Source organism: Pleuronectes platessa, chromosome 4 (genome assembly GCF_947347685.1).
Source record: "Pleuronectes platessa chromosome 4, fPlePla1.1, whole genome shotgun sequence".
NCBI classification, from domain to species: Eukaryota; Metazoa; Chordata; class Actinopteri; order Pleuronectiformes; family Pleuronectidae; genus Pleuronectes; species Pleuronectes platessa.
Window position 1 is genome coordinate 29,142,180 of NC_070629.1, and position 288,358 is coordinate 29,430,537.

At 44.1% G+C, this 288,358-nt stretch overlaps 10 protein-coding genes, 1 long non-coding RNA gene and 1 pseudogene across 12 annotated transcripts in view; 8 read left to right on the top strand and 4 right to left on the bottom strand.

The window, feature by feature from the left end:
• Positions 1-4,093: 4,093 nt before the first annotated feature.
• Positions 4,094-4,574, bottom strand: LOC128439040 (stathmin-like; annotated as a pseudogene).
• A 12,425-nt stretch (positions 4,575-16,999) lies between these two features.
• wdfy3 (WD repeat and FYVE domain containing 3) lies at positions 17,000-75,033 on the bottom strand. The gene is made up of 63 exons (XM_053420695.1): positions 74,829-75,033; positions 71,918-72,041; positions 71,068-71,177; positions 68,036-68,269; positions 67,406-67,598; positions 66,965-67,318; positions 65,001-65,480; positions 64,495-64,605; positions 61,890-62,083; positions 59,913-60,184; positions 59,463-59,660; positions 56,975-57,158; positions 56,342-56,556; positions 54,522-54,634; positions 52,353-52,590; positions 49,050-49,153; positions 46,269-46,487; positions 45,275-45,459; positions 43,373-43,604; positions 43,086-43,246; positions 41,182-41,293; positions 40,884-41,074; positions 40,640-40,792; positions 40,265-40,338; positions 40,012-40,173; positions 39,808-39,902; positions 39,548-39,668; positions 39,044-39,261; positions 37,417-37,613; positions 37,157-37,291; positions 36,470-36,649; positions 35,795-36,028; positions 35,532-35,631; positions 34,896-35,056; positions 33,343-33,572; positions 32,653-32,762; positions 31,934-32,116; positions 30,535-30,770; positions 30,036-30,266; positions 28,091-28,259; positions 27,722-27,885; positions 27,034-27,182; positions 26,423-26,543; positions 26,185-26,270; positions 25,839-25,919; positions 25,547-25,601; positions 25,330-25,449; positions 25,083-25,200; positions 24,856-24,962; positions 24,313-24,466; positions 24,126-24,217; positions 23,838-24,050; positions 23,601-23,742; positions 23,207-23,361; positions 22,645-22,803; positions 22,268-22,447; positions 22,000-22,182; positions 21,803-21,896; positions 21,563-21,718; positions 21,073-21,342; positions 20,812-20,923; positions 20,457-20,654; positions 17,000-20,247 (listed from the first exon to the last, which is right to left on the bottom strand). Exons 1-63 carry the CDS (start codon positions 75,006-75,008, stop codon positions 20,127-20,129), a joined length of 10,623 nt encoding a protein of 3,540 aa, XP_053276670.1. The 5' UTR covers positions 75,009-75,033; the 3' UTR covers positions 17,000-20,126.
• A 2,998-nt stretch (positions 75,034-78,031) lies between these two features.
• Positions 78,032-80,305, top strand: LOC128438217 (uncharacterized). The gene is made up of 4 exons (XR_008338307.1): positions 78,032-78,465; positions 79,227-79,411; positions 79,792-79,934; positions 80,102-80,305. It is a non-coding gene; the product is annotated as an uncharacterized LOC128438217 (long non-coding RNA).
• A 16,467-nt stretch (positions 80,306-96,772) lies between these two features.
• Positions 96,773-98,140, top strand: LOC128438429 (C-C motif chemokine 20). The gene is made up of 4 exons (XM_053421008.1): positions 96,773-96,932; positions 97,115-97,229; positions 97,338-97,462; positions 97,550-98,140. Exons 1-3 carry the CDS (start codon positions 96,869-96,871, stop codon positions 97,456-97,458), a joined length of 300 nt encoding a protein of 99 aa, XP_053276983.1. The 5' UTR covers positions 96,773-96,868; the 3' UTR covers positions 97,459-97,462; positions 97,550-98,140.
• Positions 98,141-100,882: 2,742 nt separating this feature from the next.
• On the top strand, positions 100,883-102,244 carry LOC128438372 (C-C motif chemokine 20). Its single transcript, XM_053420929.1, has 4 exons — positions 100,883-101,043; positions 101,225-101,339; positions 101,448-101,572; positions 101,666-102,244. Exons 1-3 carry the CDS (start codon positions 100,980-100,982, stop codon positions 101,566-101,568), a joined length of 300 nt encoding a protein of 99 aa, XP_053276904.1. The 5' UTR covers positions 100,883-100,979; the 3' UTR covers positions 101,569-101,572; positions 101,666-102,244.
• Positions 102,245-104,928: 2,684 nt separating this feature from the next.
• On the top strand, positions 104,929-106,967 carry LOC128437725 (C-C motif chemokine 19). Its single transcript, XM_053419936.1, has 4 exons — positions 104,929-105,089; positions 106,105-106,228; positions 106,309-106,420; positions 106,529-106,967. The coding sequence occupies exons 1-4, from the start codon at positions 105,026-105,028 to the stop codon at positions 106,559-106,561; spliced, it is 333 nt and encodes a 110-aa protein (XP_053275911.1). The 5' UTR covers positions 104,929-105,025; the 3' UTR covers positions 106,562-106,967.
• On the bottom strand, positions 106,578-137,207 carry rusc2 (RUN and SH3 domain containing 2). 2 transcript variants are annotated; one of them, XM_053419934.1, is made up of 12 exons: positions 137,079-137,207; positions 122,492-124,262; positions 120,867-121,443; positions 115,898-116,590; positions 114,297-114,467; positions 113,154-113,230; positions 112,409-112,583; positions 112,182-112,287; positions 111,718-111,764; positions 110,546-111,626; positions 110,180-110,344; positions 106,578-109,636 (listed from the first exon to the last, which is right to left on the bottom strand). In XM_053419934.1, the coding sequence occupies exons 2-12, from the start codon at positions 124,070-124,072 to the stop codon at positions 109,435-109,437; spliced, it is 4,875 nt and encodes a 1,624-aa protein (XP_053275909.1). In that variant the 5' UTR covers positions 124,073-124,262; positions 137,079-137,207; the 3' UTR covers positions 106,578-109,434. The 2 variants fall into 2 exon arrangements, with proteins under 2 accessions (XP_053275909.1, XP_053275910.1); XM_053419935.1 differs by lacking the exon at positions 137,079-137,207 and adding an exon at positions 136,225-136,324.
• Positions 137,208-139,473: 2,266 nt separating this feature from the next.
• On the bottom strand, positions 139,474-174,146 carry LOC128438536 (uncharacterized). The gene is made up of 19 exons (XM_053421118.1): positions 174,120-174,146; positions 173,273-173,479; positions 172,091-172,154; positions 167,710-167,855; positions 165,264-165,393; positions 159,127-159,230; positions 157,948-158,136; positions 157,499-157,503; positions 151,954-152,006; positions 151,769-151,872; positions 150,572-150,760; positions 149,714-149,720; positions 146,791-146,894; positions 145,636-145,824; positions 144,776-144,782; positions 141,843-141,946; positions 141,033-141,188; positions 140,301-140,558; positions 139,474-139,524 (listed from the first exon to the last, which is right to left on the bottom strand). Exons 1-19 carry the CDS (start codon positions 174,144-174,146, stop codon positions 139,474-139,476), a joined length of 2,094 nt encoding a protein of 697 aa, XP_053277093.1.
• Positions 174,147-230,006: 55,860 nt separating this feature from the next.
• LOC128438537 (uncharacterized) lies at positions 230,007-246,251 on the top strand. The gene is made up of 4 exons (XM_053421120.1): positions 230,007-230,361; positions 242,300-245,227; positions 245,988-246,010; positions 246,195-246,251. The coding sequence occupies exons 2-4, from the start codon at positions 242,449-242,451 to the stop codon at positions 246,249-246,251; spliced, it is 2,859 nt and encodes a 952-aa protein (XP_053277095.1). The 5' UTR covers positions 230,007-230,361; positions 242,300-242,448.
• Positions 246,252-247,087: 836 nt separating this feature from the next.
• On the top strand, positions 247,088-281,592 carry LOC128437729 (protein unc-13 homolog B). The gene is made up of 30 exons (XM_053419941.1): positions 247,088-247,135; positions 247,741-247,746; positions 249,328-249,402; positions 251,155-251,374; positions 251,944-252,171; positions 255,481-255,622; positions 255,841-256,010; positions 256,204-256,319; positions 256,614-256,777; positions 257,526-257,676; positions 261,596-261,664; positions 262,111-262,200; positions 262,348-262,476; positions 262,711-262,838; positions 263,296-263,381; positions 264,336-264,462; positions 265,014-265,110; positions 266,695-266,838; positions 268,330-268,407; positions 268,572-268,649; positions 278,563-278,651; positions 278,763-278,900; positions 279,100-279,223; positions 279,707-279,770; positions 280,016-280,083; positions 280,195-280,342; positions 280,424-280,480; positions 280,680-280,763; positions 280,863-281,022; positions 281,103-281,592. Exons 1-30 carry the CDS (start codon positions 247,088-247,090, stop codon positions 281,383-281,385), a joined length of 3,561 nt encoding a protein of 1,186 aa, XP_053275916.1. The 3' UTR covers positions 281,386-281,592.
• Positions 281,593-283,475: 1,883 nt separating this feature from the next.
• Positions 283,476-288,358, top strand: part of LOC128437733 (NACHT, LRR and PYD domains-containing protein 12-like) — a 16,974-nt gene continuing 12,091 nt past the window's right edge. Inside the window, exons 1-5 of the mRNA XM_053419971.1 lie at positions 283,476-283,584; positions 283,891-284,034; positions 284,490-284,704; positions 284,900-286,700; positions 287,055-287,228. Of these exons, the coding sequence (XP_053275946.1) occupies positions 283,898-284,034; positions 284,490-284,704; positions 284,900-286,700; positions 287,055-287,228 (2,327 nt within the window). The 5' untranslated portion in view covers positions 283,476-283,584; positions 283,891-283,897. The remainder of the gene's footprint in view (positions 283,585-283,890; positions 284,035-284,489; positions 284,705-284,899; positions 286,701-287,054; positions 287,229-288,358) is intronic.
• LOC128437773 (ribonuclease inhibitor-like) overlaps positions 287,247-288,358 on the top strand; it is a 3,845-nt gene continuing 2,733 nt past the window's right edge. Inside the window, exons 1-2 of the mRNA XM_053420028.1 lie at positions 287,247-287,939; positions 288,319-288,358. The exon at positions 288,319-288,358 is cut by the window's right edge and continues 134 nt beyond it. Of these exons, the coding sequence (XP_053276003.1) occupies positions 287,686-287,939; positions 288,319-288,358 (294 nt within the window). The 5' untranslated portion in view covers positions 287,247-287,685. The remainder of the gene's footprint in view (positions 287,940-288,318) is intronic.

Sequence of the window (288,358 nt, forward strand, 5' to 3'; positions counted from 1 at the left end):
TAGAAGCTGAGGTCAAATGTATGCTGGAGAATAACATTGCTGAGCCATGTGCATCTAGTTGGTCTTCCCATGCTTACTTGTAAAGCATGGAAGTCGTTAAAGACTCTACAGCTTGTCCAAAATGCCGCAGCACGTGTCCTGACGAGAACAAAGAGAAGAGAGCACATTTCTCCAATATTAGCATCACTACACTGGCTTCCAGTTAAATCTAGAATAGAATTTAAAATTCTCCTCCTCACCTTCAAGGCCCTTAATAATATAGCGCCTTTATACCTTAAAGAGCTGTTAATACCTTATAAACCCACTAGAGCACTCCGCTCCCAGAATTCAAGCCTACTTGTCGTCCCTAAATTCTCTAAAAGTAGAGTAGGAGCCAGAGCTTTTAGCCATCAAGCCCCTCGGCTGTGGAATAATCTACCACTTTCAATTCGGGAGGCAGTCACCATCTGTTCGTTTAAAAGTAGGCTCAAAACCTTCCTTTTTGATAAAGCTTATAGTTAGAGCTAATTAGTGCGCCAGAACGTTACTTGTTCTATTTTATGACACATGACACACGGAGCTTCTCTTTCCAGCTTCTCCTTCCTCTTCTCCATCCCTATCCCCCTTCCCCGGAATCCCTTTGCTTTATCACCCGCAGATCCAGGGCCTCTGTGGCCGCACCATGGATTGTGGTTTGTGGATCGTACACCGGGGGTCGCGGTGTTGGATCCAGTGTGGCGGATTCTGAGTCATGTGGGCTGATCGTGGTGCTGGTGGCGGACCCTGTGTCGCGTTGGCATTGGGCACGGGCAGTGGACCAGGACCGCGGTGGTGGCTTGTGATGGGTCCTCCTGGTGGGTGGCGGTGGACGGTGACTGAGGACTGGAGTGGCGTCTGGTCTGGATGGTGGATCGTGGTCTAGATGGTTGCTGAGCATGGACTGTGCTTGCAGCTGGACTGCTTGGCATGTCATGTTGGGGTTGTCCTTCGGGATGTCTACCCTCATCAATGCTGCTAGAGACTTTGATTATTGATGATGTTCTCCTGCACGTGGCATCTATTGCACTTCTGTCCGTCCTGGGAGAGGGATCCCTCACATGTGGCTCTCTCTGAGGTTTCTACATATTTTTACCCTGTTAAAAGGGTTTTTTGTAGTTTTTCCTTACTCTTGCTGAGGGTTAAGGACAGAGGATGTCACACCCTGTTAAAGCCCTATGAGATGAATTGTAATTTGTGAATATGGGCTATACAAATAAAATTTGATTGATTGATTGATAAAGAAGCCAGCTGGTACGTTTAGACCATGTACAGATCTCCGAAAGGTGAATCAGGTGACCAAGCCAGACTTTTTTCCACTCCCACGTATGGAGGACTGTGGACCAGGTTGGCTCTGCTAAGTTTTTCAGTAAGTTTCACCTACTTAAAGGCCACTGGCAGGTTCCTTTAACTTCCAGAGCTAAGGAGATTGCCTCCTTCATTACATCCAGTGGTTTGTATTCATATACCGTTATGCCATTTGGGTTACGAAATGCCCCAGCCATCTTTCAGCGCCTAATGAACAAGGTGGTGTCAGGATTGTTTGGCTGCGCTGTGTATTTGGATGACGTGGTGATTTACAGTGACACCTGGGAGAATCATCTTCAGCGCATTCAGGCCCTGTTTGACCGTCTGACCTGGGCTCGTCTGACCATTAATCTGGCCAAATGTGAGTTTGCTAAGGCAACAGTAACATACCTGGGAAAAGTAGTTGGCCAAGGGCAGGTGCGCCCAGTAAGACTCAAGTATTGGCAGTTGATCAGTTTCCGGTTCCGGCAACCAAGAAAGAGCTCTCTCGTTTCTTGGGTATGATGGGGTACTATCGTGGGTTTTGTAGAGACTTTTCCACAGTGGTTGCCCCTCTCACTTCTCTTCTTAGCCCAAAGGTTAAGTTTGAGTGGTCTCTCGCTTGTCAGGAAGCTTTTGAGTCTGCCAAGACGTTGTTGTGTTCTGCCACTGTCCTTGCAGCCCCACAGATGGACCAGCCATTCGTGCTGTATACTGATGCTGGTAAGGTGGGAGCTGGTGCTGTGCTGATGCAGACTAACAAAAGCGGTGTTGACTGCCCAGTGAGTTTCTTCTCTAAAAAGTTCAATTCACACCAGCTGAACTACTCTATTATGGAAAAAGAAGCACTGGCACTCATCTGGGCAATAAAACACTTTGAGGTTTATGTGGGGGGTGGAGTAAGACCTTTAGTGGTGTACACTGACCATAATCCCCTAACCTTTCTCCACTCACTCCAAAACCCAAATCAAAGACTTATAAGGTGTCTTTTCCTACAGCCGTATCATTTGAATATACGGCATGTAAAAGGGACTGAAAATGCGGTGGCCGATGCCATGTCCCGGGCTATGACTGCAAGTTAACATTAATAAAGCTATTTGTGTTCAATTAAAATCGGTATTATATTATATCAGTATTATATGTTGCTTTAGTTTTTCAACAGGTATTTGTCGTAACATTTTTGGGGATCAAAAGGAGGACCCCCATTTTAAGGGAGGGGGTGTGACGACCCTCATTCTACCTGTCTGTGTGCCTTGCTCAGAGCTGGTAGGTGGAGCTTCAGCCACTTACCTGCCCACCTGGGTGGGCCGTCCCAGAGAGTATAAAGGACTGCTCTTCTGGGAGTCTCTCTCTCTCTCAGCAGGGCCTGCTTCAACAGCCTGATCCTTTATCCTTTTGTCTCAGTAAAATAAATTCTATTTGATTTAAAGCTGTGTGGATCTCCCTTTTTGTTGCCAGCCTTGAACCAGGTGGTAAAAATCTCCAGTTCAGCTCTGGCTTCTCTTTCTCTCTGTGGGGCTTCTTGCAGACCACCTGCACTCGCCTGCTTTGATTTACTTTCCTGTGAAACAAAACAGTTATTACTCATGTGCTTTTGAAGCTGAACCAATTTAACTGTTGTTACCTTGTAGCGTCTTCTTCTCAGAAGCCAATCTGTAAATTGCCCGTTTCAGGCGGATCACTTCATCGGTTTCCTTATGCTGCTTGGAGATGACAGCCTGATGAGCAAGGTCTTTCTCACGTAGAGCATCCTGAAGCTCATATTGTAGCTGTCTTTTGCAGGTTGTGTAGACCGTTTGTTAACTCATGTGAAAGTATCCGCTCTTCCGGCTTAAATTCAATTTAGAGATTGTTGTGTGCACTGCTCATGTACCTGGTCTTGGACATTCAAGGCGGTTTGGAAGCCTACGCCCCCGCTTGTTCAATAATCTGCCTTCCTTGACCATATCTCCCTTAACCTGAAGACATGTACTTCTTGTGGTACTTTCTTTTTAAAGACCAGAACCAATTTGAGCAGCTCTCTTCGTTTCTTTTTCAAAAGCAGATGCAGTGTGTTTGCTTTGCTCTTCCAAGACAGCCCTTTGTACCTTTTCCTGTTTTAGGGCACCTTCAGGTTGGGCCTATCTTGTCTTGCTCTATGATGGCGCTTAGCAATCGTAGCTTGATTCATGGAGATGATATGATATCAAAGTCATAGGTTTACTTTTCTGGCAGACTATGTTTCCAACCAGCTGCATCCAGGGTCCAGCTGAGCTCGGCTCACCTCCTCTTGCTTTCAACTTCCTTTAAGTTCCCTGTTATAGGCTAACTTTTGCAAAAAAAAAATCAACATCCCATCTGTCCATCTGTCCGTCTGGACCTTTCTTTGCTCTTTCCCTCTTTACTTATCGTAGAGTTGTTTTTTTTTAGGGAACAATCTTTATTGCTAAAGTCATGGTAACATACAGTATATTCAAACCAAAAGACATTATCAACAGTTCAGAACAGTTGATATCGTGTTGCATTTTAACTGCATGAAGCATCAGGACCAATCAATGGTAATGAAAAGCCTGATGAAAAAACTAAGTTATTCTACAAGATAGTATGAAATCAGCTGCCAAAGAGAAGTCTACAGGTAAAGAAAAACCCAGCTATATCCACACAAAATCTAAACTATGACCAACTAACAGTGTAACAACATCAGTATCAACAGTGTATTCAAATCCAAGAAAGAATAGTTGTGAAAGTATCAGTTAAAAAAATATATCAAAATCTTTGGAGAAGTCAAAACGGTTTTCTTGGTTATATCAAACTAAATCTCAACTACTTTCTTCGCCTCTTTGTTCTTCCTCACTTCTTCAAGCTTCTTCTCCTTGAACTTCTCGTTGAGAGCTGCCATCCGGGCGCTGCGGTTCTCCTCATAAGTTTCCATCTGCTGATTTAGTTTCTCTTCCACCATCTTGCTAAAGTTGCCGGTTCCCTCGATGGCCTTCTGGACGACTTCCTTCCCGTGCTCTCGTTTCTCAGCCAAGTGTTTCAGCACATCAGCCTTGTAGCTGTTGCGTCACTCTTCAGCAGCCTCCAGCTTCTTCTTAATATCATCGATGGACATATCTTTCCTTTTAAGAGGGGACAGTGGACATTCCACCTTGGCGTCGGGAGTTGAAGGGCTCAGGATGACCTCAAACGCCTGAACTGAATTACGCTTGTTCAGCTGTTTCACTTGGATATCTCCACAGATTTCCATTTCAGCAGAAGGTGTTGTCTTTAATAACACGTCTAGTGCTTCAGCGTGTAGAATCCTCCTTCAGCTCAATTTCTGTTTCAGACCCACAGACCGCCAACATATGCACCTTCCAGTAGCAGCAGTTTAGTTGGTAGCTGCCGGTGTCTGTGTCCGGCTGTGGACTGCTCGGTGGAAGGGGTCAGTTTGGCTGTAGGTGAGGTTGTTGGGTATGACAGTGTGTTCATGATGCTAAAACAGAGTGAGGAAGAATTAAACTTAGTCTTTGATGAGCAAGGTCCTTCTCATGTAGAGCATCCTCAAGTTCATCTTGTAGCTTCTTGTTCTCAGAAGCCAGACGTTGGTTTTCCTGAGTTAGACGGATCAGTTCCTTCTCTGTCCATCTGCTGCTGGGAGCCTCCAGCCTCATCACCCCTCTGGAGTTTGCAGTTCTTTGCCTTCATGTGCTGAATCTCCTCTGGCAGACGGTCAGTTTGAGCTTGTTCTCGCTTCAAGTTCATCTCCAGTGCAGCTCTGGCTTCGCTTTCTCTCTGTGGGGCTTCTTGCAGACCACCTGCACTCACCTGCTTTGATTTACTTTACAGTTATTACTCATGTGCTTTTGAAGCTGAACCAATTTAACAAAATTGTAGGTGAATTATCTTATACATTTCACACAGAATTATTAAGATAGTCAATTATTGAAATGGAGTCAATAATACTTCAAGTACACAAACTGACATTAACACTGGAGTTTCTCTAGTCTGACACTGCAAGCAGTTTATCTGAATATCTGAATACTCTAAAAAAAGAGTAGGAGCCAGAGCTTTTAGCCATCAAGCCCCTCGGCTGTGGAATAATCTACCACTTTCAGTTCGGGAGGCAGTCACCATCTTTTCATTTAAGAGTAGACTCAAAACCTTCCTTTTTGATAAAGCTTATAGTTAGAGCTAATTAGTGCGCCAGAACGTTACTTGTTCTATTTTATGACACATGACACACGGAGCTTCTCTTTCCAGCTTCTCCTTCCTCTTCTCCATCCCTATCCCCCTTCCCCGGAATCCCTTTGCTTTATCACCCGCAGATCCAGGGCCTCTGTGGCCGCACCATGGATTTCGGTTTGTGGATCGTACACCGGGGGTCGCGGTGGTGGATCCATTGTGGCGGATTCTGGGCTGATCGTGGTGCTGGTGGCGGACCCTGTGTCGCGTTGGCATTGGGCACGGGCGGTGGACCAGGACCGCGGTGGTGGCTTGTGATGGGTCCTGGTGGGCGGCGGTGGACGGTGACTGAGGACTGGAGTGGCGTCTGGTCTGGATGGTGGATCGTGGTCTAGATGGTTGCTGAGCATGGACTGTGCTTGCAGCGGGACTGCTTGGCATGTCATGTTGGGGTTGTCCTTCGGGATGTCTACCCTCATCAAATGCTGCTAGAGACTTTGATTATTGATGATGTTTTCCTGCACGTGGCATCTATTGCACTTCTGTCCGTCCTGGGAGAGGGTTCCCTCACATGTGGCTCTCTCTGAGGTTTCTACATATTTTTACCCTGTTAAAAGGGTTTTTAGTAGTTTTTCCTTACTCTTGCTGAGGGTTAAGGACAGAGGATGTCACACCCTGTTAAAGCCCTATGAGATGAATTGTAATTTGTGAATATGGGCTATACAAATAAAATTTGATTGATTGATGGATTGATTGAATATACTTGATATTGAATCACACATTGCATAAAGTGACACCCGATGAGAGGGCTGATGTTACCGCGTCGCTGGCTCCGATGCTCTCAGCGTATTTTTAAAAGATGCTCGAGGGTTGGATAAATATTGTCCATGTTTAGTTTTTCTAAAGCGCCGGGCAGTGCTAATAATATCACCCGTTGATCCAGTTGTATTCAAGCATATACTTACTTTTTGCTCCAACATTAAGCAACAGCGTCCCAACATTAGTCTTTTTTAGTGTTGTCTTTATACACCATGTTCTGAGGATCATACAATTCACTGTACTTCTTCACTTCAATTATTAATTTAATGTCATCCATGTTGAAGAACTTCTCCGCTGTTTCCTCCATTAAATGTCGGGTGTCAAGGGTAAATTACGTATTCTCCACTCAAGCCTATGTGGCTCTCACTCTGCTGAATCACCGTGGTGCAGAGTTCATATGTATTTTTCAGATCAGGGTTAGGGTTAGAGCGATGACCGCCATGTTTTTTGTTTTCACGAAGAGATAGAAGCACATGTCACGTGTCCCCAGCCTCCTGACTCATTATTACGTGGAATTCATACGAATTCTAGTGCATTACTTTGAGTAAGAGTTTCTACGAAATTTTGATGAGACCAGCTCAAAAATTGGGGAATGCTCCATAAGGACAGACTGAAGAACTGTGACTCTCTGCTCTGGCTCCTCAAAGAGCCAGTGGTTCACGGGACTCGGCTCCGATATGATGTAGAACCAGGCCTACCTCAGAAACTGTGCCAGGCCAAAGTCCTCACACTTGGCCATGTGGTGGAGATGTATGGCCCTCGCCTAGCCTACCCTGCAGGAGTCACATTTAGAACCGTTGCGTACTTCTCACGCAAACGTTGGGATTTATAAAAACAGTCTTTTCCACACAAACTCTGACCCATGCGTACGAACGTTTTGGAGACGGGAAAGTGGCGATGCAGACGTGAGGTGGTGAACTGTTCCACACAAACCTTTTAATTTAAAAATATAAAAAAAGACTTAAAGCAAATTACGTTTAGAATCTATTAACAGCAAAGTTATGGAGCCAAGTCATTAATAGGTTTATAATATCCTCCAACTCTGTGTGTATCATCAAATCACTGCAGTGAACGTGACTGGGCTGGGAGCAAACGCTGCAGCCTCTTCAATGTTTTTCCTTCCTTGATTATAACTCCCTTGAGCTGAAGACATGTACTTATTGTGGCACTTGTTTATCTCCGCAGTCTCCGGTCCTCCCTCCACCGTCAGTTTCCGCCAACCGACACTAACGACTTCCGCTGGACTCTTTCACACTAAAAGGCTTCATACGCTTCATTCCCTTTCATCGTAAATTAAAAATGTTAATGATCAACACTATCAAAGTGTTTTATTATAAGTTCATCTGCTAATTATGTATCTTAGAAAGTAGTACGAGTCGCTGCCACAACCCAGCATTGTGGGAACAAATCTAAACTTATGATTTAATCTACATATTTGAAAAAGGAGTGAGAAGTACAAACTTTTGTCTTGTATTTTCATTCGATCTGTTAATACGAGATGAGGAGAGCTTTATTCTTAAGGGAAAGTCATTGACATATATCAGCCAAGAATTTCCATATCGGTGCACCTGAGTTAGACGGATCAGTTCTTCTCTGTCTCTCTGCTGCTGGGAGCCTCCAGTCTCATCACCCCTCTGGATGTATATATGTGTCTTTTGTCATGAATCTTTTTGTTCTCACAAAAATATACAGAGATAATTGGTAATATGTGATTAATCATGATTAATCCACAGACAACTGTTATTAATTTGATTCAAATTTTGTATTATTTCACAGCCCTAATAAAAACAAAAACAGAATAAACAAATATCGTTATCGGCTAGATTGTTGTTTTAAACATCGGTATCGGGCAACAATTTCCATATCGGTGCATCCCTAGCTGTTGCTTGAAAGTATCCGCTCTTCCGGCTTAAATTCAATTTAGAGATTGTTGTGTACACTACTCTTTCACCTGGTCTTGGACCTTCAAGGCGGTTTGGAAGCCTACGCTCCCGCTTGATCACAAATTTGCCTTCATTGACCATAGCACCCTTAACCTGAGGACATGTTCTTGTGGTACTTTCTTTTTCAAGAGCAGAACCAATTTGAGCAGCTCTCTTTGTTTCTTTTCCAAAATCAGATGCAGTGTGTTTGCTTTGCTCCTCCAAGACAACCCTTTGTATCTTTTCCTGTTTTAGGGCACCTTCAGGTTGGGCCTGTCTTGTCTTGTTCTCTGACTGTTCTACTTTGAACGTATCGACCGTATGTTGGCGCTTAGCAATCGTAGCTGGATTCTTGGATGTGATATCATCTTTCTGTTCCCTGATTTCTTCATGTCGTTGACAGGGAGCTCTGATGGGTTTGCTCTCCATACTTAGCATCATCTCCTCTGCATCTGATGAGGCGTCTTTTAGCCTCAAGTATTTTCGATATAGTCGAAAGTTCAGGTCTCTAGCGTTCTTCATGTCTTCATCGAGTCTGATGCGAGCTTCTCTTTCTTTCTGGCCGTAACTTCGAGCGAGCTGACTCTCACCTAGAGCATCCTGAAGCTCATATTGTAGCTTCTTGTTCTCAGAAGCCAGCTGGTGATTTTCCTGAGTAAGCTGGTCCAGTTTAGCTGTGTCCTCCTGGTGCTGGGAGATGAAAGCCTGATGAGCAAGGTCCTTCTCACGGAGCGCGTCATCAAGTTCACTCTGTAGACTCTTCCTCTCAGAAGCAATTTTGTTAACTTTCCGACACAGGCGCTTCGCTTTATCTGTGTCCTCCTGGTGCTGGGAGATGACAGCCTGATGAGCAAGGTCTTTCTCACATACAGCATTCTCAAGTTCACCTTGTAGCCTCTGGATCTCAGAAGCAAGTTGATGATTTTCTTTGGTCAGCAGGTCCAGTTTATCTGTGTCCTCCTGGTGCTGGGAGATGACCTCCTGATGAGCAAGGTCCTTCTCACGTAGAGCGCCATCAAGTTCACTTTGTAGACTCTTCCTCTCAGAAGCAATTTTGTTAACTTTCCGACACAGGCGGTTCACTTTATCTGTGTCCTCCTGCTGCTGGGAGATGACAGCCTGATGAGCAAGGTCCTTCTCACGTAGAGCGTCATCAAGTTCACCTTGTAGCCTCCTGATCTCAGAAGCAAGTTGATGATTTTCTTTGGTCAGCTGGTCCAGTTTAGCTGTGTCCTCCTGGTGCTGGGAGATGACAGCCTGATGAGCAATGTCTTTCTCACATACAGCACTCTCAAGTTCACCTTGTAGCCTCCGGATCTCAGAAGCAAGTTGATGATTTTCTTGGGTCAGCTGGTCCAGTTTAGCTGTGTCCTCCTGGTGCTGGGAGATGACCGCCTGATGAGCAAGGTCCTTCTCACGTAGAGCGCCATCAAGTTCACTTTGTAGACTCTTCCTCTCAGAAGCAATTTTGTTAACTTTCCGACACAGGCGGTTCACTTTATCTGTGTCCTCCTGCTGCTGGGAGATGACAGCCTGATGAGCAAGGTCCTTCTCACGTAGAGCGTCATCAAGTTCACCTTGTAGCCTCCGGATCTCAGAAGCAAGTTGATGATTTTCTTGGGTCAGCTGGTCCAGTTTAGCTCTGTCCTGCTGGTGCTGGGAGATGACCGCCTGATGAGCAAGGTCCTTCTCACGGAGCGCGTCATCAAGTTCACTCTGTAGACTCTTCCTCTCAGAAGCAATTTTGTTAACTTTCCGACACAGGCGGTTCGCTTTATCTGTGTCCTCCTGGTGCTGGGAGATGACAGCCTGATGAGCAAGGTCTTTCTCACATACAGCATTCTCAAGTTCACCTTGTAGCCTCCGGATCTCAGAAGCAAGTTGATGATTTTCTTTGGTCAGCTGGTCCAGTTTAGCTGTGTCCTCCTGGTGCTGGGAGATGACAGCCTGATGAGCAAGGTCCTTCTCACGGAGCGCGTCATCAAGTTCACTTTGTAGACTCTTCCTCTCAGAAGCAATTTTGTTAACTTTCCGACACAGGCGGTTCACTTTATCTGTGTCCTCCTGCTGCTGGGAGATGACAGCCTGATGAGCAAGGTCCTTCTCACGTAGAGCGTCATCAAGTTCACCTTGTAGCCTCCGGATCTCAGAAGCAAGTTGATGATTTTCTTTGGTCAGCTGGTCCAGTTTAGCTGTGTCCTCCTGGTAATGGGAGATGACAGCCTGATGAGCAATGTCTTTCTCACATACAGCACTCTCAAGTTCACCTTGTAGCCTCCGGATCTCAGAAGCAAGTTGATGATTTTCTTGGGTCAGCTGGTCCAGTTTAGCTCTGTCCTCCTGGTGCTGGGAGATGACCGCCTGATGAGCAAGGTCCTTCTCACGTAGAGCGTCATCAAGTTCACTCTGTAGGCTCTTCCTCTCAGAAGCAATTTTGTTAACTTTCCGACACAGGCGGTTCACTTTATCTGTGTCCTCCTGCTGCTGGGAGATGACAGCCTGATGAGCAATGTCTTTCTCACATACAGCACTCTCAAGTTCACCTTGTAGCCTCCGGATCTCAGAAGCAAGTTGATGATTTTCTTGGGTCAGCAGGTCCAGTTTATCTGTGTCCTCCTGGTGCTGGGAGAAGAAAGCCTGATGAGCAAGGTCTTTCTCACATACAGCACCCTCAAGTTCACCTTGTAGCGTCTTCTTCTCAGAAGCCAATCTGTAAATTGTCCGTCTCAGGCGGATCACTTCATCGGTTTCCTTATGCTGCTTGGAGATGACAGCCTGATGAGCAATCATTATCTCATGTAAAGCACCCTGAAGTTCGTCTTGTAGCTCCTTGTTCTCAGAAGCCAGTTGGTGTTCTTTCAGTTTCAGCTGGTCCAGTTTATCTGTGTCCTGCTCCTGGGAGATGATAGCCTCATGAACAAGGTGCAGAGCCTCCTCAAGGTCATCTTGTAGCCTCTTCTTCTCAGAAGCTAGTTTGTGATCTTGATCCTTTTTCTGATTCCGAAGGATGATAGTGTCTTTACCAAACTCTAGAGCCTCCTCAAGGTCATCCTGTAGCCTCTTCTTCTCAGAAGCTAGTTTGTGATTTTGATCATTTCTCTGATTCAGGTTGATGACAGTGTCCTCACTAAACTCCAGAGCACTCTGAACTTCATATTTTAGCTTCTTGTTCTCAAAAGCCAGACGTTGGTTTTCCTGAGTTAGACGGATCACTTCTTCTCTGTCTCTCTGCTGCTGGGAGCCTCCAGTCTCATCACCCCTCTGGACTTTGCAGTTCTCCCCTCGTGCCTTCATGTGCTGACTCTTCTCTCGCAGACGAGCTATTTCTGCTCGTGCTTGTTCTTGCATCCAGTCCATCTTCAGTGCAGCTCTGGCTTCGCTTTCTCTCCACGGGGCTTTTCGCAGATGAGCTATTTGAGCTTTTTCTTGCTTCAAGTTCATCTCCAGTGCAGCTCTGGCTTCTCTTTCTCTTTGTGGGGCTTCTTGCAGACCACCTGCAGTCGCCTGCTTTGATTTACTTTCCTGTGAAACAAAACAGTTATTACTCATGTGCTTTGAAGCTGAACCAATTTAACAAAATTGGGGGTGAATTATCTTATACATTTCGCACGGAATTATTAAAATAGAGTCAATAACTGAAATGGAATCAATAATACCTCAAGCTTTATAATCGTCTCCATTTTCTCCTCTTTGTCTTCGGTCTCCTCAAATTCCTCTTCACTCTCCTCTATAATAACTTCTAGTATATCGATATTCCAATGTTTGGTCATAGCGACATACAGCATTTATTGTCTACCTTACTGATACCTTACTTCATTTCTACGGTTTATTATTGACAAGTGGAAACCAACATCATAGGAGACCAACATCATCCTTTAAGATCTTTAGTTCTTAGATTCCTATTTCCTATGAAGTTGACCTCTTTATTAAGCATCACATCTGAGGCCAATGAAGGGTCATTATAGAGTTCCTAAAGGCTTAATTATGTTTCAGCTTTAAAAACAACAATATTATATCGGTGCTGAATAATTGCGTCATGGCCATCTTAACAAATTATACTGTTACACACAAATACTACATCATGCAATTACCGTGTTGATTTTCTCTTTCACTCAACTCATAAAGAAGTCAACCAAAGCAGAATCTTGCTCTTTGAAGTAACTATAAATGATAAATTCTTAAAATCTTTGGGGGGGGGGGGGGGGGGGGGTAATTCTGATTGCAACTGTACATACATCGTACTCTCACGGCTGTAAAAGGTTAGCCTACTGTATACAAATGAACTTGGTATTAAAATGAACATGGCTTCAGTGAAACAAGTAATCAACATGCTAGGTAATGACAAAGACGTTCAACAACACAAAGTCATAGGTTTACTTTTCTGGCAGACAATGTTCCCGACCAGCTGCATCCAGGGTCCAGCTGAGCTCGGCTCGCCTCCTCTTGTTTTCAACTTCCTTTAAGTTCCCTGTTATAGACTAACGTCTGCAAAAAAGAGTCAACATGCTGTCTGTCCGTCTGTCTGTCCGTCTTGACCTCTTATCTCTTTCATTCTTTACTTATATTAGAGGTGTTTTGTTCCTTTGTGAGTAATAGTGTCAGTAGCAGCAGGTAAGTCGGTAGCTGCCGGTGTATGTGTCCGGCAATGGACTGCTCGGTGGAAGAGGTCAGTCTGGCTATAGGTGAGGTTGTTGGGTATGACAGTGTGTTCATGATGCTAAAAAAGAGTGAGGAAGAATTAAACTTGGTCTTTAGATTAAAAATTGAGGAATTTTATTACACGGTGCATGTTACATCAGGTAAAATGATGTGTTTTGGCTATGGGAAAGAGGGACATCTGATCCGATGCAGCCACAGAGCGACACACAGTTCACAGGAGGAGAACAGTGTGGACAATTTTTTGATTGAAGAAGATTTTCTCAAATTGTCAACGAAAAGCAGAGATTTGCAGATATGCTGTAAGTTTCTATGAGGAACTCTTCAAGATGGAGTTCCAAGAGAGACCAGAGGTGGGACAGACATTCTTTGAGGGTCTACCCAAGGTTCCTGCAGAGGTCAGTGCAGAGCTCTACAAACAGCTCTCTGCTGAAGAACTACATGCTGCGCTGCAGAGGATAAAGAACGGCAATGCTCCGGGCATCGACAGACTTCCTGCAGATTTTTACAAGGTTTTCTGGCCTGTGATTGGAGGAGATCTGCTGTTGGTCCTCAGAGACAGCACAACAAAGGACAGCTTCCTTTGAGCTGCAGGATGGCGGTCCTCACCCTTCTCCCCAAAAAAGATCTTCAGGAGATAAAGAACTGGCGACCAGTAGCTCTGCTCTGCACTGATTATAAACTTTTGTCCAAAGTGTTGGCCACGAGGCTGAGAAACAGTGTTAATTTTGGCAGCAATTTTTGATTTTGTCTTAGTCTTTATATGAAAATGCATATAAGTTTTAATCACATTTAGTCATTTTGATCCTTTTTGGTTAACTCTAGTTTTCTTCGACAAAAACTCAGAACATTTGAGTCTAGTTTTAGTCACATTTAATAGCCACATTAAACTCATTTTCTTTCCTTCTCAGGCCCAGGGACCCCCTGTGTTGTGTCTACAGCTGCATAATAGTCTAGCTTGCAGTACTAAGGTCACTGTACTTCTTCACTTCAATTATTAATTTATTGTCATCCATGTTGAAGAACTTCTCCGCTGTTTCCTCCGTTAAATGTCGGGTGTCAAGGGTAAATTACGTATTCTCCACTCAAGCCTATGTGGCTCTCACTCTGCTGAATCACCGTGGTGCAGAGTTCATACGTATTTTTCAGATCAGGGTTACGGTTAGAGGGACGACCGCCATGTTTTTTGTTTTCACGAAGAGATAGAAGCACATGTCAGGTGTCCCCAGCCTCCTGACTCATTATTACGTGGAATTCATACGAATTCTAGTGCATTACTTTGAGTAAGACTTTCTACGAAATTTTGATGAGACCAGCTCAAAATGTGGGGAATGTTCCATAAGGACAGACTGAAGAACTGTGACTCTCTGCTCTGGCTCCTCAAAGAGCCAGTGGTTCACGGGACTCGGATCCGATATGATGTAGAACCAGGCCTACCTCAGAAACTGTGCCAGGCCAAAGTCCTCACACTGGGCCATGTGGTGGAGGTGTGTGGCCCTCGCCTAGCCTACCCTGCAGGAGTCACATTTAGAACCGTTACGTACGCACAGAACGGGGCCTGAAACGTGCGTACGCCACTTCTCACGCAAACGTTGGGATTTATAAAAACAGTCTTTTCCACACAAACTCTGACCCATGCGTACGAATGTTTTGGAGACGGGAAAGTTGCGATGCAGACGTGAGGTGGTGAACTGTTCCACACAAACCTTTTAATTTAAAAAATATAAAAAAAGACTTAAAGCAAATTACGTTTAGAATCTATTAACAGCAAAGTTACGGAGCCAAGTCATTAATAGGTTTATAATATCCTCCAACACTGTGTGTATCATCAAATCACTGCAGTGAACGTGACTGGGCTGGAAGCAAACGCTGCAGCCTCTTCAATGTGTTTCCTTCCTTGATTATAACTCCCTTGAGCTGAAGACATGTACTTCTTGTGGCACTTGTTTATCTCCGCAGTCTCCGGTCCTCCCTCCACCGTCAGCTTCCGCCAACCGACACTTATGACTTCCGCTGGACTCTTTCACACTAAAAGGCTTCATACGCTTCATTTCCTTTCATCGTAAATTAAAAATGTTAATGATCAACACTATCAAAGTGTTTTATTATAAGTTCATCTGCTAATTATGTATCTCAGGAAGTAGTACGAGTCGCTGCCACAACCCAGCATTGTGGGAAAAAATCTAAACTTAATGATTTAATCTACATATTTGAAAAAGGAGCGAGAAGTACAAACTTTTGTCTTGTATTTTCATTCGATCTGTTAATACGAGATGAGGAGAGCTTTATTCTTAAGGGAAAGTCATTGACATATATCGGCCAAGAATTTCCATATCGGTGCATCCCTAGCTGTGCTTGAAAATATCCGCTCTTCCAGCTTAAATTCCATTTAGTGATTGTTGTGTGCACTACTCTTGTACCTGGTCTTGGGCATTGAAGGAGTTTGGAAGCCTACGCTCCCGCTTGTTCAATAATTTGCCTTCCTTGACCATAGCACCCTTAACCTGAGGACATGTACTTCTTTTGGTACTTTCTTTTTCAAGAGCAGAACCAATTTGAGCAGCTCTCTTCGTTTCTTTTTCAAAAGCAGATGCAGTGTGTTTTTACTTTGCTCTTCCAAAACAGCCCTTTGTATATTTTCCTGTTTTAGGGCACCTTCTTCGATTTTAAGTCATGTTGCTTTGTATATGTCATCAGGTCACGACTCTTGTCTTACATATCTAGTTTGGACTCGATTGGACCGAATTTATCCAAGATACAGAAGCTCGTGTTTTGATGGCGTGTAATCAAACTTCGACACAACGCCATGGTCACACGGGGTGACGAAAAATAGATCTTTGAATAAGTTTAAATCTCCATCTTGTTCGGATGACACTCAAGTCAATTTAACGTTGATTCGATGAAAGCTCTACGACAAGTGTGTCAAAGTAAAAATGTGTAATATGACCAAAATGGCCACAAAATCCAAAATGGCGGGGTTCCTGTTTGTTTAAGCATATCTATCCAAGAGACTTATTTCTTTGTCATGAAAAGACGTTCCTATCAATTTTTTAGATGTAGACCAATCGTGGTGCCGGGGCTCCCCTTTAGGGGGCGCTAGTCAGTTATTTTGCCATGCCTATTCCTTAAAACCATCAGAATATCTTCAAGGGGGGGCTGTTGATACACGCATAGTTTGAGGGCGATGGACCCACGATCACGGAAGTTACAGCGATTTAGTTTGTCACGATGAGCTGATGAACTTTGAGCCACGGCATTAATAATGCGCAAGATTTACCAGCACAGATTAGGGGTATTGGTCTGATGGAGTGGGCATTTAATGGCTTATCTAACTTTATGGACCTGTTGGACTCCGACTCTGTTAAACCATTTGTGAAAATCAGGGCTGATTTTAATATTCCTCACAAAGACTTTTATTAGTATCTTCAAATTCGTCACTTTATAGGGTCCCTTCTGAGGACAGGCAAGATACGCATGGGACTGTCAGAGTTGGAAAAATCAATAATTTTGGCTAAGTCTCCCAAAAAACTGATATCAAAGATTTATGTTTCACCACTTTATTTTGAATCTTCAGGTTATGAATCTTTGAAGCCGTTATGGGAGTGCGACCTGGAGGTGACGTTTAATCCTATAGACTGGGACAAGATCTGAAGTGGGGTTTTCCCTAAATGTACCTCAATCTCCATACATGAACAGAACTTACATTTTTTTTTTAGAACCTATTACACACCTATTCGCCTCCAGAGAATGTTCCCTGACACCTCTAACCTTTGTTATAAATGTAAAATACATAAAGGTACATTTATTCACTTGTTTTGGTCATGCGACCGTATCCAGACTTTCTGGAAGGGGGTACACTCTGTAATTCAGGAGGTCACGGGTAAAATATTTTTGCTGACTTCTTCTTTCGCTCTCTGGGAAGCTTCCACACATTGTCCTGCTGCTTTCTCACATGGACTCACTCTGACATTTACAAGGGAGGTGCAGGAGACAATCCAGAAAACAACCAGATCAACCGAGTCAGACATTTGCGTTCTCACATACAGACTCTCCGAAAGATTTCTGGAAAAATGTCCAGACTTAAGTGCAGGTCTGAAATTTCCAACACGATTTATCAACTTTTGCCAAAATCAGAAATGAACCATGTGACTCTTGCCTTTGGTGGTAAACAGCAATTATTTATTGAAATTAAATTAAAAAGAATAAGTACCAGATCTATTGCATTATTGTAACATTTTGTTTCTGTAACGGGGAGCTGGGTCGTTACTCTACTAGTTTTTCTCTTGTGGGATGTAGTGAACACAAATATACAAGGAACACTCAGCTATCACAGATTGCACACCAGATACTGTAATATCGCAGTCTAATACAAGACCACCAAAATAATCCGAGATTTATTCCTCCTCCTCTTTCTTCTTCTCTCCACTTGTCATGAATTCTTTTCGGTTAAGAATACAAAAAGTCTGAGTCAGGAGACGTTCTGCAGCTCTGTACATAAACCTGATGCTCGGTCACTCGGGAGTAACTCATCAGACAGTGCCTCCAAAAAAATATACAAATTAAAAACCCGAAAAAGAACAAAACAAAACAATATAATGCCAAGAACATGTACAATGCACTGACACAGAAAGTCAGCTGTGTTAATAGACATGCAACAAGTAACAAAACTTGCTGAAATCGCAATAATCATAAAAAAAAAATCTAAATCCATTTATATTTGCATAAATACGTTGTTCAGTTCATTTATTCGCTTGTGAAACGCACTTCACTGTTAAAACCACAACGTAAAACTGTATTGAATAAAAACTCATGACTTTTCTTTTGTACACGTGAAGGTGCTAAGCAACTCTTGATTGACAGAAGCCGACTCGGCCGATTCAGCTAGGTGGCATGATTGCACGCTAAGTTACAGTACGTAAACGCAGTGGACGATAACAAGAGTGCGTATTATTAGTATAATGTCAGGGATCTGTGGGGGTGAATATTAAAGTGTGTTCTTTTTGCTTTTTTACATGTTGCAGACTGAAGACGAGTGTGGAAACAAAAAATAACGAAACGTTCTCTCAAAGAAATAGAAAGAAAACGAAAGCAGCACTTGAATGCTCCCGTGTTTCCCACAGAGCCACGAACAAAACAACATGAACACAAACGTATACGGAGCGAAAAAACTGAAAACAAACGCAGGTTCATTGTGTGTAACTGTCGAGGCAGCAGCCGCAACTAAAACTGTATCGTGTGGTGACAAATTCTAAACTCGTACGCAGACGACCGTCATGTTTACGTGATGCGTCTGTAAGTTACGTTTATCAACAGAAAAAATTTAAAACACCTCCGATATTAATATCTCAGTCTTGTACGAGTTTCAATTTGTGCCAAAAAGTGACATTTACTTCCCTGCTGGACTCTTTGTGTAGAGCGTGGCGCCCCCTTTTGGTAGCGTCACAAATTACACTAGATCTTTTGTTTTTCTAACTGAAACTTTTCCCATTAGGATAATTTCAAACTTTCCTCAAAAACTCATATTTACCTGTAACAGGAATATATGCAAATACAAAAAAACTTTTGGAGAAAGAACAATTTCTTTTTGTTCTTGTTTCATCAGGTTCGACTGTTAAAAATCTACATTTTTTTCATCCTTGTTTTGTTTTTGCACTTTCTTGGCGGAAGTTTGCGCTCTCCGAGGTTAACGGTTCCTGGTCATCGGAACCAAATGGTCTCGTCTGGTTTGTAAATTATGTCCATGAAGGAGCAGAAACAGAAATTAGAGTGAAATGAGTCACTGATTTCTCAATTTAAAACGGTCACCGCCAAATAAAAGTTTTTAACCTTCTCTAGAATAAATAGCCAAGATGTAAAAATCAATAATTTCTGCATTTGTATCAAAACAGCAACATAAAGCGTCAAACAGCAGCTCTGTCCCACTGTCTTTAAATTAATCTCATGAATGATTATTTAGGTTTTCATACTTTCTTCTCACACTGAAAGACGATTGGCTGCTGCTCCTCCAGTTTAACACGGACTGAGGATAAAGTGTACGGAGTGCCGCTGTAATAATGCCACAGGATCGGGGGGGAAGTCCAGCAAACGACGAGTCTGTGCAGAAAAATAAAAACTACGAGTCCCTTTTTCTGTGTGCGCATTCAAAACGCTGCTTCAACACTGTACAGTAACTAAACACGCAAAACAAATGTGCAGCAACATTAAAGGTCTATCTTCTATTTCCACCTAATTCATATTTCTTTCACAAATGAACTGATATGTTTTCTAAAATATATATATATATAAACAAAAACAAACGTGATTACGTGTCCAGTCTTTCAAAAGAAGCAGCAACAACAAATATTCTCCAAATGGGAACTCATGTAACGGACAGAATAGATGATTTGAGGATAAAAAAAAAAGTATCCTAATTTTATACTTTTAAACAATTTGGCAAAAGAAGGAAAAGACGTTCTGATAATAAATCTGTGTGATGGCGAGCGCTCGGCGCTGTGGGCAACGCACACGTACAAAATTAATCACATTTTTGTAAAAAACAACAAAAACAAACAGGAAATAAAAAAAAAAGAAAATAAGTGACGTTGCATAATAACTAGACGCACGAGTAAATTCAACCCACTGACATTAATTATTGACATTCATTTCCCTCCCGTGTGACGTCGCTGAACTCGCTGCGACGCAGACGACATACCATCGATTTTGTTCTTTTTCTTTTTTTGTATTTTTAAAGCCAGCAGTGGTTAGTCACAACGCTATGTTACAGGCAATTTCTTTTGTTTTTGCTCTTTTTTCATTGACCTTATTTTTTGTTCTGTTTGTTCCTCTTACAGTTAGAAAGGCCATGTTAAATATTTACAATATCAACAAGTGTCTTATGTCTTGCAGTGACAGAGGAAGGAGTTTTCCATGTTTCTTGATCTCAACACAAAGATGGCGGGTGATTGAATCAGGCGCCGCACTCGAGGGCGTTTGGAGAGCAGGTGGTAAAGTGGGGATTGAGTTTTCATTTCATTTCCATCACGTTCGACCTCCTTTTCCCTCCGTTCTCCTTCAATGAGTTTGACCGTCACAAAGATGAATTGACGGACGTTCCTTCCCGTTCTCGTCTGTCGGTGTGTTACAGTTCATGTGGTTGAACACACCAAAGGGTAGAGGGGGGGGCTTCAGAGGGAGGGAGGTGCAGGTTGTCTGAGGGCTGACGAGGGAACAACGAGGCAGATGAAGGATGGAAATCCTCCTCAGGTCCCCGAGAGGAGGATTTCTTTTGTCGGCGGCGGGTTGAGCTCAGTTTCTGCAGCCGTCCTCCACACTTCGCTCGTGCTGCAGGTTGTAATAACAGTTCTGACAAACTCGCACCGGGGACGAGATCTTCAGCCTTTTGATCTCTGACTGGAAGCGACTGCACCTGAGAAACAGAGAGAGACAAGGTGAGCATGTCGGTGGGTTAATTCGGGTTCTCCATCATGAAGCTGTTGCAAAAGAGTAGAGCTAAAACAACAGGGGACCCAGGACGGAGCCCTGGGAAACACCAAAGGTTCAAAGATGCAGAGGATCAGGTGAGTAGAAAGCGTTCATATTTTCATTTAATTAAACCATTCAAAAACAAAGCATTACTTCTGGCAGAAGAGCTGCCCGCAGTTCCTGCAGTGGTGGCGTCGCTCAGTGAGGGAGAAACGAACTGAGCAACCGGAGCAGCTGTCGACCACCTCGTCCTTCACCCAGTGATCAGCTGCCGAACGGCCCGGCTGGTCACTGACCGACCAGCTGAAGACCCGGCCGCGCCCATCGCCCACCAGGATCTTACTGTGGTCCCTGAGGAGAGGAAAGTGGGAGGTCAGTGGAATTGAGTGAGTTTCTAATCAACTGTCCACGGATCAGGAACCATATAAAAACCAGTTACATTACAATTCACAACAATTCAAAGTTTGTCAGTTTGGTGCAGGACTACACGCTCTTCCATCGTTCTTACTTGGAGATGGCGAGGGAGGAGATCTCTGCTGGGTGAGCGTTGTCCTTACGATCGAACGCTGTGTGCATGGTGAGTTTGCTCCTGAAGACCAGCTGGCGCTCCCATCTGTAGCCTGCGGACACGCACAAATAGAGCAGCAGCGTTTTAACAATACAACAAAGGCCTGGTCATCAGATCAGCGGAGCAAACTCTTTAGAAAATGTTGCTTTGCTTTAAAAAATTAAACCGTGACTTGTTAAAACCTGATTCTCGGACACACACCTGCCCTGAGCTGGTTGAACGTCCGTGCCTCCAAGACAGAGGCGTGGAGCGGCTGAGGCACCGAGCTGTGGCCTGGATGCGCTGGATGAGGATGAGGATGAGGATGAGGATGAGGGTGAGGGTGAGGGTGAGGGCCTCTGGTCTGACCCTCAGAATAGTTGACAAACACGAAGCCGTCCTTCTCGTCCACGCTGAGGGAGTCTGACCAGCGGTGGGAGTCGTCTGAGCCGCTGTCCATCGACCATGACGCTCCCGCTCGGGCTGAGGGACCTGCAAGGGGTTTTATTTATCAGGAGTGAGAACATCACTATGGTTTAACACTCAGGTCTCATGAAATACTGTCCTGAATCTCAGGGAAGGAAATACACGGGAAATGTGAAAAGCAGGACAAACCAACATCCTGACAAAGTGTATTAAACTAACGAAGAGGTCAAGACGGGCTGTAGCTGTAGAAACATGAGCAGCCTCTGGTGGTGGAGTCCGTGTTTACCTCTGGGTCTGTGGACGGCGCTGCCCGGCTGGCTGCCCGGCTGACTGCCCCCCCCTGTGGACGGGTTGCGTGGCGCTTTGGGCTCCTGGCTCAGACTCGGTTCGTCTCCGTCCGACTCGCTGCTGATGTCTTCCCCGTTGTGACTCACGCCGCCTTCTGCCACGGAGAGAGAACCTCGTCAGATTTGTGTTGTTACGTGTTGCTGATGTGAAAGTCAGAATCTGTTGGTGAAGGACTCACCGATCTTCTCCTCGCCGCAGCAGTCGGGCACATCGGGCTCAACCGGCACCGGAGCAGGCGTTTCTGGGACTTGGAGGAACTCCATTCTCCAAAACTATGACAAATAGAAGAGTAACAACAATGACTGAATATCTCTGTTTGCAGCATTTTAAATACTTAATGTATCACAGCAGCCTGAGAAGACATTGTGTAGTTACCCTCACGACGCCGTCCGAGTGTCCCGTGACGATGACGTTCTGTGTGTCCCACTCGTTCATCTCCGACACGCAGCAGCACAGGATCTGCTGGCTGCGTCCGGTGAAGGTGTTGGCGCTGGCGATGGGGCTGCCGTTGATGCTCCACACGTGGATGTAGGTTCCTGCACACGACACGATGTCGCCCTGAACAAACACAAACATCTTTAAATCACTCTGTCCCCATTTCACGGTGACGCCGATCACGAGTTGTGTTCTCTGCTTCACCCACCGTCAGTTCATTGATACACAGAGCTGAGACGGGCGCCCGGTGGCCCCTGAGCTGCGTGACGAAGGAGAGCTTGTTGAGGTCCCAGATGATGCAGGTTCGATCCCGCGAGCCGCTGACAACAATGTGGTACGCCGCCGACGCCGTGAGACACGTCACAGCGTCTGTGTGGCCCAGTAACGCCTGGTGGACGAGAGACACGAGATTAGAGCTACACAGTTCATCACCGCTGCCTCGTGTGTCCTGAACCGAGAGGGAAGCCATTTAGACAATTTCAGGTTTCTATCAGAGCTGACCTTGAGTAAGTGCCTCTCCAGCTTCTGAGGAACAGTGTGTGTGTCTGTGTGTGTGTCTGTGTGTTTGTGTGTGTGTGTGTGTACCTGTTTGAGCACAAGGGACTTGACCCTCTCCTTGGACGTTCCTGTCTCCCACACACAGATGGCCGTGCTGGTGCCTCCGGTGATGACCAGCTTTGGGTTGGGACATATCGCACAGAGGACCTGACCCCACTCTGACAGACACTCATACACAACCAGCGCCTGAAACCACAGCCGCAGATTTCTACCTGTTACTCATCTGTATCTCAACAAACATTTAAAGGATTATTTAAATTGTTCTACAGGAGGTTCTACTGAGGAAGTGCATGAGAGACATCTGTAATGGAGTCACTAAGAAATGTGTAGTGTCACTCAGGCGCCAGCAGGGGGGAACAAAGTCTTTAATAACGTTTCACTTTGTCCCGACAGATTCATAGTGACATACATGTGAACAGGAAAGTGTTTGAGAATCAACAGTGGATCAGAACGTCATTTAAACTACTTAAAAGAAATCAAATCATACAAATCAAATGATGACACATTGTGTTACATCTTCACACGCAGCATAATGACACGGGAGTAAAGATACCAGAGGAGTTTAAATGTTGGAGGAACGGCTCCAGACCTTGTCAGACTCGTAGTTGGCCAGACGGCAGCTGAGGTCGGCGTAGCCCCAGGCGAAGGTCTTGCTCCAGGTCGGTGGAACCAGGACTTTGTTTTGCTCCCCGGCAAGGATGCCTTTGTCAGTGCAGACGATCTGTCCCACGGGCTCCTTCAGCTCTGGATAAAGAGAAAAAAATGTGTCGTCAATATTCTTTAATAAAACAGGGTTTATACGAACACAGCTGAAAAATGCATTTACAGAAAATACTATGAGCGAGGAACAAAAATGGTGGAAAGTCAGAGCAGGGATTTCCCACTAAATCAGGGTCAGCTGCGTTTCTTCTGTTTAGATTCTCATTAACAGGTCACGTGAGTTGGCCTGTCTGTGGTTCTGTGTGTGTTGTACACAGACATACCTTTGACAGGCGCTAGAGAAGGTCTGAGGTTATCCAGATGGTGGAAGAAGATCTTGTCGCTGTTGGAGCTCGGAGGAACGCTTGCCACGTCGCCGTTAGCTTTACTGCGAACCCGTTTAGGAGGGTGGGGCTTCTTAAAGAGCTGAAACACAAAACACACCCATCAACACACGTGAGGGATTGAAGAGACGGGTTAAAAAACATCTACTGAAAGGGTCAGAAATGTGTCCATCCAACCTGTTTGGGGATCTGTCCAAAGTTGTTGATGAAGCCGATGGTGGCCGTCTCTTTGAGCGGGTCGTTGATGTTGTAGATGTCCACCTGACCCTCGTAGAACAGGTGGTGGAAGACGTTGACCGCCTCCACAGCCGGAGGACCCTGCTGCTTGTAGCCGAAGATCAGGTCGATCCATTCGTGGAGGTGGGCCGAAACGTAGTCGCACTCCAGCGCCTGAAGGAGCAGGAGATGGAGGTTAGCATGTGACTCACTGAAAGCCGAGACCTTCACTGTGGGCTCACGTCCTACCTCTCTGTGGACTCTGATGAACTCTCGGGGGTCGCCCTTCGCCCAAGGCGGCAGGATGACGTCTCCCAGTTTGATGCCGTTCTGTTTGGCGCCTGGCTCGTCAAACGACAGAGGGCAGAACATTAATATTCATGAGCTCCAGTATCTCAGTCAGCTGGACGTGTGCTGCAGTCGACCTCATACTGACCCAGGTCAAAGTTGTTGGCGTTGAGCATGAATTCTGGCAAATAGAAGAACTCGGGGATGAGCTCCTTGACGTCAGCCATGTTGTGTTTGGAGGCGGAGTTCCAGGCTTCACGCACGCTGTGGTACATCCTGTCAGCCAGATCAAAATGGCCTCCCTGGTACACAACACACAAACACACACACACGGTTTCACACTTGAAAGCATCTTGTTTTTAAGAGGCTGAGAGGACGATGATCTTTCTGTTAGACCTTGAGATCTGAAGAAACCGAGCAGCACTCAGTGCAGTGAAACCTTCTGATGTGAAGAGCAATAGAACTTTATATGACCTGTTCTGTTCTGTTCTGTGTGAATCTTTCAGGAAGAGGAGGCAAAGAAACCTTTTTAGTTCTATTTCCCGGAGAGGAAACCCATTTATTAAATTCTTTAACTGAGCTTACCGTGAGAGTAACTTCTAAATGTTTCGTCTGAGTCATTTCCCTTCACAGTGGGAGCATGTAGAAGATGAGCAGAACACTCAGTAGGTAACAGAAGCTCAGTTCAAACCTGAAGTCTGAGGAAAATCTGTGTGAAAGGCTCCATCCGGACCAGGTACGAGGCCACGATCATGGCTGAGGAGTAGTGCGTGCCGTAGTGGTAAGCCGGGGTTTCACCTGGAGCGACGGAAACAACACATGAAATTAATATCCCTCTAATGTCTTCATCTGACCTTTTGAATAAAAACAACAGACTTTAATTTTCTCCTGCTTGTGAACTCGTGTCTGGCCTCTTACCGGTGGGATCCTCCCAGTCCTTGTACCTCTTCTTGTACTGGGTCAGTCTGTCTTCCGTCTGGGCGCCCATCGGCTTGGCCAGGTTACGGAACGTCTTGGGGTTGCTCAGGTCCAGCTCCTGGTTAGCGTGACCAAAGTTATAAAATGAGACTTCATGCATACGTGGAAAATCCTGACATTTAGTCGTGCTGCCATCGTACCACCATTATAAACATGAGACCAGTAGAGAGAGGAGAGCTTCACTCACCTCGGAGTCGTAGTCGGCCAGGATCCAGGGGAAGACCGGATACTGCATCAGGTCGTTGTAGGAGCGTCCTGCCAGCGTGTTCAGGTGCATCAGGTACTGGAAGTTACTGATCTCTCCTCGCTGGAAAACAGACCACACACACAGACCAGTGAGGCTTGTGATTGGACGAGCTGATATGATGAATCATAACTTTAGACTGATGAGTTCAGGTTGTTACCTCCCATCTTTGAGTCACCGACTTCTCTCCGACCAGTGTGCTGAGCAGACCCGATCTGAAAACACCAGCACAGGGAGGTGGTTTAGTTCAAACTTCTTCTTCTTCGTGTTATTTGTGGGATTGAGTGTTTTTTCGTTTCATTTATTTTCTGTAAATAGCTCAAATCCTAATATCTGTAAAATATTTAGACTCTAATCAAAAATGCTACAAAGATTTTGAAAATAAATCATCTCACAACATTTGAAAAAGTCGGCAAACTGAAATGGTAATATGGATATTTTATTTATCTTACCCCTGTTCCACGCTGGTGTTCGGCCTCTGACCTGAAACCGACTCCGAGCTGTCGGCCAGTGAAGGCACCACAGCCAAGAACCTGCAGGAAATCAAACGCAAAACTTAACAAGAAAACACAAAACAGCTAAATCTGATAGAGGAGGCGCCGCATCAACGTGGCTCTCACATCACTTCCTTAAAGAGATCTCTCATGGTGAGTGACCACCGATCAAAAACAAAAAACTAATTTGTCGGTGAACGGATAATCAGGCTAAAATCAGGTAGTGGGATCTCGGCACAAAAGAGAGTAACAATTGTTTTTAACCACTGTGACTGACAGAGCAGCATCAGTTTGAATCCAGTACCTTTGGTAAACCTTGTTGCGGACTCCTTTCTGGAAGGCTAACAGGTAGTTCCTCCCGTCCGCTGAAAACACTTCCACGGCCATCGGCTGAAAGAGGAAGAGCACACACCAGTCACACATCAGCATTTCAAGAGCTGACCCCAAATACTTTACTGGTGCTTCCTGGGGTCCAGTATAAATCTCTTCAAAATGATCATATTTAAGTGTGTGTGTGCGTCAGTGTGTGTGTGTGTACTGACCTGCAGCAGGTAGCGCCTCTTGTGAACCTCCTTGATGTCCTCGTAGGCGAAGATGCTGCAGGTTCTCTTCAACAGGCTCTGGCCTTGTCGGGCTCCTCTGGGGATGATGGCCTCATGCAAACTGGAAACAAAGTTTTATTAATAATATTCATATTAAGGGAAAAAAGATCCTTTGCTGCCCCCCGTTTATTAAACATTAAAACAAATAACAATAGTCCATCTGCCATTTGAAGCTGATACTCTGCTTAATTCATCCAGCACCTGAGGGGAACCAGTTAAATCTAACAACCATCTGTTGGCGACAGGTTTTTTTGGCTGTTTTCCCAAATGATGCCTCAAAGAAAGAGACAAAGAAAAATCCTCTCTCTTAAAAAACAACTACTCAACAAGTCAAAGCTTTTCTGTTTGCATCACAACACTCGCTCCCTCAGCAGCATGACATCACCCTGGCAGCAGATCCCAGTGCAGCCTCCAGAGGAATGAAGTCACCGTTCAAAAGTACAGTGACTGTGTCATCTGTGAGCTGCAGCCTCAGGATTCATGACTCAGCTCTGGTGCTGAGTCTCAACGCTCCTCAGGACAGACACACAGCCTCAGAGGGGTGGACCTACTTCGGAGGCAGCGTGTCGATGTCCCGGATCTCCCTGGACACGGTCATGGTGTAGCCGTCGATGACGTAGAAGTGCTCCTTCCCGAACAGCAGCAGACCCTCGCTGGTGTCCAGACCCTGAACTCTGGCACAGCGGTACATGTGCTGAATCTGGAACCAGAGAAACAACCGAGGGTTCATTTGCTAATCAAAGATATGGATGCCTAACTCGTGACTTCAGTTGATCTGCTCAGTGTCCATCAGAGATTTTACAGCAGGACTTGACTGAAACTCATGTGACTACAGGGAGATTCTCGTTTACAGATTTAATTCAGGGGAATAAAACTTTACTTAGAAACTTAACGGAAACATATTCTGCTCATATTCAGGTTCAGAAAGTTTGTGTTATTACTTGAAACTGTAAATCTCAGTAAAATCCTATTCAACCTGTTTTGGAAGTGTTGTCAACTCTTCTGCCAAATTGAAACTACTGTTATTTAGATGACAACACTCCTGGACTTTCTACAACATAGATCAAATGCAATTCAAATCTTTAGGAGCCTCGTCCCACATGAGGAGTTAAACTTGTACACACGCCTGTCAGTGTTGTTGTGTCTTATCTCTTATTCTTTCTTCTGCAAAAAGAGGCTCTGAAACTATGATGCTGCAATAAATATCCTTTCTTTTAATTCATCTCTTGAATTCCTGACCTTCTCTCCTTCCTCCAGGAGGCGCAGCAGTGACGTGTTGTCGGTCTTCTGCTCCTCCTCTGGGCCTCCCGACTCTAACAGCTGCTCCTGAAGCTGCTCCTGACTTTCCTCGTCTGCTCCATCCGCCGTGGACCGGGACCTCTTCAGCGGCGCCTTCACCAGACCTGGAGAGCCGAGAGAGCAAAGACGGAGCTTTTACCTTGAGCTCAGACACGATCTGGGGAAAGTCATGGAGGCTCCCGACCAACACAAACAAGTATTCCTTCTTTCTATGTGATCCATTTCTAGAAAACATCAGCCAGTGATCCTGTAAAAAGCTTCCAGACGCTTCATGAAGCTCATCGGCCGTATCTGCTGCTGCCTCTGTACCTTTGACCCTGGCGATGGTGTCCTCTCCGTGCTCGGGCTCGTGCTGCGTGGTCTCCCCCTCGGTGCTGTGCTCCACCGAGTGCTGGTACATGCCGGGGTTTCCAGACAGCAGGCGCACGTAGTAATCTTTGCTGTCGTAGCTGATGGCTCGCCGGTAACGCTGAGGCTTCTGGAGGGGGGGGGGGAGGAGGAGGAGGATGAGGTGAGACCGACTCCAGGTTTGGTTAAGGATGATTAGCACAGATATTCATCTTCAAAGAATTCAAGTTTTATTATCGTTATCCCTTCTAGAATTTTAGTTTTATTATTCTAGTTTGTTTTTCTCCTCTGTTACCAAACACAGGCTACACAATAAACTCTATTTCCTCATCCTTCAGTTTTTCATCTTCATCTTTAACCTGTTGTGTAAATTATGACCTTAAATAAATAAAATTAAATATTGAGACGACTGCAGAGCGTCACTTGATGTCTTATTAATTTTGTTGTTTTGGTTAACACTTCATCCTCAAACAGGGATTTGCTGAATGTGCAAACACATGCAAAGTCAAAACCCAGGATCTGATTCTGGCATTAAAACAATTTCAAAGTCACAGCAAAATATATGCAAAGCATCAGAAGTGCAACTGTCCCCACGTGCAAAACACACACGTCATTGAACACGTTGAAAAACAACACAAACATTCTCCTCTCCTGGAAGTTTAAGTTCACATTTCCCAGCAGACACACGTTATGGTGGCAGATGATTAAAGATGAGACTTCCAGTTCACTAATCAGTGACGTGACGCTGGGAGATTTGATGTCTGTGTGAGTCTAATGTTGTTTTGTAAACACGGCGTCATGCAGTCACACCGGGCGTCACCGAGCGCTACGTCGCCTCGTGCACTTCAGAACGGTACCTGGCCTCGCTCAGGGCCCCCAGCCAGAGCTGAGGGTACAAGAGGAACCCGAGGGGGGGAGGAGGAGGAGGGCTGGAGGAGGTAAAGAGAGGGGGGAGGTTTGTGAAGCCATTAAGATGCTGTAATGATTCTGTTGGAACCTTCAGTCTGCAGAGTTAAAGCTACAACCCTGTGGTAAACGTCACACCAGTAAAGTTCAGAGGAGAATTATCACAAGTGTTTTCTCAAGTGTTTCATTTGGTTTGTAATGGAACTGGGACATTTTCTGCCCTGTGGCCTTGAGCAAGGCAGGGAAGCCAAAAGCTGTAGAGCTCAAGAGCTAATGTCTCCTAATGGTATTTTACTGGGAACAAAAATCCCTCAACATCCCCCTGAGCACGTTTGAATTATAAATCCTCATCAGGCCTGTGGGACTTCTTGGACCCGATCATCATGGTGGCACTAAAGACAGAAACGATGCCAATTCAACTTTCCTCTATTTACTCTTGACAACCAAGATTCTTTAAATAATCCTTCAAACGCCTTAAACGTAATAAATGTAAATGTGAGTATCTACATGTCTCTACACTGATATGTCCACAAATCACAGTGGGCCATCTCTCAGCGTCCTCCTCACCAAATAGATCCCTGTGCAGCGAGTGTGGGGACGCAGCCGCGGGCAAACAGAAGGGACGGATTGTCTGTCCAGCACACAAAGCTAAATGTGTCTCGGTGGTGCCAGGACAAAAAGCTGAGCTCCCGGCTGCTGGTGTGACTTCCTCACAGGACAGAGATCAGCTCTATTTCAGGAGAGCTGTTCTTACAAGTTCACAACACACATTTATCAACATGATCTATTTCAAATATTTCATTTGAAGGATGTATACATGTATGAATGTCTTTGGATCTGCATTTAAGTCTGGACGGGCAGAGACTTCCAAAGAAGAAATCCCTCCTCTGACTTTTCACCATTGTTTAGATATAACAGAGTGTTATTCTGATGATCTCACTGTTTTACTCTTAGACGTTAACTAGCTGTGCTCTGCTGGTTCACGTTTGAGGCCGAGTACCTGCGCTGAGTTGCTGTTGGGCTCCATCTCGGGGATGTACGGGTAGTGGATGTAGAACATGTCGTTGCGGACCATCTTCTTCCTCATCCTGCAGGGCCCCTCCGTCATCTCCAGCACAAACTTGTCCAGGTGGGAGCCGATGGGGGGGCCCCAGAGGCCGCGCTCACGCAGCAGCTCGTACTCGATGGACGCCCACTCCTCCGTCACGTACTTGAGGGTGTTCTGCTGCCGCTGGGGGGGGGGGGGGGGGGAATGAAGTGAGAGGAGTCAGTAACTGTTTTCATCTGGTTTCTCTCCTGACTGCAAACAGCAGCGTTCATTCAGAGAACGTGAACCCACTTAGACCTGAGGCGACACATCCACGTATCTGCCTTCAGGACGTTTGTGTGATTCTCCCTCTAGAGCCAGATGAGACATGTGGGTCGGATTCATCGCTTCAGGTCTTAAAGGGTTAAAGATTCTTGATTCTATGCACTGAGTCATGATGCACAGGCGTTACCTCTTGATATTCTTTGTACTGCATGGCCACCAGGTCTCGAACCACAGCGATGTGTGTGAACATCCACTGGAAGGTCTCCTGAGCCGAGAGGCTGTTCTTGTTCAGGCTGTTCTCCTTCTTGTGGCGGCGGACGCCCGTCAGCTTGGACAGGCCGAAGCCGCTGCTGACTCTGGACAGTTTGGATTGAGTCGCCGGCGCCACCGCTTCACCGCGGCTGATGCACTTCTTCTCATGGACTGCGACCGGGAGGGGAGCGAAAACAGATGAGTTAGTGATTTAACCAGCAAACCATTTTCACAACTGTCACCTCACAACCACAAGGTTCTGGGATGGAACTCTGAATTCACTCCACAGTCCGAAGACAGGCAGCTGAGAGGAATCAGAGACTCTGAAGGTGTAAATGTGAGCGATGGCTGTTTGTCTCGGAAACTTTTACTGCCAGCCACCGAGTAAAATGTTCACAGTGAGCGAGTGAGCACGTTAATTATGTTTTTAACACACAGCGGACGCAGAACTGGAACAATACAAGTATCTCAAAATGAGACGAGTCATGCTGGTGGAAGATCTACTTCTTCTCCTACCAGCTGACGCTCTTCCCCTCGCCTGAATGTTTTCCTGTCGCTGTGAACGAGTCTGACATTCTCCAGCTGCTTCCTCTCTGCATTCTGCTTGAAGGGCGAACTCCAGAGAATGTCTGAAAGCAGCTTGTGTCAGCTCTTTGATGGACTTTTAATCTGTACCACACCTTTCACCCAATGTCAGCTGGGACTGGCTCCAGCCTCCCATGCCCGTGGTGTATGTGTGGAAAAGGTGATGGATGGATGGACTGTGTATAACTGTGGTCAGTGCTTCAAAGTCCTTGAATCTTTAAGTTTTGTTAACATAGATACTTTTGGTTTTATTTGTTTTAAGGTTATTCAACCATCTCTTTCTGCCTCCACCTTTGTGCGATCAACCTGAAATCAATTTGGTTTTGTTGGTTTCTGGAAGTTTCACTCTGGTCAATCCACAGGGAACTCTTCTCGGAGGCTTTTGTGAAACTTTTAGTTCTGCTCGTCTGACAAAGTGAAGAGTCAGAACTTTAACAATTACCAGATTAAGCCGCCTGCTTATGCAAGCGAAAACACAACACTCTGATTAAGTGAGCAGCAGAAAGAAAGCAGGTCAGCAATAATCGGCCCCTGATGGCGGCGCTCCAAAGAGTTTGATAAATAACAAGAGGCATTTCTAAAAGTTTGATCTAGTTATAAAATGAGAAGCCGTTAAAACTCAGGCAAAGGGAATAAAGGGCAGCACAGATTCAAAAGGGACACGGCTGAGGAGACATTCAGCTACTTTACTGCAGGTCTACGTGGTTTCATCTGGTAAAGGTATTCTGGGTTTTCCCAGCATCCCTCACCCAGGTGGTTCTGCCAGCTCTTCAGGGCCGGCTCCTCCAGGGCGGGGCGGGCCGTGACGATGTCCACGTGTCCTCTGTCGTTACAGGGCAGAGACACTTTGAAGATGTCCTCCAGCATCTGACGCTTGCTGTGCATCAGCTCCGTCCACACGCGGTTCACAGCCTTCAGCAGCAGCTGGCGCCCTGCACAGACCAGACCACCATGTTCATAACACTATCACAACATCTGTGTGTTATCAGATTCAATCCGGCACATTGTCTTGTAAAACTCATCTTTAATGTCTGACATGATAATTATATTCTTTCCTCTTCGCTCTTTAAAATAACAAAGTCAGGTAAACACATTTATTCACTTTCAACTCAACACAAACATGTTGTTCTGAACCGATAACAGCTTAAATATTATCTTTACCAACTGTTAAAAAAACTAACTGTGAATTATATGGAGCTAGAGTTTGAATTATAAACCTACTGAATTATAAACTAATTTCCCCTCATGTTCAATTGTTTTTTTTCAAATATCCAAAATATGAAGATCATGAAATAAATTCACTCTCGGTTGTTTGAAATTTGGATTTAAGGTATTTCCAATTTTAACAAAAATGCTAATATGTTCACAGCAACCTGAGTTATTCTCCCACAAACAGGTCAAACAGGTCAAAGAGGTCAAAGGTCAAACAGGTCAAACAGGTCAAACAGGTCAAACAGCTCCTCCTCACCCTCGCTGACGTCCTGGCTGTGCGTGGCGTCAGCATCGTTCTCCGTGGGGATCATGACGTGCCAGGTCGTCATCCTGGCCTCGGCCTCCAGACCGAAGCCCTCCACGCTGCTGCAGAGAAACACACAGCGGCTCAGTGCCAGCCCTCAGACCAGGAGGGGGGGGGGGGTTGTTTTGCTTCTCCCCAGCAGAGAAGCTGCTGCTCTCTGAAGTCGTGTTGTGTTAAAGCATATTGTTTTCCCAGCATGGTCAGAACAGTCTCCCCCCCCCCCCCCCCCGCTGCAGCTCTGGAGGAACAATCAGTAAATTCTGGCAGGAAACACACGTCCCAGAAAAACACAGTGGACCCGACGCGGTGAAAAAGACTCTGAGTGCTGAGTGGATGTGTTTCAATAGAGCTGCTCAGAAATAATCTCAAACAAACCTCATGTCAGGGCAACAGATCCACAAATATGCACTTAAAACCCATTTCTTCATAATAAACACAGTAATTTGTGTTTGTACCACAGGTCTCTCTCTTCATCACACACTAAATGAATGTTATAATATATATATGATATATGTATTTTCTTGAAAGTCTTTTCAAGGTAACAGAACAGAAACGTCAGCAGTCTTTTCTTTTCTAAACAAGCGTCCCACACCGACTGGAACAGAAGGTTCCCCCCCGGCTGCAGGTGCCACGCCTCCTTACCTCCCGCTGTGCAGGCAGATGAAGCAGTGAGCCAGACACGCCACAAAGTCCTGGTCGTGGTTGCCCGGGCCGAGCACCAGGTTGCGGTTGACGGTCAGGACCCGCAGGGCGTCCAGCAGGGCCACCTGCTGAGCCACCGTCTTGTGGGGTCGACAGAGCTGGTAGAGCACCGTCCGGTTCAGGCAGTGGTAGATGGTGTCGAGGGACAGGCCCTGAGAGCGCCTCTTCGACTGCAGGAGTAAGAAACAGGTGGGTGGAGGTCAGAGGGAGAAACACAGCCCAGGAAGAGAGATCCTAGTTGTAGCTGTAGCTGTTGCACATGTGAACAAAGCCGCTGAGGAAATACTTGAGCAGAAAGAAGATTTATTTGAGCAGCCAGAGCTGAACTGGGTTAAGTGGTTTGTAGGTTTGTGAAAGTAGCTTTGTTGTTCTAGTGTTGTTGCTGTCGTCTGAACGTTGAAGTGCTCACAGACTTTGAGTGGAGAGACACTGCTATGAATGACTTATGTGAGTATAGAGCTAATACGCTTCATCTCCTATTTTCATTTGACATCGTACACATCTGCAGTGACAGTGTTTTACAGGCTCTGTGTACTGTGAGTCGATGGCCGTCTAAATCACTAAAATCTACTTCGAAGACACAAAGGCACTTTATGTTTTGAAAAACCTGTTTCAGAGCCTAATCCTCTAATCTTCTCACTGGTACAGCAGAGTGTGTCGAAGGCCTCGAGGAAAGAGGAGAAGGCAAAGTCCACCCGTGAACTTTACTCAGAAAGAAAAGTCTCTAAATCTCAGTCCCCAGAGGCTTAATATCAAACTTGCTGTTGATAAAGTCAAAACCTATTCATTTACAAGACTTGTGCATAAAATTTCCTGTCAGTCAGATCAATTTGATCTTTAATAACAGCGCCACCTTCTGGCCAATTGATTCCCCAAAAATATCAAAAGACACTGCTCCACTTCCTGAATCATACAAATGCGACGTTTCATGTTCATCTTCGGAAACTAAATCACTACAGACGTGTGAACGTAGATACTGATGACTGACCTCATGCTGCACTGAACACACACAACACATTACACAAACACAATACATTACACACACACAACACATTACACACACACAACAGATGGAAGTGGAAGAAAACAGCCGGATCTAATTCTTGTGCCTCACATGAGCAAACGAATGAGGCCTGATGGACGCTGCTGATCTAATTGAATCCTGAGTGGCTTCCTCAGTCGCAATAACTGGAAGAAGAATCACAGAAGGAGTGGTTTACATCACAGAGGCGTCTGTCTGCCTCAGGCCGACCAGTCCCACAACCTGAGCTGCTTCAAACAAGCACCCCCCCTGAATCCTGATGCATTTCACTGAGAGTCAACTGTAGTTTGACTGTGGCACAGAGCCAAAGATCATCTGAAAAGTCTGTTCTGTCGTCAGATCCACTGGAAATGAAGTCTGCTAAATGCTGGTGCCTTAGAGAAACTCAGGAAACTTTATTTTCATGAGAATCAACTAACTCTAGTTCACAGGACAACAGTTTGGTGTGTACCTGTCCGATGAGCTGCACGATGAAGTCCACCACCAGCTTGGAGTCCTTGTTGAACATGCCCTGCCACAGCTTGTCCACCACCCGCTGAGTGAAGTAGAAGACGTTGTTGACCAGGATCTGGTAACTTCCGCTGCTGCTGAGCGGCAGAGAGGCGTCTTCTCCTGGATGGAGACGGACGGCAAGAGACAAGGTCAAACACCTGATCGACACAGAGGCGACTGACAAAAGGACAAAAACACGTTAAATATCATTTCTTTGTCTAATGGTTCCTGTGTATTTCATTTGGAGGAATAAACCCCAGCATGTCTGAAGGAGCTCACAGTTCTATCTGCGTCACACTGTGTTCTGCTGAGTCATGATGCAGCCATTAGAGCCAAATGAGGAATCGGTACAAGCTGCTGTCCTGCAGCGAATTCATCCTCAGACACTTTCTGTCCAATCCTCAGATGAATGATAAGCAGCCAGAGGCCAAACCCAGGTCGATGTTATTCACTCTGAGATAATTTACCCGGTAAGAAGCCACTGAAAAGCTGTGATTAATGAAAAATGTAGGTTTATGTGAAATAATGTGAAATAATGTGTCTGGGAAGGAAAGTCCAGTTTGCCTGGTGGAGATGTTTGAGACTTTGTTCTGACCTAACAGGACGTCAGCGGCCAGCAGATGCTCCATGACACCGTCCAAGATGTTTGACTGGAACTCCTTCTGCTGAGTTCTGGTGGAGCGCTCCGGAGACGCCTGGTGAACGAAGAGAGAAAAAATCAAAACAGGATTATTATTATTATTTGGTCCATTTCGCTGCTGCATAGGATGATTGAGACAAATCTTAAATTCTGCGAACATGCCGACACATTTCTCTCCAGTTTTGGTCAGTTTGTGGTTTGGTGACTCCGCCCCTCACCTCCAGCAGAAGGTCGATGATGGGCGTCTGCTTGCTGGCCGGCGTCATGCACAGGTTGTCCATGATCAGGACCCTCATGAAGTCGAAGACGTACTTCTTGGCCGGGTGGTTGGTCAGGGACGTCTTGGAGCCCACGTTGCAGTATTCAGACTGGCTGCGGTTCATTCCAGAGTCGCCGGCGAACGCCTTGAACTCTTCGATGGGAGAACCGGCTTCATCGTCCAAATCAGTGACCTGGAGCGGATGGAGGGATGAAGAGAGAAATTGAAAAACATAAATCTAGTCTTTATTCTTCATCTATGAGGAGAAAACTGCTGCGTTTTTCAATTTGTTGTTGAAACTGAAGCAGTGGAGGTCGAACAGAAATTCCAGAGGAGAAATAACTTTAGCTTTTTAAAGCCCCTGAAGAGAGGGTCAATACGTCTGAAGCCAGTTGTTGGAGAAAGTCAATACGTGAGATTGCACTGGTGATGAGATTCCTTTCCCTTTAAACCCAAAGTTAGGCCCATTATCTCGGTCATGGTATAAAAACTTCTCAGGCTTTGTAAATAAAGGATTTGACAGCAGAGATTTGTGTAGGATGAAGTATTCCTTTGTGGTCACGAGGAGAAGTTGTGGATTTCTCTCTGACCTGAACCGACTGGGAGTCATGTAAGTGAAAACGTTCAGACTCACCATCTCAGAGTAAGGCCGGATGTTGAAGGGGAAGACGGAGGCTGCCAGGGCGCAGAGGAACTCGGCACTGTGCCACATCGGTGCCAGGTCGGGCACGTTGTGGTAAAGGTACCTGAAGAACTGCATGAGGGTGATGGGGTACTCCCTGAGCCAGGAGCCTTCCTCCTCCGACTGCCACGGCTGGAAAACAAATCAGGAGATGACTTCAAACAAAAGCCAAAGCAGCCGAAGCTTGAAGTTTAAATCTCAGGTCAAATACAGATGAGTGGAACTCCCTCAGCAGCAGCAGTCTCTGACACGGTCGAGCCACTGCAGGAGCTTTGCTCAGCAGCGAGTTCGGAGGATGCTCTGAGAAACTGAGTGTGTGTGTGTGTGGATGGAGACGACGTGTGTGCCAAATCATTTCTGTTGGATTATTGAAGCTTAGCAAGGCCCTTCAGAGAATCCAGGGATGATCCAGTAGTTGTTACCAGGCACATAAAGAGGATGAGCACGAGAAACCTCACACGTTGGGCTTTTCCAAGATATAACCCTCTTTGTAGAAAAGGTGTTGAATCTAATAATTAGCAAACGAAGCATTCAGAAGGTTTATGCTTAAAGAATTGTGACCTGAAGGAAGGAATGAGGGAATCCCTGCGTGTGTGACAGCGTGATACTGTGGGATCATACTGTGTCGTTGGTTCCTACCAGGTTGAGCATGCTGCGGAGCATGGCCAGCAGCAGGAAGGCAGCCTCGGTGCACACGCTGTGGATGGAGCCCACCACCGTCGCACTGGAGGCTGGGATGCCGAAGATGAACGTCCAGATGGAGTCCAGGTCGAACTGAGGAGACAAACACACAAACTGGGGTAATACACAGTCAGGATACTCCAATCTTATAAGTATATAAAGGCGAGAAATGTTAGTTACTAGGGTAAAAAAGAAGGAAGAAGGTTGGTTGTACTAACATGTACCTGCAGGCTGTCCGGCAGCTCGGTGATGGGCTGCTGGAGGAACAGAGCCATGAGCAGGAAGTAGAGCTCGGGCACGTTGGTGTGTTTGGGCAGCAGCGTCTGCATCACAGGGAATCCTGGGAAGTGGCAGGCGTCACGGTTGATCTCTCGCAAGGTGGAGCGTCCGCCGGCGCTGCGACCCACGTTGAAACCTGAAGGAGGCGGGGAGCAATGAGTGTTAGGAGAACAGCTACCGGGGTTTTACTGCTGACGCCTTCTGGCTAAAGCTCCTACGGGGGCAGCTCTGGATACAGCTGATGTCCCTGGTTTTTGGTTTAACCAGGCAGGACGTGGTTAAAGTAATAACCCAGGACTGTAATCTTCTACCTGAGCTAATCAGACGGGATGTGTGCTTGAAACTGAGCACTAACAAAACAACTCAAAAGCATAAAGATGAGGATTTGGTTGAGAAAGAAGAATAAAACCAGTGGCGGATAAAACAAAGTACATTTAATTACTGCACTTATGTACAATACATTATGTATCTTTGCTTTACTTAAGTGGATGTCTTTTAAAAGGTACTTTTACTCCGCGACGTATATCAGCAAATATCTATACGTACTACTCCTCTCCACTTGATTTGTATTTTATCATATTTATTATATTTAATATCAATACAGCCAGGTGATATTAAATCTTACCTCCCTCATTGAAAGAAAAGGGCCTTAGCACCAACAGAAACTTCAAGTACCTTTATTTTGAATACTTATCAAGTATATTTAGAAGTTAGTTTACTTCTAAATTTTACTCAAGTAGAAAAGTTTGTGATACTTTCACTTTTACTTGAGTCTATTTATTTATACTTTCATTGAAGTAACATGTCTGAGTACTACCTCCACCACTGAACGAGACGAAGGGTTTTAAACTTGTAGAATATTAGACAGAGCCATGACCGCTCTGTGAGGCCACGTCAGCACTAAGGGTTTCTCTGAGGTAAGGTCAATGGTTCTCTAAGTTAAGGTCAATGGTTCTCTAAGGTAAGGTCAATGGTTCTCTAAGTTAAGGTCAATGGTTCTCTAAGTTAAGGTCAATGGTTCTCAGCCTGGAGGTTGAACGGTTGAATTGTGTAGAATTAGACCATAGAAAGATCTGTTATACACAAAATAAAATCGTTATGAAGCAAATGTTCATAATCATGCATGTTTGCATTTGCTAGACTTGCATGATTTCTCTCTTTATATTAAATAAGAGTGAAAACCATTGAGCTCAGGAGGGACTATGACAGCAGCAGCAGCCGGAAGGTAAAAGAGAGAAACACAAACCCTTGGCCGTGCGACGCACAAACTGTGCAGCTTTCTGTTTACTGAACGACGGCCAACTCCGTGGGAAAGCGTTGGCAGCGTGAGGAGAGTGTGAGTCTGCTGAGCCACGTCACAACATAGAGGTTTTTACACTGGACATTTAACTGCATCCTCCTGACCTCCTCATTCACGGGGGAGGGGAAATCAATGGACACGTTTAACTGCTAACTATTTAAAATATTTAACAACACTTGTTAAATAATAACTTGAGCCCTGGTCCTCGTAAGACAAATGTGTAACCGTGAGGTTCAAGAAGACGCCGCGGGCTCCGTGTCACTCACCCATCACTGTGCCGATCTTATTGGTCAGGACGGAGTCGGTGTGGTCGAGCCAGCCGCCTCCACACAGGCCCTCCTTGAAGCGGTTGAGGGTGGACTGGTTGGAGAGCAGCACCACCAGGATCCACAGAGCTGCTGTCACCGTGCTGGAGTGGAGGTGTTCCTCCATGAACATCAGGAGCCAGTCGAAGCCCATCGTCCGCACCAGCTCGTCACACGCTCTGCAGGGGGCGACAGAGAGCAGGTAGGGGGTGAGCTGATGGGCAAACAGCCACTGACACCTTCAAATAGCTATTTTTGTTGACTATTCAAATACTTTCAAAACTTTTCTGCTAAAAGTTGCTTCAGAACGAAAAATGTTGACATGACAACTTTATTTGTATCCTCTACAGATCAGACTTTAATGACGAACATGTTTCAAAGATCCAGGAAACTCAGCTTTAGACTCTGACATGATTATTAATATTTTGTTCAGGTTAAACCAACGTGAGAGGAACACAGTCTTACTGGGCGTTGACGGTGCATTTCTCCTTGGTGGTGAAGAGCAGTCGGCGCAGATTGTCCAACAGGCGGTTTCTCAGCAGAATGAGGTTAGCTGACAGCAGGCCGCCGAAATCCTCATCGCTACCTGGAGACACGAGGAGAATCAGCCACAGAATATTAGTTCTACATTTCAAAAAGCAGATATCAGATTCCAGATTCCCCCTAGAAAATGTGATGAGACAAACACAAACAAAAAGGTGTCGTCACATCCGATTCATCGTTACCTCCGTCAATCTTCTCCTCGTTGTTGATTTCCATGATGACAAACTTCTCACACACTGCGAACGTGGGAAGAGTCGAGGAGATGAACTGGCCGAACCTGTGAGATGAAGACAACAAGCGTTTGTTTAATATTCGTGTTTATCAAGTGAATTAGTGGCTCCTACGTGTGTGTGTGTCTGTGTGTGTGTGTCTGTGTGTGTGCTCACCGCAGCAGGTCGTACGGGTTGGGGAAGCCCTGCAGCAGGAGACTGAGCACGTTGCTGATGGCAGCGACGGTGGGCTGAGACAGGGACGTGTCCCTCAGGGTCAACAGCAGCCTCGGGATCAGCTGGAACTCCCGCAGCAGTTTGGCGTTTTTCGCCGCCTCGCTGCTCGAACACACAGTTAGATCAGACACGAGTAAGAGTCATGTTGATTACTACACGGTAAGGACATATTAAAAACACGTGTGGCACTTGCCTGGATTCCGTCAGCAGTTCTATGAAATGCTCAAACAGAGACAGATGCAGCTCGTAGGGAGCGTGGAGCCAGACCTGTGGAGCAGAAGAATCAGACTCAGCCTACATCCACATGTCGTTGTGTTTATGTCAGGACTCCACACTACTCTGGACTTTAAGAACTCCAGTGCAGCGTTTTGGTCGAGATGAGCAGAATTAGACTTTTCTGAAAACACATTCGCTTCATGAAGGGCAAAAGGAAGGAGAGGTTTGAAGAATGCAACTACAGTTCTCTTTGGTGAAGGTTTTAGGAGGAACAAGATGCTTATGGCTATAGTCATAATGAAGGTATCAGAATTAGCTGGTAGAGTGACTCAATACGCCCAGAGTCCCTCACCTCGAAGTCACAGAGCAGGTCCTGGAAGGCCGTGGAGTTGGGAATGATGGAGGTTTCGTGGCCGCTGTCGACTGTTCCCACCAGGGAGAAGGTGAGGTGGAGGATGTGGCTGTTGAGTAGCGAGCGCTTCTTCTTCAGCAACATGGCGAGCAGCTGCAGAGGAAGGACACGTGTTTGTTTGTTTTCCACCACACTTATTTGTTGACAGTTTGAAAACCTCCCCATGTAGGAAGGTGTATCTGACCTGGTAGCCTTGGATGCGCTCCATCTCCTTACTGGCCAGCGGGTTGCTCTTCACCACACACACCAGAGCTTTGACCGCGGCGTACAGCCCCTCCACATCTGAGGCCATGGCCACCAGGCCCAAGATGGCTGCCGCCCCACCCACGTACTGTAGGTTGGTGGCCACGGGCTTGGGTACGAAGGCACGGACGCCTGGTGGGTAGTGACATGGAGGAGTGAGTTAACCATGAAGGACACACCTCATCAATTACAACACACAACACAGGATGTGAGGCTGGTGTCACCGAGGGGTCGTTTACCTAAATATCCAATGACAGCGGCTCCGATGGTCCGGGCCGGCCCGTTGAGGTGGCCGGCGGCGTTGTGTATCAGCTTGACCGGCGTGGCGTTTTCATGAGAGGACACGGTGAGCTGCAGACAGAGGGAGGAAGAGGAGAGAGAGACTTCAGAATAAAAGTCCAAACAGCATTCTCATTTGATTTAATAAGAATGTTTCACCTTTGATTCAAAGCGTTAACATTCATTATTGTCAAATTTATTCCATGTGGTTTATATTTATTATATTTCTTAAAGTTACATCGAAGTGACGTTCACAGTCACTGAACAATCAAACTATATTTAATGAAGCTGCTGGTTTAAGGTTAAAATGCCTCATGGTGCTTAAATATCATTTTTTGTTTTGGGTTTAACGACACAGCTGGTTGTGGATGTGTTTTTTCAGGGGATCAGAATTTATTGTTGAAAGCTGCAGTCTTGTAAAAGGCTTTTATTAAACTATAATGAAATATGAGACCAATTAGGAGCTTCATTGGTAAATTATAACATTTTTGCCAATTTTGCAAGTTGAACATGCTGCAATAACAACTCCCTAAGTGTGGCACATATTTTTATTTCTTAAATACCAGACTGCAGCTACACTAAACCTCTCCTCCTGCTCTGTGACGGCTCCCCGCTGGAGGAGAAACGCTGCCTCTGCACTTCTTTGCTGTTTGCTTCCTGTGAGGCGCCTGAGCAAGGCATGCTGGGAAATCACTTGACAGGTGGGGAGAGATAAGGATGGAGGAGGGAGCTCATTTGAAGACCGACCACACTTCTGGGGCGATAATAGGAGGGTGTGATATTTAATGGGAATGGTCAACCAGGCAAGTAGAGAGCAGATCTCATGTTGAAGAGAGAGTTTGACCTTAACACAGCATTGTGCATCTCCATATACTGTGTCTGTGTGTGTGTGTGTGTGTGTGTGTGTGTGTGTGTGTGTGTGTGCGCCTACATTTAAAAATAGAAAGGGAGCAATATAAAGTTCCACAGATTTTCTTTAACGTGTATTAATTATTTAAGATCTGAATCTTTCCGCTCTGAAAACTTTGCAGTTTCTGCCAAAGTTCTGCAGTGAGAACATCGTCGCTCTCTGAGTTGAGGCCGAGAGGAAGAGATGCTCGTCTTCCTCAGTTACATCAGACGGACATGATGAAGCCTGTGAGCTGAACACTCAGTCAGACTCCAGCCTTTACCCACAGGAAACTCACTCAGTCACCACAGCTCTAAACAAAGCAGGTGATCTCAGTGTGTGCTATTATTTTTGATAAACTGAACCAAAAAAACAACCCTACAAGATAGAAAGTGAGATTCAAACCCATTTTGGACTTGATTTCTGAGACGCACGACTAATTTCAGATTTGTCATCCCTCCTTTCTGTGTTCAGTGGACAGGGAGGAGCAATCGCATCACAGTCACAAACCAATTCCCTAAACTCAGCGTCTGGTTTCCTCAGTGTGTTTCCACGAAGCCTCGAAACGCAGTGAAAGTCAGAGAGAAAGAGGAAGAGAAGCAGGAATGCAGCTCCAGGTCCTTGTTCATCCTATTTGACTCAAACGCTGCTTGCTTCTTTCTTCCAAGCAGCTCAACCATTTGTTACCAACGAACTCTCACTTCCACTTTCTTCACAATAACCAGGCCACAGACTGTACGTGTCACTGAGCAGTGAGGTTGTGGCTCGACAATCACACCGAACAGTGTGAGCACAGAAATCCTGAGCTTCTCCTTTCCATCGAAGAAGAGTTTCTCGTACAGTGGGATTTGGTGGATGTGAACATTTTAAAGTCACCCAGTGCACGTCCAGGTTATTTCTTCACACAGACGCCTAAATAAAACACATGGTGCTCACGTGGTGACATTAACTCCAACGAGCAGTGGCATGTCTGACCTGTTTGGCGATGGCCTTGCTGTCCAGTTTGTTGTAGACCTTCCTGATCTTGGCCACAGTGAGCGTGGACACCGAGAGAGCGTAGAGACTGAAGGACACCTTCTCCTCCGGGACCAACGCCACCGGGGCGGCAGGCGCCACCTCTGTCTTCGAGTCTTTACCTGGATCGATGAAAAGAGAGATGGAAGGTGTAAAGACAGAAAGGGAGAAAACGGAGAAGGGAGTAGACTAAACGAAAGAAGGGTGACACATGATCTATATAAACACAATGAAGTCAGACCACTCACAGGGCAGGTAGACCGCCTGGAAGCTGCCCACGTAGTTGGGTCCCAGTTCGAAGACGGCAGCGACGCTGGCGGCCGGCAGGACCTCCTCCAGGAAGTGGCTGGGCCCCAGACGCCACACCAGGTTGGAGAGCTGGCGCTGGGCCGGCGGCGTCCCCACGTAGCCGTACACGGTGCTCAGCACGGGGGGGTTGGTGGAGCCGGAGCCGCCCGGTGCACTGTGGATGTAGTGAAGCTGGAGGAGAGGGGGAATCATCCCAGAGAGATTTATTACAAGAATAAGTAGAAATCAACATAAAACAAGTTAGATTAATCCAATGTTATTTGATTTTTTATACGTAAACATGTTTTTGTAATTACAGGGTTCATACACATTTTGACCAATGGATTTCCTTGACTTTTCAATAACTTTAAACCAAATTTCCATGACCAAACATTTTGTGAAATCTCTGTGTATACGCGAAAAAGTGACAAAATATAGTATTTAATCTAACAATGAGAATTCCAAGGCATACAGTATACCTTAAATGACACAAACCCAAGTATGCCTGCTTATATTTTGAGCACATTACTTTAAAAGCATATGAATTATTTAAAACTCAGCATAAATGAACGACTTGAATATGAATATAACAAATTTCCATGACTGTTCCAAAACTTTTGGGATTTTATTTTTTCCATGACTTTTCCAGGCCTGGAAAAACACATTTTAAAATTCCGTGACTTTTCCAGGTTTTTCATGACAGTAGGAAGCCTGTAACTAGTACTGAAACAACTACTCAATTCGTGAATAGACAATCTGTGCAAATCAAATATTGTTGTGCTGTAGGTTATTCAAAGACATTTGGAGACGTGTGAACTTTCTGATCGAATGTGGTCATAAATAAAAACCACATCACAGGGACACTGGTACAGACACACACGCCTGAGCTACATGAGCGCGGCTCGTCGCTTCCTGTCTGTCGACCTCGGCAGGAAATGAAGCTGTAGTTATCAGCGACACCGACAGGAAGCTGAGACTTGTGGTCTGTCGGGTTGTTTCCCTGCTCTGTGTAATCTCAGGGGAATCTGCAGTCACTCAGCCACAAGCCACACCAGTGCCGCGCTGCTCGGCTGCTGGTTGAAGTCGAGATAACAGACTGGTTTCCTGAGCCTTTGTCCAAATAGAGGTCAGTGCTTTCAACGGTCTGGGTTTTTTATGTGCTGGTCCATCAAGAGAAGACTGCACAGCTACTGCAAAAACAGTATCACCCCCAATCCACAGATTCGAAAAAACAAGCACAATCTGTTTTATAGATTTTAGTATATGTAGGACTGTCATGAAACAGCCACAGTGAGCCATCTCCTCTTGTTTATTTCAATCCATTTATCCATCTTTACTAATTGCAAATGCAAATGAGACTTGATGAACATCAGTGTTTCCTGCACCATCCTCCCACAGCTGTGTTAATGATCAATCAATAGTTTAAATCATTCATCAGAAAAAAAGAAAATCTCATTTCTCGTTTAGCTTCTGAAATTTGAGGACTCGTTTCTTTTCTGTTTTTAATAAAAGTAAACTAAAGATCTTTGGTCTCTAACCAGTAAAGCACATTTTATTTGTCCAAGATATTTTTGGACACTATGGCCTCAAATGATTGGACAGAATTTAGCTATGAAAGGAGGAGAGAGAGAGAGAGTGACGGAGAAATCACTAATAGATGAATTATAGCTGAAATCTTTAGTTGAGGCACTAATAAAGAAATATGTTAAGTGTAAACAACTATAAATTGATGACTATTACATCAAGAAGCTGTAACACACTATGTTCTGACATCTGGACCCTGGGAACAATCTGGACGACAGTATTTCCCCTGAATGACCTCAAAGACTCTTATAACAGGACGTATGGATCCGTCCCTTTACCTTGACAGTGTTGATGAGCTGTCCGTCCAGGTACAGCGTGGCCATGCTGTTCTTCAGCATGCCTTTGCTCATGACCAGCACCAGGTGGTGCCACTGGCCCTCAGCGATCAGCTCGCCGCAGCGGAAGCGAGCGCAGCAGGGCAGGATCTCATAGAAGGCGGCTTCCTCACTGGACTCATCCGCTGCTTGATGGAGGACAGAGACACAAGAGAGAATATTAATGTGAGGTGACAACAGTGCACGTGGTTCTACCAGGTTCCCTGTGTAATATTACAAAGGTGATACTCTTGATTTTCAAAATATATATCAATATTTCCATCATTATACTACTGGTTCCCTGCATGAGTCGACCTCAGTCTGCCCTCCCCTTCTCTACTCTTCTCAACTCATCATATACCAACCCACTGTTCAACCCTTTACTGGCTATAGTAGCCCCATGCACAGACTTTTACTTTTGCCTTTTACCACCTACATATTCTTATATATTTATATATATATATATATATATATATTTAGTTGTTTTTATATTTATATATATATATTTTTGTACTATACACTCCAGCAGCACAAGAACACTTTCATTCTAGACACTGACACAATCACATCATTGCATTCTGTACCATAGGGTCAGACCCATTCATGTACCTGTATCTGCAATGTTCTACCTATGTTTATGTGTTTTATGTTTGTATGTCGGTTAAGTGTATTAGTGTATAAGCTATTTGGTGACCTAAATTTCCCACAGGATTAATAAAGTATCCATCTATCTATCTATCTATCTAGTTATTACAGAAAGTATAATAATAAATCTTCGAAGAATAACCTTATGCCAACTGTGTATGTGAGATTTACAGAACTTCACTGGCTGCAGTTCGCTCTGTGGCCTGTTCTGTAACTAGATCCTTCATTTGTACTGTTGATCTGTTGTTATCACTCTGGTCTGAAAACCACACGAGGCAACAGACAAAGCAGGTGAAGGTTCACGGCTCCTTACAGTAGGTCTGCAGCAGCTCCTCCTTGGTGGAGACGGTGAGGGACCGGTCTTTGGCCGACAGCACCACGGCCAGACAGACGTAGTGCTGCTCCGAGGAGGTGGCCCGGCGCACCACGGTCAGCAGCCGCACCGGGTGGGCGTGAGGCGCCGCACTGAAGCGCTCCACGCAGAACCAGGTGGAGTAGCTCAGGCCCGACGGCGGAGGAAACAAGCGCTCCCCTGAAGGAAGAGGGAGAGAGAGAGAGGAGAGGAGATTTTACTTTTTGCTTTAAATCACCAGTTTCAAGATCTTTATCATTGCTGACTGAAAGTTCTCACTGCAACTTTCCAGAGTAGAAACTGATCAGAGGGGTAATAAATAATATGATATATAATAAATAACAAGGGTAACATCGCTCTGCTATCTGCTTTAAGACCACTGGTGCTTACTCTTAACTGCAGTTCCATCATTTGCAGAAGAGAAGTATTCATTCATGTATTTATTGAGTGCTGCAGATATTATTATTTATGGACACACTGAATGTTTACTCTTGTTTTGATGCCTGAACCCACTTGGTATTAAATTAATGTATTCATGCGTCACAGCTGCTTGACTGTATTTTGTGTAATATTGTCACTTTCATTTTGCCTGTTTGTTATTTATGATCTTGAAGATTATGTTTGCTTTTCCTCTGAACCCGTTGTGTCGTCTTATTTCAGCTCCCGTTTAATTTTGTAGTCATTCCTTATTCTTCTGGCTTGTTGCAGCAGGTGTAGAATGAAAAGATCTAAACTCATCCTTCAGGGCAGAATTAGGAAAACAGTGTTTCCTTTTATCCAAAAAGTGATAAAACTGTGGAGCCACATCAAAAGACGTGACAGTGCTTTGGACTGAGCTGCTGGAACATGACACCTTAGTTTGATAAATGAGCCTCAGACTCACCGCGCCTCAGGATACGACCGTCACTCAACAGCTGATGAGACTGGACCAACATTTAATTTGATCCTGAACAACCATGATGCAGTGAGAGCCGGCACTGCTCCACCTTCTCTGCCCCCCGGGGCCGTTTCATTACTTCTTGTGGGTGGGGCTGACCAACCCACCGTGATGTCACCCGTTGGTTTGTGACATAGGTCGTTAATAAGATGGACGACGTGTCACCGCTTCCTCCCACGATGCAGTAATGAAGTGAAAATAAGAATCCAAACGCTGCGATCGGACGACTCTGGAGCCAGAGTCTGAGCCGGAGCAATCAGGGGATGAGGCCACGGCAGCAAATTCAAGTAGTTTGGTCCATTTCCCATTCACTGACATGGAGGAGGCGGGGTTCAAAACTTATACTGCAGCCAGCCACCAGGTGGCAATCTAGACAATTTGGCTTCACTTTTGGGAGTTGTCATTTTTCCTTCTTTACATCGATGGCGTCTACGTGAACTGCTATTTTGAAGTCTCCTTGTTTTTGTCACGAACACAGACGTGTGGATATCAACCGGTTTGAGAGGAACCATCGATTTCTCCTCTGCATCGGTCCTCGGTGGACTGAAGAGATGTTGATGAATGAGTCTCTACATGATGCTTTCCATGTCCATTTATTCAAGTCCCGTGGATATGGGACAGATTTAAGTTAGAGGGAAGCAGGGATGGAAGGAGGACGGGGTGGAGATAAATGAGGCAGGGGGGGGAGGAGGGAAAAGTGACAAAGTGAATAGACAGATTCAGGGCAAGAAAAGGAAGAAGGCAAAAAGGAGCGAGGATCGGAGATTGAGATCAGCAAGGAAAAGGATTTAGAAAAAGGGAAAGCGTGAGTGACAGGGAGAAATGAGGGAGGCAAAAAGAGCGAGGTCTATAAATAGTGTCGGATGACTGGATGGAAAAGACAAGAGGAGGACAGCGTGGGGTGGATGAGAAGCAGGAGGTGCTGGGATGAATAGATAAACAGATGGAGGAGAGGAGAGGAGAGGAGAGGAGAGGAGAGGAGAGGAGAGGAGTCTTGCTGTGCTTTATAAATACTAAATGAGGATTCAGACTAGAAGATCAACCCTAACGTCATATATTCATTTTATCGCCGTCTTCAGGTCTAAAGATTCGAACTCTATGAATCTGTGTCTGTTTTAATGAATCTTCTAACAAACAGGATTGTTTATGACACACAGTTTCACCAGCTAATAATAAAGCGACATCAGAAAGACACTGTAGATATGAATCTGTGAAACACAAAGATCAGAGAAACTGCGTGGGGTGTAGGTGTCGTCACCCCCCCCCCCCCTTCATACACAAATGATGAACATCAGAAGATAGATCTGAAGATCTTTGTGGATGAGATGGAGAAATCCTGAGAGGTTGAGAAAAAAGGGCATAACCCAAAAATGAAATGAAAAGAAAGAGTGAGAGAGGAGCTAACGCACAGAGGAGCAGAGGAATGCTGCACAAACACAAACTCTGGAGATGTAACACACAAGCGAACATAATGATGTGCGGTGTGTGTGTGTGTGTGTGTGTGTTTGCGGTTACAAATATGTGAGTGATCAAAGCGGGAGGAAGTGTTTAATGTGTGTGTTTCACTGTGTTTAGAGGAACAGGTAGGAAGATCACACAGCTGCGGCAAAATTAAACAAGAATATGTTCTTATTATTTCACTGCTTAGTATTTAAATAATGTTTTTATATCTTGTAAATATTTCTGCTTCATTTCCAAAAGCAGGAAGTGAAACGCATCGTCCTCCTTTCATTAACAGTCTGTGATTCACCAGCTGCAGCAACACAACCTGCAACGATGACAAACACTCAGAGAGTTGTGTTTACCTGCGCCCATCCCGCTCAGCACCGCTCCATCGCTGACCCCGGAGGAGGCGTTGGTGTTGTTGGTGGGACCGTTGTGCGGCGCCAGACTGGGCAGAAACAGGCACCTGTGTGGGACCAGTACAGAGACACAGATTAACGACCGTTATCTGGAGGAAACAGTTGTAAACACGTCTTCAGAGCTTCACTGCAGGTCAGCTGACTCCCTGCTGCAGCAGCAGAGTCTCCCTCCCTGAGATAAACTATCTGATCTTACATTCAGACGTTTTGAGACACAGGAGCTTTGTATTATAATATATGGAAATTTCCAACTGCCAAATACTTGAGGATTAATTATGCATGAGAGGAGGAGGGAGGTGGGATGAAAACACACTTTCAGGCTGGTTTTTGTTCGAGGAGAGGAGTTCAAACCAACTCGGTCACGTACAACTTCTCGAACTTTAGCTTAACTTCCTGCCGGTGCATTTGACAATTAACTGCAAAAACGCAGGGTGGAGACATCGATGATGAAAACGTTTTAAATCACCCATGAGCCACGTGTTTCACATTTAAGAGTGACGTCCGTGTGCAGCGTCATCTTGTGTGTCCTCCACGACATCACAGAGAATTTGGCTTGTGCGTGGGCGTCGTGTTCTGCTGACTCACTGCCCCCCCCCCCCCCCCCCCCCCCCCTCCCCCGGTGAAGTTGCCACCTTTACTTCTCTAATCATCATGAACCAGAAGTGAAGGCGCTGGATTTCTCTCTCACTGTTGTGATCACAACCTGGAGCCTGGAGACCGAGCCGCACTAGAAGTCGGCCTTGATGACAACACAAAGCCTGGGTCACAGCTACAAGAATTATAAACTCATAAATTCAGCCCTGCAATATTAATACTGCAGTCAATAGGAACCATTAATGAAGTAATTGCTTGCTGCCTCCGTGCTTGTATTCCAGTCACTAAAAGATAATTTTATGAGCCCTCATGAATTATGCATTTAGAAGAAGACGCTGCTTCAACGAGCTCTTGATGACCAGATTCTGTTTTGCTTGAACGCAGCCTCCTCTTTTTGATTCTCCCCCCCCGACAGGAAGGTGAGGGGGGGTCAGGGTGAGCGACAGGACAGCGGCCCTGAAGCTGGCACGGATTCAATGACTTCCTCAAGGACACTTCTCAAGGGCAGACGTGCTGCTCCTCTGTTTAACAGTCAGCCCGTCTCCTTAATAAGGCCCCCCCCCCCCCCCCCCCCGCTGCTTCACAATAACTACATGTACACTGTCTATTTATTTTTTTACTCCTCATTAGTCACAACCATGAGGAGATAAAACAGGATTCACCAGCGTGCCATGCTAATTTTAATTTTTCAAGTCAGAGTGAGATTCTTCTTCTTCTTCCGAAAATAAAGGGTGGGATGGGGGGGGGTCTCTTCTCCTCCCCCCCCCTCCGCCCACACTATGTTCAGAGATCCTTGTGAAACGCTTGGCTGCGTGAGTGTGCATTTGTGTGTCTGCGTGTGTATAAGCGTGTTGTGCGTGATAGAAAGTGTGTGTGTGTGCGCATGTGTGTGTGATTCCTAACAGCAGCAGGGGCATCAATTTTTCATGCGGACAGATGGGAGGGGAAGGAGGGGTAGTTTCTGTGTGTGTGTGTGTGTGTGTGTGTGTGTGTGTGTGTGTGTGTCCTCCACTGTTTACGCTGAGCAGAAAGTGGGCCAGTGCCTCGTTGCCTGTGCGTCGCTTCCCTCTGTTTTTAGGAGAAACTCGATGTTCTATTCTGAAGCGGCGACAGCCATGTTTCAAATGGCTCCTTATTAGAACACCACTGATTTCAAAATAAGATACATTCACAAATATATTAGAATCAGCGTTAATGTCGTTAAATATGTATATTTATGATTATACTTTATGTACAATTAGTTCTGTAATGGTGTTAGATGCAGGATTTTACATAAAGACATAGTAAGATGTATGATTCATTCATCCAGCACCAGAAGAGCAGCATATTAATCAGTGTTGTTTGGAACCCTGACTTCTTCCTCTGTGTTGAAGGTCTGAGAGACTTAATACAAATTAATAATTCATCTCTTCATCGGCACAATACAAACAAACATATTACATATCAAACTGATATCTACTAATTCAATGCTGGTCAGGTAATCACAGGAAACAACCTTCACAGACTTTCTGCAGCTCAACCGACAGAAAACCTCTCCAATGACCTTTTTCCCTTATGAATATTAATGAAACATAAAACATGTCACAGCCTAAAGTCTCTTCCAACAGTTCTGTGTAAGCGTAACATGTGACACACGTGTGTTGCTAAAAGTGTGTGGGAGACTTGCCAGGGTCACATCACACACACACACACACACACACACCATAATAATTTCCTAAATAAAAATAAGCCTCTTAGTATGCGCAGCTCCCCGACTGGAGGTGAATCACGACCTCCTGCTGTGACAGTCGAAGGTGCTGCCACGTGGTTAAACCCCCCCCAGCTCAACCTGTTTCATTGCAGTGGAAAAAGATGTGAGTCACAAATGGAATGGATCATTTGTTGCTTCACTCTTTTCCAAGTAAACGACACACGATCAAGTCAACACGACTCATCTGACACCCGGCAGTGATCTGCATGAGTGAAGGTTCTCAGCTATTTGCGATGGTCTAGCTCTTCTATGGTAGTGTTTCACGTGGGCCGGCCTTCACACCTCAGGCTGTTCATTGGCTGTCTTTCCTTGCACCACATTTTGTAAGTTCTGACCACAGCTTACTGGGAACATCCCAATTTGAGCTGCTGTGTGGCTCTGACTCAAGTTGTCAGGACTGTGGGTCTTGATAAAACCACAGTAAATAATCTGCCCTACACCAAACAGCAAATAAAAAGAGAGATATATATCATCATGAACTGGTGGAGACCAAACCAGAGCTAAAAACACTGCATGTTGATCTGGGTGGACAGAGTTTGTTGGAGATATAAACAGAGCAGTGTCCGTTAGGGTCTCAGCCGACATGAAGCTACATGAAGAAGATGATATGTTTGGCTTCTTGTGACCCAAAGATTATAAACTAACCCTTAAAAAGTTATAAGAACATTACAAATCTGTATAGTGTGACATTTTTGTATATTAATGAATCTGGAGAGTTCCAGAAACAAACACAAAAAAGTCTAGAGTTCTAGTAGTTCTGTCTGAATGAAGGAATGATCATTTCATTTTGTAAACCATGTGTGACTTGCCCTCGTTTCCCCGTTTGTCAAAAACAACCACAGGCTATAAAATGTACAAACATCCACATGCTTCAGGTTTTGGTAATGTTCATGGCGACTGACCCAAAGCCCTCCAGCGAAGCATCGAACTCCACAAACGCCGGCGTGACGGCCGATCCGTGAAGCCGGATGTCATGGGGTGTGGTCATGGACACCAGGCACTTGACCCTGGTGAGCGGCACGGTGCTGCCCTCGGCCGAGCGCACCAGACTGCGGCTGATGCGGTACTGTCCGTTATCCTCTGCCAGGGTGGCGAAGACGCTGTCGGGGCCGAAGCCCTCCATGGACATGGTCATACTGTCTGTGGAGTCAGAGGAGGTCAGGTTAGGTTTCAGGAGAAGGTGACATGATGATTTTAACTTCATAACCTTCATGTTTATCTTCTCCTCGTCCTTCGCTGCTGTTTTCTTACGTTAGTATTTTGTTTTATTTTCCCAGCGAAAATTATGGCAAAAAGATAATTGGGAGATTTTTTAGACGTCTATTTATGTGGAAGATTCTCTATCATCATATGACTACACTGCTGATCCCTGATTTAATCTATCTGATGTTTTTTAACCTGTTTAGCATTTATAACCTTCGCCTATGAAGTTATGTTTCCACCCCCGTCCATTCGTTTGTTGTGTGGTTAGATGGGTTAAATAAAGTTGTTGTTTGTTGCCCCGGAAGCGTTAGAAGTTGGTTTAAGGTTCAATATTTCATCTTCCACTTAGATCATGGATTCCTTTAAATGTGCAGAGTCAGCACATGGAACCAGGTCTAATTAGGCCACAACAAGAACCACGGCCTCCATCAATGGCAGCTAATAAACCGCAGTAGATTACCTTCCCACAGACGCAGAGAGATAGCTCTGTGTGCTGTAACAGTGGCTGCTGGTGGGGAGCAGTAATTAGTGGGGACTTAATACCCGTTCTCAGCTGGGAGGAGACACAATAAACGATTAGGACACACCGAGGAGCCCGTAAAATTACAAACATGAGCAGCTGCTGATGGAAAACAAACCATTAGCGTGAGATTCCTCAGTCTGTATTTATACAGAGCATTTACACATCAACTGGATTTCAATCAGAGACCAAGGAGATTACTTTCCTACAAGCTGACACGTCTGCTGCTGTGACTGCAAATGAATGCGATTCTACTCTACCTGCAGATCGGCCTCTGAGATACACTTCCTCACAGTTGCTTTAAGGAGACATTTCATATCTATATTCAGGTTAATAAGTTTAATTGGTGTTATAAAAAATGTTTTAATGCTTTAATGTTCAGAAATCACATCACATTCCTCAGACTGTCCATTACTGCAGCTCCTCTATTCAGCCTCTGTCTCAAACACTCGGTTTAGCGGCTGTCTCTTTAAGAGCCTTCTTCTGATAAAGCCTGGTCTGCTCTGATTGGTTGGCTGGTTTATGTGCCAATCCGATAACATTTCTATTGATATAAATCTGCATTTTCTGTTGTCACAAATCACTTTAGTTTGCAAATATTTTGTAACTTTTTACTTTGCAGAACTTTTACACTCACACAAAACCTTTATAAACACATTGGAGGAAAGCAACACTGAAAAAACATCATGTTTCTCCGTTAAGCTCAGCTGCTCCACCGACTTTCTCATCCGAACCTTTTTGAAAACCTATAGAATTCTTATTCTCCACCGCCGAGCCGCTGCCGGCAGCTTCCACCGGCTCTTAAATTTTTTACAGGAAGCTCATCTTCTGCAATCACAGCCTATTCACTGGAGGCTTCGTCCCAATGAGCAATGAGAGCCTGAGCGAAAAAAGAAGAAGCAATTTCTGGAAGATTGACGACCTTTTTATCAAAAGCTTTTTACTACTGAGGGAAACTTTGTCCCCGGAGGACGCTGGTCTCACGTCGACCGATGGGAATCGCTCCCGAACGACAGCTCTTCAATTTCCAGCTGTTAAAAATAATCTTTCACTCAATGTTTGTTCTTTCACCGATTTTTATAAATCTTGGATTGGGTTTTTTTTTTAAACTAGAAAATGATTATACGGTTAATTTTAATGTGGACAATTTTATCTTGAAGAATTGACCTGGTTTATATAATTCTTCCTAAGAAACAGGTTATTTTTATGTCCCTTTCAGTTCTGCTCGACAAACCAACTATATGTCTGATGATGAAAACCAGGAACACACAGAGCCCTTTCCTCTCAGACCCCTGGCCCATTATCTACCATGTGATCAATACAAGGCTGAGAGCTGCGGTTTTCTTACTTCTCATCTCCGTGTCGTAGCTGAGCGAGCTCGGCTTGTGCACCCGGTACTGCTTCAGCAGCTTCTTGTCCCAGGCGCCGCAGTTCAGAGGGTTTCCAAGACGTAAGAACTCCCTGGAGAGGAAAGAGACCGGGATGGCATGAATAGAAATATACTCACAGAGAAAAAAATAACTACAGAATAAATTAAATGTTTCAGGAATAGTAAATTTCTGCTTCTGCATTATATTGTTGAGCTCGGGCAGGTTCTCATGCTCCTGCCACCGACTCGATTAATCAGTGAGAAACATTGAAGAGGTACAGTAAACCCGGCAGTAAATTTAAACCATTAATGCATTTTATCTATAGAAACCTTTCATGATAACCAAAGACATTGCAAAGGTAAAAGTAAATCAATATTAGAAATGAGATATCTATCAACATGATGCGTCTGTTTAACGACAGTTTTCATAAAGCACTGCTCAGCAGAAGCCTCCATCGCTGCCAGGTTTATTCAGCGTATTCCCACAGGAGCCAGCGATCATAAACATGTCCTGTATGGTCCCATGGAACCGTAAAGCACTCCAGATAGAAGCGTCCATCAAACTGTGCGTTCACTCAGGTTGCAGGTTGACTCCTGCACCTCAGCTGCTCTGGTTAACAGCGTGTTTTAGTCTGTTTCAAAGTCAGTGATGAGGTTGACTGGCATGCTAAGCGACATGGATAAGAAGAGTCCCAGTGGTGGTTTCACATCACTGGTCAGAACCCTGAGTGAGCGACACGAGAACAACACCAAAGACACCGAGAGGCTCTGGAGCTTCGCTGCCGGCTGACGCTGGCAGAGCAGAAACACACCGAGAGAAAGAAGAGAAGAGAATTATGAGGGGAAAGTGACGGCTGACAGGGAAGAGAGAGAGGAGGAGAGGAGGAGAGGAGGAGAGGTGGAGAGGTGGAGGAGAGGAGTGGAGGAGAGGAGAGGAGGAGGAGAGGAGAGGAGAAGAGGAGGAGAGGAGAGGAGGAGGAGAGGATGGAGATTGACGGCTCCGGATACGATTACCTCCAGCACAATTACAAGGGGGGAGGATATCAGTCGAGGAGCCTTGAATTTAAATATGAAAAGAACCAACAACGTGCGTGTCAAATAAGTTCCCCCCCCCTCGTTCCTCAACCCTAAACTCCCACAGCACTTAACTAGTCAAGCGGGAAATGAGAATTTCTCCCAGTTTGTCTGTAGGTATACACAGCCATCCCTCACACGCTGAAAGCCATCACGGAGGATTACCCTCCTCAGGTCACTTTCAATCACTGGAGGGAAATTGTGCCTCTAGAGGAGGTTGAACATTTGAGGCATTTATTCTGCTCAGGGCGTCTCATACAAACTGTATTTACAAGAAGCTAAGTGAGAGAAGGTATTTACATAAAGCTGTAATTTAATCTACCTGTAAACACGAGTTGGAGACACCAGGAACTAACTCGGCAATAAGAGTTACACAGACCAGTGGCAAAATAAAAAAAAAGCTATCACCACAACCTGCTGTACTAAAATAACTGTGAATTATTTATCTGATCAATTAAAGCATTAAAATAAAATTGATTCACAAGCTGATTAAGTTAACAACACAAATATAGCCTGTAAACACGATTGCATAACCGTTAAACAAAGCAAACATCCTATTTGTCTCACTTTCAACTCTTCAGAGTCAGAACTTGCTTCACAAAGTGAAGTCTTAAACTTTGTGGAACATCTGGGGAACTCACTGCTGGTTAAGACGGACTGGACGTGGGCTATGAAGAAGCCGTCCTACATGATATCATCTAAATACCACTAGTCTGGTCCAGTACCTGAGAGCCATGGGCTGCAGGGCCTGCGAGGCCAGCCTCTCGAACATCCTCTGCAGCGGGGGGTGCAGCGGGTGGTCCTCGTCGCCCAGGGCCTGGCTGCAGCGCTGCAGCAGCCGCTGGTGGAGGCAGGCTTCACACAGCACCTGCTGGTTCCTCTCACTGTTCACCAGGAGCTGGAGGATGTTGGCCACTGCCAGCTGCAGGTCCAGAGCATGCTGGAGGAGAGACGGCAGGAGAAGGGAGGAGGGAAGGAATTAAACATGTCAATTATTCCAATAGAAGGAATTCTGGAGGACTGCTCATGTTAGGGAGGAAAACATTCAAGAGAGAGAGAGACTAGAACCGATCACCTGAAATTCTTTACATTAACCTTTAATATAGCTACAGGCTTTCTGAGGTTTCTGGTACAAATACTGTATTTCATGTATAAAAGTATTCCTTGTGTAATGCACCGATTTTATATAATCAAATACTTCTCCTGTCATGAATCCATTTTTTTTCTATATTTCTTTGGTTTTGACTTTAACATGTAAAAACCAACAGACACAAAAAGGGACTTTCCTGCCCTTCACATGACCCATTCCCCCCCCCCCACGCTATAACAGGAAGTGCACTTCCTCATTGTGTCCTCACCTCTGGTTGGCTGTCGGAGGAGACGGAGGGCAGCAGGTCCAGGATGGCCAGAACCGCCCCCGGGTGGATGACCACCATGTCAGACGAGGAGGAGGCGGGGTGGGAGGGGTTAGTGAGGTGGAGTTTCAGGTCTGTGAGGGCTTTGACCGGGGCGGGGGGGCCCGACGTGCCGTAGTAACCTTGTCTGAGGAAACAGAGGAAACATACCAGGTCAGAAGTTTGTTTGTTCCAACTCAGTCAAACCACAGATGCATGGAAGAGATGAGGTAACACGGGAAATAAAATCTAGAAACTTTGGTGCTTTGGCTCAACATCAAAACTTCAGATTTGCATATATCAAGAAAATAGATCAACTTCACTGTGGAGAATTATCCACTTAAAGGGAAAACATGTGAGATTTTGAGAATAAAGTCATAATTATGCGAGAATAACTTCGGTATTTACGTCTGTGTCATGTTGGAGCCAGAGTTAAAATGACAAATGTGGAGCTTCTCTAAATGCCAGAAATGTAGAGAAGGTGATTTAAGACAAATCTAGAGATGTCCATCATGTTTTCTGGATTGTATATTTATTATACAAGAAAATGAAGTCATGTCAGCTGTAACCTGTATAGCTGCACATAAGTTTGTTTAGTCTCTGTGAAACTGGAGTCTACAAAATATGTAAATATGGCTCATAAAAGGGAAGCGGGTGTTAAATATTTATCATCACAGCCCCAGTGTCTCCAGGACCTTTCATAGCTCACTGGAAATATTCTTATAATGAGAATGGCGCAAGAACTAAGTTAAACACTTTGACACCAACTTCATTTCCACACGAGTCAGCGCTCTTCACACTTCAGAGATCAAGTAGTCGGTCGGCGGCTGTTTGGTCTGAAGTGCGGAGCCGACTCGTGTGAAAACAGCGTAGAGCAGGAGATCTGCAGTCAGGCAATTACACCAAAGAGGCGTGTTGCTGCGATGCAAATTACAGAGTGGCAAATCCCCCCCCCCCAGGAGAGCTGCCACAGTGGAAAAGGCTGGAGTCAGCATGAGGGCTGGATGTGGGTTGTTCACGATCACAGTAACTGGCAGATGCAGTAATTGTTTGAAGGGCTCGGGGTCATTTTGCCACAAGTGGGCGTGTTGACGGAAGGAGAGGAAAATGGAGAGGAAGGGATGAAGGGGGGGGGAGAAAAGTGGCAGAGCGCTGTAGCTACCTCTTCCTGGCGAGTGCTGGCGTGCCCCACGGCGAGGGCAGCGAGGTCTCGTGAGTCAGGCAGGGAGGCACCTGCTCCGCACGACTGCATGGCACACACACAGACACACACACACACACACACACACATAGAAAGACACGCATGCACATCCAGACGTGTGAGAACATACGCACAAACACACACACACACGCAGCCGTGCAGATGGACCAGGCCGAGGAGGAACAGCCAGACAGTGCCAGAGGTTAGAGGAAGAGAAAAGAGAGAAGGGAAGAGAGAAGCTGTTAGTGTAGAGCTGACAGAGGAAACAGGATCAGAGGTACAGCTGGAGGTACCCCCCCCCCCCCCCCCAGACAGAACAGCACATGTGTCTGTATAGAGCAGTGATAACGACAGAGCACGGCAAGATTTGTTGTGACGTCCCGGTGATGAAAACACACACAGGAGAAGAAACAGTCTAAACACAACTTGAAATGAATCCCTCAATTCTTTGAAATACGTATTTCATTACATCAGCACTCGCTGTACCTGGCTCTGCATGTTTTAGTATCATATTATAAAAGAAGTGAAACTAAACCTCAAACCTTCTGGAGAACAGATTTCTCCCTTGTCTCAGCATTTCTGCCTGAGATGAAACAGTTTTTTAGGTCACTTGAAAACACCAATTCCCCTTCGGCTCAATAAATTGGATCCCGAACTTTGAATAGAAAAGAAAAAGGAATTGTTTACAGAGGGTTTTTTTATGATTCAAACTAGGTCGGGAGGAACTTGCCGGCCTCTCACAAGAAAAAGACAAGTTAAGGGTTTTGTTGAACACATCTGGATGAACATGTGGCTCCAACCTGCTGAGGACTGCTTCCCTTCTCCATGAAGCCCCCACTGGACCCCGGGTACATGTTCTTTAAGTGACCACATACAACCCACTGTTAACTTATTTAACTGCCCACGATAAATAAATGACTTGTCGGTAATGATGCTTCTTCCTTCTTCATTCATGAGCCGAGGGGCCTGAATACATGCAAAGAGACGGCCGCCTCCATTTGACCCTTCAGGCCTGATTTATGATGCGATATGCACACGCCTGACAGACGAGCACTTTAATGTATACGAGCCGGCTGGAGACGTAGAGTTACTGAAAGAGACGGCAGCTATTGGATATGCATAAACCATTTTCTATAAGAACGACTCTGTAGAACGTATAGTCTCTAAGAAAATTAGATTACTTGAGTGTAAAGCTGAATTTTAGATGCTAAACCGTCATTACCATGAAGCCCAGTTTCTGTTTCCACTGACCTGTCGAAGGAGTCGGTGGCCATCTTGTACAGGTAGATGAAGAGCTTGCTGCAGTGCTTGAGCGTGGGACAGACGCTGTCCCCCGCGCAGCCTCCGGGGGCAGCCTCGTCCTCCAGCAGCCTCTGGAAGGGCTGAGCGTTCGAGGGGAACACGGTCGTGGCACCGAGCTTCTTCGTGTCGGAGAAGCAGCCGAGCAGCCTGGTGAGAGGCAGACACGGTCGTGAACATCAGGACGCTTTGGTTTTCAAAACACTTTGTAATTTGATAACCAACCAGAATATGAAGGAGAAAGCTGAGGCTTCCATATGAAAAGCAAATGTGCAGATTCACACGGGGCCGAGCAGATTTGCAGAGGATTTACAAGACAGATGTTCTCTGAATCTCCTCGTGCGATTCCCACGAATCAGAACAGGAAGTGAGGTGTGACAGGAAGTGTGCATTGGGCCTCACCTCACGGCGTCGGCCAGCTTCTCAAACTGGATCTCTGTGCGGAAGAAGTGGGAGTTGGCGGGCTCGTAGCGCATGGCGGCGGTGAGCGTGCAGAAGACCGTGTGCAGGAGCTCGAACACCTGGTTCTGGTTGACCCGCTCCCAGCCGTGTCGCGGCTGCTGGCACAGGCAGCGCTCCATGGCCACCAGCAGCGAGGTGACGTACACGAAGCCGCCCACCTTGCGGAACACGGTCCGGGTGCGGTGGCTCTCACGCAGCACCGCCAGCAAGGCCTGGAGGAGGAGACACCAGGAGAGGCAGGTTGAGTTTCATCAGGTTTCACATGGAGAAATAATGAGGTGTTTGAAAAGGAAAAAGTAAATCAAGTATTTTGGTATTGTTTTCCACAAAGCACAAGATTTATGATGTTTGTAATAAATGTCTGTCTTCTCCACAGGTTTTAAATCATTTCATTTCCTTCAGTGTTTTGTTAGTTTTCACGTGGTTTGGTTTCCGTCACCTCGTTCAGTCAAGTCTCTGTTCATCGACTCTCTCGCTCGTCTGAAGTGCAGACACATCTACGAGCCCCTCTGGGCTGCTCTGGAGCGCTGCTGCTCTGCTTTTTACCGGCTTCTACATTTTTCTAACTTTCATGGTTCACAAATTTAAAAGTTAACCCGAACTGAGACATCAAACCTAGCTATGAGTGTGGGGACGTAAACACAACAGGAGGGGACAGCGACTCCCTGACACTGAGTCTTTAATCAGCAGCTGACGAGTGGAGACGGCCACAGATGCTTCTGAACGCTACGTGTGAGGTGAAGGTTCAACTGGAGGATTTCTCTCTTTTTTAGTTTCTTTCGATCATGAGTCTTAAAATATATCTTCCTCTTCTTAAAGTGACCGCACCGTATAAATGCATGTCTCATAGAATTTATGAAATAGGATTCAAATTCATTTTGGCCACGTTTACAATGGGAGTCTTGATTTCACTGATCATTGCGACATCATATCATCAAGCTGTGTCACTGGAGTTAATCTTCAGTCAGTGGAAGGTGAGTGAGGAGAGGAACAAGAGAGAAGAGAAGTTAAAACAATGACTCATTACGATGATGAGGCGCCGGTTTCCTGCTTAATGAAAATAGAGTCAGCGTTTTTTAAACCCTTTCACAGGATGTTGAAAAAACTGGGAAATTACCACCCGGCTGTGGGAGGATGTGCTGGGAGGTGTTAACTTTACCAGCCCAGAGGATTAGACGCAACGTATCAGGATTAGTCCGGGTTAAACGTGCACTTTCACAAGGCTAATCAGCTTAATTTTAAGATCTATCTGTGTGTTACTGTCGGAACATAAACCCCCCCGACGATGAAGAGCGAGGAAAAATCTATTTTACCCGTTAACTGGATTTGATACGAGTTCTTTTTAGTGTTAAGGATTTTTTTTTTTTTTCAGGGTAATAATTAAAATCTCTGATTATTGAAACAGGAGCAAAACGCTGACGTGTTAATCCAGAAGAAGCTTTCAGAAGGCGTGAGAATCGCTTCAAGTGAAGGAGCCTGAGATTCAAAAAGGCAATTATGTTTTAGAAAATCAGCCGCCATTGTGTGTGTGTGTGTGTGTGTGTGTGTGTGTGTGTGTGTGTGTGTATGTGTGTGTGTGTGTGTGTGTGTGTGTGTGTCTGTGTGTGTTCACCTAACTCTCTGTGCCCCTGGTCTAAGTTAATTACTGTATGCAGGGCTTTAAATGTATATTGATTTTAAAATTACAGAAGTTTTCCTGTGTTGAGAAGACGTCCAGATTCCAGCTAACACAGGTTTTATCTTATATTTAAAATGATATAAGAAGCATTTCTCTGTGACCTCTGAGTCCCAAAAAGAACAAACTTCTGTGACAGTACCGCCTGATGGTTTCACTCAGAATGACCCAGTTCAGATTGGTTAGATTTATCAGTAACTAGTGTCACAGCTCTATGAAGGTGAACGGTGCAGTGTGGTTACCCTCAGGATGTCGGTCTTCAGCTGCAGCTCACTGGACGGGGCAGAGTGCATGAGGCCCAGCAGCGTCCCCATGTCGTCGTCCCCGCTGGGCGACAGCACCAGCTGCTGGATGATGAGCAGGGCGTGTTCCCGGCACTGACGGTACTTCACGATGTTGTGGACGCAGCGGGCTCCACCGAACTCCCTGAACAGGGCTGGAAGACACAAGAGAGACAGGAGGGATGAAGACAGGCGGACATTTCCACCTTTACACATCTTCACGTGTTTGACTGAACACATGGAAACCAGGTGTGATTATAATGACTATGTTGACAGAGACAGAGAGCTGTAAGATTGGTCTTAAAGGAAAACACATCAATAATGTTGACTGGTAGATTCAGTACAGTAAATACATCCCCTCCCTGTGGTTCTGAGGTGGAGCCTCTATAAGTATATTTACAAATCAAAAAACCCATTAAAAACACTGGACCACGTTTAAGACCAAAGATGGGACATGTTCTCAGGAGACAGGCTAAGACATGATCAGTAGATAAAGTTGTAAAGATGGAGAATTTCCTCCTTTTCTATTAATATTTTTGATTTTCTTGTTCATTAATGTTGTTATGCTGCATATCTTGAATGAATAAACAGTTAAAAGGCAACAAATCCTCTTATTTAAGAAGCTGAAACCCGTTTCTTACAATCTTGATGAATAACAAGAACAATTTACTGATAATCAGACGTGTTGACGATTACTTTTCACAGTTTCACCTCAACATTAGTCAATTTATGATCTAAACCAAACCAACCACATGGTGCAGGAGTCACCTGAGAAGATAAATGGAAGTTTTGATCAGTTTTCACATTTTTGTTTTGCTGTAACTCTGCTTCTCTTTTCATAATAACATAATTTCAGAACATAATAAGCGTTGGGAAAGTTGTCCACAGCCACTGTCCTTCATTGAGGTACAAACTTTCCAGAGAAACCTTCCATACCCACACACAGTTTCAGTATCTCATCCTCAGGAGACAGATTTGCAGTGTAGATTAAATATTGCCTGCTGCACTGAATGTTCGGACTGATAAAGCTTTTACTCTCAGGATTCTCTCGCTGTGAAACCCAGGAGGTTATTTGTTCAGAGTCACATCTTGTTCTCAAACTGTATGTCCCCAAAAAGATATGATATAATGTTTTGGTGCTTTATCTCCAATTTCATTCTGCTCCTTTTAGACCTTCACAAGGTTTATTCTACTCTGTGTGAAGGTCTGAGGTTTGATTCTTATGCTGCATCATCTGTATTAAATATGACGATTGTAAAAACATTAATTTAAAGTTTATCTGAGGAAGCTGACGTCCAGACAGCTCTCTGTGGTTCTAGTAATTTTGGTGACGCGCTGAATTTTCTTTCTTCCGTGGGGGGGGGGGAACTCATTTCAAGTCCCTCCAGATAAGACTGCCAGCAGAGAGCCTCGGGCGCAAAATGTAAATGTAATCAACGTGTCAGAGTGGAGTGCTACACTAACACACACACTAACACACACACACACACACACACACACGACACACACAGTTCAGTCTGACAAAGGTCACCGGTCATCATCAAGGTCGAAGACAGCTCCGAGCCGTCAGTGTGCAGGTGGTTGTTATCTTCATGACTCATCACTTGTCTGACACACACACACACACACACACACACACACACACACACACACACACACACACACACACACACACCACACACACACCACACACACACACACACACACACACACACACACACACACACAGCCCCCAAACCAAACTCTTAAACCAAATTGAAACCTGAAGCTTAAAATCAAATCTTCACAGCTCTTGTGAGAAATAACAAATAACTGCGTAACGTCTACAGCTCACAAAGACACAACACAACAAGCTTAGGAGACACAATGTGATCTTATGTTATAACTTTCATCTTTAGCTTTGTAGCTTAGTACTGTCTTGACAAAGAACCACAACACACATGCAGTGTTTAGCAGCTATACAACCATTAAGGACCAACACATCTTTGTGTCTCTGTACGGATGAGACATCATCTCCTGCTGCACACAAAGCGTCAACACTGCAGAGCACCTGAGCACAAAGTATTTAAACTGACACAACACAAGCTGCGTCTTGTTGTTAAATGCTGTGCAGGACGTCAAGCAACATCTGGCTCACTGAAGGACACACACACACAGTACACACACAACACCAGCTCCTTTAGAACTACTGGTGACACACACACTTTACTTTTACACATCGTAAATTATTCGTGAGCTGATGACGCAAAGAAAAAAAGAATCACACAGTGGTGATTTAAATCAACCCCCAAAAAAGAGGCAAAATGCTAATTTGTGTTTGTTTTGAAGTGCCCTTGAGCAAAACGCCGACCTCTGACCTCTCTGTGGAGGAAGGAGAATCTTCCTCCAGGGATCAATTAAGTATCTTATTTAATTTCTTTAGACCTCCTGCTAATCACATCACCCTGACCCACCCTCTGTGTGTGTGTGTGTGTGTGTGTGTATGTGTGTGTGTGTGTGTGTGTGTGTGTGTGTGTGTGTGTGTGTGTGTGTGTGTGTGTGTGTGTGTGTTTGTTTGTTTGTTTACCTGCATTGGTGCTGGTGGTGTTGGAGCCCTGCAGCAGAACACCCAGCGTCTCCATCACCAGCCAGGCCAGCTGCTTCTGCTCCTCCGCCACCGTGTTGTTTTTACAGTCGGCTGCAGACGGAGGGAAACAAAGGGTGGGAGGGGGGAGGGGGGACAGGTCATCACAACTCCATCACAGACACACACACTGATTGTAAGTGCATATAAGGGAATGCCCGGAGAATCGGGAAAATGTTAACGCAGTAAAGCTGAATTTAATATTCTAGGAACTGCATCTAATGGGTTTGTAATATGGTTGAGGGGGGGGGGGGGGGGGGGGGCATGAACGTCGCCTGAATGTTCCCAACATGTTCCTGTTGTCGTGATCGAGTCTGACCCGGACAATCTGCTGCTGCTTCCTTATAAGTGGAAGATAAACTCAATTTTCTTTCACATCTGAAAAAATGGCTCGAGAACATCCTGATCTAACAAACCACCACCTGCCAAACAAAAGCCGAGCTCCTCACCTTGGTCGTTATTGTGTGGTTGCTGCTGCGTGGCCGGGTCTTTGAGCAAGGCAGCGTACTTGTGCAGCAGGTTGACCAGCACCTCCAGCAGGCCGACCTCCCGCAGCACGTCGCTGAACACCGGGTCGTGCCGGGCCAGCTTCAGCAGCGTGCGCACGGCCACGATGCTGCAGGCGTGCGACGTGCTGGACTTCAGCAGCACGCTCACGCTGAACAGCTCCTTGCACGGCACATAGTTCAGGCTGAACACCACAAACTCCAGCAGCTCAAAGTACTTGGCCTGGGCGTCGGGGAGCTTGGCCACGCGCTCGGCGAACTGCGACAGGGTGTGCTGCGACTCCAGGATGAAGTAGTTTGCCGGCTCCGCTGAGTAGATGTTCCCGATGGCGTCCAGCAGCATGCCGGCCAGGCGGCTGGTCTTGGTTCGCAGGAAGGCGTTCTGCAGCACCGCGAAGGCCTGGATGTTACGCACTGTGTGGCCTGGAACAAGACAACACTGGGAATTACTGAGAGTAACAGAACTGATTTAGGCCCTAATTCAGGATGGAAAGATGGATGTTTTCCACAATCTACCCCTGCATCTTACCTCCATTTTAGGGTTGTGTAACACAAACTCTATATCTCACACGTAGTAACACAATCAAGAAAAGCGACGGTGAAATGTGTCATCACACACAAGAAAAACACCCACAACCGTTGAGTGAATGTGGCGGCTTAATTAGGCGAATAAGCGGACCCCTCACACCAGGATGGCTTCTGGTAATGACTTAGCACGCAGCTGGAGTTGTCATTAGGGGTGTCCGTGTGTGTGTGCGTGTGTGTGTGTGTTAAAACATGCAGCGGAGCTAAATTGTGTCGGATTGTCGTGTGCGAGGTTATAAATCTGACAGTTTCTGTGTTTTTCATCTTGGCAGGGAGACAAAAAAAAGTCATAACAAGTTTTAAAATCTGAAATATTTCATCCTGTGTCTATTAAAATGAAACCAAAGATTTGAGTCAACTCTTTAAATCAGATGTTAGGCTTCTACATAAAAACACTGTCACATCTTTAGTGGGCAGTGTTCTGTGTGTGTCTTTGTGAGTGAGACTGCAAGAGGAGACGTTCTCAGGCAGTCAGACGTCAACGTGCCAATTCTCCAAACCACTAAAGCATCTCTGGAAGGAGCTCATCTGTATGCAAGAGGCTTCAGGCGTCCGTCTGCAGCAGGGTGACAGGCGGCCGAGTTGCCATGGTGTCAGTCAACAGGTTAAGCTTGCCGGGATCGGCCGAGCATCAAAGTCATTTCAGGGATTAAGATCGGATGGGGAGCCGCGGCGGCGGGGGAATACACCGAGACCTTTCTCACATGCAATTCTTCTCTTGTCTCAGGGAATTGGGGCAAACTGATTTGGCCGAGAAGGTTTAGGAAAAGGGCCTGAGAGGAGGGAGAGAGCGTCTTCATTCCTGTGACATATACGTCAACGTGGCCCTGAAAGAGACTTGAGATGTATTTTCATCCCTTTTGTTTGTTTGTCAGCAGATTTACAGAAAAAAAAAAAAATTCCACAACACGTTGGGGAAGGCCGAAACACGGATCAGGAGAGAATCCATTTAATTTGAATCTGGATCAGCGGGGGCATCGAGGAACCTTTGGAACCGTTGTGTGATAGAGCGAGACTAATTCAAACAGTGGAGGGAGAAACCAGTCAACTAGCTAACTGGCTAACTGGCCAAAGTGTGTTTTTCCTTCATCATACGTTGTTTCCCCCGGTCGTTACAGCAGAGACGAACAAAGCCATTGTTAAGTACTTATGAATAAAGCAACTAAAATGAAACCTCCTGTTAACCTGAACAAACCTTTTGAGGGTTTGAACATCTTCTGAAGTGGTCAAAATAAATAACATGGATCTAGTCTCAACAAGACGTTACAGCTATATCAGCTCTGACAGTAACTAAGTAGCTTCTGTTAAAACCATGAACTCACCTTTCCCAGTGGACACTGGGAGCACGAAGCCAGGCAGCAGGAAGGGAGCTCCGGTCGTCAGACCAGCAGGTTTCAGCTCCGTCACCCCGTACGTGGTCAGACAGGTGACCAGGTTCACCAGGTCCTTCAGTGCGTCTTTCGACTCGTCTTCCTTGGCCTGCTCCAGTCTGAGCGTGAGGTCCGAGAGGAAGGAGTAACCCTGGCACATTCGGAAATCGTCCAGCAGCGTCTGCGACACGTCGCTGGAGTCTTTGAGGAAGCAGGAGAGGCCGGCGAACATCTCCACGATCTCCAGCGGGGAGAGGTCATCGGACTGCTGCATGTTCTGAACACACGTGGCGAGGCATTCCTTCTCTGTGGACGCAGCAGGTGAGGAGGTCAGAGGAGCCGAATACAAGACATACATACACATCCTATCATATACTGTGTGTTTGCCTTTACCGTGTATGTACTTGACCACGTTGACGCTGAGGCCGTGTCTGGAGATGGTGGTGAGCACCTCCCCAGCGCTCCTCCGCCAGGGCAGGTTGTGGGGGGGGCACCAGGAGGTGATGGCACTGAAGAGGAGCTGGAGGTCGTCCTTCTGGGCCAGCTCCTCTGCCGGAGACACGAAGGTGCAGAGCTTCACCAGGATCTGCAAGAGTGGAAAGAACGAGGAAAATATGTCTCAAGAACTTAACCAGTAGGACGTGGCTACATCGGCATCTTTTCTTACTGTGAGGTCATTTCCTGGAGAATCCTCAATTGCTTCATATCTCTAACATCTGGACAACCTGAGCTAAAAGGTTCTTTAAGTTAATAAACTATAATAAATAACGATAAGGACTCTTTTCTCTCATTTCGTTAAATAATTTTCAAATAAGTTGAACGGTACATTTAAATTGTTTAAAGATTATCAAGACATTCCGCAGGTCATCACAAGCGTATTAACTTAATGAGCCAGAAGACAGAGACCTTGGCTTTCATCTGCAAAAAGAACGACTTTTCTAACTGTTATGGTTTTTATTTTTAGATCCATTTCAACAGAATCTCAACCACAGGTGAGTTTTCAGAGTGTTACTGTCATGTCACCTGAACGAAGACTTTCTGAAGCAGCACCCTGCGATCAGCGAGGGGCAGCTCCGGCTGGGGGGGGCCCTGCACTGGGGTCTTCTCCTGGGTGGAAGGTGGCGGCGGCGGTGGAGGCGGAGGCTGCGGGGGCGGGCCCACCGTGGCCTCGGGCATGTGGGGCAGGTCAAAGAACAGGTAGAGGCATTTGACCAGCGTGGAGGGGACTGACATGGTCGTCATGCAGTCCACGGTTTTCTGAAGAGAGAGAGAGGACAAAAAGGGATTCGTGTGAAACGGAGTCAGGAGCATGTTGAGATTCACACGTTAAGACGTTTTAAACCTTGAATTTAATTTATAAAATGACCCAGGCTGCGTTAACATGAAGCCGAGAGCTGCACTAATAAAGATGAAAATGTGTTTTTGTTTTCAGCGTGACTTTGCTAAATGGGTATATTTACTGTCGTGTTGTGATTAATGGTTTTGTCTCTGCGAGGGGGAAATAGGCCTTGAGGTGTGTGTGTGTATTTAATGTGTGTTTTTCCACAACTATACTGCCTGTGTGTATTTATGAGAGTGTGTCGTGTGTCTTGGTGGAAGGGAAAAGGGCTTTGGAAGGAGATGGGGTTCGTGCTCACTGGGGCGAATGATTCAGATAATCAAATGCTGCCTCCTAGAAACACACACACACACACACACACACACACACATACACAATAACACACAGTGGATCCTCCCATTTATACCAGGACTGTCCAAGAGAGCGAGAGGGTGGACACACAAGGATGAATAACGGAGCACAATAGGTGCACACTCAAATTCCCCGAGCTGATCGATGGAGAGATGGGAGTGGGGGAGGGGGAGAGAGAGAGAAAGAGAGAGAGCGACGCCCACAGTGGATGTAGGTGGAAGGTGTTTGTAGATGATAGTGAATCAGTATCAAGGATAAACTGGAGCAGCACTTGTGGTGCAGTGGGTCTATGAGGTGAAGTGTGTGTTTGTGTTTTCTTTACAGGCCCTGACATCTTGGCACCGCTGCAGCTTTAAGGTCAAGGTTACTGCTGAACCGTCAATCAGGAAGAAAACCAGAGAGGCAAAGACGTTTTATTGGACAAACGTGTGTGTGTGTGTGTGTGTGTGTGTGTGTGTGTGTGTGTGTGTGTGTGTGTGTGTGTGTGTGTGTCAGATGAGTGCCCTGGGAATGCAGAGCGTGAAGGGCGTCGTATAAAAACAGAGGAGGAAGCAGCGTGGATGCGAGAGGCAGAGCTACAAACAAAAATATAGCTTTTACATCATCTGAGGAAGAGGAAGAGCAGGAAGTGAGTGAGAGAAGAAAGAAGGAACCGAGGACAGACGAGCACTAATGAGGTGACGTCAGGTTTATGGGAGGCCAGCTGCCAGGAGAGTCCTTTGTTTCACCGTCTGAGACGCGAGAGGAAAGGAATACAAATCCATTAAACCCAGTCACTCCCCATCAAACACACACACACACAAGCAGGAGTCTGAGCAGTGATGGTGTTCGTGGGCTGGGTGATTGTTCTTCGTCTTTTCTGCTGCAGTATAATGACAACACTGTTGTTGCCCGCTCACAATGACAGAGGGGCAGGTTGACAGGAAACAGTGGACACACACCAGAGTGGGTGAATGGACATTTCTAATTTCATCTGTGAATAAAAGGAAAAAGCCGGCGGCAGCTCAGAGGAGAAGTTAACGTCTGACCAGGTTCAGACACTCGGGTTCTGAGCTCTGACGATCACAGATGACCTGTGATGATGTGAGACGGGATAATAACCGTCCACACGACTCCGGAGCTGTCAAGCTATTAGGCCAGGGAAGACAGAGGTGATGTTTGGAACTATGAAGCTTTGACAGTTGGTCTAGCTTGTTTCTCAGAGGGACCTCGACACCGGGACTCCACACAGTCTGGCTCCAGATGACGTCATCGGTGCAAGATGGCAGCTTTCTAGGATATTTGGCAGCAGTTCAGGATAGTGGGAGGAACAGGAGTCGTGTCATCCGTCTTTATCTACAGTCTGTGCTCGTGACCGGTTTAAATGAGTGTGAGCTCCGAGAAGGCAACTTCAGAAATGTGTAGAAACCTATTTGGTTGTATTTTTGTGTGTATGTTGTGTAAAGAGACAGCAGTTGCACCTTAATTGTCCCGCTTGAGGCTTTTTTCCTTCAACTTCTCTGCTTAAGTCGACAGAAAACACTGAAATAAATTGAACTGAATTTAAATTTTCTCTAAATCTTCCTTATTTCTACATGAAGCATCAGCATCGTGTGTCTGTGAGTGTGTGTGTCTGTGAGTGTGAGTGTGAGTGTGTGTGTGTGTGTGTGTGTGTTGGAGTTCTGACAGGAACAGAACGGGGGGAGTTGTTTTTTAAAAACATGTCTGGCAAAAGAGTGTTTGACTCGACAACAACAAAGGCAGATTTCTGAAGTGCAGCCGACCAGGAGAGAGAGAGGCAGGCGGGCGGGCGGCCAAGCAGCCGGCTGACAGCGACGCTCCCCTCAAGACCCCCCCCGAGGAATGCCGGCACAAAACCTCAAAAGAAATCCGCTGGCCGGCGCTTGAAAGCACAGGAAGCTCAGACTCTGAATTATGCAGAGTGGTGTTGAGTTGTGAGAAGAAGCTTCACACACAAAAACTGAATGTTGACTCGCTCTCGTTTCCAAAAGGTGACAATGCTGCAATTCATGTGACACAGTTACATGACAGGAAAACAAATATCAAGGAGGAAGCATCCGGCTCAGCATCAGGACCGAGAAGCAGGTTGAACGAATGACTGTGTTCGGTTGGAATGAGCTGCTACAGGTCAGATGGGACTTTGTATTTGTCCTCAAGGGCCTGATCAGCTACTGATTGTAGATCAGAGAGGGGCACTGCATAACGGTCAAATAGATACAGATCACTCCTTTATACAAGATGTTCCCCCAAATGCATATTACATCTACGTTCACATGTGTGAGTGGAAGATGAGAATAAATACAGACACACAGGACAACAGCCAAACACATTAAAATCAAGAAAACACCACCATGGTGACACCGACCTGTCCGGAGGAAGCCAACAGGTTGATAGTGGTCAGAAGCATCCAGCCGCGACTCGCCTCCTCACTCTGGTTCACCTCCAGGAACTGGACTATGGCTCGACTGGCGGCCTCTGGAGGAGCGAACACACAAAAACAATGATCAGTTGTGCTGCAACGCTCGGTGAATGAGATATGGGAACGTGTGGATTGGGGGGGGGTCTTGGTTTGTGTTCTTGAAAACCTACTTTTGCAGGAAGAAAATATGATTTGATATTGAGGCTGCATCCATGCTAATATGTTTTAGCTCCATGATTGGACTATGACAACGTGGAACTGTTAGTGAGAGCAAGAGTCGACCGGTCCAGACTACAGCACAACCAGTTTTCAAACTAAAACAGGACCGGCAGTGAAAACCCCCACAAAGTGTTGTCATCCCCCCCCCCCCCGAGTTCAAATTCAGTTGTTTTGATGATGACAGAGGAAAGTAATCTGAGAGCGTGAGTCAACCACTGAGTCAGTCCACAGAGGCGTGGTGACCAGCTGGAGGAGCCAGCGCTCAGACTGGGCTGCTGCTCGAAGAGAATGATTTGATTCAATATACATTTGAATCAGCTGCAGGATAAGCCAGACCCTGTTTGTAATAGATGAGAGAAAGTCCCTTCTGCTCCTCATATGATCACCCCTTCTGCTCCTCATATGATCACACACAGCATCAAACGGCAAATACTTTACACAAATACTTCTTACAGCTGCATAACAATCAGGACGTCAAATGAACATCAGGAAGGAGCAATTCATCTTTTACTTTATTAACCAAACAAGCAGATAAGTGGGATGCATTCGAGAGCTTCGGGGGGGGGGGGGGCCTCACCTGTTGATTTGTTGGAGGCTCTTCGTCTGATCTCGGTCACCATGAGACGTGAGACCTGGGTGGTGAACTGCAGCAGGTCGGAGAACTTCTCCGTCATGCTGCTGGGTGGAGCATTTCCAAAGACCTGGAGGGAACCAGGAAGAACCTGTTACATTCTGATTCAGGGTCAGGACTTCATTAACATTGGGTGTTTGTTTATATTTTCATAATTTTCCCCATGAAAGTAATTTATATAGATAAACAGATATTAAAGTGTGTATGTGTGTGATATTTTGATACAGGGCCTGGACAGAGCTACAAGATCTACATCACACATGGAACAATTTAGTTTCTCTCTCTCCTCTCGTCTGTCAGATGCATGATGGGATACACAGTGCATCTATAGGTTATAAAAAACCTTGTTAAACATTCGGCCCGCACTGCAAAATGGTGAGCAGAGAGTGATTTCACACACAGAAGAAGAATAGAGATCAGAAATGTTAAGACAGACATGTTGATGATGATCTCACCCTGAAACAGAAACAGGAAACATCTATCCCTTGATAAGAAGGGCATTCAAAAATCTGAGATTCTTCATTTTTTAAAGAGCATTTCTTTAATTCCTTAAAGTCTAAAGTTGCAGCAGGAATCATCCGAGTGGAGGTTTAACTGACTGGGATCTTTGGGTTTTCCCTGCTATGCTCTAGTTCTACAGCCTCAGTGGACGGTGCAGCCTGAACCTCCTCCAGGCTCCTCGCAGTGTATTTATTTATCAGGAACAGACCCACATTAAATCAGGGCCGGAGCCCAGCGTCCCTCTGCAGCGGGGAGTGCTCAGCTTTTGAGTTCTGACATGAATTATGTCACCAGTGAGTGAACCACCGCCCGGGCGGCCTAATTAGCCGACAAGTCAAGAGACCCTCGGAGAGGCACTCCAGCTCGATGAGGACACTCAACGGGGGCTGCCTGAGGTAACGGCTGCAAAACAAAGAGGCAAAACTCTCCATCTGAGTAACAGGAACAAAGACTGTACATGTAACAAGTCCTGCCTCCTCGACACACAGATTTAATGTTGCGTTCAGCCGCCCTGAGTCAAAAGGATTTAATATACAACTGCCTCTTGTTTATGGATTTAATGCTAAATCATTCAGAGCTTTGTCTGTTTTCCAATTAATTTGCTTCTGACCATTGTTCCTGCGCCAATGATCAATCTATAATAGATAAAAACTTAATTAAGAACTGTTTTGATAATTGCTTCAACAGCGAATTGGTTATTGAATAAAAAACACCAAATTGTGAGGATTTATTGTGATATTAAAATAATTTACACAGCAACCTAGGTTGGCAAAAATGGTTATAATCAATATGAAACTATATTTCATTTGTAGTCCTATAAGTGTTTAACTAATTCCTGTTTAAAGTCGTGTAATAAAATTTACTAAGTTTGCTTTGTTCCTGGCTTCAAATGTTTTCTAAGGATTCTTAAAACCTAACATTATGCAGGACTACATAATATGTATTTTTTCATTATAGATATTTCTTGACCGTGTTCAGACCTGTGTTAACATCCGTCCTCAGTGACCTGATTCATAACCGGACAGCGCTGAGTACAGGTGTAAACCCATTTAATGACAAAGACTACATTCTGGTCTGGGACACATTCGTTCTGGGCCTGTGCTGCAGCCTGGGGCTCAGGGAAGATGTTTGATTAAACTGGGTGTTGACACTGGGAGGGAGTTCACCTGTGAGGGAGTTGACTCAACCCTCCCACACACCTGTCCACCAGGTGTGTGGGAGACAAGGTCCACTTTGTCAAACAGCATTTCAGGATCTGCACTTTGGGAACAGGCTCAATCTCAAGTGTTGATGCTGGAGTTAATTATGATTCCATATATTGTAGTTTAGTCATTTTCCATTGGAGAGAATTTATGTGAGCCAACGCTAGAAGGAAAGCATCTGTGCTCTATTTATATTTAAGTCCTCATACCTGCACAGGACAACCGGCTTAGTTCCTTGAGATTTAGCTGCAGGATTCTCAGAGGAGTCTATTTAAGTGTGAGGGTAAAATAAATCCCAGGTGACTTGTCACTCATTGATTTCACATCAATCCATCCTCAGTATAAATCCATGATGTACGAGTCACTGGCCTCGTTTAGACCTGGTAACAACGTCCTTCAGGAGAGATACGATCACATGAGGACAGCCTCAAGGTCATGTGATCACACACGTTTTAAAATGTGAGCGTGACTCATGTGACCACTTGTGATCGGATCAAACTTAACTTCCCTGTACGCAAATAAACACGATGATCACTTGTTTTTGTAAAGAGAAAATTATAATGTTTTACCAGAGTTTACAGATGTGTCTGATGTCACTGTGTTTGTGTGTGTGGGTTTGTAGCTGTTTGTGTTTGTGTGTCAGCACAAGAAAGAGAGTGAGAGAGGAGTCATGTGGGGCTGAGTGAATCTCTTGCAGCTCTGTTATGAAGAAAGATTCTCTCAATCTAAGGAAAGTTTGAATCATTATGTGTGGATCAGTGTTGATATTGTTGTTGTGGATACAAACAAATCAACAAATAGACAGTGTAGTGGGTCAGAGGACGTCAGCTGAGTAGGTGGACATTCACACAGCTTAAAGAAAGTGTCCACGTGTCCCAGACCCCCTCTGAATGTTCTGTACTCTGTGTGGTCCACTTGTGATGGGACGTTAAAACCAGGTCTGAACCAGGTGAATGTTGACAGAGCACCAGCTTGACTGGAAACCACGAGTCCAACAACATGAACGAGTCATACAGGTTTGAACTCCAGTTTTCACACGTCCCCACAACCAGAACCGGATTCTTTCCTGCAATGTGTCAGCTGTAAATTTAATGAATTTCTGTTATTGTAAACATCCGGCCCTCCTTCCACCCCCCCACCCCGGTGGGACCTACCCTGTTAAAAACAGGAAGCATCATGTAGAGCTTCTCCTCCTGCTCCTTCTGGGTCATGTGGCGAGGAGGGTGGCACAGTTCGGAGAACAGGCGCCGCAGGTGCATCAGGCCCAGTGCATTGTCCTGGGGGCTGCACTCCTCCTGCCTCGGCCGACCCATGATCCTCTTCACCATGTTCATCTTGAGCGGCTTTGTCAGGGCAAAGGCAGCCCTGTGGAGGAGAGAGGGGGGGGGGGGGGTGGGGGGCGCGTTAATTACATGTGTCACAGCAGTTCAATACTCAATCATCCTGCGGGGGCGAGAATCAAATCTAGATGCTGTTTTTAACCATCTGTACCGACTCCACAGAGAGTCCGTAACTACAGTAGGAGGATATCTGAATATGAAATTACTTTTCATTTATAAATGCTGTTCATGTGTCTTTGGCAAATTTTGAGTGATTCAAAAAAGAGATCTGTGCAAAATAAGTTAGATAAGATAGTTAACGTTAAATTAAGTTAAAAGTTGATTAAATAAGGAACATGAAACAAGTGGCACTTTGGAATCAGTACTGAAAGTCACCGATGATTTTTAATACTGAGCTTCAGTGTTTCAAAGAGTATGAGACAAAGTAAAACTGAATTTGTTGTATTAAAAGAGTCTTAGATTGATGCCTTATTAGCTTGCTATTAAAAACAATAATTTGTTCATTTGGTAGATGTGACATATTTAATGTCTTCCTTTAAAAAAAAGTGTTTTCTATTATTAGCTGGAATTTCCACACTTCTCTCCAGACTATCTTTAAGATGGTTGCTAAGAGACGTCACTGAGCTGCAAAGCCTACACACACAACACAGAAAAACATCCAACGATAAAAACTGGATGAACAGACTGAAGAGCTGCTCATCGATCTCAACTCAAGCCTCAGGTCTCAGCAACTGCACTGACACAGAGGAACTTGCTCAAGGGTTCACGGGCGCTGGTGACGGAGAAAAGACATGATCAAGAGAATGAGCCTGTAGGGACGTGGGACATGACGAGGAATTAAATGACAATTTTGCTATAGCGTATGATAACAATACATCTTTCCTCAGCTCCTGGTTCCTTTCCTTGTATTTCTCCATCATAAGAAATTCTTGAGTTACTTGTGAGTTTGACTTCACGATCATGATGATAGCACGACAATTGCTTATTGAACAACAGCTCAAAAGCATCGACTGGCTTCAAGTATGAACGCTCCGTGCAGAGTTTTATACTTTTGTGAGCACCATCTTAATTAATTTAAATTGGAATTAGAGAGGTCAGGTGAAGCCAGAATTAGAGCCCGCCCACACTGCACCCATTTGATGGCACTAGCTGTCAATCACACGGTAAGGATGTGTCCTGGCTGGGGTTACGTCCCCGGATCCCAGAGTTGACCCAGACTGAGGTGAACCGAGGCTAGAAAAGCCCTGACAGTTCAGTTTCAGTCCTCTGAGGAAGTCAGCCAGCCCCGTGGAGGATGAGCAGACATGACAGTGTATCGTGTAGTCCCTCCTTCCTGAGCGGAGGAGGTTCAGTCCTCACAGTGGATTACACTGGAGACACTGACTAACAGTTCCTGTAGCAGTGAGGTTTAGGCAGGTAACTCGAGACCATAGAGGACACGTGTAAGACGGAAAAGGTTACTGACTAAATTCATAAGAGTGAAAGGTTGTGTGGGGAGAAAAGATGGGCCCTCTTTAAACTAAATAAAGATAATTGACCAATGATGTACTAATTGAATGTTAGACAGGTTGTGCTTTGAGAAGACGGCTCACAAGTAGCTACTGAGAATTCAGACAGCATTTTTCAATCCCCCTCTCCAGCCACTTGTGTGAAGTCTAAACGAATCAGGATTCAAACCAGCGCCCCTCAGGGTGAGCGCCCCTCTCAGCCGGCTAATTCACTCTTGGCCAACTTCTCCATCTGTTGGCTGTGTATAAAAATTTGATTCTGTTGTTGTGATATCACAATTACTGGCCCTTAGGGGAAATTAGTATTTCTAAAGTCTTGAGGCTTGACTCCGAGCCAACAAGGGAAGATTTGGAATAATGTGACTGAGGATGCCCCCCCCCCCCCCCCCCCCCCTTGCTGTTTGCTCTTTTCACTTCCTCATGTACACAACAACTTAAGAGTTTCTCTCTGTTTGCCTCTGTCCAATTTTTACTTAATTGGTAGGTGTAAATAATCATTGCTAATAAATGCTATATGCCAATCAATCAATCCGTACGTTAATTAAAGAGATTTCAAAATGTAATCACTATACTGAAATGAAGTATTCATTAGCACCAAGAAGAATGATGATAATTTTGTGACCCATCGATGGATCCCTCACTTATGGCTCTCTCTGAGGTTTCTATGTCCCCCCCCCCCCCCACACACACACTGTTAATAGGGATTCAGTTGACCAGACCAACTAAAAAAATAATCTAAAAAAGAAGGTGAAAATGTGCTCAGAGCTGAATGGGACAATTACTATGTGTTTCCTGAGGTCAACCTTTATAGAAAGCTGTCTTTCAGTTGAGCTTTTCCCCGGCGGGCATCTCAACACATGTACTTTCTCCTCGCGCCTCCACTTCCTGTAACGACTGTCGTGAAAGACTGAAAGAATGTGAAGAGCATCACAGAGACAGACGAGCACAAAGAAGCTTCCAAGTGTTTCTCTGAGTCACAGGAACGAGGCATCTGTGGCACGAATGAAATCTCAGTGAACCAAAGGCTTTGATAAATGCCTCTTGCCCACAGAGAACGGCTGCCCTCTGCATGAACCCACACTCCAACTTGTGGAGTGTGGGTAGCGACAGGTTTTCAGATTCACCAACTGTAAACCGAAGCAGTCCCGTTGTTTTCCTGTATTGTCACTTGGTCGCTGACTGACAATTATCAATATGTGGATCCCAACATCCCCCCCCCCCCCCCCCCCCAGTGATTGAGTGTATGGTAAACCTGCACAGATGGTAGAACTGGAGAACATTAAATTCCTATGAGCGGCGTTCAGAGGGACATTAGCTTGTCGCCAGAATATAGAAAAAAAAGCGTTCAGAGCAGTTTTCACAATTTTCTTTCTCACTGCACCCTAATCAACTTTCTCTGCCAACACCCTTCCTCTTCCTGTGTCGACACATGTACTACGTTTGGTCTTCATTTAATAATCCACATTACCCACAAGACAGTCTTCATCGTAAATAAGAATAAATTGAAATAATTGAATCCTGCTGGTAGAGGAGCAGGCAAAGCAGGCCGAAGCTTTGAGATAGAGCCACAGATCTACTGCACATTTGGTGAAGTCAGCTCATCGCAGCAGTGGGGTTATAAAGTGATCAGCATCAGCAGAAAGCCAGTCCTCAGCTGCTGGCTGCAGTGGAAACTCGGGCTGAGCCACAGACAAAACATGTTGGAAAGTTGCCGGACAAGGAGAAAATCTTGCAGCGTGTGTCAAGAATCGAGAAACCCAGAAGCAGAAGTGTTTGGCCTGTAGACGGCTTTAAAAATACCCAGCCCACTGGGCCCGGTTTCTGAGGTTCCTGTTTAGAGCTGCAGGTTTCACTATGAAACAGGAGGAAATGGAGAAACCAGCCGACGCTTCTTCTGAGACTTGGACTTGTTTGCAGGGTTTGAGAAATTGAACCAGGTCCCAGTGAGTCACGGCCACTGAGACTCAGAGACATGTTTAAAAACAGATTCTTATTCTAATCTGAACAAATCTGCCAGAAAATGTGAAGGTATTCAGGTGTGATGGATGGATGGATGGATGATTGGGTGGATGGATGGATGGATGGATTAATGGATGGATGGATGGATGATGATGGATGGATGGATGGATGGATGGATGGATGGATGGATGGATTAATGGATGGATGGATGGATGGATGGATGGATGGATGGATGATGATGGATGGATGATGGATGGATGGATGGATGGATGGAATACCTGGTATTTGGTTTGTTCAGCAGGATTATGCAAAAACTACTGAATGAATTTGTACAATACTTGATGGATGAAACAAGGAAATAAAGAAGATTTAATGGATCTTGATGAAAAAAAATCAGGCCTATTTAGGGGACTGATATCTATTAGTATAATATATCATATATATAATAATATCTAAAGTTGGTAGAGATCCAAATGAAAATATGGATCCAGCTGATTTAAATGTGGTTTCATAAGATGACTGTTGGGCCTTGGTGGATGTATCCTGTGTTCTGACACCCCCACAACGACTCCTGTGAGGACAATATTCTTATAAACAACAACAATTTTAATAAATGTTAATTCTTACAAGACCTGAATTACCCTAGGAGCCGTGACCAAGCTGAAACAGTCCCACCTATCTTCTTGTTCTTCTTGTATCCTTGACGTGGATCAACCCCTGTGTTTACCCCTGATCACTGCTGTAGACGCTGCTGTCGGAGCCACTGAAGCAGACAGAGAACGGTGGAGTCGGAGCTCAGCAGGGCCGGGACCACAAACTGGGCCAAACACATGTCATACGACTCGGCATAAGGCTGAACTGGAAAATCAACAAAAGGGCAGGCGGGGATCCACAGACGGATGCAGAATCACAGCCCACTCCAGCTACTTGGTAAGCAGCGAGCGTCACGATGCCACAGACACTCGACCTGAGACAAACTCACTTTGAGTTCTGCTCGCACACTCGACGGTTAAGTGCAGTCACAACTAAATATGAGACGTGGAAATTTAATTTGGGTGCACAAATTGCTGCCTTGATGCAGCTTCACTTGATGGATATCTCAGGGAGGAGTGAGAGCTTTACCTAAAAGCTGCTTTTTGTTTTTGACTGCCTGCCTGAAGCTTCAGGCTGACGCTTGTTTATCCACTCCTCTGTGGACACTTTGCTCTAAAGAGTACATTAAGTATTTATTACAGTCCTCTGACAGTCTGTGTAAATTCACCAACAGAAAGCATTACATGGTTTTCTGTCCTCTTTTGACTCTTCGGCAGCTAGGGGTCTCTCCATCAAAACAACAACAGAGGATCGGGTTTGATGACGTCATGAGGCAGTGTGGGATCATGGGAACTGTTGTCTTCACCTCCATTGCTGATGAAATCTACCAGATGTGACTCACACACAAATCATGTTCATGGTGATGTAATGGTTTAAATATAATTCATATTTAGCAGCAAATGATCAATAATAAAATGATTAACAATCAAGATTCATCACGAGTGACCATTACAAACAGAAAGCTGTTGATTCAGGGAATGGTTTTGTGTTTGTCTCCAAATTAATTTCCTCCATGTTTAATTTCAGATCTGGAAACGTCTCCAGGAAAAGGATGAGGCCCACGCCTTTGGCAACAGAATCCCTCTCACTCGCTTCACACACATGAAGCCTCATCTGTTGATCCAGAAATGTGTTGTGGGAAAATGAATGCACCTGAAAAAAGGAAATGGTTAAGAAGAACTGGGATAAATGAGCCCAGTCACTTCAGATCTCCAGCAAAGCTTCAGCAGAATGTGATTATCTCTGACACAGCCACTGAGCAGCTTTGGCTGTGACACAGAAGATTTGTATGTCCTAATAAAACCAAACAAGTTATATTGCTCATGTCTCTACTTTTATGTGAATACGAATGTCCATCAGTTGACCTGTAGGCAGACATCTTGGTGCACACTTGACCGACCTCACAGGGAGGTGGCATAGCGGAGAGGATTACGTTTTTCAGCTCTAACGAACCATTAAACAAGAGACCGATGCCATTTAAAGCAAAAACAGCATCGAAACCACATCTTGTCCTGGCTGAGGCAAAGAAAGTAAGTTGGTGGTATCAGAGGAATGTTGAGTCCAGTGCAGTGGGGGGGACTTTCCTGGCCCTCCAGTCCTTTTCTTAGCATTCTCTTTAAGCACACGCCAGCTTCGATGAACGTCTCACAGAGTTACCACTGACTCCTGGGAGATGAAGGCAGCCGATGCCCTGGAAAAGCCTGACTCTTCAAAGGCTTGTGAGGCTCTTTCTCAGGAGAAAGTGATGTAATCACCAAACATGTCTCCTATCTGACAGTAGGTGGAAGATGGGGTGGTCCTCGGAGAAGAAAGAAAACGGGTTGACAGGAGCGAGACAATAAAATAGCAAAACAAAATGCTAATTTGAGGAAAGTGAAAGTTTGTGCAGACAGGGGGGGGGGGGGAACTCACACTAACTTCCAGCCAAATGTGGGTATTTAGATGCGGTTGTGACTGGAAGCCGTCTAAACATCTGCATAACCTAAAATGTAATGCTGTGTCTCTCTATGAAAGCTGACAATCCACTGCAAGACGTAGAAAACATCTGTCATTTTAAGATATAAGCCAACTCATAGGCTCAAGATGATTCAGAGAGATACAGTTACCACAGAGCTGCTTCTATCTACTGCAGCATGTTTTCATCTGATAGCTAAAGTCTGACCTGCGTGAGAGCAACACGAGCCAGGAGGGAATTATCTCATGTCCAACAAGTGTGGAGAGGACCCGAGTGGACGACCCTCCTCCCTGGATATCTATTTAGGTCTGGGGTGACACCATCACAGACCATTACCACCAGTCACTGCCTAACTTCTACCTGCGTCTCCTCTGCCAGCCATTAAAGATTCAACACTGGATGGGTGCTGGGGATGGGAATGTGGGAGGGATAAAAAGATGGGAAAAAATGTAAGATGGAAGTATTCCCTGTTATATTGTTGTATCTCGTGAAACTACTTCCAATAAACAAAAATATAAAAAAAAAAAAAAAAAAGATTCAACACTGGAAATGGTTGGTGTTGAGGTGCAGCAACACTTCTGACAAATGTGGATTTATTCCCCTGAGATCACGGAGGAAACTAATGACTGTATTTTTCTACTCAAAGAACAAATGTTCAGAGAATAATGTTCGAGCCTCGCTGAACAGTAACCATAACAACACATGGGTTTCATACAAAATAGCTGCCTGTCAACATCCATGAAAAATATGAATTACCATATTTGTCATATTAATATGTGACATTTGACCTTAATATAAATATCATACATTTCCATAAATGTGTCCTTTTACAGCAAAGACAGCTTGAGTTCCAGATGTGAGTTAATCTACAGATTCCTTCAGCTTCACAACTGAACAACGAGAACAATGTAATCGATGCTTGATGTGCATCATGAGAACATTTTCCAAAAGAGGGTCTTTGTTATGCAGTATTTTGCAGTAATAGTCTAGACTGTGGTGAACCTCAGTCTAATTCATATTCTTACAGTTTCATAATGATGAGGTATTATTACAATTTTCATAATTTGAGATAGTTTTTATTCATTGTAGAGCTGTGTGCAGCACTTTGTTCCAGTAATGCTTGTCCATGCCCCACTACCCCCCCCTTACAAACACCACCACAATAAACCATCACAGTCTGGCCATCGGTTGTCACTTGATGTTTCAACTTGAAAATCAGTGAGAAGATATTTCAGGAACTAAAGACTTTCTATGTTGTGGATGGATTTAAACAAAAGCAATCAAAACAATGTGTCACCATCTTTCTGATCTCGACAATTGCTGCATTAAGTTAAATGTAGAACCAACAGCCTCAACCAGTAGCTCTAGTCAGACACAGTGGGAGGACTGGTGCATCCCTCGCTGCTTAATGATGGTTACGAACACACACAGCTGCTGTCACTCTGCGGTACAGCATCTTGCAAACAGCCTAAATGTTAAGTACAGACACACAAAGACGACACATCAAGAGGAATGAGGGTCAACACAACACATCAGGAGGATGAGGGTCAACACAACACATCAGGAGGATGAGGGTCAACACAACACATCAGGAGGATGAGGGTCAACACAACACATCAGGAGGATTGAGGGTCAACACAACACATCAGGAGGATGAGGGTCAACACAACACATCAGGAGGATGAGGGTCAACACAACACATCAGGAGGATGAGGGTCAACACAACACATCAGGAGGATGAGGGTCAACACAACACATCAGGAGGATGAGGGTCAACACAACACATCAGGAGGAGGATGAGGGTCAACACAACACATCAGGAGGATGAGGGTCAACACAACACATCAGGAGGAATGAGGGTCAACACAACACATCAGGAGGATGAGGGTCAACGCAACACATCAGGAGGATGAGGGTCAACACAACACATCAGGAGGATGAGGGTCAACACAACACATCAGGAGGATGAGGGTCAACGCAACACATCAGGAGGATGAGGGTCAACACAACACATCAGGAGGATGAGGGTCAACACAACACATCAGGAGGATGAGGGTCAACACAACACATCAGGAGGATGAGGGTCAACACAACACATCAGGAGGATGAGGGTCAACGCAACACATCAGGAGGATGAGGGTCAACACAACACATCAGGAGGATGAGGGTCAACACAACACATCCACCGAAGTCGGCGTTGCCAGTCAACAGTTACCCCTGGTCGCCGTGACGACAGGCTCAGCACCACGCTCTTCATTTCCTACCTGCTGTTCTCTCTGCGCTCCGCCAGCATCTCAGCTCCTCAGCCGCAGAACACAGAGAAATAATCCACTGCACCAAGACCGACTCCTCTACCTCCAAAAAGAAAGAAACCTTCGTCTAACTGAGGAGGCGACAACAACGGCTTCCAGTGAGAAGAGGACAGGCTGAGCTCGGAGGCATGGCTTGTCTTCATTGGCACTGCCAGAGGCTTTGTTTGCCAGCCAGTGTACTGTGTGTGTTTGTGTGTCTGTGTGTGTGTGTGTGTGTGTGTGTGTGTGGCCTGCCGGGACTGGCACAGCTGATCCCCCCCTGACACCGGGTGTACAAGGCTTTGGAGGAGGAGGAGGAGGAGGAGGAGGAGGACGGGAGGTGGAGTGGCTATGGCCGTCTCTCACCGAGAGGAACGTACCATTCGGACCAGAAACGGGAGGGGGACATGCATAACCCTCAGTGGAAAGAACCATTAAAAATTCATCTCGGTCATTACGTACATCCAGGCTCACGGAGTTCACATTAACTTTGCATTATTATGACATCAAGGGTTTTCTGCCACACATACTCAGAATAGAAAACGTTATAAACACATTTGATTTGTTGATTTGTGGAAGATCATTTAAAGAACATAAAATAAAACTGCAGGTTCCTCGATCTGTTATTTGAGTTATTATTTTAAGAACCCTCTGCTGGAGACTGTTGGAACAATCTGAGATTCTTCTGGTTCACTAAGACGATCCTGGAGTGTGGTTTCCAGCAGGGCTACACTGGGCCATATGGAAATGAGGCCAGCAGGGAGAGCAGATCATCCACCTCACTGACTGAAGCCAGGCTGTAAAATCTCCTGCTCAACAAACCACCGGCAGCAAGGTCGGCTATGCACAGGAAAGTGAAAAAATCTGATTAACTGCACCCAGAGACCTGTTGTGTGTGAAATGAGCCTGAAGGTTTCTCAGTGGCTTGTGTAACCACAACATTCAGATGTGATTCCAGCTCTTCTCCGCCTAAACCTGCACTTAAACCCCCGACTTACAGGATATTATTAAATATGTGTCACACATTTTGTTTCCATTCAGTCTGGAGATAAACTAACAACAGAATCCAAACCATAAATAACAGGCAAACCAGGTTTTTTTATGGATGTAACAGTAATGCTTATTGCACTGCAGACGAATATCAGTCCCATTTTGGGTCCAGATCTGATGATCACAGGGGTGTTGTTGATTTGAAGCTGATCTGAAGATTCTCCAGTTGTGTGACAGGTTCACAGACTGAATGGAATCATCCTATAGACTCTCTGGTGACTGGTGAATGAGCAGAAACCCACAACAGCCGATTAAAGCACTACCACATGGATGTTGCGTACTTGTGTTTGCAACAGAAAAGTCTGTTGCAACTGTGGCAACAATATTACACAAACCAGCGCCCCGAGGTGACGTCACCAGCTGTCTGCCTCCACGTTTGTTGTTGTGGTGGTTTCTTCTGTCACTGTGTCTATGGTCTCCCACGTATTTTAAAGGAGTTATGATTTAGCAGTCTGTCTGCGGTCGCTTGTTGCAAAACTACAAAAGTGAAAACGCTAAGAGGATAAAGATGCAACTTGAAGCATCTTTCTGCCACATAACGTTTTCCTTCTGTGTGAAAGTGCTCGTGACAAAAACAACAGTTTGGAACAACAAAGTCCCTAAAGAATTAATATTGTTGTTAGCTAAAAATACAGAATCTATCAATATCTAACTTTTGCTATTAAATAACACAAAAACACTTTGTATCAGCATGTGCAGTATGTTACAAACACCAAGTACACGCAAATTGTCTGCGCATGCTTAAGTATGTGTGTATCGAGAGTGATTTCAGTGCTCTGCTGGCTCTGTGCTGGCAGTCCACCCCCCCCCCCCCCCCCACCCTGGGGGCTAATTAGGAATGATCGTCTCCTGGTTTCTTCCTGCTCGCTGCTTCTTCTCAACGAAGACGACAACTCGTAAACTACAGCTTACAGTAAATGTCTGTCACACAATCACACAGACACACACACACACACACACACACACACACAGACACAGACACACACACAGACACACAGACACACAGACACACAGACACACAGACACACACAAAAGGTTGTCTTTTTCTTTCTTCGCGTGGCCTGAGAAAGTTCACTTCGTGTCCTGAGTGAGAAATTAGCATTGACCTTGTTCTGCATTATCCACGAGATTGTTAATGAAGCTTTTCAGGAACATAAATCAATATGAAGATCCTCACAGAGAGAAGAACACACAAGTCTGCTCCCGTCCCAACACACACACTCAAATGCACAGACAATGAAAATGCAATCCATGATAATCTTGTTTTCCTGTGTGTATATTAGTATTTGCTGCATAAAGCTTTGGTCTCATCCCTTTAATGAGAACATGTATATTTAAATTCCGTATTAGGCTTCACACACAACATTCTTCATGTCATCATGGAACCTACAAGGAACCATTTTTGTTCTGAATATTTGTCATCAATCCCAGTACATTTGCACTGCTACCTTCACTTGCAACTGGTCACAGATTTTCTCTACTTCATAATAAAACTGGGAAGGAAATACTTTCAAAATTCTGACTGAAAATAAGCTTTTTCAAGACCTCACTTTGGCATATTCATAATTAATCAACTAGTCATGAAACATAGATACCTTATTATAAGATTAAATATAGTAGGGACATACAGAATACATGAAGTAAAGTTGTCTAATGAGCTAATGCATGCGTTAATGCTTAAATATCAGCAATGCTGCTTTAATCAAACTGATTCACCACTGAACAATGGGAATGTTTGATCATAACGGTCATAAAAAGCAGAGGGTGAAAACTGCTCAATATGAAAACAAGACGGTAACTGCTGATGTTCATGGGACACGAGGGACAAACCACGCAGATCAAGATACTGTGTATTTACCTCCACACCTGAGGGAGTGACTGTAACTCCCCAAGAGAGAAATACACACTAATAACAAACAAACATCCAGTTGTAGATGTAGGGGGGGTGGCAAAGGTTGTGTGTTTACATTAAGTCACAGTAACCCGAGTTGTGGCCCTGAGTAAACTCTACTGAATGACTCAACCGGTGATAGGTTTCAGTTTGTGTTGGTCTGAAAAGCACAGTGTGAGAAAAGGCCCTGGGGTCACAGTGATGACGTCATTCCCATCACCAACTACTGGCAGGTTCGGAGAAAACTCAGGAAACCACAGTAACTAGACCCTGAGGCTGTTATAATCTTAGCTGAGCACATTGTCTGAATAATACTTGAATGTTCATGAGTTGGATTTTTTGGGCTTTCACAGGATAATCGGGGGCCGAGATGTTAACTGTTCCAAAACATTATTTTTGAGAATGAGAACTTTAATGTGAAAGGATCGCTTCTCTAAGGACGAGTCAACCAAATGGACAGGGACGTTGTTTATGTCCAACTTGAGAGTCAGTCCAGGTCAGTGTGAAACAAGACGTGACTTAGTTTCACAGGCAATTCTCCTCCTGGACATTTTCTGGAGCTTGTCTATCTGGGTCAACATGAACAACATGTCACAAGATGCATTTAATTTGAGAGAATTAAAATGGCAGCATTCCCGTTATTGTGATTTAGTTCCAAGCAAAATACTTAAAACCAGGCAAGTTATAAACATAAGGGAAACTACCAACTAGAGATTAAAGGACTTCAGGTTTCTTTTGATTCCCAACTCATCTATTAATTTTACTGAGTTCAAAAACAGGGAATAGAATCACTGCATATTTTCTACCTCAATAAACATCACTCGGATCTTTTCCAGCCATGAATTCAGAACTAAATGATCTTTATTCTAGTCAATCAACTAATCGTTACAGTAGTGGTTCTCAATGACACATTTTTAGGTTATGACATCAAAACAAGTATGAAGGTCCAGTGTCTCGGAAATAGTAATAAGGACTTGATTGACTAATATTTATATTTTTACAAATAAATGTGTTAATCAATAAATAAATAGAGTAAATTACAAAATAATTAATTATTAGATATTTTCATTGTTAATTAAACTAAAGTACCTGTTAGATTAACTCTAGTACCATTCCCGTGACACACACTCATTAGCTGACTTTCATTGAGAAGCACTAACTGTAACGATTGGTTGATTGACCAGAATAAACATTGTAAAGTTCTGAATTCATTCAAACACATGAAGCCCTGTGTGCAGAAATGAACTCACTTTGGTTACATGTTACAGAAACAGCTGCAGCCCACACATCTGTCCACCGCTACTTTACTTAAATCAGGTTTATATATTTGATTAAGACATTCAAAAGATCATCAGTTACTTCCAGAGGCGTCTAATGGCTTAAACAGATTTACTGTGGCTACATCCAGTAGTTGAACAGTGTTTAACCGAAGAGGCCCTGTTCCTGTTCTCATGCTGGTGTTGACATGTGTAATTGTTGTTTAATATGTCCAAACAAACTGGAAGGAAGCGACTGAAGCAACTTCACACAACAGCTGCTCTGAGTTCAGTTCAGGTCGCACACACCCAACTGTTTCTGAGCCAAGAGCCTGACTAACAAACATGAGACCGTTAATGGTGAAATTAATGTATAATGATAATGTGTTTTTGTAAAATATTCACTTGCAGGACTTAAAACTGCAAATGCACATCGTCTGTTGGCTGCATTTGTTCATTAAATCCATTTAATTGTATTTTTCATACTCAACAAGGCTTTAAATACAAGTTGGGTCCAGCTCATATAACTCATACTATTCAGCTCCAGCCTCATATAGAAGAGGAAGTGATGTAAAAGCTCAAGGTTCAATTAATAAAGTCAGAACCACTGCTGGGTCATTATAATCTATAAACACAAAAAAGAAATGTGACTTAATGACTGAAGCTGATGACCATGACTCAGTGGAATGGCTCTAGATTCTTATTTCATTTGATTTCATTGTGAGTCTGTTTGGTTCCTGTTCCATTGTTTTATCATTATCAGCGGCTGCTGTCTTTTTATTATTATGATAAATATTGTTACTTCATTTTATTAGCTTGGTGGAGTGTGGGGGGGGGGGGGGGTGCAGTTGTTGTTCTGTAAAACAACCAATAAAAACATTGAATATAACTCATTCAAGTCGATTTCTCTTTGTGAGGAGATGGATATTTGCAGAGTCATGTCACAGTCGGGTCTTATTACTGTAAAAATTATTATTATTGTTGTTGTTTCAATGCAGGTCAAACGCTCACCGGTCCAGGTCTGCACTCGTGATGTAACAAAGAGTTATGGGTGCACATGATTTTTTTGGCAGGTGAATCAGACAACCAGGGTAAATAATTAACATCTGAGGCAGAGCTAAGTGTGACTGAACGGGATGTGCCACAGTGAATTATGAACAGAATCAGGAATGCAGTTCGGAAGATTAAGACGTTAAACCACAGCTGCTGCAGCAACAGAGCTTCTCCACCTCAATTAAATAACATGTTTAACATCCAAATCATTATTTGTCAGCTACGGACTATGTTTGTCTGGCTAATAACCTGTGGATGTTCACCACCAACCACCTGGAACTGGGTAAATGGCTCTAATCATCATGTGGAGGAAACAACGGACATTCCTGCATTGCACACATGTCACAAGCAAGAAGACTGAAACCGCCTGCCACAGGAAACAGCCTGAGTCAGAAGCTTCTTTTAAAAACAAAGCTTCACATGATATTTCACTGCACCACAATCCCCTGATTCCAGGTTGGAATCTTGTGATGGGTGGTCATGCTTAAACGTGCACGCAGCCTCTAGTGCACGTGTGTCCGTCCTGGATGAGGGATTCTTCACATGTGACCTCCTCTGAGGCTTCTACCTGTTTATTGGTAGTTTTCCTCTTGTTGAGGGAAAAGAACAGAGGACGTCGCACCTTGTTAAGATCTATGAGACAAATCAAATGTCTTTATTCTCTTGACTTCACGTTATAACGGTTTTTTGAGAAGTGCTGCATGAATCAAGGTATTAGTATTATTATATAAATAGTCTTGATGTCATGATCATGTTTTCATTGTGCAGATACTGAATCACGTGCTAATTGCCTGTATAATACCATATGATTACACGCAGTCAGGTTTGAAGAGTCACGTTCACTGGTTCCTGGACTGGTCTTTAAAAACTGTAGCTGCAGGAGTTTGGACCCATTTAAATCACGTGATGCAGATGCGTGTGTCACAGCTGCGCCAAGTAAACACCGCAAGAAGCGTGACACGAGTTCGAACCAACACACCCCGCATCACGCTGCGGGCTCCAGGCTCCAGGGTGCGGGCTGTGGGCTCCCGCAGGAAGCGGCCCTCCCCCCGGGGAGCGGTGCTCCGGCCTGGGGTCGCGCTCAGGTGAAGGTACAGCCGCACATCAGCATCGACGTGAGGCCGATTTAAATATGTCAAATCACTGCGGCTGCGGATTCTAAACAAACCCCGGGTAGCGGCAGGTCACACGGACACAGCCCGTCACACACCGCTCCTGTCCCGGGCTGCAGCGGCGTATGTCCCCGGGTGTTTTCCAAGGGGGCTGCGGTGGGTTCGATTCCCGCAGGAAGCCAGAACACAACATCCCCCCGTGGGACCACAGAACGTTAGCTGGCCACCGCTAGCTAGCGACCAGCTGATTGCACTAGCATCTGATCTGTCAGGCTACACGGCCACAGTCAATAAACACACATTAATAAATCATAATAATAACAATAACAGTGACGGATGGGTTCGCTGCGTGCCTCTGGACCCCGACATGCTAACGCTAGCTCCGGCGCCGCTGCGGTTGTAAAGCGACGTTAGCGTGGATGCACATTCCAGTGAATGCTAACCCCGAAGCTAGGCGGCTAGCAGCGATGAGCTAGCTCCGGGGACCTCTGCGTGTGTCTGTCTCTCGCGTATCCGCCTCAACACTCACCAGCGAGCGGCGTTTGCGGCAGGTTTCCTCGGTGTGGAAGCGGGCGGTGAGCTCCGGTGCGTGAATCAAGTCGGTGCGGGAGCCGCCGTGTACATCCATAGGTCACACGCGATGCTTTAGTCCAAGAGTGGCCGCTGCTCCCTCAGCTTCCTCCCGCCGCCGGTGGCCATTTTTCCTCAACATCCAGATCTGTGGAGCTCGTCCCTGCGACGCCGAGGAGAGAGTGGCCGGACTGACAGCATCCTCCTCCCGCTGAGAGTCGGAGCGCAGCCGCGAGGTGAAGCTGACATCTGCTGGAGCCACGGAGGAAAAACACCCGAGATCAAAACACCACAGAGAAACTCAAAGAATCTATAATTCTTCAGCTGTTTCTAATATATAACCTCATTAAAAGTCACATATCATTTCATTTAATAACCCTTTAAATTCAAAGGTAAAAAATAAACTATATTCGAATATAGACCAATAAAGAGAAGCTTCCAAATGTATACTTATGCAAATGTAAACATATAGATAAGAATGGAAATCAATATAAATGGAACTAAATACATCCATACAAATAGAGTATTATCTCACAAAAAATTTAAGAGAACGCTGCACAAATATATGCAAATTAACATTTTAAAGTATTAAAACGTTACGCTGCAAAAAGGAATTATATCAAAATGAAATATTCCTATATCAGAAAGATAAATACAGAGAGGACTATGCAATTATATACAAATATTAAAATTTGAAAGTATAAAGATAATTAAAGTTATAAATGGAAATATATGCATATATACACTACACTACAAACACTACAAAATAGGCAAATACATAAATGTGCAGCTGTAATGATATCAATTCAAAGTTATACAATGAAATATATACATAATGCATTTAATTATGTAATATAATAATATATAAATACAAATATAAATACATACTTATATCCAAATAAGGTATTATATATGATATATAATAACCAGCAGCAGGTGTCAGCAGTGACTGAGGAACCTTTAACATGCTGCTCAATTCAACCTGAACATTAAATATTGTCTCAACATGAAGGTTATTGTTGTGTTGCTGTGAGCAGCTGAAGGATTCTGACTCCACCTCACTCTCTGTGCCCTCAGGCTCTCGGCTCTAAATCTCATGTGTAATACAAAGTATAAAACACAAGGTGACAGCAGTTCTCATCTGATCGTGAACACTGCAGGAGTCAATCAAAGTTCAGAGCCACATGTGAGGTTTGGTTTCAGCCCCGACCACAAACCACCGTCGCCTCAGACACTGAAACTCACTCCTCCGTAACGTTCATTCATCTTCAAAATGAAACTCTGGATCCAGAATCCAAATCGGACTCGTTGACTGTAAATACTAAACTGAAGAGGAGCATTATGGAAACTGTGACTCTCGTCAGTTAGGCTTTTTGTTGTCCTCTCTGCTGTGAAGCCTTTAATTAGAGCCGGTCTCTATTGTGTTGTGTTGGGTTCGGCTCAGGACTTTCCCTAGAGGGAGATGCCTTTTATTTCTCAACAATTAAACCTGAAAATCAACCTTTAGTGAGCGGTTGGGGACAGAGGTCACTCTGCTCGTCCAAGTTTCCTCCTGCATGAAAAGCTGCAGTTAGATAGAAAGAAAGGAATTTAACCTTCACTGTCAGAAAGTCCCAGTGGCTTCAAGAATCATGTTTTAACCCTTTAATTTAATTTATGAACAATCTCAGATTTAATCATCTTTCACAACAAGTGCTCTGCTCGAAAATGATTGGATCAAAATAGACACATGACACATGCATTTGGAAGATTGTATAAATATTCTTATTTCATTTTAATCTATTTTTTGAAATATTAAACCATGATATATCTGGTTATATTAGGTTCCATTTTATGATATCATATTATGTTATATCATGAATCAATTTTGATGAATTTTGAACTTATATAAAATGCATTGTAAGGTGTTGAGTGTTAAGAAATGCACCGTGAAAGACAATTTATTATTATTATTATTATTATTATTATTATTATTATTATTATTATTATTATTATTATTATTATTATTATTATCTGCAGTGAGCGCTCAACAGCATTAATGGAGGTGGACTGGGTTTGAGGATCTGGAGATCCACCTTCACGTATCTCAGTACGTGGTTTCAGAATCAATAAACCTCTTATCACATCCAAGTTATAGTTTTGATTATATGCAGTTTGAAAGGTTATTAAAACTTGGCAGGAATCAATTGTACATTTTTCAGTTTTCATAAACTTGACGTAAACATTGTTTTGTTTCAATTGTCATGAACAAATTTTGGTTTCAGAAAATCAAAGCTTTCTATGAAAGTTGCTCATCATCTCCAAGTTGTCTAAACTGTCTTTTACACAGAAGTTAAAACTCTTTAAGAGCTGTGCAGGGGAAACCTCAGAGGTTGAACTATTAATATAAACCATAAAACACATGCAATGCACACAAAGTCACAACCGGAACCAATTAATAGTCCATGTTGTTTTCTGGACTGGAACCAAAACAGCAGGTGCTGCAGCCAAAAGGGTGGAAAGTAAAGCCGGTGGAAAGTTCCAGTGAAAGTGAACAGGAACAAAAAGCCACACTGCTCCAGTAAACGATACCAGCACTTCTTCAAAAGTCCTTTAACAAGTCTGAACATGAGCTTTACTGTAAGAGCGCACCCGGGATAAACAATCAAGGAAAACGAAAGTTAAGGCCCTGGCACGGTTCCCTCTGCAGACACTGCAGCTTTTACTTGTTGCAGAGCCAACTTACGTATATTAAATACGTAAGTTGTTTTTTTACATCAGCAGATAATGATGTGGGTTAACCGCTATACAGAGTTTAGTTCCTCTACAGTTGTGACTCACTGTCTGTTAATATGAATCAAAACACCAGAGAAATTAGGCAACGTTTCCAGAGAACAAGTGAGTTTCAGAAGCAGAGATTTATTTCAGCAACACAAAGACAAACGACCAACACAACACTTTCTAAGATACAGAAAATTAAAAGGAACATTTTCCATCACAGGTTTCAATATGTCAGACATCACAAGATATCCTATTTGTTTTCAGAGCTAGATTCTCGTTATAATAACTTCTTTTTGTTGGAGGATTTTCCGTCACAGTTTCTGCTCTTTGATGAAATCTGAATAAAATGTGAGAGATTCACAGAAGCAGAACCAGATATGATCTCATTTCACTGTGGATCTGTCAGCTCTGCTTCTCCTTCCCAGCAGGACACCCTGCATGCTGCTGCCTTTCATTTGTTGTGTCTTCCACTGTCCTTGAAAAAATTCCTGAAAGCTACATCCCACCAGTTTAGAGAGAAATGTGTCTCGACCCGATCGGACAAACAGGGAACTGTTCAAAAGTGAGTGAAATATGTTTCTGGATGATACAGCAGCAGACGGGCAGGTGAAGAAGACGAGCAAACAGCTGCTCAAAACAAGACATGAGGAAAACAACTGCATATTAAGAGATACAGAAATATCTACAGTTTTGTAGTGCAAAAAGATTATTAAAGCAAATCCACCAACTTATGTTACAGTCCAAACCCCCAGGGCCCAAAGTAAACCCTTTGGTATTTCTAACAGCCTCAGGGCCTGGTCCCCTTCTCTGCACCCCAGCGAGGATTTATTCATGCCTGCTTTTCCTTTTTTACAGATCTATTTTATGGATACTCAAAGTCAGTCTTAGAATATGCTTTCCTGGAAATCACGTGGTTCTTCAGATGTGTTTACACTCTGTTTGCAGGGTGGGGGAGCAGCAGTTGATGAATGGATCCGGCTTCATATTCAGACGCTGCTGTTGACGTTGTCTCTGTGTTTTTGTGTCTTTGCCAACTCTTGCCTCACAACAAATTTCCCCTTGTGGGACAATAAAGATAACCTGTAACCTGTAGCACAGATTCAAGTTGTGTGACTGTCCTCCCTGAAAGAAAAAGTGACAATAGCTCGTCTGTGCAGGAGTCTGGTTACGAGCATGGACTTGCTCACAGCTTCAGGACGTGCAGGTTACTCTCACATTGGTGTGTAAGGGTCATGTGGGGAGGGGAAACGTTGAATAGACCCAAAAACCTACAAACTGTAGGTTTTTGGGTCTATTGTAAAAGAAAGTGAGTTGTCTATGTGAAGTAACATTTCTCTTTAACTGCAGCTTCCCCCTAGAGCAGACTGAATACTTTGTCCTGTACTCCTTTTTTAAAAAGAGGAACACAACATAGTCTTACTCAACATGTGAAAATGAGTAAAGGAGAAGGTCAGTGAGCTTCTGCTCATGGGGAAGACGTAGTTCACACTCATCCTCTTGTTTCCTCATCTCGTTTCCAAAGAAGATGTCCAGAGAGGTTTTGTTGACGAGGACAAACGCATTGTGGATGTGATGTGAAAAACACAAAGCATGTGATCTGTGCAGAGGAATCAATACGTTAAATCCTGCTTCACCACCCGTCACCTAAGAGCTCGGGACATTTCTGTCCTGATTCTGGGTCGAAGAGTCTCGACTAACCTCCACCCGGTGTCGAGGTGATCTGTCCAGTAATGTTTTTGTAATGCTGCTAACAGACAAATAAAGAAACAGATGAAAACAGAGGTCAAGTGTGGGTTCATCACCGTGACTCGACTTAGATGATTAGATTTGATCAAATGGAATAAAAGGATCAGAAATGAGACTGATATTGATATAACTTCATGTCCTTTCATTCTGAGACTCACTGAACGACTGTCGGGAAATCAAATTTAACCTCACTCGTCCTGTTCCAGCGTGATAACGGTTATTATCTCATGTGTTGGCAATAGGTAAAGACTTCTGACTGAAAGAAGTTTCTCTGCTGTTGCTCAACAACTCCCACACTCACAGATTGACATCGACTACCTCTGGAGCATGCACACACAGGTGTAAAAAGTCCCACTCTGCACTGATATCAGCTAAAAAAATGTGGGAAACGATGTAGATGAGGATTAAATATCTGGGTTTACTGCACAAACTTCAGATTTCTATGTAATTCTATGATTTCGTCATGTGATTCATCACAGATATCAGAAGTAGACAGAAAGAGGACGAATCAAAGATGGTGAGAGGGGCCCAGAGAACGACTGAGGGGAGCCTCTTACATTCTAGTGTAAGGGGCCCGATTTGTTTTTTGAAGGTCGTTTAGAGGACTCATGTCTATGAGTGAATTCAAACTGGTTCAAATCCAAATAGGAAAGTCTGAATCTAGTGAATTTAAATGAGGTATAAACTCTGACTGAGGGACGTTCCAGGTAAATAGGAAATCAACGCACTTCACTTTCACTGACAAAGACATGTCAGAAAATCTTTACAGTTGATTGAGTCACAAAATAGTGGAAAGGTTTTGAGTATGATACGCTACAGTACGGTATGATATGATATGATATGATATGATATGATATGATATGATATGATTGACTATTAAGCCCAAAGAAAATGCTTATGCCAGTTTGATTGAAGTTTACAGCAACAATTTACAACCGAATGCAACGCAATAAAACAATGGAGTATTTATACAATGAATAAATATAAGTGATAATAATTTTTTTTAATATAAAGTGTATTTTAAGTCAAAATAAAAAAATATAGTGTAATTTAAGTAAAGATATAAAGTGCATGCAGAGTAAATGTAGAACCGGTGCCAATAGAAATAACAATAGTAATAAAATAATTTATGTGAGACAGTAAACTAATACTAAACTAATTACACTGATCATAGAGATAGGTCACATGGACATGATAATGATATTGAATGTCGTCCTCCGCTAATGACTCATCTTGTTTTTCATCATGATGCCTATCTTCTGGACACTCAGACATTCTCAGAGAGTCCTCCAGATGTTATGCCTTGTTTGTTCTCTAACTTTTGAGGATGACGTTTGACTTCGGGAGTTGTTTCTGACCAGCTGGTGGATGGATACAGAGGGAATGTTTTTGACCAATGTGTTTTCATGTTCGGACACAAAAACATGCCCTTATTTAGTCAAACGTCATTTTTTTTCTTCCAGGGAAAGACTGAGTGAAACACAATAAAAAAATTGGAGTATTTATATAATGAATAAATATAAGTGATAATACAATTTTTAAATATAAAGTGTATTTTAAGTCAAAATTAAAAAATAAAGTGTATTTTAGGTAAAGATATAAAGTGCATGCAGAGTAAATATAGAACCGGTGCCAATAGAAATAACAGTAGTAATAAAATAATTTATGTGAGACAGTAAACTAATACTAAACTAATTACACTGATCATAGAGATAAGTCACATAGACATAATGCTGCACATGATATTGAATGTCGTCCTCCATTCATGCTTGTGCTCCTCCGTAATGCACTGTGTCACTCTCATGGAAAGTGGGATTGCGTAAAGCGTGGCAGGTATTTCTCATTTCACGTTACCAGATAATTTGCCTCAGGGCGAAAACTGACAAGAGCGACCAGACGATGTTGGAGAGGAACCCAGAGGAGCGTGGGAGTTCAGAGGCGGCCGCCCGGGCACGTGCGCCAATGGTTTCCAGTCAATGTGCCGATCACACTTTCATTTTCACTTGCACACCTGTATAAAGGTACCTGGAGCTCTTCCCTTCTCCACACAGCAGCAGCTTCCCTCCTGAACAGAAGAATCTCTGAACCCTGAGCTCACTCCTACCAAGACATGGCCTCTCGACTTGCTGCAGCTCTGCTCCTGCTGGGCCTCATCTGCACCGGGCTTTCACGAGGTAAGACCCAGAGAGACAATGTTAGCTGCTCATGTTTAAGCTCTGAGTGCAGGTTGCATGGGGTCGTTCTGATGGAAACTTTCATCTCAAACAATATTTTAGATTTGAATGTATCATTGCATGCGTCTGTTTCTTTAACCCCCCAAAAACCCCAGTGAATTAAATTCTCTTTCTCCTTGCAGCTGAAGTTGCGGTGGATTGTTGTCTGAGCACCACGGACAAGTTCTTCCCGCTGATAAGGATTTCAACCTACAAGCTGCAGATAGCCGGGGAGGGCTGTGACATCAGTGCTACTGTGTAAGTATAGATACACATAATGTTTACATGTACTTATTAGTTAAAGGAAAAGTCACAGTACTTTGTTTTTTTCAATTTCCTTCCAGTAACGATTGTTTCCGTTTTCAGGTTCATTACAAAGACTGCAAACACCATCTGCATCGTCCACCCCAGTGAGTCACAGAAGAAGAACAAGTGGGTGAAAGCTCACATTAAACATCTGGATAACAACAGAAAGGCACAGAAGTAATGAGGTAAATTAAAAAAATTAGCTCAACTTTACAAACAAAAAGTGCACAAAGTGTTTCTTGCCTCTGCTAATGACTCATCTTGTTTTGCAGGCATGTGGAGAAGTGGACTCTGGGAAAAAGATGAGAACTGAAGAACAAGATTAATTTCCATCTCTGTTCGCAGCCTGGAGGATATTTATTAGAGCTTTGTTTTCTGTGAAGCTGTAAATTGTCCCGCTGCAGCTCATGTGCTCACCAATCTCTCGAAATCACATTGGGGTTAATTTATTTCTAAGTTAACTAATATTTGTTTATCTTTTGTAACAACAATGGCTAAAATACTTTTATTAGAGTTCTGTAAATCATGCTGCGACCCCGCTCTCAGTGTCTCTCGTCCTCCTGGGGGGTCTCGACCCCTAGATTGGGAAACCACTGCACTAGACGAGCAGAACAGCTGGAGGAGATCCGACAGAATATTGTTCAGTCATATTAATGTTGATGTTTTGTGTGAGCCTCCATGACATTGACTCCAGACACTGGTTTATTGTACAGTTGTGTTTCTTCTCTGTAAAACTCATTTCATTCCCATATGAAAGTAGAAAGTTACGTTATTTGCTGTTTGAGAAATAACTTGTACAAAGTATTGTGAAGATTTTTGTGTTGTATTATTATTTTACAATAAAGTTTGGTATCAATCTCCAACTTCTAGTTTTCCGACTTTCATTGAAATATCATCACCTTGTTGACAAGCAGCAGATATGAGCCCTGAGCCTGAAGCCTGAATGAATCAGCTGCTGCACTTCAGAGTTTAATCAAAGTCATAGACAAAAACAAATCTGACTCTTAAACTCGATCATTTACATGAGTCTCTAAATTGAACTGAATTCAAAACCTTTAAAAGAATTCTTTCTTCTTTTTCTTCACATTAAACTGTTGTTGAAATATGAGATGTCGTGTAATTCGTTAGAGTAAAACATGTTGGTATATGCTTAAAACACAAAATGACAGGTTAACATTTATGATGCCTATCTTCTGGACACTCAGACATTCTCAGAGAGTCCTCCAGATGTTATGCCTGGTTTGTTCTCTAACTTTTGAGGATGACCTTTGACTTCGGGAGTTGTTTCTGACCAGCTGGTGGATGGATACAGAGGGAACGTTTTTGACCAATGTGTTTTCATGTTCGGACACAAAAACATGCCCTTATTTAGTCAAACGTTCCATAGAGAACGTCATTTCCCTGTAGTCAAGGGCGGAACCAATGTCCTTATATAACTGTGTGTAAGACCCCTGCACGTCAGATTTTCACCATTTGGCTGTGTGATGTCTCCGGGTATCTAGATGCCCGTCCTGACCTGTGAAACTTCTGTGTAATAAATTCTGTTATACTGGAAGTTATAGGTCCTTGGAGTCCTTCCTTCATCATCAACAACTTCTATAACATCTGCCTCTCGGCTACATAGAATATACGATAGAGACTTAAGAGACAAAGCATCTGTGCAGAGGAATCAATACGTTAAATCCTGCTTCACCACCCGTCACCTAAGAGCTCGAGACGTTTCAGTGATTATTATGGTTCTTTGCAAAGAGTCGAATGGACTCGACATCCCTCCAGCCAGTTTCAAGGTGATCTGATCACTAATGTTTTTGTAATGCTGCTAACAGACAAATAAAGAAACAGATGAAAACAGAAGTCAAGTGTGGGTTCATCACCGTGAATCAACTAAGATGATTCGATTTGATCAAATGGAATAAAAGGATCAGAAATGAGACTGATATTGATATAACTTCATGTCCTTTCATTCTGAAACTCACTGAACGACTGTCGGGAAATCAAATTTAACCTCACTCGTCCTGTCTCAGCGTGATAACGGTTATTATCTCATGTGTTGGCAATAGGTAAAGACTTCTGGCTGAAAGAAGTTTCTCTATTGTTGCTCAACAACTCCCACACTCACAGATTGACATCGACTACCTCTGGAGCATGCACACACAGGTGTAAAAAGTCCCACTCTGCACTGATATCAACTAAAAAAATGTGGAAAACGATGTGATAAAGATTAAATATCTGGGTTTACTGCACAAACTTCAGATTTCTATGTAATTCTATGATTTCGTCATGTGATTCATCACAGTCATCAGAAACAGACAGAAAGAGGACGAATCAAAGATGGTGAGAGGGCCCAGAGAAAGACTGAGGGGAGCCTCTTACATTCTAGTGTAAGGGGCCGATTTGTTTTTTGAAGGTCGTTTAGAGGACTCATGTCTATGAGTGAATGCAAACTGGTTCAAATCCAAATAGGAAAGTCTGAATCTAAAACTCTTGAGCGCACTATCTTTAATCAACTCTCCTCCTATCTTAACCACAATAATCTTCTTGACCCTCACCAGTCTGGTTTCAAGGCAGGTCACTCAACTGAGACTGCCCTCCTTGCTGTCTCTGGGCAGCTTCACACTGCTAGAGCAGCCTCTCTCTCCTCTGTCCTCATCCTTCTAGACCTCTCTGCTGCATTTGACACAGTGAACCACCAGATCCTTATTTCCTCCCTTCAGGACCTGGGTGTGTCAGGCTCTGCTCTCTCCCTGCTCTCTTCCTACCTCAATGAACGCACTTATAGGGTAACTTGGAGAGGATCTGTGTCTGAACCTTGTCCTCTCACTACTGGGGTCCCTCAAGGTTCAGTCCTTGGTCCTCTCCTCTTCTTTCTGTACACCAACTCTCTCGGCTCTGTCATTCACTCACATGGCTTTTCTTACCATAGCTATGCTGATGACACCCAACTAATTCTGTCTTTTCCCCGATTTGAAACACAGGAAGCAGCAGGAGTCTCTGTCTGACTGACGTCTCTCAGTGGATGTCTGCACACCATCTAAAGATTAACCTTGACAAGACTGAAATACTTTTCCATCCAGGGAAAGACTCTCCCATCCACGACCTGACTATTAACTTTAAAGTGATAATACAATTTTTAAATATAAAGTGTATTTTAAGTCAAAATTAAAAAATAAAGTGTATTTTAGGTAAATATAGAAAGCGCATGCAGAATAAATGTAGAACCGGTGCCCATAGAGATAACAATAGTAATAAAATAATTTATGTGAGACAGTAAACTAATACAAAACTAATTACACTGATCATAGAGATAGGTCACATGGACATAACGCTGCACATGATATTGAATGTCGTCCTCCATTCATGCTTGTGCTCCTCCGTAATGCACTGTGTCACTCTCATGGAAAGTGGGATTGCGTAAAGCGTGGCAGGTATTTCTCATTTCACGTTACCAGATAATTTGCCTCAGGGCGAAAACTGACAAGAGCGACCAGACGATGTTGGCGAGGAACCCAGAGGAGCGTGGGAGTTCAGAGGCGGCCGCCCGGGCACGTGCGCCAATGGTTTCCAGTCAATGTGCCGATCACACTTTCATTTTCACTTGCACACCTGTATAAAGGAACCTGGAGCTCTTCCCTTCTCCACACAGCAGCAGCTTCCCTCCTGAACAGAAGAGTCTCTGAACCCTGAGCTCACTCCTACCAAGACATGGCCTCTCGACTTGCTGCAGCTCTGCTCCTGCTGGGCCTCATCTGCACCGGGCTTTCACGAGGTAAGACCCAGAGAGACAATGTTAGCTGCTCATGTTTAAGCTCTGAGTACAGGTTGCATGGGGTCGTTCTGATGGAAACTGTCATCTCAAACCAGATTTTAGATTTGAATGTATCATTGCATGCGTCTGTTTCTTTAACCCCCCAAACCCCCAGTGAATTAGATTCTCTTTCTCCTTGCAGCTGAAGTTGCGGTGGATTGTTGTCTGAGCACCACGGACAAGTTCTTCCCGCTGATAAGGATTTCAACCTACAAGCTGCAGATAGCCGGGGAGGGCTGTGACATCAGTGCTACTGTGTAAGTATAGATACACATAATGTTTACATGTACTTATTAGTTAAAGAAAAAGTCACAGTACTTTGTTTTTTTCAATTTCCTTCCAGTAATGATTGTTTCCGTTTTCAGGTTCATTACAAAGACTGCAAACACCATCTGCATCGTCCACCCCAGTGAGTCACAGAAGAAGAACAAGTGGGTGAAAGCTCACATTAAACATCTGGATAACAACAGAAAGGCACAGAAGTAATGAGGTAAATTAAAAATTTAGCTCAACTTTACAAACAAAAAGTGCACAAAGTGTTTCTTGCCTCTGCTAATGACTCGCTGCACATCTTGTTTTGCAGGCATGTGGAGAAGTGGACTCTGGGAAAAAGATGAGAACTGAAGAACAAGATTAATTTCCATCTCTGTTCGCAGCCTGGAGGATATTTATTAGAGCTTTGTTTTCTGTGAAGCTGTAAATTGTCCCAGTGCTCACCAATCTCTCATTATCACATTGGGGTTAATTTATTTCTAAGTTAACTAATATTTGTTTATCTTTTGTAACAACAATGGCTAAAATACTTTTATTAGAGTTCTGTAAATCATGCTGCGACCCCGCTCTCAGTGTCTCTCGTCCTCCTGGGGGGTCTCGACCCCTAGATTGGGAAACCACTGCACTAGACGAGCAGAACAGCTGGAGGAGATCCGACAGAATATTGTTCAGTCATATTAATGTTGAAGTTTTGTGTGAGCCTCCATGAGAGTGACTCCAGACACTGGTTTATTGTACAGTTGTGTTTCTTCTCTGAAAACTCATTTCATTCCCATATGAAAATAGAAAGTTACGTTATTTGCTGTCTGAGAAATAACTTGTACAAAGTATTGTGAAAATGTTTGTGTTCTATTATTATTTTACAATAAAGTTTGGTATCAATCTCCAACTTCTAGTTTTCCGACTTTCATTGAAACATCATCACCTTGTTGCCATCAGCAGATATGAGCCCTGAGCCTGAAGCCTGAATGAATCAGCTGCTGCACTTCAGAGTTTAACCAAAGTCATTCGACAAAAACAAATCTGACTCTTAAACTCGATCATTTACATGAGTCTCTAAATTGAACTGAATTCAAAACCTTTAACAGAATTCATTCTTCTTTTTCTTCACATTAAACTGTGAAATATGAGACTTAAGAGACGACAGGAAGTTCTTCCAGCCACTCGACCTCCTCCTGACGGGACAGTGTTCCCGAACTCACAGCACAAAGAGTTATATTGTTAGACGACCCCGGCATTCTGTGGAATTCTCCCACAATGCACGTGGGCTCTGACAGTACAAATGATGAATAGTTTCACGGTATTAGATTTCATTGCAGCTGTTTTATTATGATGGACTGTTACGGCCACACAGAGGGAAAAAAGAAATTACAGGAATAAAGTTACACACAGAGACTGTGAGAAGTCTCGCCTGCTGCAGCAACTTGTGAACTTATACTTCAGGATAAGTTTCACTCATAATGAAACACTTGATATTTATTCTTTTTATAATACAACTTTTTCCTCATTATATTACAACCTAATTCTTGTAATATCATGATTTTCTTTCATTGAACTATGAATTTATTCTTGTAATATTATAACTTTAAAAAAAGTAATTATGACTTCATTGTTGTAATAATACTCTTGTTAAATCACAACTTTATTCTGGTAATATAATGACTTTTTTTCATACCCTGACTTTATTCTTTTAATATTATAACTTATTCATATTCTGACTTTATTCCTTTAACATTATAACTTTTTACAATTAAATTAAGACTTTATTGTTGTAGTCACAACCTTATTCTTGTAATATAATGACTTGTTTCATATTCTGACTTTATTTTCTTAATATTATAACTTTTTACAATTAAATTAAGACTTTATTGTTGTAGTATTACTCTTTTTAAATCCTGTCTTTATTATTTTAATATTACGACTTCTGTCTCCTTGAATTACGACTCACTTCTTACTCGAGCGTCTCACTGAATTTCCCATCACCATCCACCTCCTGCTGACAAATGTATATAAATACTAAACTTCTATGTTGTCGACTCCACATTTGGCATGTTTGCACTTATTAACCTAACCTCAACCTCAGGGAAGACGAAACTCACTGTGCTCATTTCAACACTTGGCAGGATGTCACACTTGGATCAGTTACCATTTGGTTTCCTGCCAGTTTTTTCCTCCGCAAATTTTTTCCTGTAACTGGTTGAGCAGGGAAAATCCAAGAGAGTGAACCCAGTGGGCAAACGTCCAGAGCGGTTTACAAGAAACAGAGAGTTTCTCTTCAGAGGCTCTCAGCCCATTAGTGAACACAGTTAAACATTTGCTCTGGTGATGCAATAAAGCCGTCAAAGCAAAGTGAATGTGATAGAGAGCAAATTAGATATTGGTGAAGTTTATGTCAACACAAAGACACAACTGCTCAGCACTTCCTCAATACAGACCCACTATGCCAATGTTGTGGAATCAGTTCCACTACAGTCGCTGCTGTCGCTTGTCTTTCACATGAGAGTAAATAAACATGGGAAGAGTTTGTTTTTGCTTTGAGTTTTGTTTTGTCTCATTTCTGGTGAAACCACCGAGGCTGAGCGACTGGTTTATGAGTCAAAAACAAGTTCCCTGCAAAGGTTCCAGTGGAGCAATCTTTACCTTTACCTTTAAATCTGATAACATTTATCCAGTAGACTGCGTCAGGGCCTTTAAGCCTCTAACGTGCCTTCAGGCTGCAGCTCATTCAAACTGATCTGTCTGCTCCTGTCCCCCAGCCGATAGCTTCTACCGGATCCAGTTTCTGATGACGTTGAACCGGGTAGTCTGGACATTTTCAAGGGGTCCCCTGGAGGACAGAAGAGGACGTGGACAACACGGGGTCCGGATGGAGACCCCGCTGACCAGAGCCAGGGGCAGTCAGCCACCTTGCCCACCCTTTTGCAACGCCCCTGCCCAGCAACACAAACAATGCCCTGTCACGCCTGCAGCCGGATCATGAGATGTCCGTCCACACTCATGATTTGTCTTTTCCTTTGTCGTGGGTCCCTGCTGACATCTTTTCCTGAGTTCACAGGTGATGTCCTGCCTGCTCCTGTGTCAGTGGTGCCCGGGGGGGGGGGGGTTCCAGAGTCGACCCTCCAAGCCAATGTCTCGATCCCATCCCAAATCTCACCTATACCCCGGTCTGTCTGTGAGTTGGGGGGGCCTGGACTCAACAGTCCATGATCTGCCACAGTGCAACTTATTCAAACGTTTGTTATTCGTATCTAAGTTCTCCAGGCGGGGGTGGAAATCACAAACCTGACCTGATGAACTCCCATGAGGGACGTATGGTCACCGCAGAGTTAAATCAGAAAGTGTGTTTTGTGTGTGTGTTCAGAGATTAGTGTGTTTGTGACCCGTGTCAAACGTTTCCTGTTCCCTCCGAGCAGCCGAGCCTGTTTGACAAAGGCTGGGAACCGATAAAAGAAAGAGAAGAGGGACTTTTCCCTTCATGTTGGGAGGGGTCAAGACCTGAGCTGGACTGGAGATGAGGTTGAGATTTAAGAGGGGGGGGGGGGGTCAGAGGAGTGGCCTGTAATATTAAAAGTGAAACCAAGTGGACAGTGTCGTGTATATAAACACTGACACACATCCAGTCTGTCACCACTGAGCCTCAGGGACGACTTCACCAGCTCAGCGACCAGACATGGCTCTGTGGGGTGACTCCAAGCTCTTCTTCTGCATCTTCTTCATCAGCTGCTACTGCACAGGTGAGGCTCATCTCTTTTTACTACAAACTAACACTTTAATCTGCTCATCTCTCCGAAGCAGTGAAAAGACCCGTGAAATCGTCTTAAGTTGTGTGTTTACAGAGATAACAGGATGTGAAGGATCCAAACAAATCCACTCGGCACGGCTCCAGAAACAAGCAGCTGCTTCCTCTGCTTCTCTTCACAGCTTACACCCACTAACTTTTAATCTGAATAAACCCAGACAGAAATCAAATTAATTTCAGTTAATGTCTTAAAATATGTTTCAAATAAACATTATGTAATAATGATTTTTACTTTTAAACACACTGAGGCTGCAGAGAGAAGCTGCCGGTGTTTCCCTCTGTTCAGTAGAACTGTAGGTGGAAGTTCAAGATTAACTCTGAATTACAAGTGACATTGTGCGTGTGTGTGTCTGTGTGCCGACAATGTGCCCTTGAGCAAGTTTCTGACTCATTTCCTTCTCAGACTTTTGGAGCAAATACAGTCGTTAGATAAATTGATGGATCGGCTAATTATTGCAACTCTCTCCAGATACTTTTACAATGCTTTAAAATGCTTTTTAAACATTAGAGCAAGAATTAAAAACTTTTTTATTGTATTTTAGTCTCTGATGATGCATTTAAATCCTTAAAAATTTGTTTTTTACGAGGCAGGGGCCAAAGAATTAGAGATAAACTCTGATTAGAAGCTGTTTTGAAACTGTGTGTTATGACCGATCTCAATAAAAGACACACACACACACACACAGCAGCGTACTCTTAATAACCTCATAAACAGAAGAGCTTCTGCATCTAAATAGTGGTTGTATAAATGGTTTGTATATAATAACATCAACTTTGTGAGTTGCTTACAATGGCTCTGACAGAAAGTGGCTCCTCCTCCTCTGTGTTCAGCAGCACTGTGAACGTTGTGCTGTGGTGGAACAACGACACCCTGAGCTCACAGAGGGATAAAGCTGTAAATCATCTTATAGGTTGAAAGTCAGACTGATCTCTTCTTCTCTGTGGTTCAGTGACATTAGCTCAGATGCCCATGGACTGCTGCCTGAGCGTCAGGAACAAGGCGATAGAGCGACGGCTGATCGTGGACTACAGTCATCAGATCAAAGGACACGGCTGCTCTATCGATGCTACCATGTGAGTTCAGTCTGTGTTTAATAGGTTTAACCAGCAGGGGGTTTCATCCACCTGACCTAAATGACCTGGTGTCGTTGCAGCCTGCTGACCAGACGTGGCCGGAGGCTCTGTGTCCCCGCCCACGAACCCTGGGTCCACAAGGTGATGAGCCACGTGGACCGCCTGAAGGAGCGCTGCAGGGGAAACTGCAAGGTACCGGAACTCGGCTGCTCTGACCTCACATCTCAAAGTGTTTTAATAAAGCTGCAAACTTACAATCATAGCACCGGTGAATTTACTGTGTTTTTGTTTTGTTAACAGAGCAAACGCTCGGCCAAAGGGAAGCAAGCTTGACCTCTGACCCCTTCAGCCACCTTGACGACAGCAATGGGCCGCTCCGAGTCAGGGAGGAGACGCAGTGACTCAAACCAACTTAAATAATAAATCATTATATTGAGGCAATTACTTCTTATACTAAACAGCCATTTCTCTATTTTTGTACGTTTGTGTTGTTACATACATTTCTGTTTCGAGTGGAAAAAATATAAATTAAAAAGTGAGTTTTTATATAATTTAAAATTTTATTTTAGGCATTTTTGTTTGAGAAAAAAAGGAGTGAGGAATACAAAATGTGAATGAGTGCGTGTGTGTCTCATCAAACTGTGAAGAGGTGAACTCCTCAGGCAGCTGCAGAGTGTTGGGATGGATTCAAATGATTGTTGAGCATTTTCAGAATAAAACGAGTTTCCTGTCAATCCTGCCAATGTCTCTGGTTCTTTGTTTGTGAATCTAAAGTAAATAATCTTTATTTTTCTGTTTGCTTTCTTTGAATCTCATCAATGCTGGAGATAAGATGATTGATTTGATGTCTTTTTAGTTTTTCATAACAACATATCATATAGTCTTTCTTGGTTCATATCCAATCTTTCCACCAAGTTTCATGGAAGTCTGTTCCGTAGCTTTTATATAATTCTGCTGACAAACAAACAAACTGTGAAAAGCTTTTTGTGGAGAGTGCGTTGAGGACAAAAGACACAGGAGCAGGTTTGTGATCACGTGAGCACTTTGTTATTGAACATCCACAGTAGTTTGATAAGGTCGTACACATCCTATATCCTGGACACAGAGAGAAGAGCAGGGTCGCTGACGGTATTTACAGAGCGAGAGAAACCCGACGACTCACAACTCAAATCAAAAAGCGAATCTGTCTTCTCCTCCTCGTCTCTAAGGGTGTGATCGTGTCTTTCTGCTCCGGCCACCAGCCACACCTCATTTCCAGTCCGCAGGTTGTTAGCACTGAATCTAAAGCTTATACTCGCTTCCTGTATGAAACAGGAAATGCATTAATAACATGTACACATATAGATCTATGGCAGAAATTAACCACTGAAGGGTTTAAATATATTTACACTTCAGCGAGAATTAAATATTAAAATCATTTTGGTGAAATTCAATTTAAAAAAAAAAAAAATTATACATACAAATAAAAACTGTACAGTAATGCAACCAAGAGGGAAAAAAATAAACAAAATGGAAGAATTATATCCCATGTAAGTTTTTCAAAAACTACACAAGCATTCATTTATTTAATAAATGTACATTGATTTCACCTGTTTTTAATGTGTAATATGTTTGGACCGCGCGTCTGTTTACACTCTATTGCCTTAAGTTGTACTTCACGGTCAACTCATTAAGAACCTAAGGCCACATTTTACACCGTGTACGTCCCAGCACAGGACGGGTTTCCCTTTAGACGTCAAAAAATATCACCACAGAACACGCCTCTGTTTCTCCACTACACTCTGAAGTCCAGAGTAAACATCCACGTAGATGTATTATATAAAATAAACTGTAACGTCAAGACGAGTGTTTGGGCCTCAAGCGCTTTAAGGCATAAATAAGATCACCGACCCCATTTTTCTAAATGCAAAAAGTAATGAGCAATACATTTTCAAAAACCAGAATCACACTCAGGAGAGCGCATCGATCATTTCAACTGATAAGTCCTTGCCAGCTTTTCCAGGATTAACGACTCTTGCTTAAATTGCTCGGGACTTGATGAAAATGACAAAAAATTAAAACTTTTCAATATTAAAGGAAGTTAAAGAAAAATCCTGGATTCGCCTCTAAATTGAATTCTTTCTCGTTCTGTCCTTCCAGCAAGTTTCGAGGAAACGTGTTCAGTAGTTGAACAGACGGGAGAAAACCCAACATCCTTGGGGGACGTGCAAAGACATCACCACTGCTCATTGGACGTCTTCCCCTGTTTTCTGTGCATTTAGATACTTGCCTTGGGAAGTCAAATTTTTGCATTTACAAAAACGAAAGGCGGACTGATCAAACTGCACTGAAGCATTTCGTGTTTTCAGATGAGATTAGAGATCAGATTTTAGGGGCGATAGATAGTTTAAATGCTCCAAAACCACATCAGCCATTTGCTCGACCCAGCCATGAGCAGAGAGGAAGAAGAATCATCCATCGCTTCTTCTCCACAGAAGCAGGAGCAGTGATCAGGGACGACAGATGTGGAATAAAAAAACTCTTTCACCCGAGTTAAACAGGCGTCTAAAAACACATCAGCGAGGTTTTATCCTCTGATCATAATCATAAGAATAACAATTTGCCGAAAACAAACACACGTCTGCAGAGGTGGAACAAGTTTTGCTTTTACAACCATCTTGAATCTTCACCTGAAAAAGTAAAAGAATAAGGATTTGCAGATTCTACGTGAATTGAAGTCGTCAGTCGGCACGAAGCAAGCGACGGGACATCGAACCAAACTGTGTTCAGAGTGCGGCGCAGCGCTGTGAAAGTAAAGACGGTACGGCAAAGTGCAGCTAGGCGTGGTGCAGAGCATATATATATATATATATCATACGTGTGTCGGCCCTCCTTGTTTAGTTGGAAGTAAAGATGGATGTTGTTCACACGGGTTTTTAAACTTGTGTCACTTGAGAGAGAGAAGAGTGTCTTCCAGAGTCTTTGGGTTTGTTTTGTTGATCGGGTCTTTTGGTTGTTTTGTTTGGATGTTTGCATGCGTACATGTCTCGGTTGAAGCCTTGGAGTCGACGGGAGTCCGTGTTGGAGGCTGCATGCTTCCCTTGCATATGTCTGTACAACGTCATATGTTTATTTTCAGTTTTCCCTTTTTTCAGAGAGCAGATTTTTCCCCGTGTGTCCGGAGCTGTTTGTCTTTGTCTTTTACTTTGTTCGGTCTCGGCTGCGGCTCAGCAGAGACCAGCGGCGTCCTGGCTGTCGTCCATGCTGTCCAGGGTGACGTAGATGATGGGAACCAGCCCCCGGGTGGAGCCCAGGGAGCAGAGCAGCCAGTCGGGATCGGCTTTGCTCAGGACCAGCAGGACGTCGCCCTTGTTGAAGCTCAGCTGGCCGGGCTCGGTGGCGATGTGGTGGCACAGAGCCCGGACTTCACTGAGGAACCAGGAGAGGACAGATGAGAGATGAGTCTTAAACACATCTGATTAAACAAAGCTCCTCAGTTCTGTTAATTTACTGCATTTCTTCTTTGTCTTGTTGGATTTAAACTTTGGTTTTTGGGCTGAAACTGTGACGAATATTTTCTTTTCTAATCATCTGTTCTTTAAAATGCAAATTCTTTCCAAATGATGAAAATATATTTGATTTAAAAAAAACTGTGGACACTTTAACTACCTTCACACATGACATGTACTTTAATTCCTTATATTTGATCAATCAAACCTTATTAATACAGCATCTTTCAAACAAATCAAATGCACTTGAATTAAAAATGAGTTGAAAAACATTCTGACACTAAACTTGTAGAATGAGAAAACGATAATGATATAAAAAACATATACAAATAATAAAGCCATGAAATCTGTTGTTTTATTTCATAAAATAAAGTTTATATTGTTGTTCTATAGCTTCATTTTGAAGTATGAAACTGGATGAGTTGAGGAACACGTGTTTGACGGATCAGGACGACTCGCTCACCACAGAGGCTGTCGTTTGGCTTCAGGTGGTTTGGTGGTCCTCGGTGGGGGGGGTGTGCTCTGGGTGGGAGGAGTCAGAGGCTCCGTCCTCTTCACGCTGCCTCCGATCGTCTGGGCCACGAGGTCGAGGACGGACATGTCCAGACCGAGCCAGCCCGACGGAGGTCTGAGGGACGGAGGACAAGAAGAATTAGATTAAGGTTGAGACTTGAGGTTCAAAGATGAGTCTAATAATTCTGTATTCATCTCAGCTGCGACAAATCCCAGGAAAACACTCTGACCTCCCTCCAGTAACTTGTGGGAGATAATGTGTGAACTTGTGTTTTTGATGTCTCTTGTTGTAAAGCTCTTCAGAGTCTGAACCCACCTGCTCCTCTGACTTCTCGCCCTCTGCTCAGCTGCCTCCGCTCTGGAAGGAGAACCGAGACTCGCTCCGAAGAGCCTGCCCCAACGCAGGCCCTGTCCCTGTGAGGGGCTCTCCAGCTGGGCTGCAGCCGGGGCCCTGGGGCCCGTGACCTCCACAGGTTTCGTCTCCTTCTCCTGGTTGAGAACAGACTCCGGGGGGCTGCCCATCCACGAGGGTCTCCCCCCCCGGGGTCCGCCCGACTCCTCGCTGGAGCTGCTGTTGCTCTTCCTGCTCCTGCAGCCCTCCCCTTCTTGGCTTGACTCCGCCCCCTCCACCACGCCCTCCCTGGTGGGCGGGAGCCGGCCCTGGCGTCTCTCCGATGATCTCTTCCTCTTCTCGGTCTTCACGAACTTGGTCTTCTCCGTGGATTGGTCGATGTAGACCTGGGAGGACTGCATGAGCTGGTACCACCACCCCGCCTGTCTGTCCTGCAACTGACGCCCTTCGTCAGCCGGATCCCTCTCCTTTGTCTTCCTCCCGTCCTTCTCTTGTCCATCCTCCCCTTCTCCCTGGCTCTCCTGGCCCACACCTTTCACCCTCTCCTCACTCATCCCCCTCTCCTTCCACAGATTGGAAAACCCTACCTCCATCGTCGACTGTCTGCTAACAGGTCCAGCTGTCATGCTCTCCGTTGCCTCCCCCTCCTTCCTCACACTGGATTTGAACCCCCACCCCTCCCTTCTGGACTTGGCTCCTTCCATCCTCGGCCACGTTCCCTCCCGCCTCAGCCCCGCCCTCTCCTTCTTCAGCTCGCCGCTCGAGTCTCTGACCATTTCGCTCACGGTGGTGCTCCACCCTCGCATGAGCTGGAAGGTGGAGCGAGCCGACTGGTCGACGCTCTGGCCCGCAGAGCACAGCTGCTCCTTGCGACGCAGGTGCTCCTGGCCCTTTTGGAGGAGGTGCGGCTCGAACAGGAGGTCCAGGTCGAAGGGGAGCAGCGACAGCGGCTGCAGCAGGAGGAGGAGCTCCTCGAAGAGAGGCTGGCAGGCGCCCTGCGACAGGGGAAGGAAACCCCACGGGCTGTAGTGTGCTGCTATGATATCTGAGGAAAGGGAAACAGAAAAAAGAATCAGAGGTGGATTCAAGATTCAAGAGGTGTTTGAAGATGAAAAACAACGCACACGTTATCTCACCTTCATGTGTGTAGAGGTGACTGAACCAGAACTCCAAAGATTTCAGGCTGAAATAGACGATAAGTCAAACATTGAATATTAAAGATAACAGCAGGAAGCCGGCGAGACCTTTCTCCACCTCAATCTAATCAGTTCATCGTAAGTGGACGTTTTAGCCAAATATTAAAGGAATCCCCTTAAGGCGTTTTTTAAGATAATGTGTTAAACTTGTGACCTTATACCAACAAAGATCTAATCAGTTGAACTGAGGAAATTCCCTCAAGGGGTTTTTGTGACATTGTGTTGACAAGAGTGAAACGGACGCACAACCCTAACCCCAACGCCTCAGGTCACTGGAGGAAAGTCCTGAACTGAAAAAACATCATTTTGACCATTTTACTGAACTTCTTGAATATTCTAACTTCCAGGTTCTCAGTCGTTTTCCCAGTGAAAGAGGAAACTGACTAAAAGGAGAAGTGACTCACTTGAGCAGACCGAAGATGAAGGAGTTCATCCTCATGCTGTGGCTGCTGAGCTCGGAGAACTGGCTCACCTTCGAGAACAAGCTGTGGAGGACACGAGTGGACGGGCCTGACGGAGACAAACGGAGAGACTCACACACGCATGACAGGCTGCTTGTTCTCTAATTTAATCATGATCCAGTAACTGTCGCGTGTCGGTAAACAGATATTCATCTCCTGCTCCTCCTCACCCAGCTGAGTGGAGGCCTCCACCAGGCTCCAGGGCTGACAGCGCCGCTGCCCGATGATCAGGTCCAGCACGTAGGCCTTCAGGCCGTCCTGCAGCACGTCCTGCAGGGCCGGGCACAGGTACTTCAGGATGAGGTGCCCCACGTTGGGACTCACCCAGCTGTTCCCCAGCTTCGCCTGGAGAAACATTACGAGGGATACAGGGAAAGTAGAGGGACATGTCAAGATATGGAACTTTGCATTTAGGCTTAAGAAAGAAACAAATTTAATTCACCGATTCTCTGAATCTGCTTCTCTGCTCTGAGATTTATCTGGAGCCTCGTTTGTTTAACGTCTTATTGGCTCCGAGATAAAAAACAAACTCACAAGAGACAAATTAAATGTCTCATATTAAAAAGCAGTGATTGTTGCCTGGTTCTTTCAAAAATAAAATCAAGCAACAGATCAATAACAATCCAAAGAAAAGATATGACTGTTACAGATTCACTGACACACTGATGCAACACTGTTATAAGGTAAAAAGACTGTAATGATATAATATATAAAGTATATATTTATAGCAGTTTACACCTGAAATCAAAATCTTTCCTTTAATCACATGTCACACCAGCCGTGACTAAGAGGAACTCAGGTCAGAGTTCTGGCGCCATCTGTCTGTGAGATCTCTGCACTTCACCTGCTTTTAACTCAATCATTCTAATACTGTTTCTTTTAAAGAACATTAATCAACCACTGATGAACACTCACCTTCACGTCTGGATCTCGACTGGTTCCGAAATGAGCCACAATCAGATCCACTGCTGTGTTCACGGCTTTCACCAAAGCTGACGAGAGAGAGAGAGAGGAAAACCAAACATGAACCTCAACCTTTGACCTCTAAAGTTCTAATCAGGTGAAGTGAATGAACTAAATTTAAGAAATTCCCTGAAGGTGTTTCTAGAAATAAAATGTAAAAGATAAAGTTACCTATAGATTAATAACAAACTGTGTCTCTTGGCTGCTGATGGATAAAAACACACCTCTTGGAGGTTATATCTGAAGTCAGGGTGAGAAAGGTTCAGTTAATGGTGTCTTGCTCGAGGACACTTCAGCAGTTAGGGAGTAAAACCTGGATGCTCCTCATGAAGGATGTCTTACGACCCCCTGCTTCTTCAACAGGCCTCTAATGAGGCTCCTCACTGTCGAGTGGCCTCTTCACACAGAGGACGTCTCTCTGGTGAAACATCATCACCCTCACCCACACCGTGTGGACATGCGGTGGATTTGATTCTCCACTGAGATTCAACTACAGGTCGTTTCTAACATCGGAGAGAGACAGTTATAGAAGCAACCACTGAAAATCAGTTTTCTGGTCATTTTAACTTTAACTTTTACGATGTTGCACTGCATCAATAGCTTTATAACCTGGTATCACGTGACTGCATATCGTTTATTCTGTAGAAAACTAGTTTTCATATCGCCAACACAGATAAGGAGATATCTGCGACAGGCTCATATTGGCTGAGATCAGAAAACTGATATATAAAGACAGAGGCAATTGATCAGATAATCACACAACTATAAACCTCAGAAATAGAGAAATAAATACATGTAGTAATACAGAGAGTATGGACTGTATGTATAACTCTGCACTAGTGTCATACTAGTCTGAAGGCTTGAGTTCAATCAGGATGAAGTTCAGACACTTATCTTTCTGAACTTTAAATTACTTTGATAAAGTGATTAAATTCATTCGCTTCTAAAAGTTCATGTGGAAAAGAGATGCTCCACAAATACAGAGTCGCTGAGTGAATGAAGGCAGCGAGTTACAACCTCTTTCTAATATATATATATATATTTATATATAGAGAGAGAGAGAGAGATTATTTATAACCAAGTAGCAGGGCTCACCTCTCTTCAGCGACAGGTCCACAGTGATGTGGGACTGTGAGGAAGAGCGGGAGGATGATGAAGAGGAGGCGTCGGGGGAGAGGCAGAACTCCTCCGGCGGCTTCTCGGTCATGGAGAAATAGTCCGGCAGGAAATCGGTGTAGCTCTGCTGGAGCTTAGCTGATTGGCCGGCTGCGGAGACACACACGCAGAGACACAATAAGACACAACACAACATCGACACACATCAAGTCGAAGCATTTTCAGGATCTGCAGGTGTAACGTGGAGGAAAAAAACACTTTTATAAATCGTCATAATTCTGACAATAAGACAATTGGCACCATTAATCCGTCCCAGCGTGTAGCCACAGGGCGCCGCTGGGAAATCGAACACGTTGCGCCTGGCAGGCCGTGTCCCCCCGCCCCTTCGGGTGTCAGTGCTGCTGGACAGGACAGATCCACCGCCGGAGACCCTCTCCAGCCCCAGTGGGTTTCGCCGGCGGTACTCCCTCCATTTGAGGGCTTGAGGAGAGAGGTGGTGAGCTGTCAGGGAGGGGGGGGGGGGGGGGGGGGTGTTCAGATCATGGCGGATGGGGGGGGATGGTGGTTTATTGAGAAGATGGATGGATGAGATGTTTGGGGTAAAAGAAGAGGAAGATGAGGATAAGGTGAAGAAGATAATAGTCCATGCATGAAGGAGGGAAGACAGAGAAAAAGAGAGAAAGATAAGAGAAACTTCTAAAAAGACATTTAATTCATATCTGTGACGTGAAGTGAAAACGTCACAAAAACGATCAAAATTAAATGTTTCATTTTCTAAAATTGACAAAAAAAATCGGAATCAAAACAGGAAGGAAATCCAGAGTTTAGAGATCAGATGTAAAGTCATGAAGAACAGAACAGGAGCACAGACACAGAGAGGGCAGACAAACTGTAAAAGCTCATTCCTGCTTTTACAGTTTGTCCTGTGAAGCAGCCGCAGCAGGTTGTTAGGTCCGACTCCTTTAAACAGGAACATGTGGGGAACATCCAGGTGAGGGGCGGAGCCTGTAGAGCAGCAGGGGCGGAGCCTGTAGAGCAGCAGGAGGCGGGACATGATGTATAAACTCTGCTGTGGAAAGATCAGTGTTGTTGTTTACAGCTCATCCACACCGGCGTCGGCCCTCATCACCAGAACATCTGGAATCTCCTCGTCTGTCCAAGTTGACGTCTTCGTCCTCTACGTGTCCGGCTCCTCTTCTTCATCCTGAGATATTTGTGTTCTTCCAGTTTCACGTCACGTGTTAGAAACCTCGTCCACACGTCCACTCGCTCACTGGGAAGCTTCCACACATTGTCCTGCTGGTTTCTCTCATGGACTCACTCTGACTTTTTTACACAAAAGGAGCAACTCAACATAATTTGATCCTCATTATGTGAAAACAAAACAAAGATCAAAGAAGTTATATATAATAAAAATAATGCTAAATGCCTTTTGAACCAAACCAGGCTCGAGATCTTAACGGAAATATTGTTGGAGTTTGTCAACATTTAAAATGTGACTTTCATCTCCCAGAGCACCAGCAGCTTTTACTTTATACACAACATGAATAATAATAATATTAATAATTTCTGGAACCTACCATTCTGTGCCCTGACTCCAGAGCCTTTGCTTCCCTCGCCGTGTTTCCCAGAGTCCACACATCCCAGTGGACTCAGCATGTCACTGTGCAGCGCTGGTAAACTGGTCGGAGCTCCACGGTGGAAGCAGTGTCCCTGCACCGCCGGCAGCATCGGTGGCACCGCCCCCCTCTTCACCCCCAGCGATGGAGGCGGAGGGGTCGACGGTGACCGTGCTGAACCCCCGCCCTGTTTTGGGGAGTGCAGGGGGCTGAAGCCGGCTGACAGCGGGCAGGAGGGGCTGTGGGGCGGCTGGGGGCTGGGGCTGCAGGTGGAGCAGGTCCCAGAGCTGGGCGCCCCCTGGAGGCGAACCGGGGAGTAGCTCCCGAGAGGAGAGGGACGAACTGATCCAGGGGGAGGGGCTTCCCCGGCCAGAGCCCCCTGGTAACTGCGCACATTTTCAGCCGCATCCTCCCCATCATCCCCCACCACACCACCAGAACCAGAACCAGAGCCGGATCCAGAACCAGAACTGGAGCGAGCCTGCATCCCTGAGACGTAACCCGTGAGCAGGGGCAGCAGGGGCTTGGGCTGCGGGGGCTTAGAGGCAAACTGGTGGTGGAAGGTGAAGGGCTGGATGGGGAGGGTGGTGGGCCGCTGGTCCAGGGTGTACCGGACCACCGCCGGAGGAGTGTCTGATGAGCTGGAGAGGCCCCCTGGTGGAGAGGAGAGGAAGAGGTTACGTTTCTATTTCACAAATGATTATAATTAAAATCAAGATATCTAGATTTAAGCGAGTGAACTTTAACAAATGTTCAAAATAAATAAATCATGTCCAGGACGGAGTATTTATTGAGTCCAGCCCTCTTTTTGTCATATTTCATCAAAAGATTTTGTGAAATGCTTCAATAATCCATCTTTTATCTCATGACTCAGTCAGAACAGGTAAACTAAATCAAAGCAAACAAAGTATTTAAAATAAGCTGCATCTAAAAAACACAATATAAGAAATACCTCTTAGAATAGAACAATATAATTCACGAGCACCCCAATCTGCCGCCTCCATAACTTTCCCCATCATTACCTTCAAATGAGTGTTTCAAGTCATTAGAGTGAATTAGGTTTACATGGGTGTACCTAATATACTGGTCTCTTCTCAGTTCAGGCTTTAATTCACAGGGCAAACTAAGTTTAACTACATTACTGATAATTAATTTTATATTAGTGCAGTGTTTCCCATAGTGAAGGTGCTCAAAGACATTTAAAAACATAATATTATCGTGGTTATTTTGATTAATATTAACATTACGAATATTTGTGATGACTATTTATTGGTTTTACAGAACAACCATTTGACAGCTTGTTCACATTGAAACAATAGAGCTGCCTTCACTTCACTGTTGTGCTACATTCTGGTGAATGTACGAATCAGGTTGTCGGCCTCAGAGTCTGAAGTTGAGAAAGTTTGGGAAGTTTTGTTTTCATATAAAATGTCTAAATTAAGTCCCATAACAATTTTCTAAAATACAAGTTGACAGTTAAAATGACTTTGTCCAACCAACAGCACTGAGATGTTTAAATTACAGAGATAGAATATTACATTAACATGTCAGGAGGTGAAACCTGATTCATTAATCGATGAATCGTTTCTGACTAAACTGCACAAACACGAAGGTTGAAAATGAAACCTGAAATACAGACGAGCAGAAAACTGCCCAGTCATGAGTCACAGGGTTGAACAGGTCTGTTATCACCGTCCACCATCGACCAGTGTTAGAGAGTCTGACCGCTCCCCCACATGCACACAGAAATACACACACACACACACACAAGCGCGTTCACAGAAACACACAAAACACACAACAAACACAGACTAGACCTGGAGGCTCTGCAGTCAGGAGACACCAGCAAGGAGAAGGAGGCCTTATTCTGTTTTCTACCAGTGTGTGCGTGTTTGTGTGGATGTGTGTGATCCCAGTGCAGTGTGTGACAGAGTGTGTGTGTGTGTGACACAGTGTGTGTATGTGTTTGTGACTTCAGCAGTGTTGCGCAAGCTGTTTGTCGTTCCCTAATGCCAACCCACCAATGTCACCTGAGCTGGGTGCTGTACTGCCTTATGGCCACAGGAGGTGCTGTGGACACATGACGGAGGGGAGGCACACACACACACACACACACCTACCGAGCCTCAGCCCACATTGGAGATGGAGAAAAGAAACGCTCCCTCCCCGTCTCTCCTCTATCTGCTCCGTCATCCCTCGTCCTCCCTCTCTGCACCCTCCTCCATCTCCATCTCTCTCCCTCCCTCCCTCCCTCTCTCTCTCTCTCTCTCCCTTCCTCGCTCTCTTTCTCTCTCCCTCCCTCCCTTCCTTCCTCCCTCTCCTCTCTCTCTCTCTCTCCCTCCCTCCTTGCCTCCCTCCCTCTCTCCCTCCATCTCTTCTCCTCCATCAGGCGGTTGCAGACCTTTTCTTTTTCACAGCATCATGTCAGCATCATTAGCGGGCGAGCTGCTTCCCTGAGGCTTTTAAAGAGGCCTGTGTGCTGCAGCTGACTGATGTCAAGTCTGATGAATAATATATTTGCTGTGCGATGCGGCGCAGCCTCTCATTATAACATTTAACCATCTCCGTGTGTGTGGAGACAAAGTGAAGAGCATGTTTTTCAGACTCAGGTGAGACACGCCTTGTTTTCAGGGACGACCCCCCCGACTTCCACATCGTCGACTGAAAAGCTTCAAGCCATAAAAACATGGAATCCATTCTCTACTTGAAAACCGCTGCAGGTTTATGTATCAATAATAAATTACTCTAATGATCATATCCTGAAACCATCAATTTAAAGTCTCATAATTTCTGTATATTTTTCAATATCACAATACATCCCAGCTGATTCAATGCTAAACAAATGATTTGGAAAGATGTGGACGTTTTGAAGCTGATTCTGTTTCAGATCATGACAAAGCGGTCGGATCCAGGGATATTTGTACCACTTTGTTTTGATATTGCACAATATGACTTTTGTATTATTTTGTCCAAGAGATTCTTGATCTTGTCATATTTAAGGATTTGATATCTATGAGTGTGAGTAACTTGGTGCAGCTTGATTGAATTTAGTTTCATGAGCTCTTTCCACTGAGGGACTTTCTTTGGGTAAAGAGTCTTTGGGTGGAGGAATGAATATCCACATTCCTGCAGACTGAGCTTCACACAGTCAATCCACTCTGCAGACACCAGGTTCATTTAGTTCTCCAGTTACAGGACTGACATTAACAATGTGAGTAAATGAAGCAGAAAATAATACAGGTGGAGGCCGCTGACCTGAGGGCAGGATGATTTACTTCCTAAGAAGCTGGTTTGAAGGATTTTAAAGGAAAAAGCTTTTAATTAATGATGGTGTTAATATGATGCAGCACAACATGAAGCTGGTTTGTTTTTCTGAGATAAAACACAAGAAGAAGCTGCACAGTGAGTTTGCATGAAGGAGAATTTGTATTGAAATAAGAAATGATTTAGGGAATTCCAGTTTGTATAACCAGTGAAAGGAGACAGCTGAGGCATTCCTGTCCTGGTGTGTTTACTCATAACTGTCTCTGTTATTCCAGCTATTCCGAACACTCCCTGTTGTGTGTTTGTGTGTGTTTGTGTGTGTGTGTGTTATACCGGACATAAGTAGCAGGCAGCTGACACTGAGCTTTATAAGGTGAAGGTGGTGTTGGTCTGTTCTTCACTCACATAAACTGATAATGCAGCAGGACCATAATAATAACAGCGTTATTATAAATGATGTTATCATTAGTGAATATTTGGAAATTATTTTACCGTAAATTTATTTTATTACAGCGTCATTTTAGAGTCTGTAGGAATTGAATCCATCAGGACATTAATAATCCATAAACACGATTAGCTTTCAGTGAAGCGAAACAGCTGCAACGTCATTTATTATGTCGGCAGAAAGGAGTTTGTGTAACTTTATCTGACCTTCCATTGTTTTTGGGGACGAGTTGGGCCTACAGGGGCACACACACAGACACACACACAGACACACACAGACACACACACACAGCTCAGTATGCTGATGTGGACCTCAGCAGGGGGGCGTTCTCTGCACCTTCATCTCCTCTCTCTATATCCGATTGTTATTCAGAACATGTTCGGCCCAGTTCAACCCTTCAGTGCGTCTGAAGCTGAAGACACACACTCTGCACCGCTGGGTGATACACACACATTCACACACACTCAAACACAACATATCGACTTGTTGACACACAGCAACAGTGTAAACACAACGAAACTGCAAACTTACGATGAGAAAACATCAAAAGAAACATGTGGGAATGTTGTTGCATCTCTGTTTTGTTTTTAAATGTTTTTTGTAATACTTAGGGTACAATACAAAACGTTTTCTTCATCTTAGAATAACAGCTGCAGCTCAAAGATAAATATTGTGTAATATACATTTATATATAATATGAGACAAACTTCTCAGTGAACGATCGTCAGTGCTGCAAAGAGGCTTATTCAATTTCTTAAAAGACAGAAGGTCAATTTACAATTGAAGTCACTAATTAGTAACTGAGGTAGAAGATGATATCTCACAGCTAAAAGTTTAAAGCTCCTCTGATCAGTGATTGTTTAATTAAGATTAAAATGACTGAGTCACATGACTATGGGCCGTTGATGAACCTGTGAGGCTCTAACAGCTCTGTTAGCGTGTTAGCATCTTTTAGCTCATTTAGCTCAACAATTAAATACTAGAATAACACTCGGTAGAACTTGTAGGTCCTCTGCTCATACATCTCACAAACATAAATGTCAGTAAGTAACTCAACTTGATTATTTGTGAAACTGTTTTTGCATAATTCTGCTGACAAACCAACGGACATGGTTTGAGACGGAGGTGACGTGAACTAATTTCAAGATAAAGAAACAAAACTCCTCATGAATTTTGCCAAATGTGCAAAACCGATGATTACTGGAGCTTGAGGAGACGTACCTTCAGCTTTGGCCCGCGTCTCCCTCGCCCCCTCCAGGTGTCGCTCTATGCTGCCATGGCTGTAACATCTGCTGAATGGCGCCGGCGACAGGCTCTGACTGTCAGCCTCCGCACGCTGCTCCAGGATTGGAGAGAAGTCCACCGAGGAGTGCGAGTGGGTGGAGTAAGTGGAGGAGAAAGGGTCCGCGGCTGCCTTCATGGATGGCGACCCCCCCGTAGCTCCGTTTCTTCTTTTACTCCTGGCGATCTCTGCGAAGGAGGTGACGCGGGGAGGTGGAGGCGGGGTCGGGGCGGCGCCATCACTGAGCCGGACGGGGCAGCTCAACATCCGCTCCAGAGATCCGAGCCGAGGAGACGGAGACTTGTCCAGGTTTCGGTCGTAGCTGCGCGAACGGGGACGAGTTCCCGAAGAGGCTCCGCTTCCGATAAGGGCCCGGCCAACCACAGGAGGGGAGGTGTTGACGTACACCTGACCCTCAATCACAGCCGGAGCAGCTTCCGCCCCAACATCCGCCTGGTGATTCTTCGTCTCTTCCTCCTCCTCCTCCTCCTCCTCATCGTCGTCATTATCTTCTTCCTGAATGACGAAAAGCAAGGAAGGAAAGAAAAGAAAGAACAAAACAGATGTCAGACAACACATCAGATTAAACAGGTCAAAGTCTTTACAAAGGAGCAAATCGAACTTAGGGCCCGAACTGTCTCAAAGCCACCTTTTCTGTGACACGGTGTTTCAGGCTGATGTTAAAACGCTGCAGCGCAACACAAGTGGCGAGTTAATCCTCAGACATGATGACAGCAGATGACCCCAGACTGAGGCTGTGATTTAAAACCAGACAGCGGCCGACTAACGCCACAGTCACAGTTATTTTAAGGTCAGAGCTATTGTCACTGTCATGGGACCATTACTTCTTTCCTCGTTGAGTGAGATGTATTTTGACAGAATCACTTCCGTCTCGTCCCTGCTGGGTTTTTAGATTTCCTTCTCTTACCTGGTCAGACTGCTTCTCTTTACTCTTAAATAAGTCATAATAAAAACACTTTAACTAAATGTGAGAGATAATCAATCTGTGACAAGCTGTGTCTCAGGACAAACTGAGGTAGAAATGAGAGAATATTCTGAATCTGATAATTTAGACAATCTGTATCTTTTAGACAATTAGACACATTTTAATTTTTCTTTGGTTGGCAGATCAATATATTATAATTGGAGATCTTCAAAGAAATGCCTCAGATACTGCAAAAGGTACCAGGTTGATAATGGCAAGTACGCAAATCTATGTCCCCATCAGATACCACGTCTTTTAAGTGTATTCGTTTTTTTCAGATAAAACTGTGATTTCCTTTTTCCAAAAAACTACTGGAAATGCAAAAAAGACTCAATCGCCCCGGTTTAAAAAAAACCTGCATATACCTAATTTTGGTGTAAAAGTGGTACCATTGACTAACTGTTGTGTACACACAGGTGGCTACACAGGGAGGTTGCACACAATATACAATCGTAGTTAGAATCAGTTAAATTGATAAGCTGTATATGAGCTTCGTATTTGTGGACCTGGGCATGTGGTAGTTTTCGGTTACATGGTTTATAAACGGTTTTAACCAGAGAGGCAGGATTGTCCACTCACCTTAGACGACTCTCCTTCCTCCTCCTCCTCCTCTTCCTCTTCCACGCCGTCCTGCTCAGCTTGCTGTCTGAACAGGAAGTACTCGCTGGGCTGAGTCGGGGTGGGGCTTCCTTTGCTGTGCTCATCGGAGCAGCTGTTGACCGACGAGCCCACGGGACTCGGCGATGACTGCGACGAAAGGTCACAGGTCACCAGCTTGTAGTAGTTCTGGGTGGCGACAACCAGACGGGCCTGGCTCTGCAGACAGGATACAAGGTCTCCGGACGAGCCAGAATGTGGCGGGTGGTAGGAGTTGCAGTTGGCGTCGAGGTCCAGAGCCCCCTGGTGCTCCACAGAGCAAGAGCACGTGGAGGAGGTGGACAGGTGTGGTTCCCGGATCAGAGGGAAGGTGTTGCCGAGACAAGAGGGTTGTTGCTGTGATCCGGGAGGTTCGGTTGGGGATGTGTGAAGGTCTAAATAGAAAGCCCCTCCACTCGAGTCTCGCTGGTGTCCTGCTGGGTCAGAAACAGACGAGGTGCAGGAGTGGTCAGTGGAGCTGTTGAGGTTGGTGAGTCCAGGGGCCGGTGGCTTCTCCGGTATGCCGTTGTTCATCTTGTTGTAAATGGCACTGAAGTTGACGAGGACGCCGTCCGAGCTGTTGCAGGACGAGTCGCTGCCGTAGCCTTGCTGACAAGCTGTAAACGGCTCAGAGAAGGTTTCAGGAAAGTGTTGAGGGTAGTTCTGAGACAATACACAGCAGGAGCAGTGTTGGGTCGAGGAGCTTGACGAGTACGAGCCCGTCTTACTGCTTCGGCCGCAGCGCATATGATGATCTTCGTCTTCTTCCTCATCGCCCCAGTCTTGCTCTCCACAATCCATGGACATGTTGGAACCGCTGCTCCCGAGGCGACGCTGGCTGTCCAGACCTAAGATGTTCAGGTCTTCCAGGTGGTTGGACAGATCTGAAGCTACGGCCCTCAGGGACTCCCGTCGGCTTCCTCCCACCGAGCTGTGCAGAAGGAAGGGCTCAGAAGTGAAGCCGAGGTCGTGCAGGCGGAAGGATGCCATCCCAACATCGAGGGCAGAGTTGGTGTCACTGTGGAGGTGGAAGGAAGAGTCCTCAAGGTAACCGCTGAGGTTGTCACCATCATCCTCCTCCTCTTCATCATTGTCATTGTCGGTATTCAGCAAGAACGGATTCTGACGAAACGGATTCCTGTTCCTCGGTTTCGCCCTGGGTAAAGTGTGAGCTGTGATCAGCTGGTCCTCTGAATTGCTGGAAGTCACTGATGAATCATCACTCGCTGTGCTGCCTCCTTTACCGCCACCCTTCCTCTCTCTTCCTCTGTTGTGGGAGGAGCAGGAGTCACTGGAGGTCTGAATCAGGCTGCTGTAGAGCAGAGCATCCCTCTGGAGGATGTCCCTCTCGGGAAGGGAAGTGGTGCGACTCAGGCCGAGGTTCTCAGGTGGGGTGAAGGCCTTGCTCCTCTTAAGTGAGCTCCCGCAGCCGCCCTGTCTCCCCCCTGACACCTGACAGTGCACCAGGGGAATGTGATGCACAATCAGGGTCTCACCAGACAGTTTAGGAGGGCTGTCCATCATTCAAGAGGAAGGAGGGGTGGAGTGGAGCTGCAGCAGCTGAAGGAGGGCCTCTGCGGGCGGAGGGGAAGGTAGAAGTGTGATGTGTTGATGGTTGTATTCACACTTAGTTTGTTGGGCCCAGCTCAGCAGCTCTGCCAGGGATGTTGAAGGTGAGGTCGGGGAAGTCGACGCCATGGTCAGAGTGGTACATCTGGAAAATACAAAGAAACAAAGAGGAAACGCTGCAGGTTATAAATCCAGATAAATAAAGCCATTAAGGCACAGACACTCCGCGTGCAGGCCCGAGGACACAACATTGTGCTTTTCCCGTATAACTCATTAGTTTTGCACTAAATCAGAAGAACAGAGACAAAGAGAAATACATCAAATCACAACAGCAGCAGCTGCCATGTCCTGACTCTCAGTTTCCAATGTGGGTCAAGCTATGAAACCAGTGGATCATAAACCATAACTCAACTGTGTCACAGGACCTGAGCTTTCTACTAAAATGGGCTGAGTGGTTTGGGTGTAAACCACATGGGTGCATACGCCTCGAGCAGCTGGTTCCCCCACTCTCTACTCCCCGTTTCCTGTCTCTCCATTACTGTGCTTTCAAATAAAGAAATAAAAATACCGCCAAAAAATAAATAACCTGTCCAAGCTAACGCTGAGATCACCCAGGTGGGACCACCAGGGGTAATTTACTCAGCTACACACGACTTCTCATGCGGTTGAATCCACCCATTATGGTGGAGCTTGTTCCTGAGTGGCCCTCTGACAGTCGGGTTAGAACAGGTCCAGTGTTTATTATGAGGTTTTATGTGTTTTTATTTTCTATGGATCAAAACAGCTCCAGGAAACGAACTTTACCATTAAGGCTATACACTGAGCAGGGTGACACACACACACACACACAGCAGCTGACTCTCAAACACGGCGATGATCTCATCCCCATTCGCACATCACACCCAACATGACACACACACAGACACACACCAACACAGCAGCCGTTTCCTTCACCATCATCCATCAAACCAAAAATAAAAATAAAACATTTCTACTGTTCACATCTTTCTCCTTTGACATCCACTTGGTTGTGCTAATAAAGTGTTGAGTCAATCCGTCATCCTTTCAAAAACAGCACAAACTTTATCCAGCTAAAGTTTGTGTTGTTTTTGGTATAGTAAACAAACTGGACTCCATGACACTTCCTGAATAAACTTTTTTTCAAGACAATTGTCAATGTCACGGAAATACGACACACCCTTTTAAAATCCAGTGTATAAGACGTAGGCTAAAGGGATTCATCGGCAGAAATGGAATATAAAATAATCATGTTCGGATAATGTTGTCCGTGTATATTTACCTGAATGTACGAATTCTTCTTTTCATTAAGAAGAAGCAGAAGAAGCTCTTGATAATTATATCGGGGGCAGATTATGTTCTATTGTGGCCGTCATGTTTTTACTGTGGCTCAAAATGGACAAACTAAACACATTTTGAGTTTTCTCTCTACCGTGGGTTCATCAACATCCTTGCGATGATTTTACTGTTATTTCAAACAAATGTGGTCATGAATTATTCATATACTGTATGAATGCCAGACCCAGGATTGTGGAGGTTCATCCATTCATTGTAATTTCTCTAATAAAGAATTATAAAGTGTGTCATCAACAGGATAGGGAGCAAGTTACTTTAAATCTACCGTTCACCGGCTGCTAACCTGGAATTGAAAAGGACTTAACTCACTTCTTAAGAGTAATCCCTCCATTTCACCTGCTTTAAATCATAATCCCAGATACAGTAGGTTGATAAAAAGCGAAACCTGGAATTAAATTTTGATTCTTAAATCTCTCCGGAAGTCAGACGAGTGTGGCTGTGACTGGACAGAAAGAAAAGTGGGAGATGAAAAGACAGAAAGGACATAATCTGATTTAGGGATTTAAAAGACGAGCAGGAAGCCAAACGGTGACATTAGAGTGGATGACAGCGAGACGAAACAAATATAGATTCAGATGGATATTTACCACAAATACAAATGCAGATGAGACCTCTACGAGTAGGATCACAAGGAGGAGCAAAGCAAAGCGCTGCTGCATCGTTTTCGTTGCTACATGAAGAGAAGAGAGACGGCAGGTCTGAAGCTCAACGTCAGCGTGGTGAGAGGTTGACTCTCTGCCAGGATAATAACTCAGACGCCACTCTCCACAAATGACCTTTTTAAACAGACTCGAAAGGTATTTGATGTCAGGGAGGCTTCAGCTTCTCTTCCATCCAAGTGGAGCTCAACCTTTTTATCTCGTAGCTGCGAACATGGAGTCATGGCTACCCATGATGCCCTGCTGCAGGCGTGGAAGAGGACAGTTATCAACACTGACACATTCTGATCTGGGACGGATTCAATATCTTTTCAAGCAAAGACCATCAATCACTGAAATCATCACTTGTCACAACATGAAGAAAATGAATATATAACAATGAAGGAACCTCAAACTCTCCACAAACCAATGAGACGAAGTAAAAATATATAATAAGATCTGGAGAAAACAATGCACTTCAGTTTCTATTGATAAGTTGCAAAGGGCGAACGTTTAAATGTATATAAATATATAAAAATGTTTCCAGGATAAGTTTGAGTGTATTTGATGTGTAAAGGTTGTGGTCAGTGGAAGGTGAAATGATCACATTAGCTGAGTGGCTGTGATGGGGAGCGAGACGATGTTAACACCAGACGAGGGAAACTGAAATGGGTTTAAGAGATTAGCTGCCGGGTCAGGCAGGCTGGGTGGTGAAGGGTGAGTTCAGACATTAACACAGGACAACGACAACTGTCTGAGTGTGTGTGTGTTTGGATCTGATCAGCCAAAGCTCAAGGTCAAGGTCAACAAGAGGATATGGCTACAGAAAACACACTTTCCAGAAATAAGAGGGAGATTATCAAGAGAAATATTGATCAGAGAATGATTCTCCATCAAGTGACGTCATGAAGAAATCAGAGAATAATGTTATGGATAGTTCAGATATAGATTTTCAGAGGATTTGCTGCATCCTATAAGACATGAGCTAAAGATATCATATATATATATATTCATATAGGCATAATTTCAATATATAAAAAGTTTGTATTGATTGTTGGAGAATATAAAGTTCATGCAGGGGATGAATTATCCCTCCGATGTTATCTGTTACAGACGAAAGGACGTGAATTTAACTCATAAGAATTTTAACACAACCCTATGGCTGCATGAGAAGGATTTCGAGGTCAGTGTGTGTGTGTGTGTGTGTGTGTGTTTTCCACAAAGAATGTGTTTTGTAAACAAAGCTGCTGCAGACTAACACATTTCATAATCTCACATGGTTTTGATAAGAGACGCCCGAGTCAGTCAAAACAGTGTCTCCCACTATTAACCTACTTTGTCTCACCACAGTTTCCTTATGAAACAAAACATTTCATAAACGATGTTAATCACAACGTCTTGCTACATGGTTTCAATCAGTTTCCTTTGTCTATCACAAACAAATGGAGCAGTTTATTACAGTTGGACGAGCCGACGACAATCAAGACATCCATAAAGTTTTTATGTCCATGGCAGGAAGGCTTAACTGTTCATACTTTCCTCTTGTACATGTACAAATTCAATGTTGCATCAGGTGCACGGTTGAAAACAATTGCAGTTAGTCTCTTAATTTATCTTCTGGCTATTTTAAGGCATATAACGCAATAAACTAATCTGAGTAGTATCTCTAATTCCCTTTAATAAAGCCGGTGCATTGTGCCTTGTTTAAAAATAGAGGGGTTATAAGAAGACAGTCCAGGAACCAGAAGGTCAGTGTTTCGATCACCGGCTCCTCGGGCAAGATGTTGAACCAAAGATTGACCCGAATGGCATGAATGTGTTGAACTGGAACGTGGTTTATATGTCCAGAAAAGTAGGATATAAAATACAGTTCATTACCATTTCAATGCTGAGACATTCCGAAGAGTTTTGCCAAATTTGAGGAAAAAGATGATCTCAGGAATGCGTCATGGCCGACAGGAAACCGCGCCCGTCACATGACGCAAAGTTCTTAGTCTGGTATTTATAATGGACCCATCACAGCTGCTGTGTAGTGTTGTGTGACTGCTGAGTGACACACTGGACAAATGTGGACAGGCTATTCAAGTTTTCACCCACCTACCCACACACACACAAACAAGTTGAATAGACTCACAGGCTCAATAACGGAGCATTTTTATACAGAACTTGCAAGATATTTATCAAGAGATTTTCCTACAAGGTCACAACAACAAATTCCTTTACATTTACCGAGCCTTTCAAAATCAAGTGAAAAGTCATAAAAAGATCCTGTGCAGCTCTTCAGCAGCTGAGACTCATCACAGAGTTTCAACCCTCCAACACACAGAAATCACTTTTTCAAGAAAACACACACATCCTCCTGGTCCCTTTGAGCACAAACAATAACACCACTGAGCCTATCACCAGATTACATCACAGCAGATCAGATAACGGGTTAACGAGAACAAAGAGGGCCGGGTCTGGCCAATCGGATTTCATTACACATGCTCCATTAGAGACCACAGCTACAGGGCCGGCCAATCAGGGGGAGGAGTCGTAGTGTGTTTCAGAACACATCGTGAGAAAGAGGGAACACAGAAGAAGAGAAAAAGAGAAGGAGAAAGAAAAGAATGAGGAATAAATGAAGACAGAAAGGGGGTAACCATGGCAACCAGGCTAGCAGCTGTAAGAGGGAAGACACAGAAAAGACTGAAGACGAATCATTGGTCCATTTGATGTGGTTTCAGTCTTTTTCTGTCCTGCTGTTCAGGTCAAGATTGCCAACAGGTCATTAAAGAGACAGGAGCTAAGTGCCATGTGTTTGAGACAGAGGCTGAAAGGAGGAGCTGCAGCAATGGACAGTCTGTGGAGAGTGATTGAAGTGATCAACCTGAATATGAGCAGAATGTGTCTTCTTTAGATATGAATAGTTATTATTCTTATCTCATCTCATCTTATCTGGAGCCTTCTTCCCTTCGTGGTTTTGTTCAGCTTCAAATTGGGGTTTTCTGGTTTTCTCTCTTCAAAACAGAAAAACAATAAGAGGGTTCTCCAGCCGTGGTAATACCCTAACAACTGGGGATTCATTGAATATGTCTGAGTCAATCAGCTGTGACTGCTCTCTACAAACAGTCTCCACGGGTTCTCTGGAAAAACCCACATGAAGGTGCTATATGTGGTGGCAGGGCAGGAAACTGACCTATTTATGAAATACTGAGGGAAGAGGAAAGGCAAGCTGTTACAAAGGACGTCCTCCCTCATATATCACCAGCACTTCCAGGAATAGGTCTGAGCCCGGGACGGGGAGGAGGGGTTGCATCCGAGTGAGGGCGCACCCTCACCAGGAAGAGACCGACGACACAACCACAGGAGATGGCAATTAGGATGATAGATGAAGTGCACCCCCCCAGTGGAACTCACTTTTATTGAATACAATATTGTCGCTGTTCATAGAACAACTTCTTTAATGTAGATCAAAGCGGGTCGATAAATTCCACAACACAAAAGGGCCAGTAAGTGGAATGTATTTTTGCTTCGTAGCAGAAAATGACCATAATTTATTTGTGGAATGTTGATGAGGCTGTAGACTGAACATACATCACATTCCACAACATTTTCTATTTTCCATTAATCAGAACATAAATTAAAAGAACTAGTTTCAATCTGTCACTGATTCTAATTGTTTACTGAGCATCAACTGGTTCTTTCATGCGGCCTCGGCTCTGCCAGTCTCTGATTGTCTTCTCTCGTTTCCTGCAGGAATAGGAAAGTTAAGCTGTCTGGTTGATGAGTTACTGGTTCAGTGTGTGTCGGTGTGTGTGTGTGTGTCCCTACACCCATGAAAGAGCTTTTGTTTGCTGCACACATTCATCGCCTCCCGCTTCAGCGTCAACCAAAGACACACAACAAGAGCCGAAGAGCCGAAAGGAAGGAATGTTCAATGTTCAACCATCCCGAAAGTGTCTCAAGATTTTCAGTCGTCTCACATCAAATGTCTACAGCTGGTTGACCAGTTTCTCGCCGAGGAGAACACAATATGTCCAAAACCATCGGGACAGACAAGAAAGGGAGGACATAGGAAACAACCATGACCTTGTGTCCTGGAGCTCTGAGCTCTGTATTCAGGGGGGAAGTTTCCCACCAACACCAGCCAAGTACTGGAATGTGTGTCAGAAAAGACATTGTGATTTTACAACTGCAAATTCAGGACTCGCTGTCAATCAAGTCCTCAAATAAGTCTGAACATTATATCAACTGAAAACTACAAAAACACAACTTGAACTGGGATCATTTAAAATAAGAGTCATATGGTGTCTTCTTTTGTGTTGATGTATTTTCATCAAATGACTTGATGCAGCAAAATATGAAGCTTCATTGATCCTTATTGGGGAAATGCTATTTTCTCTTTCCCTCCTCCACAGTTCAAAGGTCATCGTCCCTGAAGCTCATAAGGTTTCATCCAAATAAAACTGTTTCTTTGAAAGTGCAATATCAAGCGTATTGGCATCAATAAATTACCACAATCCCAGCGTTCCCCTCAGAAGTACAAGCGGTGAAGCTAATGGATGGATAGATGGAAGGAGACCACCACAATGATGTTGAGTCATTAGTAATATTACACTATTGATTGCCGAACTCTAGCGAACTCTACGCTGCATTTCATAAACTGTAGGTTGGTGGAAAATGTGCTAATGGTTTACGGCACAAAACAAAAGGAGGAGCATTTTCCTGCAGAACAAACTTTTTCGTAAAGATTATCCAGTAACTTTCAAGATGTTGATTCTATCCTTTTAGATCGATGTTCTTTCTTTACTAAGTTGTTTGGTAATCACATCTTAATTAGCTTCACCTCTAAGTTGATTGCTTACATGTCATGTCCTTAGATCGACCAGTGTGAGCTGAAGATGAACACATGACCTTGATCCCAGTGTCCCAAGAGGCTTAGGGACAGTTTGCTCTCCTCGAGCGACTCCCGGCCTGAACTTGATCAAGCTTAGAGCCTCTTACACAACAGACGACCTGTGTCGTCACCTGCACCCACCCGTCAGTGTGAGCCGACCTTCCTCCACAGCAGGAGCTGAGTGGCAGTGACCGACTGCCTGAGAAAATGAATGGAGATTAAAGTTTGGAGAAATGATGCAGTGTCATCTGCAAACATGAGAACATTTCCATCCTGCAGCAACAAGCAACCGACTGTTGATGATGGTTTTGACGGAAGAGACAGGATTATTTTTTTCTTGTAATCCAAAGTGCATTTCAGGGAACAGAAATTGGAGTACTTAGAATCATGCATATGTTGCTTCAGTCCTCGGATGGAGTTTGTTTTGGTTTTCATTTCAACCAAATGTCGGGTCAACTGTTGTGTGACTTCCTCACAGGGATTAATTAGGTTTAGCCTAATGTCGAGGCTTAAGGTAACACAAACACACAAACTGCATTAAGACCTAAAACCACACATCAGACTATTTCTGGGTCTCAAATCGGATGCTAGTTTTGCACTTGTGCCTCCAAGCAACAATAGCCTTTATGTGCTCATTGTAACAATTGTCTAATTTCTGGGGCTGGATTTCTCTTTGGCTACATTCACTTCTCTATTCCATCCATTTTCTTCTCTTTCTCTTTGCTGCCGTCTTTCCATCAAACGTTCCCCTCACTTCTCCCATCCCCCCTTCAGCTTCACTAAATCCCTGTTCCCTTGCTCTCTCTGCCTCTCTTCCATCCACCGTGTGCACTGCAGCACAACACGTCTCTGCTTCACTTCTGCCTCTCTACTCGTCTCCCTCCCTCTCTCCTTCCTCCTTCCAAACATATATATCCAGCCGAGGAGTGGACTGCAGATGGGTTCAGCCAGATCGCCTCACAATCCCACTGTGCAGTAAGCGTAGGAGGCCACAGTACAACTCACAACCTGATCTGTCTGTGTGTTGCTGAGAAGAATTCTCAACTCGTCTTTACCTTTCAGATTTACAAGAGCTTGTTATCAATAATCCCTGTTAACCACAAAGCAATTAGGAAGTGACCTGCCTTGCTCAAGGGAAACTTAATGCGACCTACAGCAGATAGCTTTAAACCAGCCAAACTTCAAGTCAGGCCTGTTTTGACCCTCAAACTATTTCAGTGATGCAATTTTGAGCAGATAATAGTAAAATTATGTTCTGCCCTCTTTTAAATAACTGTGACCTTTGACCACTGAAATCTAATCAGTGAATCTGTGAGTCTAAAGTAACGTTTGTGCAAAATTTGAAAGGATTCTCTCCTGACATTCTTAAGATAACATGTTCAGAAGGCAAGAAAGAGTCAGTCACACTGACATTGACCTTCAACCTCAAAATTCTCATCAGGTTTCAATCAAGCATTCTTGAGATATTGCGTTCACAAGACCAAAAATGAGTTTTTGTAAGGTCAAGCTGATTTAACTGATTGATCAATCAACTAAAAAGCCAGAGTGTCTCCATCTGTATTCATTTCTTAATTGAGCTGAATGACTCTGCATATAACTCTGCTACGTCAGCTCGGAATCAGCCAGAAAATGAGGAACCAGTGATGATCGAAATTCAAAGAATTTTATAGTTTTGTGACAGTAAAGTTTAATTTAAAAACTCTAATATATAATCTAATCTAAAAAGAAAGACCATTTTAAACATAAATTTTAAATCTAACCTTTTGAACAGAACTTTTTTGTGTTGTCTGTTTTTTCCTGCCTTGATTCAGCAGCTGAACCGCCACTCGTCATGTAATCACCACATCATGTTTCACACAACAGTGCAGAAGGAATGTCCACAGCGTGTTGATGGTGTCCCCGGCAGTGATCTCTCACCATCAGACAAATGAGCAGCAGCATTCTCCCTCCTCAGCAATAAACACTCACTGTGACGCTCACAGCTCTTTCACACGGTGCCTTTAAATCCAGAGCAGCTGTAACAAGCCGGAGGGGAAACGTGTCCATGTGTTGGACTCAAAGGTCTCATCAGCATCAGGTGCTCACGTCGTTACTTCTCTTTTAGAAACACAGATTATCTTTAGGCACAGAAGCAAAAAGATAATCTTCATCATGCTCAGGGTCCTTTAGGCAATTACATCCTTTCAATGTTAATAATGATACGGTCAGAGGTGGAAAAGGTTTTTTCTTGCAGTAAGTAAACAAAGGACACTTTCAGACAAGAGTGTAGATATCTGAACAAAGATTTTGAAATAATATTCGGGCTCAGGTCTGAGTCGGACACTTAAGCTTTCAAATCTATTGATTTTCTGGGCTGCCAGCATTTTGAAATATGCAGATTTTATATATTTCTGCTGTTCATGAAATTTAAAGATGTCCTCTTTAGCTCCGGAAAACTGTGAGAGGATTACATTTTCATTATTTTGATGCACAATACTGATAAAGAAAATATTAAACAGACTCAATTAAAATAATTTTTACTACAGCCCAACAAGTTTCACTCTGAAATGCTGTGAAGGGCTTTGGGTGATCCAGAGTCTATCCTGTGGCTGGAAACACAAAAGGATCTCGATCAGTTCCCTGAGGGACTCCTACAGCCTCGACAACACTTCCACACATCCCTGAAAGAAAGCATCACAACTTCCAGGGTTTTCTCAACACTTTCTGACTCACACATCTTAAAAACAACTCGAGTCATATGACTAAGGAATCCTGAACACACAGTATCAGCTTTTCCTTCATTGTGCATTTTGTTCTTGGCTGAAAGCTTAGTCTCTATTGGATGTGCATGTGGCACAGCAAAACGACATCCTTGCATTGCACAGGCCATTGAAGAGAAGGGGTTTCAGAGTGCAGCCATGCCGTTGTAACTCAAAGGGCCTTAAGGCACATGGTGGGAGGTATTTATAGCATCAGTGGGGATGGAATGGTCCAAGTTTGCTTTTGAGTTTGAAGAGCATCAACAATAGAGAATGCAGACAAAAACGAATAAAGACTTTCAAGATGTTGCCAGTTCTCAAAACTAGAGCAGTGCTCGTTCTGCCTGGTTTGAACGGCCTGTTTACTGGTGATGCTTTTCTTTCTGAAACTGTAAATGTTATCTGCAGCAATTGAACCCCAGTTAATAAAGAGCTGCTGCTGGTCTCAGTCCACAGAACCTGAGGTAAAGACCTGCTGCTGCTCAAAGAGCTGTTCACCTGTTAATTCAAAGTTCGGTGAAGCTTGACGTTGAACTTAAGTTGATGATTCCCACTCAAAGTTTATTGATATAGAATGTATCGCGTGTCCAAATTCAACACTGACCTTCACTTGACCCTCAACAATTCACATGACACGCGTGAAGCCAACGACATGAAAGGTTCTCCAAATATGCATTTAGACAGAATTAGATTTCTGGAATCAGCAGATAAAGATAATTAGGATGTTGAAACTTAATCCTTTAGCTCTGGACAACATACAAAACCAAAACAAGTCAAGTTATTCACTGAGTGCTGCTGCAGATAACAGTGTTCAAACTCTCCATTCAGAGTAGAGAAAACACAACATGACCTGCATGATATCTGCATACTGTTCTTTTACAAATCTGAGTTACTCACGCCATAACACAACATAACACACACACACACGACAGCAGAGAAACTATGCACATCCGGCCTCCGCAGGCAGGAGCTTGATTACATAACACAGAGAGACACATTCCGAGATCAGGAGGAGCAGCTGAAGACCGAGAGCAGACACGTCGCATGACACAGTGAATCAGTCTTTCTTAAAAAACTGAAACTCAGAATGTTATGGTCAGGAGCTCAGTTGCCACACGTCCCTGCTGGACTGATACAATACGATACATGATATGAAATGATAAGACACAACATGATACAATACGATACATGATATGATACAATAAGACGTACTACGATAATAATCTTAAGATACAAAACGATACAATATGATGCGATACCAGGATATGATTTGATACAATACGTCATGATTCAAAATGGGCCTGAGAACAATCCATTAAAGTTGCAGATGTGAATTAACCGGCACTTTCTTTACCGCGAAATGTGTTTTGTGACAAATTAATCTTTATGCTTTTCTATTATATTTCTACAATAAGAACCAGACAATCAGGCCTTGACTGAGTTATGAGCTCTACTGAGTGACTTTATGTTTCTGATTGAATTTAACCCGAGTGGAGATTTTGGGCGAATTGTTTACATAGGATGTGATGTCTTGGGATAATTTATATTCATTTTCACTAAAGGACAAATCTTTCAATGGTCCTGTGACTCTTCATCATCATCCAGTAAAAACATTTCATTTTCACCAACGTGTGAATCTGAGCTGACAGAAGTGCATCACGCATCCGCCCTCCTCCGGTTACCTTAAATCTTTGGCACATGTTCAATCAGCTGCTTGAGGATAAATATATATCGTCTGTCTGACGCAGCAGTGGCTGTTATTGTGTTGCTTTAAATTCCAGCAGCAACACAAACCCTCTGCAGATGAATAGCAATGTTTGCAAATGGAAACGTGCAACCATTTGCATTAACGTCAGGACAGAGGTCATGTGCAGAACGAACAAACAAAGCCAGAGACAAATCCAGTTACACATTAAACCTGTGCTACTGTAAGTAAACCTGTGCTACGGTAAGTAATACTCACATGTTCTACTTACTACTGTTACTGCCACTACTGATAAAAAAACATTAAAATCAAATTTAACCACAACACAATAAGATCTTTAGTATTGTTGTCTCATAGGAAGAACTCCAGGATCCATCCTATCTGCTGCTATGGGAAGTAAGAGTTGATAATAATTCTCCAGAAATAAGTCGGGTGTGGACTAATTCAGTCTGTAAAATACAATAACATAATAGGAAAATAACTGTGTTCTGAACTCTCTGCCTCTCAGCTGAGAAGATCAATACCATCATCTCTAGCTGCACAGGGTCAGAGAACCACCTCCTGCTTATCAATTATATATGTATAGTGTCAAATACAACTCGAGAATTAACACAAATATAAATATCTGTTGCAGTCAGATAATAATCATGAGACAGGTTCAGCAGAAATAAAAGGAAATATCCCTGAATATAAAGGATGCCACTGAGAGAGCACACAGTAAATCCCTTTCATAATAAACGTAGATAATCCACCCATTTAGGTGCAGAACTCACGGTTCGATGCCGGAGGCCCGCTTGCTTGTGTCAGTGGACCAACCTGCTTCTCCACCATGTTGTGATGGAGCTCAAGACACCAAACAGCATGAAAGAGCCGGTCAACAACAGGAAGTTCAGCCACACAGCCTTCACAATAAAAGCCTGGGAGTGTGCATCAGCACTAAAATCAATACGTTCACAATGGACCACATTCTCATCGATTTATCAACCAACATCATTCAAAGTAAAACATTTAAAATAAATCAATACATCTAATGTTTTGTAGACGTTTTAATGAAGGGAAATTTTTTAGAAAACATTTTTAGGAGTAAAATCAAAGCCCATCCCTCAACATCAGAGCCAAACTTTTATTTTGTAGATGTTGGACGGAAGTGGTGTTTCTCACGTCCTGTAACTTGACAGTGGAGCTGTTGTTTCTGCTGATCTGAGATCAATATGGTGAACTAACGGTGGAACAGGCCGCAGCGGATGGAACGATGAACCGCGTCAGTGTATTTATGAACTGAATCGTGTCTGTTGATAACACGGTCCTGTCGCCTGGCTTCACCCGGACTCTTTGAACGTTTCCACCGCAGAGCAACCGAGGAAACACCGCTGATGTCCCCTCAGCCTTTGTGTCACAGCGATGAATAAAACAACGCATCAAAGACATAACATCACATAACATCTCATCACATCCCCTCACCGCTAAATAACCGATGACACAAGGATGTTACAAGTCAATGTAGCAAAATGACGAATCACTTCACACGGAGATGAGGCGTCACTGGGTTTTTTTCCTCTCGCTTTTTAAACGTCCTCAGATCAGATCTGAGATTAAAACGAGTCACAGATGAAAGCGCAGCTCTCACCTCGTGGCAGGTGAAGATCCACCGGGGGAAGATGGACGACATGTCAGAGCTGCAGATACAGTCCAGGAGACACGGGAGATAATAACGGAGCAGACTGAACACCGCAGCATGAGGAGGAGGAGGAGGAGAAAGATGAGGGGCTGGACCCGAGCGACACGTCAGCCTGAGGTCACTGAGTCTCAGTCCGGTGTCAGAGCTCCGCACACCGGGTTATCTAACCGAGACTGACCCGAGTCAATAAGATGATGGCTCTCATCACAGGCCGCACTGCAGACAGGGAATCCAGCTTAATATGATAATCATCATCATCGTTATCAGCATGATCAAATAATAATGATCGTAATCATAATACTACTAATAATGATAATAATGATTATAATAAGAATCATCATCATATTACAATTAATTATGATAGTAATCACATTCTTAACACTTCTACTAATACTTGTAATAGTACTGAGAGTAACAATTCTTAATATTTTTGTTTTTATTATTATACTAAATATGATAATAATGATATTAATATACTTAATCTACTCCTACGACTACAACTAGTACTACCACCACTAAAAATAATATTTATCATTATTATAATAACACTCTTAGGGATTGTAACAACAATACAAATTATACTACTATTTCATCTACTACTACTACTACTATAACTAGTACTTATAGTAATGGTGATAATATTTATTATTAAAGTACTAGTAAAGTATATAATATGTTATCAGATATTTACAAAGAAGCTTATATAATGTTTCCTCTACTTCACTGTTCAACATTTGATTTAAATGTCTTTGCTGAATCACTTATTGCTAATCATGTACAGTTTTCATGGTCCAGATTTTCACTTATTTTAAATAAATCTTTCACAACAGACAAATAATTTCACTCCTCTAGGAATCTACTCTGCTACTCTACGACTTTGAGGAAGTACAGATTCTGATTTAATATTGACTTTGACCTGGTCTCCAGTGTGTCAACTATTATAAGGTAAAAGGAAAGAGAAGATTGAAATGATGCATTTCAGATACATTTCAATTACTTGTTAATACAACTTGACTCTAGTAGACATTTTTAACCAGATTTACCAACACAAAGAAAAGTTCTCAGTGATTGAGTAGACCTTTTTCTGAATGTGTCATAAGGCTTCATGTTCCAGAAGCTCACCCAGAGCAACAGTTTAAAATGATGTGTCATCTCTTGTTATAGAAACACGAGGTGTGAATGACTTCATGGAGTTCTATTTCCCTATAAATGGAAAATCAGTTGTAATTTGAGTTTAATGTCGTCACATTTGTAGATTTGTAGGTTTATTGCAGCAGCTGAAGACAGTAGGATTATGCTTCTTATGGAACAGGAAGCAAAAGCTGCACATTTATAACTCAAATACAGATTCTCTACTATAAACGTCTCTATACTACATCTGAACACTGATTTATTCATGCATAAGTCATGCTGTGTGGTTTTTCATCCTTGTTAATGTCTTATTGATAATCGGGTATTCTGCAAATGGTTGTCCACTGCTAAACTTGTCCATAATAACATTTTTATTTCCTCTAACAGAGTTGAGCCTGAGGTAATCTGAACCACCCAATGTGCAGCAGTTGCATTATCTGCCACTGGGGGGCAGTGGAAACCAGCGGGGAGCACAATCTAACAATCAGACATTTGCTTTTAGCTCTTTATGCTCAGACAAACGAGGGAACAAAACAAAGACCAATTATTCAGACACTTTTCAGGTGATGCCAAAAACGTTTAGTCCACTTCAGAAGTCTGGTACAGAAACTGAACGAACTCAATGACCTAACTGCTCCTGGTAGTTTCAGGTGCTGTTGGTATTTAACTAATCCCTCGATAGGGATTAGCAGTAGAGTCCAGTTTTTGCATTTCTTGGACAGTTGATGTCATCATTGGGTCGTAAAGCCTCATTCAATCTGCACTAACAGGTTTGGCCTCATGGGAGCAGTAGAGTCCAGCTTTGAGCACGACAGACACTGGACCAAATTGTTAGTGAACATTTGGTCATTTACAAATCCAGCAAATACTGAGCAGCACCAGCAATTAGCATTGAGTGATATTCTGGTCACCTGATTGATTAGTCAATTACCATTGTTTTGCACCAACTGCATTAATACCTGGTTCTTAAAGTCATGAGTTAATCACTGACTTGTCAAAGTTTCCACAGTTGGGTTCATATTTCCCTTTGGGTATAAAAGGGTACAAAATAAAAATGTACCATCCAATAAAAGAGCCAGGTAGTGCTGCGCCTTAACATGCTAAGTGCTAACATTGTACTGCATTTAAAACCAAGTTTAGATTCATGAAGGTTGTGTCAGTCATGTTCACAGCTTGTTTCAATTCTCAAGAGGCCAAAACCAGTTACTGCAGATCAAAGGAAGGCCTGTAGTTTGTCTTGGGTCACCACATTCCCACCACTCATCTGAAGGACACAGGCACTGTTGAGAAATTTTAAGATTATAATTTGAGAAATGGGAGTATCAACTTTAAAGTCAAGTTTTGATGAAACTTGGCTTGTGATGACGCAGTTTCAACAGCAACAAGGAGATGCCATGAAAACCACTTTATGAGATCGACTCATATTCAACCTATTGGCTGGACTGCCTTGAGTCCTCCTCATGAAAATAGCAGATATAAAAAACATCTGGTACCTGGAGAACACTCAGCTCAGTTTAAAGTTAGATTTCCACACCAATATATCAAAAGTATTTTTTATTTTTCAAAAGACTCATGGTACACGTTTAGTTCAACATGGGTCATTGGATGAAACACCTACAGCACCTGAAAGGACAGATTATTCAAGCAATTAATTCAAAAGCACAAAATCATAACATACTTCATCAAGGCACTTTACATAGATCAAGACCACAATTCGTGTGTGTTGTTCAAGAGCAGTAAACAGAACCAAGATGTCCTCATACAAATAAGTTTAGACTCACCCCTGCAGGCATAATGTGCAATTTCAGGCTTTAGCCCAATCCTCCTTTAATTCCATAGTTGAGACTGGTCCCCTGCCCTCTAAAGTGAAATTCACAAGACAATGAGTGTACACATTTAAATAGAATAGACCAAATTGACAATTTCAACCAACCTAGTTTGATCCCTGGGGCCAGGTGTAGTCTGGAAGTGTGCCTGGGCCAGAGCCTGGAGACGGGCCTGGTAGCTCTGTCCCTGCTGCGCCTGAGCCTGGGGACGGGCCTGGTGGATGTTCTGGCTCTGCTTCGCCAGAGCTTGGAGAAGGGCCTTGTAGCTCTGTTCCTTCTGCATCTGAGCCTGGGGACGGTCCTGGTGGATGTTGCTCTGCGGTGCCTGACTCTGGGGACGGGCCTGGTAGCCCTGTCCCTGCTGCGCCTGGGGACGGTCCTGGTGGATGTTGCTCTGCGGTGCCTGATTCTGGGGACGTGCCTGGTAACTCTGTCCCTGGGGACGGGACTGGTAGCTCTGGCCCTGCTGCGCCTGAGCCTGGGGACGGGACTGGTAGCTCTGGCCCTGCTGCGCCTGAGCCTGGGGACGGGACTGGTAGCTCTGGCCCTGCTGCGCCTGAGCCTGGGGACGGGACTGGTAGCTCTGGCCCTGCTGCGCCTGAGCCTGGGGACGGGACTGGTAGCTCTGGCCCTGCTGCGCCTGAGCCTGGGGACGGGACTGGTAGCTCTGGCCCTGCTGCGCCTGAGGACGGGACTGGTAGCTCTGGCCCTGCTGCGCCTGAGGACGGGACTGGTAGCTCTGGCCCTGCTGCGCCTGAGGACGGGACTGGTAGCTCTGGCCCTGCTGCGCCTGAGGACGGGCCTGGTAGCTCTGGCCCTGCTGCGCCTGAGGACGGGCCTGGTAGCTCTGGCCCTGCTGCGCCTGAGGACGGGCCTGGTAGCTCTGGCCCTGCTGCGCCTGAGGACGGGCCTGGTAGCTCTGGCCCTGCTGCGCCTGAGGACGGGCCTGGTAGCTCTGGCCCTGCTGCACCTGACCCTGGGGACGGGCCTGGTGGATGTTGCTCTGCGGTGCCTGTGTCTGAGCCTGGGGACGGGCCTGGTAGCTCTGTCCCTGCTGCTTCTGAGCCTGGGGACTGTCCTGGTGGATGTTGCTCTGCGGTGCCTGATTTTGGGGACGTGCCTGGTAACTCTGTCCCTGCTGTGCCGGGGGACGGGCCTGGTAGCTCTGTCCCTGCTGCGCCTGAGCCTGGGGACGGGACTGGTAGCTCTGGCCCTGCTGCGCCTGAGCCTGGGGACGGGCCTGGTAGCTCTGGCCCTGCTGCGCCTGGGGACGGGCCTGGTAGCTCTGGCCCTGCTGCGCCTGAGGACGGGCCTGGTAGCTCTGGCCCTGCTGCGCCTGAGGACGGGCCTGGTAGCTCTGGCCCTGCTGCGCCTGAGGACGGGCCTGGTAGCTCTGGCCCTGCTGCGCCTGAGGACGGGCCTGGTAGCTCTGGCCCTGCTGCGCCTGACCCTGGGGACGGGCCTGGTGGATGTTGCTCTGCGGTGCCTGTGTCTGGGGACGGGCCTGGTAGCTCTGTCCCTGCTGCGCCTGAGCCTGTGGACGGGCCTGGTAGCTCTGTCCCTGCTGCGCCTGAGCCTGTGGACGGGCCTGGTAGCTCTGTCCCTGCTGCGCCTGAGCCTGGGGACGGGCCTGGTAGCTCTGTCCCTGCTGCGCCTGAGCCTGGGGACGGGCCTGGTAGCTCTGTCCCTGCTGCGCCTGAGCCTGGGGACGGGCCTGATAGCTCTGTCCCTGCTGCGCCTGAGCCTGGGGACGGGCCTGGTAGCTCTGTCCCTGCTGCGTCTGAGCCGGGGGACGGACTTTGTAGCCAAAGGCCAGGTTGCCTGGCAGCTGGATGTCCGGCTCAAAGGCCTTACCGGATGCTGTTGAGAAATAAAACATTTATTTATTCATCTTGTTTGATAGAATTTTAATAGAAGCTTAACATTGACTTGTTATCTTACATGTTATTTTTGCTTGAAGCCCATCAATAACCAGCAGCCATAGAAGCACCACACTATAAAACATGAAAGTCACATTAAAACTTATACTTTGCCATTTAATTCTTCCACAAAACCACAGCACAGAATAAATCTCAAAGTTACCCTCTCACAGGTCCCATGGCTCCAGACAGCGTAATGATCCAATATGAAGTGAAACGCCTCGATGTTACTTCAGCTGAGCTGCAACAACCAGACGTCTGAAGGCCTCAGTGGTGAGGAAGCAGCCCTGCAGGTGCTTTAATCTTCTCACGACAGCCAATCACAGCTCTCTCTTGCTCAGAGGTTGATTGGAAACAGGTGGAAGTGATGAGACACTAACGGTCCTCCAGTTAGAAAAGTTGAATCTACTCGTCATTGTTCAGATTCCACCGATGTGTCACTGAACCATCATGTGACTTTACAAAATGCATCGCAGATGATGTTGAGCTCATTCAAGTACAGGAAGTGGCATCATGTCAATCTTTGTAAATAAAATAAAAAATTAACCAGATTTGTAGAATAACACACCAGATTCCTCCTGATCCAATCACGTGAGTCTCCTCGAGCTAAAATGACTTTAGCAAAATCAAAGGATCGATGACATCAAGAAAAACAATTCAGCCGCAATTATCATCTGAATCAGAATCAGAATCAGAAAGTATTTATTGCCAAGTAGGTTTACACCTACCAGGATTTTTTCTCTGGTTATTGGTGCATACAATGAACGTAGAAACATAAAAACACAATAAATACAACACACATAAGAAAGCAATAAAAAAACAACATATATTTACTCACTATTTACTTCTTATTTACTCACTTTTTCAAATATTTATACAAAGTAACATTTATTTAGACATAAACATATCTAAATAAAAACATAAAAGATATAAAAAGTGAAGTAAAAAGTGATCCTATCACTATGATCCTATGATATAAGGTTTAATGGTACTTATAGTAATGATGATAATAACAATATTTATTATTATAGTATAGGTAAAGTATATAATATGTTATCAGATATTTGCACAGAAGCTTATATAATGTTTCCTCTACCTCACTGTTCAACATTTGATTTAAATGTCTTGATTGGCTGAATCACTTATTGCTAATCAAGTACAGTTTTCATGGTCCAGTTTTTCACTTATTTTAAATAAATCTTTCACAACAGACAAATAATTTCACTAGGCCTCGAGGAATCTACTCTGCTACTCTCCGACTTTGAGGAAGTACAGATTCTGATTTAATATTTACTTTGACCTGGTCTCCAGTGTGTCAACTATTATAAGGTAAAAGGAAAGAGAAGATTGAAATGATGCATTTCAGATACATTTCAGTTACTTGTTAATACAACTTGACTCTAGTAGATATTTTTAACCAGATTTTACCAGCACAAAGAAAGGTTCTCAGTGATTGAGTAGACCTTTTTCTGAATGTGTCATAAGGCTTCATGTTCCAGAAGCTCACCCAGAGCAACAGTTTAAAATGATGTGTCATCTCTTGTTATAGAAACACGAGGTGTGAATGACTTTATGGAGTTCTATTTCCCTATAAATGGAAAATCAGTTGTAATTTGAGTTTAATGTCGTCACATTTGTAGGTTTATTGCAGCAGCTGAAGACAGTAGGATTATGCTTCTTATGGAACAGGAAGCAAAAGCTGCACATTTATAACTCAAATACAGATTCTCTACTATAAACGTCTCTATACTACATCTGAACACTGATTTATTCATGCATAAGTCATGCTGTGTTGTTTTTCATCCTTGTTAATGTCTTATTGATAAGCGGGTATTCTGCAAATGGTTGTCCACTGCTAAACTTGTCCATAATAAATTTTGTATTTCCTCTAACAGGGTTGAGCCTGAGGTAATATGAACCACCCAATGTGCAGCAGTTGCATTATCTGCCACTGGGGGGCAGTGGAAACCAGCGGGGAGCACAATCTTTAACAATCAGACATTATTTGCTTTTAGCTCTTTATGCTCAGACAAACGAGGGAACAAAACAAAGACCAATTATTCAGACACTTTTCAGGTGATGCCAAAAACGTTTAGTCCACTTCAGAAGTCTGGTACAGAAACTGAACGAACTCAATGACCTAACTGCTCCTGGTAGTTTCAGGTGCTGTTGGTATTTAACTAATCCCTCGATAGGGATTAGCAGTAGAGTCCAGTTTTTGCATTTCTTGGACAGTTGATGTCATCATTGGGTCGTAAAGCCTCATTCAATCTGCACTAACAGGTTTGGCCTCATGGGAGCAGTAGAGTCCAGCTTTGAGCACGACAGACACTGGACCAAACGGTTAGTGAACATTTGGTCATTTACAAATCCAGCAAATACTGAGCAGCACCAGCAATTAGCATTGAGTGATATTCTGGTCACCTGATTGATTAGTCAATTACCATTGTTTTGCACCAACTGCATTAATACCTGGTTCTTAAAGTCATGAGTTAATCACTGACTTGTCAAAGTTTCCACAGTTGGGTTCATATTTCCCTTTGGGTATAAAAGGGTACAAAATAAAAATGTACCATCCAATAAAAGAGCCAGGTAGTGCTGCGCCTTAACATGCTAAGTGCTAACATTGTACTGCATTTAAAACCAAGTTTAGATTCATGAAGGTTGTGTCAGTCATGTTCACAGCTTGTTTCAATTCTCAAGAGGCCAAAACCAGTTACTGCAGATCAAAGGAAGGCCTGTAGTTTGTCTTGGGTCACCACATTCCCACCACTCATCTGAAGGACACAGGCACTGTTGAGCAATTTTAAGATTATAATTTGAGAAATGGGAGTATCAACTTTAAAGTCAAGTTTTGATGAAACTTGGCTTATGATGACGCAGTTTCAACAGCAACAAGGAGATGCCATGAAAACCACTTTATGAGATCGACTCATATTCAACCTATTGGCTGGACTGCCTTGAGTCCTCCTCATGAAAAAAGCAGATATAAAAACATCTGGTACCTTGAGAACACTCAGCTCAGTTTAAAGTTAGATTTCCACACCAATATATCAAAATTATTTTTTATTTTTCAAAAGACTCATGGTACACGTTTAGTTCAACATGGGTCATTGGATGAAACACCTACAGCACCTGAAAGGACAGATTATTCAAGCAATTAATTCAAAAGCACAAAATCATAACATACTTCATCAAGGCACTTTACATAGATCAAGACCACAATTCGTGTGTGTTGTTCAAGAGCAGTAAACAGAACCAAGATGTCCTCATACAAATAAGTTTAGACTCACCCCTGCAGGCATAATGTGCAATTTCAGGCTTTAGCCCAATCCTCCTTTAATTCCATAGTTGAGACTGGTCCCCTGCCCTCTAAAGTGAAATTCACAAGACAATGAGTGTACACATTTAAATAGAATAGACCAAATTGACAATTTCAACCAACCTAGTTTGATCCCTGGGGCCAGGTGTAGTCTGGAAGTGTGCCTGGGCCAGAGCCTGGAGACGGGCCTGGTAGCTCTGTCCCTGCTGCGCCTGAGCCTGGGGACGGGCCTGGTGGATGTTGCTCTGCTGCGCCTGGGGACGGGCCTGGTAGCTCTGTCCCTGCGGCGCCTGAGCCTGGGGACGGGCCTGGTGGATGTTCTGGCTCTGCTTCGCCAGAGCTTGGAGAAGGGCCTTGTAGCTCTGTTCCTTCTGCATCTGAGCCGGGGGACGGTCCTGGTGGATGTTGCTCTGCGGTGCCTGATTCTGGGGACGTGCCTGGTAACTCTGTCCCTGCTGTGCCTGGGGACGGGACTGGTAGCTCTGGCCCTGCTGCGCCTGAGCCTGGGGACGGGACTGGTAGCTCTGGCCCTGCTGCGCCTGAGCCTGGGGACGGGACTGGTAGCTCTGGCCCTGCTGCGCCTGAGCCTGGGGACGGGACTGGTAGCTCTGGCCCTGCTGCGCCTGAGCCTGGGGACGGGACTGGTAGCTCTGGCCCTGCTGCGCCTGAGCCTGAGGACGGGCCTGGTAGCTCTGGCCCTGCTGCGCCTGAGGACGGGCCTGGTAGCTCTGGCCCTGCTGCGCCTGAGGACGGGCCTGGTAGCTCTGGCCCTGCTGCGCCTGAGGACGGGCCTGGTAGCTCTGGCCCTGCTGCGCCTGAGGACGGGCCTGGTAGCTCTGGCCCTGCTGCGCCTGACCCTGGGGACGGGCCTGGTGGATGTTGCTCTGCGGTGCCTGTGTCTGAGCCTGGGGACGGGCCTGGTAGCTCTGTCCCTGCTGCTTCTGAGCCTGGGGACGGGCCTGGTAGCTCTGTCCCTGCTGCGCCTGAGCCTGGGGACTGTCCTGGTGGATGTTGCTCTGCGGTGCCTGATTCTGGGGACGGGCCTGGTAGCTCTGTCCCTGCTGCGTCTGAGCCTGGGGACGGGCCTGGTAGCTCTGTCCCTGCTGCGTCTGAGCCTGGGGACGGGCCTGGTAGCTCTGTCCCTGCTGCGTCTGAGCCTGGGGACGGGCCTGGTAGCTCTGTCCCTGCTGCGCCTGAGCCTGGGGACGGGCCTGGTAGCTCTGTCCCTGCTGCGCCTGAGCCTGGGGACGGGCCTGGTAGCTCTGTCCCTGCTGCGCCTGAGCCTGGGGACGGGCCTGGTAGCTCTGTCCCTGCTGCGCCTGAGCCTGGGGACGGGCCTGGTAGCTCTGTCCCTGCTGCGCCTGAGCCTGGGGACGGGCCTGGTAGCTCTGTCCCTGCTGCGCCTGAGCCTGGGGACGGGCCTGGTAGCTCTGTCCCTGCTGCGCCTGAGCCTGGGGACGGGCCTGGTAGCTCTGTCCCTGCTGCGTCTGAGCCGGGGGACGGACTTTGTAGCCAAAGGCCAGGTTGCCTGGCAGCTGGATGTCCGGCTCAAAGGCCTTACCGGATGCTGTTGAGAAATAAAACATTTATTTATTCATCTTGTTTGATAGAATTTTAATAGAAGCTTAACATTGACTTGTTATCTTACATGTTATTTTTGCTTGAAGCCCGTCAATAACCAGCAGCCATAGAAGCACCACACTATAAAACATGAAAGTCACATTAAAACTTATACTTTGCCATTTAATTCTTCCACAAAACCACAGCACAGAATAAATCTCAAAGTTACCCTCTCACAGGTCCCATGGCTCCAGACAGCGTAATGATCCAATATGAAGTGAAACGCCTCGCTGTGACTTCAGCTGAGCTGCAACAACCAGACGTCTGAAGGCCTCAGTGGTGAGGAAGCAGCCCTGCAGGTGCTTTAATCTTCTCACGACAGCCAATCACAGCTCTCTCTTGCTCAGAGGTTGAATGGAAACAGGTGGAAGTGATGAGACACTAACGGTCCTCCAGTTAGAAAAGTTGAATCTACTCGTCATTGTTCAGATTCCACCGATGTGTCACTGAACCATCATGTGACTTTACAAAATGCATCGCAGATGATGTTGAGCTCATTCAAGTACAGGAAGTGGCATCATGTCAATCTTTGTAAATAAAATAAAAAATTAACCAGATTTGTAGAATAACACACCAGATTCCTCCTGATCCAATCACGTGAGTCTCCTCGAGCTAAAATGACTTTGGCAAAATCAAAGGATCGATGACATCAAGAAAAACAATTCAGCCGCAATTATCATCTGAATCAGAATCAGAATCAGAAAGTATTTATTGCCAAGTAGGTTTACACCTACCAGGATTTTTTCTCTGGTTATTGGTGCATACAATGAACGTAGAAACATAAAAACACAATAAATACAACACACATAAGAAAGCAATAAAAAAACAACATATATTTACTCACTATTTACTTCTTATTTACTCACTTTTTCAAATATTTATACAAAGTAACATTTATTTAGACATAAACATATCTAAATAAAAACATAAAAGATATAAAAAGTGATCCTATCACTATGATCCTATGATATAAGGTTTAATGGTACTTATAGTAATGATGATAATAACAATATTTATTATTATAGTATAGGTAAAGTATATAATATGTTATCAGATATTTGCACAGAAGCTTATATAATGTTTCCTCTACCTCACTGTTCAACATTTGATTTAAATGTCTTGAGTGGCTGAATCACTTATTGCTAATCAAGTACAGTTTTCATGGTCCAGTTTTTCACTTATTTTAAATAAATCTTTCACAACAGACAAATAATTTCACTAGGCCTCGAGGAATCTACTCTGCTACTCTACGACTTTGAGGAAGTACAGATTCTGATTTAATATTTACTTTGACCTGGTCTCCAGTGTGTCAACTATTATAAGGTAAAAGGAAAGAGAAGATTGAAATGATGCATTTCAGATACATTTCAGTTACTTGTTAATACAACTTGACTCTAGTAGACATTTTTAACCAGATTTACCAACACAAAGAAAGGTTCTCAGTGATTGAGTAGACCTTTTTCTGAATGTGTCATAAGGCTTCATGTTCCAGAAGCTCACCCAGAGCAACAGTTTAAAATGATGTCATCTCTTGTTATAGAAACACGAGGTGTGAATGACTTTATGGAGTTCTATTTCCCTATAAATGGAAAATCAGTTGTAATTTGAGTTTAATGTCGTCACATTTGTAGATTTGTAGGTTTATTGCAGCAGCTGAAGACAGTAGGATTATGCTTCTTATGGAACAGGAAGCAAAAGCTGCACATTTATAACTCAAATACAGATTCTCTACTATAAACGTCTCTATACTACATCTGAACACTGATTTATTCATGCATAAGTCATGCTGTGTGGTTTTTCATCCTTGTTAATGTCTTATTGATAAGCGGGTATTCTGTAAATGGTTGTCCACTGCTAAACTTGTCCATAATAACATTTTTATTTCCTCTAACAGAGTTGAGCCTGAGGTAATCTGAACCACCCAATGTGCAGCAGTTGCATTATCTGCCACTGGGGGGCAGTGGAAACCAGCGGGGAGCACAATCTTTAACAATCAGACATTTGCTTTTAGCTCTTTATGCTCAGACAAACGAGGGAACAAAACAAAGACCAATTATTCAGACACTTTTCAGGTGATGCCAAAAACGTTTAGTCCACTTCAGAAGTCTGGTACAGAAACTGAACGAACTCAATGACCTAACTGCTCCTGGTAGTTTCAGGTGCTGTTGGTATTTAACTAATCCCTCGATAGGGATTAGCAGTAGAGTCCAGTTTTTGCATTTCTTGGACAGTTGATGTCATCATTGGGTCGTAAAGCCTCATTCAATCTGCACTAACAGGTTTGGCCTCATGGGAGCAGTAGAGTCCAGCTTTGAGCACGACAGACACTGGACCAAACGGTTAGTGAACATTTGGTCATTTACAAATCCAGCAAATACTGAGCAGCACCAGCAATTAGCATTGAGTGATATTCTGGTCACCTGATTGATTAGTCAATTACCATTGTTTTGCACCAACTGCATTAATACCTGGTTCTTAAAGTCATGAGTTAATCACTGACTTGTCAAAGTTTCCACAGTTGGGTTCATATTTCCCTTTGGGTATAAAAGGGTACAAAATAAAAATGTACCATCCAATAAAAGAGCCAGGTAGTGCTGCGCCTTAACATGCTAAGTGCTAACATTGTACTGCATTTAAAACCAAGTTTAGATTCATGAAGGTTGTGTCAGTCATGTTCACAGCTTGTTTCAATTCTCAAGAGGCCAAAACCAGTTACTGCAGATCAAAGGAAGGCCTGTAGTTTGTCTTGGGTCACCACATTCCCACCACTCATCTGAAGGACACAGGCACTGTTGAGCAATTTTAAGATTATAATTTGAGAAATGGGAGTATCAACTTTAAAGTCAAGTTTTGATGAAACTTGGCTTATGATGACGCAGTTTCAACAGCAACAAGGAGATGCCATGAAAACCACTTTATGAGATCGACTCATATTCAACCTATTGGCTGGACTGCCTTGAGTCCTCCTCATGAAAAAAGCAGATATAAAAACATCTGGTACCTTGAGAACACTCAGCTCAGTTTAAAGTTAGATTTCCACACCAATATCAAAATTATTTTTTATTTTTCAAAAGACTCATGGTACACGTTTAGTTCAACATGGGTCATTGGATGAAACACCTACAGCACCTGAAAGGACAGATTATTCAAGCAATTAATTCAAAAGCACAAAATCATAACATACTTCATCAAGGCACTTTACATAGATCAAGACCACAATTCGTGTGTGTTGTTCAAGAGCAGTAAACAGAACCAAGATGTCCTCATACAAATAAGTTTAGACTCACCCCTGCAGGCATAATGTGCAATTTCAGGCTTTAGCCCAATCCTCCTTTAATTCCATAGTTGAGACTGGTCCCCTGCCCTCTAAAGTGAAATTCACAAGACAATGAGTGTACACATTTAAATAGAATAGACCAAATTGACAATTTCAACCAACCTAGTTTGATCCCTGGGGCCAGGTGTAGTCTGGAAGTGTGCCTGGGCCAGAGCCTGGAGACGGGCCTGGTAGCTCTGTCCCTGCTGCGCCTGAGCCTGGGGACGGGCCTGGTGGATGTTGCTCTGCTGCGCCTGGGGACGGGCCTGGTAGCTCTGTCCCTGCGGCGCCTGAGCCTGGGGACGGGCCTGGTGGATGTTCTGGCTCTGCTTCGCCAGAGCTTGGAGAAGGGCCTTGTAGCTCTGTTCCTTCTGCATCTGAGCCGGGGGACGGTCCTGGTGGATGTTGCTCTGCGGTGCCTGATTCTGGGGACGTGCCTGGTAACTCTGTCCCTGCTGTGCCTGGGGACGGGACTGGTAGCTCTGGCCCTGCTGCGCCTGAGCCTGGGGACGGGACTGGTAGCTCTGGCCCTGCTGCGCCTGAGCCTGGGGACGGGACTGGTAGCTCTGGCCCTGCTGCGCCTGAGCCTGGGGACGGGACTGGTAGCTCTGGCCCTGCTGCGCCTGAGCCTGGGGACGGGACTGGTAGCTCTGGCCCTGCTGCGCCTGAGCCTGGGGACGGGACTGGTAGCTCTGGCCCTGCTGCGCCTGAGCCTGAGGACGGGACTGGTAGCTCTGGCCCTGCTGCGCCTGAGGACGGGCCTGGTAGCTCTGGCCCTGCTGCGCCTGAGGACGGGCCTGGTAGCTCTGGCCCTGCTGCGCCTGAGGACGGGCCTGGTAGCTCTGGCCCTGCTGCGCCTGAGGACGGGCCTGGTAGCTCTGGCCCTGCTGCGCCTGACCCTGGGGACGGGCCTGGTGGATGTTGCTCTGCGGTGCCTGTGTCTGAGCCTGGGGACGGGCCTGGTAGCTCTGTCCCTGCTGCTTCTGAGCCTGGGGACGGGCCTGGTAGCTCTGTCCCTGCTGCGCCTGAGCCTGGGGACTGTCCTGGTGGATGTTGCTCTGCGGTGCCTGATTCTGGGGACGGGCCTGGTAGCTCTGTCCCTGCTGCGTCTGAGCCTGGGGACGGGCCTGGTAGCTCTGTCCCTGCTGCGTCTGAGCCTGGGGACGGGCCTGGTAGCTCTGTCCCTGCTGCGTCTGAGCCTGGGGACGGGCCTGGTAGCTCTGTCCCTGCTGCGCCTGAGCCTGGGGACGGGCCTGGTAGCTCTGTCCCTGCTGCGCCTGAGCCTGGGGACGGGCCTGGTAGCTCTGTCCCTGCTGCGCCTGAGCCTGGGGACGGGCCTGGTAGCTCTGTCCCTGCTGCGCCTGAGCCTGGGGACGGGCCTGGTAGCTCTGTCCCTGCTGCGCCTGAGCCTGGGGACGGGCCTGGTAGCTCTGTCCCTGCTGCGCCTGAGCCTGGGGACGGGCCTGGTAGCTCTGTCCCTGCTGCGCCTGAGCCTGGGGACGGGCCTGGTAGCTCTGTCCCTGCTGCGTCTGAGCCGGGGGACGGACTTTGTAGCCAAAGGCCAGGTTGCCTGGCAGCTGGATGTCCGGCTCAAAGGCCTTACCGGATGCTGTTGAGAAATAAAACATTTATTTATTCATCTTGTTTGATAGAATTTTAATAGAAGCTTAACATTGACTTGTTATCTTACATGTTATTTTTGCTTGAAGCCCGTCAATAACCAGCAGCCATAGAAGCACCACACTATAAAACATGAAAGTCACATTAAAACTTATACTTTGCCATTTAATTCTTCCACAAAACCACAGCACAGAATAAATCTCAAAGTTACCCTCTCACAGGTCCCATGGCTCCAGACAGCGTAATGATCCAATATGAAGTGAAACGCCTCGCTGTGACTTCAGCTGAGCTGCAACAACCAGACGTCTGAAGGCCTCAGTGGTGAGGAAGCAGCCCTGCAGGTGCTTTAATCTTCTCACGACAGCCAATCACAGCTCTCTCTTGCTCAGAGGTTGAATGGAAACAGGTGGAAGTGATGAGACACTAACGGTCCTCCAGTTAGAAAAGTTGAATCTACTCGTCATTGTTCAGATTCCACCGATGTGTCACTGAACCATCATGTGACTTTACAAAATGCATCGCAGATGATGTTGAGCTCATTCAAGTACAGGAAGTGGCATCATGTCAATCTTTGTAAATAAAATAAAAAATTAACCAGATTTGTAGAATAACACACCAGATTCCTCCTGATCCAATCACGTGAGTCTCCTCGAGCTAAAATGACTTTGGCAAAATCAAAGGATCGATGACATCAAGAAAAACAATTCAGCCGCAATTATCATCTGAATCAGAATCAGAATCAGAAAGTATTTATTGCCAAGTAGGTTTACACCTACCAGGATTTTTTCTCTGGTTATTGGTGCATACAATGAACGTAGAAACATAAAAACACAATAAATACAACACACATAAGAAAGCAATAAAAAAACAACATATATTTACTCACTATTTACTTCTTATTTACTCACTTTTTCAAATATTTATACAAAGTAACATTTATTTAGACATAAACATATCTAAATAAAAACATAAAAGATATAAAAAGTGATCCTATCACTATGATCCTATGATATAAGGTTTAATGGTACTTATAGTAATGATGATAATAACAATATTTATTATTATAGTATAGGTAAAGTATATAATATGTTATCAGATATTTGCACAGAAGCTTATATAATGTTTCCTCTACCTCACTGTTCAACATTTGATTTAAATGTCTTGAGTGGCTGAATCACTTATTGCTAATCAAGTACAGTTTTCATGGTCCAGTTTTTCACTTATTTTAAATAAATCTTTCACAACAGACAAATAATTTCACTAGGCCTCGAGGAATCTACTCTGCTACTCTACGACTTTGAGGAAGTACAGATTCTGATTTAATATTTACTTTGACCTGGTCTCCAGTGTGTCAACTATTATAAGGTAAAAGGAAAGAGAAGATTGAAATGATGCATTTCAGATACATTTCAGTTACTTGTTAATACAACTTGACTCTAGTAGACATTTTTAACCAGATTTACCAGCACAAAGAAAGGTTCTCAGTGATTGAGTAGACCTTTTTCTGAATGTGTCATAAGGCTTCATGTTCCAGAAGCTCACCCAGAGCAACAGTTTAAAATGATGTGTCATCTCTTGTTATAGAAACACGAGGTGTGAATGACTTTATGGAGTTCTATTTCCCTATAAATGGAAAATCAGTTGTAATTTGAGTTTAATGTCGTCACATTTGTAGATTTGTAGGTTTATTGCAGCAGCTGAAGACAGTAGGATTATGCTTCTTATGGAACAGGAAGCAAAAGCTGCACATTTATAACTCAAATACAGATTCTCTACTATAAACGTCTCTATACTACATCTGAACACTGATTTATTCATGCATAAGTCATGCTGTGTGGTTTTTCATCCTTGTTAATGTCTTATTGATAAGCGGGTATTCTGTAAATGGTTGTCCACTGCTAAACTTGTCCATAATAACATTTTTATTTCCTCTAACAGAGTTGAGCCTGAGGTAATCTGAACCACCCAATGTGCAGCAGTTGCATTATCTGCCACTGGGGGGCAGTGGAAACCAGCGGGGAGCACAATCTTTAACAATCAGACATTTGCTTTTAGCTCTTTATGCTCAGACAAACGAGGGAACAAAACAAAGACCAATTATTCAGACACTTTTCAGGTGATGCCAAAAACGTTTAGTCCACTTCAGAAGTCTGGTACAGAAACTGAACGAACTCAATGACCTAACTGCTCCTGGTAGGTTCAGGTGCTGTTGGTATTTAACTAATCCCTCGATAGGGATTAGCAGTAGAGTCCAGTTTTTGCATTTCTTGGACAGTTGATGTCATCATTGGGTCGTAAAGCCTCATTCAATCTGCACTAACAGGTTTGGCCTCATGGGAGCAGTAGAGTCCAGCTTTGAGCACGACAGACACTGGACCAAATTGTTAGTGAACATTTGGTCATTTACAAATCCAGCAAATACTGAGCAGCACCAGCAATTAGCATTGAGTGATATTCTGGTCACCTGATTGATTAGTCAATTACCATTGTTTTGCACCAACTGCATTAATACCTGGTTCTTAAAGTCATGAGTTAATCACTGACTTGTCAAAGTTTCCTCACAGTTGGGTTCATATTTCCCTTTGGGTATAAAAGGGTACAAAATAAAAATGTACCATCCAATAAAAGAGCCAGGTAGTGCTGCGCCTTAACATGCTAAGTGCTAACATTGTACTGCATTTAAAACCAAGTTTAGATTCATGAAGGTTGTGTCAGTCATGTTCACAGCTTGTTTCAATTCTCGAGAGGCCAAAACCAGTTACTGCAGATCAAAGGAAGGCCTGTAGTTTGTCTTGGGTCACCACATTCCCACCACTCATCCAAAGGACACAGGCACTGTTGAGCAATTTTAAGATTATAATTTGAGAAATGGGAGTATCAACTTTAAAGTAAAGTTGAGTTTTGATGAATCTTGGCTTGTGATGACGCAGTTTCAAATCAAATCAAATTTTATTTGTATAGCCCATATTCACAAATTACAATTCATCTCATAGGGCTTTAACAGGGTGTGGCATCCTCTGTCCTTAACCCTCAGCAAGAGTAAGGAAAAACTACTAAAAACCCTTTTAACAGGGTAAAAATATGTAGAAACCTCAGAGAGAGCCACATGTGAGGGATCCCTCTCCCAGGACGGACAGAAGTGCAATAGATGCCACGTGCAGGAAAACATCATCAATAATCAAAGTCTCTAGCAGCATTTGATGAGGGTAGACATCCCGAAGGACAACCCCAACATGACATGCCAAGCAGTCCCGCTGTAGGCACAGTCCATGCTCAGCAACCATCTAGACCACGATCCACCATCCAGACCAGACGCCACTCCAGTCCTCAGTCACCGTCCACCGCCGCCCACCAGGACCCATCACAAGCCACCACCGCGGTCCTGGTCCACCGCCCGTGCCCAATGCCAACGCGACACAGGGTCCGCCACCAGCACCACGATCAGCCCAGAATCCGCCACAATGGATCCACCACCGCGACCCCCGGTGTACGATCCACAAACCGCAATCCATGGTGCGGCCACAGAGGCCCTGGATCTGTGGGTGATAAAGCAAAGGGATTCCGGGGAAGGGGGATAGGGATGGAGAAGAGGAAGGAGAAGCTGGAAAGAGAAGCTCCGTGTGTCATGTGTCATAAAATAGAACAAGTAACGTTCTGGCGCACTAATTAGCTCCAGTGTTAATTTTGGCAGCTATTTTTGATTTAGTCTTAGTCTTAGTCTTTTGACGAAAATGCATATTAGTTTTAGTCACCTTTTAGTCATTTTAATCCTTCTTAGTTTTAGTCTAGTTTTAGTCGACGAAAACAATTTCCATTTTAGTCTAGTTTTAGTCGACGAAAACTAATTCCATTTTAGTCTAGTTTTAGTCACATTTAATAGCCACATTAAACTCCTTTTCTATAAAAACATATAGCTGCAGCCTAATAGCTTAAAAATATATATTTAATTTTAAATGTGAAAACAAAAAGGGAGAGCAGGTCAGACTGGAGCCGGACACAGAAACTGAACATCGGTACAAACCAACTGCAGCTTCTGCTCTGATGAAGAAGCTGCGGCGCTGATCTCTGACCAGCTGAGACCAGAGAAACTCTGTGTTTTCACTGTTTCCATAGTTAAGAAGCAGTCGGTCACTGAGAGGCTGCTCCACGAGAACGCGCACTGCTTTCACTGTGTCTCTCTGAGCGAGTGCGCGAGGCGGGGGGCGGAGCTACGGACCGGAGCGCTATCTGGGAGCGCACAGGCACACACACACACACACACACACACAGATTCACTCGCCCGCTACTGATACTTCATGACGGCCTGATACGATGTTTTAAAAATTATTGTGACTTAGTCAACCACCAACATTTTCGTCTCGTCTCGTCAACGAAAATTAAAATAGATTTCGTCATAGTTTTTATTTTCAAAGATTCGTTTTCGTTACGTCTTCGTCTCGTCTTCGTCATGGAAAAAAGGTCGTTAACGAATATATTTCGTCATCGTCTTCGTCAACGAAATTAACACTGATTAGCTCGAACTATAAGCTTTATCAAAAAGGAAGGTTTTGAGTCTACTCTTAAATGAAAAGATGGTATCTGCCTCCCGAACTGAAAGTGGTAGATTATTCCACAGCCGAGGGGCTTGATGGCTAAAAGCTCTGGCTCCTACTCTTTTTTTAGAGAATTTAGGGACGACAAGTAGGCTTGAATTCTGGGAGCGGAGTGCTCTAGCGGGTTTATAAGGTACTAACAGCTCTTTAAGGTAAAAAGGCGCCATATTATTAAGGGCCTTGAAGGTGAGGAGGAGAATTTTAAATTCTATTCTAGATTTAACTGGAAGCCAGTGTAGCGACGCTAGTACTGGAGAAATGTGCTCTCTTCTCTTTGTTCTCGTCAGGACACGTGCTGCGGCATTTTGGACAAGCTGTAGAGTCTTTAACGACTTACTGCTGGAGCCAGATAATAATGAATTACAATAGTCCAGTCTCGATGTAACAAAGGCGTGGACTAGTTTTTCTGCATCTTTTTGGGAAAGGACATGTCTAATTTTGGAAATATTACGTAAGTGGAAAAAAGCGGTCCTAGAAATTTGTTTTAAGTGAGAATTAAAGGATAAATCAGGATCAAAGATCACTCCCAAGTTCCTGACTGTTTCATTGGAAGCAAGGGCAATGTCGTCTAGCGCAGCTATATCATTAGATAATGCATCTCTAAGGTGTTTGGGGCCAAGTATTATAACCTCTGTTTTGTCTGAGTTTAATAAGAGAAAATTGCGGGTCATCCAGGTTTTTATGTCCTTGAGACATGTTCGAAGTTTAGTTAATTGATTACTTTGTTCAGGTTTTATTGACAAATATAACTGGGTGTCATCCGCATAGCAGTGGAAATTCAACAGCAACAAGGAGATGCCATGAAAACCACTTTACGAGATCGACTCATATTCAACCTATTGGCTGGACTGCCTTGAGTCCTCCTCATGAAAAAAGCAGATATAAAAACATCTGGTACCTTGAGAACACTCAGCTCAGTTTAAAGTTAGATTTCCACACCAATATATCAAAATTATTTTTTATTTTTCAAAAGACTCATGGTACACGTTTAGTTCAACATGGGTCATTGGATGAAACACCTACAGCACCTGAAAGGACAGATTATTCAAGCAATTAATTCAAAAGCACAAAATCATAACATACTTCAGCAGTAAACAGAACCAAGATGTCCTCATACAAATAAGTTTAGACTCACCCCTGCAGGCATAATGTGCAATTTCAGGCTTTAGCCCAATCCTCCTTTAATTCCATAGTTGAGACTGGTCCCCTGCCCTCTAAAGTGAAATTCACAAGACAATGAGTGTACACATTTAAATAGAATACACCAAATTGACAATTTCAACCAACCTAGTTTGATCCCTGGGGCCAGGTGTAGTCTGGTAGTGTGCCTGGGCCAGAGCCTGGAGACGGGCCTGGTAGCTCTGTCCCTGCTGCGCCTGAGCCTGGGGACGGGCCTGGTGGATGTTGCTCTGCTGCGCCTGGGGACGGGCCTGGTAGCTCTGTCCCTGCGGCGCCTGAGCCTGGGGACGGGCCTGGTGGATGTTCTGGCTCTGCTTCGCCAGAGCTTGGAGAAGGGCCTTGTAGCTCTGTTCCTTCTGCATCTGAGCCGGGGGACGGTCCTGGTGGATGTTGCTCTGCGGTGCCTGATTCTGGGGACGTGCCTGGTAACTCTGTCCCTGCTGTGCCTGGGGACGGGACTGGTAGCTCTGGCCCTGCTGCGCCTGAGCCTGGGGACGGGACTGGTAGCTCTGGCCCTGCTGCGCCTGAGCCTGGGGACGGGACTGGTAGCTCTGGCCCTGCTGCGCCTGAGGACGGGCCTGGTAGCTCTGGCCCTGCTGCGCCTGAGGACGGGCCTGGTAGCTCTGGCCCTGCTGCGCCTGAGGACGGGCCTGGTAGCTCTGGCCCTGCTGCGCCTGAGGACGGGCCTGGTAGCTCTGGCCCTGCTGCGCCTGAGGACGGGCCTGGTAGCTCTGGCCCTGCTGCGCCTGAGGACGGGCCTGGTAGCTCTGGCCCTGCTGCGCCTGAGGACGGGCCTGGTAGCTCTGGCCCTGCTGCGCCTGACCCTGGGGACGGGCCTGGTGGATGTTGCTCTGCGGTGCCTGTGTCTGAGCCTGGGGACGGGCCTGGTAGCCCTGTCCCTGCTGCTTCTGAGCCTGGGGACGGGCCTGGTAGCTCTGTCCCTGCTGCGCCTGAGCCTGGGGACTGTCCTGGTGGATGTTGCCCTGCGGTGCCTGATTCTGGGGACGGGCCTGGTAGCTCTGTCCCTGCTGCGTCTGAGCCTGGGGACGGGCCTGGTAGCTCTGTCCCTGCTGCGCCTGAGCCTGGGGACGGGCCTGGTAGCTCTGTCCCTGCTGCGCCTGAGCCTGGGGACGGGCCTGGTAGCTCTGTCCCTGCTGCGCCTGAGCCTGGGGACGGGCCTGGTAGCTCTGTCCCTGCTGCGCCTGAGCCTGGGGACGGGCCTGGTAGCTCTGTCCCTGCTGCGCCTGAGCCTGGGGACGGGCCTGGTAGCTCTGTCCCTGCTGCGCCTGAGCCTGGGGACGGGCCTGGTAGCTCTGTCCCTGCTGCGCCTGAGCCTGGGGACGGGCCTGGTAGCTCTGTCCCTGCTGCGCCTGAGCCTGGGGACGGGCCTGGTAGCTCTGTCCCTGCTGCGCCTGAGCCTGGGGACGGGCCTGGTAGCTCTGTCCCTGCTGCGCCTGAGCCTGGGGACGGGCCTGGTAGCTCTGTCCCTGCTGCGTCTGAGCCGGGGGACGGACTTTGTAGCCAAAGGCCAGGTTGCCTGGCAGCTGGATGTCCGGCTCAAAGGCCTTACCGGATGCTGTTGAGAAATAAAACATTTATTTATTCATCTTGTTTGATAGAATTTTAATAGAAGCTTAACATTGACTTGTTATCTTACATGTTATTTTTGCTTGAAGCCCGTCAATAACCAGCAGCCATAGAAGCACCACACTATAAAACATGAAAGTCACATTAAAACTTATACTTTGCCATTTAATTCTTCCACAAAACCACAGCACAGAATAAATCTCAAAGTTACCCTCTCACAGGTCCCATGGCTCCAGACAGCGTAATGATCCAATATGAAGTGAAACGCCTCGCTGTGACTTCAGCTGAGCTGCAACAACCAGACGTCTGAAGGCCTCAGTGGTGAGGAAGCAGCCCTGCAGGTGCTTTAATCTTCTCACGACAGCCAATCACAGCTCTCTCTTGCTCAGAGGTTGAATGGAAACAGGTGGAAGTGATGAGACACTAACGGTCCTCCAGTTAGAAAAGTTGAATCTACTCGTCATTGTTCAGATTCCACCGATGTGTCACTGAACCATCATGTGACTTTACAAAATGCATCGCAGATGATGTTGAGCTCATTCAAGTACAGGAAGTGGCATCATGTCAATCTTTGTAAATAAAATAAAAAATTAACCAGATTTGTAGAATAACACACCAGATTCCTCCTGATCCAATCACGTGAGTCTCCTCGAGCTAAAATGACTTTGGCAAAATCAAAGGATCGATGACATCAAGAAAAACAATTCAGCCGCAATTATCATCTGAATCAGAATCAGAATCAGAAAGTATTTATTGCCAAGTAGGTTTACACCTACCAGGATTTTTTCTCTGGTTATTGGTGCATACAATGAACGTAGAAACATAAAAACACAATAAATACAACACACATAAGAAAGCAATAAAAAAACAACATATATTTACTCACTATTTACTTCTTATTTACTCACTTTTTCAAATATTTATACAAAGTAACATTTATTTAGACATAAACATATCTAAATAAAAACATAAAAGATATAAAAAGTGATCCTATCACTATGATCCTATGATATAAGGTTTAATGGTACTTATAGTAATGATGATAATAACAATATTTATTATTATAGTATAGGTAAAGTATATAATATGTTATCAGATATTTGCACAGAAGCTTATATAATGTTTCCTCTACCTCACTGTTCAACATTTGATTTAAATGTCTTGAGTGGCTGAATCACTTATTGCTAATCAAGTACAGTTTTCATGGTCCAGTTTTTCACTTATTTTAAATAAATCTTTCACAACAGACAAATAATTTCACTAGGCCTCGAGGAATCTACTCTGCTACTCTACGACTTTGAGGAAGTACAGATTCTGATTTAATATTTACTTTGACCTGGTCTCCAGTGTGTCAACTATTATAAGGTAAAAGGAAAGAGAAGATTGAAATGATGCATTTCAGATACATTTCAGTTACTTGTTAATACAACTTGACTCTAGTAGACATTTTTAACCAGATTTACCAGCACAAAGAAAGGTTCTCAGTGATTGAGTAGACCTTTTTCTGAATGTGTCATAAGGCTTCATGTTCCAGAAGCTCACCCAGAGCAACAGTTTAAAATGATGTGTCATCTCTTGTTATAGAAACACGAGGTGTGAATGACTTTATGGAGTTCTATTTCCCTATAAATGGAAAATCAGTTGTAATTTGAGTTTAATGTCGTCACATTTGTAGATTTGTAGGTTTATTGCAGCAGCTGAAGACAGTAGGATTATGCTTCTTATGGAACAGGAAGCAAAAGCTGCACATTTATAACTCAAATACAGATTCTCTACTATAAACGTCTCTATACTACATCTGAACACTGATTTATTCATGCATAAGTCATGCTGTGTGGTTTTTCATCCTTGTTAATGTCTTATTGATAAGCGGGTATTCTGTAAATGGTTGTCCACTGCTAAACTTGTCCATAATAACATTTTTATTTCCTCTAACAGAGTTGAGCCTGAGGTAATCTGAACCACCCAATGTGCAGCAGTTGCATTATCTGCCACTGGGGGGCAGTGGAAACCAGCGGGGAGCACAATCTTTAACAATCAGACATTTGCTTTTAGCTCTTTATGCTCAGACAAACGAGGGAACAAAACAAAGACCAATTATTCAGACACTTTTCAGGTGATGCCAAAAACGTTTAGTCCACTTCAGAAGTCTGGTACAGAAACTGAACGAACTCAATGACCTAACTGCTCCTGGTAGTTTCAGGTGCTGTTGGTATTTAACTAATCCCTCGATAGGGATTAGCAGTAGAGTCCAGTTTTTGCATTTCTTGGACAGTTGATGTCATCATTGGGTCGTAAAGCCTCATTCAATCTGCACTAACAGGTTTGGCCTCATGGGAGCAGTAGAGTCCAGCTTTGAGCACGACAGACACTGGACCAAACGGTTAGTGAACATTTGGTCATTTACAAATCCAGCAAATACTGAGCAGCACCAGCAATTAGCATTGAGTGATATTCTGGTCACCTGATTGATTAGTCAATTACCATTGTTTTGCACCAACTGCATTAATACCTGGTTCTTAAAGTCATGAGTTAATCACTGACTTGTCAAAGTTTCCACAGTTGGGTTCATATTTCCCTTTGGGTATAAAAGGGTACAAAATAAAAATGTACCATCCAATAAAAGAGCCAGGTAGTGCTGCGCCTTAACATGCTAAGTGCTAACATTGTACTGCATTTAAAACCAAGTTTAGATTCATGAAGGTTGTGTCAGTCATGTTCACAGCTTGTTTCAATTCTCAAGAGGCCAAAACCAGTTACTGCAGATCAAAGGAAGGCCTGTAGTTTGTCTTGGGTCACCACATTCCCACCACTCATCCAAAGGACACAGGCACTGTTGAGCAATTTTAAAATTATAATTTGAGAAATGGGAGTATCAACTTTAAAGTAAAGTTGAGTTTTGATGAAACTTGGCTTGTGATGACGCAGTTTCAAATCAAATCAAATTTTATTTGTATAGCCCATATTCACAAATTACAATTCATCTCATAGGGCTTTAACAGGGTGTGGCATCCTCTGTCCTTAACCCTCAGCAAGAGTAAGGAAAAACTACTAAAAACCCTTTTAACAGGGTAAAAATATGTAGAAACCTCAGAGAGAGCCACATGTGAGGGATCCCTCTCCCAGGACGGACAGAAGTGCAATAGATGCCACGTGCAGGAAAACATCATCAATAATCAAAGTCTCTAGCAGCATTTGATGAGGGTAGACATCCCGAAGGACAACCCCAACATGACATGCCAAGCAGTCCCGCTGTAGGCACAGTCCATGCTCAGCAACCATCTAGACCACGATCCACCATCCAGACCAGACGCCACTCCAGTCCTCAGTCACCGTCCACCGCCGCCCACCAGGACACATCACAAGCCACCACCGCGGTCCTGGTCCACCGCCCGTGCCCAATGCCAACGCGACACAGGGTCCGCCACCAGCACCACGATCAGCCCAGAATCCGCCACAATGGATCCACCACCGCGACCCCCGGTGTGTACGATCCACAAACCGCAATCCATGGTGCGGCCACAGAGGCCCTGGATCTGTGGGTGATAAAGCAAAGGGATTCCGGGGAAGGGGGATAGGGATGGAGAAGAGGAAGGAGAAGCTGGAAAGAGAAGCTCCGTGTGTCATGTGTCATAAAATAGAACAAGTAACGTTCTGGCGCACTAATTAGCTCCAGTGTTAATTTTGGCAGCTATTTTTGATTTAGTCTTAGTCTTAGTCTTTTGACGAAAATGCATATTAGTTTTAGTCACCTTTTAGTCATTTTAATCCTTCTTAGTTTTAGTCTAGTTTTAGTCGACGAAAACAATTTCCATTTTAGTCTAGTTTTAGTCGACGAAAACTAATTCCATTTTAGTCTAGTTTTAGTCACATTTAATAGCCACATTAAACTCCTTTTCTATAAAAACATATAGCTGCAGCCTAATAGCTTAAAAATATATATTTAATTTTAAATGTGAAAACAAAAAGGGAGAGCAGGTCAGACTGGAGCCGGACACAGAAACTGAACATCGGTACAAACCAACTGCAGCTTCTGCTCTGATGAAGAAGCTGCGGCGCTGATCTCTGACCAGCTGAGACCAGAGAAACTCTGTGTTTTCACTGTTTCCATAGTTAAGAAGCAGTCGGTCACTGAGAGGCTGCTCCACGAGAACGCGCACTGCTTTCACTGTCTCTCTGAGCGAGTGCGCGAGGCGGGGGGCGGAGCTACGGACCGGAGCGCTATCTGGGAGCGCACAGGCACACACACACACACACACACACACACAGATTCACTCGCCCGCTACTGATACTTCATGACGGCCTGATACGATGTTTTAAAAATTATTGTGACTTAGTCAACCACCAACATTTTCGTCTCGTCTCGTCTCGTCAACGAAAATTAAAATAGATTTCGTCATAGTTTTTATTTTCAAAGATTCGTTTTCGTTACGTCTTCGTCTCGTCTTCGTCATGGAAAAAAGGTCGTTAACGAATATATTTCGTCATCGTCTTCGTCAACGAAATTAACACTGATTAGCTCGAACTATAAGCTTTATCAAAAAGGAAGGTTTTGAGTCTACTCTTAAATGAAAAGATGGTATCTGCCTCCCGAACTGAAAGTGGTAGATTATTCCACAGCCGAGGGGCTTGATGGCTAAAAGCTCTGGCTCCTACTCTTTTTTTAGAGAATTTAGGGACGACAAGTAGGCTTGAATTCTGGGAGCGGAGTGCTCTAGCGGGTTTATAAGGTACTAACAGCTCTTTAAGGTAAAAAGGCGCCATATTATTAAGGGCCTTGAAGGTGAGGAGAATTTTAAATTCTATTCTAGATTTAACTGGAAGCCAGTGTAGCGACGCTAGTACTGGAGAAATGTGCTCTCTTCTTTGTTCTCGTCAGGACACGTGCTGCGGCATTTTGGACAAGCTGTAGAGTCTTTAACGACTTACTGCTGGAGCCAGATAATAATGAATTACAATAGTCCAGTCTCGATGTAACAAAGGCGTGGACTAGTTTTTCTGCATCTTTTTGGGAAAGGACATGTCTAATTTTGGAAATATTACGTAAGTGGAAAAAAGCGGTCCTAGAAATTTGTTTTAAGTGAGAATTAAAGGATAAATCAGGATCAAAGATCACTCCCAAGTTCCTGACTGTTTCATTGGAAGCAAGGGCAATGTCGTCTAGCGCAGCTATATCATTAGATAATGCATCTCTAAGGTGTTTGGGGCCAAGTATTATAACCTCTGTTTTGTCTGAGTTTAATAAGAGAAAATTGCGGGTCATCCAGGTTTTTATGTCCTTGAGACATGTTCGAAGTTTAGTTAATTGATTACTTTGTTCAGGTTTTATTGACAAATATAACTGGGTGTCATCCGCATAGCAGTGGAAATTCAACAGCAACAAGGAGATGCCATGAAAACCACTTTACGAGATCGACTCATATTCAACCTATTGGCTGGACTGCCTTGAGTCCTCCTCATGAAAAAAGCAGATATAAAAACATCTGGTACCTTGAGAACACTCAGCTCAGTTTAAAGTTAGATTTCCACACCAATATATCAAAATTATTTTTTATTTTTCAAAAGACTCATGGTACACGTTTAGTTCAACATGGGTCATTGGATGAAACACCTACAGCACCTGAAAGGACAGATTATTCAAGCAATTAATTCAAAAGCACAAAATCATAACATACTTCATCAAGGCACTTTACATAGATCAAGACCACAATTAGTGTGTTGTTCAAGAGCAGTAAACAGAACCAAGATGTCCTCATACAAATAAGTTTAGACTCACCCCTGCAGGCATAATGTGCAATTTCAGGCTTTAGCCCAATCCTCCTTTAATTCCATAGTTGAGACTGGTCCCCTGCCCTCTAAAGTGAAATTCACAAGACAATGAGTGTACACATTTAAATAGAATACACCAAATTGACAATTTCAACCAACCTAGTTTGATCCCTGGGGCCAGGTGTAGTCTGGAAGTGTGCCTGGGCCAGAGCCTGGAGACGGGCCTGGTAGCTCTGTCCCTGCTGCGCCTGACCCTGGGGACGGGCCTGGTGGATGTTGTTCTGCGGCGCCTGAGCCTGGGGAAGGGCCTGGTGGATGTTCTGGCTCTGCTTCGCCAGAGCTTGGAGAAGGGCCTTGTAGCTCTGTTCCTTCTGCATCTGAGCCTGGGGACGGTCCTGGTGGATGTTGCTCTGCGGTGCCTGACTCTGGGGACGGGCCTGGTAGCCCTGTCCCTGCTGCGCCTGAGCCTGGGGACGGGCCTGGTAACTCTGGCCCTGCTGCGCCTGAGCCTGGGGACGGGCCTGGTAACTCTGGCCCTGCTGCGCCTGAGGACGGGCCTGGTAGCTCTGGCCCTGCTGCGCCTGAGGACGGGCCTGGTAGCTCTGGCCCTGCTGCGCCTGACCCTGGGGACGGGCCTGGTAGCTCTGGCCCTGCTGCGCCTGACCCTGGGGACGGGCCTGGTAGCTCTGGCCCTGCTGTGCCTGACCCTGGGGACGGGCCTGGTAGCTCTGGCCCTGCTGTGCCTGACCCTGGGGACGGGCCTGGTAGCTCTGGCCCTGCTGCGCCTGACCCTGGGGACGGGCCTGGTGGATGTTGCTCTGCGGTGCCTGTGTCTGAGCCTGGGGACGGGCCTGGTAGCCCTGTCCCTGCTGCGCCTGAGCCTGGGGACGGGCCTGGTAACTCTGGCCCTGCTGCGCCTGAGCCTGGGGACGGGCCTGGTAACTCTGGCCCTGCTGCGCCTGAGGACGGGCCTGGTAGCTCTGGCCCTGCTGCGCCTGAGGACGGGCCTGGTAGCTCTGGCCCTGCTGCGCCTGACCCTGGGGACGGGCCTGGTAGCTCTGGCCCTGCTGCGCCTGACCCTGGGGACGGGCCTGGTAGCTCTGGCCCTGCTGCGCCTGACCCTGGGGACGGGCCTGGTAGCTCTGCGGTGCCTGTGTCTGAGCCTGGGGACGGGCCTGGTGGATGTTGCTCTGCGGTGCCTGTGTCTGAGCCTGGGGACGGGCCTGGTAGCTCTGTCCCTGCTGCTTCTGAGCCTGGGGACGGGCCTGGTAGCTCTTGCCCTGCTGCGCCTGAGCCTGGGGACGGGCCTGGTAGCTCTTGCCCTGCTGCGCCTGAGCCTGGGGACGGGCCTGGTAGCTCTGTCCCTGCTGCGCCTGAGCCTGGGGACGGGCCTGGTAGCTCTGTCCCTGCTGCGCCTGAGCCTGGGGACGGGCCTGGTAGCTCTGTCCCTGCTGCGCCTGAGCCTGGGGACGGGCCTGGTAACTCTGTCCCTGCTGCGCCTGAGCCTGGGGACGGGCCTGGTAACTCTGTCCCTGCTGCGCCTGAGCCTGGGGACGGGCCTGGTAACTCTGTCCCTGCTGCGCCTGAGCCTGGGGACGGGCCTGGTAACTCTGTCCCTGCTGCGCCTGAGCCTGGGGACGGGCCTGGTAACTCTGTCCCTGCTGCGCCTGAGCCTGGGGACGGGCCTGGTAACTCTGTCCCTGCTGCGCCTGAGCCTGGGGACGGGCCTGGTAACTCTGTCCCTGCTGCGCCTGAGCCTGGGGACGGGCCTGGTAACTCTGTCCCTGCTGCGCCTGAGCCTGGGGACTGTCCTGATGGATGTTGCTCTGCGGTGCCTGATTCTGGGGACGGGCCTGGTAACTCTGTCCCTGCTGCGCCTGAGCCTGGGGACTGTCCTGATGGATGTTGCTCTGCGGTGCCTGATTCTGGGGACGGGCCTGGTAGCTCTGGCCCTGCTGCGCCTGACCCTGGGGACGGGCCTGGTAGCTCTGGCCCTGCTGCGCCTGACCCTGGGGACGGGCCTGGTGGATGTTGCTCTGCGGTGCCTGTGTCTGAGCCTGGGGACGGGCCTGGTAGCTCTGTCCCTGCTGCTTCTGAGCCTGGGGACGGGCCTGGTAGCTCTGTCCCTGCTGCTTCTGAGCCTGGGGACGGGCCTGGTAGCTCTGTCCCTGCTGCTTCTGAGCCTGGGGACGGGCCTGGTAGCTCTGTCCCTGCTGCTTCTGAGCCTGGGGACGGGCCTGGTAGCTCTGTCCCTGCTGCTTCTGAGCCTGGGGACGGGCCTGGTAGCTCTGTCCCTGCTGCGCCTGAGCCTGGGGACGGGCCTGGTAGCTCTGTCCCTGCTGCGCCTGAGCCTGGGGACGGGCCTGGTAGCTCTGTCCCTGCTGCGCCTGAGCCTGGGGACGGGCCTGGTAGCTCTGTCCCTGCTGCGCCTGAGCCTGGGGACGGGCCTGGTAGCTCTGTCCCTGCTGCGCCTGAGCCTGGGGACGGGCCTGGTAACTCTGTCCCTGCTGCGCCTGAGCCTGGGGACGGGCCTGGTAACTCTGTCCCTGCTGCGCCTGAGCCTGGGGACGGGCCTGGTAGCTCTGTCCCTGCTGCGCCTGAGCCTGGGGACGGGCCTGGTAGCTCTGTCCCTGCTGCGCCTGAGCCTGGGGACGGGCCTGGTAGCTCTGTCCCTGCTGCGCCTGAGCCTGGGGACGGGCCTGGTAGCTCTGTCCCTGCTGCGTCTGAGCCGGGGGACGGGCCTGGTAGCTCTGTCCCTGCTGCGTCTGAGCCGGGGGACGGACTTTGTAGCCAAAGGCCAGGTTGCCTGGCAGCTGGATGTCCGGCTCAAAGGCCTTACCGGATGCTGTTGAGAAATAAAACATTTATTTATTCATCTTGTTTGATAGAATTTTAATAGAAGCTTAACATTGACCTTTTTATCTTACATGTTATTTTTGCTTGAAGCCCTCTAATAACCAGCAGCCATAGAAGCACCACACTATAAAACATGAAAGTCACATTAAAACTTATAGTTTCCTATGTAGTTCTTCCACAACACCACAGAATAAATCTCAAAGTTACCCTCTCACAGGTCCCATGGCTCCAGACAGCGTAATGATCCAATATGAAGTGAAACTTCTCGATGTGACTTCAGCTGCGCTGCAACAACCAGACGTCTGAAGGCCTCAGTGGTGAGGATGCAGCCCTGCAGGTGCTTTAATCTTCTCACGACAGCCAATCACAGCTCTCTCTTGCTCAGAGGTTGATTGGAAACAGGTGGAAGTGATGAGACACTAACGGTCCTCCAGTTAGAAAAGTTGAATCTACTCGTCATTGTTCAGATTCCACCGATTTGTCACTGAACCATCATGTGACTTTTCAAAATGCATCGCAGATGATGTTGACCTCATTCAAGTACAGGAAGTGGCATCATGTCAATCTTTGTAAATAAAATAAAAAATTAACCAGATTTGTAGAATAACACACCAGATTCCTCCTGATCCAATCACGTGAGTCTCCTCGAGCTAAAATGACTTTGGCAAAATTAAAGGATCGATGACATCAAGAAAAACAATTCAGCCGCAATTATCATCTGAATCAGAATCAGAATCAGAAAGTATTTATTGCCAAGTAGGTTTACACCTACCAGGATTTTTTCTCTGGTTATTGGTGCATACAATGAACATAGAAACATAAAAACACAATAAATACAATACACATAAGAAAAGCAATAAAAAAACAATATATATTTACTCACTTTTTACTTCTTATTTAATCACTTTTTCTAATATTTATACAAAGTAACATTTATTTAGACATAAACATATCTAAATAAACACATATAAAAGACAAAAGATATAAAAAGTGAGGTAAAAGTGATCCTATCACTATGATCCTATGATATAAGGTTTAATGGTACATTTTTATTTCCAAAGCCGTCACGTTTTTAGGTTTTTCATGGTTCTTCTGTTTGCTTTCATTTAGCAGATTATCCTGTGAATTCTGCAGATCAATCTTGAAACTAATCATCTCTCTTGTTTGCTTCTCCTGTGTTTGATCTTAATCTTAAAAATCATGAAAAATTTACGTTACCAAGTAACAGCATATGTTGTGTTTTGAACTCATTGTCTGTGACTGTAGATTTTGAACTATATCATTTGCTACACTTGAATCGTATCATTTTATTTCTTGTCTCTAACTTTGGATTTATTCTTTGAATGTTAAATGTTATAGTTATTGTTTCCTGTGATGTTTTGTCTGTCCATCTTTGTGAAACACTTTGTATCATCTGTTTAGAAAGATGTTATTATTATTTCTATCAGCAGCAGCATTATTATTATTCTTGATATTATTATTGGAATGCAAAAAAAAAATATTCTTTGATTCAGTTAGAATGAAAATGTTTTTCTCATGCCTGGCTCTATTACTCTCCCATAACACCATGCACATGTATTTTTGGCTTCACTTTATGGTCTGAACGCTTGTGATGCTTGTGGTGACATCTCTTAATTCCCAGCTCTACGCCAGTCTTTGAACGCAGCACTAGAGCCGCCCCTGTCCACCGGTGGTTTCCCTCAGTCCCTGGTTCTCAGGCGGTGGTGACGGTCATCAGTGGAACCTGGACCCGGAATGCCCACCTGCCTCCCGGCTGCGCACTGGTTTCTGTGGCGGAGGAGCAGCAGGACTCTGGATGAATGAGTGAGAGACTAACTGCGGTGCAACAGGCTCCAGGGCTGAAGGTCCCTGAAGGCTCCTCCGCTCCTGTTGCACACAGAGCGGCCGAGATGTCCCTGCTGTGTGTCCGAGGTAAGAGCTGCGGGCTACAGGTGCACGTCTCACTGGTCCCAACACGTCTCACTGGTCCCAGCACAGAACCAGCACCTGAGGGTCGGAGGAGGAACAGCTCAGTGAACTCTGCAGACATTTAAAACAATATCACAGGAATAAAAAAAAAAAACACAACTTCTTAGAGGAATCACTCTGGAATGTTTAGGATAAGAGAATGTGAAGAGACGTGTTTATAGTTTTTAATTTAGTACTGTAAGTAAATTTAAGTTTTAGATTACTTCATTCATTTTAACACATTTCACTTGTTGCATGTTTGAAATAAACAAACTTTAGTTTTCAGCTGTTGCTCTAAATGTAACTCACCAAGAACTAGACAAAGACTTCTACCTGTGTGTGAGTGAGTGAGTGTGTGTGTGTGTTTGTGTGTATCTCTTTGTGTGTGGTTGCTCTATTACTCTTGTTGTAAATCTGTTCGCAAAGTGATATTTCGGGGATTTGAATTCTTTATCGGGACAAAAGTCAAATCCATACAATGTTTATTCAATGAATTTAAGGTGAAGATATGTTTTAAGGTTAGATCAGGGTTCGGGTTAAGGGTCAGGTTAAGGTTAAAAGGTTAGAGTAAGGTTAAAGGTTAGGGAGGTCATGACTGTGGTCAGGGTTACATTGAGTCGATGTCAGAGACGTGATAGTGTGTGTATGTCTGTGTGTGTGTGTTTAATTGTGGGTACTGACAATGATGGAGTGTGTCGCTGATCAATGCTTTATGTTACAGTCCACACTCAGTTGTTAGCCTCCAGTAGAGAAGTCGTATTGTTGTACGGTGGCTGTCTGATAAATAACAAGAATTCGACATTGCAAAAAATATGTTTTCACATTTATTAACAGTTCTGTGTAAAGTTCGTCTCTCATCTTGGTGACCAGAGTTAAGGACCCACATCAAAGTGAATAACAGTTGATCCACAGTTATTGGTTCTTATTTTATCCATAGACTGTAATTTAAAGATGGACAACGAGACAGCTCCGACAAAAGTGAATGTGGTGCAACCTGGTTACTTTGGCTTCATCTCTGGATAGTGGGAGGGTCCGTCTTTATTACCAGCCTGTGTGGTCAGTGTGAGTCTGAGCAGCAGCAGCAGCACATGTGTGTGACTGGGAAGGAAACAAAGATGAAATGGGATTAAGCTCCGTGAGAGAAAATAAACACAAAACCACATTTTAATAGTTTGACTGCTCAGTAACTTTTGTTTTGAATTATGGCTTCGTAATGTGAGTTGATTTAAATCCTGCTGTTCACATTTCTTGAAACTTCCGTGCTCATACGTGCACTGAGGTGTTCTCATTCCCTCTGGACATCTGAACATGCTTTTATGAATTCAATGGAAGGAATGAGCAGATAAATCCACATTCCTCGTCAATGTGGATTTACCGGCCTCATTTCTCACGAGCTCCTGATTTGAAAAGAACATGAATCTATTGTTATAACGCTTGTTGTGAATTCTTAGAACGTTGAATGGTTTCAGAAGAATTTGTTGATATGAAGCAACAAAATCATAATCTTCTGCTTCTAAAATATGATATTTTACATGTAATAGTCAGTTTATGGCTTTTTAAAGGTTTGAAACTGGCCGATGATAATTTCTACAAACTCATGAAGTTTTATGAATGTTTCTGGCTGACTTTGGTACCTTATGGTTTTATTCTGTATTTCCTGGTCAGCCGTGATTGAGCCGTGTAAACTAGAAGCTCAAAGGAACATGTCAAGCGTCACAGAGACATTATTGAATGAAAGGAGGATAATTATTAACTCAGACAAAAGTCAATATATAAAAACAACCTGAATTAATTAATAACTATTGATAATTTCAAGGGAAATATTTGTTTTCTGATGTCGTTCTTCCTCATTCACCATTACGACAGAGGTTTATTGAATCCTGGTTAAAAACTCTTCCATCTATTTCTCCTGACATGTGAATATCAGTGGAACCTGAGAGATGCTGGTTTGTCTGGAGACGTACTTCTGAAGTGCCCTTAAGCAAAAAACACTGTTTTTAATCCGGATCAATGGGCAACGGCAGAAAAGTTATTGTGGTAACTGAAATAATAAATAAGTTGTTTGTAAAAAAAAAGTTTAGCTCATTAAAAATAAAATAAAAACACAGATTATTTTCCCTCCACACACTTGGCTCGCGTCCAGAAGACAAATTGCTCGTCTCTGTCGCTGATTGATTTTCACTCCATTCAAACTATTGTCTGCCAATCTCCAACGCGCAGCCCCGGGCGTATTGTTCCCCACTGATCGGTTCTGACCATTTCTCATCTCAGGTGTGAGCGCCGCCTGAGGCTGGACGGCCGCCACCACCACCGACCTCCTCTATTACAGAATGATGAGATGAGGGGTGGGGGGGGAGCACAGCTGAGTCGCAGCGGGCTCAGCCAAGTGGAATTATAAAATAGGCCGTCGTTTAATTCCATATCTCAGTTATAACAATTCCATATCTCGCAGAGACACCGATGGAGGATGTGGTTCTTTCAGATGTGAGAGTCAAAGCTTCGGAGAATCCTCCACTCGTACCCGAGCCTCTCACAGCTTCGTTTTTTTAAATGTAGACTCGGAGCTGGAGCCGGACGAGACCATCTCCGATCATTCATCTCACTAAACAAGATGCTGCACAGGGATTGGAGCGGACTCCCTCAGTGGTTGATCTCTAAAGAAACTTGGAACTGTCTCAGTGTCGACTGGATGATTTGTTTTTTAGCCTTTTGCCTTCATTAGATAGTGACAGTGAAAGAGAGACAGAAACAAGGATGAGAGATTCTGGTTTGGAAAGTGAAGCCAAAGCTGTTTCTATTGAAGTAACGAGAAAATGACTTTAAACTTGATTTATAACTTCTGTAAACATTTTCCTAAGTACTTGGTTTCAAGTCTTCTTAAGATTCAGAGACAAATAGATCATAAAGCACTGTTTGTATTGGGGCGTGGATACTGTATGATTGACAGCTCTCACCGTCCAATGGGAGCAGGTCGCTATTTCAAATATGTTTTCTTCTTCTTTCATAGAACCAAGTTTGTGGTATATAAATGTTTTCAGAACTTCACCCCACGTGGCCCAAAGAATATAAGTGATTGCAGGTTTTAATACGAGATTCAAATTGTGAAATGATGAAGTGATAATCAACTGCGTGATTCTCAAAATCATATCCTCTGTGATTTCTCTGTAATATTATTAATAACACAACATACATTTCAGATCTGATGGCACTTACAGGCAGGATGAAAAGTAAATCTGCTGTAAAGTGAGGGAAGGTAGTTTTGTCACTAAAAGGCTTTGTAACATCAGGTTGTTTATGTATTTCGCTTTTTGACTCGTTTAATTTATTAAAGTTTGATGATGTCATGAGGACAGTGACTGTTCTTAAAGAAGCTTTTTGAACTTCCTACACCAGAGACACAAACATGTTCCAGTCAGAGCTGAGGTCTTCTCCTCAGACGTGGCAGATGCTCTCCCCCTGATTAAAGAGACCCAGACTTTCACTGCCATTGAGGGAAATGCAGACAAACCAGAAGAGTGGCTTCCTGGTTCCTTGAGAGCCCTGATGCTTTTCAGAATCCATTTCCCTCATTCCTTGTCCTGCGTCCCGTCGAGGGCCCTCAGAGCCCGGGTGGTGGCTGGCTGTCTCCTGCAGACCAGTGAGTGTCTGAGGGGGAGAAGACGGGAGGACGGGAGGACACAGTCTCTGACAGATCTGTCTGTACCCACACTCGACTATTTCTGGATGGCAATTAGCAGTTGAATAAATGCATGCTATGGCATCGCATAATTTCCCGAGTGTTAAACGAGGTTACTGTAAAGAAATCGAATGAGTAGGAATCAAACTGCGATAAGTTGACGTGCTGGTTGGACTGTCGGTCCGAGCGAGGGACTCAAACTGATTGTCGTTTCTGCAGCTCGACACATGAAGTTGTGTTATTCTCATTGTGTTAACCTGTGAGAGCGTCACAGTGTGGACTCATGCTGCTGGTATGTGAAAGCCTGTTTTTAGGCCACCAGATGTGAAAGGTGAGGACGGAGCAGGTCGGCCTGACGGCGGCTCACCGCTCGGCCGACACGAGTAAAGCTGCAGCGTCCTGTCTGGGACCGGGGGGGGTGGGGGGGGGGGATGGGGATAGAGAGGGAGTAATCCTCCGGCCATCTGCTGCTGGAGCTCCCCTGTGAATGTGTGTCTACGCTTATGTGCATCCGTGAGTGTTGTGTTGTGCTGTGACTCACGTGGGTCTTCACTTCCTCCTCCCCCCCCCCCCCCCCCCCCCCCCCCCCCCCCTCCATGATAATGCCACTTCCTGGTATCGGCCTCGCTCGCCCATGACCGCCTCTCCACACTTCTAATCTCTGCTGCTGGTCACTCGTCTCAACTCAGACCAATCACAGGGAAACACAGACCACAGTTTCTTTTCTATCATTTTTGAATCCATGTGATCTGGCTCCAGAAACATTGTTCTTAAATCTCAGATTGTAAATAAAGATAAAGACTAGGTGTCGTCGTCCCCCCCCCCCCCCCCCCCCCCCCCATGTCCAGAAAGAAAGCCCGATATCCCAGATAAACTGGTTTGTGTAGGCACAGTAGTGATCGGGGGAGGGGGTGGAGCCAGTACAGCTGTCAATCATGACCTTTTTAGAGCAAACGTCTGAAACATGAACTCATCATTGTGATAAGAACCGAAAATTACAAAAAAACATCTTTGAGAAAAATGTATTCAACTTTTTTAGATCGCTCCCATCTGCTAACGACTCTCAAGAAAGTATCAGTGGAATAAATTTGACTGACATAATTGTGAATTGTTTTGGCATTTATGGCTTTAGAATTAGTTTATAATTTCTAAAACAGTCATTATTATTTGTTTATCCCGTTGACTCATTTTGTATTTGATTCATTTGCTTTGATTTTAGTTGTTGTTCAGTGTTTGTGCAGCAGAACATTAACAACAAAGTATTACATCACAGGCTTGTTCATCACTTTGCAAATGTGCGACTGTGACCTGACGTATGTTGTGTTGACTTTCTGATGAAGTTTCTGAATATCCATGAAAAGTCTGCGTCCTTTCTTTGCTGTAATATTTTTGGTTACGTACTCACTGATATATGTGATGAGCTAAATCACTGCTCCTGGCAGCCATGTTGGATTTGTCACTGTCTCTGACTCAGTTCAGCACGGCCACAAGTGTTTTGCCCTCAACGTGCCTGAACTCACCGTCAGACCCGAGTGAGCGGTGTGACAGAAACATGTGTGACATCCTGAAGCACACCTGCGTCAGTGCATCGGGACCGACGCACAACACAAAGATCTGTAATAGTTGTATTTACTGTGTGTCGGCCTCATCCGGAGGGCTGCAGGCTCGGCCCTTTAATGGCAGTGAGAGAGTGTTAATGACACGGCCACCAGATTTCCAACCTCCACACACTCAAACCCACCGCCAGTCGAAAGGACTCCGGCTAAAAATAGAATCCACCGTCTGGCCTCCTGTAACGACTCCACTCCGCGGCGTCTGCCCGCTGAGGGTGAGAGGTCCACGGCCACCGGGGGGGGGGGGGTGGACCTGAGAGAACTGAGAGCGTGAACACAGGATGAGTCTGCTGCTCCATAAGGAATATTCACTTGATCTATGATTAATACGCAAAGTGAAACCAGCACCATCACATTGGAGTGACAGTTTGTCAGCAGGTTACACAACAACTACTGAACCGATTTCACTGAATCTTGTTGTATAAGAAATAGGGATGGGGGGGGGAATCTATTCAGTCACGAATCGCGATTCTTGTGAATGATATTTCTAACATATTTATTGGTTTTATACGGTGGGGGGAGCATGTTGACCAGCTCTTGTTTTTGCACAATAATCTAAACACACCCAAGCACTAGCTTTGCAACGCCTACATGTAAACAACAGTGAAGCATAGCCTACTTTTTGTTTATTTCAAAGTCTACATTTTAAGTAAACTTTTATTCATTCTATTTAATTTACCTTTTATTTATTGTTTAAAAGTAGTAAGTAGTAAGTGGCATACATTTCTTAATCGGTCAGTTTGTGTGCTGTTGACAGGGACTATACAATAACAGGGAAAATTTATTTATTTATATTCTCTATTGGCTGCCCGGCAGTCATTAAGTTAATGTTAATATTTGAAATAAAACTTGTAAGGCTTTAAATGAATTTGACTGTGTTGTATTTGAAGGTATGATTCAACTGTTCTCCATGGTCCAGTATTTCAAATAAAAAAATAACCAAAAGAAATCGTAATATTGAATCACAATGCTTATCGTATCGCCACCTAAGTATCGTGATAGTATCGAATCGGGAGGTCCCTGACGATTCCCGTCCCTAATAAGAATCCATTGGATTTTTGGGGTGAACTTGATTGATCCACCGATCCAGGAGATTTCCCAGCTCATGATTAATTGATCATGATTTAAAAAGTCAGTCATATTTGTGAGTGTGTGTAATTTGGTGGTTGATAGTGACAGTCGGCCCCCGGTGGAAGTTTAAACTCCACCGAGTGACATTCTATTTGGTTTGTTTGTTAACAGGATTACACAAAACCAATCTCCTGGGTCTGGGTATAGAACCCATTACTTTTTGGTGTGGATGTGGATTAAAGGGCAGATTAAGGGCTTTTCCCCCCCCCCACACTTTCTTTAACCTTTCAACACAGTGAAAAATGCACAGCTCTCGATTTACAATATCACTTTAGTGTGTGTTGAGATGGACACGGATCTAAATGAAAATCTGGATCTAACAGATTTGAATATGTTTATTGGTAGGTTGTCATATAATATCGTGTTTAGTTTATTTCTATTGCGCTGATACACACAACTAAGATTTGAGGTTTTATGACAAATAAATCTGTTATCAGATCACTTCCTTTTGACTTTTATATTTCTGTTATAAGAACAAGACGATCATGTGGTGAAGGTTCTTCTTCTGCTTCTTTTGCTTGTGTACGCACAGTTAGATCAATACATGGATATTATATAAACTACATGGACGATATGATGGCTCCACTGAATCTGACACATGAATATGGAAGATATTGTCTTGTTTTTGTCAGGCTGTGAATAAGAGACACAGACACACATGTACACACAAAAATGTCGACCTGTGCACTCATCAGTCGATCTGCAAAAAGTTGTACTGAACGAGGTGGAGGCTGGAGGAGGAAACGAAGACGCTGCTCTGCTTCATCCTGATTTAAACTTTACACAGATTTTTATCATTAATCTGAACCAGTCAGGGAAGTAATCCAGTAGAATCTCTGACATATTTGGACGAAGGCAGCTTTAAGACAGCGATAGACTCCCTCAGATCCTTCGCTCTGTGTGGCCCGGTGCCCGTGAGGTCGATTCCTGCTGAACCAGCCGGTGGTTCGTCTCTCAGCCTCGCTCAGCGCCCGACCAGCGGCTCAGAGAAGAAGATCACTAATTCACCCCCGAGCGGTTACTTTCTACTGCTCAGCTTCAAAGCTGCACTTTCACATGTCACTTCAAAGAGATCAAACCAGAACCGCCGCAGGAGCCATTAAGTGGCTTCAGTCTGATGAAGAGCAGAGTGTCATCAGTGTACAGGGGAAATGACATACGATCACTTTGGCTTTGTTATCCTGTCAACTGTCATTACATCTCAACGTCCGGCTCATGGTACCGTCTCTATCGACGGCCGGTAGCTTTGAATTGAATCTGGACATGAGTTGTGTGCGGTGAGAAGAACCATGTGTACGATATCATGAATTTAACGCCAGATTATAGTTGTCTACACAACTGTCAAATAGTGATAGGAGTCCAAAATATACAAACAAAGTCAACAAACACTGTGTACTACATAATTGTTGATTGATGTGTTGTAGAGTTGTGCTGTTAACACATGTCATCATTTTATTTCACCTACAGAGGAGGTTGTGTTGTCATTGTTGTTTGTTTTCACGCTAAAACGACTGAACTGATTTTATTAAACTTGTTGGAAGCGTTGGAAGAAACTGTGACATTATGAGACAGGGAGATATGCAGAGATATTAATACAAATCAGGTGTATGTTAATATCTATGAGGAGGTTGTCTGGTAGTTTGCTGAGTGCAGTGTCATCAAAACTGAACCCTGGGTCAAAATGATGAATATCAGAACAAAGTTATTACAATTAATTTCCTTTCAAACTGTTTTTGTAAAGTGTGTGTGAGAGTGACTGGTTGTTCATTGTGTGTCTGTGTGTTGAATCTGTGAACGAGCTCTGCGCAGGAAGTCTGTTGAAATGGGATTCTTCTAATGTCACATGATCCTCCCTCTGTACCATAGAGCGTCATTACACATGTGCATATGACATAATATTTCTGCAGCAGCAGGTTTAATCTAATCCGTGACTCGTCATGAGAGCATCACTCTGTTGTTTGCCCCAAATCTCCTCCCTCATTCCTCTCAGCGTCTCGACTTCATTCAGGAAACAGAAGCTGTGGATTCAGCGTCAGGTGGAAAGTTCCCTTCGCTCGTCAGGAGAGACAAACCTCGGTGTTTCCTCTCCACCATGTTTCTCTGTGCTTCGCCCACGGCACAATGCAGCGGGGGTCTGGTCGGTTTCAGCCCTGCTTAAGGCATTAGCTGGGAGAGATAATCCCACAGCCGAGCGCTCGCTCAGCAGCAGCACGACAATCAGTGCGTCGGACACGTGTCTGGTGTCTGTCCTGCTTCACCACCTCTGATCGGGGCTCGTCCTCACTGGGCCTAGAGGGACGCTGACCTCTGCTTCAGCTCTGAAATGTGACACTGACCTAACGGAGAGTCATTCCAACGAGCTCCCGCTGCATGTTCTATTGCAGCAGTTGATTTATTAAGGTTTATCTGTTGACCTCTGACCTCCCGGCAAGGTCAGACGACCCGGAAGAAATTTTACATATTGACTTTTAACAATTTAAAGTATATTTAACTTTAATTTACAATTAAACACAAAACTCATATTAATTAAGTCCCAGATAAAATGATTTACCACAAAAATATAGTTTCAGTGCTCAATACATTTATATACTCCAACAATCGTCATGTGCTCGTCATGGGGTCACGTCAGACACGCAGCCTCACCTCAGATTCCAGATGCTTCATTAAGTTTGTCGTGTTCTTCACTTTACACAGAATTGATTTGGACATTTGACATTTGCCGCACGTCGGAATATTTTCTCTGATTTGAACCGGATTTCTGTTTCTACTCTTGACTTGAGGAGGAATGAGCAACCAGGGATGATTCTGACATCGTGTCTGAACTCGACATCCTGAGTCTCAGCAGGGGGCCGGCATCCAATGTTTTTAACTCAGACACATAACTTACATCCGTCCTGATGAAAGAGCTTCACAGGAGAAAGGTCGATCCTCTACGGAGAGAAAGCATAGAAAGTGAGTATTGTAATGTGAGTCCAGCGATGATCACTGGTGCCCAGGGAATCGTTCTTCTGCAGCAGCCGGGATCCAGAGCGGTGATGATCCAGAGCGGTGATGATCCAGAGCGGTGATGATCCCTCTGGCAAACCAAGAGGATAAATCCGAGCTGAGCACTTCGACTTTCAGCTGAAAGTTATGATGATTTGACTAAACATAACCGATTGTCAGTGTTTTCTTTATCTGCTGAGAATAAAGAAAACACTAGGATGGTAGTGTTTCTTGACAGATGTTGGAGTGGTCCTCTTTATTTACTCGTCTGCAAAGCGATGGATCACAACACGTGTCATAAAGTCTCGGGTTTACGCCGCTGTGATTAAAAACCTCCCAAGATGCTCGTAAAACATCTCAACTCAAAGCTCCACAGAGCATCCAGTGGAGCCGCTCAGATTCCAACTGGGTTCTCTGCTTAACCAAAAACAATTAATTGCCGCCCTGGGATCAGTGAAACCACACAAATAAAAGAATTTCATTAATTCTCATAAATTCATCGTGCCTGGAACTGAAACTTCATCAAACAGCGGAGACCAGTGTCCTTCAGCAGCTTCTCTCTGGGGAACTCGTCAGGTTGTAACTCAGCTTCTCTCACTCACGTCCCCGATGCACGGCAGGAAAGTAAATCATCAGTACAACACTTGCAAAGCATTAAATCTGCTTGTTGTTTTGTGTTTTAACAGAATCAGGAAGTTGTTTTATGAGCACTGAACTGAAGAACACATTGAACTCTGGTGCAGATGCACATTAAAGGGTCAGATACAGGATTTTTATTCTCTATAACTCTCTTTAACTTGTTTTATAACATATCAATCATAGTCAGCTTCCTTTTCACTTGCATATAAGAAGTGGGTTATCGTGTGTAGTGTTGTTGAGACTTATCTGAGGAGGTGTGTGCTCCACTGAGTGCCATCGATTTTAGCAGCCTTTAATAAAAGAGGCTGCTAAATTAAAAGTGGCTGAAAACACCATTTAATCTTATCTAGGACCTCTCCTCCTCTTCCTCTTCCTCCTCCTCCTCCTCCTCCTCCTCCTCCTCTCTTCAGTCTCTTTCACGGTTTCAGTCCACTCACAGGTGTTGTCAGAGCCCGGTTGGCTCCGGACCAATCAGGCCACCAGGCTTCACCTCCGCGGCCATGAGACAAACGACCTGTTAACGATCTCGGTGTCTCTCTGCGTATTGTCCTCCTGGATGAGAATATGCATTTAACTTTGATTTAAACAAACCAAATTACCTCCAGATGGATTAAACCTTTATTCTGCTGCATGGTCAAATGACTGTGACACATTTCCTCGGTGGTTAATTGCATTGCAGATCAATGCCGGAGACTTTTTAGCCCGAAGCTCGACACATTGACATTTTAAGACACTCTGGCATTTCAGGACATTCGGTGCTGCAGATCTCGCTGCTGGTGGTGTTTAGTATTTGTTAACGATTTTTTTATACCCCCCACAATATTGTAGTTGATTATTTTGGTTGACTGGCAGTTACATGTACGGCGTTAATCTCTGCAAGTAATTTGACTTCAAACTAATATCACAGGATAGTTACCAAACTTTAGATTTTTTACTAAGCCTTCTCTTTAGACGAAATAAGTGTTTTTAATTCCATGAAACATGTAAATCTGTGCAATTACACAGGATCTATATCAAGAACATAAATATCTTCTCTCTTCACATTAGTTTCACATGAGTTTCTTAAACCTAACACTATCTGTTATCGTTTTTACCAAAGAAAATTCCAGGTAGGTGTAAACCTACTTGGCAATAAATCCTTTCTGATTCTGATTCTGATTCTGATTCTGATTCTGATTCTAGTTATTGCAGACAAAAGACATCATGAAGTCCCTGCTGCCATTTTAATAGATTTTTACTGATTTATTTGATATTTTGTGTGTAGCATAGAGCATATGCAGCCTATAGCATGTACACGGCAGTATTTGCAAAAATTGTAACTTACTTTGCAGTGATATTGATGTTTTAACAGAAAATCTTGATAGGTTTGCAAAGAACAGATTGTTGTTGCATCACCATTGGTTCGAATGATTATTTAGAACTGCTCTTTATTAACGTGTTGATTAATCAAGTCGGCCTACAATGCTAATGACATTAAATACTTCTTTTTGCAATTAAAACTCACACCCCAAAGATTTACTTTTATCATTTAAGACAAGGACATCAAAAATATTTGGTATTTTTTCTTGAAGGTTTAACGACCTTTCATCTGAAAGTCCTTGTAAACACTGATTTACTGGATGTTTCCTGGTTCACTTGCATCCTTCTGCCCACAGGGTGAAACATTCACCATCGTGTCATTAATGAGTCCGACCAGTGGCTGGTGTCTGTGGGTTAATGGACTGTGTCCTTTCTTTGTGTTGATTTACACAGAACACATTTTAACCACATGACCTGAACTACACAATCCAGACACATTCTTTTATATGTTAATAATAAGTGAAAAATAATGACTCACACTAGTTATAAAAGCCTCAGTGTCAGTTATTTTCAATATGGTTAATAAAGTCCATCAAGCCAAACTAAGAGCTCTTTTCATGAATAGAATCTTTGTCTTTATGGGTTTTGTTGCTGTTGAAAAACAACTTGTGACTTGTTTTGCAGCTGCATCATGAAGTCAGTTTCCATTTGATATATCTTTTCGTTTATTTGATATCTCTGCCTTTTGTTTAACTGGTTCTATATCAGTGTGCACAGTCGTCATATAGACAAAATCTCTAATACTTTATCTTCCAGCTGAAGAATATCTGACATTTCAAACTGTTTTTCAAGTTGTAGGTGCGAAAGTTAATGAATTTCTCATTTACAATTAAAATCTTCTTTCTTCTTCCCTTTGCCTTGTTCACTTTTTAAGTTTAGTTCAGTGAGTAAACAGGAAACAGGAAAGAGAGAACAATCACAAAAAACTGGGTTGGATCCAGTTCATCCCACTAAAAAAGAAATCACATCAAAATTTCATAAATAAGAAAAACTGTAGGCCGACAGCGAACATAATCCTGAGATGACATATATATAATGAATATACTGTGAGTGCGTATGTGTGACTCTGTTTCTTACATTGTCTTTGTTTTCTCTTTTTGTCTTTCAGTGAAGAAAGCCAAACTACATGGGCCTCCAGGTGAGAGCTTAAATCATATATCACATCATATATCATAAATCATAAATCATATCACTCTTATTTGACCATGTGGAGCTGAAGTCACAGTTATAATGAGGATTTGCAGCTCTGTGAACGATGACTGTGTTGAGATAGTTGGATTGATTTTTACCATCTGTCTCCATCTCAGTTCTCTGACTTTCAGTGAGACAGATTTTATTGATAGATCTGTTTTGAGTTTCCATTGAACATAAGGTTTGTTTCTCTAAATAATCAGATATGTTTCATAATTTATTTTTAAAGACTGACTTCCCCAGCACCTGAACTATACTTAACAAGAAAGGCCAACATCTACATGTATGCCGATGGCGGCCATGACGTCCGTCTTAGATTCGTGTGAAACGGATACGGACAAAACTGATGAAACGGAGCAGTACCACTGGGAATCCTGAGGGGGCAGTGTAGCGATAGTTCAAGCTAGACGACCACATCAGTGGCGATCATGTCATTTCAAACAGACAAATCTGTTTTTGTAAATGAGGGCAGAATGAAATGAGCCTTTAGTTGAGTTTTTAAAACTTCATCAATACTTAAAAGTTGAGGTCCCACATAATGTGACTTTGATCTGACCATCAATCTCTAGGTGATCGCTCCATTTCATGAAACTTGGGATTTGCAAATGATGAAAATTGACTCAGCGGTGAAGGTAGAAGTGTTTAGTTATTTGAGAAAAACTGTAAAACCTCTGAGGCTGGAAGCACAGATCTGAACTGGTCATGTCCTGCGTCCTAACATCTGTTGGTTTCTCTCCCACCGATCTTTACCTGTTTTGACATCTGTCCAGATGTTGCTTTTCATATCATAAAGCTTTCACTACCTTATTATTCTCACCGTTACATTACAAGTAAAAGCCAAATCTTGAAAATTAAAGATTTCTCAAACCCGCGTTGCCTAAATTCTGCAGCCAGTGAAGAGTGGGACTCCGCCTCAGCCTCCACCTTCCTTTCTCCCCGTCTCTCTGGCTTTGTGCCTCGTTGCCGGCTGCGGCTGTCTGTCCCTCCGTCCTCTCTCCAGGCGATGACGAGGGCTGAACAACAGCGACAAGTGGGAGAATGAGAAATCAAGCCAGAGGAGGACAGAGGCAAATCAATAGATCATCACAGACAAAAGGGCCACCTGCTAGCCTGAAATGACTACGTGTCATCCCCGGCATAAAGGGGAGATGGAGACAAATCCCTCCCTGTCTTTAGGAGACAGAGACAGACGCCAGATACAGGAGATGATTTTTCATTGGCCGCCTCCGGCCTCCGATCGCAGAGCTGATTTCCAGAGAGGAAGCTTGTTTTGATTGGCCCTCGCAGGGTTCATAAAACGGGACATGACGGATGGTGCTGCTGCCGAACATCCACGGCTAAGACGCTTCCTTTCACTCGTTTGGAATTACAGCTGCGATCTGAAAGTTATACACTAACTCTGATTTTATTACAGATACAAACTCCAGCTAAGCTTTCGTGTGTCTCTCTTCGTCCTTCAGCTGAATAACTAGACTTTTATATTATCAAACCAAAGATTACGACATCCTAGTTGTGGTTTGTGAATGTTCACATCTTATTCAATGTTTCATAAATCACAAATACACCTGTGTGAAATTGTCGTTAAAGTGCAGAAAACTAAAGATATGATGATAAACAAAGGAGGTGAAGGCAACCAGTGAAAATATCACATCATTTGAAGAACGTAAGAATCAAATAGAGGAGAGTCGAAGATAAATAAAATATATTTTTCACATTCTAAATGTTTGCATTCTACCTTTAAATATATATAATATACACTTATACAGTAAACCGAGTTAGCAGAGATAGACTTTGCCTGAATCCAATAACCCAGTTGACTGCTGGATTCCATTCATGTCGTCTTGTTGAACCATTTCCTGACACAAAGAAAGGAATACAAAGTTTGCGTCTGTAAATTTCTAATTTAAAATTTGACCTAAAACCTCCTAATTTCTTCCTGGGGGCTGGAACACCCAGCCACGCTGGCGGTGGCGAGTATACCCAGGATGAAGTTCTGTCAGGGGACATGATTATTAGTCTGAGGTCAGAAACAACTAGTAGACTTTGTCCCACTTTGGGAAACATGATCTGATTTGTCTTAATATGAAGAAGCAATAGATTCTTTGCCCTCAGGGACTCGGCTGCTGTGTCTCCTCAAACCTCAGCGGTGGACGTCCCCTGAGAGACGAGTCCCGTAAATGTGTCACTTTATTAGTTTGGAGGATTTAAGGCACATTCTCCTGTTTTCAGCTGTGATGTCTTTAGAGAACATGCTGTGAACATGTTGGTCTGATCTGATCCAAGTGTTCCTGCAGATCATGTGTGATTTAGCTTCATGTGAGAGTTGATCGTTCCACAAAGAGCTAGAGGCTCATTTGATTATAGTTCATCCAGTTACTCTGGTTTCAAGGATCCAAATCAGTGATATCAACCTTTTGAATGAATTCCTTCTCTTTGGCTTTTGGGTCACGACACCACTTACTGAACTTCTAACTCTCTGGACTAGAAGTTTGAGAGGAGGAGGACACGAAGGACAAGGAGGCAGAAATCAGCTGTGAGCCGCAGATGAGCGCTGCTGCTCTGGAAGATTCGATATTTATTTTTGTTCATTGTCGTTCCTGTTTCTCTTTCCAGTGCAGAAAGTGAGAAATAATTGGGCTGTACTTGTTATAATAAATCATTAACCTTGAACAACAGGTCTTCAGGTGTGTGTGAGCAGGGGATTGTGGGAGCAGCTCATCAGCAGCTCTGGTTATCTCGCTGTGACGGCTCCCTGCAGCCTAATGAATGCACAGGAATCCCTGAGCAGTAATGAAGCGGTGGCGTCGGTGTAATGAGGCTCAGCCTCAACTGTTGTTCTGTCAGAGACCCGACTGTGATGATTCCTCCTCAACACATTGGACTGTAAACAGGTTTTCACTGAACGACTGTTTAAAACCTGTATTGTTGTTGGGACTCAGATTTCTTTCTATTTAGCCGTCTGCAGTTATTATTAAGATTAAGATTAAGATGCATTTATTAGTCCCAAACACATGCACAGACATGCACAGGCAGGGAGATTTAACCTCTGGTTTTGACCCATCTGGTGCCGGACACACAGAGCAGTGAGCGACCATTTACGGCGCACGGGGAGCAGATGTTGGGGGAGTAAGGTGCCTTGCTCAGGGGCACTAGACAGGGCAGGGAGAATCCTCTTGGATTTTTTGAGGACAGATCAATCCAGGTTCGTCTTTTTGTTGTTTCTCCGTGGAGTCGAACCAGAGACCTTTTCTGCCCATAGTCCAAGTTTCTGCCACTAGTCCACCGCCTCTGGTGTGAGACTCAGCATCGTTGTGGTGCAACAAACTCATTTAATAAATTGTACTCATTTTAATTTTAGCTCTGTTTAGGTCTCCTCCAGCCTGTGAGACAGACGTCACCAGATTGTCTCTCAGTCAGAATCTGTGTCAGAGCATGAGCGTCTGTAAATAAAGATGGACGACGCATCCCCAAATATATGATCCCACTTTATTTAGCCACTCCTCCTTCAGCTCCCTTCATCCCCCCCGAAGGTCTCCTCCTCTGGTCCTCCTCTCCCTCCTCCTCACCCTCCTCCTCCACCTCCCCCGACACCCATAATAGAGTATTCATTACTGAAGACAGCCCAGTAAATGTCATCTTGGCCGGCCGGGATGCAGACGTCCGTGTGTAGCTGAATATAACTTATTTATTTTCACAAGTCATTGCCTCTTAATTATAAATGACGTGGACTGCCCCCCCCAAGAGGGTCCTGCTGCATGCTGGGATGTGTCCTATCCACTGTGTGTATGCGTGTGTGTGTGTGTGTGTGTGTTTATGGAAACCTGTCATTCAAACACCTCTGATGACAACCTCGTCGATGTCAAAGAAAGCAGAAGCTAAATTTAGACTTTTTGTGTGTTTTTTGTGTTGTGCTTTGTGCAGTTTCTTGTGTGTTTCCCTCGGGGCTGTTGGCTCAGGCAGTAAATGGAGCTGTCTGCACCCTGTCAGTCCCTCGTCCCCCTCATCACAGACCTGGCAACCCCCTTAAGTGAATGATGGATTATTCCAGATTAACCCTTTCACCTCCCCGTCTTGCCTCGGCCATTAGAGCGGAGACATTTACACTTGACATTTCCTGAGTCTCACAACAGGATCGAAACGAGGAGCTGTGTAAAGATTAGATTCGTATGCATGTGTCTCCATTTGCAGAAGATAAGAAGTTTGACTCCAGCTCCAGACACCAGGAGCTTCCAGTCCACTGCAGGTCTTCAGACTGCTGGAGGAAGCCGGCGTGTTTCTAACATGTATTTACTTAGATCTGATGAATCAAACCGGATCCTTCTTGTTGTATCAGTCAGTTCTGTGGAGCTGCCAGATGAATGTGAATGTGTGAAGCAGGTCAAGTGTTCAGTCGACCCTCCCTGGATAAATAAGGATTAAGACAGAAACACAGGGAGTCGTCTGTGCTCTGTTGGTTCGGGAGTGTTTCTTTTTCCCCTGTGAGGTTTTATTAGCTCAGCGTCTCTCTGCTTATTTTACTGAAGCAGCACAATGTCATCAACAAACAGCTCCGGGGGGATTTTCACAAGGAAATTGGAAACGCAAAAAGAAATAGATCTGTATGCAATAGTGTGTTTACTAAAACATCTCATGTGGGCGCTGAGGATTCCATAACATTGTGTTACATCTGCATTAACCTTTATTCCTACGGGGGAAACTGATTGAGTGCACTCAGTCTGTGATGGGAAGCTCCTACAGGGCAAAGTGACTGAAATGCACGAACAGGAACAAGGATTTGTTTTCCAGGTGGTAGTTTGCAGGTTTTCATTGAGAAGCCATTGAACCATTTGACTTTTAAGATGTTGACAATGTCTGATCCTGGATTTTTAAAGACATATGTGTGAAAACAACAGGAGCTATATGTTGAATAGTTTGTGGTTTCTTGGACATTGAGAGAACCATTAACAACTCTTCCTACACGCCTCTCTCTGCTGTTTTTGTGAATCCATCCAGTAGTTTTTGCGTAATCCTGCTAAATAACCGAGTAAACAAAGATAAAACCTTGTTGGCGGAGGAATCTGTGGTCGACACCTCAGAGATCAAACATCGACTCCCGGACCCCTGACGCACGACGAGGACAGAACTAGAACTAGAGAGTATTTGGTTTTATCAAATGTTGATAAAACATTTGATAAAATGTGTTTTGAAATGTTTATCTAACTAATGCTTCAATATCAAACAGGTCTTCTATTCATCCGTTCATCCTTTTGTCAAAGCCTCCATCGCTGCACCTTATTAAAAAGCTTTTACTCTAATTGTCTTGCTCTAAATACCTTCTATGCAATTTTAAAAACCCGCTGCAGCCATGCATCTAACGTCAGCAGCACCAGGGGCTGAAGTGAGCGGCCGTGGTTAGGGACTCGGTTAGAGAACGTTTTTTTAATCTTTACACAACTTTAACATTCTCAAATTAAACCAAATACATTAAATGTCTGTTAAATAAACCCCCTGACTGTGATTTATAGTAGAAACGATGAGATTCATTAGTACGAGAAGCTTTAAAACATCATGAAGACTCAGAGTTTAATGAATTCAGGTATTTCACCGACGTGGAAACACACTCAAGAGCATCTGGAGGCGAACCCTGTGTGTAATGTATTCATGAACATATTCATGGCCTCACCTCATCTTCACCTCAACTCCACCGACGCTGCCCTCAGCTCCACCGACTCTCTTCACCAGAAAGTGGCTGTGAGATTGAGAACACCGAGATGAACAAGGACACGCAAACACACACACACACACACACAGCCGCATCCCTGACGCTCGCTCGGGCTCGTGCACGTTCCTGCTCTTGTGAAGTCCGGGCCTCTTGAGGCAGGTAATCAAACAGGGATTAGGCGGCTGGTGGTTTATGCTGATGTGTGTCAGTGAAGCAGAAGAACAGGATTCTTCATCGGCTTCACTTTCTGGACCCGGAGTTCACGTCCATTTGTATTTGCAGTTTATGATCTGGGAGGAATGATGGTTGAAAAATAACAGATCGGGATATGGGCTTCAAGTCATGGATGTGCAACCAGGCTGAGAATTAAAGATAAAAGAACATGCACAGTAGTTACAGTATATAGGTAACAAATAAGCAGATGTATTATTAGTATTGAAGTGTATTATAAAGTCCACATATCTTTGCACCCGTTGATCTCTGTAGAATAACCAAATGTAGATTTAACATGACAGGATGTGAATATATTACTGTTGGATCTGTGCTGAGTGGACGGCTTCATGTAGTTCTCTGTGCAGCCGTCAGCGTGTGATGGGAAAACGTAATGAGACTCTGAAGTGGTCTTTTCTTGGTACAAAAGTGTTCCCTGTTTAGCGCTGCGACACTTAATAGCAGCACTTTCCTTGAAAATTAGCATTATTCAAAGATACAGACCTTCTCCTCTCGCCCTGTGACCGGGAGTGTGTCAAGAATTCAGCGGCTTAACATCTAAACTGTAGTTTTACAACGTGAGGAAAATCCTCTGATCTCACCTCATTTTACAAGATGCAGTTATATGGATTTTCTTCTGGGGTCATTGTTAAAACAGTCATTACAGATGTTTAATGTAAAACATTCTGATACAGATGTGTCAACAAATATTTCTATAGATGTTTTTATCAAACTCGGATTACAAAGGAATGTAACTGAGGCTTTGAATGTTACAGTTTAACCATAAACAAATATACAGAACTTGAATTAAGAAAATAAACATGAATTTACATACTTTCAACATTAAAATCAATATCCGCCAAATATTGAAGTCAGTTGTAATCGCTCAACGTTGTGAAGATGAAATAAGGATATAACATGAATATATAGAGTATTTTATACTCGACATAATTATTACTGGACTCTATTCGATGGCTCTAAAACTGACTTGCATTTGGTTAAAGACAGTTCTGCACAAATAAAGCTTCAAGCTGGTTTATAGTGTTTGTTGATTTAAAGGTAAAAGCATGATGAATTGTTCTGGTTAGATTGAGGATATGATCAGTATTTTGTGGTCACATCTGGAGTATAGAGAGTAAAGAGCTCGGCTTCATCTCATTTATATTTGTGTGAGAAGATATTCTGCATAAAATCTTCTGTTTTACTGGAAATATCTTCGTTTCCATGAATGTAATTTTCTAGATTAGTATTTTCACCTGTAGTTCAAACAATAACTGAGACGAGGCAGTGGAGCAGCTCGGGACCTTTTTTCACTAAGTTTAAAGATTTTTCCCAAATGATAAAAGAGAAATTAAAATGCATCCTCTTCTTACCCTCGATTGTTTGTTTCCTTCACAGACAAATTCAACGCCTACGTGACGTTGAAGGTTCAGAATGTGAAGAGCACGACCATCACGGTCCGCGGGGATCAGCCCTGCTGGGAGCAGGACTTCATGTTGTGAGTAGCACTTTTGTGTGTTGGTGTCCCGAGTAGAAACGTGTGTAAATGTGAAGATAAGAACCTCAAGTTGTTTACTTCACTGAGCAACAAGTTGAATTCAAAGCTTGTCGAGCTTCAAATAAAACACTGCTGAAAATACATACGTGTAAATACACCAAAACAGTTTTATTTAATTACTCATAAATATTTACACATACACACACACACACAGACGCACAAAACTCTTTTTTTTACAGAATATACAATGCTAATGGAAAAGTATAGTTTAAAGATAGTTTTTTCTGATAAACTTCATGGTTAAACTGTAAAATATAAAAAGCTCAATTACGATTCATGTCCTTAGGGTTTGATAACCATATCTTGGGAATACTTTTTATACATAACCCATATTGGCTGATTATTAGCTGTATTGGAATTTGTTTCCTCTCTTTGTATCGTGAATGGCAACGTCTCTTATAAATCCATATCGATGCAGCTCTTCTCATACAGTGTATTTTGTTTTCAATCACATGTGTGTTGTTATAGTTTGTAGTTGACTTGAGCAGTTGATTCAGTAGATTTGAATCTGAAGAGTTTCGTGTGTCTGTGTGTATATGTGTGTATATGTGTGTGTCGCTGCTCTCTGGCTCAGCGGTGTCACTGCTCCTGGCAGCGACAGGCCGTCCGTGCACCGGCCTCTCGACGTGTATTAAGACAAATGCAGAGAGAAATTGGAGCTTCACAGTGTGTGTCAGGCCTCAGATGAGAAGCTGCCAGGGATCCGCTGCTGCCTGACTCGGCTTTAATGGGACTCAGTGAAATTGAAAGGGAGCCGCGGCCGCCTGTGGGACTCCAGTCTGGCTCGGGTCACTAAATGGAAATCTGTGGCTGGAGCAGGTCGGATGGATGGAAAGTGAAATTACATGCCGAGCCCAGATAGGTGGACAAGTCGGTGATGAATCGAATGAATTGTCCAGACTCCACAGAGGAGAAGGAGTCCAGATGCAGCTGATTAACAAATCCCACTTCACTCTTTATTGGCCCTGCTCCTGGTTTGCACACACATCAGCAGGAGGAGGTTTGGGAGAAAGATATTTTAAGGGGGGATGTTTTGCACAAGGTCTAAAAGTAACAGATGTTTCACAAGATGAGACTTTGCTCTTTTCCACACTTTTTGTGTAACAGTAAACGGACGCGATTCGAGACAATTTTTAGACATTTAAGATAAACATACTTTTCTTTCAATGGTACCTGTGTTTTTTAAATCTTGTAAAACACCAGCCCGAGGCGTCTCTCCTCTTCTTCCTGTTTGTCACAGACACAAACCTTATTTATTTAGTTCGACAGACACAGAACTTCCCTCCAGACTCGATCTCGATCCTCCAGGGATTGACTGTGGATCCACATGGTTACATAACTCTCCTCTGAGACTGGGTTGCTCCACCTCTCCTCCTCTCCTCCTCTCCTCCTCTCCACCTCTCCTCCTCTCCTCCTCTTCCTCTCTCTCCTCCTCTCCTCCTCTTCCTCTCTCTCCTCCTCTCCTCCTCTCCACCTCTCCTCCTCTCCTCCTCTTCCTCTCTCTCCTCCTCTCCTCCTCTTCCTCTCTCTCCTCCTCTCCTCCTCTCTCTCCTCCTCTCCTGCTCTTCCTCTCTCTCCTTTTCCTCTTCTCTCCTGTCCTCACCTCTCTTCTTCATCTCCTCTCCTCCTCCACTTTATCTCTTCATCTCTTCCTCTCCTCTCTTCTTCCTCTCTTTCTCTCTTCTCCCTCTCCCTCTTCCTCTCCCTCTCCCTCTCCCTCTCCCTCTTCCTCTTCCTTTCCCTCTTCCTCTGCCTCTCCCTCTTCCTCTTCCTCTTCTTCTTCCTCTCTCTCCTCTTTATCTCCTCTCCCCCTCCACTTTATCTCTTCATCTCTTCCTCTCCTCTCTTCTTCCTCTCTTCCTCTCTTCTCCTCTCCTTCTTCCTCTTCCTCTGCCTCTTCATCTTCCTCTTCCCCTCCATCTCTTCTTCTCCTCTTCACCTCTTCCTCAGCCTTCTCAAGTAAACCACCACCCTATGTGACCACAATGTTTGAAAAAATAAAAGTGTGTATAATTATATACATCTGAACCCAATGCCCCCGTCTGCTAAACAGCTAATTACCCCCCCGGCCTCGTTAGCAGCACTCAGACTCAGGGGGGGGTGGGGGGGGGGGCAGCGGTTGCACAGTTGGAGGTTTCAGGTTAGAATTGCAGCTGATTTTGATTCTCCTGTCTGAAAGGTCTCAACCACAGGAGCTGACAGAAGAATTCAGAGGCCAGAAACATGTGTAGTCAATTAATAATGCTGGTAAATGCATGGAGCCACATTTAATCACATGGATCTGGTGAAAACTCAAAACATTTATTCAGGTTTAAAGCTAATAACTCACAGGAGGATGAGGAACTGTGAAAACTCAATGGCTGAACTCTTCCTCATCTGGTCGATAATTCATTCTTCCCAAGTCGTTGTCCATCTTCAGAAGCTTCTTAAAAGTGTCTTTAGCATTTTTATCTGAGGCTCAAGCAGCTCCTCACATCTGTAATAGTTACAGCTGTGAACGTTACTGTTACTTCATCTGCAGCTCAGTGGCCTGTGCTGCTTTCAGGCTCTCGAGGCAGAGTCAGTTTTCTAAGCTTCTTTACATGGGATTACATGTTGTGTGCTGTGTGTGTGTGTCCGGTGTGTGTGTGTGTGTGTGTGTGTGTGGGTGAAGCCCCTGCTAATGCCTGCGTGTGGTCAGGTAAGCGGTGGCGTGCCGTCATGTTGGCCTGGACGATCACTGTGGAGTAAAGACAGCCTGGGGGACGGATGCAGGGTGAAATGTGAAATGTAGTTTTTATCTCAGTGTGAGTCGGAGTCCGGACTGAGTCTGGATTGTTCCTACACATCCTGTCAAAGTCCGACTCTCCTGCCCTGACGTCCAGAGAAGGCAGCAGCTGACGTTCTCTCCACCTCCGTCTCTCCACCTCTTTCCCACTGACTGTTAACCTTTCTGAAACCCTGAGTGTTCCGGCTGCCAGCGAGCCATTAAAGCTGGTGGCGATTACACACGCGGCTTTAAAGTGTCTCCATCTCTACATGAAGCCCGCGATTGAAAGAGAGGGTGAAGCCTAATGGAGCATTTTCTGATTGTGTGGGTTCATATAGAAAAAACATGAGTCACAGCTTCCTGCTGGTTCTAATGAGAGAAGGAAGTGGAGACCCTTCTCCATCTCTGTATTTTTCAAACTAAAACGTGGTGATGTGGATGTGGCCTGAGTCCAATGTCTCTGATTTGTTTCCCCTTCTTTCATAAACTAAATATTCTGCTTTAAAAAACCTGCCCTCAAATTAAACTCAAATTGAATTCTCCTCATTAAAGGACACCAACAAAAGTTTTTTGAATGAATCTGTCCAAGGTGAATACATCTCCTCTTTTATAATGAAAATGCTTTTAGTTAAAGAAGAAATGTTTTAAATAATTTACAGGAACCAGAAAAAATAACCTTTTACCACATTTTCTGTCTAAAGTAAAACGTACTTGTCAACCCCTGTTGTTAAACTGTTGATTTAAAGGCACAAATCTCTACTGGAGACATTCAGGGTTGTTGGTTTGAGAGCTTAGCCTTTTTTTTTATGTTGCCTCTATTGACCAGTAGCTGTGGAAAAGGTGAATGGGTGTGAATTATTACCCCGTCAGCAGTGGGCACATTTCCAAACATCTGCAGGAACATCTGCATCCATTGTTTTCTATATAAACCCACAAAGCGTCTTCCTCCTTGTTCCTTCGTGCCTTTGGCTCATTATCATCGTTACCACCACAACACGTAACAACCGACCGAGTTCTGCATGTGTTCAGGTGTCTGTGATAAAAATACACAAATCTGTTCGACAGTGTTTCTCACATTTGGAGAAACGTTCGGCCCCTGAAGACGATTTCTCTGACAACAAAAAGAAAAATATCCATCTTCTGTGGAAGCGGCTGTAAAACGCTCCTCCAATCATTTCGTTCGACCTGGATGAAATGATTGGATGTCCTGTGTGTTCTCATCCGTCATGTGCAACACAACAATGCTAACATCTGTCGTGTGCGTTCATCTCAGGAGGCGTGGCATCGCCAACTTAACCTTTAACCTGGTTTTATGTGTGTCATCTGTCGCTGGAAGCCTCATCTTACTGCACAGGGTTTTCACCAGTTACATCTAATCCTGGGTTTTTCCCACAAAGTTATTTTTAAACCCTGAATCTCTTCTTATTCAGGCCTGATTGTCACATCATTGTCAGCGTGCAGCATCTCTCTGCTCATCATCTGCCGCCGCTTATTGTTACTCTCATCTCTATGTGTGTGCGAGAGTGTGTGTTTGTGTGTGTGTGTGTGTGTGTGTGTGTGTGTGTGTGTGTGTGTGTGATAACGGGATAAGCAGTTGACCGTTGATCCCTCTACACTCGGGGTCAACAGACCTCACATGCTCGTCTCTGGTCTTTCAGATTCAATCTCTGTCTCTTTCTTCATTACTGTCTTATTCTCTCTCTCTCTTTCTCTCTCTCTCTCTCCTTGCTCTCTCTCTCTCTCTCTCTCTCTCGCTCTCTCTCTTTCTCTCTCTCTCCTTGCTCTCTCTCTTTCTCTCTCTCTCTCCTTGCTCTCTCTCTCTCTCTCTCTCTCTCTCTCTCTCTCTCTCTCTCTCTCTCTCTCTCTCTCTCTCTCTCTCTCTCACTCACCGACCTCACTTGCCACAGGAGGATTTAATCTTTGACCTGATCGTGTCGCAGGTCATCAGCTTTCTCTCTCTGCCTTGTCTCTGCTCGTAATCCAGTTCAGGGACCTCCTGTATATGTAGGTTAACACAGTGTAACTTTCAGGAGGCAAATAGTTAACATATCATATCACTGAAGTCATCTATTTTTCCTGAATTTATTTTATTTTAAGGGAGTTTTGGAAAAAATATGAAAATAAACATTTTCAGAATAATGATTTCATGTTTGTTTCTTTTACAAGAGCAGGAACAATGTAGATTTTTTGGGGTCGATGCTGATATTAGGTTAGGATTCATGTTTGTGAAAGACTCGTATCTATCAGCCAACCGATTGGTCCGGCTCTGCTTGTCATCTTTCTGCCTGACAGCTTCTCCGCTGATCGAGGTCACAGTCGGCTCGTTTCTTCCGATTCTCTGTCAATAAAGTTGTGTTAAAAAAATGGTGACCTTCTTCCTTCGCTGCACATGAGCCTCTGTTAGTCTTTATCAAGTCCCTGTGACAGGAATGATTCACAGCAGCCGCTCCCCTTGTTCTTATTCACACATCTGGGTTTAAAGAGAACCCGTTGGATGCTTGTGAGGCACATTAGTTTATCATTAAGAATCAAATAGACCATAAAGCACCGGATGTGTTGTGGCATGGACACTGTGTGATTGACAGCTGTCCAATGGGGGCAGGTTGCAGGTGTTGGTGTCAGTGAAGTGTCTGGTGCTCCCAGTCAGGCTCCGCCCCCTGCTCCTCCAAATATGGTTACTTCTGGCCAGTGGGTGTCGTCTCGGTGTCGGTCTCCACTTGGACAAGACTGATGCATCAGTTTAATAATTAATGCTGCACGACAGAGAATCGAGATGCGACAATGTTGTGTGTGTTTTAAAGTTTGTTCTGCCACATTGTGGAGGCAGAACATGTTTGCAGAACGTGTCGTTAATGACAAATTAAAGGGAAATAACCGGTGTAAAGCTTTTCTTCTCAGGAACATGCTTAGAGGGTTTTTCAACCAGTGAACTGTCGACCGCCCCCAATTCCTCCCTCTCTGTCCATGATGTCCACAAAGCCTCCTGCTGAGCTGTCACCTCTTCCTCCTCCTCCTTTCCCTCATTTCATTTTTCAATTTCTCTCTCTTCTCTTAACCACCAGGCGACAGAATGTACATGTGCACGGACACGTTGGGTCAGATTGTGGTTTCTGAAACGATAAAAATACACCATTTCCTTCCCGGCTGCAAAAAAACTATCCCCTCAATAATGGATGGGCTGTGATGGAGGGCAGAGTTGGATGTAAAGCTACAGGAACACATGACCACATCTGGTCCATGAGTCACAGACCGGTTGGCGACAGGCTGCTCAGAAGACAACGTCAGACCTGTTTCTAATCCCATTTGGGATTTCATGTTTCATGGTTTCAATTTAATAATCTCATGGATTAACATCAGTATGACTGTCATGTTACCTTATGCAAACACAGAGAACTGCAGTATGAAAGGTTTGATATGGTGTTTTTACATTTTGGCTACAAAGAAGAAATGCTGTTTTTTACTGTTCCACATGACACAGATATCTGGGATAGATCAGAAGTTGTGGTTTTTAATCATGATCAGACAGTGGTTCTGAACTTGTGAATGGGCTTTTGAATATCAGAGTCAAATATGTAATAAATAAAAAACTCAAACAGTTGAACCAACTACTGTTATTTTCACAATAAATATTTTCATGCCATCGTCCAGTGGATTTGTGCTCGAGCTGATTTCTGTGTCCAGAACTCAGTCTCCGCCTCTTGGTGTAATGCCAGCTGGCTTCTCTGGCCTCTGCTCCCAGGTCACTTTTCACAATTTAACAATCTGTACTGGAACAACAACGTTATAAAGATATTTAGAAGACTACAGTCTCACGACAAGCCTGTCAACAAGTTAACATTTGAGTGAAGACGGTTAGTGGTAATCATACGAACATCATGATTATGACTCGATGTGTTCAGCTGGCTGACTTCTCCAGTTGGTGGCAAGTAGCTGCTGTGCACACACACACACACACACACACACACACACACACACACACACACACACACACACACCTCCCGCCCACCCTCCTCTTTCTATCATCCCAGCTGGGAAGTGTCAGCAGAGATGACTGACAGCCAAACCGAGGCGTTATGAATATGAATGGCTCTGTGAATATGAATATGCAGATGAGGAGACAGTTGTGTTCTCCTCTCTGTCAGAAGACGACGGCTGTCATCCTTCCCCCCCGCTGCTTTGAGATCGGCCCACTGTCCGACCTGTCAGCAGGGGAAAGGTCTGGACGGCTCTATTGTGTCAAGGCCACAGTCGGAGAGCAACTCTGTATTTAAGACCAGACTGTAACATGTAATAATCAGCTTTATGTTACATTTTAAGATGATTTAGACAGAAATGAAATAAGGAAGGAGTCTAGATTGTGGGATTGTGATCACGCTTACACAAGAACTACACAACAGATTCCTACGGGACCTAGGTGAAGGATGTTGGACGGGTTTGGAAAAAACAACATTGTCCTTAATTTCTCAGAGAACCATTCATTTTTACAGGACTAATATCTATGGGTTTGTTTATTATTATTGTTATTATGAGCTCTACTAAGGGCCATTCTTTTTTTTTTATGTTTTCTCCTACATTAGCAGGTTTGAAAGTTAATGTTGATTAAAAACAAACAAACAGATTTGGAGGATTTAAATGTAGTTTAATCGGGGGTAGGTATTTATTTTTTCAGCCACATCAACTAAATAAATAAGTCAAGAAACATGTAACCGCCCTGGAAGAGCAGCTGAGATAATGAGGATTCATTAGAGAATAAACTGTTGATATGTTTCTTCAATTACTTCTGAATTAATTCCAAAACAAACGTGATGGATCTGCCTCAGACTTTAAGGGACTGTTGGGCCTCGGTGGAGGTTCGAGCTCGTCTGAGTGACATTTATGTTAATCACTCTAATGATGTTAATGTTTCTAATGCAGTTATTGTGTTTGTGTGTTTCCACAGTGAGATCAGTCATCTGGAGTCGGGCCTGGTGGTGGAGCTGTGGAATAAAGGTTTGATCTGGGACACGATGATCGGCACAGCGCTGATCCCCTCGGACAGCATCCGACAGTCTGACGAGGTAACACACCTCACACACACACCTGCAGCACACACACACACACCCTCATTAGTTCAAATACATAAACAAATACACAATGGGCTTAAAGTGACAAACACAAGATTTATGTATTTCCTGAGCTTAGAAACGTGTTTATTATTATTGGAAGTAAAGATGTAGAGAGGTTGTCTCCCCCCGCCCTCGGTATAGGCTGTAGTGTTCATTAAATATAAACGGAATTAAATAAATAATTCTACATGTACAGAACAGAATGTGCTGCTTAGGCGACTTCAGCTGACGACAACCCATCCAATAAACACACACTTACACACACAAACCCACCGGTTGTTATTAAAACCTCTTTACCTGTCGGCTGAGGTCTGGAGAAGCAGTTTCCAGCTGCAGAGACTCATTACTTTTTTCTGAAAAGTTTTAAAGTGATGCAGCGGCGGCTTCGTCCTCATTAATAATTCAGCCTCAATGTTTTGCTTCTCCAGACGATTGTACACTCGCTGACATTTTGTCTGAACTGTCAGTGTTGTCCCTGCATTCATCACCTCTTCATCTGTGGTTCTCATCAACTCAATATTTGTCGTTGTCCCCTCCCTGGTGTCCTCCCTCTTTGTCCTTGTCTCTCTTGTCCCTCCTCACTCCTGCAGGAGGGACCAGGAGAGTGGACGTCTCTGGACTCGGAGGTGCTGATGAGGGAGGATGAGATCTGCGGCACCTCCAACCCAACTCCACACCAAGTGCTGCTGGACACCCGCTTCGAGTTACCCTTCGGTGTGTACATGTACACAAACACACATTTACTCACAAAGTCGCAATCACACAACAATCATTCTTATCTGAGCTGAATTGTTCTGTATGAAGTGAAAACCAAGTGCACAGTTCTGTTTCTCCATGAGATCAGATCTGCAACATGAAGTGAGAGAAGTGTTCAGTTGTTGGACTCTTCACTTCATCAGACACAGTTTTATAACCGAGTTGTTGGAGCTTGTGTTCGGCCTCAATGTTCGATTCCCATGAGCTCCCCTGTAGAGGCCCTGTACAGTATTTCCGAGGCTGTGGACGTACCATTAGACTTCATGAAGTTTTCATGAAGCATTTCTTCACATCAGCACTTTTTCTTTCTGTTTCTTCCCCCTGTCTTTATTCCTGGAGTGTGATCACTTAAAGCACTTCACCGGACCGTGCACTTTGTTTCCCTGTCAAGTTGTTAATCTGCGGCAGCTGTCCGAGGAGTGTGTTGTTGAGCCGCCCGGCACTCGATTCATCAACACTCCCCTGGTGTCATGGGGGCCACAGCTTCAAGCTCCTCCCGACACAAGAGAGTCTGAAGATGGAGATAAGATAGTCGTTCCCCTATTTCGGGGAAATCTGACAAATGCTTTAAAAAATAAGTAAAATCATCGACAGCCTTCTGACAACGAGGATCCTGATCAATAGAGAGAAGCATCTAGACTGACACACATTGTTTTGTGTGTGTGTAATAAGCTAATGGAAAAAATATACTTTCTGAACATTTAGATTGTTAAGTACATTTAATTATGACTAATCTTCCTTTTAGAGTGTAGTAATATAAAACATTGAATGTATCTTTAGTTTGAAATCCAGGAGAATAAACTTTCGAAAAACATTGACATACTACTTTAATATATAAAATATAGACGAATATAGTTTTTACACTTAAATGTGCTTTAATGTAGTTATAGTATACATTTAGGTACTTTCAAGAAAATTACTACTTCGTTAAATCTCAATATCAAGTATAAACTAATCATTATGCAAGGAAATAAAGATAGAAAGAAATATTTTGCCACAAATATTAGTCACTAATATATAGAAATCTCATAGATGTGGAAGATTAATCAGACGTGTAGCTTTGCAGCTGCTCACAACAGTTTTCAATCAGCTTTACAAACTACAAACATCTTCTGTTTATAACATGATCAAGACTCTGGACAGAAAAGAATATCACAAAGTTTAAATGTTTTACTTTAGACATAGATATTTTATTACTTTGGAACATGGCAGAGACTAAAGTCATGATTTTATAGTATCTCCGGGCTTTGGGGACGACCCGTGAGGCCCCTGAGGAGGCTGCTCTTTCTATTTCTGGGCCCCCGACAGGAAACGTCCTCATCTGCTATTAAACACGTATGAATATGAGATGGGATGAGACATCTTGGATGAGACAGGATGGGATCGGGTGGAGCAGAGGCGACTGAAGGGAGGGTGGAGCTACAGCGTCTGTCTTTCATTTGTTCTTGTACTTTGGCTCAAATTCTGTATTTTCACTCTACGTCTTCCTCCATTATTTACCTCTCTCCAGCCTGGTCACCCCGTCCTCTGTCCCTCCATCCATCCTTTCATCCATCCTTTCATCCATCCCTCCATCCCATGTGTCCGTTTCCTCCACGTCGCTGCTTTCCCCTCTTCCTCTCCTGTCACTCGTTGGATTCCTCTCACTTTTAAACTTTTCCTTCTCCTGTCCAGACATCCCAGAAGACGAGGCTCAGTACTGGACCAGCAAACTGGAGCGGATCAATACCATGCGGATACACGACGAGGTAAGTTTAGTTTCCTGTTATTAAGAGATAGGTTATTAAACTACAAGTTGTACAATTACAGCAAATTCTAACTTGGATATTTTTTTTCTTATATTAACTTTTGATTTCACTTTAAAAAAACATCCAAGTACAACAAGAAGACTTTATTCTGCTTCTGGGTCTAAAACATGACAAACATTGTGCATTTATCGTTTCCTGCATCCAGGAACTTTGAGACAATAATTTATTCTCAGTAGGAAAATATGAGGAATCTAAAATCAGTCAAATTTAGTTTTGTTTCCTTTTAATATTTGATCAAATTGCATCTTGTTCAAGTTTACTGTCACAGTTCAGTTACTGACTCTGATTCTATTTAGCTTTTGCAAACATTCTCCATGTCTCACTGTGTCTCTTTATTCTCTGCTTCCTTCTAGTGGCAGGTAATGGTTATTACAGTATAGATGATGAGACACATGCCTAACTAAGGCCCGTCCTGTTCCAAGTCCTCCCTCTGGTGCAAAACAAGTTTTTAAACATGTTTATATGACAACAGATTCAAACAGTCGGTGTTTGTGATGTCACAAACCAAATAACCAATCCTGTCAATCAAATTAACGTATTCATAGAACCCAGGTTGTGAGACAGGTGTGGAGTTACATTTAAACCACTTTAAGGGCATGAGAAACATAACTTGAAATGTTTATTTTCACGAGGGACAAAGAAGAGTATAATCGACTGGAGTTTGATTTTAATTATTTCTCCTTCTCTGTTTCCGTTTCTCGTGGAAGTTTCCTCTGCAGGAAGACGTCCAGAGACAACGAATGGCGTCCGCTCCCTCTCAGTGCTGTAAGTGTAAAAACCTGCTGAAACATTTTCATGCCAACGTATCATTCCACACTTATAATTCTAATTTGGATAAAATTCTTATTCCTCCTGATTCCCCAGTGTTTGATGAGCAAAGACAGAAATGTCCCTCCATCCTGAGACAGAGGCTGATATGTAGAGCTGTGGTTAAACTACTTTTCTCTGTCGCTGTTTTGTCGTGTCACTATTGATCCATCATGTTGGTTAATAACTCGGTCTGATCGAGCTTCGTTAATTTCTTATTCGTCTCTCAGTGGAATCGTTATTCATTCATCAAAACAGATCTTTTCATTCCCATCACATGTCACACACTCATCAACCACCCACAGTAACAGTTACTGGTTTGACTCTTCAGTAAGTTCACTTTTCTTCTTCGAACACTTGCCTCCACGCCCTCAGGCAGTTGGAGTTATTTTGGATGGAGCGACCAGCAGAGTACGTATACATGATGTAAAGTATAATGGTTGTTTTTTTATTCCTCCACATTCTCTCCTGCATGACACTCGACTCTTTTCCACCTGTGACGGCCTCTGTGTGTTTTGTACAGTAGTGTTTTGTGCACATTTTGTTGTCATGTCTCATTTGGTCTTGTTGAAGTTGCATCATTTGTTTTCCAGTCCTTGTCAGCTTGCTGTTGATGCTTTACCACCACAAGAGGGAGCTATATGTTCAACCTGTTCTTACTGAGTGGAAGTCTGAGGGGTTAAATCATAGTCTGTCTGACAATCATCGTTTGTTTAAATCACACTGATCTGAGAACAGTTGCATGTTTCTACAGTGAAAGCTCAGTAAAATGGATGAAATGAGAATTTCCCAGTTCCACAGTAATGATTTGCAGTGAGCAGATCTAATATCTTATATCTAATATGGTTTCCCAGAGGGGTTTTCTACCACAAGTCATTAAGAAATATATATACGTATACATGTATGTAAGATACTTAATTACACTAATTAAACTGCAAAGAAAGTAATATTTGTCTGCTTTTGTTTATTGAATTTGTGTTGTTGTCTTTCATGCAGCTCTCGATGACCATGACAGTGCCATGGACGACCGTGACAGTGACTACCGCAGTGAAACCAGCAACAGACCTCCACGTTTCCACAACGCCTCCCAGACCAATTCGTCAGTGCACCAGTACCCTATAGGACGCAGGGTCCAGCATCCAACCCCGTCCCGGGAGTCTGACTCCATACAAAGCTATGAGCTGGACTATAGAGAAATGAGGGGGGCCAGGTAAACACACACAGTAACACCCTGTGGCACCACATACATGTGTAGAGCTCATGAATAACAGCTATTGCATAAAAACACCTCCTGCATTTTTGCATCAGCCTGAATCATGAAGCTCTCGTGAAGCTCGTATCCTGAGGTCATTTGTATTTACACGTATAAAGAGTCGAGTTAATACGAACAGCAGAGTCCATGATACAGAGAAAAAGCAGAGGAGGCCTGAGGGAGTTATGTTCTCTAGCATGAACGACACCTTTGGTCTTGATGTATTAATTATTTCAGTTGTTGACATCAACTTCAGTGTCTATTGGATTTAACTCTATTGAAAATTATTTAGTTTTATTGATGGATTGTAAATCTTTCAAATGGGAAATCAAAGTAATGTCAGTCAGACAAACAAACAGCATCAACTCACCTCCAGATAACGACTGCATATGATGATATGGGTTCTTTTTGCACACTATTCAACTTTGATTGTCCATCAATATAATTTTCTTTTTTGATTTGCTATTCCATTTCCTCTGTTAACACTCTTTCTTTGCATGCTCTGCCGTTTTTGATTTCATGTCTAATACTTCATTTCTCTTTCTTTCTTTTTCATTGCATCACTTTCCAATGCTTCCTGCATGGCACTTTGCATTGTTTTAACAATTGAATCCAGGCGATCGAGCTCCAAGCGTGGAGTCAGAATAATCCCAGTAGACTCGGGTATGGGTGTGGAGGACTGGGAGAGCAAATACAAAGTGCCTCATTCAGGTGTCCTGGACGATTACTTGGACCCTGAGCAGAAAATGTGGGAGGATGAAGATAAAAGCATCATCTACCGAATCAGTGACAGCCCGTCCGAGCCCAAAGGCAGCAGGTTCTATCAGACAGTGGAATGTGATGCAATGTCCCCGGAGGAATCTGATGAGACAAGTGGCATCTCAAACAGACGGAGGCGTGGGTTTAGTAGTGGAGAAGTACGTTTAGTTTATAAAGAAGCCGGCAGCTTTGAAAATGAATTGTCCCCTCCTGAAATTGATATAATTCCCTCAGCTAAACAGCTACGGCGGCAATCAGACAGTGAAAGTTTACTCTACAAGACCAGACTTTGGGCCAAAACCGCCTTAGACGACACGCTTGAGAGCTACGCAGCTTTCCGTGAGGAGGAGGCTGCTCGAGAAGAGGCTGCGTGGATCAGGGTGAGGAGTGAATATGGCTCAATTTGTTCAGATGAGATGCAGTACTCCTTCGGATCTGAAGAGGAACTAGATGAACTGACCTTCACTGAGGGCGATGCTAATTATGAATATGAAAGTTACTACTACCCAGGCAGGTATATGTCTCCTTCTGGAGGACAAGGCAAAGGGAGAACAGGTCGTGGACAAGATCCAATGTTGTCTCCTGTAGAGGAGCCAAGTGATGAGTATATAGATCCAATGGATGAACTGCAGAGCCTGGTTCACTCAGTGTCTGAATACCTGGCAGTAAAGGAGGAAGAGATAAACAGCTATGAGTCATTGCCCAAACCAATCAGAAGAAAACTGCCGGCGCTGCCGACCGATGCCAAACCCGAGCAACCTGGAGATGAAGAAAGCAATGAAGTCAAACCTGAGGTGAAGGAGGAGAGTGTCGCTGAACAGGGCATAGCTGGAGTAAAGAATGTCATGAGCTCGTTGTTCAGTACAATCAAAGGATCAAAAACTGCCATTGAAGCCGACACCTCTGGTCCAACTCCGTCCCCCCAACCTGCACAGGCCGACTTTGGGATGTCAAAATTGCTCTCTTTGATTCCTAAAGGTACCACTGAACCCACAGAAACATCTGGTACCACTGCATCAGGTCCGCCAGCTTCCCAGTCATCACTGCAGCCTGAGTCTGGCATTTCAAAGCTGCTTTCATTTATTCCCAAAAGTTCTGGTACCTCCCCCCCTGTAGCCATAGTTCCTCCTGCCTCTCAGGAGCCCACTGCAGAAAAAAAGTTTTCCCTTCAGTCTCTTTTGCCATTTCAATCCTCTGAAACCAGTCGGCAACCTGACACTGATCAGACGTCAACACAAATCGCTACAGAGACACAAGCAGGTGCAACCGGTGCTAACCAGTCCACATCTGGATTGGAATCCATGTTAGGAAGGCTTAGTCCCATGAGACTTTTTTCCAGTGCGCCACCATCCAGGGACCCATCACCTCAACCCCCAGAACAAAGAGGTGGATCTGCTGCAGGCAGTGAATCCCAGCAAGGGTCTTTAAACAGAACCCAGAGTCCTAATAGAGATGGCTCACAAACAGAGCGACAGTTGTCAGGTGAGATCAGACCTGGTTCAGGAAGTGGATCAGTTGAGTTATTGCCAGAATCAGGAAGTGGATCAACTGAGCTTCTGCCAGAAACAGAGTCATCAGGTGAGCTAGCAGATATTCAGCAAAGAAGAGCTCCTACAATATCTGAACTGAAACCTGAAAGCAGTTCAGAGGAAACAGGTTTCTTCAGTCCTTTTAGGAAGTCTCTCTCTAACCTCATATCAACAGTTCCTCCTGAAAGTTCCCAGCAAACTGACACCAAGCCCCCAGAGGAGTCATTTTTAGGCAGCAAACTCAAGATACCCTTTTTTACCTCAGAAAATACGTCCGTAACCACCCCCCCAAAAGCAGAAGGAGGTGTGTTTTCAGGAATTCTTAAGTTTGCATCTGGTGAAGATGCCAATGCCCGACCAAAAAGTGCATCCCCTGTCCCTACAAGAGCTCCCTCTCCAAACCGTGTAGCGCTTCTTGAAAGTGTACCAAAAGGAAATGCAGAAACTGGCTGGTTTTCAAACCTTTTTAAGGTTGGCTCAAGTGAACCCACTAATGAACTTGCAAAACCACAAATCACTCCTTCTGTGGCCAAACCTAGCAGTCTAACTGAAGGGCATACTGAACAAATGATCCCTGAAACCACAGAAAGCACTGATGGTAAAACAAAACAACTGTGTCAAGAGCAAACGGTGTCTGAAAAGGATCCCCAGACAGATAGTCAGCCGGAAGCAGATGTCACATCCAATGATCAAGGTCCTCCCAAGCCTGTGGAACATCCAACATCACCACCACAAGCCTCACAGCCTCAAGGACTTCTTTCTGGTCTGTTAAAACTAGGATCAACAGATGATGTGTCATCTGGCAAGAAAGCCCAGGAAGGGGATTGTCAGCCTCAACAGGTTGGGTTACTCTCAAGCTTATTTTCATCAACCACTCAGCCTTCTAACCAAGCACAACAGAATTCTTCCACACAACAGTCAGGAGGACTATTGTCTGGATTCTTAAAGTTTGCCTCTGACAGTGTTTCTGCTCCTTCAAATCAGTCCCCTGTGAACATTCCAACTCAGAAGCAAGGACCACCTGCTGCCGCACAGGCATCTTCTGGAGGAGTCTTATCTGGGTTCTTGAAAATAGCTACAGACACAGTGACTGCATCTCAACCAACTCAGACCAGTCACAAGTCAAGTCCAGAAGTGGGGGACCATACAGTGAAAATGGAAGAATCTGAACAAACAACCAGTCACAAGACCAATCCTCCCACTCAGTCATCAGGGATCTTGTCAGGATTGATTCAACTGGGTTCAACAGAAGCAGCTCCCCCTGACAAGGGTCAACCTGACCAGCAACTGAGACGACCTGCCACCGCAGATCAACAACAAACCCAAAAGCAATTATTTGACCAAACAACAGAAAATGTTCCACCTAAAGCAGCAGCAACAACACCTCAACCTAGCGGATTTTTGGGAGGTTTGTTGAAACTCACAGAAACTGCTACCCAGCCTCCAAAAGGACCTACAGCCACACAATCTACACAACCAAATCAGCAATCAGGTAACATGTTGTCAGGACTCTTTAACAAGATTGTGGAACCTAATCCTCCTCCATCTCAGTCACAGCCTCGTGCTCAAGAGAGTAACCAAAAAGCAGGGCAGCAAGCACCTCCTCAGCAAGGAGGTTTTCTCTCAGGTCTTTTTGGAACTGGGGGCCAAGAATCTGCTTCTGTAAACCCAGCCCAGCCCTCACAAAATCAGCCACAGAGTGGCCCAACCGGGCGGGAGCCTAATCAGCAAATGGGCAATAGACAGAATCTGCAACGACAAAACCAAGTCCCTCCACAACAGCCCCCAAGTAGTCCTGGAGGGATGCTCACTGGATTATTCAGCAAAATTGCCGATGCTGGCAACCCACAGCCATCAGCCAGTCAGCATCAGCAGGAACAACAACCAGGCCCTAAACCACCACCCAATCAGCAGGGAGGCTTTCTCTCTGGGCTTTTTTCATCAGGTCCAACTCCTGCAGCACAGCAGCAGCCAACCAAACCAAACCAGCCACAACCTCAACAAGCAGGTAGCAGACAACCTCTTCGGAGGCAAACTCAGCTACCTCAACAAGCTGCTGCCTCTGCACCAGAGCCACAGCAGAGTGGACTGTTGTCAGGGCTTTTCAATAAGTTAACACCGTCTGATAATGTATCACAACAGCCTAACCCACAGACTGGGCCTCAACAAAGAAATATGTCAAATATCGTTGGACCTGGTCCGTCTGCTGGTCAAAATTCATCTCAACCAAGTCAGCAAGGAGGACTCTTGTCTAGTCTGTTTGGTCAGACATCCCCTCAACAACAACAGCCTCAAAATACAGCAGCACAACAGCCTAGTCAAGGTGGAGGTTTGCTTTCAGGCATTCTGAAGCTTGCATCTGGTGATAATGTGCAACAACAACAGCAACAGTCTGCCCATCCTGTAAAGACAGGTCAACCATCTGTTGGGTCAGGACAAAATCCAGCCCAGTCTGAATCAGGAGGAATATTCTCTGACCTATTCAACAAGATCTCAGGTGCTGCAGAACAGTCATCACCTGCTGATCAGGTGAAGCTCGAAGTAAAACAGCAACAGCATCCACGTATAGGACAAGGACGACCACAGATTCAAAGAAACAAACCAGTAGAGGCGCCATCCTCCAATGATGAAGCCATAGATAAGGATTTGAAAGGTCCAAACCAAAAAGGTTTCCTCTCTGGTCTTTTTAGTGTCTCAGATGAGCCATCATCAAAAACACCTCAGCCATCAACCTCTCAGCTTGGGAAGGAAGAACTAACCACCAGCACAAATACCACATCTCCTGGTTTGTTATCCAGCATTTTCAAAACAGGCACGAGTGACAGTAGCATGTCTGCCACTGGAGAGGAAAGGGAAAAAGGTCTTATAAATCGTTTACTAACAAAGAGTAGAGAGGATATCCCTTCAAGTACAGCAATGCTCACAACCACTGTTGTTACAGACGCAAATACAGAATATGTGCAATCTCAAGTTTGGCAAGATCCTACAATTCCCCCAACTCACGTTTATCTTGAGGAAATTCAACGTCTCCTGTATGGAACAGCACATGAGTACGGTTACAAGGATCTTTTATACAACTTTACAGAACATGGGGTTATTCCACCAGATCTCTATGAGCATCAGTGTCTCATAGAAGCTCTTCTGTGGCAGCAACTCAATGACTATGCCCTAGCTGAAGCCCTGGCTACTGAAGTTCAGGAACGCTACCAGGCAGGCCAAGGGCACATACCACCCACAGCTAGAGCCCCTCAGTGGGAGACTCACAAATTGTTCAATCCTAAAGAAATGGACATAAGCGACTTCAATGTACCCTCACATCCTCGGAGGGATTCTGGGGCCCAGCTTTTTGAGAGAAGAAATCGATTTTTTGAGCCAGATGAAGATCTTGTTTTATTTGACATGAGTTGTAGAGAAAATAAGTCCTGGGGTAGCTGTGACCATTTAAATGATCTTGATATGAACAGAAAACCTTGGATTGTTGGAGGAAATGCTCTGAATTTGTCTACTGAAAAACCAAAGACAAGGTTGAGTAGATGTCAGTCCCTTTCAGAAGTGAAGGAATTCAGCAAAATAGTGGACAAAAGTGTTGTTAGCACTGATGTAAAGAATAAAGACTTGAGTTTGAAATCCGCAACTGAGTTTTTAAAACAACTTGCCACAAAAAAAGGTCCAATGGATTTAACACGAGGTGCTATGGATTTAAGCAAGTCTGTAGGAGCCACAGTGTATGCAGATGAGGAAATGCTCTTTGAGGATCCTGAGTGGTATCAGCAATGGCTTTCACTCTTGGATCAAGGCTTGTGGTGGCCAGCTGAGGCTGGAGACTGTGGATATTACGTTTATACAGATGAGGGATACATTTATTCCCTTTTAACTGACAGAGCTGGCGGACATCTCTATGCCTGTGCTGCACCGGAGGAAGAACAAGCTTTAGGTAACATCACTGAAAACATTGCCAACATTCTGAGACAAAAAGAAAAAGACAAAGTGACCCTTTGTGGTTTTAAAATCCCTCTCTATACTGACGACAACAGCTCCTGGATTCCTGGACAGCAACAGGAGAAGTCTAGGCTTTCAGACGCACCTGTGGACCTAACTTACGCCCTTAAAAAAGGGGAAAAATTAATGAACATGAACTTGGAAAGCTTCTCTCAAATGTTTCAAGAATCCATATCTTCTCAAGTGGAGCAGCCTGTAGACTTTACCGTGTACACGCTTAAAAAGATCAAGGTGGAATCAGCACAGAATAGTGACACCTGCCCAGAGGTGCCAATGGAGGCAGCTGATCTTACTTTGAATACACTGAAGGGGGGGCATGGGGGGCCATACTGGAAGAATCAGGGAATACCAGATGTGCTCAGATCCTCACCTGCACCTCCTCCAAGGTGCTATTCACCACAAATCTCTTCAAAAACAAATCACCCAATTCCTGAAATCAGGATTGCAAATGTAGATGAAACACCTGCAGACCCACAAAAACAGAAATCAAGCTCCGTATTTTCAGCAATCGGAGGAGCCCTTGGGATGTCTTCTAACCCTGATGTACGTAAACCCACTTCATCACCCTCAGTGTCTACTAAGGTTTCAGAGTCCTCTAAGATTACCACAAATCAGACTCCTGCAGCTTCACAAATACCTGGACCTGTTCCAGTGGGAAGGAAACTGCCAACACCACCAACTTTGAATAAAGGAGACAGCTGTTCATCTCCTCCAGCACAGCCGGCTCCTGTTCGGAGTCTGCCCACTACCCCCCCTTCAACTGAGTCCTCTGTTTCCCCGCAGAGACCCCGGCTTGCAAGGCAGCTATCTCAGGCAGATAGACCCAGAGCATTATCACAGGCAAATAAACCTATAGTCACAGGGACTCATGACTTAAGTAAAGCCAGCAGTACTTCAGCACTGGACAAAACATCCTCCCTGTCTAAAAATCTCCCTCAAGATTCGTCTGTGAAAGTAACACCAAAGTTACACATACTGAATGAATCAGTTTCATACAGTGAAGCCTACCTCTACAAAAGAAGTCATTCCTTTGAAAGTCCCATTGGTGGTCAAATCAGCAACAAAGTTATGGATTGTTCTGCCATGATTAATAAAGACAAAAATATAAAAGTAAAAGAAGCAAAAGTTGTAAACAAAGATTCAACAAAACACGATGAAGCTGTTGACTGTACAAAGTACAAGCTCAAAAGATTAAAACAGAAGCAAATGGAAACTAAGGCAGATGTTGACTTGCATGTCAATCCCACAATTGCTGTAGACCTGACAAAACTGGAAGATGAAGCTGAGGAAGATGAAACTGACTGGCACACTTCAGAATATCCGACTGTGGTCACACCGCAAGAGTGTCCAAAAGTGCCAGATCCGCGTAAACATTCTCCTGCCAACTATAGGCCACTTGATCAGCAGAGCCTTTCTGGGAAGAGATCATCCATACCAGTGATTAGAGTTGCTGTTCCCTCTTCTACAAATATCCAAAGACCACCAGTCTCCCCGAGTGGAACAAACCAAACTCGCATTTCATCTTCTGGAAAAGGTGCAAAAGAAATTTCATCCAAACCATCTCTTAAATCGTCGAGTGATTTGCCAAAAAGTTCTGAGACTAAAATAAAGCCGTCAGCTGCACCAAGCTCTGCTATTACTCATAAAGCATCAACCATCGATAGTGATCTCAGAAACACTGCAAAAACTGGAGTGAGGCAACCTGTACCAATTGGGGCAACTGGTTTTCCACCGCAGATTCCTGTTGACCCTAGAAGAGGACATTTTACACCTCATTTTTATCAGTCTAATGGAAAGGCTCAACAATATCAGGAGACCACTGCACCAGCAAACTCAATTAAAGCTACATTAGACATGTCTGCCAGGACAACAACCCGGCAAACTCAAACTCAAGACCTGCAAACCGTTGTGCCATCAGAAGATTGTGTCGTTGAGGCAATGTCATTGACAAAAAGACCACCACGTATTTCTGAGGAGAAATATAAAAGTCCTAGTCATCATGGATCCCTTGACTTGTCCTATAGACGAGACTCCCTGGATTCTCTAGGACAAACAGCAGAGCAGATCCATTCACTGCCTATTGAGGAACATCGTTCTCATTCTATAATGGATAATCAGGTCAGATGTTCTATTAGGAAAGAGGAGATTGCATCCGGTAGAATTCGGGCGCCATTACCAAGACAGCAAACTATTTTCAGTCAGTCTTCTGAATCCCTTGAGACCTGTATACTGTCCCAGCAAGCCACAGCACCAGCCAACGCAGTTAAGGCCATATTAGACATGACCTCTAAATCCTCTGACCAATCGAAAGAGGTGGTTTTGGAACCAAGAGGAGATGAAGCTGTACCACTAATGAGAGGCAAACCCAGTGTCCGTGAACTTGCGCGAATGAATTCTGTGGGTGTACCACTCGTTGTAGCTATCCCTGACCAGGACCCAGTTTGTGACATTATGATCAGATCCCCTCAGTACCACTCAGGCTCTATTCTATATCAGCAACAATTTGAGCAAAGCAAACCTGGTTCACAGCAATCAACCATTTTCCAAACCTGTCAGACATCCACTCCAGCAAAATCCATCACAGCTGAAGCACTGGATATGTCACCCAAGCCGAGCCAAGCCACAATGGAGGCAATCATGCCAGAATATGAGTCTATTCAAAGAGATGCAGTTTCCCTTGTTAATAAGCCAAGTGCAAGAGCAGTTGCCAGACAAAGTTCTGTTGGTGTTGACTTGGTGGTTGAACCAGCATCACTGGCGTCAACAAGCCACAAACAACCTCAGACCATGGTTCCACTGCAAAAACAGCCAACCCTGGATAGACATATTGATCCAGCTCTGCATGAGCCACTCCACAAATTATATGAGACAAATTATATGTCACAGTCCATTATCCAACCTTATCCACCTCTGACTTCTCCAGCAAATTCTGTCAAAGGCATGATTGATATGTCAACAAGGACATATACATCAGAGAAAGTGCTAAACATTTCAGATCCAGTATCACTGGTAACAACAAGGGCAACAAGCTATGCACATTGTCAAATGGAGTTTGATGGTGTTCCACTAATTGTGGAAACACAGCCGACTCAAGCACAACCTCAAAGGCAACCGACATCAATAGGAGGACAAGAAAAGATGCAACAATTTGTGCACAGGGAATCTCAAGATGCTGAACAAAGACCATCAGCACCTGCTAACTCCATCAAAAGCTTCTTAGACATGTCTCCACAAACACAGCAGCGACCATTAGAAATTGCTCCTGATATTGTGCCAACTGAAGCTATGCCATTGATCAGAGATAAGCCAAATGTAAGATATAGTTCCATTGGTCTACCACTCATCGTGGAGCAGTCTATGCATCAACAAGCACGACAGGACTTGAGTTCTATCAACACAACTGAAACACTGCACAGGCAGATATCTACCCACCATAGTAACCAGGTCTTCTCTGGTTCCAAGACCACCTATAAGGACACACATCAACGAAATAAGCCAGTGGACTTCAGTGCAAAAGACAACCTGGTCAGAACTCACATATCAAGAAATCACGTTCAACCAGATGATGGACGGCCCATGAATTACACTAATAAGCCTTCAAATAAAGAAATGTTTGAAAGAGTGCAAACTGAAAAGCAATTACAAAAGAAACCATTATTTGGACTTGTTGACCTAACTGTGGATCCTCAAAACAAAACCATAGTCATCAGTGACCAAGATGCAAAAGATCTTTCCTCCCCTCATGTGTTTTCTCAGTCTCAAAGTAATCTTTGCTGGCAGCAGCAGTATATACCTCCACCCACTCCTCATGAAGTCAAAGAAGATACAATCATTTCTCAAACTCAGAAGTCATTGCAATATATGGAATATTCCCCTGAGAAACAGACCATCATCCAACCTGGAACATATAGCAGAAGGCCGTCAGGAACAGGATTGAACTCCGAACCAGTGAATATGTCAGATTCTTCTAGGATTCCTGTTCAAAGAGAAATGCAGCCTCCTCCTCAACATTTTGCTCCCCAGACGATGCAGGATGGTGCACATACTATGTTCTCGCTAAATGGTGCACATCAACATGTCAGTAATGTATATGTTGAATCCAAGAAACCTGAACATTTGCCTGCAAACATACCTCAGTTGCAAACACAACATTCAGTCCTAAATCTACAATACCAGCAACCTGGTGTGGAAACTGCAATGAATTTATCCTTTGTTCAGTTTCAACCAAAACCTCCTGCGTTGCAAAGACAAGATACAATTGTTCAACATGACATTCGCCCAAGACCCAAAATTCTTATCAAGCAGGCAACAGAGGAGAGCTATGGCAGCACTGAGGAAAGTCCAGCAGAATGTGGATCAATGACAAGTAATGGGGAGTCCTTGCCCCCTGTTTCTGTCCAGCAACTACATGGTATATCCCAAACTGTTCCCACACTACAGCCACATAGTCAACCACTGCCTGCTTTGAATATTCAGCAAGAGGATAATAGACACAAAATAGATTCTTCTCTTCAATCTTTGAACCAGTCGATGCAAAGCAGTGCAAGTCGTGATTATCGTGCAAAAGAACCTCCTCGCCTCTCTAAACAACCTCATATAAGCCAAAGTCCTGCCACTGTTGAGCAATATCAAAAAGATGCTGGTGCCATTACATCATCATCCACCACAAAACATGAGCCAACGCCTGGTATGCAAGTAAAGAGAAGTAATCTGAACCAGGGCAGTGGAGCTGTAACTGAAGGACCAGTGGTATCCATACCACCAGCAGCATCCAGTTCTGTGAAGGGTTTGATTTCAGTATTTAGTGGTTTGGGATCACAAACAGTTGCTGTTCAATCTCACAAAACTCATATTGTTTCTACATCTGTGGATCACAGGACAGACATAACTCCAACACAGACTGCTTTCAGCCATGTTGCAGTTCACATTGAAGGAACTCGGCCAGCAACTCCTGTTATTAAGACGCCAGAGACGATGGTTCTCAGCCCCCAGACGCCTGCTGTGCCAAGTCCCCGGCCTCGAACACCAGCTACTTTTAGTGATGGTAACATTGCTTTAACCAGGATAATCCCTCTGGATTCCCAAACTGCTAATATTGAATCACAATACAGAGGAAAAGGTTCCATGATAAGTGGTGTGAGCCCTCATACTTCCCCATTGATGCCTCTTGTGACCTCTCCCTCTAGTGAGTCACCAGTCTATGGCTACAAGCTTATATCTATTTCCCAAGACAATCAGCAACCAGGGGAGACACTAATTGTCAGCCCAGGGAAAGAATTGCCCCATCTCGATTCTTCACCAGCAAATCTACCAGATACAATGACACCCAAAGGAATTCTAACTGAAAGCAGTCCAGAGAAAACAGACACATTGACTGAGGTCCAAGAAATTGGCCATCCAAGGTCAATCTACATTGGCATTAATTGCCCAGAAGTTACTCCTGTTGATACCGAGCAAATGCCTTACGTTAGACTTCCCCATATTTTTGTCTCAGCTGCAAGTTCACCAGAAGAAGAGACAAATGAACATCAGGTCAAAGAATCTAACAAGCCTGAACTGCCACCAGTCCGTGCTTCTGAAGAAACCACTCCCACTGCAGTGACACCACCGGACTGTAAGGAATCTTTACCTTCTGATATTGGTGCACAATCTGATATTTCTGAGGTTGCTATTGCTGCAGAAATCAAGTCCACAGAAGAGCTCTTTGAAGCAAAGCAGATCAAGACAGATTCATCAGAAATGTCTGATATATCAGAGGATGCTAGGACTACAGAAATAAAAAACACAGAGACAATCGTTGAATCAGAGCAGGTCACAACCTGCTCACCAGAGATGTCACCTGAACTGACAACAGATTGTAAGCATACAAATGAAAATGACTCGCACCACATCCTGACCATGAAAACCTCAATCACAGAGGCTACCGTTTCTGAAGCCGAAGAAAGAGTAGAGACTAGAGAAGATTGTGTGTCATCAGCTGAGTTGTCTCCAGTGAGCAGAAAATCTGACAACTCAGACATAACCCCAGTAGTGAAGCCTGACACTGACTTGCCCTGCCAGTCTGACAACACAACTGTGGTGGAAGCACCACAAGAAAGTCCTAAAACTCTTGAAGAGTTGGCCCACAAAGATGATAGGACATTGTCAGATGTTGTCTTGATAACAGAAGTTCAGTCTTTGGATAAGTTGTCACAGAAAGAAGATTCATCAGTGTCAGATGTAAAATCACTTGAAGGAGAACAGCAGATTCATGACAAAACTGAAATTGATGTCACTAAATCTTCTTCTGAGCCCAAACTTGACAAACCTCACACAGAGGAAATAATGACGTCCAAAGAGGATAGTTTAGATGTCAAGGTTGATCAACCTATGCCTGAAGAGAATAACCCTGAAGAGCATAAACCTGAAGAGCATAAGCGAGAACAGCACAAGCCTGAAGAGCATAAGCCTGAAGAGCATAAGCCTGAAGAGCACAAGGCTGTAGAGCATAAGCCTGAAGAGCCTGAAAATTCAGGAAAAGGCTTATTTTCTGTATTCAGTGGCTCCAGTGCAACCCCACAACAGACAGCCTCCCAAACTGGATTATCAATACTAGGGGGCATTCTTCCAGGCTCATCTACTAAAGACACTCCTGGCTCAGGGTTACTCTCAATGTTTGGTGGATCCAATTCACCATCTTCCCCTGGATCCAAAGATCCACCAATGTCCACCCCACATGAGCCCCAGGGCAAAGGATTGTTCTCAATGTTTGGTGGACCTAGTAGTCAGCCACCATCTAGCCCAAGAGGTCCAACTGTTGGAGGTGTGCGGCCCAGAGGTCCTCCACCTCAAACTGTTGGAGGTGTGCGGCCCAGAGGTCTTCCACCTCAAACTGTTGGTGGTGTGCTGCCTAGAGGTCCTCCACCTCCAAATGTTGGAGGTGTGCGGCATAGAGGTCCTCCACCCAAAGAACCTCCAGGCAAAGGGCTGTTTTCCATGTTTGGTGCATCTGCACCTCAGCAACCACCCAGTCCCAGAGGTCAACATGTGGGTAGTGCTGCACCAAGAGGACCTTCCACTGGATCTTCTATATTTGGTGGCATTCTCCCAGGTTCTACTACAAACAAAGATACCTCTGGCTCAGGTTTGTTTTCCAAGTTTGGAAGTCTTGGTGCCCAGCCCCAAGCTGGACCAGGAGTACCCACGCCTGGACCAACAGTTACACAACCAGAACCTAGAAGTTCGGAGCTCCCTGGAAAAGGATTGTTCTCTATGTTTGGTGGACAGTCCCAGCAGGCACCAGAAGCACATCCTTCAGCTCCCAAACCACCTGAATCAGAGGGCATTTTCAAAGTTCCCTCTGTGTTTTCACTCGGTGGAAGTTCAGATGGTAACAAATCGAAAACAGGGTTTGGCCTGTTTGGAATGTCTTTCATGGAGGAAACCAAAACAGAGCCAGAAATAACTGTAACTGCAAAGGAGGAGATAATTTCAGAACAATTGATATCATCAGAAAAGAAAGAAGTTCAAGAGGAGGCAAAGAATAACACTGTTGAGGCCACAGAAAATTTCCCCTCTGAGTCTATTACCCCTCTAGTTGTTGAGGTGGAACAAAAAGTTCAAGATTCAAACTTGAACATCATTGAAAGAAATACTGAAACTTCTGCTACCCTAACTGATCCATGCCAAGCTGACAAATTAGACACAATACAAGATCACCTAACTTGTGATGAAAATACAACGGTTTCTGTTGATGCTTCTATCACAGACAAACCGAGTGTGACCAGTGATCTACATGAGGAAGAGACTCATCTGGATCAGAAAGCTGCAAAACTAGTAAATGAGAAACAGTCAGACAACCAAAAAGAATCCAAAGAAATGAAAGACACAGTGAATGCTGAGAAAGAATTTGCTGAATCAGAAACAGAAACTCTTGAAGTTAAAAGCAAAGATGATAATACTGACTTAGAACTAAAAAGCCCCTCAGAAAAAAGTGCTGACATGCAGATGCAAGAAAGTGTCTTGGACGATACACACAAAAACACGATATCAGATATTACTGAAGTGGAACATGTTAATGCTGCTGTTGGAGGAGAGATAATTCCTGAAGCAGAAAAACATGCTGAGGAGCCACTGAAGGTTGGAAGTGCAGAAGAAACAGCTGTTGCAGATGTGAAAGAATCAACTGAGGAGCTTTTGGAAGTTTCCACTGAAGACAAAACAGCAACTGCAGATACGGAACAAATTACTAAGGAACCGTTAAACGTTAATGATGAGGATCAAGCAGCTGTTGCACCAGTAGAAACATGCACTGAAGAGGTAACTGTAGATGATTCAGTGGAAGCAGATATGGAGGAACCTTCTTCAGAATCTGCAATGGGTGCACTCACAGAGACTTCAGTTCCAGAATCAGTAAATTCAGTTGAAGAAGACTTGAAGGCAACATCTGATGAGACTGCAAAGGAGTCAACCGAGACAAAACTACTGCTTGGAGAAGCTAGTATCGAGACCATTCAGGGATTGGAGAAACCTACTGAAAGCAATTATGTTGCAGTAGTTTCACCAAAAGATGAAGAGAACACTGTTCGTACCAAGTCACCAGAAATAGTGACATCTCAAGCTGTGGAGCCTCCAAAAGGTCCTTCATTCGGACCTGTTAGTCCTCTACCAGATCAACAGCCCAGGCCAGGCATGGTCAGGCAACCAGGTCCACCAGGACAAAGAATGGGAGCACCAAGAATGGGAGGTCCACGAATGGGAGGTCCCCGAATGGGCGGACCTAGGATGCCAGGACCAAGACATCCAGGACCACAGAAGCCCCCCGAAAGTGCCCCAATGTCTGGCTTTATGTCGATGTTTTCCACTCCAAATGCACCAAGTAAACCATCAGCTGTTGGAGGATTTTTTTCTAGTTCCCCTGGTTCGTTTTTTGGATCATCGCCTGCTCCTAGACAGCCACAACAAAAACAACAACAACAACAGCAACAGCAGCAGAAAAGCTTTTTTGGCCTCCCAAGTAGCATTGGCCCAGAATCACTTACCAATGACCTATTCGGTATATTCAAAGGCTCCGAGGCAGCTAAATCTGAGGAACAACAACAGTATGGCTCAGAGGCTAAACAAGGGGACACCTCTGCAAACGTTACAGTCTCTGAGAGCACTGAAAACCCTGATGCAGAGAGAACACCGTTACCTGGAGATGTGCATGTGAAAAGCACTGAAGAAACTGAGGTTCCTGAAAAAGGTTTAGTGGAAGAGGCAGAAGGAACAGACAGAACAGAGGAAGAAGAAAGTTCTTTGACAGAATCCAACATGAAAACCGATCTCCCTCAGAAAAAAGCTGAGGATGATGAGTCTTTAAGATCTCAAGGTTCTGCAGTGCCGGACAAAGCTGAACTACCCCAAGCCCCTGAAAGCAAAGGGATGTTTGAATTACCGGGTCTGTCTGCCTCCAAATTCGGTTTTATGTCTGTAGCTGCTGAAGGTACATCGTCTATTGGATCACTTTTCTCAAGCACTCCATCTCCTGCCACAGGTGCAAAGGCACCACAGCCACAACAGACAGAAGGTGGCCTCTTCTCAGGTTTTAAAAACCTTTCAGCTGGCATTTTCCAGGATGAAAAGCCGACTGGAAAGGAAGAAACATCATCTGCTTCATCTATGTTTGGTATGAAACTTGGCTCGATGTTTGGGAGCTCTGAGCCTCCTAAACCTGAATCCCCCACTCCTGTGATCACAGCCCAGCCTCAGTCTCAAAGTCCAAAACCTACAGAGGAAGCTGACGATCCAGAATTTGATCAACTTTCCCAAGGTTCGGAAGAAACAGGAAGTGCAGATGCCAGTGATACAGAAGGACCAACGGAAACTTCAAAAAGCGGAAGCTGTGACACGTTGACACAGTCGCAGTCTGGCCTCCGCTCTCAGTCAGATTCTTTAGCAGAAGGTTTGGATAAACCCCAGTTAGAGATAACGACATGTGAGTTTGATAAGACACAAGACACCCTGCAGCCGAAGGACCTGCTGACAAAGGAAGCTGCAAGAAGGCCAGTGGAATTTGTACAATAGATGGAAGTGTTGATTTCCCCGAACCTTTCCTGTTCTTCTTTTCCCATTTAAATGTTGACCACATTTGATGTCTGTAGTTCTGTAGTCGTTGTAGTTTCCTTTTCCCATCCTACAAATGAACCTTAGCGCATAATAATATAATATACTTGCACACAACTGTAAATACAAAGCAGTCTGTGAGAGTCAGATGTTTTAAGATTATAAGCCTCGTGATCGACCTGTAGTGAAAAGAAATGATCACAATTTGCATTTAATGCGTATATGCAGAAGAGCTTTTCTCTACATAAGGTTAGTAATAGTTTTCCTGACAGTGATGGAAGTGTAGTGCACAGAGAAACCAGTGGTGTTTATTTATTAGCTTCCCTCTTGTGAGGCCTGTATAAAGCCACTCCTCTCTCTGTCCCCTGCAGTTCTCTGAATTATTCTCCGAGCCTCGGCCAATTTGTTTAATATAAATCAACCGCTGATAGATTTATGATGGCGTGGCGCTGCGCACACCACAGAGGCCGGCTGGACGCTGGAATAAAAGCAGCAGTGAGAAGTAATTTGGCCGACACCCAAGAAGACATAAATCATGCCGGTTAAATCACAGAGCCACTTTCCTCGTTAGCAGCCTCGGTCTCCAGCAGGTCTCTCCAGTTCAGGCGGCCACTTATGATTCTTATCAGCCAGGTTAAGTGCATCCTTGATGCTGTGATCTTTTAGTTTCACTTATAAATACACTGTATGAGAATGTTTTTGTCATTATTCTGCACCTTAAACTTGCTTCTTGACCACAAATCTGTTGGAAGACTATGGGTCTCCTAGTTCTGATGTCAGTCCTCTCAACATGATTGTTGGGGAAATCTACATCCAGCTTCATTCAGCTCACATTTTCCTTTCCTTCCTTTGTGTCGACTTCCCTTTTTACTCCAAAATTCCCTTTAAGACATAGTTTCAAGTGTAGTTTCATGATTTATGTTACCTTGTCAAATCACCTCATTATTCTAAACAACAACCTGATTCCCCTACAGCCCACCGGACAGCAGTCGGTTCGATTCCTCAGGGAACCTCAGTCCAGTCAGCTCCCAGCTCAGCTCTGAACCCGAGGAACGCCAGCACCCAGAGTCCTGCCCCCCCAGAGGGCCTCACCCCCCCCTCCACAGCCAGCCGTCGACCTGGGATGAGGAGGAGGAAGAGGAGGAGGATGAGAAGGAGCTGCGTCCGATCCCTGAGCCTGGGTCCAACAAAGATTTAAAGGACTCTACCGTCGTTCTGCCAAAACCGATCCTGGACAACCACGACAACAAGACTCCGACTAAAATCAGGTACGTCAAAAAGATCTAAGTTTTTATTATTGAAAAGGAAACACCTGGAAAATAGCAAATTGATGATTTTGATCTTCTTCCAGACATGAAAATATTGTTTAATGACAGACTTGAAGAAAGTGTAAATGTCGCTGCAGGTTTTTTAGGTAATCGATTTGAATTTTGATATTTATCGATGTTGCCCATCTTCTTGATACTTTTCTCTTTCAGCATATTAATCATCTCTCTGCTTAATGTTTGACAGTTTCTTTGAAGACGGTCCTCCGCCCTGTTCCCCGTCCAAAGTCCGCTGGCTGAAAGCGTACAACAAAGTGAGGGTACAGCTGCTCGAGGTAGGAAGAGTCGCTCACTGCCCACTCCGACTACACACACAGACACACACACACACAGACACACACACTACATTAGCGATAAAGACTCTACACATACAGTGCCTTGCATAAGTATTCACCCCCCTTGGACTTTTTCCCATTATGTACTGTTACTAACTGGAATTCAAATAGACTTAAATAAACTTTTTCCCGTTTGATCAACAAAACATGCATTGTACTTTGGAGGTGCAAAATAAATTTTATTGTGACACAAACAATAATGAGAACAAAAAAGTTGACATCTGTTGGGTGCATAAGTATTCACCCCCCTGTGTCAATACTTGGTAGAACCCCCTTTCGCTGCAATTACAGCTGCAAGTCTTTTGGGGTAGGTCTCTACCAGCTTTGCACATCTAGAGATGGAAAGGTTTGTCCATTCTTCTTGGCAAAAAAGATGAAGCTCAGTCAGATTGGATGGAGACCGTCTGTGAACCGCAATCTTCAAGTCTTGCCATAGATTCTCTATTGGATTGAGGTCTGGGCTTTGACTGGGCCATTTTAAGACATTAACATTCTTTAATCCAAACCATTCCTTTGTAGCTCTGGCTGTATGTTTAGGGTCATTGTCCTGCTGGAAGATGAACCTCCGCCCCAGTCTCAAGTCTTTTGCAGACTGCATCAGATTTTCTTCAAGGATTTCCCTGTATTTGGCTCCATCCATCTTTCCCTCTATTCTGACCAGTTTCCCTGTACCTGCTGAAGAGAAGCATCCCCACAGCATGATGCTACCACCACCATGTTTCACTGTTGGGATGGTATGCTCAGGGTGATGGGCAGTGTTGGGTTTTCGCCACACATAGCGTTTTGCATTGAGGCCAAAATGTTCAATTTTGGCCTCATCTGACCAGAGCACCTTCTTCCACATGTTTGCTGTGTCTCCCACATGGCTTCTGGCAAACTCCAAACAGGATTTTTTATGGATCCCTTTCAACAATGGCTTTCTTCTTGCCACTCTTCCATAAAGGCCAGATTTGTGGAGTAGACGACTAATAGTTGTCCTGTGGACAGATTCTCCCACCTCAGCTGTGGATCTCTGCAACTCCTCCAGAGTAACCATGGGCCTCCTGGTTGCTTCTCTGATTAATTTTCTCCTTGTCCGACTCTTCAGTTTGGGTGGACGGCCTCCTCTTGGTAGGTTTGCGGTTGTTCCATATTCTTTCCATTTTCTTATGATGGATTTTATGGTGCTCAGAGAGATGTTCAAAGCTCTGGATATTATTTTATAACCTAACCCTGCTTCATATTTCTCCACAACTTTATCCCTGACCTGTTTGGTGAGCTCCTTGGTCTTCATGATGCTGTTTGTTCAGTAATGATCTCCAACAAACTCTGAGTCCGTCACAGAACAGGTGTATTTATACTGAGATTAAATTGCAGACAGGTGGACCCTATTTACTAATTATGTGACTTGCAAATGTGACTTGTGAATGCAATTGGTCGCACCAGATCTTTGTTAGGGGTTTCACAGTAAAGGGGGTGAATACATATGCACTCAACACTTTTCAGATTTTTATTTGTAAATAATTGTGAAATCCATGTAATATTTCCCCCCACTTCCAAATGATGCACTATTTTGTGTTGGTCCATTACATAAACTCACGATGAAATAAATTTTAATCTGTGGTTATACCATGACAAAATGTAGAAAAGTCCAAAGGGGGTGAATACTTATGCAAGGCACTGTAAGTCTGTGCACTCACACTCACTTCACAGATTTCAGATATTCTCCCTTTCCTCTCTTATGTAAAGTTACTCTCTCTCTCTTTTCCCCTCTGGGTTGGTTGAGTTTCCAGCCATGTCACAACAATTTGCACCGGTTTTGTGCTCCTCTGGGATTCCTGCTGTGATCTGGGAAACCCTCCTTTCAGCTTCGGGTTCCCTCAGATCTGGTTATCACTCCGCTGAGTTCTACGATGTGCCCCGGCGAGTTAAACCCTTCCCTCAGTTTAAAGAACCAAGCACCTGCAGGCGGTTTACAATTGACTGTGGCGTTGGGGTCTTTTACAGCTGTACGCTGGTTTTCTCCCTCCTTGAAACTGGGCCTCTGTGTATAAATGTCTGTGTTACATTTGCACTCGACATCAGACAGAATGAAGGAGTAATCAGGCTGCAGGTCTGAGGGGAGAAGGAAAGAGGGCACATCACGTTGAAGTGTCTTGTTTGTGGGGTGGCAGGATTAAACAGGGATTTCTAACACTGGCCTAATTGAGCTGAATAAGCTGCTACATGTGTTCGCAAATGCTAATGTCAGAATGGTGTTCTGATTTATATTTTGTATCACAAAGTCTGACAACATCTTCAGATTTAGTTTTACAGAACATAGACAGTGCTTTGATTTGTTGCTGCAGAATGAAGTTTGACTCTTGGGTCAAAAAGCAAATGGTTGAGATGAAGAACATGAAGAGAAACCTGGTGATTAAACCTCAGATGAATCTGGGCAAATGTTTGTGTCACTTTTGTCGCAGTCTAACCTGAACCATAGATGTTTTCATCTTTGTTTGTTTGTTTGATCTTAGCCAGATTTCTCAAAAGCTACTGAGCCCTAAATAGTTGAGTCTCTTTCCTTCTGAAACCTTCGATTCCAGACTCATGCTGTTTTCTTTTGAAATTCACCATCATGTCTGTTTTTAATTAAAATTATAATATGACATCTTGAGATGGGCTTTTGAATATCTCATAATCAAACTGAAGCACTGAGAGGAATCTAATCTCTGAGTGGCTGGTGTTTGTGAGATTTGAGTAAGGCCACAAGCTTGAATCATTTGGTCCTCAGATTAATGAGGAAGACAAGTGGCTGCATGTCCCTGTGTTGATAATCCTCCACCTTGCTGAAGTGTCCTTGAGCAAGACGCTGAATCCCTGTTGTTCAGGAGGACTGTATCCGGACCCACCCGGGGCTCAGGGAAATGACACGTCTCTCATATAGTTTTAAATTATTTATGACTCAGCTGCTGAGCACGACACTTTCTGCTTAAACAATAAGTCTGGTGGGCTGTCAATCATTACTGTCGTCCCTCTGTCTAAACAGCCAAGAAGACAAATGGCTGGTGTGTGACGAGGGTTTGAGTCCTGAGGCACCTGTTGGAGTTAGAACACAAACTAATCAATAACAGGAGGGGAATTGGGTTTATTATATAGATGTTTTGGGACTGTAAAAGTTCTGCAAAGTTAAAAAAGTCCAAAGTGGTGGAAGGGAGTGGAAGTGGCTGACCAATCACAACAGGGAGTGGACCAGCTGGCCAATCAGAGCAGACTGGGTTTTGTCAGGAGGCGGGTCTTAAAGAGACAGGAGCTTAAACCGGTTGGTCATATTCCTGAAGTGATACTGCAATAAACACAACTTTATTTTAAACACAAACCAAAGTCACTGAAACTGTGACCTTTAAATCCTATGTTTTAATAAGAGAGTGACTTCAAATTAATTATATTATTAATTATTCGATTGTGTCTCATAATATCTTTAACATTACACATGATACATCTTTCTTTCTGTCTCTTACTCTGATCACTGTCAGTCTTTCAGTTTATACACAACTTTTTCACTGTCTGTAAAGGTATATTTTCACATATTTTATATTTCTTAGCTGAAAACTCTCCGGAAATTACTTTTCATCGATAATGAAAAATTCAGAATGAGGAATAATGAGTTTTCCTTTCCTCCGTTTGTCGGCATCAATCATTACAAGACTGGGTGATGTTCGTGGCCTTGTTTTAAAACGACATACAGTAACAAATTAATCAACACAGCAGTCAGTGCTCCTGACATTTGGAAGGAGGAGGATGAATCCACCGGTCAGCAGTTGTCCCCAGAAAGACCAAAATAGTCTTTTTGTCTCTGTGTCATGGCAACGATGTCACATTTCTATGGAAACACAACCTTACATTTCAGTGTGATTAAGGTGCCATCACTGTAGAGTGTGTGTGTGTGTGTGTGTGTGTGTGTGTGTGTGTGTGTGTGTGTGTGTGTGGGTGTGTGTGTGTGCGTGTGTGTGTCTCTGCACTAGAGTAGAATGTACAAAACATATTTAATGGCTGTTGTAAATAATTTTCAGCTTTAAGCTTTCGTCAGCTCCGTGTTGACAAACCACACTGGAATACAAAATGTCAAATTATTGTCCTGACATTTGACCGCTTGTTATTCTGCTGCTTCTGCTTTTTCATCTGTTAGTTTGAAAAACATTTCATTCTAATCCCAGTCTCATTGCTCATCATGCTGCATAGATTTGTTTATGATCATCTGATTTTCTGATTGTTTTGCTCATTGGGAAATAATATCCATCAGGAATTTGGGCAGGGGTCACTAGTAGGGAGATCACAGTCCAGGTCCAGAACCAGACTCTGTTTCATCCAGACTCTGATAAAAAAGCTGATAAATCCTCTAGAACTGTCACTGAACTGATTTCTATCAGCTTAATTGAATTTGGTTTGAGCTATGTTCTCGTGTTTAACATGTGAATCTTCGACACTGTGATTTGAACACATTTTACCTCTGAGAGAAAAGCAGCTTGTTCCTTTGATGACTTGAGTTCACAGATGTAGTCGGGGACACGTTTCCTGTTTTAATTGAAATGTGTTGCGGGGTAGGAAGGAATTAAAATGGGGCTCTGCAAACAAATAAAGACGTTGTTGGAAGGTGCTGATACAAGAGTATATTACATTGTGTTTAGTGGAAGTCAATGACAAACCACTCACTTTAAAAAAAATATATATTTTTAGCAAATTGTTGTGTACAACTCATCCTTTGTCCTTGGAGATGCTTCCCAGTGTCAGACACACACATTCATATTCACGGTGCAAACCAATGAGATGAGCTCGCTGCACGGAGCGGCAGAGGACAGTAGGGGCGGCCAGAGAGGATTGTGGGAAGGGAAATGTGAGGAGGAGACGATGTCAACCTGAAGACCTGAAGTTTAAAACCTCAAACACACACAAAAGTTCTGTTTCCTTTGTGTCACACAGGGGCCATCGTATTCAGATTGGATTTAGAAATAACCGATTAAAATCACAATTTCACAGTTCTATCATTGCTGTATGTTAACCTTCATGAACATGTGCAGCTCACATTGTTTCAGTGTTTACAAATTAGAACATCCTCACCTGCTTGTGTCACTTGGAAAATAAACCTTTCAATTGAGTGTCATTGGTTGAAATATTTATTGATTTGAAACCTGAGTAGAACTTCTTAACACATTTTCAGACGAAGTGCAAATAACGTCTCATTTCACGTTCGTATATCTGGAGAATTAGTCAAGGTCCATCTGCCTGAGTTCAAATCACTATTATTTATTTTATGAGATAAGATGATTTCCTTGATTGGGAGTAATTCATGGATCTTGTTGAACAGAATCAGGTACGTGTGGGACTCTGAGATCTTTGATGTTAGGTTTTGGCAAAGTTAACTTTAATGTCTCCAACATCTGTGTCTCGTTTCCAGCTCCTGTTATTTTTAATCTCTCTCTCACACATTGTGTATTTACCAGTTCCTTAACGTGGAGTCAGCTTTACCCTCTGGATTTGTTTTTGTTTTTGACATTGTTGTTCCTGGTGTTGACATGATTCTGATCATCAAAAGATATAAAACTCAAAGCTGGATATAAATACATAAAAACGACGAGTTGATTAAAACCAAAAGAGATTTCATAATAATCAAAAAGGTCTTAGACGTATTCTGTTGGGAAACTTCAGTTTTCATCTGATGTTTTTAAACCTGACCTCGATCTGATCATGAAAGTCTGTGACAGAAGACTCACAAACACACTCGTCTCTCTCCCAGTTCGCACAATTAAACCATCTCATGGTACCTGTGGAGGAGAAACAAACAACTCAAAGTCACGTTCGGCCGTTAACACAACATACGAGACGTCCCATGTGTCTACAGGGGGGAGAACAAAGAGACATGTGAAGGGGAAACACAGGAAGCAGCACCGATGGAAACAGAACCAGGAGAGTTGATGGGGTGGAGCAGAATGATTACTCATCACCGACAGAGGGGACATGCAGAGGTGATTGGATACAGTGGGAGCCCAGTGCACCGCCTCCCAGCCGCTTGTCCACAGGTCCAGATGAAGACGCTGCAGAGAGACGAGTGTAGAGAAGACTCAGGAAAAGAGAAAGTGAGAAATAGTTGTTTCAAATGTCAAATATTTTACAATGTAGGCAAAGTTTAATTCTAAAAAGGTTTGTAACTAAGCCAGGTGAAGTAGGGGCCGATGATTTCCTTCATGTATTGGAAGCAGTTGACCAATCACAGCAGAGTGGAGCAGCTGACCAATCAGAGCAGTCTGGGCTTCATCAGGAGGGGGGGTCTTAAAGAGACAGGAGCTAAAACCAAATGTTTCAGACAGAGGCTGAAAAGAGGAGCTGCAGCGATGGACAGTGTGAGGACATTGTTTGGTCTCTTTGGTTTTTATCTGAAAGAGACCCGGAGTCCAAATTCAAGACTGCATCTCCTTGGACCTTTTATATGTGAGACACAGACAGACAGACTTATCAGATCAAATTGTATTATCTCTGCAATCGAGTGTCTGTTACCGTTTCACAGCAGGAAAATAAAAACCGGTCTGAGTCAAAATGAGCAGATTAGACACAGAGAGAGTTTATGACTTCATGAATATTCTGATCCATGAAGTCTCACAGCTTCAGTGCTTCCTGATCAACCGAGGCTGCGACTGCTGAGAACTTCTTATCTCAGCAGCTCGGATGTGAAATGTTGGATTTCAAAACATCAACAATACGTTTTTTGAGTGAGTGTTTAAACCTGAGTGAGCAAATCAGCCTCCATCAATATATTCAGTGATATGAAACCTGTCTGTAAAGCAGGTTTTCTACCTTTTCCTCATCTTTTTTTAATTGTTTTATTCCTCTGTCCTCTAGTTTTACTTATTTAGTTTTACCTCAATAAATGAACCTTTGGGGAAAAGCAATCTTCAAAACAAACAAATTCATATTCTTGTTTAGAAATATTGTGGAGATGGAATTTCAATTGCACTTTATCATACTTTTAGTAGGGTCTAGAAACACATTTACAATTTAATGAATAAAAAGACAAATGTACACAACAAATAAACCTATTGATAAATATATACTGAAAGGTTATTAGTGAATATTTTGTCCCTTTATTAAAGACGGAAGAACATTAAAATGTAATTTTTACAAAACCACAACAGCATTGTTACAAGAGGATTAACTCAAAATGTATTTTCTCGGACTTCTCGACTCCTGTGTCAGGTTCTGTTTTCCTCTGTGCGCTGGAGATATTGAGTGAGAGAAGAGAGACAGACAGAGAGAGAGAGAGAGAGAGCGAACAAAGCTAAAGTAAAATGGAATTAAGAGGAGAAGAAGGGCTAAATGGATGAAAAGACAGACGCACGGAGGGGAAGATCGTATTTGTGTCTTTTAGCGATGTCGACTGCGTTCAGCATACTAACGACACGGCTCCTCGGAGAGAGACGACTCCCGACGCTGCTGCGTGACATTGGCTCAAAGTCACCATGGAAATCAAGCCTTAGTGTGTGTCTCTGTGTGTGTGTGTGTGTGTGTGTGTGAGTATGCGTGTGTGTGTGTGTGTGTATGTGGTACAGGGATAGCAGGGGTCCTCATTTATTCCCTCCAGGACGCCCTCGTTAAATCAGATGTTTGTCCGTCTGCTTCCCCGGATCCAACTGTTAGCTCCGTGTTTACCACAGTGACAGAACATGGCTTCTAACACGGGACTCGAAAAAACTCACAGGCACATGAACACACACACACACACACACACACACACACACACACCCCTCATCATATATTACTGGGCCTGGTTTTCAGAGGAGGAAAGAATAACTAAACGAAAGCTAAACTTCAATATCACTGAATCTACATTGAGTTTCAAAGAATACTTTTCCTTCCAAACTCAAAATCAGAGGACGACTCTCTTATCCGTGATGAAATTACACGTCTCACAATTGAGCTGCTGCAGAGATGAAATGAATCCACAGTTGAATTGTCTGATCTGGCGGCCGCTGTGATCAGATAACCATCACTTTCTCTTCTTTTTGAAAATGTCATATGTGTTTTATAGTCAGTGCAGCTGCTGGAGGAGAAGATTCCTGTGCTGTTAACCAACGGTTTAGAACGAGACACGACTCTGTTCAGAGAATTTACAGATTTTTAAACTGAGTGTGATGATTTCTGTTCTTGACGATGATCTGTGTGTGAGATGATCGTGAAGATGGAAAGAGTGTGGTACTCTGAATGAGAACGAGATCAATTCAAGTATTGATTCCTTGAGGCTTATTCGATACAACAGATTTGTGATACAGTCTCTATAGCATCGTTAAAAAAGTACCAGAGCAGATCTACAGTCAAAAAAATTTACCCGAAGCTTCATCAAAGAAACAGCACGAATGACAAATCATCTTATATTCAACCTGTAGCTGTAACATCGTCCCTCACAGAGTTCCAACCTTTGCTGATGTTTTATTGGAGGGGGGGGGTGAGAAGGCCGACAGCACTTTTTTATTCCGACTGTTGAAAGCCGACGTTCACACTGAAATAATCACTGGAAAAAACCTCCTGCAGAGCTGGTTGGTTTTCTGTGATTCAGCTCGAGAGCTTCAGCTGCAAACGTTTGATTCCTCTCAGTGTTTCGAATTCTGGCAAAAAGAAGCTTTGTGTTAAAACGACCGCGGCAGATTCCAGCTCTCGAAATAACGTCAGGGACTGAAAGCTGCTTCAAGGAGTCGTGACGTCCTGGCCTTCGGTTGAATGACAACGAGAAGAAGAAGAGCAGGAATGTTATCTCCTCCTCCTCCTCTTTGTAAAAGGATGTCTCAAAGATAATTACACAAGGTTTTGTTGTCATTTGTCATCGTTTTACAACCTGACATCGTTTCTGAGACCAGTGGGGAGTGTGTAACATAAGATAATGAAGGTCATGTTTCCTCGTCTTCCTCGTTACAGCGGCATCATGCTGGTTTCCAGCTCCGTCTTCCCGGCTGGACGCTCGGTCAGGTGCTGAAGGCGGCGTAGCTTTTATGCTCTGTTGTGCTAACAGCTCGTTAATGAGCCTTAAGTCACATCAGCATCGTGTTGCTCCAAAGAGTTTTGTGCCTGAGCCAAAACAAAACCGAGTGTATTCACTGTCTTGCATCTATTGTTAATATTTTTATTCTCTTGTCTTGATAAAATAATCTCTCAGAGGCTCTGACTGCACATAACGACCACATCCGGTATCAACCAAAACTGAAGATAATCATAATCTACGTCCCTACTGTCATGCATCAGAAAAAACACTGTTCAAATCGTTCCATCAATTTATGTATGAAGGTCATGATCATGCAGAACCACACTGAGGCGGAGTAACGTGTGTGTGCGTCTGTCGGGCGACCGGAGGGTGTGAAAAGTGAAATTATGTGAAAGAGAGAGAGAGTGAGAGAGAGCGGCCAACACGTGGTGCATCTGTGCAACAAGCTGCGATGAGTGGAGCTGATGGGAGGAGGAGGAGGAGGAGGAGCTGTGAGGATGAGAGAGAGAGAGGGAGGCAGGAAGAGAGAGAGAGAGAGAGAGAGAGGGAGGGAGGGAGGCGGAGACAGGAGGTGAAGCGACTGCTGGGAGGCGTCTTGCTGAACGCTGTGATCGAGACCGAGAGGACGACAGGAAACACAGGGAAAGTGACAGAGAGTGACACACCGCCATCTCAAAGAGGAAACCGGCAAATGTTCTTTCTCCTCAGTGATCCATCGCCTGGGTCTGAGTTCATCACTTCACTTCTTTAACGACACGGCGCTTGATTAGTTTCCCTGCTCGTCACTTCAAAGCCTCTCCACTTGCATATCTTTAAAAATGACGTAAAGTGGTGCAACCGGTGTGGCTGTGTTCACCGGGGGATTTTCAGATGCTCGGTTTATGGATGCTCGGATTGTGATGTCAAACTTTGCTCTCCTTCCTCCTCTCCTTCCTCTTCTTCTTCTCTTCCATTCCACCGTCCTTCTGCACGAGGTAGGTCTTCACTTCTCAATCCAGCTCGCAGCAGAAAGTGCTCGTCAGAAATATTACTTACAAGTAGAGATGAAGACATTTGAGGAAGATCTCTGAGATCAAACACCTTTTCCACAAGTTAAAGACTCTATTGGAATTTTGATGGGCTCCTGATGAAACCTCTTGTTTCCCTGGTGTCAGATCTGAATGTGATGTCAAGTGGATGTGCTGCAAACAGAAACACATTTCCTCTGCTCCCCCACATTGCACCGTCATGCCAGAAAGTCTATTTTTAACTCCTGAAACCAAATCAAAGTACAATCGTGCACTTTTCTCTCTCTGTCAGTGAAATGCTGTGTGTGAATGTTTGTCTCTTGTTTGTGTTGAGCTGACACACAACATGTAGTGTATCTTCCATGCTGTGCAGCGTCAGCGTCAGTCGTGATCTCCTCTCACGTCGTGTGAGCGTCTCAGGGTTTCTGGGGCGTTTGCAGGAGCTCCAGCTTTAAAACTTCTCCTGTGGTGGAGAGCATCACTGCTTCATTACATCTCTCCTCAAACCTGTGGGTCAGGACCTTCAGTGGGCTGTGGGATGACTGAGTTTATTATGAATAATCATATTTCTAATAATAATAGAAGAGTGTAATCATCCCTTTTTTTGTGGTGCTGATGCATTTTTCATGGGAACAGGCTTCAGGGCATCTCTCAGCAGAGAAGTAAAGAGAACGAGCTGTGGAGGAGAGACTGAATAATGACTCGACTGTCCTGATTCAGTGCGTCCACCCCAGGGGGTCACGCTGTCGGCCATTAGACATTAAACGCTCTGGAAACAACAGACGAGTCGGTTTCAGTCGTGTTTCTGAGCTTGTTACTGAAGGTTTGAGCTCCGGTGGTTCTGATGGTGGCTTCATGGAGATGAGTTCATGCTGCTTCAGGTTTGTTGGATGAGAGTGAACAGAGAAGACCGAGTGGAGGAGGCTTCTCTGCGGTCGGCTGCAGTGAGAGACAGAGTCTAAACTCATCAGGTGCTTTGACTGTTCAGTAAAATACACGTCACGGTGGCTCTGGTGCTCTGGATCATCTCAGCAGCTTCGTCCACTCTACCAAAGATATTTAGCAAAAAGCGAACTTGAGCCTCTCGTCCTTTTAAACATGTCTTTTTACAAACAACTTCCAAAAGTGCAGATTGCAAAAAACTCTTTTCCTGTGGATCTGTGTGTTGAAATGATGATGTCACAGCTGCTCTCACATGTGCACTGTTTGTGTAACGATCCTGCACCAGACACGACAACAACAATGGCGGCTGTACATCTGTTTCCCTGCATGTGAGCTAAACTGCTCGGTCTAATTACATTAATTGCATTGGACACTTCTTCTCTGTTTGGCTGATGGTTGACTCTATCGCCACCTACTGGCTTGTTTTAGCATTTGTACGAGTTTTTTCTTTTCCATATGGACATAGATATTTTTTTAAATGAGGACGGATGATTTTTATTAAAGAATCGAAAGATTTTTATATATAAAATATATATAAAAATAATATTTTCAGTTGAAGTTAATTCTTCAACCTCTTAGTACAAATACAAATAATAAAATGTAAAAATGAGCCACTGAAAACTGAGATTTTATTTATTGTAGTAAATGAAAAGTTTAGCAGATTAGATTTGATTTGAGTTTTACCTGATTGATACTGAGTTTTGTTTTTATTGTGATAGTAACCAAGGGACATACGAAGTGGGACATTTGACATCAAGATAATCTTTTGGTCAGTGCCCCCTGGTGGACGAACTGTATAGTGGCGACATTTTTTATACGTGTATTTGTTTATAATGTTATTTACTGGCAAACATATTCACTTATTCTGTTATATCTGTAGTTTTATATCAACCGACGAATCAGATTTATCACTCTTACTTTAAGTGATGCATTCTTCAATGTGCTTTTCAAGGAAATATGTAAACTGAAGCACAAACTTTATGTAAAACACTGACAAAATGAGGTCAAAAGTAAAGCCAAAATTGTCTTGATGCCCCCTGGTGGTTGGCTGCAGTATAGCAGTCCAGTTAAGTACAAGTTTTGTCTTGTTTTGTAAATCCTCTGGGTTTTTACATTTAGTCGTTTGACTGACAGACGATGAAAATTATCTCCAGCTCGCCGACCTGGCTGATGACGGAGGCTGCCGCGGTGAAAGGCCTCGGTGATTTGGATGCTGTCAATCAAGTGACGTTTGAACCACAGGGCAGCCGGTGGTGGAGGAGGTGTCCGGGGTGAACCCCACACAGGTTCTCATACACTGGACACCTTGACATCTATTTATGCCTGCATCTGTAATGACTCTTTAGAATAAGAATTAGAATTATGATTATTCTTGTTAGAAAGAGTTACTCCTTTAGATGACTGATGCAGGTTTCCCATTAGAATAAAGTTTAAACCGGCTGTAAAACATCGACTCTTGTGTCGGCGTGTTAAATGGTTTGTTTTTCTACAAACGAGCACTGTGATTGATTTGCAGTGTCTCCTGGAGGCCAAACAATCTCAACACATCTTGCTTTAATCTGACGGAGTCTTGAAGGATTTCGTGTAAACACATTTATCCCTCGACTCGCCCTGCCTGAAGCTCTCAGTCAGATTTCTTTTTGGAGATTCTAGTCTTGTGTCCTCACAGGTATAGGAATAGAAGGATGTGTGTGTGTGCTCAGCAGGGGTTCGTCTGGTCTCGTCCAGACGCGACAGGTGACGAATGTGTTCCACGGCCTGAAGCAGACACAGAAATGAAATGGAGACAACGAGGGTCAGTGTCTGCAGCTCTGCCTTAACATGAAATGGGATGAGGGGCGGGGTGGCGGGGGGGCAGCTCAGTTTCCTGCAGGGACTCAGACAAGGACAAGCAGGAGGCAGAATGAGAGCACCTTCATATCTGAGGTGTGGCTTGATGTGGAGATCACAAAGTGCCGTCTAGTATCCTGGCAACAGCTGGAACAACTTCACATGTTACATGAAACACGCGATGAAGAACATCAGGTTCTCAGAGCAACACGGTGTGAAACCCACATGAGACTCTGGTTCTTTATTTATAGACTTATGGATGTAGTTAAACAGGATATGTGAATACAAACTAAAGGAAATAATAAAATGACTCAATCAAAGCCTGAACCCTCAGGTCAAACAGTCACACTCCTCTGTACGAGTCTGGAGACCGATTTTGAAATGATATTTGGTTTTGTGTCGGACTAAAAGTATAAACGTATAAACAAACTGAGACTTATTTCACATTAATATAGTTTCAAGACCATTTACCTGAAAACACTCAGCCATAAAACATCAAACTCAAACAAGGTTAATTGCAAGAAAAACAATTTGCACCGATAGATACTCAACATGGATTCATCTCTTCTGTGTTATTGTCCATTTCATTCGTGTTTCTTCCCACCTCTGAATATAATGTGATCGCCCAGAAGAACCTGAACTGTATCTCAAAAACCTTTTATAAAAAAATTCCATATCAACAGGATGATTCATACAAATTAGAATAATGGCACATTTCCGTGGTCTCACACCCGTTTGCTCACACAAAGGCTCTTTTGTTAAAATACAGTATTTCCACTGGGCTCTGAGCTGCAGCTGGAAAATGTAGCTTTTGGCAAAAATCTGAAATAGGACAAAGAGCAAAAGAATCAGAAAACCCTGTGAATCGGGTTTTAAACGCTGATCTGGTATCTGCTGGGGCTTCGTCCACACGAGCATTCATTCATCACAACCGGCTGAGAGGGACTGGGGGGGGGTCTCATCCTGAATTGGCAGGGGCAACAAGTGGCATCATTGTTTGGCATCTCTGAGGGAGAAAAGCTAAATCAATTAGCCTCAGGAGTCCGGGCTTTGTCATTCGCATCAGGCTCCGGATGGAGCGCGGCCAGGACCCGGCTCCTGGAACACACGCTCGCTCGGGGGAACAGCGAGGAAGGGCTGAGGGGGAGGAGCCGGAGCTGGGCCGGATTATTTGATTTGCTTGGGAAAGTGAGTTTACCTTCCGCTCCCTAACAACCCTCCCTCCCTCTCTCGCTCGCTCCCTCGCTCCCTTCCTCCCTCGCAGCGTGTCAGCTGCTGATCCAGGGGCAGCTCAGCTTCAGAGCCCATCAGAGCCTTCAAGTGAAAACACTTTACCTTGTACACTGATCTGTTTATGCTGCAAACTGAGTTTCCTGCTCCTGCAACCGGGCCGGCGGTGGCCTTTGTGTGTGTGTCTGTGTGTGAGTGTGTGTGTCTTTGTGTGATTAATGGAATGGAGGGCCGCTCATGTCTTCCTCCAAATGATATATTGAATGTGTGTGTGTGTTGGATAAAATGAGTGATGCGCTTGGACGGAGGTGGAGTGGCGATGATAAATCAATTAGAGTGAGCAGGAGAATCAGGCTAATGAAGGTGACGGCGAGGCCACAGTCCCACTCAGTCATGACTCAGTCCTGCTGGTGGGAGTGAACCAGTGCACACACGTGTTCTTACTGGATCCCACTCACCAGCGCTGGGGCTTCAAGTCCGGACAAATACAAGATGAATTTAACTGAACATCACAAAAACGTATTTGATGTCCTCAGATCTGGTTTTAAATGTCTTATGTCGTTTTTTGATTGACGGCACAGCGGAGGATTCAGTCTTGATTGCCCCCTGGTGGCTGGTTGACATAATCCCTGCCTCCTCCATGTTAGCACAGGGGACACTGGCAAAACTAAAAAGTAAAGTTTGAGTAATTTCTTTCCATGGATGTTTTCTGTCATTTCTCTTAACTTGGATAAAATTGTGGATTTTTGAGAATTAGTAGAAACACTTTGGATGATTTAAGAACATAAGACAACAAAATATATTAAGTAGGTTTGGTTGTTTTAGACATTTTAATAAAGAGTTGTTGCACATGTTGTATTTTTAGAGTCTAAACACGAGTCTTAATGAGCCGCTGCCTTGGTTTATCGGTAGTAGAAGTTCACTTTATTTCATTGTGTTTAAGTTTCATTTATTTTCTCCCACTAAATCTTTATAAAATGAGATGTAATTGGTATGAAATTGGCTGCATGATGGATTGTGACTTAATTACTGCAGATAAAGATCAATCCATCACTCTGATTCTAAATCACTCCATTCCACTCGCTGAATATATCTTGCGTCGCCAGTATTTTATTCTAATAATCGTGTTTATAAAATTCCTTCTGAGATTGCAATCAATTTTGCGTCTCTTTTTTTCAAGCAGCTGTTGTCACGCTTCTCTTTCTCTTCACGTCTTTCTTCTGGGAACCAGCTGCCCACCATTCTTCCAGCTGTCATTCTTCTCTTCAGGATTCATGTCCCCTCCTAATAGTGGTATTTATTTTCTGTCAGGCTCTCTTTGTCCCGGACAGAATAACATGCTCATTACGCACATTCACAAGATGTTTGTGAGCATGTGCCTCTTGCATAGAGACACACACACACACACACACACACACACACACACACACACACACACACACACACACACACACACACACACACACACACGGGTGAATCTCGGTCGGATTGTTACCAATCAGCTGTAGTTATGTACTTTACCGGCTCCTCTGGGTATTTTTCTTTGGATAAGTAGCCGGTCTTCTATGAAATTTTTATTGAGCCATTTCCAGCCCAGAGAGGAGAATTTCATCTCTTAGGTATCGACAGTAAAAGATGATTTTTTTTTTTTATCCCTCTGTCTCATCTTGTTGATGGAATCATCACGTGTAGTTTCCGTTTTTTTGGGTTTTGTCTATTTCTAAATGATTAATCCAGAAACAGCACGTTGCCCAGACTTTGGTTTTCTGATTTCAAATCAAATCTGTTGTCCGCTAAAGACACAGACCCACTTTAACACCCACTGACAAATCAGAGTTTCCAATTAACCTCGTCCCAATCTGCACGTCTTTGGACTGTGGGAGGAAGCTGGAGAAAACCAGCACAAACACTGGGAGAGCATGAAAACTGCACAGAGAAAGACCCAGGCCGAACAGGGATTCGAACCCGGCACCTTCTTGCTGTGAGAGAGTGTTCAGTGTAATTTCTGTTGGTCACAGCAAACATGATTTCTGTCGCACAACAGCAGCGATGATGACACTTTCCATAAGGTTCCCATTAAACACTGCAGGTCATGTTGCTCTGGTTTGTTTTCTTTCATCAGTGATTTGGTTGGTTAGGAGCTGGACCACCTGAGCGTCAGAGGATAACGACAAACTGTGTCTTCACTTCACATGTTGTTTGTGTTACTGCAGCTCAGAGGTGATACAGACATGAAACATGTTTCCCTGCTCAGAGAAGTCGTGCAAAACAAAATGAAAGACTTATTTGTTCATAACTGAAAATGAACTCGTTTGTTTTTGTGACAAGTGACTTCTTGCAGCTTGAGGAGTAATGATGATGGTTCTGGATATTGAAATATATATAAGGTGGGAGTAGATGACATATTTTAGAAAGAATGTTTGGGTAACAGGTAGTTTTGTCGCCTAAGTTCAACAAGCTCTTAATCATTTTGGCCTTGCAGCTCTTTATTTTCCAGAGCTGTTGATGTTTGTTGTTTGCTTCCGACAAATGGACGATTTTATCCTAAAGGTATTTGTAGCAAAAAGAAAAATAGGAAACTGCAGTAACGTATATTTTTAGATGTTTTTTTCTCAACTCTTAATGCTCAAACTTTTTGAATAAAGGAAATAACATTCTAGTTATTGTAACTTTTGCTGGATTTGGTTTGATCCCTTTGCAAAACAAAAGGTGAAGAATGACAAGACACTAAAGCAAGCGTGGTCTCAAAAAAAGGCATTATGGGTAATGTAATGTGTAGAGGCTTATAATCAGGGTACCAGCAGGTGTATTTTCAAATCCCGACCAATATACTGACTAATGAGCCCAATGAGTGATGGAATATTGCTTGTAACAGATGAGACAGACTGGTGAGAACTGGGTGCCCATGATGGGAATTAACACACCTACAGCCGAAGCTGTGATGAGACCTGTGAGGATGGTAAAAGCTTTTCGGATGTTTTGACAGCACACCAGTGTGACGGTGTTTCTCGTGGCGCTGCTGAAAGAGGGACGGCTGCTACAGTCAGGAAGTTAATGTGGAGCACAGGAGTTATGGGCATTAAGGGGTTCTGGACTCCTCTGAGCAAACCACAGACTTTAAATTAACATGGAAGACATGTCCCCACTTCCTTCTACTATCCAGAAATAAACCTAAAATATCTCAGATATTAATACTGAAGCGATCAGGGTGATGGAGCGAAATCCAGGTGATACATTGGCTCAGCTGTCAATCATAATGTTTGAACCCGTTTGTATATCATCAAATAACTAATTAAAACCAAACCTACCTGAATAATAAATGAGCACTAGAAACTACCTCAGATGGTGAAAAAAATCTTTTGCTATTGCTCATGTCCCATCTGCTTACAAGGAGGAGGAAGGTTTTATGGCATGTACTGCCGCCAGCCACCAGGGGGCAATGGAGATGCTGAGGCTTGACTTTTAAGGAGCTGTCCATCTAATTTGCATTAATATACGGAGACCACAGAAACTCTACCTGTGACTAAACTTAATAATAAACATTAACAGTAAATTTTTTATTGTAGTTTCTTGTTGTAGACAAAAACACAGCAGAAACAAAATGGGCAGAAAAACACAGTCTCATCCTTTTTACTCAGCTAAAAGAACTTGAGTTATAGTTGTCCCCAAACCTGGGCGTTCCTCACTAATGGCTACCTGGGCCGCAGCCAGGCAATTTCCTATTAGCTTGATGAGTCACAGAGTAGAGATGTGCAAGATTTGTTGCCTCCCCCCCCCCCCCTCCATCACCTCGGTCCTTCCTCCACCTGGACTTGTCCGATTTCCATTTAATTGACATGAAAATCTGTGGTTCCTCATCTCAGAGAGATGCTCCACCAGCGGACAGCAGGAGGATGAAGGTTACGGGTCTTGGAAGCAGAATCGACCACGCGTTCCAAGCTCCTCATTTCATTTTCATATCACCCCAAATTTACTGCCACAAGCTTCCAATCATAACCAAAGTGAATGCATTTGAAAGTCACAGCGAGGTAACAATACGTCCGCTCCTCATCCTCGTCCAGGACGCCGCTGTTTGAAGCCACATACGAATTTTGGCCTAAATATAAAGTGCTAATAGACAATTGTCCAGTTGTCCAGGTCCCTTATTCGTGTGGATGTGAATCTGTCAGGACTTCAGACCCATGCAGGAGACGTAGCAGCAGACCAACGATAATTCCTCCTCCTCTTCTGGATCTTTCAGGGAAGCATAATAACATTGTTTTAATTGTAAAGCAGCTCATGAAAACAAGGAGTAATTGGCCCTAAGCACTATAATTTTGGATGTGGCCATTCCATCAAGTTAGAGATAGAGTTGTCAAACCAGCTCACGTCCCACTCCTCCACTTTCTTCCCTGAGGTGACATGAAAGTACGCGGCAGAGTTACTCACCCGGGACGAAGAGGTAAATCTCCAGAGTAAAGTAGTTCTTGTCATTTTCTGGCAGCGGAGCCGACGCTCACCTCGTTCTGGCTGCAGAGCGACTTTCTCCTTTGGGTCGCGTCCAACGTGAAATGACAGAGAAAGAAAGAGACTGAGTGTTGCCAACAAGACGCCATAAATAATGCGAATAACATGAAGGAGGAGAAGGAGCCTGAAATGCTGCAGGATGAATAAACTCAATAGCACGAAGGCGCTTTCTTTTGTAATGTCGTGCAAATTGTAGGTTTTGTTAATAAGGGCTTTGAGAATGAGTGGGCTGCACAGAGAAACACAACAAGCATCATATTTATGGACGACTTGGAGGGTTGCCGTGGTTCAGAGACCCGTGCACCTGCCGGAGCTTCCTCCCGACCTCCCTCTCTAATCAGCAGGGCTGGACGTGGATGATGGAGCCTCCATCAGCCAGCTGCTCTGCACCAGGCTCACGCAGAGAAAGACACAAAACCCGGGAAGCAGCCGTGGTGCTGCTGCATGTGTGGGTGTGGTTATAGGGGTTTGATTGACAGTCATAGTGAAGTGTGAATACTTTATTATTTACATTTGAGACAAACTATAGATTTAATTTAAACTGATTTAAGGTTATTTTTTGGATTTTCTATAAAGTATCATCTCAAATGTCAAATCTTGGTGCACGTGACAAAAGTATAAAATCAGGGAATTAGTGTTTCGTCCATATAGTTGATTCCTCTTTTTATGCTTCTTAATATCTTCAGGTTTTTCTCACATTTGCAGATTGTTGAACTGACATTTCAACAAAGAGAGTTTATTACCAAGTCTCCAATTTTATCATAGTTTGATCTGCTCTTTAAACCAACCAGACCTTTTCTCCTCACTTTTTAATCCGAATCTTTTATTATCGACCGTCTGATTGTTGCAGTGAAATATCAAAATCCTTTTCAGTTGCGCTCTAACAATTTCCCAAGAAAACAGATTTCCACGGCCTCTAATTTATTCATGTATTCCCGAACTATAAGTGACAACCGTGTGTGTCTGCAGCCACTTTACATCAGTTTAGAAGTTCCCTAACTTCTGTTCGCTGAGTCAGAACGTGTGTGTGGCGCTGCTCTGCCCTCAGGGTGAGATGGATTCAAGTTTCACTGCAGCACATTTTAACTCCACTTCCTTATTCTAAAGCTCAATATCCTTTGGCCCGCGAGCTCTCGACACTTTCTAATCTACATCCCAAAGTCTTCGTTATCTCAAGTACTTAATTAATCTGGGCTAAGTTCTCATATCATCAGTGATTATAAATCAGTCCAGTGTAAGTATCTTCGTACTCTGGTAAGAAATCTTGCTTAACAACTTTACCCTTTACATTAATAACCGTTCCTGTGCTGGAACACAACGAGGGATCTGTTCCTTGGAGGTGATCACTGCTCTCAGGTGTCTGATGGTAATCATGATTAATTTGATTTTAAAGAATTCTGCCCTCCAGACCCACGAGACCCACAAAGTGTAAGTTCCAGCATCTTGGAAATCAAAATTACAACAAGCAAGTACTAAAAAAGACGGAGGGTCAGAGCTGCAGCTCCCCGGTGACCGCGGAATGATCCTGTAAAAGAGGAGCGTCTCGGAAAATGAATTTTACAACAATATGAGCCATGTGGAGATATGATATCACTTTTACAAGCAATAAGAACCAAATAGAGGAAACAGGACATGATTCAGAGAGAAGAGGGAATCTGAAGTGTTTCATATCCTCAAATTATGTGTGTGAGAGTTTGTAGTTTTGTGTTCAGGGTTTATTCCACATTGATCCTCTAACATTTCTTAGATATATAAGATGTTATTAGTATAATTAACTATAGAGCGAGAACATTAAGTCTTACGAGTGAACTGCCATCATCTCATTATGTCGATAAACGTGTTCCACCAATCACAGCCCAGTCTCAGCTGTCAATCAGGATATTTCACCTTGTTTTTCCTTGCATCATATAACTGGTAAAAACCAACGCGTCTACTGGTTTCAAATTGGTTCCACGTGGTTCTATCTGTGTTTTGTTTGGGTCTGTTGGGTTTTCACTGGGTCCAGGTTGATTTGACTGTTTCCAGCCAACCACTAGTTCATGATCAGGATGATTTAGCTTCACTGTCTTGTCGTCTGTCTTCATTCTCAGTCGATGGTCAAAACAGTTTCTGGAACATTTTAGCCTCGATTTGATTCCAGTCGTTTGAAGGATTTTAAAAGTGCAAGTCTGTTTCCTGTGAGCTCAGCAAAAAAAGCTGAAGGAAAACGTCTGTGTGAGTTTTTAAATCCGCTCCAGCAGAGTTCTCTTCTGTGTGAGAGGCCGTTTTATTGAGACTTAAATTCCCCATATTCCTCCGTGATGGTCTCTAATCAAGCTTTAATGCTCCCTTAAGTCGAGTCTTAACGACACGTCTTGTTTAATTCAGTGCTCTATATCAACACTCATTTTCATACTCTTTACACATAAAACTATTTTTCGTTATAGATCGTTAAAGTTATATAACGGAAAAACATTTGACAGGTAATAAACACATGCCGGACTTGATATGCTGTTGATATACAGTTTACAGTTACTTTGACGTTTGCATTTGCCTCAGTTGCAGTTAACATATAACTAATATGTTAATCAGTGACTCTGATGAGGTCTGTAGTGTGAGGGTAACAGGTCCTTTTGCAAGTCATCAAGCCATGTGCTGCTCATTCCTCCATGTGAAACATCTCCTCACCACAGATTGAGACGGAGTTGACGTGTTAATAAACGTGTTACTGCACAATATGACCCTTTATGGTTATATACTGGTTATTACTGGTGTCAAACTCATCCTCTTTAGATTCTGACCGGAAAAGATGTTCATGTCCTGTTGATATTTTGTGTAGTCATTGGAAATTAGATGGTGTCCAGTTACCGTGATGGAGAGAGATAAAGAATCATCCGATGCACAGGATGGGTCTTTAATGATATTTAATCAACAGAAATAGTCGTTTTAATGGTATCTCATATTTAATACTTATAGACAATGACTAAAGACATCCCACAGAGCAATGACAACAAAAAAATATTATAATTTATAATATTATAATATACCTTCAAAATATACAACATATTCATATGATAAAATAATATTCTTAGCCTACACAATCATCATATTTTCATATCATACGAATGGTTTCTGGTTTCTACATAAGCAGAGGAAATGTGTTTGGAAACACAGCACATACTCTTTCATGTTTTACCATGTTTTGAATTCGATTTTTAAATTATTTATAACTTATATAAGTTTAGATGTAATATCTGAGCACTATATGTTTCTTTAATAATGGGAAAGAGGTCAATCTTTATTACAAAAGGAACATTATTCCTCAAATGTCTTCTTCTTATCTCTGGTTTTCTATTGACTGGGATCTTACAGTGGTTTTGGTGTTTACAACTATTTTATCTCTGTCTTCCCATTTTAGCCACGGACCAGTAATATTAAAAACGTTGGACTAAATGAAGTTACAACAGGCTTTTTTAACAAATGAACAATGATACCAGGAGCGTTTTGATTGTAACTCACACCGACCATGTGGGTAGCTAGATAAGAACAGGCCACTCTTCTGAGAATATGTTCTCCCGGAATCGCTTCAACGGACAACATGGAGCAGGTGTTTCCCCTAAAGGAGGCACCAAGACTAAAGTCCAGCCACCCAAAAAGAGGGCTCCGAATCCTCGAGTAGCACTCGTCATCCGGGGTAAAATACACCGTCTCCTGCAAGGATCTGCGGACCACCATGTCCCAGAGTCCCAGCACTATTATGCAGGTATTGAGGATGAGGAGGCGGCATCGACAACAGAGGAAAGTAGGCAGGAGCATAGAAGGACATATCCAAAGGTCAGCCAGAGGACTGGAGACTACCCCCCAAAAGTGCCAAATGGTAAAGAACATGGAGTGGCATCAGGGCCCCCATGTGTTGGAGAGGTGGAGCTGAACAGAGAAGGATGTTTAAGAATACCCTGCACTCTGCAGCATAGAGTCTGCAGATCCCCAGCAAATAGGAAGCGTATCTCGTTTGAGAGTGATACTCGGATCATTCCTGAGCAGATGCGACCGCCCTACAGCCCAAGTAGCCCGGACATGAATGGTTCTAAATATGCAGGAGCAGCTGGAAGGGAGTTTGCTTCACCCCGTAGTCGACCAAAGAGACCATACTCTACCGGAGACTGTCTGGACTACAACTTCAACAGAGCTCTCCCAGGAACACTGCTAGAAGAGGACGAAGACAAAGAGGAGGAGTCAAGTGCCATCATTGATCACATTCTAAAAGAGCTGAGGGGGATCAACAAAATCCAGGAGGAAATCTCAGACCTCAGGGATTACCTGACCTCAGTTCGAGGGTCGGTTGAGGAAGTGTCATCCTGTGTTGATGCTGTATTGTTAGAGATTGAGGGCATCCGTTCTAATAAGGCTGGTTCAGGGGCACATGCTAGTACATGGTCAGGGGCAGGGTGCAAAGATGGATCATCTCCTCGCAGAAGGCCTGCTAGTGCGTACGGCAGTTTAGGGAGCGCAAAGCCAAAGTCTGATTTAAATCTTTTCCACCCAGTCTGCAGTGAGCGCCATAGCGTTCATGGAGAATTGATGTTACCAAGGTCTGAGGAGTCTACTGTTTCACCCATCGCTGAATCAGTGGATCATCAGGACCTGGAGGAACCTGATGATAATTCTGACCACAGTTCAGATATTCCAGTAGGTGCTATAGCAAGGAAGCTCAGCTTTGGTTACCTGGGGCAGGATGGCCACGACTATCCAAGCACCAGCTCCCTGTCTTCTGGTCACAGTTCAAAGTCTGAGTCAGACCTTGATAGACCATTATCTAGTCATGGGAGAAAACAGCAAAGAGCTGAAGACAGGGAGGAACACTGGACTAACACTGGACCTCCACACAGTGCCACTGCAGAGTCTGTGTGGCATCAGGAATCTTACCTCAGGGACAGACGTCAGGAGTTGCATGAAGATGATTGTAAAGGTGCTGGTAGCTGGGATCACTACAGTGTAGGAGGATATGGTACATTGGAGAAGTGCTCCACAGGAAGCTCAGAACATCTCTCTGGTAAACATTACAACTCACCTGCAAGTGCTTCTAGCAGGGAGGAGTGGCAGTCACGGAGGAGAAGGTCTGGGACCAAGTCTGGGACTCGTGTTCCAGCAGGTACCAACCTTGTTAACCCCACTGTGGGATATGAGTGTGCTGCGGATTTGTCCTACCCTCAAAGTTCTGGTTACCATTCAGTTGATGGGCATGATGGAGAAGCAGAGTTTGACTATCAGCAATCAAATGACCTGAGCTACACTTTAGACTCTCAAGTTGATACCTATCAGGAAAGTTATTTACCCTACGAAGAATCTTCAGAAGTGACGTGGAGTGAGTCGTACCTGTGTAGTGCTGTAGGTGGTGTAGATGGGCCATTCGTTCAAGAGCCTGAAATCGGTAACTTTGAAAACTGGCTTCCTCCTCCTGGCAGTGCCGACGTCCCAGATGCTGGTTTCAATGTCAAGCGTATAGGTCGAGCTGTACTGGATTTCAGCTCTGCCTTACGGGGGGCATTACGCAAGATTGAAGTACCTGTAGCTCAAAATCCTGGAGAGGAAACAGACTTTGCTATCACGATGCCTTCTGACCTACCCACAGCTGAGATGCCTTCAAAACCTTCATGCTACGACACACAATTCGAACAATCTGAGGAACAAACATCTGGTAAAACCAGGAGGAAAACACATATGGTTGATAGTAGTGATTTTGTTAGGGAATTGATCAAAAACGGTTCTCTAAACAAATCAGATCATTTCTCTGAGCATATAATCGAAGAAGCCACGAAACGCCTTATCTTGGAGTCTATGGACGTCTCCAAACGTCCTCCTTATTCAGACAAGGTTCCTTCATGCCAGGAGGAGCTGGCAGTCTGCACGGACCCAATCTCCAGTAGCACTGCAGTATTACCTCCACCTGAAAGCCTTACAGAACAGCCTGCTGGAGGCCAAGTAGGAAAGCATTTAGTAGGCCCTGCAGAAGGTCTGGAAGACACACCTGCAGATCTGAGTGGAAAAGCCCAGATTTCCCAATGCACCACCACAGAATCTCTCTCGGTCTCCCTCTTGGCGGATGAACCTGTAGCCCCAGAGGAGCAGGGAGAAACCGATGTACCACTTTCAAACCAGTTAGCCACCGATATCTCCGCCGCAGAGGGAGATGCAGGAGAGCCACATGTGGACTTAAGCCAAATGGACGAACGCAGGCTGAAGTGCCTGAGGGGCTTCCAGCAGATTCTACGGGAGAAGAGAGAGACCAGACGTAACCTCACCAGTATGACCATGTCCAGCTTCTCTCAGGAATACTTTGAACCAGGTAGTCATAACTGGATGTTCAAATTCGTCTTTTTTTTCAACTAAATATATCATTCTTTACTTTTATTCTCATGCATGAAAAGATACATCTTTTATTTTTGTCTGATTGTTATTCCTCAATCTTAATCATTGGGCCTTGAGGCTAAAAGAAGAAGAATTTATTCAAGTTCTTCTCTGTGATTCTAAATGGAAAGTGTTGCCTCGTTCCACCTTTGTGCCCCAGTTGAAACCCTTTGATCCGTCACAGCTGCAGTGGGATGTGTACCTTGATGAAAGGATAACCACTGGTATTCCCTTTGAGGACTATCTACCAGCGCTTATGAATAATCCCCCTGCACCGAAAGGTCTCTCGAGTATTTACTTTACCAAATGGTCTCTGCTGATACTGTAATTTTATGACCCTCTGGAGAGCGATGTATCAGCTGACACTCACGAGCCAGCCCCCCCCCCCCCCCCCCCCCTCGATTCTGAGGCTCCTGCAGTGACCATTTACTGAATTAGAAAACATTAATTATCTCCCTGGAAAGCGAGCCTGACATTAAAGAGGAAGGACAAGGGAGATATTAGGAGTCATTTTCATGATAAATTATACATGTTAATGAAACATTCATGACCTCAGACCCCATCGAGCGGGAAACGCTGCTTTTAGCGTGACCGAAGCATTTAGAACAAAATGAATGATCCAGGGTGAGTCTTGTTATTTCCGATAAGTCAAACGAGTCCATGACTGTTTTCCCTGTTTCTCTTGTGCTGTTTTACAGATGGAAGCCAAGATGGAGATCAGGTTACCTTTACTGTGGTTTCTCTTCCATTAACATTACACACGTGTCTTCTCATAATCATTAATTCCTTCTATACAGTTTTCTTTACATTCTGTGGACATTTACTCCTGTTGGTGTTACTTTCTGTTTCTATCTGTTGGGAAAATACTCACTGAAACCCTTAAAATCCTGTGTTCACCTTCACAGCTAATTGAAGAGCTTGAGGTTTCACGAGACGTCGGCCTCAAGGCACCGGGGGCCTAATAAGAACATTCATTGTTTCAGTCATAAATATAGAAATTGCCACACAGGAGTAGGTCTGTATTGATCAGGACATCGTATTGATTAAAACGAATATAGATGCAGAGTCTCTCCGGCTCCCGGGTTCGTACGGTCACGCTGGTGTTTTCTTTACTAGCTGTCAGACAGAAAATACACTGAGAGGAAGCAGGAGTCGATATGTGGTGCGTTCACTGGGAGGGGGTGTGGTTCGGAAGGTGTTTACTTTACAAGGTGGAACCAGATTTATGATGCTCACATATGTATGAGGACTATGTAATTGATTGAAATGCTTTCTCTGGCATTTAGTGCTGAAAACTCAACCAACCCAGTGTTTTTCTCTCTGTGTGTGTGTGTGTGTGTGTTTTAGTGTGTGTGCATGCTCTAAGTGTCATGAAACCAATAAATGCTGACAGCCTTCAAATGGCTAAATGTCTGACCTCTGACATCTTATTTCAGAGCCGATATCAAGATGGTGACCCCAGCAAGCACCCGTGGGCCAAGCCAGGGTCAGTAAACACCTTGTGTGTGTGTGTGTGTGTGTGTGTGTGTGTGTGTGTGTGTGTGTGTGTGTGTGTGTGTGTGTGTGTGTGTGTGTGTGTGTGTGTGTGTGTGTGTGTGTGTGTGTGTGTGTGTGTGTGTGTGTGTGAGAAAGAGACAATATGATTACATGACGCAGTGTTTGGATTTATTTTCTTTGTTAAAATATTTATCAATGCATCTTGGTATTTGTGTGTGTGTGTGTGTATGTGTGTGTGTGTATTTGTCTCTGTGTGTGTTTGTGTGTGTGCAGGGGAAACACCCCCTTTGGCATTGACAGCATGCCCGACCTTCGCAAGAGGAGGCCCATTCCCCTCGTTAGTGAACTGGTGAGTGCATGTTTCTCAACATCCCCCCCACGATGTTTTAATTTTGATCAGTGTCCACCTCCTAAATACAAAGATCCAACATATGATATAATAAAGTTATACAGATCCAACTGAACTCATCTATTTACCATTTAACCAGGAATGTGTTGATAATCACATTTAGCTAGAATTTAAATAAACATCTACACCAGCTTTAAAACCCTCATGTGCATAGAGATGTAGACTCAACAACAAATTGACTGATACTGATCAAGACACCAACCATGAATTTCATTCTTCTGATCTTATTTTTATTGTATTTATTTTTGTTTAGTCATATAAACTAGTAGCGAGACTGTAAATGTTGTGTATCTCTGCTGCTGGACTGACTCCAGCCTGGTTGAGTGACACCAGAGTTCCATCCTCTTCAGGATTTAACACTTGCAGGCTACATTCAAACTTAATACCTGTAGGTGCACGTACTGTACTGTGGTGGCCCCGGCTGTGAAATAACTTGTTTGCCAGATATCTGGAGGGAACCTGCTTCTCCGTCTCTAACCTTCTCTCTCTTCTCGTTCTCTCTCCTCTGCTCTCCTCGTCCTCTCTCTCTCTTCGGCGACCCTCAGGCGATGGTGAGTAACCGAGCAGTGAGATCTCAGCTGCTGTGTTTTGCCATTTCTTTGTTTTGCTTGGTTTCAGAGCCTCTAATGGTTCCTGCAAAGCACTTCGATCCGCTCACTGGGAAGGTTTCAGACATCTGGTCTGAGCACGCACACATGTTCAAGTACAATCAAAGTAATATCTGGTATTGTTCACCTGTACGTCAATATATATTCTGACAAACACAGGAACAGTCTCTCTGCCTGTGAATCCTTTCAGCTTCCTGCAGCCGGTTGACGCTTAGCGAGAGGCTTTTATCTGTGATTGGTGTTTTAGCTACAAGTCCTTTAATTAGCCGGCTTGTCTTGCTTTGATTCAGTAAGTCACCAGCTCCATTTCTTTAATTACACACTGTCCTCTCTGAGCAAACAAACGCTGATAAGTGCTACGGCAAAGTGAGACTTTATCTTTCCTTCCTTCAGTCTCACGTCTACTTTGCAGTAGTTTAGTGAGTCGGTGACTGAGCTCCGGCATCCGAGCGGTGAGAGCTGTGAATATTCACTCGCTGAGATCTGAGGGACTCGACTGATTAAAGAAACTTGTCTCCTTTGATTTGAGAGGATCCTCCAGAGTGAAGGTTACTTTCACCAGAGAAGACGTGTGGGTGCAAACTGCAGCCGTGAGGGACGAGGAGGAATAAAGCCTCCGGGAGGACATTGTCTAAGTTCATTAAGTTTAGTGAATGTGGAGAGTGGAGGAAAGGAAAAACAGATAAAGATGAAGGGACACGTTCTGCAGGCAACAGACGTGTGTGTGTGTGTGTGTGTGTTTGTGTGTGTGTGTGTGTGTGTGTGTGTTTGTTGTGTGTGTGTGCGTGATCTAAAATGAACTCGATTAAAAACAGCAAACAACTTGCACGTTCGAATACAGTTTGAAATGAAGAGTTAAGCCGATGAATCACAGAGTAAATCAGCTTCATGATAACTGACAGCGTGTGTCAGTGAAAAGCTGTGATGGTAAAAAAACAAAAAAACAAGTGTCTGTCTCCAACACATTTCTCAGGTGTGTCACCGTGAGATGAAAACTGCATTTTTAAACTTCAGCTTGTTTCTTGTGCTGGAAATGAAGAAAAACACTTTGTGAGAAACTTCCTGCTGCGGTGAAACCGACTGACACTCCTCGACAATATATAGGGGGCGCTCATGAGGTCGCCTATGGAGCTGTGGCCCCAATATCTAGTGTTTATGGGGGAAAAGAAAACGTCTGTTTATAGGTTTTTAGGCTTAGAAACAATAGATATAATTCAGTTAGATTTTATTCACAGCTTTTCAATAATAGTGACAAATCTTTGTTTGTTACTTCCCTTTGGTTTGTCTAGACTCTTTCTGTGCGAGCCTGGAGTTAAGTTAAGTTATTAACTCCACCACGAGCCTGAGTTACATTCACAGCCAGATTTTGTTTCAGTGGGATTAATAGGAAAAGGGAAAACTCTCCATCTTTTCTTAATGGAACCAACCAACCACAGCCCGACACTGAGGATTGATCTCCTGAAGTTTATCACCTTTTCTTTCTTTGTGGTTTCTGTTTGATTCTTTCCTGTTTTCTTCCTTCAGTCTATGATACAGTCCAGGAAAGCTGGACTCGCCCACACACTGGCCACACGGACGTCCCTGAAAGATGAAGAGCTTGTGAGTGGCCCAGTACATACGACACTAACACACACACACACACACAGACACACTATGACTTTCTAGTTTTCTACTGGGAGACTGATGGGACACACACAAACCCACTCCCCCACACACACCTTCTCTCTCCGCTGTCATTACTCTGCAGCCACATTTTGTATATGTTGGTTCCAAAGTATTGTTCAGCCTCTAAATTTAGCTGAGTCAGCGTCAGGGTTTAATGGAGCCAGCGACCGAGCGACTTCTCTGACTGGAGGAGACTTCATGTTGGTTTATGACTCTTTGTTTCAGGCCGTCTCTCCTCCACTGTGTCGAATGGTGATTGCATCATATCAGAGGAAAATTGAGTTTGAATAATTTAATGTTTCAGTTTAATACTTTTTTGAATATTTCAGTTTGGTACATATCGGCATTTGAAATGTTTTTTTGCCCCGAGGTCCATGTGACGTTAATCTGACCCTGGAAATAAGACTTCTGAATCTGATTCTACTGCAGTTATTCATATTATCATATTTATTTATTCACTTAGAAACATGCACGATACTCAGAACCTGCACGTTTGTTACAGTTACTGACTTTCCCTGGTTTACAGATGGCTGTTACACAGTCAGAATACACCAGATGCTTTCTCTATATATATATTTAAATGTATATATGTACATATGTACTGTGTGTTCAGACTCAACTGACAGATGGAACGAGCATATGTAGTGAAATATTTAAAACTCCTCTGTGGGTTCAGCACAACAAACACACAACTCGAGCCAAAACCAACATTCACTGACGGACAAGCAACAGCAACTGTGTTTGTCTGTGACGCCAAATTACGAAATTAATTTGTGACGCCTAATTATGAACGCAGCTTATTTTCTGTTGACCATCACGTTTTTTATTAAAATAATTGATAAAAGCCACAAAATGTGTCTGAGACTCATGGATCCTTTTCAACTTCTCTCAGTAAGGAGCATTTTTTCTCTCGTGTTGCACAACAGCAGCTCCACAGGCTCTGAAAAGAGATTGTCCATCTGTGAAGAGAATTAAAAACCTGAACATTGTGAAGAAAACTGATTTATTTTTCAGCCCATTCATCCAAACTTTTTTTAATCATAATAATAATGGCAGCAACAATAATCGAAGCTGTACAAGAAAATCTCTTTGTCCTTAAAGTTACAAGATGTTTTATGGTGACAATGAAGTAAATCAGAGTTAATAAAGCACAGGGAAGAAAGTAAAACGCATGAAACAAAGGTGAATAAAAGAGAAAGTGTAGAACAAGACTGAATGAAACCAGAGCTTTAGATGTCAGAGTGTCAGCTACACCACTACCACCAGTATAATAATAAGCCTGAGGGATAATAATGACTCAAAATGCTGTTTAACATTCCGTGTTCAACAAATCAGGTCTCGTCCTCCAACTCTCCACCTGCACGGGACAAACGCAGAACTTACTTCATCAGAGGAGAAGTTTTGAAAGATATAAAATGTGCAACGTCACAGATAATCACATTTCTCCATAATCCTAATGGAGGCCACCTGAGATTAGTTCTTTAATTAACAATCCAAAACCTTTTTCCAAATTAATGCTGCAGACGATTCTGTCCAAATCAAGAAGAGTGTGGATCATATAGTTTCCAGTGCTTTCATTTCTTTATCATTATTACGACCTTGTCTTTGTGCTGGTTTGTGTCTTTTCTGTCCTTGTTGTGTTGTTGTCTTCGTCTCTCATCTTTGTTTGTGTCTTCACTCCGTCAGAAAACCCACGTGTACAAGAAGACGCTGCAGGCTCTGATCTACCCCATCTCCTGCACCACGCCCCACAACTTCGAGGTGTGGACGGCCACCACGCCCACGTACTGCTACGAGTGCGAGGGGCTGCTGTGGGGAATCGCCCGACAAGGCATGCGCTGTGCCGAGTGCGGCGTGAAAGTGCACGAGAAGTGTCAGGAGCTGCTGAACGCCGACTGTCTGCAGAGTGAGTGCACGTGTGTCCAAGCCCCCGGAGAACTGGATCTCAAAGAGAAACAAGGACAGATAGCGCCTGGTGTTTCCAGACACAGAATCTGTCCTCTATGTTTTCTTGCTAACTTATTTCTTCCTAACAAACTAAACTTTTCAAGGAATTAGAAGCAAAATGTTACATTACAACATGAACCTGGGTAAAGTTTTATGCAAAGGAAACATCCATAGAATTGGCAAAATTCATTTTGATTTCAGGATGTTTGTTTAAAAAATGCAAAAATAAAGATAATCAAGCTTGCAACCAATTAAAATGTGTCAAATAATGATTTAAATAAGGGTTTATGTGAAGGAAACGTTCAGGTTCATTTGATTTTCTCCAGAGAATTCGTTTGGCAAGAGAAATCTTAATTTTCAGGATGTCGGTTTTAAAATGCTAAAAATAAAGTTTGCACCAAGTTTAAAGGAAAAATGTGACAAAGAATGATTTAAATAAGGGTTGAGTTCGTTGTTGAGTGTTCGTTCTAACCTCCGGACTCATTACCGACCCTCACGTTCTGTTTCCTCCCCTCTTGTCTTCTTCAGGAGCGGCCGAGAAGAGCTCCAAGACGGGGGCGGAGGACCGGACGCTGCACATCATCATGGCCATGAAGGACAGGATGAAGATCCGCGAGAGGAACAAGCCGGAGATCTTCGAGGAGATCCGGAGCGTGTTCGACATCTCCAAGATGATCCACGCCCAGTACATGAAGGGCATCAAGCAGAGCGTCCTGGACGGCACCTCCAAGTGGTCGGCCAAGATCACCATCAACAGTACGTCCAGCTCTATCACCTTGAAATGAATAAGTCTGTTTTAGGCCCCATTGGTCCGGCTGACTGGGATTAAACTGGGAACCTGTTTAGGGTATTTTGTGTTCACGTCACCTGACAGTTCCAGTGAGTTCTGTGTTTAGGTGAAAGACAAAACTCTGGAGAAAGTCCAGACCCTGATATCAGGCGTCCTTAGCTTTCTTTTGTTCTTAAAAGACAAAAATGGCCGTGCTCCTTTTAATAAACAGTAAGATAATAAGATCCATTAATTATTCCCGAAGAAAATTGGTGACGATGTCGAAAAACACACATCTCACAATGTTTAAGACTGTGGAAAGAAAACAAGCTCGTCTATATAAATTCTTCTTTTCTATTAATTCTCTTTTACACCAAGTTTCATGTAAATCTGTTCAGTCGTTAATCTGCTGAAAACATAACCAAGCTCTTCACAGCAGGATGACTGATTTTACATATTCAGTTCTGAGTCACAGTTATAAAGACTGGCTGCAAAACATAAATGTAAATATTACTCGAACATCTACAACCTGTTTTCCGTTATTTAATCTAATATCTCATTTTCCTGTCCCTCTCTGTCTTCTGGGTTTTTTCCATTGTTATTAATGTGCATGCCGGAGCTTCAGAGTGAACAGTGTCCACCAGGCGTGTGGCAACAGGATAGAGTGTGTGTGTGTGTGTGTGTGTGTGTGTGTATGTGTGTGTGTGTGTGTGTGTGTGACCTCACTTACACATGGTTGTGTGTAACACTCCTCTCTCTGTGAGATGTCGATCTGCAGAAGAAGCTCATAGTTAAATCTTGTTTTAATCTTCAGGCGATTTGTTGAACCTGCTCATTTCAGTTTATTTAATAATGTGAATAATGGATTTAATCATTGCTCTTTTTTTTGCTCCAATGTTCTGTTTATTCAAAGAAAGTTATTGATTAATGTGGAGGGGGGAGGGGGGGGGGTCTCTTAGAAGCTGAAGAAGAAGCAGGTGGTCGTCAGCAGCTGATAAACACCTGCCTCCTTCTACCTGTCATCCTGATCTGAACCATGAAGGAACTTTGATCTATTAATCTTTCACGTTTATCTGCACCATCACAACCACCGCTGTTTCCATAGCAACCACAAGACACAATTACACAACACATAGCGGCGGCAGCGTTGCCATAGCAGCCATCACACCTTGTCTCCCCGATCAGCCGGAGCTTTGATCTTCATCACTCGCTCTTCATCTGATCCACGTCAGACCTCGTCTTCCTTCTCACTCCAAAACCTGCAAATGGTCGCGGACGTTTCAGAGATGAGCAATTAAAACGTTTTTTCATAAATGTGTCTCACAGGGATTTAAACCCTGGAGCTGGAGGCATCAAATCGTCAGTAACTTCACCAGGAGGTTGTGTGTTCTCACCCGTGTGTGTGTGTGTGTGTTTCCTGGTTGATGTTGATTCGCAGGATGACACACATCAACTCACTGGATTTCCATGAAACCTGGTGGAAGGATCCAGAACAAAAAACTTGAATCTTGGTGCAAATCAGGATTAATACCATTTTCCCAGATTTCATGAATAATAATAATTCACGAATCTTTAGTGAGTGAAATCTGTAGCAGCTTGATTTCAGGGATTGTTTGGCGTTGGCCGAGGAATGAGCTTCTCTGAGTGATGTTCCAGTTTGTCTGGTTCTCAGCAGGATTATGTAAAAGCCTCTGAAAGGATTTTAGACAAATTTGATTGAAGGTTTTGAAAAAAGCGGACGAATGTAGCATTATTTGATAATTACTGTGTGGGTGACAATTTTTTGTAATTTTTCCAATTTCCTAGGAAAGGATTAATGGATTTTGATGAAACAAACCTAGAACAGTGTTTCCAATTTGGTTCAGATTCAATAAAAATCAACATGAAATGGAAATAAATGTGGATTCATAAGCGGGGAGGTTTTTAATTTGGTTGGTTTTCATCCTTCTTCTGCTCAGGAGTTCATGAGTTCATGATGGAGAATAACAGAATAACATTGTGTTTGAATTTTTAATCTAAATGTTCGGGACAGAACAACAACGCTGTCCTTCAACAGTCGTGAGGAAACTACTTAGCAAACATTGTTTTAAAGGAAATATAAATCAGTCGAGCTCTTTTATATTTTAACTTTTTCATCACACTCTGTTTTTCTTTTCACATGAATCAGTCGTGTCCCTCATGTGAAACTCACTCAGAGTCACTTTTAACTCAAACCCAGTTGTGTGTGTGAGTCAAGCTGCGATGGAGCTCGAGGCCGGACGCTTTGAAAAGTGTGTTGACTCAGGAGGGGATATCTGCTCTGATTGATATTCAAATCTGTCTCTAGCACAGATGAGACGCAGCAGTCGCAGTCGCTGAATTAACCAATAGCAAAGTTATGTGGACATTTTAAGCTGAAGTAGAATTTTGCATTTCAACACACGGCACAAGCAGGTTTGTTAACGAGCAAAACGCCCGTGAGAAGTTTGCATGTTCTCCTCGTGTCTGCGCTGGTTTTCTCACAAAGTCGAAAGATGAAGAGATTCTGATTATTACAGAATTAAAAAGGGTTTGTGTTGACATAGAGCTTCACTTGTCTTGACAGCCTCTCACTTCACAGTGCTGTGTGCAGCTCTTTCTCTCTCACACTTCACTCACACTGTCCTCACAGCTGTCGGGTCAGTGTCTCGCCGGTGGAGACATGGGATCGAACCGCCCACCCTCTGGTTGGTGGACGACCCGTTCTCTCTCCTGAACCACAGGACATAAAGTGATTGTGAACACAACAACTGTAATAATAATCATATCTTATTGATATAGCACTTCTCAGAACAAAGTTACAAAGTGGTTCACGAATAAAAAAAACATAAAAACTAAATACAAACACAATCATAAAAGAATAATGACACTTAAGACGTGACAGATATTCAAGCCTGAATTATACCATCATAAAAACTAGAGTCACATCAAATTAGAGAACGAGTTTTGATGACACGACGCTTTGAGCTTTGAGTATAAATATAGTTTCACTTGTTGCACAGAACTGTGAAACTTCAGGTAACAAGTGTTTTAATATAATTTGATGAGGAATAGAGTTACTCAACATCTGGCTGTGAGTCAGTGTTGTGTTACGAGGCTTTGCGTAACTCTGTGGGTGGTATCTCCTGTTTGTGTGTGTGTGTGTGTGTGTATGTGTGTGTGTGAATGAGAAGCAGAAAGATGAAGGGGGAGAGTAGGTGTTTGTTGTTCTTATGTAATTCTAATAGTCATTCTTACTGTTTGTGTTTTTGTTTTTGTTTGTTTGTGTGTGTCATCAGTCGTCAGTGCACAGGGTCTCCAGGCCAAGGACCGGACGGGCTCCAGTGACCCGTACGTCACCATCCAGGTCGGCAAAACCAAGAAGAGGACGAAGACCATCTACGGGAACCTGAACCCGGTCTGGGAGGAGAAGTTCAGCTTGTGAGTTCAGGTTCTTTGTTTCCACCTGAAGGTAAAGTTCAGCTCTGAGACGTCTCCAGAGGAAAATAGAGTTCACCGAGTTCTTTACATAGTTGTGAATCCTGAGTTGCTCCAGGCGTGAACTGTAAACCCCTCCACCTTAACACCCCCCCTGTCCCCTGTCCCCCGTCCCCCTGTCCCCTGTCCCCCGTCCCCCCCTGTCCCCCCCGTCCCCACAGCGAGTGCCACAACTCGTCGGACCGGATCAAGCTGCGCGTCTGGGACGAGGACGACGACATCAAGTCGCGGGTGAAGCAGCGACTGAAGAGGGAGTCCGACGACTTCCTGGGTCAGAGCATCATCGAGGTCCGGACGCTGAGCGGAGAGATGGACGTCTGGTACAACCTGGGTACGTGTGTGTGTCTGTGTGTGTGTGTGTCTCTGTGTTTGTGTGTTGAATTAATCATCAGTACAGTCAGTCGGGGTGTTTACTCCTTCAGTTCTCATCTTAGATTAAAACATTTAATACTGAGTGCTTTATCAATTGTGTGTTATTTTGTGTGTGTGTGCGTGTGTGTGTGTGTGTGTGTGTGTCTCTGCAGAGAAGAGAACAGACAAGTCGGCTGTGTCTGGGGCCATTCGTCTTCATATCAGTGTGGAGATCGAGGGAGAGGAGAAGGTGGCACCGTACCACGTTCAGTACACGTGCCTTCATGAGGTAACACACACACACACACACACACACACACACAATCACACACACACACAGACACACACACATTGTGCATGAGAATCAGATGTCTGGAGTATCTGGTTCCTTTTGTGTTCCATAAATTAAACCCAGTGAAAACGTAACATCTGATTAAAGATGAATTTATAATGAATGAATGATGCTACTTGTTCCTGAAGATACAGTCAAATGTTTGTAAATGGAATTAAATAATCAATCAATAAATGAACTGACTGATGTAGTATTAGTACACGCTGACCTGGTGGACCTCCCTCTGCTCAGAACATGTTCCACTTCTCCACGGACGTGGAGGGCGGCGGCGTGGTGAGGATCCCGGGCGCTCAGGGGGACGACGCCTGGAAGGTTTACTTTGGTGAAGTGCAGCAGGACATCGTGGACGAGTTCGCCATGCGCTACGGCATCGAGTCCATCTACCAGGCGATGACGTGAGTGTGGTTGTGTGTGAACGGGTGTGTGTGTCCCCCTGTGTGTGTGTGTGTTTGTGTGTGTTAACGTGCACGTGTAAGTGTCAGTGAGGAATCAGGTTCGTTCAACAGGCTGCGATGAGGTCGGCCTGTAGTGAGAAAATCCAATCAGGAAATGTTTTCAATTAGTCTGATTGTGTTTGCTGTGTGTGTGTGCGTGTGTGTTTGTGTGCGTGTGCAGGGTTGTCATAAAAACTATAAACAGAATGCAAATGAGTTTATCTCATCTAATGAGAAAAGATGATCCATCTCTTTGGAGATTTCCCAGATGTTTGATTGGATTAGTGGATCGGCAGGTGGAGAGAAAGTCTCACACACACACACACACACACACAGACACACACACAGACACAGACAAACACACACTAGTTTAATTGCGTTCATAATGTTGTAATTTGACCTTAAGGGGACAGATCTGTGTTTGTGTGTTGGAGGAACATTGCACTGGGACCAGTGAATTGAAGCTGGACGCAGAACTGGCAGATACTTTGTCCCAGAGCAAGTTTTGTCTGTTTCGTTCGTGTCTGTGGTTTTTTCAGAAATCCGGACAAAAGTACAGACAGCAGGCTCTGTCTGTTTCCGTATACTCTTCTAACTTCCTTCTCCATACGTCTAAACCTCCTCTCTGCTCGGTTTCTTCTTCCTCTCCTTCTATCCTCCTCCTCCTCCTCCTCGTCTCTAAACCTTCTCCTCTTGCCTCCGTCCTCAGCCACTTCTCCTGCCTGTCCTCTAAGTACATGCTGTCGGGGGTTCCAGCCGTGATGAGCACCCTGCTGGCCAACATCAATGCCTTCTACGCCCACCCCACCGCCTCCACCAACGTCTCCGCTCCAGCCCGATTCGCAGCCTCCAACTTCGGGGTGAGTGAGACGCGATGAAACCGACCCACAATGCACTTTGCTCTTACACTGTTTGTGAATACTGTCGGTGTCGAGATATATATCTGAGATGATGGAGAACACGAGTGATTTGACATTTTAATGGAGAATTGTTCTTTATTAAACCCACTAACCACATTAGAGTAGAAGCAGGTTGAGCTCATTGACTCCAGTTCTCCGGCCGGTCGCTCTCAGACTCCAGTGATATACGAGTGTGTGCTTTCTTTAATGGGTCAGAGACTGGGAACAACTGGGAGGTTCTGTTTCTGAGATTCCCAGTTGGTGATGAGCTGGATCGCTGGTTTTATCTCAGTGAGTTTAGTCCTTTGTGATGCGAGTGTCTGAGAAACAGTTTCATGACAGAGAATATTAATATCACTTAAATAACCAGACGGTGATAAATGTGTGAATAAGAATCATTTAATGGATGAAACAGTCCAGAAAAAATCATTATGATAAATGGAAAATACAAACTGATTCAAAACTAAATATATTTTGATTATTCGATGAACCTGTGAGCTCCAAAAACTGTTGAACTAATATATGAAGCCGGTTTATTATAAAACAACATTTAACAACAAGTCAATTCATATGATTTAAAAAGTAAAAACTCAATAAGTCTGAGATTAAAATGTCTTATTTACTTTCTTATTTATGTATCTAAAATCATCTATCCATCTATCCATCTATCTATCTATTCATCTATCTATCTTTCTATCTATACATCTATTCATCTATCTATCTTTCTATCTATCCATCTATCTATCTATCTATCTATATCTATTTAACCATCTATCCATCTGTCCATCTATCATCCATCTATCTATCTATCCATCTATCCATCTATTCATCTATCTATCTTTCTATCTATCCATCTATCCATCTATCTATCTATATCTATTTAACCATCTATCCATCTATCATCCATCTATCTATCTATCTATCCATCTATCCATCTATCATCCATCTATCCATCTATCATCCATCTATCCATCTATCCATCTATCCATCTATCTATCTATCTATCTATCTATCTATCTATCTATCTATCTATCCATCTATCCATCTATCATCCATCTATCCATCTATCATCCATCTATCCATCTATCCATCTATCCATCTATCTATCTATCCATCTATCCATCTATCCATCCATCTATCCATCTATCCATCTATCCATCTATCTATCTATCTATCTATCTATCTATCTATCTATCATCCATCTATCCATCTATCCATCTATCTATCTATCTATCTATCTATCTATCTATCTATCTATCTATCTATCTATCTATCATCCATCTATCCATCTATCCATCTATCTATCTATCTATCTATCTATCCATCTATCTATCATCCATCTATCCATCTATCCATCTATCCATCCATCTATCCATCTATCCATCTATCCATCTATCCATCCATCTATCCATCTATCCATCTATCTATCTATCTATCTATCTATCTATCATCCATCTATCCATCCATCTATCTATCTATCTATCTATCTATCTATCTATCTATCTATCCATCTATCCATCTATCCATCTATCATCTATAAGTGACAAACAGTGTTAAAGTGACTGAAATCTTTTCTTCCACTTTCTTTCTTCTGGAAAATCATAAATCTTTCAAATGTTCTCCAGCTTGTTTTTGTTTTTTGTTTTCGGACACTTAGTGTTTTGCTCTCAGACGAGAGGTCACAGACGAACAGGAGGTTTTGTTTTTTTGTTTTTAACCGTCTGTCTCCTTTAATTTACTCAGACAGACTTTGAACATCACAAACATAATCTTTGTCTCGTTGTGCGTTTCTTGTTTTTGTTTTGTTTAATTTTTAAACCTGTTGCCATGGTAAATGAGATATGATCAAACTTCCGTCTCTCTTCTCGTCCTCCGTCTCCTCCCCCTCTGTCCTCCTCTCCCTCTCTCTCTCTCTCTCTCTCTCTCTCTCTCTCTCTCTCTGTCTGAGGAAGATGCAGTGACATCTGTTCTTCCTCCTCCTCCATCATTCACGTCTGAATTCATGTCACTGTCTGACAGTTTTAGAGGCAGTTTCACCGCCTGTTATTTTGCACAGGTGTGTGTCTGTGTGTGTGTGTGTCTGTGTGTGTGTCTGTGTGTGTCTGTGTGCAGGAGACATGTCACACCTCCGTCCTCTTTCTGACGGAGTGAAGCCGATGTAGCTCAGAACTTTGCTTCTGGGAACAAACGGGGGGGGGGGGGGGGGGGGGGGCGGAGGTTACTCAGTTCACTCAAAACATAATTAAATTAAAATTAAAAAACACAGATTTGATGTATTTCAATTACTTGTTAAATTTCCTTTGTTCAATGTAAAGCGTCACATTTAATGAAGTGTTTTCTATCATGTTGAGTGAATTAAGTGAAATAGTCAAATGTATTTATATTTACATACGTGTACATTTACTACTCTCTGAAAGCCTGGAACACAATAAACTAACAAAAGCCAAACAGGAAAAGTACCTGGAAATATACAGTACCAGGTAAAACACAGTTTCATTTGTATTCCCATACATTTATATTTCTATATACTCACATACAGCTGAGACGTCACACTGTCCGTCTCTGCTCCTCTCAGTTGTGTTTCATTCTGCTGTCGACAGGATTTGTGTAGAGCTTTTGATTCTAGTTGTCGTCACAGATGCAGAACAGACGATTCTGTCTTTTTAATACGTGAATCCTGCTCCTGGAAGTTAATGACTCAGAGTGAACTGAGGTTTTCTGGATTTAATCGATGACTTCGATGTGTAATATTTTAAATTACAGGTCTCATAGTGTCATAGAATTATTAGATATTTGTATATTTGTATCTAGACTCCAGTGAAAACATGTCGTCCCTCTTGAATACAGTCACTGAGCCGCACACGTTGGTATTTGACTCAAAAAGACAAACCCCACTCTCCTGTGTCTCTGCCTCCTGTTACATCACCGTCCTGTCCCCGTCTCACCGGGACGCACAGACAGACTCAGGCTGCAGAGGAGAGACTCACCGGCTCCATGAGAACTTGGCTTCTTCCACCGGGCCTCAGTGCCAGTTGGTGTTGGCCACGGTTCATTCCTTCATTCTCAGTGGAAAACAAAAGGGAAACCCTCAGTACACAAGTGGAAGCCTGAGGCGTGACAGAGAAACTTTTCACTGTTACACAATCTGAAGACAACATTGTGGGATTCACTGCAGGATGCGTGTGTTTTGGTATATTGTGAATTTAGTGTTTCTTCTTCCGCCTCCTTTTCTCCGTCTTGTTTTATCTCCTCAATATTTCTCTGACTCCCTCTTCCTCTCTCCCAGTTTCAGGTTGTTTTACTGGCTTGTTAAAAAATGACTCTTCTATGAAATTCTATGAAGTTAGAATAGTGGAAGAATTAAAAAGAGGCGATGGGGAAACCGTTGGAGCTGCAGGCTTCTCCTGCCCAAGTGTCTCCATCTTCTCTATGTCCAAATGTCTCCTAACGAGTGGGTCTCACATGTTCTCGTTTATGAGACACATCACTTCCACTTAACCACCTCTAAACGATGTAAAAAAATTGGTTTGTATATATGCTCCTGAGGCTTATAGATCACTGAATACCTTGTGTAACCTCTTGTGTTCAGTTGTTGCACGTCCATGTTGTGTTGACTCGTACAGACTCCTCTCTCCGTCAGACGCTTTCAGATTCAGCTGAAGAAAAAGACACTCTGGGTTTTTTATTATTCTCTTCAGACAAAACATCTCTGCACTCGTCTCTTTTCTTCTCCACTCACACACACACACATACACACACACACACAGACACACACAGGCTGAAAATTGCTCCTGCCTCTGCCCCCCCCCCCCCCCCCCGGTCTGGAAAGAAATGGCAGAGAACCTGAACAAAGTGTCTGTTTTTCTCTTTTCTCCGACAGAGAGATCGATTTGTGAAGCTCCTGGATCAGCTGCACAACTCGCTGCGTATCGACCTCTCCATGTACAGAGTGAGTGTCCACTTGCAGCCGCTGTTATTCCTCCACACACACACACACACACACAGACACACACACACATGTGTAGATTAATTATGAACCATCATCACCCCAAACATTTTTACCTTCTTCTGCTCTTCTTCTTCTCGGCCTCTCAGACATTTAATTTCTCCCGTCTCTTTCGGTTTATTTGATTTTTCTTTTTTTTTATTCTGTATTCATTGTGTCTGTTTGCTTGTAATTAGTTATGTAATGATAAATTAAAAAGATTCGGTGACCTGGGAGACGTGATGAGGATTAAAACGACAAACTGCCGAGATTGAAAACCGACACTGAAGAAAAAACAAGTGACCCAAGAAGACCTTAGTCCAGCAAGGAAGAACTTTCATTAACGGTGTCTGTGTGTGTCTGTGTGTGTGTGTGTGTGCGTGTGTGTGTGTGTGTGTGTCTGTGTGCAGAATAACTTCCCAGCCAGCAGCAAGCCTCGCCTCCACGACCTCAAGTCCACAGTGGATCTTCTCACCAGCATCACGTTCTTCAGAATGAAGGTAGAGACCCAGTGAACGATCTCACGTTCTCCTGGAGGTTTTTTGTTTCTCTAAACATCATAAATGTTATAACCTCCAGATTTTGCATGATGATGAATGTCTGGTTGAGTTTTTATCTGACCTGGGTCTCGTCCGGCTCGTCTCCAGGTGCTGGAGCTGCAGAGTCCTCCCAGAGCGGCCAACGTGGTGCGGGACTGCGTGAAGGCCTGTCTGAACTCCACCTACGAGTACATCTTCAACAACTGTCTGGAGCTCTTCAACCGGCAGTTCCAGTCCGCCGCCCCGCCCGTGAGTAAATACACAAATTCATATTTTCACAAATTAAGCATCCTCTTGTTATAACCTCACCGATGTTGTTCCTTCGTGCAGCCCAAGCCTGAGAAGAAGAAGAAGGAGAAGAAGAAGAAGAAGAAGGAAAAAGCTGAAGGAGAAGAGGGAGAGGATGAGGAGGAAGAGGAGGAGGAGGAGGAGGAAGAAGAGGAGGAGGAAGAGGAAGAGGAGGAGGAGAAGAAGGAGGAGAATCCGCCGGAGGAGCAGGGCCCAAGTATTCAGAATCTGGATTTCTGGCCCAAGCTCATCACGCTCATCGTCTCCATCATCGAGGAAGACAAGAACTCGTACACGCCCATCATCAACCAGTCAGTTTCACTCTTCCTCTATTCTACATATGTAGAATTATAATATTCCTATGGAAATTAACTTTATTTACATAACTTTTCTTTACAAACCTAAAATCTGCTTAAGAGAAAGAAGGAAAAACAAGAGAATCACAGAATATTGTAGTTTTTGTGTGACTCATAGTTTAACATGATTTAAAGTTTATGAAATGACACACAACCAATAAGTTAAAAGAAATTTGAATTACATGAATTAAAATAAACCTTAGCACCACTTTTATTTATTGTTAGAAGGTTCCAAAAACAGATAACTCAAAGTTGAATGTTAAGTTTTATGAGAAGAAACTCGTGCTGATATTTAACCAGTAAAGTTACACATAACCTTAAATTATGATTTTGTTCTTTACTTTTGGAATATTTGTTATTCTTTCCCTTTACGTTGCCTCTGATCTCACAAAGTCTTCCTCTTCTTCTTCAGGTTTCCTCAGGAACTCAATGTTGGCAGAGTCAGTGCTGAGGTGATGTGGAGTCTGTTTGCTCAGGACATGAAATACGCCCTGGAGGGTAAGACTCTCTGTGTGTGTGTGTGTGTGTGTGTGTGTGTGTGTGTGTGTGTGTGTGTGTGTGTGTGTGTGTCTGTGTGTCTGTGTGTGTGAGGTGTTCCTGCCTTTTCCATTCACTCTTCTTTTCTTCCATCCATCAACTCTCCTCCAGTTTTGCATCAAATCGATCACAGCCGCTGGAAGAACGGTGAGACGCACTGAGCTGACAGACAGAAACAGTCAGAGGAGACAGTGCTGTGGTTGTGTGTCTGTGTCGGGTCACGGAGACAGAGAGAGTCACAACACACTGAGACAACACACACACATAGACAAACACACACACATCGCTGAACTCTCTCTGTCTCCGTGCAGACCAGAGCTCGAGAGTCAGAGCTGTAGTGGGACATCTGAGACCCAGTTTAACCAGTTTGACATAGAGCACTTGTCTCCGCTTAGCCTCAACAATCCACAGTGACAGTGTAGAACAGGGTCACTTGTCTGTAGTGTCTGTTGTGTCTGTGTCCACTCGTCTGTCCTCCTCTTCTAGACTTTGTCGTTTTAATTTGTGTCATAGCTTTATTTTCTTTTTCATCTTCAAAGCCATTTTCATCTCTGTCATGTCTTTATCTCACCTGCTTCCTTCTCCTCTCTGACATCTGGTTGGTTTGTGTCATAACTCTGTCGCCACCTCAGCCCCCAACTCATTCCGCATCCGCAGAGTTGATTTCTACGCTGGTAAGACTGTGTGTGTGTGTGTGTGTGTGTGTGTGTGTGTGTGAGCGTGAACGTGTGTATGTTTGTTAAAATGAGTTTTTATGTTTTATATCAAAAGATTTCTTAATTCAAGTTCTCTATACTTGGTTGTGTTTGTGTGGTCACAGTGTTGGTTGAGCTGTCCACAACGACAGGAAGTCAGTGGTGTGTAACCTTGTGTGTCTTTGTGTGCGTGTGTGTGTGTGTTTGTCTTTTTCTACAGAACACGAGAAGCATCGTCTCTGTAAGACGGCCGACTACATGAACCTGCACTTCAAGGTCAAGTGGTTGTACAACGAGTACGTTCAGGACCTGCCGGCCGCCACAGACGCTGTGCCTGAGTACCCAGCGTAAGACACACACACACACACACACACACACACACACACACACACACACATATGCACTCACACTATTCTCTCATCCAGGCAGATGGTATTTCACCTTGTTTGATAATTTCCGCCTGTTAGTGGATTGACGCTGATGGACACACACACACATATACAAAACACACACAACTACACACTCATACACATCACTCCTTGCCAGGTATGTACATTATAATAATTATACTATAAGTATTGATTATAGAGTGATAATATCCTCGTGATAATACATTTTACTTAGTTAAAGTAACAAGGTGCTTTACATCTGTAAAATATTTCAAACATCAACAGAAACAATGAAACAAGTGGAATCAGTCAATTTAAATAAATACAGTAAAAACAAAGAATATAAACATAAAGAAATCCATGTGAGACCTGGAGATTTGAATGAATCTGAATATTAAAACTAATTCTTACTTTTCAAAAGGCTCCTCTTTCATTTAGAGTTCCTGGTGTTTGTTCTTTGTGAGGACGCAGCCGCTCACTGACAGTTTCCCGTCTTCTCGCTGCTCCAGGTGGTTCCTGCAGTTCGTCCTGGCCTGGCTGGCTGAGAACGAGGAGGTGTCCATGGAGTTCATGCACGCAGCGCTGGAGCGGGACAAGAGAGAGGGGGTGAGTCCGGGAGACGAGGACGAGGAGGGACGTCCAAACAGAACCTGGTCCAAACAGAACCTGGTCCACCAGAGAAACGCTCTCAACATGATTCTGTCTAATGAACCAATACCACAAATTAATATGAGGTTTCTTAAAAGTGCTCCATGCAGACGCTTCTTATAAAACAATGAAGTTTAAGACACTGTGTTCCGTCATAATCTGCTTAACCCCCAGTTTTCAATCAATCAAGGGGTCTCACATGTCTCACACTCGTCCATTGTCCCTGCTCGTCCTGCAGCTCTGATCCTTATTTGTTGGTTTATTTGTTCTGGTGTTTAAACACGCCCACACTTACCTGTGGGTCACAACACTATCAACAGCTTGTGTCATCAGGCAGAGACACAATAATTACACACAAATGGATAAAACTCACAGATTATAGAGTTGGATCTGCAGCTCCTGTTGTGTGGATGTAAACAGGACGTTAAATAAGGTCACCCTGTCACTTGCATCTCGCTTTGGCAGCAGATATTTATTTATGCATTATGACTAAACCACTGGTAGATGTTTGTTTGCACTGGAAATCGGTTTATAAATAATATTATCCCTGAGAAGTGTGACTCACAGTGAATATGCAGTCGGTGGCTTGTGGCTCAGAACTGGATAAACCCTGCTGACGTGTGTTTGTTTACCAGTGAGCTCTCGTCACTTTGTCATCAGCCGTTTCTCCACTTGAAATTTAAATTTTTAATTATAAACACACTAATGAGGGGATGTTAGAGCAACGGAAGGTGACTCAGGTCTGGAAAATATCAGTAAACAAATTCTTCAGGCAAATATTAGTTTGAAAATCCTAATGAAGATCCTATAAAAGCCACTGCTACTAGTGAACGCTGCTGGGTGTTAACAAGCAAAATGCAATTAATCCGTTTGATTATAAACTGATATATCTGGTTTATTTTTTACATAACACCGGATCAGAACCAAATCCAGCTTCATATGACGGCTGATGGTTTCCAGTTATATTTTCCCTCCTGGACCAGAAACAGCCTGAGAAAGGAGAGAACACTTCCATCCAGCGCAGAGAGAGAGACGGCTTCAGTCCCATGACCTTCTGTTCACTCAGGTGCAGCAGAGTTCTGCTTTGGGACAGAATGATGGACATGTTGTCTCTCGCCCTCCTGGTCGTCCCCCGAGCTGCACTTTGTCTTCAGGAGAAACGTCTGCAGAACAGAACTGAGCTTGACTGACTCAACTGTTTCACTGGTTCTGTTCAGGAAGCTGCGGGTCGGCTCAGCAGCTCCTCTGGGCACCGAGCACACGTCCATCTGAGCCACTTGACTCATGATCAATTAGGATCAGTGCAACACCACAAAGATTTTGTCACCAGCAACATTTAGAAGAGAAGGACAAAGTTGTGTTGCACCCTGAGATCTGTGGTTAGTGCAGCAGCTAGAAAGAAGAATGGTCAGGGTTTGTAATTGATCGAGGTGAAGGAGTGAAGGAGTGAAGGAGAGAAGGAGAGAAGGAGAGAAGGAGCAGTAGTAGGAAACATCAGCTCCGGTCTTGAACACAGGATTGTTCTCTTCCCTCCTCCTGCAGTTCCAGCAGACGTCCGAACACGCTCTGTTCTCCAGCTCCGTGGTCGACGTCTTCACGCAGCTCAACCAGAGCTTTGAGATCATCAGGAAGCTGGACTGTCCCGACCCGACCGTGGTGGCTCACTACAACCGCCGCTTCGCCAAGGTGACACGCACCAAGAGACAAAACCTGAATCACACCAGGTTCACATGTCGTCACATAATTCACCTTCATGCACACGGAACAAATGTGAATGAAAGTTCTTGACTTGTCCCCGATATACGTTTAAAAACTCTTGTTTGTCCAAAAAGCTCTGTTTAATACTCAGTTTACACAATTTACAAAAAAATATAGTGGAACTGGAGTCAATATATAAAACCATATATTGTCCTTTTTCCTCTGATTGGCCAGCAGCTAGTTTTTGCTTAAATTTTGTCATTTCTTAATATTTTTGTCTGTGTTTTCTGGGCTATTTTGAATTTAGCGTGATCATTCAGTGAATTATGATCATTTAGAGTCAAATATATATATATCAAATATGTGGCAAAGGAATAACTGTACTATTTTGCTTTTTTACCATAAAGTTAATTGTGTTGCAGCTTTAAATCGTGACTTTTAAATCTCTTGAATCCTTTATTCCTCTGAGATTCTGACCTCCGACTTTCAGGTATTTGAATTCAGTGCTTCTGTCATAACTGACCCACAGATTTTATTTATTTTTCAAATTGGAGGCAGTTGCTTTTAGTCAAAGACACTAAATCTAACAAATCTGTCTCTGAAGAAGAATTGTGTGCACAGAGGTTTGTGTGTGTGTGTGTGTGTGTGTGTGTGTGTGTGTGTGTGTGTGTGTGTGTGTGTGTGTGTGTGTGTGTGTGTGTGTGTGTGTGTGTGTGTTTGTGTTCGATCGATGAGGGACTCATTAAATAAAGAATAGCTAATGTAAGACATCTCTCAGCCGCCCGTCTCCACGTCCCCGACCCATGACTCCATTTTCTTTTTCAAGTTAATCTCCCTCCGCCTTTTCATCTCGTCCCAGTCGGAGCCGCCGCCTCCATCCTGTCTTCTGAGCTCAGATCATTTCTTTAGTTCTCTCTTCTTTAAATCTTTGTCATCCATTTTCTTTCTCTTCTATTTACCACTGCAGTAATAGTTTGTTTTGTAAAGAAGTGAAAGAGGACAATGAGTCGTATGAAGAGAGGAAACCGTACGACGCGGTGCAGGCAGCGGACAGGCCACATGTTTAATGCACGAGTGTTAGAGAGCCGTCTGGCTGACTCAGCAGAAAGAAGAGGAGATAACAGAGGAGCAGAAAGTTCTTCTTCACATCAGAGCCGATAAATGAACTTGTTTCAAAGTTTGATGTAAACGGGCCGAACGTCCTGAACTAACGTGTCCTTCCTCATTTTACAGTTGTAATATTTTATCTTGGGATGTTTAATAAGCTGCATCGATTGTTGAGAAATTTATGATGAAACTCTACGACTCATTTTTCTTTCTGATGGATAAAAAGGTTGAAATAAAACACAGGATATAAATAATAGATTTCAATGTAAAAACTTGACGTGGACAGAAGCACCAGTGTTCAGATTCATTTCTCCAGATGTTCCCCTGGGAATCGAACACGTCCTGACTGTTTGTTTTGTGTTTTTCCTGCAGACGATCACCAAAGTGCTGCTGCAGTACAGCGCCCTGCTGGCTAAGAGCTTCCCCTCCTACTGTGAGAAGGAGAAGATCGTGAGTAGCTTCTGCGTCTCCAAACATCCTCCCTCCTCCTCCTCTTCTCTGTGGAGTGGAGGAATCTTCTAGCTGCTGCTTCCCACTTCACTGACTCTGGAACTTCTTTAACCTGTTTTCTCATTTGCTTGTTTTTGCCGCCGTCGCTCCCCGACCTCCTGCAGCCGTGCGTGCTGATGAACAACATCCAGCAGATGAGGGTCCTCCTGGAGAAGATGTTCGAGTCCATGGGAGCGAAGCAGGTGAGTGAAAGGTTTATTGAAGACTTCCTGCAGGAGAGGTCTTCAGTTCAAACCTCAGACGCTGATTTCACTGAATATAAGTCATCATCAAAACAATCCAACATGACGACGGTTAAATATGTTTTAATCCAGTGGAGCCAGAAATAATTGAACTGTGACGAAGCACATTTATCTTATTTATCTTTACAAACCCGGGAGCAGCAGTGAAGCAGCTTGAGTCAGAGAAGAAACGTCAATAACTCAAACTATAATCAGTGTAGACTACTCGTTTATTATTTAAAGGCCTGAATATCGTTTTTTTACATTTTTTACAAGGTTTTCAGCTGTAAAGGGCTGAGGACAAATGTGCAGCTGAAAACAAACACAAAGTTATTCCTTCAAAGTTTCTGATCGTAACTTAAAACAGAACTTTATGGCCACTTATCTAATCTGAGAAAACTAGAATAAAGAAATAATAAACGGTCATAACTCGAGGCTACTTGTCGAGTTAGAGGCCGAACATCAGAACATAGAGTTTCAGAACATAGAGTTTCCATGTGTGTTCAGTATGTGGGTCGCCTCAGTGTCCTCGAGCTGTGACCTTGTTCCTGTGATGTGTGTTTGGGAGAGATCCTCATGGGACCATGACTGGTACTGGTGATGTGGTGTCGGGCCAGTGGAGCGGCGTGGTGGCAAAGCGGCATAGACTGGAACCACAGCAGAGACAGATAAGCCTAAATAAACTCAGGTTCTGTCAGGGTGATATTTTAAAGTGATGGAACTTTAAGCTTCTTTGATGCAGTCGACATATTTCATATTTCATCCATTCATCTAAACTGAGGATTTAAAGGTCAAACTACAAAGACGAGCATTCACACCAACGCTCAATTCATGTAAACTCATGAAAACTCCACACTGAAGGACTCTGGCAGAACTGGGAATTGAACCACAACCTTCTGGCTGTGAAGCGACTGTGGAAACCGCCGCACCACAAATTAAACTGAAGAATTGATCAGTCACTTTGCCTTCATCTGTAAAAATCCAGATTCTAACTGACTTCATGTTGCAGATCATCAACATGAACAGGAAGTTAGAGTCAGACAGACGTTCTTCATCTGGTTCTTCAGTCACTTGACTTTTCAGTTTGAACTTGTATAGAAATAACTTTACTCACATATTTATTAAATAGAGGAAAACTTCTTAAAAAGGCTTTTCTGAGGATGTGCAGCAGATGTGCGGCCTTGAATTATTTTTTAACGTAAGACTGGAGATTGATAGTTTGTGTGTGTGTTTGTGTGTGTTTGTCTGTGTGTGTGTGTGTGTGTGTGTGTGTGTGTTTCAATCTACAGCTTACTGCTGAGGAGGAGAGGGTATGTCGAGGTTTATCTCTTTATTTTGTGTCCTTGCTCCCTCTCTCCCTGTTGCTCCTCCAACATATCCCAAATAAACAACCTCCTCATTACAGCACCAACTCTCCCTGAACCTCCTCCAGCTGTCAAACCTCCTATCCACAGTAGAGTTGTGTCTATTTTGAGGTTGATCCCAATTTACTCATAAATATGATATCAAATAGAATCCTCTCTGCTTCCTCCTCCTCGTCTTCCTCGCTCCTCACCTCCTCTCTCTCTCCTTCCTCCTCCTCTCTCCTCCTCGTCTTCCTCGCCTCTCACCTCCTCTCTCTCCCCTGATGTCACCTTTATGTCAGAAACACTGTTTTTACATTTTTCCGTTTCTTCCTGAAAGTTGGAGAATGAGGAGGAGCCTGACGAGTGTGATGAGGAGGTGGGTCGACACGTTTCTCCGTCACAGCTTCAGGGACAGATTTGTCTGAAGTGATTTATGATATATGATCATATTATCCCACGTTAATCCCAGATGGATCTTGTAGATTTGACGTAGCATTTCAGATTCACTGCATGAGAACAGGAGGATGAGTATGTTGTTGTAGATTTGAGATGTTGGGGCTGAGACTCATTCTTCTGTTTGCTGAAGACAGTTATTGTCCAACCAGCAGCGTGAGACAGGAGGACGGAGTCAGAGTCGAGAGACGACGTCTACAACTGGACTATTGTAACAACTAGCGAGATCATACTCAGTTTCCAGTGTTGAGTTTGGTCCAGACGATATTCTGACTCATGTCTATCAAGAGATATTTGAATATGAACACAGATAAATTGAAAAGCAGATGGTTTTATTATCATAGTTCATGGTTTTAGTGGACAAAAGCTGAGTGACTGTCTGAAAACTCAGCAGATTTATTTTCCTGTTTTTAGTTCATATTCAGTTTAACTTGATTTTATTTCCTCACCTGCTTCAGGCCTTCTCTGACAATGAAGGGGAGGATGACATGGTGGGTAAACTGCATCATCAGCAGAAAAGACTGGACATCACTTTTATTTTTCATTTATATTCATATTGTCTTTATGTTTTATTACAATAACTGTCTCTTCTTTTGGGGGCTGTGGGATATTCTGCATGGCCGCCAGTCAGAGGATTCCAAGGTGAGAGAAGGAGACCAGGTCACAGCCCCCCCCCCCTCCCCCCCGAGTCTTCAGTCTTTATTATTTCCTCAAATGTCCCTTTTTCTTATTTTCTGTTCTTATTGTTTTGTCCATTTCAAACAGTCCTGCTGCTCAGACTCTGAAGGATCTGAGGTAAGAGACTGAAAGAAGGAGAAATAGAATAGAACTTTATTATTTTACCTCATCTGTAGATTTGATTAGCACCTGACACATGGTGAAGAAAATTATTCCCATGATCCTTTGCTGCTTCATGACATCAAACTAGGCCTTTAGCTGTTGTTTTGACAGAGACCCCTAGTGGCCAAAGTCACATATCGTACATTTACGTGAAATAAACCTTGAGACCCGAGAAATGGATTTGAAAATGCAAATGTTTGCTCGCCTGGATTTTCTGCTTTAGGAGCTTTTCTCAATTCAAAAAGTAAAACTTAAGATTTGTTTCCATATCATCGAGTGGCTCTGACTCGTGTGAACTCGTGGTCGGCCTCCTGCTGTGTTAATGATCCCTCCACAGACCTGAAGCCAAAGAGCTTCTGGTGCCAGATGTCAGCAGAGAACACATCTGCAGCTGGAGCCCTGAGACAGAGCGTTTAATAGACGCCGCAGTGGGCGGCCAGATAATTGAATTTGATCTCGTATTTAGCTTCAACTAAATGGCGACTGTGTGTCAGAGGGCCGTGGGGGGTCTCTGACATGTCGGGGCGGGGGGGGGGGGATAAAGTCTGGGCTGTGCTGCTTAACGAGTAAAGTTCCTTCTCGTCAACAGATGTTAAGGGACGTGAAAGAGAAGATAAACAAATCGTGTTTATCTGCTGAAAAACCATCGATATGTGAAATCATCTCCAGTTTTATTCACGTCGACTCACTTCGCTGGTTAATTGATGCTGTTGTTGCGTCTTAGCTTAAAATATAAATTGGAATCAGATATTGTTTTTGCAATTAAAGGGGTTTTGTTTATGGAGCAGAACCTCATGTTTATGAGGATTTATCCGACTGCAGCGTGGAAATTATATTAATCTGTATTCAATTTGCTTCGTGAATAGATTTTTAGTGGCAGAAAGTCAGGGTAGTCAGAGCTGTTACTGTCAGGAGAAGCAGTTTACTCAAATACATTTGAGGTACTTGTACTTTAGTATTGACATTAATCTGTAATCTGTAACAGGACATATTTTTGACCTATGCTGCAGCCAGCCACCAGGGGGCAATCAATATGTTTTGGCTTCATTTTTGAGAGGCGTGATGTCATCCATCTTTATATCAGCATCAGCACAGGAATAAACCAATAAAATGATTTCACTGGAGACAGATTTCCTTCTGTCGTTCACTTAAAGTTGAAATGATGTGAAAGTTGATGAGATTTTAATTTCTCTTTTGTATAAATGCTCTGAATGAACCAAACACATGTCGTCTGGTCCTGTTTGTCCTCAGATCGACAACAAGGACAAGGACAAAAAGGTCGGTCAGGCCCCAGTAATTCAAACAGGACCTTTGTTTAGTGTGTTGTGGTGTTTGTTTGTGTATTTGTGTGTGTTATAGCATCACAAAGGGCAGCAGAATATCACTAGAATATCAGTAGAACAGTAAATTATGTAATTTGTTTGTGTAGAAATTCCTTGAACTTATTCCAGTGTCGTATTGTCGAAAGTAAAAATGATTCCCGTCCGTTGATATTTCTTCCGTGTGTCTTATAATGGTTTTGTCTGAACTGTTGGCTACACTGCCCCCCCCCCCCCCCCCTCCCTCCCTACGATTCCTGGTGGTACTGCACCGTATCCGTAAGCTTTTAGAAGACGTGCACACATACGGGCAAAATTAGCAGAGTGCGTCCGTTTCAGTATTAAACATTGAGCATTAATGAGCCTTAAAGCTGATGAATGAATCCCCATGTGTGGCTGCAGGGGGCGCTGTTGCTCAGTTACGTCACATAGTGTTGCTTTATTCATGTCTCCTGTTTGTTGTCCTCTGTCTCTTTCTGTTTTATTTGTTTCTTTCTTAATAAGACTGACAAGGAAAAGGTGAGGACCCTCATGAAACCTCTAACACTCAACAATGGATCGATTTATTATTTTCTCATTTGTTCTTCATTTGTGTTTTTCTTTCCTGTTTTTACACCTTCAGTCTGAGTCCAAGAAGGACAAGGTGCGTTTGTATTTAATTTGTGTTATGAAATGATATTCAGGCATTTAGAGGCGTGTGTGTGTCTGTGTGTTTCTGTGTGAGTGTGGGATCTTAAAAGTAAATTGTTGCTGAATCTGTCCGAACTGGATTTAATGGGTTTTACCAACTGTACATTGGTTTTTGAGCGATAAGCCACAGTTAGATGAGACTGGTTTGGACATGGAGGAGGATGATAATGAATAAGAACCCAATTGGAAGAGAACTGACAGTTCACATTAGTCCGGAGTAAAAACCAAGTTACAAAGTGTTGAGCTGCTCCTGAAATGACCACGAGAGAGTCTGAGGGATAAGATGATGAACGGAGAGATTTGTTTCCCTTTGTCAACATGAGGCCGAAGTCGACTTTCACCTACAGGTTGGTTTGATTGTGTTGCGTTGCCATAAAGGGCCAAGAAGGTTTTCAATAACCAAACCTTCCAGCGCAGGGGGGAGCGAGTCATTAGTGGAATGATTTGGTTGGAAAGACGGACAGCAGACTCCTCAGAGATACTTAAGGTTATTATGATCCCAGGAAGCCAAGTTTTCCGATCGAGGGATGTGAGAAACTCTGAATCAGCACAACTGGGTCTGTGAGGGTTTCAGCTAAAAGCAACAATCAACTTTATTTATCTGTGAGTCACTGCCTGGAGGAGAGAGGCCGAACCAGGAGGAGAACCTCATAAAGGATCCCAAAGAACCAAGAGTGTGTTCAGGTGTGGCTGTGGTCGAGTGTGGCATCATCGCTCACGTGTGTGTCTGTGTGTGTCTGTGTGTGTGTGTGTGTCCTTGCAGGTTGAAAAGAAAGACAAAGAGAAGCAGGTTGGTTTGTTGAGGCTTCTTCTGCCCTTCACCTCCTCCTTCTGCTCCAAAGCTTCAGTCGTTCTTCCTTCTCTGAATCCGTCGCTCTCCTTCCCCTCAAACTCAGATTTTAATATTTATTTAACTTTAAAGGCACTGGTTTTATTTCTGTCACTGCACAAGAGAGTTCTGAACTTTATTTTGAATCCCAAAGAGAAAAATAACAGTGTTTACTTTCTTTTCAACCATTCTCCTTTTCGCCCAAAGGAGGAAACTAAAAGCAAAGAGGTGAGTGGTTTAAAGGAATATTAGCTTCAGCTGTAGCTGCAGCAAAAGCCTCACGGTAGCTTTGGACTAATTCTCCTGTTGAACGTAAATAAAGTTCGACATCGCATCAAAGTAAATAAGAAAAAATACATGAAAAAGAAACACAGTTATCTAAATGAGTAAAATGAGGTTTTGCACATCTGTTTGTTTCTTCAGTATCAGTCACATCAGACGTACTTTTTGCAGAAGTTACGATAAAACACGGGTCGAGGGAAGCTCGGTCTGCTGCCCTCGTTTCGCCTCAGCTGATTTGGCGATGACTCAGACATTTCCCAGAATCCACTTCTAAGAATTGTTCCCATTTGCCAACACCACTCGGCCCCTGGCAGAGGCAGCAGAGCTCGATTCAATTTACTGAACATTTATATATTTATTTTTCTTCCAAGGATAAAGTTTTTCTTTTTTTTGTATCCGTCTGATTTAATCTCTCTCATGGTCAAACTGTTTGCTCGTCAGCGCCCTCACATGTTATATCGATGTGGGGAACGTATTGAAAAAGGTTGAAATCACTCGTGTGAGGTTTTTATTCTGTTGTTTTCTTTCTCACCAGTCGAAGGAGGAAGTGAACAAGGTTAGTTTGACCCTTTCTTCCTCTGTCGACTTTCTTCCTCAGCTCCGGACTTTGATCTGCCGTCAGCTGCAGACGTCCACGTCTCACGTAGAAAATATAATATAATATAAAAACCTGAGCAAACTAAACCAATTATCAATCTGAAACTCGTGGACGTGCTCCTCAATAGAAATCTGCATTTATGAGACTGAAACAGCCCGTTGTTCACTCAAATATTTCACATTTATAAAACATAGATATTGTTTACATTGATATATTTTTTTCATATTCATTGGATCAAATCTTATCATGTCTTTTTAAGATTAATCAAAAGGACACATTTTGGAGGGTGACATTTATTTAGCATCTAATCTATTTTTATATTTGTACCAAACAGCTGTTGTTGAAACTTGACCAGATTTGAATTGAGTGCAGTTCATTTGCTTAAACTTTAGAAAGGTGGGATATCATTCAGCACTTTAATTCTTAAACCATCATAACTGTTTTCTCTAAGTGTTAAAATGGACAAGAAGAGGTTTCGGCTTTTTATATCAAAAAGCTGATTATTCAAAATGGACTGAATTCAAACACTTTTCTTTAATAATCGACCTCTCAAGCCACTTTACATTCACACACACACACACTCAGCACTTTCTGTCCCACGTGATCCGCACTGGGGATCAAACCACTGACGTTCTCGTCCGACCCGCCACACAAGCATCTGATTATTTATTCAATCGGCTCCTCCCAATACTTCCAGTTTGGGATGAGGTCAGTGTGCAGCGGGAACGCAGACTCCTGGTGTCAGCGTTCCCTTTTGTCCTGAAGAATCCCAATAAACCAGAGGCAATAAACAAAAAGCTTTTATTAAAATCGCCCACTCACCATGACCCAACCCGCCAGACAATATCCAGAAACACACCCAGAAATAATAATAATAATAAGACTCGTGCTTCTCTCTCCTGCTGCGCTCCCTTAAATTACCTTTAACCCTCGTCATGGTCTTTGTTTGTGTTAAATCACCGATGTCCTGCGCTGTGTCTTTTCCTTTTCTTTTTACGTTTCTGTCTTTTCTCCTGTTTTGTCCTTTCTGTCTTTCCCGGGAAGACCGAAGCCACAGCTGCCACCAACAAGGTACTTCTGCCTGTTAGAGTGATTGTCTGTGTGTGTGTGTGTGTGTGTGTGTGTGTGTGTCCTTTTCTTCCTTAAGCTCTGTTTCTCAGTCATTCACTTTCATTCTCTTCACGACGTCTCGAGATGCAAAGAGGATTTCAAACAGATCTGAAGTTTACATTTTAAAGGATGTTGAACCTTCACTTGTCCTCTCAGGATCAGTAATTCAATTTGAGGGGTCAAAGGTCAAAACTCAAGGTCACGGTGGCTTCACAAAACTTGAAATCTCGAGTCTTATATCTCGTGAATTTCTTCACATTTTGACTTTGACTCAGATGAACTGATTTCAGGGGTCAAAGGTCAAAGTGTCCTCATGTGAGTCGTAGATTTAATCTGGTTGTCAGAGGTTTATGGGCCAAATACAGACTTCTAAGATCTGAATTCCCTGTATGTATTGACTCTTCCAGTGTGTGTGTATCTTCATGTATAAGGAAGGATTGCTGCCCTGTACTTTCAAGGAGACATCACGTGCACAGTCACGTGCACAGTCACCTTCAAACACCTATAAAGATGTCTGACTGCTCCATTCTCACACAAACACAACTGTGCTTTTTCATTTTTTGGACTCGGACCAAGAACACACTTGTCCTGAAGACGCTGAGTGGATGGTCCAACCCCTTCACTTTACTCAGTGCAACATTTTTCAATTAAAATGCACGATACTAAAACGCTGTCACTTGAAAGTCACAGGCCTCCGTTCGTCCAATTAAATCCTGTGGCGGTTTGCCCACCGTCCTCTATCTAATAACTCAGTCCCACATTTATTGACGGAACCCTTCCTCTCTGCGATGTCTTATCCTGCCGCGGCCCGGCCTCTCGGCTGGGGTAACATGAGGAGCACGCTTCAGATCCAGCATACTGATGAGGTGTCTCACAGGTTTATTCAAGGTCTGATGGCAGGCTCCTCCCTTCACCCGGCAGACTCACACGAAGCTGCACGTCAAGGAGATGGAAAAGATGGTTGACTGCTCCTTGAAGCTGAGAATTCAGTTTTAAAAGCCACGGACGATTACATGAAATCCAAACACTCCCATAAGGAGGATACATGTTTAGGTTGTTGTTAAAGTCTCATTAGTAGAGAGATGTGTTCAAACCTGGTATGTTCACGCCCACACAGTCCAGCAGAGACGTCCAATCAGGGAACATACAAATATGGCTCGATCTGTGTTGAGCTGTCACGAGATATATAAGAAAAAAGTTGAACATTTAACTTTCTGTGTTTTCTGCTAAACTCTAAAGAAAATAATATGGGTGGAGTCTGACTCTGTATCCCCGCCTCCAATGCACACAGATCTTTATGATCTATTTGACTCATAATTCAAAATATGAACACCATGTTGTATTGAAGAAAACCTGAATCTAGAGACTGAGACATAAACTCCTTAGTACGATATAAAGTGACATTATAAATCAGATGATAAGTTTAGACTTGTTTTAAAACCGGTGGAGTCGCCCTCTGCTGATCAGTGGAGAGAATGCAGGTTTCAGGCACTTCCTCATCGGCTTCACTTTACTGTACGTGGCTGAGGAGATGTCAGGAGAGGATCTGACTCTGACCACCAACATAGATACATAAATATAGAGGTTATCTGTAACACCCTTTGTGATCACGTCTTCAGCTGCTCAAAGTCTTTTCTTTACATTGACTAAATGTCAACAGACTCAAATTCCTCTTTCAACCATTGAGACGCTCAGAGGAGGCGTTGAGGAGAAGGAGTGACGACCTTTACTTCACACTTGAGTGTTTTCTTTCCTGAAGACCTGCTGGAGAACCAGGAAGTGGTTCGCTCTCTAGAGACGCTGCTGAATCGGTGTGAAGAGGAATGAACGACTCCTCGTGTTTCTCTCCGTCACTTCCACAGACGCTCGGTCACGATCTTTGCAATCCCAGCTCCAGTCAGCGTTTCTTTCCTGTTTCCTGATCTGCACATGTTGGTCTTCCAGCAGCAGCAGCAGCATCACACGCACTGCAGGTCACCGTGTGGATCCCTGACTCATTCTCCTACTCAGTGAGAAATTAGTCTTCAGGTGTTACACACTCGTACTCATCTCGTCGACGCCATCAGAAAGTTTTCCTGCGGTACCATCTGGTTCGTGCATGTTGGTTTTGCCGTGTGAAACAGTTGAGAAGTTCGAATCCAGCGTGGCTCCTCATTGGGAGTTTTTTTATGGGGGAAAGTTTTTGACTGAGAGAAGAGAAAAAGTGAATCTGGCTTCAGAGGAGCAGGAGGCAACAGGAGCCGCAGCTCAGATGTGACATTTCAGATTTCTAGGTTTTGGCAGCGAGTTGTTTGCTGTTCTGCATAAAGTGAAGGCTGCAAATAACCAGCCTCCTCCTGTGTGTGTGTGTGTGTGTGTGTGTGTGTGTGTGTGTGTGTGTGTGTGTGTGTGTGTGTGTGTGTTGCAGATGGATACAGAGGCAGCTAACATCCTCAATGAGCTGCAGGTGAAGCTGAGCACTGTCCTGGACAACTTCAGCATCGTGTTTGCCAAGAGGTAACACCCACACACACACAAACGCACACACACAGAGACACACACAGCTGAGGAAGGAGCCTCTCTGAGGGTTTTCTTGCAGCAGTTCACCTCTTCCTCCTCTCCCTCCAGTTTCCAGACTCGTATCACCGGCTGCATGCGTCAGATGGCGGAGATCCTCTACCAGATCAAGGGGCCTCCCAAGCACGACACCGCGGAGGCAGATGCCGACGCCATGCTGAGGCCCCTCATGGAGTTCCTGGATGGGAAGTGAGTCGCACACTGTTCTGTGGTGCTCTGCATGTAGATGACTGCAAAAGTGGGTCTCACAAATACTGTCTGATGATTCTTTTCTGGACGACGCTGAACCTCAGGAAAGAGGCCTCTAAAGCAAAAACACAAAAATTGCCTTTTTAAACAATAAACAAATAATTGTGTGTGTGTCTGTGTGTGTGTGTGTGTCACCCAGCCTAAGTATCTTTGCTGACATCTGTGAGAAGACGGTGCTGAAGAGGATCTTGAAGGATCTGTGGAAGATCGTCCTGAGCAGCCTGGAGAAGTCCATCGTGCTGCCGCAGAGCAACGACAGCCTGGTAAACACACATCAACACTTACCACCCCCCCCCCCCCCCGACCCTTCACAACGCTGCACATTTATTTCCCCTGATTCCGACTACGAGAGAGAAACACACACTTATGTACAAAACTGGATCAGAGCATTCTCGTGGCGTTGGTACATTTCCATCTCCATCGATCAGACATGTCACTGTTACACCTGAGGATTGTGGGTAGTGTAGTTCTTCTTAACATCGCTAATGAAACGTGTTTCTTAATGCAGATCTGTGTGCAAATCTGTAAAAGTTATTTTTACTTCTGGAACCTTAGTGTTGGAGTTCTTTTATCCTTTTTATTCCTCACATTCTTCTTCCTCGTTGTCATCTCTATATAACAAGATTAAAACCAGAGGCAGTGCTCTGCTGCCATCTAGTGGTGGAACGTGTGTTTCCTTTGCTGTTTGTTCCAGTTTGATGTGATCATGTTTTTAAAGTGTGATGTGTCTCTGTTTCTCTCTGCAGGGAGCTCAACTCCTCACGGCAGCTAAAGGACTCTCAAATCTCAAGGTGATGCAGAACCTGATTGGTTCAGCCTTATATTGTGATTGTTATCTGGGCAAAGGGTCAATCAACCAATATCTTGTTAAAAACCAGAATACTTTATTAGTGAAACAGAAACTGATACACGACACATTAGGGGAAGCAAAGACCAAAATTAAAAAGATTTATGAAATATACACTAAATTTGTATTTGTAAATGTACTTTGTTACATCTCACCACTTCCTGTAAGTGACGCTGTTCTAATGTGAGTGTGTGAACTCTGCAGGGAGGAAGTGAAGCCAAAACCCTGACGCCCAAACAGTGCATCATCATCGACGCAGGGCTGGAGAGCATCAAGGTGAGTCTATTTAATTATTTGTACTATTTGATGTTCTTATTGTATCGTATATCTTGTTTTTACTGTTCATCCATTGGTCCTCACCTTCACCCTGATCTTTTCTTCTTTCAGCAATACTTCCACGCTGGAGGAAACGGGCTGAAGAAGGCGTTTGTGGAGAAAAGTCCTGAACTGGCGTCGCTGCGTTACGCCCTCTCCCTTTACTCCCAGAGCACCGACGCTCTCATCAAGACCTTCGTCACCACGCAACACTCGCAGGGTGATCACAAACACACACACACACACACACAGATATGACATGTATGTTTCTAACTCTAAATGTCTCTTCCTGTTGTCTCAGTGCACGATGGGATGGGCATTAGAGTCACCGGCAATGAAAAGATTCGACCTGATCGGGGTAAGTTCACAACACTCTGTTATAAATCTGGTTCCTTTGGTTCCTCAGGGAGATATCTGAGGTTGTGGAGGTTCCTTATAGAAAAATCCACCTCTGAGAAATCTCTTCCTTGCCCATGAAAGCAGTTATGAATCTGTAATGGTTTTAAAATATTGTGCTATTTATTAAACTGGTTTGTATTATTCTTTGACTGGTGCAGGTTCAGGGGTCCAGAGGCCGATCGGAGAAGCCGTCCTGCAGATCGATATGATGCTCGGGAAAGAACGTAAGGTCAACGTCAGAGGTGAGTCGGTTCAGAACACAGTTAGAATGTTTAAATTAAAACTGAAACTAAATCCACAACAAGAAAGAGAAAATTCACTCTGGATCTGTGTCCATCCAGTCATCGCAGTGAACGACATGAAGTGGCAGACGTCCGGGATGTTCCGGCCTTTCGTCGACGTCTCCGTGGTCGGTCCCTTCCTCGCCGACAAGAAGCGCAAGCTCACCACGAAATCCAAGAACAACAGCTGGACGGCGAAGTTCAACGAGTCCTTCCAGTTGTGAGTTTCTAAATCCAGACGCCTGACACCTGATAAGGTGAATAAGACGCAGAGTCTCAATGTGTCCCTCTGCCCCACAGCACCCTGGGTAAGGAGTCTCCAGACTGCTACGAGCTCCAGGTGACGGTGAAGGATTACTGCTTCGGCCGGGCGGACCGGGTGGTCGGCATGGCCGTGGTGCAGCTGCGCGACGTCGCCGACCGCAAGAGCTGCGTGTGCTGGTGTCCCCTGGGGCCGCGCATCCAGACGGACGAGACGGGCATGACGGTGATGCGCATCCTGTCCCAGCGGCCGGCCGATGAGGTGGCCAAGGAGTTTGTCAAGCTGAAATCTGAGATCCGTCCCGTGGAGGAGGGAAGATGAGGAGCAGAGGCTCGGACACCGGCGCTGGAAACTGGATCATAAATGGAGATCTGGATTTAGAGTCAGGGCTGCGGTTCAGTTTTCCTCAGCAGACACAGGCCGATGAAGTGTCTGAGTGATAATATTCAACATGGGGAGAAGGACGCAGGAGATATAAGTGAGAGAAAGATGTTCTCTCAAATGTCAAAAAAGAAAAAATGATTATCAGCTGATTTAAATCTCCAGCTAACTAATAACAAACACAGTAACGTGATCGTCTTACTAAGGGTGAGTTGTTCCAAAGAACGTGAAACATTACTTTCAGCAGTTAGCCAAAAAAAACTGCACCAGGGCTTCAAACTAAAACTAAAACAGCTCATGAGAGAAGAAGAGCAACAGACATCGAGCGACTGACGTCTGTAGCTCCAGATTCCTGGAGGTGGTCGGGACACAGCCGCCGATCCAGAGCTTTTCTGGAGGGTCGACTTCAGACGGGGACGGATTCTGTCCGGATGCTGCTAACGCTCGTTGCTTTGTAACCACGAAAGGCTCGTCATATTTTTCCCAGAGTGAAAATATAAAACTTTGAAAAGAAAGAAAACACGACGCACTGCGGTCGGAGTCCGTCTTGTTAATGTTAACGATAACGTAGCCTTAAAAGAAGCTAGCTGGCTAACACAGCTAGCTCACTGTTCTCCTACCTAAAGCATGAGTGGGTTTGTCACCATCTACATTTAAGTAAAAATACTTTTTTCCCTGAAGCAATGAATTCTGGGCATCGTAGTTAAAAGAGTTAGACGAAGAAAACGCAGCTTCTCTGCCTCGTGAGAAGAAAATGTGACGTCAGAGGTTTAGAACTTAGCTCTTCTGTTTTAACCAGGTGTTGATGAAACTGTGACTGGGACGACTGTTGACCTGTCGACCTGCTCTGAATAGAAAACCAAAAAGATGACACCTGTTTTTTAACGGTTCAAAAGTGCGAACACCTTTACGGAGAGAACCTGGAACGGTTCAGCTAACAATTCAATTTCATCCCCTTTTTACAGTTTGAAGGTGAAATGTTCCCGATGCCACAGCCTTGCCGTGCATGCACAGCCTGTACGGATCATACGATTCCGAGTATCGGATTTTCTACCACAATCTGAAGGAAAAGGAAAACACATGCAGGTTTAACGTATAGCTGATCCACACTCTTCTCTGTTTACCACGTGCCAAGGAACTCAAGGGTTCAACGAGCTCCCTGATGGAGTTCTGGGTTGTTGGACGGACGTGGCCACGGTGAACGTCCCGCCTTCTGCTGCACGTTTGCCAAACACTAGCTGCACTTTGGCTCCAAACTCAAGTTGTTTGGTTGAGACAAGATAGTTCAGAGACTAGTTTAGAGTTTTGTCTTTTTGCTTCTGCTGTATTAAAACAAAAACGTGCAGTTGAGTATAAGTGGGATTTTTCACAGTGGCCACAGCTGCAGCGACAACTGAGCTGTGTTTAAAACCAAGTGTAAGTTTGTAAAAAATAAATAAAAGGAAAATGCCTGTGAGCAGAGCATGTATTTATTGTATAAAATCTAACTGAACTAAAATTGTGATCTTTTTCATGTCTGTACTGTGAAATATGAAGAATGATCAAATGTATGTAAAGTACTCATCATTATTCTAATGTGACATATGTTGAATGTACTTGTAACAATATTTTGTACATAAAATATTTATGAATCAAGTTCGCCGGTTCCGTCCTCTGTGTGTGTGTCTGTCTGTGGGTGTGTGTCTGTAAGTGTCCATTAAAGTGTCTTAGTCTTTAGCTCTAAAGTTTGAGCTGGTGGTGAGGACACAAACCAACTTCTAACTTAATCAATCAATTTGATTTTATTTGTCCCACAGTTTGTCTCATGTGGCTTAATAAGAAGTGTCAGTTGCCAATAAACCGGAGAAAGAAAGAAGAAGAAGAAAATCTTATTGAAACTCACTTTTCATTTGACATATCAGGGAAGGTGAGACGTGGCAAAAGAGGCTTTTAAAATCGGTTTACTCTGGATGAGAGTGGCTCTCTGTTCTGTTTGCCAAATATCTTCTGTCTCTTTCTCCTACACACGTGCGCGCACACACAGAGTCACGTGATTTCCAGTAACTTCAGAGAGGGGGAGGAGCCTCAAGTGAAAGTGAAAGTGTTCAGACTGGTTCTAACTTCAAGGAGCAGACGGAGGAGACGTGAAGTCTGAGGCTGGTGAGTGTTCAGCTACATTTATATTATTCATTCATATTATTTCACTGTCGAAGACTCTGGGTCAGTTTTCTACTCGTGGACTTTAGAGAGAAGAAGATTCAGGATGAACTTCTGTCAGTGAATCAACAGTTTGACTCAACGCTGTGATTGGCTGAGTCCAACACTTTAAACCTACAACTGTCTCAGGTTACAGTGACAAAAGGGACACAGTGTAGGAGGGTTGACTCTGTTATATTTGAAGAAACACTGAGTTTACGTACCTGGCTTCATTGTGTGTGTTTGAGCTCACAGTGTTTTTCCTCTCAGACTGAAGATGAGTGGTTATGAAGAGGAAGAGGAAGAGGAGGACAGAGCAGAGTCTCCAGGGTTCAGCTGTCTGTCTCTGAAGAGTGACCGGTCCATGGGACATCCTCCACACTTCAGTAATGAACCTGGACCCTCACACACAGAGTAAGAGACTGTTTCTACTGTGACCTGCTCTGAAGAGGATCTAGTTTCCTCTAGTGTGGCCCCTGCATTAGGACACAGCTTCATTGAAGTTGGTGACTAATCTCTCAGAATCACTCAAAGAGCTCAGACCTCCACCAAGAACCAACACGCTTCTTATGAAACCACTTTGAAATCCACTAGAGACTCATTTTGATTTGGATCTGCACCAAATTCCACACACTGGTAAACATCAGTCCTCTGAACATGTCTGTGAATGAGGACCCCCCCCCCCCCCCCCCGACCTGGTTCACAGACCACAACCTTCCACCAAGTTTACTGGTAATTTGTGTTTTTTTATAATCCCATTAACGAACCAACTGACACACAAACATACTGGGTGAACACAAAACCACATTGACAGAAGTAATGACAACCTGTGACTGTGACATGTGACTTATCAGGAAATGTCTTCACAGGGAGAGGAAGAGGAGTCATGTTTCTGAGGAGGAGCAGTCGTCCTGCTGTGCTTCATGTCAGGACATCCTGAAGGATCCAGTCTCCACCAGCTGTGGACACTGGTTCTGCAGACAGTGCATCACCTCATACTGGGACCAGTCTGGCTCTTCAGGAGACTCCTCATGTCCCCAGTGTGGAAAAAGATCCAGAACAGGAGCTGGAGGTCAGACAGCCGGTCAGAGCAGCACTGTACATGTGTCTGATGTCTTCACTTCTGACAACAGCACATGTGGTTTTATTTTGTTCCTTCATACAGCATCAAAAGCACAAAGTTAAAAAGCTTTTATTTTCTGTAGTTTTTCTGAATCTGATGAAAACAATCAGCAGATTCTCAGATTCTCTGTCTCTCACATTGTTTCTTGTCTTTCAGCAGATCGTGGTCTGCAGGAGGTTTCAGATGAACATAAGCTCAGTGTGAGGAGGAGACGTGAACATGTGACTGAAGGAAGTGATGAAACAGGAAGTAGAACCCTCCTCAACATGATCTATACTGAGCTCCACATCACAGAGGGACAGAGTGAAGAGGTTAATACTCAACATGAGGTGAGGCAGCTTGAGACGGCTTCCAAGATGAAGATCCTCCAGGACACTCCCATCAAGGTCCACGACATCTTTAAAGCCTCCACTGACCAGCAGAGCAGCATCAGAGTCGTCCTGACCAACGGCGTCGCTGGTGTTGGAAAAACCTTCTCGGTGCAGAAGTTCACTCTGGACTGGGCAGAGGGTTTAGAGAACCAGGATGTGGGTCTGCTGGCTGTGCTTTCGTTCAGGGAGCTGAACCTGGTGAAGGACCAGCAGCACAGTCTTCTCACGCTGCTCCATGTTTTCCATCCAGCGTTACAGAAGCTCACAGCAGAGACGCTCGCTGTCTGTAAACCTTTGTTCATCTTTGACGGCCTGGATGAAAGCAGACCTTCTCTGGACTTCAACCACAGGGAGCTTGTGTCTGAGGTAACGCAGAGGTCATCAGTCAACGTGCTGCTGACAAACCTCATCCGGGGGAATCTGCTTCCCTCGGCTCTCGTCTGGATAACCTCCAGACCTGCGGCGGCCAATCAGATCCCTCCTGCATGTGTTGACAGGGTCACAGAAGTACGAGGCTTCACTGACGCCCAGAAGGAGGAGTACTTCAGGAGGAGATTCAGTGATGAAGAGCTGTGCAGCAGAATCATCTCACACATCAAGACGTCCAGGAGCCTCCTCATCATGTGTCAAATCCCAGTCTTCTGCTGGATCAGTGCTACAGTTCTGGAGCACATGTTGACCACAGACCAGAGAGGAGAGCTGCCCAAGACCCTGACTGACCTGTACTCACACTTCCTGCTGGTTCAGACAAAGAGGAAGAACAACAAGTACGGTGAAGGACATGAGACGAGTCCACAGCAGCTGACGGAGGCTGACAGGGACGTTCTCCTGAAGCTGGGGAGGCTGGCACTTAAACATCTGAGGAAAGGGAACATCATGTTCTACCAAGAAGACCTGGAGCGGTGTGGTCTTAATGTCACAGACGCCTCGGTGTACTCAGGAGTTTGTACTGAGATCTTCAGACGAGAGTGTGTGATCTTCCAGAAATCAGTCTACTGCTTTGTTCATCTGAGCGTTCAGGAGTTCCTGGCTGCAGTCTACATGTTTCACTGTTACACAGAGAGGAACACAGAAGAACTCAACAACTTCTTGGGAAACTTCTTCTACACAGACAGGACCTCCTCCCTGGATGACCTCCTGAAGAGAACCATGGAGAAATCCCTCACCAGTACAAATGGTCATCTGGACCTGTTTGTTCGCTTCCTTCACGGCCTCAGTCTGGAGTCCAACCAGAGAGTCTTAGGAGGCCTGCTGGGTCGGACAGAGAACAATCCAGAGATCATCCAGAGAGTCATCAACAACCTGAAGGAGATGGAGAGTGGTAACAGTTCTCCTGACAGAAGCATCAACATCTTCCACTGTCTGACTGAGATGAACGACCACTCAGTTCATCAGCAGATGAAACAGTTCCTGACGTCAGAGAACAAATCAGAGGAGGAACTCTCTGAGATCCACTGCTCAGCTCTGGCCTACATGCTGCAGATGTCAGAGGAGGTTCTGGATGAGTTGGCCATGTCGAAGTTCAACACAACAGGCCAGGGTCGACTGAGACTGATCCCAGCTGTGAGGAACTGCAGGAAGGCTCGGTGAGTCCACACATGATCAATAACATGTTCAATCAGTGGAGATGAGTCGTTCTTCAAATACACTCAGTGTTAAGTGTGTGTGTGTGTGTGTGTGTGTGTGTGTGTGTCCGTCCCTCATGTTCAAGAGGCCATGAACATGTTCTGTGACCTTGACCTTTGACCTCTGACCACCTGAATCTAATGAGTTCCTCTGTTAGTCTTAATGAACGCTTGAACCAAATCTGAAAGGATTCTCTTGAGAAGTTTTTAACAAAGAGGGGATTTACCAGGGTGAGGGTCACATGTTCATGTTTTGTATGAATGTTGTGTTTTCTGATTTAATTCTCAAAGATATGATATTTTCTTTAATTACAGACTCATTGGTTGTGGACTCTCAGAGACTCACTGTGAAGTCGTGGCGTCAGCTCTGAAGTCAGACCCCTCACATCTGAGAGAACTGGATCTGAGCTTCAACAACCTGGAGGATTCAGAAGTGAAGCTGCTGTGTTCTGGACTGGAGAGTCCAAACTGTCGACTGGAGACTCTGAGGTCCTTAAATCCTTCTTCACTTTTCAGACTTTCTTTCTTATTGTGTTATTATTCCTTTAAATTGTCTCAGTTCTGCTCTGCTCACTGTCCCTCAGTCATCTGTCACTCACCCAGCCTGTCAGTCACATCCACCTCATCAACTCCATTCAACTGCACTCACCTGCTCCTGATCAGTAAGAAAGTGTCAGTAAATAACATGTGGACTGAGGCCGAGCACTCGTCCTCCTCAGGTTTTCAAAATAAGACACATTCTTATTGAAAAACGATGGACAGTTGATAAGTATAGAAACAAACAGGAAGTGACTGTCAGGAGCCAGCCCTACTTTAAACAGTGTTTAATTACACACACCTGCTCAGTGACCAACACACAGAGAAGAAGCTGATGAATGAAACAATGGTCCAACATGTCTGATCTGATATTTATCTTCAGGTCACAGACTGGACTGAGGTCAGCAGCATGTTGAGAGTCTGTGTTGAAATGATGAGAATCCACAACAACAGGAGGACACATTCTAATATTCATATTTCTTTATCCAGGTTGAAGGACTGCTGTCTGTCAGAGATCAGCTGTTCTTCTCTGGCTTCAGCTCTGATGTCAAACCCCTCTCATCTGAGAGAACTGGATCTGAGTGATAACGACCTGCAGGACTCAGCAGTGGAGGAGCTGTGTGGTTTTCTACAGAGTCCAACCTGTCGACTGGAGACTCTGAGGTCAGTTCACTGACTGACTTTTGTAGATCTCATATCTATAAAATAGCATTTATATCCAATTGATCTCATTTCCTTCTAATTTAACATAATTCCTCTTCATACATAATTTTAATTCCATTCATTAATTAATCTGTGACATTTTAAATATTCAGCTACTTGTTAAAACACTGAGTTTAGTTCTGGATTTCCTAAACTGATCTGCAGGACAGAGACCGGGTCCAAATAATCTATTTGTACTGAATCAGGACTCGTTTTTAGTCCAACATGTCTGATTTCATATTTATCTTCCATGTTACGAGTCTGTGTGACATGAATATGTGTCTGTTATTTTCACACATGAACTCAGATAATTTACAGTTAAGTTTTATTCTTTATCCAGGTTGGAGATCTGCAGACTATCAGAGATTAGCTGTTCTTCT

Coding starts and splice junctions, on each gene's coding strand:
- wdfy3 (XM_053420695.1), bottom strand. CDS start 75,008: ATGAACATGGTGAAGAGGATCATGGGTCGGCCGAGGCAGGAGGAGTGC. Junction 45,460..46,268: donor GGAGCTGCTGCAGACCTACT/GTAAGGAGCCGT, acceptor TCCTCCATCAAG/CAGCGGATGAGTCCAGTGAG. Junction 43,605..45,274: donor AGCTCATCAACACTGTCAAG/GTAAAGGGACGG, acceptor CCTCTCCTCCAG/CTTCACTACATCCACAGTGC.
- LOC128438429 (XM_053421008.1), top strand. CDS start 96,869: ATGGCCTCTCGACTTGCTGCAGCTCTGCTCCTGCTGGGCCTCATCTGC. Junction 96,933..97,114: donor CTGCACCGGGCTTTCACGAG/GTAAGACCCAGA, acceptor TTCTCCTTGCAG/CTGAAGTTGCGGTGGATTGT. Junction 97,230..97,337: donor TGTGACATCAGTGCTACTGT/GTAAGTATAGAT, acceptor TTCCGTTTTCAG/GTTCATTACAAAGACTGCAA.
- LOC128438372 (XM_053420929.1), top strand. CDS start 100,980: ATGGCCTCTCGACTTGCTGCAGCTCTGCTCCTGCTGGGCCTCATCTGC. Junction 101,044..101,224: donor CTGCACCGGGCTTTCACGAG/GTAAGACCCAGA, acceptor TTCTCCTTGCAG/CTGAAGTTGCGGTGGATTGT. Junction 101,340..101,447: donor TGTGACATCAGTGCTACTGT/GTAAGTATAGAT, acceptor TTCCGTTTTCAG/GTTCATTACAAAGACTGCAA.
- LOC128437725 (XM_053419936.1), top strand. CDS start 105,026: ATGGCTCTGTGGGGTGACTCCAAGCTCTTCTTCTGCATCTTCTTCATC. Junction 106,229..106,308: donor TGCTCTATCGATGCTACCAT/GTGAGTTCAGTC, acceptor GTGTCGTTGCAG/CCTGCTGACCAGACGTGGCC. Junction 106,421..106,528: donor GCTGCAGGGGAAACTGCAAG/GTACCGGAACTC, acceptor TTTTGTTAACAG/AGCAAACGCTCGGCCAAAGG.
- rusc2 (XM_053419934.1), bottom strand. CDS start 124,072: ATGATGGACAGCCCTCCTAAACTGTCTGGTGAGACCCTGATTGTGCAT. Junction 112,584..113,153: donor GTCGAGATCCAGACGTGAAG/GTGAGTGTTCAT, acceptor ATGTTTCTCCAG/GCGAAGCTGGGGAACAGCTG. Junction 112,288..112,408: donor GGAGGCCTCCACTCAGCTGG/GTGAGGAGGAGC, acceptor TGTCTCCGTCAG/GCCCGTCCACTCGTGTCCTC.
- LOC128438536 (XM_053421118.1), bottom strand. CDS start 174,146: ATGGGCGAGCGAGGCCGATACCAGGAA. Junction 150,761..151,768: donor AGCAGGGACAGAGCTACCAG/GCCCGTCCCCAG, acceptor CCCCAGGCTCAG/GCGCAGCAGGGCCAGAGCTA. Junction 140,559..141,032: donor AGCAGGGCCAGAGCTACCAG/GCCCGTCCTCAG, acceptor CCCCAGGCTCAG/GCGCAGCAGGGCCAGAGCTA.
- LOC128438537 (XM_053421120.1), top strand. CDS start 242,449: ATGTTCTCCCGGAATCGCTTCAACGGACAACATGGAGCAGGTGTTTCC. Junction 245,228..245,987: donor TCAGGAATACTTTGAACCAG/GTAGTCATAACT, acceptor GCTGTTTTACAG/ATGGAAGCCAAGATGGAGAT. Junction 246,011..246,194: donor GAAGCCAAGATGGAGATCAG/GTTACCTTTACT, acceptor TCACCTTCACAG/CTAATTGAAGAGCTTGAGGT.
- LOC128437729 (XM_053419941.1), top strand. CDS start 247,088: ATGCCCGACCTTCGCAAGAGGAGGCCCATTCCCCTCGTTAGTGAACTG. Junction 263,382..264,335: donor CATGAAATACGCCCTGGAGG/GTAAGACTCTCT, acceptor CTTTTTCTACAG/AACACGAGAAGCATCGTCTC. Junction 279,771..280,015: donor GGTGATGCAGAACCTGATTG/GTTCAGCCTTAT, acceptor CTCTGCAGGGAG/GAAGTGAAGCCAAAACCCTG.